This window comes from Orcinus orca, chromosome 10, assembly GCF_937001465.1.
Source record: "Orcinus orca chromosome 10, mOrcOrc1.1, whole genome shotgun sequence".
NCBI lineage: Eukaryota > Metazoa > Chordata > Mammalia > Artiodactyla > Delphinidae > Orcinus > Orcinus orca.
This window is the reverse complement of record NC_064568.1, coordinates 105,100,743-105,389,100: the sequence shown is the minus strand read 5'-3', so window position 1 is coordinate 105,389,100 and position 288,358 is coordinate 105,100,743. Positions and strand designations below refer to the sequence as shown.

General features: G+C 50.4%; 1 protein-coding gene, 5 long non-coding RNA genes and 1 pseudogene across 7 annotated transcripts; 5 read left to right on the top strand and 2 right to left on the bottom strand.

The window, feature by feature from the left end:
• Positions 1-91,630: 91,630 nt before the first annotated feature.
• LOC117197084 (uncharacterized) lies at positions 91,631-241,092 on the bottom strand. Its single transcript, XR_007479489.1, has 6 exons — positions 229,200-241,092; positions 228,515-228,663; positions 227,173-228,349; positions 218,441-218,574; positions 98,854-109,452; positions 91,631-98,122 (listed from the first exon to the last, which is right to left on the bottom strand). It is a non-coding gene; the product is annotated as an uncharacterized LOC117197084 (long non-coding RNA).
• Positions 115,528-146,740, bottom strand: LOC125965517 (uncharacterized). Its single transcript, XR_007479491.1, has 2 exons — positions 144,281-146,740; positions 115,528-117,958 (listed from the first exon to the last, which is right to left on the bottom strand). It is a non-coding gene; the product is annotated as an uncharacterized LOC125965517 (long non-coding RNA).
• On the top strand, positions 120,334-120,889 carry LOC125965518 (uncharacterized). Its single transcript, XR_007479493.1, has 3 exons — positions 120,334-120,474; positions 120,597-120,720; positions 120,783-120,889. It is a non-coding gene; the product is annotated as an uncharacterized LOC125965518 (long non-coding RNA).
• On the top strand, positions 139,280-146,972 carry LOC125965520 (uncharacterized). 2 transcript variants are annotated; one of them, XR_007479501.1, is made up of 2 exons: positions 139,280-139,418; positions 146,734-146,972. It is a non-coding gene; the product is annotated as an uncharacterized LOC125965520 (long non-coding RNA). The 2 variants fall into 2 exon arrangements; XR_007479500.1 differs by lacking the exon at positions 146,734-146,972 and adding an exon at positions 142,510-142,760 and having other exon boundaries at positions 139,296-139,418.
• Positions 151,070-152,967, top strand: LOC117197086 (uncharacterized). The gene is made up of 2 exons (XR_004477579.2): positions 151,070-151,209; positions 152,782-152,967. It is a non-coding gene; the product is annotated as an uncharacterized LOC117197086 (long non-coding RNA).
• A 1,174-nt stretch (positions 241,093-242,266) lies between the features above and the next one.
• FOXQ1 (forkhead box Q1) lies at positions 242,267-245,026 on the top strand. The gene has a single exon (XM_033408052.2). It carries the CDS (start codon positions 243,064-243,066, stop codon positions 244,189-244,191), a length of 1,128 nt encoding a protein of 375 aa, XP_033263943.2. The 5' UTR covers positions 242,267-243,063; the 3' UTR covers positions 244,192-245,026.
• An 8,367-nt stretch (positions 245,027-253,393) lies between these two features.
• Positions 253,394-256,295, top strand: LOC125965514 (40S ribosomal protein S27-like; annotated as a pseudogene).
• The last annotated feature ends 32,063 nt before the right edge of the window (positions 256,296-288,358 follow it).

The window sequence follows — 288,358 nt, the reverse complement described above, 5'->3', positions numbered from 1 at the left end:
ACCCTGCCAATCACTGCCAGCAGTCAACTCCGTCTTCTGCCCCTTCCAGCTCTTTTCATCGGCCAACACTTTTGTGACTGCCTGGTGTCAAGGGCTCTGGCAGCCACGGGGGTGTCAAGGTCACTGCCGCATGGTCCCCGTCAAGCATAGGAGACAGAAGACTCTCACTGTCTCACGACCCTTCAGATTCAGCAATAAGATTGTTCACGGGACTGCGGGGCACATGGGGGCACTGGCCATGCGTGGTCTGTGAGGGCACGATGCTTATGGTGACTCTTAAAGGTGGTGGAAACCCAAGTAAAGAGGGGGCAGAAGTGCATCTGGGCGGGAGGGGGCGTGTGTAAAGACAGCCTGAGAATCAGGAGCGTGGGGGGTGGGCCTGGGGCGGGTCCCCGATGACCAGCATTAAAGGCGTAGGCTCACAGAAGAAGCAGCTGGGGGCATGGGCAGGAAAAAATAGAAAGACAGCCAGAATTCTGGTGTTGCAGAAGCCAAGGGAAGGGAACACTTCGTGAGGAGGTTCCTAATCTCTAAGGTGTTCACGCCTCAGGGGGCTCAGGAATCAGATGTTTTCCTTTAACTTTCCACAGAGATTAGAATGTGAGGATATGGGTTTGTTGCGGATTAAGGCAGAATATTTCGGAATACGGTAGGTTATGAAATAGTTTTATAAGAATCTTAGATAGGCCTGTGGGGAAAGCGAGGAGATGGACGCTGGAACGCGCGGCAGCGGCCGGACCCTGCCTCAGACCCGCCAACGTCACGCAGTGCAGGGCTGCCCACCGCCCCTGCCGGCTGCGCAGGGAGACCACGCGTGCGCCTGAGGTTACAAGTTACCAGTTAGGGAATTAGGCAGATTTAGAAGTGTCTTAGTCGTGACGCTTCTCACTGCCTCTTAGACCCGAAGCCTAAAGAATTAACTGCTGCCCGTCTAATCAGATGCTTCACTCGTTGTTCACATCGGTCGGACTGGGTTTTCCACGGTCTCTAGATAGTGTTGCTGGGAGATGCATTGTCGTGGCTCGGGCAGGTGTACGGGGATAGTCTGTGGCTCTGTGTGCACTGATTTTTATTGTATGCGTATTATTGTAATGATATGGCTCAGGAATTATTAAATTGTGCACCTGGAAAGTGTAGAGTTTGCAAACCTTTCTTCTCTCTCCCTCCCTCCATCCCTCTCTGTCTCTCTCTGTCCCTGTCTCTCTCTCTGTACCTGTCCCGCGAGACCCACCATGATGAGTCACCCAGGACAGCGCCGCTCGCCTGAGCCGGAAGGAGCCGCACGGCTCAGCCAGGCTCATCACAAAGGGAGAATAGGTACATGGAATGTTTATTTTTCCAGAAGAGACGTTAGAAGTGAGTGTGAAATCTCCTGTCTCCATCACAGGAAAAGCTCTGTTTGGGAAAATCAGGATGTGTCCCTAAATGGACGAAGAGAGTCAGGTGGACCTGCTCCCCGGTGCTGAGGAAAGAGACGGCCCCCCAGATGCTGGGAGGGAAGCGGGGCGGGGCAGGGCAGCGGGTGGCTGGGATTCTAAGCATAATAGTAATAAAAGCAGAGAGCTTTGCGGGCTCAGGTACCCCTTTCCTAAAAGTGATTGTTTTGCTTAAGATCAGAAAACTTGAGCACTGCTTTTTACGTTTTTAGCTTTTTTTCTTCCATCTTTTACTTTTATTATGTTTCATTTACGAGATGCCAAACTAGTTCAGACTCAAGGACACACTTAGGTCGCGAGTGGCCTCAGGTCAGGGTGGGGGAGGGGTTTGAGGTGAGCCGCTGACTCCCTCTGCTTCTGCTGTGGCTTCTCTTAGGAGATCTCTCTTCTCTCTGAAGAGCGTTTTCTTACCTGGAATACAGTTTTTGCTCTATAATGGGTTTGCAAAATAAACAAACAAAAAAACCCGAAACATTCTATGTGTTGCAGGACTTCTTGCTGGGCGTTTGGGTGGCATTTATCATCCTGAAAGGGGTCCATTTACGTAACAAGACCCAGAATCCAAAACGCTGTGCAGGCAGCAGCTGTACTTCTTCGGGGCTCCTTGGGGGAGGGGCTCCCAGGGCCGTGCTCTTCTGCTATGTTTTATGCTAATGACACCGTGGAACCTGCTGAGAAGTGGCAGCGGGTCTGTGCTCTGCCAAAGCCCCGTCCCCAAACAGCCATGGCTCAGCGCCACGTCTCCTGTATTTCAGGGGTGACCACGTGGGGTTTTTTGCAAGAACAAGGACAGAACTAACCAGTGAATAGAAATAATCCTGAGGCGTTTTCTAAATAAAAGGATGCTAGAATAACTTGATAATGGAACCAAAAAGGATGAAAATACTGAAGATATAAACTCATTTGTGGATAAGAGTAATTCAGTGAACACGGAGCAACCTCTCTCAACATTTTCTGTAACACATTTTTGTAACTTAATGGACAGAGAAACATTATGTGGTTATAGAATTACTTTCAGGGCCTCTGGCTGGACTTTTTAAAATGCGTGATCATGAAGCAAGATTTCACTATGATGAAGCTATTTAAATGTGATCAGTTGCTTTAAGGGCATAAATCCCAATGGAAAATTTCCAGGTATTTAGTAATTGTTTCCAGTTCTAATTTCCCTCATAAGAAGGTCAAGGAGAAGCAGACATTTTAAGCTCTTTAGAGAGTCCATTAAGATATAATGAGTTGGAAAAAACAGCTAATAGAAGGGTATTTTCAAGATAGAATTGCAGAAATTCCAAATATTTGCAAGGCAATATTTATCCCAGCAATGTCCTATTACCCAGTGTGACGTTGTAGACATATGTGAGCCCCTGTTAATTTTTACCTCTCCTTCCTTCCCACAGAAACTGCTTGGAATCGGGATCAGGTTGGATTCGGAGCTGGACTCACTGGTCGAGCCCCTCGCGGACCCCGAGGCTGAGAAAGCACAGCGTGGCCGATGCTCTGAGGCTCTCAGGAGCCCCACTCTGGCTGCAGGTCGGTGCGGCCCACCTCCTTCCCTTACGTGGGATAGAGTTGCCCCCGCTCTCTTATTAATTAGTGCAAAGATAGTCACTGATGAGCACAGCACAGAGCTGGCCCTGAGGAGGCTGTAAAGAATTAACACATTCTCGACTTTCAAGAAATCTCCCCTTTTGTTGGTTGGAGGCAAGGCCAGGGCAAGACCGACTTAAAAAGCTAAATAGGGGCTTCCCTGGTGGCGCAGTTGTTGAGAGTCCGCCTGCCAATGCGGGGGACGGGGGTTCGTGCCCCGGTCCGGGAAGATCCCACGTGCTGCTGAGTCTGTGCGTCCGGAGCCTTTTTTTTCGCGTACCGCAAAAAAAAAAAAAAGCTAAATAAAACCAGCGAAATCGTACCTCAGCCGGGTGACCAGGGTCGACATCACCAGTGACAACTCGTGCTGAGATCACGTGCTCTTTTTTTTTTAGATGTTGGGGGTAGGAGTTTATTAATTAATTAATTGATTAATTGGATGTTGCGGGTAGGAGTTTATTAATTAATTAATTGATTTTTGCTGTGCTGGGTCTTCGTTTCTATGCGAGGGCTTTTTCTAGTTGTGGCAAGCGGGGTCCACTCTTCATCGCGGTGCGCGGGCCTCTCACTGTTGTGGCCTCTCCCGTTGCGGAGCACACGCTCCGGACGCATAGGCTCAGCGGCCATGGCTCACGGGCCCAGCCACTCCGCGGCATGTGGGATCCTCCCGGACCGGGGCATGAACCCGTGTCCCCTGCATCGGCAGGCGGACTCTCAACCACTGCGCCACCAGGGAAGCCCTATTTTTGGTTTTTGAAGGGACCTCCATACTGTTCTCCATAGTGGCTGTATCAATTTACATTCCCACCAACAGTGCGAGAGGGTTCCCTTTTCTCTACACCCTCTCCAGCATTTATTGCTTGTAGATTTTTTTGATGATGGCCATTCTGACCGGTGTGAGGTGATAACTCATTGTACTTTTGATTTGCATTTCTCTAATGATTAGTGATGTTGAGCATCCTTTCATGTGTTTGTTGGCAATCTGTATATCTTCTTTGAAGAAATGTCTGTTTAGGTCTTCTGCCCATTTTGGGATTGGGTGGTTTGTTGTTTTGATATTGAGCTGTATGAGCTGCTTGTATATTTTGGAGATTAATCCTTTCAGTTGCTTCATTTTGCAAATATTTTATCCCATTCTGAGGGTTGTCTTTTCATCTTTTTTTTTTTTCCATCTTTTTAATGGTTTCTTTTGCTGTGCAAAAGCTTTTAAGTTTCATTAGGTCCCATTTGTTTATTTTTGTTTTTATTTCCATTTCTCTAGGAGGTGGATCCAAAAGGATCTTGCTGTGATTTATGTCATAGAGTGTTCTGCCTAGGTTTTCCTCTAAGAGTTTTATAGTGTCTGGCCTAACATTTAGGTCTTCAACCTATTGGGGGTTTATTTTTGTGTATGGTGTTAGGGAATGTTCTAATTTCATAATTTTACATGTAGCTGTCCCGTTTTCTCAGCACCACTTTTTGAAGAGGCTGTCTTTTCTCCATCGTATATTCTTGCCTCCTTTATCAAAGATAAGGTGACCATACGTGCATGGGTTTATATCTGGGCTTTCTATCCTGTACCATTAATCTATATTTCTGTTTTTGTGCCAGTACCATACTGTCTTGATTACTGTAGCTTTGTAGTATAGTCCGAAGTCAGGGAACCTGATTCCTCCAGCTCTGTTTTTCTTTCTCAAGATTGCTTTTGCTGTTTGGGGTCTTTTGTGTTTCCATACAAATTGTGAAATTTTTTGTTCTATTTCTGTGAAAAATGCCATTGGTAGCTTGATAGGGATTGCATTGAATCTGTAGATTGCTCTGGGTAGTATAATCATTTTCACAATGTTGATTCTTCCAATCCAAGAACATGGTATATCTCTCCATCTGTTGGTATCATCTTTAATTTTTTTCATCAGTGTCTTATAGTTTTTTGCATACAGGTCTTTTGTCTCCTTAGGTAGGTTTATTCCTAGGTATTTTATTCTTTTTGTTGCAATGGTGAATGGGATTATTTCCTTAATTTCTCTTTCTGATATTTTGTTGTTAGTGTATAGGAATGCAAGAGATTTCTGTGCATTTATTTCGTATCCTGCTACTTTACCAAATTCATTGATTAGTTTTAGTAGTTTTCTGGTGGCATCTTTAGGATTCTCTATGTATAGTATCATGTCATCTGCAAAAAGTGACAGTTTTACTTCTTCTCTTCCAATTTGCATTCCTTTTATTTCTTTTTCTTCTCTGATTGCTGTGGCTAAAACTTCCAAAACTATGTTGAATAATAGTGGCGAGAGTGGGCAACCCTGTCTTATTCCTGATCTTAGAGGAAATGGTTTCAGTTTTTCACCATTGAGAATGATGTTGGCTGTGGGTTTGTTGTATATGGCCTTCATTATGTTGAGGTGTGTTCCCTCTATGCCTACTTTCTGGAGAGTTTTTATCATAAATGGGTGTTTAATTTTTTCAAAAGCTTTTTCTGCATCTATTGAGATTATCACATGGTTTTTATCCTTCAATTTGTTAATATGGTATACCACACTGATTGATTTGTATATATTGAAGAATCCTTGCACTCCTGGGATAAACCCCACTTTATCATGGCGTGTGATCCTTTTAATGTGCTGTTGGATTCTGTTTGCTAGTATTTTGTTGAGGATTTTTGCATCTATGTTCATCAGTGATATTGGCCTGTAGTTTTCTTTTTTGAGACATGTTTGCCTGGTTTTGGTATCAGGGTGATGGTGGCCTCGCCTCATAGAATGAGTTTGGGAGTGTTCCTCCCTCTGCTATATTTTGGAAGAGTTTGAGAAGGATGGATGTTAGCTCTTCTCTAAATGTTTGATAGAATTTGCCTGTGAAGCCATCTGGGCCTGGGCTTTTGTTTGTTGGAAGATTTTTAATCACAGTTTCAATTTCAGTCCTTGTGATTGGTCTGTTTATATTTTCTATTTCTTCCTGGTTCAGTCTCGGAAGGTTGTGCTTTTCTAAGAATGTGTCTATTTCTTCCAGGTTGTCTATTTTATTGGCATATAGTTGCTTGTATTAATCTCTCATGATCCTTTGTATTTCTGCAGTGTCAGTTGTTACTTCTCCTTTTTCACTCCTAGTTTTGTTGATTTGAGTCTTCTCCCTTTTTTTCTTGATGAGTCTGGCTAATTGTTTATCAATTTTGTTTATCTTCTCAAAGAACCAGCTTTTAGTTTTATTGATCTTTGCTATCGTTTCCTTCATTCCTTTTTCATTTATTTCTGATCTGATCTTTGTGATTTCTTTTCTTCTGTTAACTTTGGGGTTTTGTTTGTTCTTCTTTCTCTAATTGCCTTAGGTGTAAGGTTAGGTTGTTTATTTGAGATTTTTCTTGTTTATTGAGGTAGGATTTTATTGCCATAAACTTCCCTCTTAGAACTGCTTTTGCTGCATCCCATAGGTTTTGTGTCATTGTGTTTTCTCTGTCATTTGTTTCTGGGTATTTTTTTTATTTTCTCTTTGATTTCTTCGGTGATCTCTTGGTTATTTAGTAGCATATTGTTTAGCCTCCATGTGTTTGTGTTTTTTACAGTTTTTTTTTTCCTGTAATTGATACCTAGTCTCGTAGCATTGTGGTCAGAAAAGATACTTGATGTGATTTCAATTTTCTTAAATTTACCAAGGCTTGATTTGTGACCCAAGGTATGATCTATCCTGGAGAAAATTCCATGAGCACTTGAGAAGAAAGTGTATTCTGTTGTTCTGGGATGGAATGTCCTATAAATATCAATTAAGCCCCTCTTGTTTAATGTGCCAATTAAAGCTTGTGTTTCCTTATTTATTTTCACTTTGGATGATCTGTCCATTGGTGAAAGTGGGGTGTTAAAGTCCCTTACTATGATTGTATTACTGTCAATTTCCCATTTCATGGTTGTTAGCATTGGCCTTATGTATTGAGGTGCTTCTATGTTGGGTGCATAAATATTTAGAATTGTTATATCTTCTTCTTGGATTGATCCCTTGATTGTTATGTAGTGTCCTTCTTTGTCTCTTGTAATAGTCTTTGTTTTAAAGTCTATTTTGTCTGATATGTGAATTGCTACTGCAGCTTTCTTTTGATTTCCATTTGCGTGGAATATCTTTTTCCATCCCCTCACTTTCAGTCTGTATGTGTCCTTAAGTCTGAAATGGGTCTCTTGTAGACAGCATATATACTGGTCTTGTTTTTGTATCCATTCAGCCAGTTTATGTCTTTTGATTGGAACATTTAATTCATTTACATTTAAGGTAATTATTGATATGTATGTTCCTATTACCATTTTCTTAATTATTTTGGGTTTGTTATTGTAGGTCTTTTCCTTCTCTTGTGTTTCTTGCCTAGAGAAGTTCCTTTAGCATTTGTTGTAAAGCTGGTTTGGTGGTGCTGAATTCTCTTTCTTTTGCTTGTCTGTAAACGTTTTAATTTCTCCATCGAATCTGAATGAGATCCTTGCTGGGTAGAGTAATCTTTGTTGTAGGTTTTTCCCTTTCATCACTTTAAATATGTCCTGCCACTCCCTTCTGGCTTGCAGAGTTTCTGCTGAAAGATCAGCTGTTAACTTTATGGGGATTCCCTTGTATGTTATTTGTTACTTTTCCTTTGCTGCTTTTAATATTTTTTCTTTATATTTAAGTTTTGATGGTTTGATTAATATGTGTCTTGGAATGTTTCTCCTTGGATTTATCCTGTATGGGACTCTCTGTGCTTCCTGGACTTGATTGACTATTTCCTTTCCCATGTTAGGGAAGTTTTCAACTATAATCACTTCAAATATTTTCTCAGACCCTTTCTTTTTTGCTTCCTCTTCTGGGACCCCTATAATTCGAATGTTGTTGTGTTTCATGTTGTCCCAGAGGTCTCTGAGACTGTCCTCAATTCTTTTCATTCTTTATTCTGCTCTGTTGTAGTTATTTCCACTATTTTATCTTCCAGGTCACTTATCTGTTCTTCTGCCTCAGTTACTCTGCTATTGATTCCTTCTAGAGAATTTTTAATTTCATTTATTCTGTTGTTCATCATTGTTTGTTTGCTCTTTAGTTCTTCTAGGTCCATGTTAAACGTTTCTTGTATTTCCTCCATTCTGTTTCCAAGATTTTGAATCATCTTTCCTCTCATTACTCTGAATTCTTTTTCAGGTAGACTGCTTATTTCCTCTTCATTTGTCTGGTCTGGTGGGTTTTCACCTTGCTCCTTCATCTGCTGCATAGTTCTCTGTCTTCTCATTTCGTTTAACTTACTGTGTTTGGGGTCTCCTTTTTGCAGGCCGCAGGTCTGTAGTTCGCATTGTTTTTGGTGTCTGCCCCCAGTGGGTGAGGTTGGTTCAGTGGCTTGTGTGGGCTTCCTGGTGGAGGGGACTGGTGCCTGTGTTCTTGTGGGTGGGGCTGGATTTTGTCTTTCTGGTGGGCAGGGCCACGTCCCGTCATGTGTTTTGGGGTTTCTGTGAACTTAGTATGATTTTAGGCAGCCTCTCTGCTCATTGGTGGTGTTGTGTTCCTGTCTTGCTAGTCGATTGTCATGGGGCAACCAGCACTGGAGCCTGCTGGCCGTTGGGTGGAGCTGGGCCTTAGTGTTGAGACGGACAGCTCTGGGAGAGCTCTCACGGACTGATATTACCTGGGGCCGGGAGGTCTCTGGTGGTCCAATGTCCTGAACTCAGCTCTCCCACTTCAGAGGCCTAGGCCTGACACCAGGCCGGAGCACCAAGACCCTGTCAGGCACACGGCTCAATATAGCTGGAGCAAAGCCATTTCCCTTCTGGGTACATATCAAGTAGGAGACAGCTAAACATGTAAGCATCTCAGTGGCTTCTGAAGTGATGGGGAAGATGTGATGCATGAAGGACACCAGCTCAAGTCTCACAGCTTAGCTCTGTGATCGTGGACCAGGCAGTTAACTTCTCTGTGCCTCAGATGTCCTTTCGTGCAGCACCTCCTCAATCCAGAGGCCCAGTCAGGTGCGAGGGAAGGGCTGTCACTTGCAGGCTGTGCAGGGAGGGAGCCCGCAAGGCTGGCACAGGACGCTGGCGCAGGCAGCAAGGTCTTTTCTAAAAAGATAATACAATGTGATCAAATTGGGTTACTATACAAATTGAGTCTTCTTTAATATTCAAAACTCTACTGACACAATTCAAGACATTAACAGAACCAAAGAGAAAAATCATATGATCATCTCAATAAATGTAGAGAAAAGGCCTTTGATAGAATTATAACCTGCTAATCCACACACTTTCAGCAAAGCAGGGTGTAAGGGCAGGTCCAATGCCACTATCGCTTCCTCTGTCTATTGAATGCTCTCTCCCCAAGATGAGGAAAAGGCAACTACATCTACCACCATCATTTCTAAGGCAGAGAAAGGATATAAAAGAAAATTTTGTAAAGGAAGAACTAAAACGACCTTTTTGCAGAACACAAAATTGTGCCCATGAAACACCATAAAGAATTTATAAAAAGCACCTGGCCTAAGACATTTACTTAGCAAACTCACAGGACACAAAGCTGATATATAAAACTTATTTGCATTTCTGTATTCTAGCAATAAGCAATAGGAGAATTGAAGGGAAAAAGTAAAATTTGCAACAGCATCAAATATCTAGGAGTAAATCTAAGAAAAGCCGTGTACAACCACTCACTGGAAAACACAAAACGTTGCTGAGAGGAATTAAACAAGACCTACGAAGTTATGCAATAAACCGTACTCACTTGGAAAGACACAATGTTGTTAAGATGCCGGATCTCCCCAAATTTATCTGTAGATTCAGTACAATCCCCGATCAAATTTCCAGCTACTTTTTAGATATTGACAAGTAGATTCCCAAATTTATATGGAAATGCAAAAGAATAGATAAACTAATACTTTTTAATAGAAATTGGAAGAGTCATTTCATCAGGGGGCAGGGAAGCAGATATGAACTTGGAAGGTGAAGGGGGAAATCTTCTGAATCCCTGGAAACTTGTATACCTGAGCAGGGTGGTGGTGACACAGGCATTTATGGAAATAAAATCCCATCAACCTGTACAATGGAAATTAATGCTCCTTAAACAACTCACATGCAACTCAAAAACAAACAAGAGGAGAAGAAACAAAACCTGTCATAATGTCATTTAAAAATCTTTAGGATTGGTCCACAATGCATACACCACATAAAAACCTGTGATATAAAGCTACAGCAACACGTAAAGGAATGTTTATAATCTTAAATGATTATATTTGAAAAAATAATTAATGAGCTCCTATTCCTAGTCCAGAAATTAGGACAGGAACAACCCAACACATCCAGAGAAACCAGAAGGAAAGAAATCATAATAACACAGAAATCACTGAACTAGCAATGGAATCTTTTATTTTAAGGATTAATGACTGAAGAGCTGTTGTTTTGAACAGGTTCCTGGGATAAATGAACCTTGGCATGTATGGTCAGGATGGGAGAGCGAAGACCCATAAAATATGTCAGGATTGATGACGGTGAGAGGTGCAAACACGTTGGAATTGAAATCACAAACAAATATAAACGAGTCTTGAACAAGTTTATGTGATAATGAAAAACAAATGAGAAAATTCCTACAAGACAAGATCAGTGTATTTCATAAACAGTGAACTAGAAAGTGGTCTCTGTCAAAGCACAGTGGACACTGCAGTCGGTGGGGAAACTTCGGAAGCACCTCTGTCAAGGCCAAGGGTGAGGCCAGGCTGCCCACGGTGACAGCTCATGTGTCACGTGGAATCCAGGTCCAGGCCAGAGTGTGCGTCACAAGAAATGGAAAAAGGGAGAAACATAGCTGACGTTATTCCCTGAGTTCACCCCATTTGCTGATGAGCATACCAGAACTGAAAAAGCAGTAAGATCTCCATTTATCACCAATTTCAATAAGAGTACCGGAAGAGCTAACAGGAGAAAAATCCCATTCACAGTCACATCAAAAGCTGTAACATGCCCACCCTTGCAGGGACACCTCTGTGCACATACACATGTGACACCACAGGGTGGGGGGATCGCAAAGCATCAGTGGGCACATGAAGGAAGCCCCCAGATCAGTGTAAATGAATGCAAGTGTCACTGTCAAAACGTAAGTGATTTCCCTCAAGTCAATCAACAAATTAAGTGCAAATTCAGCAAAATAAGGATTCTCGTAGGAGGTAATTGGCTCAGCCTAAAATAAATATGGAAAAGCAAAAGGCCAAGTAGAGGTGACAGACAACTTTGAAAAATAGCGAGTGGGCCTTGTCTCAGGAGGTGTCCAGACTTACGAGGAAGCTGGACTATTTAAGACCAGGTGGTCCTGACACAGGGATGGGCAAAAAAACAGGGCAATAGGACCAGTACCGGATCCAGAGACGTGCAGACCTGGCTGTGATGGGAGTGGGATTGTAGAGCAATGGGTGAAAAGACGTGTAACCAAGGCTGTAGGGCTGGTGGGTGGCTCTCCCTGTGGGAAATAATAAAGTTGATTTTTATCTCACACCAGCCATAGAAGTATATTTCATACATCAAGACCTAAATTTAAGAAGTAAAAGTCTTAGAAGCTTCAGTGACTCTTTTGATGACACCGTGTTGTGAAAAGATTAGCAAGATAAGAACAGCACAAATACATAAAATAAAATGGTATTAAAATTATATTTTATATTAAAAATAAAACCTGGACTTCCACTGCTGGGGGCCCAGGTTCAACCCCTGGTCAAGGAACTGAGACCTCACAAGACACGCAGCGCACCCCCTAAAAAATTACAAATTACAAAATAAAATAAAATCTCTACACAGAGACTCTAGCAAAGCGAGAACAGAAGCCACAAGTGTTCAAAGTTATTTGTAAGAAATGAAACTGACAAATACCTAGAATATCTTTTAAATTTCCTCAAAGAGATAAGAAAAGGAAAACAAACACAATAGAAAAATGGCGAAAGATATGAAAAGGGAGCAAAAAGCCCAACCGCCAGCGAGCACTGGGGAGAGGCTTCACGGCGTGAAGTCGGCGGCACATCTGCACGGCGGAGGGGACTCGGGGTGCGAGGGCGGAATCGTGCGCTCAGGGTGAAGGCGAGGCGGCAGCTTTGAAGCTGCCGGGGCAGCATCTGGGGGCTGACGTTGCGAGTCCCTCACCACCGTGAGGGCGCACCTCCAGGTGCCGTGGAGAGACCCTTGCTCCCCTGCGCCCGAGATTAGTCCAGGAACTGCCAACCCCCATGTTTTAGTGGGGGGCTGGAAACTGTAGTTTTGAAATAACCAGCTGTTAAAGTGGATGAACTAGGTCTACATGCATCAGCAAGGATAAATTTAAAGCGTTAACTTTTTGAAGCTGGTTATAGGATGTTACATGCCATGCACTTAATTTATGTGATATTTAAATACACAGAAGGATACATATTGTTTTTAAACACAAGCACACGCAGTAAAAGTCAAAAACGCGTGGAGTAACACACACCAACTTGAGAAGAGGTGGTAGAGACAGAGGGTTGGTCTGTATTTAACCGTGTGCGTGATGCTTTATTCAAAAAAATCATGTCAGCAGCAATATAGTAAACGTTAGCTTCTGTTCGGTCTCAGTGGAAGGTAGTAGCTGTCTGTTGCTCTAATCTGCCTTTTTGTGTTTAACACGTTTCCCAATTCAAAATAAGGAAAATGTAAAGCAATAACCGAGTACTTTTATTAATAATGGAGGAAATTAATAATAGAAAGCAAAAGCAGGGGGCCAGGGGGTGGGGTCAGACCCCAGAAGCTTTGTCGCTGCACAGGGAGGGTCTCACCAAGGAGGTGTGAGCAGGGATGGGGGAAGGGGTGGGCAGGGCCCTGCTGAGACTGCTGGACTCCGAGCTCCTTGGATGGAGCCCCTCCTGGGGCTCAGGGTCTGCTCTTAGCCACCCCCTCCCAGGGGCCATTTCCCATCCACACTCCCCCCGGATCACGGGAGGAGAACCGTCCAGGGAAGCCTGGGTGGCTGGGTAGCTCAGAGCAAGCAGGCCTCCACCCCACCTGCAGCCCTCTCTAAACATAACCCCAGTGGCAGAGGCGGCCCCAGTGCTGTCCAGCCCGTCTGTGACCCCATAAGCAGGTCCTGCCTTCCCCACGCCGGGTGGAGGCGGCCCGAGGGCCAGCTGTGGCCACATGGATTGAATGGGTGCACGGTGGCGCCCAGGCCTCTGACATTGCCCGGACCGAGGCCGTGCGTCAGGGGGAAGCAGCCTGGCTTCGTAAGGGCAAGCTGGGGGTCTGGGGAGGACAGAGGGTTTGGAGTCGTCAGAGGCGACTCAGCTCCACCCTGAAGGGCGGCTTGTACGGGTCGGGTTTGTGCCCTGGGAGCCTCATTTTCTCATCTGCAAAATGGGACCGGTGTTTCTCTCACAAGGTTACTTTGAACACTTAAGTCGCTGGTCAACAAGCAGTGCTCAGCCCATGCTACTGAACACAGTCTAGAGCAACAGCAGAAGCGCCTGGGCCTCGGGGCCCCAGCTTCTCTGCTGCAGATCCAGGCGGGCAAGGCTGCTGGCGCCAGGGGAGAGGGTGCCGCCTGGGACTCCAGCCCCACTTGATTTTCTCCTCCCTGCCGCTTGCGGACCAGAGTAAATGAATAGCCTACCATTAAGGGCCTCCAAGGTACACAGAAGAGAGAGCGGAAAAACCCCGGCCAGAAGGACCAGGAGGTGGCGGCGTGGGGTGAGCCTGTGTCCCACGTCCCCGCGTGTGAAATGACCCCTCAGAGGCCTCACATCCTGAGGCCTGTGTAACCCGAACTCATGCTCTCTCCTCCGGGTGCCGTTCCGGGCCTGGTCTTGCTTAGACTCACTTGACCCTGAGGACGGCCCCGAGGGGCAGGGGTCTGATTCCGCAGGCGAGGAGACCGAGGCACGGAGGTCACGGCCCGCGAGCGGCAGAGCGGGACCCAGGCCAGCTCCCCCAGCGTGCGTGGCTCCACACCGATCGCAGGACCAAGCCCAGCACGAGGGAAGCAAAGTCGGGAGAAGCTGGCTGCCGGGACTACGGGGACTCTGCCCTCTGCCCCGGAGAGACTGCGTCCACTGGCTCCGCAGACAATCGCTCCTTCCTGGGTGCTCCTCCTCCGCCGGACGAGGATGTGGAGCAGAAAGCCCGTCCCGGGCCCCTTGGTGCCAGGACCCTGACTGTGCCCGAGACCCTGGGACGCGGATTCAGCAGGAGGAGGGCGAAGCTGGAAGGGGCCTGAGCCCAAGGCCGTACAGTCGGGCTCCCCAGGCCCCAGAGCACAAAGGGATCAGTCAGGCATTGCCAGACTCAAGGCAGCCAGCGGAGCGGAGGACAGCTGCCCGGGATCCCAGGAAGCTGTCTGCCAGGCGGCCCAGGCCCTGGGCAGCTAGCGGGGTAGAAGTCAGACCCAGGAGGCCCATGGCCTGGTCAGCCATGGGTGCAGCGCCTGCAACGTGCACGGACCAAGCACCCATCTGCTGAGTGTGTGGACAGGAGGGCTGGTGGGACCTGGCTGGGATCCCAGGTACCAGCTATGCTTTGGGGTCCAGGGCAGGACCCTGGGTCTAGAGAAGGACCAAGGATGGAGGGAGGTGCTGAGCTAGGACTCTGGACGTTTGCGGCTCCGAGGCTACTTGGGCTCTGAGGATGCAGCAGAGGTGAGGCTGGGCCTCCGAACTCCGGGTCTAAGTGGATGACTCAACGCCCAGCCCCAGTGGTGGGGCTCATGTTTCCACCCATTTTCTTCTCCAGGAGCAGCCCAAGTACAGAGCATTAGGGATCTGCACCAAGCAAGTCCCAGGGGCTGATTTAGGAAACTGCAGAGGACAGAGTGGAGGAGACCACACGGGACTGACAGCGCCGAGCCTGCCCAGTGGGGAGCAGGGGTGGTGAGCTGGTGGAACAGACACAGCACAGATCCTCACCCACTGGCGGTGGCACAACACCTCCCCAGGAATCTGTATCTGCCTTTGGTGAAAGACTGCTTGCCATTGTCCCAATTCTAAATAAGCCAATTAACCGATCACTGGCAGATGGGCTACTTGTATGATTTAGAAGTGAGTTCATTAAAAGTTCAAAATCAATGGAGTCTTGACCAATATTTATAAGGAATGAAATAGATAATAGGAATATCCACGCATTGCAGGAAGCAAGATTGAATGCTTCTTCATGAAACTTGTTCTGATTGATGTAGAGAGGTGTCTGTGTGTCTCCTGAGTGCGTTTGTGATGTGGATTTCAGTCAAAGGCTTGAGGGCCCCTCCTGGGAGCATCTGCTGAGACTGAAGCAGGCTCTGCGTGAGAGCTGGGGCTTTAAAAGGTCAGTTCTGGTCCAGGGGAGGAGCTGAGGGGCCCAGTGTCCTACTGGGAGGAGGAAGTGACACAGAAGCTCGGGGAGCAGGATGATGGGCACTTCGGGTGGCCAGCAGCGCGGGCCCAGCCCTAGCAGGAGCCCAGAGCGTGTGCACAGAGAGTTCACATGTCCGCCACCCCCGGTCCGGTCCATCTTAGCTTTGTTCAGGGTACCGGCTCTCACGCTGCTCCTTCGGGCCGACTTCCAGTACCATCTCGTGGGGCCCAAGGGCTGAGCTATCTGGATTACACTGACACCTATGACATCACAGAAACAGACTCTTCCGGCTACAATAAAATTTTCTTGTAAAAGGACATCAAATATCTGCTTACACTTGAAGAAGTTTAAACAAGAGTCTTGCACGAATGTAGCGTTCTCTTTGGCCATTTTCCGCTCTGCAGTGGTGTTGAGAACCTTTCTCTGGCTGAATATCATCATATCTTTGCTTCCAAATAAATATGTACCAGAAAGCAGCTTCTGCTCTGCAAGCACCACTGCTCAGTCCTAGGCCGGGTCAAGGCGACCCTCCCCAGACGAGCTCACCAGCTAAGTTGTCTGGAAGTGGGTGTGGATGAAAATTGGGGCTGCCAACCCAGCTAAGGAAGATACCACAATGGCGGTGGGTCAGGGCCCGTGTGATACTGAAGGCGAGGTCTCGGGGACCCTCCCCAGAAGGTGGAGGCTCACCCCCCTCCCTAGGGACAGACGGCAATTTATAACTGGGAAATCGCTGTCTTTGGTTTAGAATGTCCCTTAAAGTGTTTCTTCTTCAAAGCGGAGAGAGCAGCACAGGGATTTAAGGGCGTTTTGGTATATTTAGGGATCAGTTAGTCCACAACCTTGAGTAAAAGTATAAATTATCTTAAGATGGTCATTATAGTCTGCCTGAATCGTGATTTTCAGCCATGCTCTCTTCCCGTGGTGGTCGCTGTGGCACAATTGTGTCATTTGGTTTTAGTCAAAAGTTTTTTTGGAGCCATAAACTTTTCCCCAACTTTTTATTGTGAAAAAATTCTAGGGCTTTCCTGGTGGCGCAGTGGTTGGGGGTCCGCCTGCCGACGAAGGGGACACGGGTTCGTGCCCCGGTCCAGGAAGATCCCACATGCCGCGGAGCGGCTGGGCCCGTAGGCCGTGGCCGCTGAGCCTGCGCGTCCGGAGCCTGTGCTCCGCAACGGGAGAGGCCACAGCAGTGAGAGGCCCGCGTGCCACAAAAAACACCAAAAAAACCAAATTCTAATGTATAGAATGACTGTTGACAAAAGGGCACAATGAATGCAATTAACTTCCATCCAGATTCAGCGATTGTTACTATTCTGCTGTGTACGCAAACACACAGACATGCATACATGTAATTACATGTAAATATAAATGTATGTAAAATGTAAATATTCAATATACAATATAATGCCTATGATGTAGATAAACGTATATTAATATAGTTAAAATAGTTAAGTAAAATGTAAATATTATAAAATATTAAATTATAAAAATATACATCCCTAAGTATTTGAAAGTAAGTTTAGCCATCACGATATTTCACCCCTAAATATTTTAGGATGTTTGTTCTAAAAGTAAAAACAACCTCCTGTGTAACTATGATACCAGTATGACCACTAAGGAAATCAACAATTCCACATCTAGGATCCAGTCCACATTCAGATTTCTCTGATTGTTTCAAGGATGTTTTTATAGTCGTTTGGTGCTTTTTAAACAAGGATCCAGTCTAGGGTTACACATTGCATTTTGTTATTTCTCTTTAGTCTTTTTCTAACCTAAACCAGCACTGTCCACATATGCAAATATAAATATTCTAGCAGCCACATTAAAAAGTAAAAAAGAAACAGTTGAAATTAATCAATCATATATTTATTTATATGACTTGTATGACTCTAAATCATGATGATGTGAACATGTAATAAACATATTTTAAAAATTATACCTTTTTCCATGCTAAGTCTTCACAATCTGGTGTCTTTTACATCTGCCGTAGATCTTGGTTGGGACTGGCATGGACACGGTGGTCTTCCCACTGGGAGTCCCTGGATTTTCAGTGGTGTTTATTTTCTGCACTTTACTTTTCAAAACAAATTCAAGGTTCTCTTCAGTCAGACAACTGACAATTGCGCCGTAAGTTCAGGATCTGAGGACGCTTTGTGCTGCTCCGGGCTGTCAGCGGTGGGGCCCTTGGTGTGAGCAAGTGTCTCGTGTCGACATTACCAGCCTCCTCTCAACCCCTCACCGCCGGGTGAGATCATGGCAAACAAAGGGGTTAAAATGGCCTTGCTGCTTTCCAAACTCTCAGCCCCAAATATGCACAGTAAACAAAGAGCAAGTTTATTAAGTAACTGATCGTTTTTAAAGAAAAGCAAATTAGGAAACTCGAGGTCTCTCTTAAAACTTACTAAATAAGGGCACCCGGGGCACACCAGCGAGCACACAAAGACCGCGCTACCGCCTAGTTTACGTTTCAGTGGGTGTCAGGTGAGGGATCGAACGTAACCTGAACAATCTGAGCAAGAAGAGATACGGAGAGATTAAAGCTGGAGGGCGACCAGGGTGGCTAGCGGGTGGGGTGGGCCCTTTGGGAAGGCCTCATCCAGGGGGAGCATCTCCGCAGCAGTTGGAAGGGAGGGGAGGGGAGGGCGTATGGAGTTCTGGGGAGTGGGTCCCAGATAGAGGACCACACGTGCAAAGGCCCTGAGCTGGAAAGGTGCCTGGAGTGAGCGAGGGGTACAGAGGAAGGCGGTGGGCGGACAAGGGGAGGAGGGGCCACTCCAGGGGCGGGACCAGCTGGACGCTCGGGGGACACAAACACACAGCCTGTTCTAGCAGCCGTGAGATCAGATGCGAGCACCAGGGGGTGATGCAGATGGGGAGGTGGAGACATCCAAAGACTGGGCCTTGGGTCTCCAATATCAGGGCCCAGGGGAGATGAGAGCCCAGGGAACGAGGCTGAAAAAGGATGGCCGGGGGAGGGAGACCCCAGGAGTGCGTGGTATCCCGGGAGCCACGTGAAGAAAGAGTTTCAGAAGGAGGGGATGGTTGACTGGGGCTTAAGGCTCTTCTATCTTTCCAGCGAAATAAGAAGCAAGGTCATGGTCTCAGCCCCAGGAAAGGAGAGGCGCCGTCAGAGGCCCGATGAGAGTAGAGGTAGAGCATCTCCAGCTGTCATTCCCTGTCTTTATCGGCGTGGACACCACCCCAGGCCACGCCCTCCTCATCCCAACCTTACGTGGAGAGGTCGGGCTCCTCACTTTTCCCCCATCTGCCAGCCCTTTTGGCCCCGATTCAGCCCCCTTCTGCCGAGTGCAACCTTAGCATCTTATTCCCTTGCTAGAGAGCTTCCAAGAGCTTTCCAATCACCTACTTCTCAAGTCCAGAGTCCCGGCTTCCCGTCCAGATCACCTGTGAAGAACTGGTTTATTCGTTCATGTTACCTGTCCTGCCCCCATCGTGACTCCCTGCCGCCGGGTTAGCTCTGCACGGCTTTGTTACCTGTGTGACTTCTCGCCTTTGCAAACGCTGCCCTACACCTGTCCTCTGCGGCTCCTGTGGCCTCTAGTCTGCCTCTTTTCTCTAACTTACTACACAAAACACCTATTTTTTGTGTCACCTATGTCGGGATTTGCATTCATTTACTCCTTCAACAAAAGTCTACAGAGTATGGCTTCTGTAAAAGAAGAGAGATTCTTCTAAGCACCTGGCCGGTTTTATTTTACACAGTTCTCTAAGTGTTTACCATCCACATCTTGCCTCTTTAACTAGTCTATACATTCTTACAAGAAGAATTACAAAATTTACTATGTAAATTACATATTTAGCTACTTGGATTATAAGGTTACAAGAAAACCCAAGAGGGAAGCAATTGCACAGGAACTATCAAAGAGGAGATACAATATCAAAGGTACCCTTACGGAGCATAGGAGAGCTGTCAGCGAAAATAAATCACTTCCTTCATTGTGTTGGCTCAGTTCCTGCTAATGTAGCCTGGCGCCACTGATAATAAAAGTAATCCGATTTTTTTAAGGTGGGGAGAGGGAAACTTTACCCAAACCTTAATGTTAAATTTCCACAGACCATTTCATTTTATGATATATAGGCACTGAGATATTCTCAATTGATTTAGCAAATAGTGAGTGAGAATTTGCCAATGTTTGGCCAGCAAATGTTCCCCAGTCTGGCAATCAATGTTGGTTAGCTCCCGGGAGAAGACATCAGGTGGAGCCAGGAATCTAAGGATGGTGGCATTAGTTGTCTTCACTTTACCCCCCTTTTCTCTTTCTCCTTGATTTCAAAACGGCAACTTGTAATTATGTAACTGAAAATAACTTCTGCAGACACATGTGTTCTTTCCTGTGTAAGCATCTCCTGGGAATCGGCGTCTTTCTTCCACAACAAAATGTGCATCTTTTTACACTTGAGAAACATCAGGGAAGAAGCCAGACCCCCACCTGGTTGCCGACCGACTGCTTTCTGTGCGTCTGTCTCTCTGTCTGCTGCGCTGTCCCTCAGCCCCTCGTTTCTTCTCAGTGAATATGCACTTATTGCATTTTCCTCTGCCTCCTACTGTGTAACTACATATATACTTACATCTCACTCTGTTTATTTAAAAATTGTTTTTCTGTTCATGAAACTAGCTGTGCTTTTGGTGGAAGATGTAGACAATATATAAAATATAAAGAAGGAAAAAATGAAAATTACCCATGATTCCACTACCTTCTAACATTTTCTAGACTTTAATAACATTATTGCATAATAAGATTATATAACAGGTCCAATGTATCATGGCACACATTTTCATCATGAGGATTTTTCCACGGTAATAAGTACCCCTTACAAAACATGATTTTTAGCTATGGTGTAATATTTCACTGTATGTACAGTTTAATCGTTCCTTGTGTCAAACCATCCACCTGCTTCCTGATACTTAGTTATTAAAACGTTTCAGAAAGAAAGTACAGCCCTGATCATATTTCTGGTTGTTCTCTAGGATAAAGTCTTATATGTGAAATTCCTAGAAGGTTCTTGATACATCTTGAAAATTTGCTTTCCTAAAACCTGTACTAAATTATTCCCTAAGAGTTCTGGGATGACATTGTTTTTACTGCACTCGGTTCCTTCCTAGTATTAGACCAAGAAATACGAAAGCTGACAGAGCTATTTCTTTAATGTGTTTCTCATCTGCTCCTGTGGCTACGGCTGCTTCTGGCAGATGCGTCCAGGTCCACACCTCCTCCTGCCTTCCCTACTCTGGCCATCGGCGCTCCGCGCGCCCAGTTTTCCTAACTAGGAACCTCGGAATTGTCCTTGACAACTGCGCTCCCTCGTCCCCCCACGGTGACCCCACCGACCACGCTCTGGATACTGCCGTTTCCCTCGCCTGCTTCTCTGAACTCTGCCTAACTGGCTTTTCCATCACCGTCTAACCTGCCCTTCTTAGATTCCTCAGCGTACCCTTGAAAAGTAGGTACAGTTATGAGATCCTCCCGTTTGATGCTCAGGAGTACGACCAGGTACTTTAATATGTCACGGAGTTGTGTCAGCTTGCCATGACTTCACGCCCCCTCACCCCTGCGCTCCAGCCACACGAGCCAAGACTGCCCTCCCCTGCCCTCTCACTTTGTCCCTCCTCTGCCTTTGCTGGAATTCCCATCCCTTTCCTCGCTGGGAAACTCAGTTCACATATCCCGTCTTCCCGCAGCTGACCTGACTCCTTCAACCGCGAAAACTGGTAACCGAGCTTCCCGTTGGTTGTGTTTGCCAACGTGCAACGCGACTGTCTTCTCCTTGGAGCTCTTGGAGGTCAGGAACTGTGTCCCTTGTGCCAATAAGAGAGACTGGCACCTGCAGCGTGTGCTTCAGCGTCTGTTCGTTGTGTTGTTCTGTGCGCTCTTGAATATGCATAGCGCTGTCTTCACCTGGCCCCGTACGCGAGCCCATGTGCGTTCACTGACCATGGTTTTAAACCATGCATAAACTTTAATTTAATCCTTAGCAGGTTATTTGGATTGTCTTAAGAATCATATCAGTTCCATTTCTGATCCACTGCTTAGAAGTGAACGTTTTAAAGGCAGAAAAATCAGAAGCTTGCAGAGGCTCTGTCCAGAGGACCCCAGACTGGGAACAGCCAGGGCTGCTCGTAATTCACGGTCAGTTGATTGGATATTCTGTCTTGTCCTTAAAAATGTTCAACACTTAACGGGAATTCCCTGGCCGTCCAGCGGTTAGCACTTGGTGCTTTCGCTGCCAGGGCCCAGGTTCGATCCCGGGTTGGGGAACCAGGATCCCACAGGCCACGCGGTGTGCTGTCCCACGACCCCCCACAAAAGCAGTTAAGTCATGAGAAACTGGAAAGACCCAGAGGTTGCAAAAGACAGCGACTTCTGGCGTAAAAATAAAGATTACAAATGGGTCCAGTGAATAGTTTCCGTTACTTGTAAGATGTTATGCGGTCTTTGGAGGAGGACCATTCTGTGGTCAATTCAGCTGTTTTCCATACTTGGGTTGTGGTTTTCCTCTTGAACTTGAACTTGCTTTGCAAATGCCAACCATAGCAGCTTTTCTTTTCTTTCCTTCCCCTTTGATCACAACCCTACGTGTTCTAGGATGGATGTGCTAATATGAAAGGTTTAATGGTTCTACAACAGGAAAACCAGCCTAAAATAGTTTCCTTTGGCCAGAATTTCTCCTTCTCTTATCACCGGTTGCACCGAGGTTTCAGATGGCAGCATGTGGTTTACTGCGTGGAGCTGGGTTTCCATCAACGTTAATTCTGGTGAGCAGATCAATGTCTTCCTGGATACTAATACCCTTTTTTAGATTAATACTCTAAATGTATGAAGCCGTCTTATCAGATAACTTAAACAAGCAATCTCTGTGCATTAATTGCTATTGAGGGTTAATGTTATTTTTAAAATGAAATCAATATAATCTCTATTGCTCATTAACTGAGATGTTCTGGGCTCAATTCTGTTTTGTTTTCCAATTAAGTTCTATTATTTTTTCTTATTGGCCCTTGAAAAATAGCTGTGGAAACAAACTTAATGGTTCTGAAAATGTCAGAGTCAACCAAACACCCTAATGGAAAACCCTATATATTTGAGTCTAAAAGGGATCCAGTGTTCAATTATTAGAAATCGCAAGGTGCTTTATTATCACATATCCATCCCTTATTCTGCACTTTTTAAAAAATTGAGTGAGTTAATGTAAAAGTCAGATAGAGGCTTTCTCTTGGTTCATTTCATTCTCTGAAAAAAATCAAAATCCTCCCAGCCCTTTTTTTTTTTTTTCGCAGTACGCGGGCCTCTCACTGCTGCGGCCTCTCCCGTGGCGGAGCACAGGCTCCAGACGCGCAGGCTCAGCGGCCCAGCCACTCCGCGGCAGGTGGGTTCTTCCCGGACCAGGGCACGAACCCATGTCCCCTGCATCGGCAGGCAGACTCTCAACCACAGCGCCACCAGGGAAGCCCCTCCCAGCACTTTTGTTCTTGCTGGTACCCTTGGGGCCCTCCGCGGTGAGGAAGGGCATTTCCCAGAGGATGTCGCCGCTGGAAGCTGGCGCCCCAAGGATGTGCTCGAGGCCCAGCCTGTGTCCCTCTCCTGTAGGCTCTTGGTTGGCTGAGCAATTGTCCCCAGAGACACCCTCATCCTAATCCTTAGAACCCGAGACTTGTCACCTCATGCAGATGTGATGGAGGATTTTGAGATGGGGACATGATTCTGGATTGTCCGGGGAAGGGCCCTGAATCCTACCACAGAGAAGCAGGAGGGTCAGAGAGAGGACAGGTGACGGCAGATGTTGAGGTATCCAGGAAAGCGGGCGGCTTCCAGAAGCCAGACAGGGCACAGAGTGGACCCCAGAGCGTCCTGAAGGAGCCTGCTCCACCATGGCTAGATTTTAACCCGGTGAGACCCATTTCAGAGTTCTAACCTGTTAGATAATAAATGTGGGCTATTTTAAGCCACCAAGTCGTGGTCATTTGTCACAGTAGCAACAGCAAACTAACGCAGGTGGGAGGGCTCTTCAGTGTGTGACTCTGGACCATCGCTGGAGCTGGGCTGGGCCTTGAGTGGCCCATTCGGTGCCTTGAAAGAGATGACTGACCCGAGAAGGTGAGAAATTTCCTTCTGAGAACGTTTTTAATAACGTGGCTCACAGTTTTGGAAACACGGGTAAAGCCCTGTCCCAGGACGTCTCTAGCTGAACGTTCTAGAACCTGCCTTTTCTCAGACACCGCCTACCAGTAGCAGGCGAGGACGATGGTGTTTCAGGATCAGATTTACCTGGCCTCTTCCAGGAACAGGGTTCGGACTTTCAGAGGGTGTAGGTAAGGGGAAGCGAGGTGTGATTTTCCGGGCATTGTTCTACTCACCATCTTTACTTTTCTTCGGCTGGTAAAGTTTTGTTTTGTCTGTAAACTAATAAAATAATAAACTAATAAAATCCAATGTTTTGGGGGCAGGTCTGCCGTTCCCCCGACACGGCACCTTGGTGTGAAGCAGAGAATTGACAGCCGTGTTTCTATTCACTCCAGAGCTTCTGGACCACAAAGTCTTCAGGGAGAGAACTTTCTGGACCGTTTTATCAAAAGGATAATCCAAATATAGCACGATTTAGCCCACACAGCCTGGTAAAGTGGGGGCTGGGGCCGGTTGTCAGCTCATGTCCCTTGTAGACACGTCATTTAGTCGCTAGAGGGAAGACCAACGTCATAAAGAGGGAGCACGCTAAAACAACAAAAGCAGTGGGCCTTGGGGTGAACCCCCAGCCTCGGCCGAAAAGTCCCCCTCCTGCCACAGACGAGCCTCGGGTCCCCAGCTGCCAGGGACAACGCTCCCCCCAGGCCCTGTCCACATGCTGAATGGACGTGACGTGCTCGCGGCCCAAGTTGTCTGAGCCATGAGCCAGGAGTGTGACTTTGGACAGGTCACCTAAACCTTGGGGGAACTCCACCAAGAGGGACTCAGAGACAGCACGATTCCTACCACCTTGGGGATTCATTCAGGGATGCAGGAACAAGTCTTTACCAGAATCCTTCCATCTCCAGACAGGAGCTCACACAAGGTGCGTGTTTGCTGTACTTCAGGCCTTGTAGTAAGCCCTTTGGTTCATTCGTTACGGCCCTGTCACGGTTCTGAGAGGAGAGGTGGGTGTGGCGTCTGGTCACACCCCGCGTGGGAGCCCCTGCCTGCAGCTCGTGGAGCAATAGCTCAGACAAGAGATGAACCGGCCTGCAGAGCCCTGCCCAGCCCCACCAGCCCCTCACCAGCCTCCCCGCAGCCTCTGCACTCACGCGCTCACCGCCATCCACAAGCTGGTCTTTCCTAAAGGAAACCCCACAGTCTTTCTCCCCCCCCCCCCCCACTTCTTTACAAGACAAGACAACTGATGGCTTTTGCTTCTGTGCTTGTTTGGGTGGAGGAATTGCACAGAAGGCTGAGGTGCTGAACGGCCAGGAACAGTGACGAAATCCTGGAAGGGACATCTGACGCCCTGGCGCACCTCAGCCAGGGTCCTCAGCAGGTGTTAGCTTGCTTGTCCAGGTAACAGCCCCAAGAAACCAGGCCCTACTCCCAGACATCTAAGGGCCTGGGAAACATCCCCATCGTGCTGTCCAGGCACTAACTTTAGTTTGTCTGCAATTCCCACTGACTAGACGTGGGAATGGCATTAGGAGGTACAGGACAGAGGTGCTGGGAAACTTCTGACAATAACCTGGGTGCAGACACTGCTCTGACTGCTTGTTCAGGCTGGTTTGCTTTTGTCTTGGTAAACAGTTTTACTGTGTATTTGTTTTAGTATGAAAATAACTTTTCAAACTCATTGGGTTAATTAATTAATTATTAATTGCTGCTGCCATTTATTGGCTGCTGGTTATGCACCAGGTGGTGCATGGGACGTGCTCCACGTCTCATCTCTTTAATCCTGCCCACCCCTCCAAGGCGTAAGTGTTATTATTTCTGTTATCTGGACTGGAAAACAGAGGCTCAGGTCCCACCGAAGCCAGAAGTTACACTATAGAGAAGTAGCAGAGGTGGGATCTGAACCCAAGTCTGTTTGTGCAAAGCGGTGCTCATCCCTGGTCCCACTGTTACCGTGCGTCTTACACACGAGGTCTGTGTTCCCTGAAATACTGGGGGTGGTGTCTTTGTGGAGCCCAAGGCAACCATTTCTTTTGCTTGCTTGCTCTTCAGAATAGCAAATGTGGTCACGTGATTGATAGGATTTTTTTTCTTTTAGATTCAGTGATCTCCAGAAACATAACAATTTAAAATGCATAGGCGTATCCAGAGAGACCCAGGCTCTCTTTCCCCAAAGTACACACAGCCCAAGACACTTACCATCGTGTGCAGTGGGCTTCAGTGTTTCATCCCAGAGACTCTCTATGGGAAGCAGATGGGAGGGTTGAGTGAGAGCTGAGTCAGCCTCTGGCTCTAAACAGGCTGTCACCACGGAGCCGTTGCCACTGGTGAGGAGCCTGGGGACCAGATGGGGTGAAACTGCCCTTCTCTGCTCTGGCGTCGAGGAGTCTTCCCCTAGATACGGCTCTTCTTACTGAAGGCCAGGGAGTAATGTCTTCACAACTCACCATTTACTATGTAAAATACAAACGAGGGGCCCCTTGCACAGACACAGTTCCCAGGACTGTTCCATTCATGTATTATTTGCGCTCATCACAGCCTTTAACTTTTCCCATGTGGACCCAGTGGTACACAGCTCTGCTCGAGGCTGTGTCTGACGGCCTGGATCAGAAGCATCTCACTCATGATTACAATTTTAGAAATCATGTCCCACTAAATTGTAGCTACCTTAAAGTCAGATCAAATTGAAGCTTAAAAGAATACTGCTTACAAAGCACTCTGATCAGACGCTTCCTTGTATAATCCACCTGTTTTTGTATGAAAGGCAAGTGACAATAAACATTATCTCCAACAAATTATTTCTATTATTAGAACTTTCATAGTATGTTGTATTTCTAAATACGGCCGTATTCTAAAGTAGTAGTTAAATAAAAGATTTGACTATGTTGAATCATATCAATCTCCCTTAATCTACTCTGCTTGTTTTCCCAGAATAAATTTCTTTAAAAAATGAATCAATAATTTTAAGAGTTGATGTAATTTGTATTTTTTGTCTATTTTTGAGGGCAGATTGGTTGACCTCGAGCTAATTTGTCCAGCGTGGTAGCCACTCAGCTACGTGTAGCGGGCGAACACCTTAAAGGGGGCTGGCCCAGGTCGAGAAGTGCTCTGAATGTAAAACACGGACCAGATTCTGAATGTAAAACATATCAATGGTTTTTAAATGGACTGTTTGCTGAAATGATAGTATTTTGGATATGTTGGGTTACACACACAATATATTATTCAAGTTAATTTTACTTCTTTCCTTTAAAAAATGCAGCAACTAGAGAAAAAGCACAGGTGCCTTACATTTGTGCTCTTGTTCTAGTTCCATTAAACAGAGCTAATGCAGAGTCACCTAGAACACAGAGCCCCTTTCTGGGCTTTCAGCCATCTGAAAAAGCCAGAGTCATTCCTTTAACGCAGTTTCACTTTTAAGAATTCAGTGGAACCATCACTTACTAAGTCGTACCATTTAATTGTAAATCGTAACCTAATGGCAAGAAGCATGTAATTCACCTTCTAAACAGGCTCTGTTTACAAGCAGGGAGTGACTTTCTCTGGGAAGGTTTGGCTTCATAAATTTTAATTGACAGTAACCCTAATAAACTAAGGGGGATTAATTTACAATTACGGTTTATAAAGAATAAGCAGTAGAAAACTCTGTGAATGTGCTATAATATATGATGCATATAAATTAATACTACAGTGTTACAATGTTAACTTGCATTATTCTATATCTGTCTTCATGCTTTCCTTCTTGGCTTCTGGTAAATTGGCAGAGGTTTAAAATATGAAATTAGCTTCTTAACAACCGGGCATAATTAGTTATAACACTCTTTGATCAAATCATTAAACACGCACACATGCAATGACTTGTAAGAATAATTCACTCTGGTTTCGTTGCGGGTCGGATCTCCTTGTCTCACCGTTTCCAGTTTAGCCCAGATGAGCAGGTGCCCTTTGAGATGGAGTGAGGTTCCCGCAGCCTCTCTGGCAGCCATGGAGGAGCTTGAAGACCAGCGGGATGCAAGCGTGTGTCACCTGTGAGCCTGTCATTTATGTGTGATGCTCTTTTTGTTGTAACACTGCTGGTTCCTTTCCACACTTGTACACACACACAGGTCATCCCTTCGTGAGTTTCGCTGTCATTCACCCTGCTATCTGCACAAGGCTCCTCCTTCTTTTCCTCCTTTAAAGACAAACGTCCAAGTTCTCCATCTTCCTTGACAACAGTACGTTGAGAAAGAAGAGGCGGGGAAAGTTAGGTCAGTTTAGTAAGCATGATCAGTTAAGAAAATGAGCATCAAGTGTAAAATACCCAGGGGTGGTTTGTTAAAAAGCAGCTTCATGAAACGACATGCTTTAATGTTTAGAAAAACGATAAATGCTCCATTAAATGGTAGCTGTCTCATTATAGACTCAAACATTATGGCAACAGATGAGGTTTATTTACAAACTTAGTTTTTTTTTCTTTTTTTGGCTCATTAAAAAATTAATGTCCGAAGAGATTGGTTCAAGATTGCGGAGTAGAAGGACGTGCGCTCACTCCCTCTTGTGAGAACACAGGAATCACAACTAACTGCTGAACAATCATCGACAGGAAGACACTGGAAATCACCAAAAAAGATACCCCACATCCAAACACAAAGAAGCCGCAATGAGACGGTAGGAGGGGCGCAATCACAATAAAATCGAATCCCGTAACTGCTGGATGGGTGACTCACAAACTGGAGAACACTTATACCACAGAAGTCCACCCGCTGGAGTGAAGGTTCTGAGCCCCACATCAGGCTTCCTAACCTGGGGCAATGGGAGGAGGAATTCCTAGAGAATCAGACTTTGAAGGCTAGTGGATTTGATGTCAGGACTTTGACAGGACTGGGGGAAACAGAGACCCCACTCTTGGAGGGCACACACAAAGTAGTGTGTGCACCACGGCCCAGGGGAAGGAGCAGTGATCCCAGGGGAGACTGAACCAGACCTACCTGCTAGTGTTGGAGGGTCTCCTGCAGAGGCGGGGTGGGGGTTGCTGTGGTTCACTGTGGGGACAAGGACACTGGCAGCAGAAGTTCTGGGAAGTACTCCTTGGCTTGAGCCCTCCCAGAGTCCGCCATTAGCCCCACCAAAGAGCCCAGGTAGGCTCCAGTGCTGGGTCCAGTGTTTGGCCTCAGGCCAAACAACCAACAGGGAGGGAACCCAGCTCCACCCATCAGGAGACAAGTGGATTAATGTTTTACTGAGCTCTGCCCACCAGAGCAACACCCAGCTCTAACCACCACCAGTCCCTCCCATCAGAAAACTTGCACAAGCCTCTTAGTTAGCCTCATCCACCAGAGGGCAGACAGCAGAAGCAAGAAGAACTATAATCCTGCAGCCTGTGGAACAAAAACCACATTCACTGAAAGATAGACAAGATGAAAAGGCAGAGGGCTATGTACCAGATGAAGGAACAAGATAAAACCCCAGAAAAACAATTAAATGAAGTGGAGATAGGCAACCTTCCAGAAAAAGAATTCAGAATAATAGTAGTGAAGATGATCCAGGACCTCAGAAAAAGAATGGAGGCAAAGATCAAGAAGATGCAAGAAATGTTTAACAAAGACCTAGAAGAATTAAAGAACAAACACTTAGAAGAATTAAAGAACAAACAAACAGAGATGAACAATACAATAACTGAAATGAAAAATACACTCAAAGGAATCAACAGCAGAATAACCGAGGCAGAAGAACAGATAAGTGACCTCCAAGACAGAATGTTGGAATTCACTGCTGCAGAACAGAATAAAGAAAAAGAATGAAAAGAAATGAAGACAGACTAAGAGACCTCTGGGACAACATTAAACGCGACAACATTCACATTATAGGGGTCCCAGAAGGAGAAGAGAGAGAGAAAGGACCCAAGAAAATATTTGAAGGGATTATAGTCGAAAATTTCCCTAACATGGGAAAGAAAATAGCCACCCAAGTCCAGGAAGCACAGAGAGTCCCAGGCAGGATAAACCCAAGGAGAAACATGCCGAGACACATGGTAATCAAACTGACAAAAATTAAAGACAAAGAAAAATTATTAAAAGCAACAAGGGAAAAATAACATACAAGGGAACTCCCATAAGGTTAACAGCTGATTTCTCAGCAGAAACTCTACAAGCCAGAAGGGAGTGGCATGATATATTTAAAGTGATGAAAGGGAATAACCTACAACTAAGATTACTCTACCCGGCAAGGATCTCATTCAGATTCAATGGAGAAATCAAAAGCTTTACAGACAAGCAAAAGGTAAGAGAATTCAGCACCATCAAACCAGGTCTACAACAAATGCTAAAGGAACTTCTCTAAGTGGGAAACACAAGAGGTGAAAAGGATCTACAAAAACACACCCGTAACAATTAAGAAAATGGTCATAGGAACATACATATCGATAATTACCTTAAACATGAATGGATTAAATGCTCCAACCAAAAGACACAGGCTCGCTGAATGGCTACAAAAACAAGACCCATATATATGCTGTCTACAAGACCACTTCAGACCTAGGGATACATACAGACTGAAAGTGAAGGGATGGAAAAAGATATTCCATGCAAATGGAAATCAAAAGAAAGCTGGAGTAGCAATACTCATATGAGATAAACTAGACTTTAAAATAAAGAATGTTACAAGAGACAAGGAAGGACACTACATAATGATCAAGGGATCGATCCAAGAAGAAGATATAACAATTATAAATATATATGCACCCAACATAGAAGCACCTCAATACATAAGGCAACTGCTAACAGCTATAAAAGAAGAAATTTACAGTAACACAATAATAGTGGGGGACTTTAACACCTCACTTACACCAATGGACAGATCATCCAAACAGAAAATTAATAAGGAAACACAAGCTCTAAATGATACAATAGACCAGATAGATTTAATCGATATTTATAGGACATTCTATCCAAAAACAGAAGATTACACTTTCTTCTCAAGTGCACATGGAACACTCTCCAGGATAGATCACATCTTGGGTCACAAACCAAGCCTCAGTAAGTTTAAGAAAATTGAAATCATATCAAGCATCTTTTCTGACCCCAACACTATGAGATTAGAAATCAATTACAGGGAAAAAAACGTAAAACACACACAAATGGAGGCTAAACAATACGTTACTAAATAACCAAGAGATCACTGAAGAAATCAAAGAGGAAATTTAAAAATACCTAGAGGCAAATCACAATGAACACATTACCATCAAAAATCTATGGGATGCAGCAAAAGCAGTTCTAAGAGAGAAATTTATAGCGATACAAGGCTACCTCAAGAAACAAGAAAAATCTCAAGTAAACAATCTAACCTTACACCTAAAGGAACTAGAGAAAGAACAAACAAAACCCAAAGTTAGTAGAAGGAAAGAAATCATAAAGATCAGAGTAGAAATAAATGAAATAGAAACAAAGAAAACAATAGCAAAGATCAATAAAACTAAAAGCTGGTTCTTTGAGAAGATAAACAAAATTGATAAACCATTAGCCAGACGCATCAAGAAAAAGAGGGAGAAGACTCAAGTCAATAAAATTAGAAATGAGAAAGGAGAAGTTACAACAGACACTGCAGAAATACAAAGCATCCTAAGAGACTACTACAAGCAATCTATGCCAATAAAATGGACAACCTGGAAGAAATGGACAAATTCTTAGAAAGGTATAACCTTCCAAAACTGAACCAGGAAGAAATAGAATATATGAACAGACAAATCACCAGTAATGAAATTGAAACAGTGATTAAAAATCTTCCAACAAACAAAAGTCCAGGACCAGATGGCTTCACAGGTGAATTCTATCAAACATTTAGAGAAGAGCTAACACCCATCCTTCTCAAACTATTCCAAAAAATTTCAGAGGAAGGAACACTGCCAAACTCATTCTATGAGGCCACATCACCCTGATACCAAAACCAGACAAAGATACTACAAAAAAAGAAAATTACAGACCAATAGTACTGATGAATATAGATGCAAAAATCCTCAACAAAAGACTAGCAAACATAATCCAACAACACATTAAAAGGATCATACACCATGATCAAGTGAGACTTATCCCAGGGATGCAAGGATTCTTCAATATATGCAAATCAATCAATGTGATACACCATATTAACAAATTGAAGAATAAAAACCATATGATCAGCTCAATAGATGCAGAAAAAGCTTTTGACAAAATTCAGCACCCATTTATGATAAAAACTCTCCAGAAAGTGGGCATAGATGGAACCTACCTCAACATAATAAAGGCCATATACGACAAACTCACAGCCAACATCATCCTCAATGGTGAAAAACTGAAAGCATTTCCTCTAAGATCAGGAACAAGACAAGGATGTCCACTCTCGCCACTATTATTCAACAGTTTTGGAAGTCCTAGCCACGGCAATCAGAGAAGAAAAAGAAATAAAAGGAATACAAATTGGAAAAGAAGAAGTAAAACTGTCACTGTTTGCAGATGACATGATACTATACATAGAGAATCCTAAGGATGCCACCAGAAAACTACTAAAACTAATCAATGGATTTGGTAAAGTTGCAGGATACAAAATTAATGCACAGAAATCTCTTGCATTCCTATACACAAATGATGAAAAATCTGAAAGAGAAATTAAGGAAACACTCCCATTTACCATTGCAACAAAAAGAATAAAATACCTAGGAATAAACCTACCTAGGGAGACAAAAGACCTGTATGCAGAAAGCTATGACACCGATGAAAGAAATTAAAGATGATACAAACAGATGGAGAGATATACCATGTTCTTGGACTGGAAAAATCAATATTATGAAAATGACTGTACTACCCAAAGCAATCTACAGATTCAATGCCATCCCTATAAATTAACAATGGCAATCTTACAGAACTAGAACAAAAAATCTTAAAATGTATGTGGAGACACAAAAGACCCCGAATAGTCAAAGCAGTCTTGAGGGGAAAAAAATGGAACTGGAGGAATCAGGCTCCCTGACTTCAGACTATACTACAAAGCTACAGTAATCAAGACAATATGATACTGGCACAAAAACAGAAATATAGATCAATGGTACAGGATAGAAAGCCCAGAGATAAACCCACACACTTATGGTCAACTAATCTATGACAAAGGAGGCAAGGATATACAATGGAGAAAAGACAGTCTCTTCAATAAGTGGTGCTGGGGAAATGGGACAGCTACATATAAAAGACTGAAATTAGAACACTCCCTAACACCATACACACAAACAAACTCAAAATGGATTAGAGACCTAAATGTAAGACCAGACGCTATAAAACTCTTACAGGAAAATGTAGGAAGAACACTCTTTGACATAAATCACAGCAAGATCCTTTTGGATCCACCTCCTAGAGTAATGGAAATAAAAACAAAAATAAACAAATGGGACCTAATGAAACTTCAAAGCTTTTGCACAGCAAAGCAAACCATAAACAAGACGAAAAGACAACCCTTAGAATGGGATAAAATATTTGCAAACAAATCAATAGACAAAGGATTAATCTGCAAAATATACAAGCAGCTCATACAGCTCAATATCAAAAAAGCAAACAACCTAATCCAATAATGGGCAGAAGACCTAAATAGATATTTCTCCAAAGAAGATATACAGATTGCCAACAAACACATGAAAGGATGCTCAACATCACTAATCATTATAGAAATGCAAATCAAAATTACAATGAGGTATCACCTCACACCGGTCAGAATGGCCATCATCAAAAACTCTACAAACAATAAATGCTGTAGAGGGTGTGGAGAAAAGGGAACCCTCTCGCACTGTTGGTGGGAATGTAAATTGATACAGCCACTATGGAGAACAGTATGGAGGTTCCTTAAAAAACCAAAAATAGAATTACCGTATGACCCAGCAATCCCACTACTGGGCATATACCCTGAGAAAACCATAATTCAAAAAGAGTCATGTACCACAATATTCATTGCAGCACTGTTTACAATAGCCAGGATGTGGAAGCAACCTAAGTGTCCATCATCGGATGAATGGATAAAGAAGATGTGGCACATATATACAATGGAATATTAGCCATAAAAAGGAACGAAACTGGGTCATTTGTAGAGACATGGATGGATCTAGAGACTGTCATACAGAGTGAAGTAAATCAGAAAGAGAAAAACAAATATTGTATATTAACGCATATATGTGGAACCTAAAAAAATGGTACAGATGAACTGGTTTGCAGGACAGAAATAGAGGCACAGATGAAGGGAACAAACGTATGGACACCAAGGGGGGAAAGCGGCGGGGGTGTGGCGTGGTGGTGTGATGACCTGGGAGATTGACATATATACACTAATATGTATAAAATGGATAACTAATAAGAACCTGCTGTATACAAAAATAAATAAACTAAAATTCAAAAGAGAAAAATTAATGTCTGAAGTCGCTGGACCACTGTCTGTGGTTTACATGCCAGACTGTTTGCAGGAGAGGATGCTGTGGTTTGGGGCAGTGAGATTTAGGGGCCCCATGGCATTTTGTGTTTCCACTGGGAAGAGACAGCCACGGTCACGCAGCTTTTCCAGATGGAACCAAAGCGACAGCATGCAGCAGGCTCCTGGCCCGGGCTCAGCCCCTCTGAAGTATCTCTCTGGACAGCAGCCCCACTAGCTTCACTGAAGAACTCCAGCCTGAGAAGAGCACGTGGACCCGTGCCAGTGAGGACGGGCCGGAGCTGAGCAGGGATCTGGGCAGGGGTGTCCCTCTGGTCCCCCGGGTTCAGGGCGGGAGGCTGGGTGATTCAGGGGCCCTTCATCTGCCAGGCGACCTCCCCTTTCTCCTCCTGCCCTTCTGGCTACTCTGCCTGTAGTGCATGTTCACAGAGAAGCCCCCCGAGGCTGGCCCGGGCGGTGCAGAACGCGGACCCCGAGGGGCTAAGGCCGCCCCCGCGCGTCCCGCACACCCCGCCGCCCGCTCTGCCTACACCGACCGCGCTGGCTCAGGGGCCTCTTTGTCGGGCTGTGCTGGGTCCTTCTAGCAGGAAATCCCTGATGGTTCCTTCGGGAGGGACAGGCTGGGAAGGCACTGCCATCTTGGGCCCTGACATCATTGCCGGAGTTTCCCTTTCTCAGTTTTCAGACTCCGTGGCTGCGCACACGGATTTGCTGAGCAAGGCAGCACCTCGGTCACCAGCTTCCTGCCCCAGCTTTCTGCCCCGCCTGCACTCTCTCTCTGACCAGGGCCACGGTCTCTGTTCTCACTGCTTTTCTCCAGGAGGACCTCTGCCCCTTCCTGACTGTCTGCAGTCCCAGCTTCACGTCCAAGGGGACCTTTTCCCAATCACTCAGGTTTTCCTTCCACTTTTCCTGTTTCCTCGGCCGTCACTCCCTTGGATCCGGGCCCTGCCTTCCGCGGGGCCTCCTCGTCACCTGACCTTCCGAGGGCCCGAGGTCATCCTGACCCCCCATCCTGCGGGATGAGCCCCGGCCTGACGTCAACTTCTCCCAGCAGGATGGTGGTCCCGTCTGTCTCCCTGGGTGGGGCCCACACTCTCCTGGCCCAGGCTTCCCGGGCTCTGTGAGCCCCTCGCCTCACATTTCCTACAGAACCGTCTCCCCTGATGGTCAGCACCGCCCACTCTCAGGCTGTGGGGCCCACCTCCTCCATGAAGCCCCCCGGGTGGGCGACCCCAGCCCCCAGGCCACCTCTCACTCCTAACTCAGGGCTGTGAGTGATCCGACTTCTTTGGCAAATAGCTGGGTCCTGCGTTTTGACACTGCTTCAACTTCCGCCTTGAGAAATCAGTCTCCTACTGCTTACTTTTCACCCGTGTACATCTCTCTCCCCACAAGAATATACTCATGGAAGGAATTCCTTGAGGCTCTCAGATTCAGGGATCTTTGTTTCAGTCCGGGCTTACCATCCAAGGCCCCGGTCTGTGTCCCTTGATTCAGTTCTTTCCCCGTGGACATCCGTCAGAGTTGGTTTATTAAACAGATTATATGCATCATGTTCCAGTAAGGTAGCAAAATTTCTTCTAGTTTTTTGTTTTCTATGTAAAATTTTCTTTAAATGTTATTTTTTATTAACTATTCGTTTTTGCTCCATGATCCCAACTGTTACCTGAAGAGACTACTTTCCAATAACAGAAAGGGTCTGGGAGGGACCCCCTTGGTTGCCCTGGGGCAGGAGCTGAGGGAATGGGGTTGTTCCTGGGGACTCGGGGGCTGGAGGAGGGGAGGGTGGGGAGAGCCCGGTGAGGATGGGCAGCGAGACAGGACTTGGGACAGAAAAACTTTGAGACTGTTTGTCATGGGGGCAGGCGGCTCCCCCTGCACGGCGAGCATCTTCAATAGAGCCGACGGGTGGGTTATCCCGGGGATGTAGAGTTTGACACGTGGGTCCATGGATGTGGAGGCGGGAGGGCTGATCCTGTCTCAGGGTTGACGTCTCCCGAGATCTCCCTGGTCTTTGCAGGAGAGACACGAGAACAGTTTACCGGGACAGGCCATCTCACAACCCACAAAATCCTCTCATCATGGTCGAAACCCCACGTGGCAAGGGAATTGTATCAACTCCACGTTCAACCTTAAAAATGGAGATTCAGAAAAGGTGAGTCCTACGTTAAAGAGCAAAGTGTCCAAGGCGTGGTCTTACTCCTTTTATTTGAAGTCCTGTGTTTTATCAACGGCATCCTCTCTCTCCTGTTTCTCTCTGCTGTCACTGAGCTGGGGGGCAGCAGACTCTCCTGTCCTCACAGCATTGCCTGGGGGCGTTGGCCAGTCTGATTCTTCAGCCACTAAAATGCTTGGCTGTCTGGTCACCTTTAGGTTTCAGGATGTACGTCATCAACTGTGCGTCCAAAATTATCCACATGGGATAGTTCACATTCTGCCTTTGTTAAGGCTACTCTGGGGTCCCTTATTACTCCGTCATTTTCCATCATTTTTTAAAATATTTTGGGTCAAATATACAATTTATAAGCAATTATGACATCATCATTTTAAAAATCACTATTTTAAAAATTCTATTCCACTAAATTGCCTTATAGACTGTTTCTTTTTTCTGTGTCAGTTGCCTCCATGTACCTGTAAACTTCCTCACTCTCACCAGCTCTTCTAATTCACACGCTGGTTGTCCCCAGACCCCTGTTTCCAGGTCCGTCTTGAGATAATACTCAGAGGAAGGCGTTTAAAATTGTTTTCTTCAGATGATTTAATTTTGGCCTAATCCTCGTGGTTAATTTCCTATTGGAGAACATCATTTATCTTTAAAAATGCAAATTATTATTCCTCTTTTATTTTTCCTTAAATATACTAGAGAGAATCAGAAAATAGACACCATTTTATGCTCTATCTCTGATTAACATAAACTTGCTTTAAAATTAGTACTTGTTATTTGTAGTAGGAAAAATTTGTAAGAGCCAATATGTCCAACTTCTAGAGAAATTGTTAAATAAATTATTAACGTTCATATTATAAAGCTTTCAAACACATAATGAGCTTTATGAAGAGCAATTCGGCAACATTTACGCTCTTTATCACAGAAATCCAGTTCTAGGAATCTATTCTACGGAAATTCTCAGAAATATGGTGAAGGACTTACATACAAGGACGCCTCCTGAGCGTGATTTATATAAAGATAAAACATTGGAAACAGTTCAAAGAATAATTGTGTAATTAAATACTATCAAGCCATAAAATCATGTTTTTGCAGATTAGGTATAATAAAAGTGCTCATTATACAATGTTGAATGAAAAAAATTCACAATATAAAAATATACAGACAGAGCTTCCCTGGTGGCACAGTGGTTGAGAATCTGTCTACCAATGCAGGGGACACGGGTTCGAGCCCTGGTCTGGGAAGATCCCACATGCTGCGCAGCAACTAGGCCCGTGAGCCACAACTACTGAGCCTGTGCGTCTGGAGCCTGTGCTCCGCAACAAGAGAGGCCGCGACAGTGTGAGGCCCGCGCACCGCGATGAAGAGTGGCCCCCGCTCGCCACAACTAGAAAAAAGCCCTCGCACAGAAACGAAGACCCAACACAGCCATAAACAAATTAATTAAATAAATAAATAAAATATATATATATATATATATATATATATATATATATATATATATATATATATATATATACAGTCTGATCCCAAGCTCCTTGAATACTCACTAAAGGGAGCAAACTACTTTTCATATATGTGAGCTTATTTTGCTTAAAATGAGAATTGCATTACTGTTATATTCTTCTGGTTTTCGTTTTTAATATAATAATATAAATGGCATGTATTTTTCTAGCATTTATTCAAACACAGAAGGTATATAGAAAAGAAGAGCTGCCCAAAATAACCCCTGAGCACACAGCAGGTCGAGCTCGGGGAAGGCCGTGGGGATTGGAGTCAGTGATGCCCATCTGAGGGCCAGACCCTCTGGACTCCTCGCCGATTAACATTGCACTGTGTGAGCTGGTGTGTGGGGTGTGAAGAAATGAGGAAGCTTTCATCAAGAACGATCTGGATTCTGCAGCCCCTTTTACTCTGAAGCACCAGGGAGGAGAGTGTGGACACCGGGCCGAGACTTGAAAGCCTTCTGCGTTTAGTCACCAGCAGAGAGAGCTGTGAACAGTGAAGCCAGTGGAGCAGAAACAGATGGCTCTGATTTTCTTTGAAATGTAGACAGATTGAGGAGGAAGAAGTTTGGCACAAATACACGGGGGCTTTAGCCAAACTGAAAACATTTGAGAGATGGTATGAAACACTGGAGGAACATGAAAGTGCCCGAACACTCCCACCGAGTGTGATGTGATGGGGACCCGAGAGGACGGGGAGCTGGGAAGGGCGGGGCCGCGGTTCCCATCCTGGACTGACGGACGTGGAAGTCACCCCCGAAAGTGAAGGGACCTGTGTGACCTCGTCGTCTCCATGCTGGAAGCCGTGAGGAGGAGAGGGTCTCGTCTTCAAGGGCCCAGCTTCCCCACCCCGCACTCTGACCCTCTCTCTGTGACCGGGACATGTTTAAGTTGCCTTTTGTAGAAAGCAAGGAACAAAACACTTCTTCAGCCCTACTCTCCACAGTGAGCAGAACCAGACAGAAGACGAGTGAGGAAGTAGAGCCCTCGACACCACGATAAACCCAGAGAGACACGCAGGACCCCCCAGCCAGCAACAGACACACGTGCCCCCAAGTGCGCACGATGGTGTCCAGAGCAGACCTTAAGTCTCCATAGATTTTAAGAGGTAGACATCATACAAAGTAACTTCTACAGTCATGAAGGGGTGAAGTTAGCAATTAATAATAGAAGGAAAACTGGTGAAATCACAGACGTGTGGAAGTTAAGCAATACACTCTTAGTCAACGGATCAAAGGAAAGCATCACAGGGGAAATCAGAAAACACTTAGAGATGAAGGAAAATGAAAGCACGACATGTGACAATTTTCTGGAGACGCTCATCTTAGCATATTAGGGTTTTATCAGTTTGGGTGCTTTACTGAATAACTGATCTATTTCTGTTATGATAACAAAAATGCAACTTGAGTGCCTTAAACAATAGATAAAAAATTATTTTGAAAAATCTAGAGATAGTTCCTCTGGTGAGGTTTCATCTAGCAGCTCAGCCGACAGGATCAGGATTCGGGACGCAGTTTCTCTCTGTTCCGCCAGTCAGCTCTGTCCAAGCAGGCATGTTGGGCCTCATGGTCACAGGATGGCTGCAGATGCTTCCTGGGCTCCAGGCTTCCAGGCTCAAATCTAGCAGAACATCCAAACTCTTGTCAACTGAAAAAAAATGCACAACCTGAAAGTTGAGAATTATGTTTTGTTCACTGCCCTTACTGAGGACTATACCCTGGCAAACAGCCTCTCTGATCACCCTGAGGGACTGTCCTAAAGAGGTAAGGGAGGAGCCAGGATACAGGAGTTTTTGCTGAAAAAAATGTAGTAGGACATTGGGCTTCCCTGGTGGCGCAGTGGTTGAGAGTCCGTCTGCCGATGCAGGGGACACGGGTTCGTGCCCCGGTCCAGGAGGATCCCACATGCCGCAGAGCAGCTGGGCCCGTGAGCCATGGCTGCTGAGCCTGCGCGTCCGGAGCCTGTGCTCCGTAATGGCAGGGGCCACAACAGTGAGAGGCACGCGTACCTCAAAAAAAAAAAAAATGTAATAGGACATCGAAAGATGACTGTTAATCACAAAAACAGACATCTCAAGTTAGTGGCCTTAACTATGTAGGGCCAGCGTCCTGTTTTTCTCCATCCTGAATCCCCTATGGTGCGCCGTCAGGGGCTGCAGTGGCTGACGGCTTGAGGGTGGACAACATCCGTTGTTCACTGAAATGGCAGGAGACAGGCCCTGGGTCATGTGTCCACCCCTCAACCAAGGTCTGTGGTCAGGACACTGATTGGTTAAAATCAATGAAGGACCCGCCTCTGAGCTGGGAGGAGGGGAGGGGGAGTTTCCGGTCCCATGTGACCTGGGAAAGCAGGGCAGTGGCCAAGAATCTGAAGAGGGAGTGGGTGTGGGCAAAGAGGACCCGATTATTCCACAGGTGTTTAGCCTTTTAGACTTTTTCTACATACAGAATATTTTTTTTCAAAATGGTTTACTATAAATATTATTTCTTTTGTGATCTTCTTTCCTAGTTCAAGATTATATGACAAACTTACTAGAAAATATTTTCAACCTTTTAATAATAAGATGTGATTTTCATTAGGAAATTTGTATTACATTCCATGATAATGTCATACAGTGAAAACTTCTAAAGGTGACTGAATACTTTTTTTCCAGTTAGAAGCCACGTGGACAAAATAGCCAGGTACATTATGTGACACGTATAAAATAGCTTGCAAGTAATCATGCAGTGTCCAAGAGGTAAACGTGGCAGCAGCTAAGTCGGAACAGTTTGACACGGGGACAGTAATTTTTACAGAAAGCTTGTTTTCTCGTTTCTAAGTGACACAGATGGAAGTGAAGAATTTGAAAATGCAATAGTCCATATGGTACAGGTTCTGGAAAAGAAAAAGCAAAATGAAATATCTCCTTTCTGTTTAGGAAATCATGTTCCAGAAATCATGTCCTCCAGAGAAGTAAGAAATTGTGTGCTCGTGAGAACAAACTGCTATTTCAGTAGGTGCTGGGAAATGTTTGTTTACAGAAGAAAAGTTTTAAAGGAATGCGTATGGGTTTGCTAGGGCTGCTGGGACAAGTACCACTGATGCGGACTGGGGGGGATAAATGACAGAAGTGTGTGTCCCCGCGGTTCTGGGGGCCGCACGTCTGAGATCAGCTCTGCTTCCCCCAAGGCCTCTTCTTCCTCTGTTTTCACATGGACTTTCCTTCTGTGCATGTCAGGGTCCAAATGTCCACTTCTTATAAGGAGGCCTGTCGTCTGTGTTAGGGTCCACTCCTGTGGCCTCATTTTAACTCCGTTTCCTCCTTAACGACCTCATATCCAAGTTATGGCCACCCTCTGAGATCCTGGGATGGTGCTTCCAACATATGAATGGGGGCACAGTTCAACTCAGAGCAGAGCAAATAACATATCAAACCACAGGAGAAGAGGGGAAGAAGGGATCCCCTAGGAAGGTGCTGAGAAACCTGGCCTTCCCTGTAAAAGTGGTTTTGGAGCCCATGGTTTGATGGGAATAGGGCCAACCCGCTCGGGGGTGCAGACTGGGCTCGCCTGGGCCTTCCTGACACAAGGCTGGGCAGGGGTCTCTGTGACGCTCCTCAGCCCTCCCGTGTCTGTGTGTGGAGGGTCCACGAGGCCACAGGCACCATGAAACCCTGACTGCCACCCCTCCCGGTAAGTGAGCCCGTGCCTGGTGAGGCGAGCTCAATGACCATAGCATCCCACGTTTAGGTGGCAGCAGAACGGCTCTCCTGTCGTGTGGCCGCTGTGTCACAGAAAGCGCCCTTTATCTGGACTTCCTCAATGCCGTTACCATCAATGGGGACAAACCTCTGACCCAGTGCCACTGTCCTGGGACTCGGCTGTGCCCTGGAATCTCCTCGGTGTCTCCACTTCCTGCTGCCTGACCCCACCCAGACACCCTGCTTCAATTAGTCTGGGATCGTGGCCTGGATAATGTTTTTTTGTTTTTTTTTTTAAAGCTCCCCGGGTGATTCTAATGAGCTTGAGAACCACTGTTCTTGATCAGTCCCCATAAAGTCTCTACTTCCTACTCCAGGGCGCCTGCTTTGTATCAGCCTCTGCCTTTGCACTGGCCGTCCCCCTGCTGGGCTGTAAACTGGTCCAGGGCTGGGGTGTGCCTGGGCTCTTCATCTGGAGAGTCTGCTGCTTAATGCACACCCATCACATGGAGGCTGTGAGGCTGATGAGGGCGAGGATGTCTTTCCAGACTCATGGTCTGTAGATGCTGGAGATGGGGCTGAGGTCCAGGTGGTGTGTCTGACACCTAAGACCAAACCTTCACACTGTGTCATCACTCTCAGAAAACTCACTTAGACACATAAAGTTGGCTTTCTGGTGTTGGGGAGGGAAATGACATGAAATGGGGGAACTTTTAGATCCTTGGATAATTGGTGAAAATCTTAATCATCCCAGACTGTGGAACTCAATTCTAATGAATACTTTCTAGAAGGACATCTGCATTCTACCTCAAAACTATGACCAAAACCTCTACAGAATTAAGACCTTTCCCACTAGAATATTCATCTGGGTTTTCTTCATACAATAAACTTATTTTTAAAAGCATTTTCTCCTTAAAAATTTCTGTCCCCACAATTTTGACGATGAAGTATAATTGTTTCCCTATGAATGAATATTTTCATTCATCCTGTGCCCTGGATGTCATGATCAGCAAGAGGGAAAAATAATAGAATTTAAATAAATTCTTAAAACCAAGTTAGTTACCCAACTTCATAAAGAAACAGTAATCAATAAAGAAGCTTAAAGAAAAGTTAGTTAACCAACTTCATAAAGCTACCATAATCAATATTGTGTTGTATTGGTGAAAAAATAAAGAAATGGAATAATGGAGCAGAATAGAAGCCAGAAACAGACTCACACAAATATAGTCAAGTGATCGTTGACAAATAATCAAAGACAATAAAATGGGCAAATGATAGGTGTTTTCAAGAAATGGTGCTAGAACATCTGGACATCCACATGCAAAAAAATGAATCTAGACACAAGCTTTACTCCTTTCACAAAAATTAATTCACAATGGATTATAGACTGAAAGGTGAGTACAGAACTGTAGAAATCTCAAAAGATGACAAAGGAGAAATGTAGGTGAAGTTGGGTTTGGCAATGATGTCTGAAAGTGTAGGACATCAAAAGCTTGATCCATGAAAGAAAAAACTGATAAGTGGGACTTCATTAAAGTTAAAAACTTCTGCTCTACAAAAGAGAGTGTTAAAAGCATGAAAATCCAAAATACGTAAAGGATTCTTAAAACCCAGCAATAGGAAAACGAACAACCTGATTTAAAAATGGGCAAAAGAACTGGACAGATACCTCACCAGTAAGGTTTACAGATGGCAAGTAAGCACGTGAAAAGATGCTCCACATCGTACATCGTTAGAGACTTACAGCTGAAACAGTACACGCCCATGAGAACGACTAAAATCAAAGCACAGAGAACGCCAAAAGCTGGCAAAGATGAGGAGCAGCAGGAGCTCTCACTCACCGCCGGTGGGAATGTGAAGGGCTGCCCTGAGGTGAGTACATGGCCTTACTGTACAGCCCAGCAGTCCCTCTTGCAGTGTCAGTGCCTACATTAAGCTTTTGATGCCGAGCCATCCATTTCAAAGACATCCAACTGGATTAAACACTTTGGCAGCTGACGACACAGCCACTAGCAAAGCAACCAGCTAAGGAGCCAGGCCACCCCACCGTGAAGTTCCCCTTTTAGAAAGCCAACTAGATCTCTGACAGCTGAGTTACCCCACCTCTCCTTTCCTGTGCCCTGATTCCCACCGCGAAACCCTGGGCATCCCAACTAGACCCAGGTGAGTGCCCCAGGGCATTCCTAGCCAATAGCATCACTAGCAACACACAGTTGGTATTGACCCAAATGAGCTGAAAACTTACGTCCACACAAACACCTGCACATAGATGTTTACAGCAGCTTATTCGTAAGTGACAAAATTTGGAAGCAAACAAGATGTCCTTCGGTAGATGAATGGATAAACAAAGAGCAGTACATCCAGACAACAGACTCCAATTCAAGAATAAAAAGAAACAAGCTATCAAGCAATGAAAAGACATGGAAGAACCTGAAATGCATATCACTAGGTGAAAGAAGCCTAGGCACTGTATGATTCCAGCTACGTGACATTCAGGAAAAGGCAAAACTATGGAGACAGTGGAAAGACCAGTGGTCCTCGTGAGTTTGGGGCGAGGAGAAAGGATGAACAGGTGGGACACAGGGATTTTCAGGGCAGAGAAGTGATCCTTCTGTGTGATGCTGTGATGGGGAGATACACGGTATCACGCATTGGTCAAAACTCTTCGACTGTGCAACACAGAGCGCATCCCGGTGTATCGGTATTGGTCCATCAACTGTGACAAGCGTGCCGTCTAATGCAAGATGTCCACAAACGGGGAGCTGTGGGGTGCGGGCCCATGAGAACCGTCTGTACTTCCTTCTCAATTTTCTGTAAACCTAAAACTCTTTAAAAATAAAGTCTATCAATTAAAAAAGTGAGCCCAATAAGTCATTTGTTTTTCTTATCTGAAGTGTCGAGATAAATACTATACCTGAAAGTAATTTAATTTCCCATATTCTTATATTTAAAAAAAAAGAATGAAATTCAGTATGTTCATTTGGGCTGTGAAATTAGAATGTTTTAACTTGACTCTTCAGTGTGAGTAGTTTGCTTCACACCATTTCAGCTCCGAGACCAAGAAATAGCATATGTCTACTTTTATTTTCAACCCTCAGTTTATTTTTGGCATATAGATTAATTTCCCAGTAGAAATTTATACATACATGAAAAGATGTACTAGAAATTTATATTAGAAACCTCACAGTTCATCAATTAAGATATCCTGAAGAACGTTGACTAGAAAGTAAACAGTCCCAAGATCGCAGCTGGGGTCACGAGAGTTCCTCTCCGAGACGTCCAGTGTGGATTAAAAGAGATGATGTGTGTGACCCAGTTAGCATGGTGCCTAGTATGTGGGAAGAGTAAAAGGAAAACCACGCGACCCCGACCAGATGGTGCGTGCGGTGAAATTCCGTGGCCCAGAGCGGCTTCTGGAAAACTCTTCTGTCCTCAGCTGCACCACCCATCCCCCCCTCCTAGAGGGCTCGGCAGGCACCTCTGTGTCCTTCAGACCTTGTGTGTCTCATTTCGTGGCTCTGAGTTAGCAGGGCACGCGTCTTCTGCATCCCGTTGTGAAGGACCGCTGCTCTTTGGGAAATTAGCTCTTTTCTTTTGTGGTCTATTTAGAGTTTCTACTCTTCCGAGGTCAGTTTTAGTATTTTATATGTTCCAGGAAAACCACGCATTTCATTTCATTAAGTTTCTTGAATTTATTTGCATAGAGCTGAGCAAAATCACATTTTATAATTTTTTGGAAAATATTTATTTTTAAGAAGGTAATTACTAGGACATATCACACAGTCTGAAAGGTATAAAGTGATACGCTGTACAAAAACGAATCTCCTTTCTACTTCTGTACTTAGGAGCCCTCTCTGAGGGTCAGCATTATAAACAGCTTATTTTATCAACTTACAAAATTATTCTCTGTACTTGGCCTGCAATATCCCCGTAAGTATAGCTGTAATGTCAAATCTTATGTCAGAGGTTTGAGTTCAGAAAATATATTCACTGCATTCTTCACTCTTAACGAAGTTGCTGATCCACAAGGCGATTACCTGCCTACTTTGCCCTGCAGAACACTCCAGCGTTACGCTAATGCCTTCATATTTCCCCCATCCTGTTCCCAAAGGTAGCCAGCTCCTTAGAGGGCTTCCAATTTAAAGACCAAATCTCAGATGGCAGCTCAGGGAGATCAAGAAAGCAGAGACCCAATGTTCTACACTCAGGCAGTTGTATTTAACCTGCTGAAATTTACCTCGTATTGAGAGCTCCAATAAAAGCCAAAGCCCTTCCATGTTGTGTAACATTCGGGGGTTGCGTGGGAATCTTTTGAATGGCTTTGCTCAGTTAGGTAAGGCCAGCCTAGGGTGCCCGTGATCGGGCACCTGAAGGAACACAGCAGGGGAAGTCAGTAGGGTGAGTGGCCAAAAGGAGCTTGCTTGTTCCTTTTTTTTTTTTTAGCATTTATGAAAAATACACAAATGGTATTTAAATGCACACAACACTGATGAAAAGATTTTTTTTAAGATTTGTAACCAACAGCATGGTGGAATTATTTGTTTTTGTTCATCCTTTAGTCAAACAAGTATTTAACAAAAGATTTAATATTGAAAGAAGAAGAAGAAAGGAAACCAGAAAAAGTTGCGCTAAAAGGATGTTCCCGAGCGTTAGTGAAAGTTAGGATGGAATATTTTCCCTAAGAATGCTTAGCACACATGGCTGTGGAAGCCATTCATCTGAACCAGAGATTCCAAGCTGTGAGCATTCAGGAGGTTTGGGAGCCAAAGGCTCAGGTGATAAATGGTTAAAACTGAACACGCTGTAAGGATTCAGGCTGAAGCAGACGCAGAGGAGCCTGAGGACCAGAGCCTGGGGACCTCTCGCTCCGCTGACCAGCCACAGGAGGCCACAGAGCACTGACGGGGTGTTGGTCGCTCGAACTACTCAGAAGTGCATTTCAGATTCGCAAAGCCTTGCTCAGTCTTTAGTTAATTGTTCAATACCTTGCTCGACTTTTTGCCTGGATGTGTTCTGTGACAAATGAGGAAAAAATCACATTTTCTCTTCCCTTCTTAAAAATCTTTTAAAGGGTTTTATTTTTGGAGAATAGGGAGAACTTGGCTGTCACGTGCCAATTTCGGTGATCAGCCCCTGGAAGTGACTTCTGAGTCTTCGCGAAGGCTCTTTCCCACCCTCTTACAAGCCTTCCTGGTGCTGGGACCTGCCCTGGGGCTCCCACCACTGGGACGAGGGGTTAAAGAGCCCCCTGCACGCCCCCTGAAGCAGCAAACGGTTTGCCTTTTTACACAAAAGCTTCATAAAGAGTTTTCCATGTTTAAGTGACATATGAACCAACTCTGCAAAGGGCTCCGGAATGCCTTGAAATCTCGAATGCAGGAAAGCGCCCTGAGCTCAGCTCTGCACGCGACAGCTCTCATGATTCTGCACCAGCGCAACTTTCCAAAGCCCCGCGTGTAAAAGTAGAAAAGGTCTGTTTTTAAATTTTAATCACGTATTTTTAAAATCCATTCCTACAATTTAAACAGTTGCAGAAGGATGTCACAATGGGAATTCTCCCTCCCAGCCCTGGCCCCTCTGCCAGGTGTCCTCCCGTGTGGGACTGAGCGTTGCCCCTGAATGGTTTCTGAAGAGGCGCTGAGATCCTCACAGCCATGACTCCCTGCGTTGGAAACACCTGCACAGCTTGTAAAGCGCAGATACCCGGGCTGCACTGCGTAGGCTGAGATGGGCTGGGTGTGTGATTCAGAGCTGGAGAGGGTCAAAATCTCCTGCAAATCCAGAGCCTGCCGCGGTGTAGACCACGCGGTACACTGGACACAGGCCTGGCTCCAGAGCGGGGCTCTCAGCGTGTCCAGGGCGACCACACACAGTGCGCACCTGGAGGGCTGCTGGTCAGGATCTTGCCGATAATACAAACTGTGTCTCAGAGAACCAACTGGAAATCTTTGCTGGGCAACGACCGAGTCAGGCATCACTTAATGATGCCCCCACTTGGTAGCACACGTGCGTGGCCAGGGGCTGTACAGGCTTCATGTTTCATCCTCACAAGCACCCCGGGGGGTGGGTACCATTGGGACCATTGTCATTCTTTCAGAAGTGAGGGCACTGAGGCCGAGGGAAAGAGAGAAAGTCACTTGCTCAGTCTCACACGGCTTGGAAATGATAGAAGTCGGGTTTGAGCGCTGACCTCTCTGCTCAGTGTCCGTCCTCTGCGTTCCACAGGCTGCCCGCCTCGCATTGAAAGGTGCAGTGGAGAAAACTCAAGTCTCAAGGCTTAGGGAGCGGCAGTTCTAGCGAAGACGGCAGAGATCGGGGACCTTCAGCTACGGCCACAAAACGGAAGTCTTAAGTGAGATGTCTTAGGTCAGATGGTGACCAGCCAGCCTCAGTCCCTCCGAGGACGGAGCAGGATTAAGGGGGAGGGGATTCAGAATGGCCCCGAGAAGAAGCTCCTCCGGCGGGCAGTGGGCGCTGCTTCCTTTGCGACCACGAGGAACCGGCCAGGTGTCGCACGGGGAGTGGCGGCTCCCACAGCAAAGAGCCCATGTTTAATCTTACTGGAAATAGGACTCTGGCCTTGGTTTCTTAGGTCTCAATTTTGTCATCTGGAAAGTGCATAAAAATGTCCAAAGGAGGGGAGATTACCAACTTGAGGAGACAATGCAGTCACACATGTGAGCGACAGGCACGCGACAGGTGCTCCGTAAGTGTGAGCTCTGTTTTCCCATTTCGTTGGATAACTTACAGAGCTTCTCCAGAGGTTCAATGTTTTTGTTTGTCCTTAGAGCTCTAAGGTTGTGTGGCGAGAGAACTTCGAACAAGGGCTTATGGCTCTGAACTGCGTGTCAGCGCAGGTTCTGGGGACGCTGATGACGCGGAGACTCTCAGGGGGGCGGTTTATGGGACCCGCTGTGTTTTCTGCTCCTTTTTGCCGTGAACCCAAAACTTCTTAAGGAGCGAAGTCTAGTTTTTAAAAAAGAGAGAGAATTTAACCATAAAGAAAAGCTGAGGGAAAGGGTTTCTAAAAAGCCTGTGGCATCTCACCGCAGACCACAGACCCTCTGCTCCCTCCGGCAGGTTGGGGGCAGACTCACATGACTTACCAGTAGAAAAGCCCACAACTGAGGGTCTTGCCCCCACTCGCCCCGGGCTTTTGCCTGTGTGCGCAGGTACCTGCGTGCATTTTAACCCGAAATCTGGGCGGGACTTTTTGTGCCCCCCCACCCCCCGCTCCGTATCTCGGTCTCCCTCGTCTGTGACAGTTTACCTGGCTCTTCCCAAGTTACAGTCACCCTAGTAGCTTTGCTTAATTCAATATTTTGATGTTTTTTAAACACACAAAACATGTTCAAACACTGAAGAATCATGATTCAGTGACTTCCCCAAAGCCTTAGGCAAACTTCTGCAGGTAACACGAGCTTATGAAGACAGCTTGGGAGTGGCTGCGGCTGGCAGGGGAAATCTAATTAGATGTGCCGTGCGGCTTCACTTCATTCTAAGGAGAGCAGCACCTCGGGGCCAGGTGGGGATGACAGCAATCGCCTCACCTTATGGAGGAGGGCGTTTCATAGACCTCAGCATCGTTCACGTTTTATAGCTGGCGTCCAGCTCCCTGTGGAGACAACACCCATGGCTGAGATTTCACACTGCTCCTCTAGTCCCTCCTGGTCAAAAACACAACGACCCAGGGCTTCCCAAACACTTGGCATCAGGGTCTGGGCGTCCTGAATGTTTATACTCCAGGCAGCGTGTCGGTGTTTCTTGGGGTTTTAATTGTTTGACTCCTTGGAGAGCTGAATACACTCGAGCTGTCTCATCAAGTGCGGAGTTAAATGCAGCCGCAGCCTCGGGCCAGGGTCCCGCTTGGGCCCGGCCAGCATCGGAAGCGGTGTGAGTGATCTGTGGACAGAAGTTCTAGGTTTCCTAGTGAAGACGTAAAAAGTGCACGCCTTCCCACCTGGCAAGAGCAGATAAAACTCAACCAGCTGCCGACCTTCAGTCTCCTGCTCACCACCCGCTCCGTCTGCTTTTCGTGACATTGACTCACACAGTTTTATCAGCCCCGGCCCTCCCCGCTCCTTCTAAAGTTACCAGGTGAAGGGACAGGGCCCTGCAGCGGAGGTGACAGCGGGCCGGCTGGGACCTGCCTCTCCGTGTTGGGCCTCAGATCCTTTCCTGGGTGGATGGGGGTCTGGGCCCCATCTCTGCCTCTTCCACAAGCTCTCACCTCCTGAGCACCTGGCCCAAGGAGAGCAGTGATGCTTTCCCCCAGGACCTCATCACTTCCCATCTGTTCTGAGGTTTCAGTTGTCACCACTCTCTGTAGTGTCCTTTCCCCTGGCTCCTCCCTTCCTGCCTAGACACGTTCCACAGCCTCTTCCATCAGGACAATTTGGGTTTTGGCTTTCTCTCTTCTTAAGACACTGCCCTCATCCGTCCACTGTCAAGCTTCTAGCAGGAGTGATACACACTGTCTCAAGTCTCCATCATCCTGTTTTTGTTGGTAAACAGCTTTTCTGAGATCTAATTCACATACTATACAATTCGCCCACTTCAAGTGTGTGATTTCAATGGTTTTTAATGTATCCACAGACACACTGTCTATTTCAGAACATTTTCACCACCTCGGAAAGGAACCCTGCACCCCTCAGTTATACTCTTTTAGCCCCTCATGCCTCCCCTACAGCCCTAAACAGCATTTTTACTCTGCAGATTTCTGAGTCTACAAACTTCCCTAATCTGGACATTCCTGTGGATGAATCATATACTGTGTGGTCTCTTGTGACTCACTTCTTCACTCAGCATAGTGTCCTTGAGGTTAACCACGTTGTAGAAAGTCCCAGCACTTCATTCCTTTGTGTGGTAACGTGACATCTCATCTTGTGGATACGCCACAGGTTGTTCATCTATGCATCAGTTGTTGGACATTTTAGGTTATTTCCACCTTTTGGCTATTATAACGCTATTATGAACATTTAAATAATTTTAAAAGGATGACACTCTCCCCCTTTATTTTTCCCTTTTTCCCCTTTGGGAGCCAGACATAAAAGACTAGTCCATTAAAAAACCAGAGTGTACGTGGGGAACATTAAATAGTGACCACACATGCCTAGGAAAGGCTCAGAAGGTACCTGAGAAGAACTTTCTACACCCCAGCTTGGTCCTCAGTATAAAGAGAGCCTGCACAGACACACAGACACACAGACACACAGACACACACCATAAAACAATAAACAAAATGACAACAAAACCCAGCAATCCCCGAGGCAGGGAGTAGGGTCCAATTTACAGTTACCACATCATTCAGTTCAAATGGCCAGTCTTCAACAAAAAATCACAGGGCATACAAAGAAGCAGGAAAGTATGGCTGATATAAAGGAAACAATAAATCAACAGAAATGATCTCTGAGAAACAAAAATGGGAGATATACTAGATAAAAACTTAAAACAGCTGTCATAAAGATGCTCAAAGAACTAATGGAAGATGTGGGGAAAGTCGAGGAAGTAATGTCTGAACAAAATGAAAACATCAATAAAGAAATTGAGATCCTAAATAGATATCAAAAAAGTTCTGAAATTGTAAAGTACAATAACGGAAATGAAAAATTCACCACAGAGTTTCAAAAGCAGATCTGAGAGAGAAGAAAGACTCAGCAAACTTGAAGATAGGACAATGGAAATTACTGAGTCTGAGGAATAGAAAGAAAGAGTGAAGAAAAGTGAACAGAGCCTAACGCACCTGAGGAAACCATCAAAAGGACCAACACACTCATCGTGGGAACTCCAGGAGGAGCAGGGAGAGAGAAAGTGGCAGGTAAGAGTTACATCTGAAGGCACACAGGCAAGAAGAGAGAGAAGTGGAATATTTAAAGTGTTCAGAGAAACCAAAAGCACAGGCAACAAAAGAAAAAACATAGACAAATTAAGTAATTTTTTATATTAAAGGACATTATCAGTAAAGTGAAGAGACAACCTACAGAGTGGGAGAAAAATTTTGCAGATGATACATCTGACCAGGGTTTACTATCCAGCATATACAAAGAGCTCCACGACTCAACAACAAAAAGACAACCAACCCAACTCAGAAATGGGCAGAGGACTCGAGGAGTTATTCTCCATTGGTTCAGCATCACCCATGTCCCATCTCTCAGAGAAGCTGCTCCACACAGGCAGGGGTGAGGGAGGGAGGGAGAGTGGGCAGCTGTGCAGGCCGGGGAGGACGGGGCACTGAGGACCGGGAGGGGCCCCACCCCTGCCCAAGGAGGCCCCTCACAGGACACGTGGATGGAGTCTCGGGGAGAAAACAGACATTTGCAGGAGGAGGCTGGGGGATGAGGCAGGACATTCGGTGCAAAGGGATGGCACATGTACCTGACGAGGGGAAAGCTTGTGCTGGGTCAGAGGAGGGTCTCAGGAAGTTCGTGGTGGCCTTGGCTTCCTGGGTCCTGCCTGTGTAAATGTCTTTATTGTATTTTTATTCTCAAATGGCAGTCCCACTGGGCACAGAGTCTGGAGTCAAAGTCGTTCCTCCTCAGTGTTTTGAAGTCCATCTAATTCTCATTTCTTTGTAGTAATTTTCTTTCTGGAAACCTAAGGGATTTTCTTTACAATGAGCAGATTAGAACCTGCTGCTTAAGACACTCTACTGAGGGGACTGTTCCAGGGGTGTGGGCTGCATGCCCGTCCGAAGACAACTGATAACGCACATCACAGATACAGATAGCGCAGAGTCCAACGTGGAAATAAAGGGACTCCGCTTACGACAGCGCTAAAGACGGCAAAAGGCCAAGGAGTGACCCCAGCAAGAGATGTGCAAAACCCACTTGAGGAAAACCGTATAACGTTCTGAAAGTTCAAAAACAGTTGAGCAAATGGTAAGAGATGCCGTGATCGTGGGTGGAAAACGTGTCATCGTGGGGATGTCGATTTTCCCTGAGTAGAAGTCAAAGAAAGACCTCAGTGAAACGCGTGGAGGATGGTTTTTATCTAAGGTCTGGGAGCCTGGGCGGCGGGTCCCACGGCGGGTCTCCTGCTCCGGTGTCCCCGCAAGTCCTCACATGAGGCTGGACCCGGGGAGCCCCGTGCCGCTGGGTGCTGAGCTCTGCCGTCTGGAGCAGGCAGGGCCGTCTGTCTGGAGCTGTCACGTTGCTCGGGCTCGGGTGCGGTGGGTCCAGAACCTTCCACGTTTCGGGCTGACGTGGGCCCGTCCTCAACGTCCTCTGGAGCTTCACCCAGCCTCGTGGACGGTGTGTCCCCGCCTGGCGGGAGCCCAGCACCCACCCTGTGCAGGCTAGGGTGGCTCCCTGCCCACGTCCTGAGCAGCCTGACCTCGCGGGTGGTGTTTCCTCCCGGGGACGTGCAGGTGCCGTTAAGGCTCGCGCGTTTCTGGAGTTCACCCTCCTTCTTTCTGGCCTTTGGCTCTGCAAAGCCCAGGGGCTTGGGTGGGATTGAACCTGGCCCCGGCGCCCCCCCTCGCAGGGTTGCCCCCTACAACACAGCAGTTCCGGCAGAGAAGGGGACACTCTCCAGCTCTGCCACTAATTTTCAGGAAGCAGACTCATGAGAGCTGCGCTAAGAAGGAAAATTGGGACCGTATATTCATGGCTTCTTGTATTTACATAAAGATGTCCTGGCCATTTACAGACGAATCACCAAGAGTGGCCTCTCTAGGGTGTGGAGGTGAGGCGGCTGTTGAGGGAACGCATCATTTCAGTCCTTCCATCCACGTCAGTGATTATCAAGTCCGACCAAAGCTGAAAAGTCAGCGCTGCTGGTTATACATATGGAAAAGAATGAAGGTGAATTTCTATCTCACACCATTTGAAAAATCAGTTCCAGGTAGTACAAATAAATATGAAAGACAAGCGTATACATTGTTTAGATGATTATATAGGAAAATACCTTTGCAAACCTAGAACAGGGACAAATTTATTATAAAAGACAAAAACGCACAAATGTTAAAGAAAACACTTGATAAATTGGATCACATTAAAATTTAAGAATTTAATTTTAGCTTAATTGATTAAATTATGTATGTTGCTCAAAAGACAATAAAAAGGATGAAAAGAAAGATAAAAACTGGGAGAAAATTAAATTATTTTTATTACATAAAAATAATAAAGAATTTGTGTACAGAACACACAAAGAATTTACAATAAAAAGACAAACAACCCAATAAAAAATTGGGCAAAAGCCTGGACGAAACACTTAACAGAGGAGGAGGAAACATGTATAGCCTACCGTCATGAGAAAGATGCTTCAGCTGGTTGGCAAAGGCCGGGCAAATGGCCCCCAGGGAACCCACTGCGCTTTGGCCAGACTGGCCAGAGCTGAGTCAGGTGGGGCCGGGGGCAGAGGGAGGGTGTGTGGGCCCAGCTCCGTGCACCGCCCCATGTGCGGGGCGTGAACAGGCAGGCGCTTGGAAAAGATCTGGGATGACCTGGTGAACTTGAACGCACTTACCCCCCGTGCGGCAGCAACTCTATTCCCAGAGGAACCGTGGCCGGTGAACCAAGCACCCACACCCGCGCAGCTCTGGAACAGCTGGGGACCTGCGGTTTACAGAAGCAGCACAGTCAGCAAGAGGCTGGGACCTGCCGCAGCGACGGTCGACACTGAGCTGCTTGGTGAATGCAACACGGATGTGTTTCACAGCACTTCAGTGAAAAAGAAGGTTGCGGAAAGATGCACAACATAAAATTCCAGTTAAATAAAGAGCAGAGGAAAAGCAGACAAAAATGTAGAGCTGCGCTATGTGTGCGTACGTGTTCATATGTAATATCTATATTACATCTATCTATCTATTATCTATCTAACCATCTACCTATCCAACTATCTATCAGGAAAGCAAGGAAATGATCATCAGAATATTTCGGATGGCAGTAAATTGGGTTGGAGGGCGGGTGGAAAGAGAAAGTTCAAAGAAGCTTCATCTGCATCACTGGGGATGTTCCATTTCTTAAGCCCTTTGGAAGATACATGGGGATTTTTATTACTATTTAAATAGAACATGGATATTATATTTACTATTTTATGTGAAAGATACATCTCACAAAGACAGTTAATGGCATAAAGTCTCAAGTTTTCTTAGCAGATTTTTTTTTCTTTTCCTTTTCAGGGCTTATGTCACTGTCTTATGGGAAGAGATTGAAATTAGACATTTACATATCCACAAATTTAGATAAATTGGAATGTTAAAAAAAAGAGATTAATTTGATGCCCAACAGTATCAGTGATGGACCCCCTTCTGTTCCGCTGCATCCGTCCCGCTGCATCCTCCCTGCTTCACCTGGAGTCGGCTCTGGGCGCAGGTGAGACAGCGTCCGCAAAACCCGCACTCGCGGATGCGCAGGTCTGCAGGCCTCCAACCTCCTGCAGCTTTGTCCTGTTGGCCCGGAATCCGGCCACATGTCAGCCTCTAGTCACAGTTGGCGGGTGACGCGTGGACAGCAGTGCCTCCCGGGACACGCCCGATGTGCCGTGTGGACACCAGCACTGTCTGCGTTTTGTCACCAGGCGACAGCGCCAAGGGGATTGGGTGGAAGCCGAACGATTCAATCGATGACGTCCGCGGTGGAGAGACGAGATTGTTTCCACAGTGAGACCTCAGCTTCTCACATTGCATCTATTTCTTGAAGTGGAAACCCAGGAGATGCCCCACTGCACCCTTTGGCGAAGCCCTGGCCCTGGAACACGAGCCCGGGCCGGCGACCCAGACCTGGTGCACAGCTGAGGCGGAAACGTTTGTTCGCAGGAGTTTTTGAAGTCTGTTTGGAGTAAAGCTGAGCTGAATGTCCTTTGTGCTGTGCTTTCTGGCCTAGTTTACACGGCCTTTCTGGGAAGCCCTCCACTGACAATGGCATTGCTTTAGAGAAACGATCAAAGAAAGTGTCTCTAATCGTATGGTCTTGATTTCTGTACAGCAGTAATGAGCCTGCCAGCCGCTGCCACTGTAGGAAACTATAAATAATGCTGCGTCCCTTTGATCACCAGCTCTTAACTCTCATCTTATTTGCTTTCCAGAAACAAGCACTCGCCAATAATGGTAGGGATTCTAAGCCACTTACATTGGGAGACTGCATGGGTCTACATGTTTGCTCCTGAACTGAACAGTTACACTTTTCAAAAACATGTGAATGTTTTCAGAGCTGTGCCCACGAGGGCCCTGGAGGGACGGGGCCACGCCTGGCGGGTCTGCCGGGGCCCCCAGGACACACAGACCCCCATCCTGTGCCCTCCTGGTCGGTCCCCACATTTCTGTCACTGTGTCTCTGTTTGACAGAAATTTATTTTTGAAATCATTAAAAATAATTTTCATCAATCGCTGCTCCAGAAGGAGACTTTGTGGCGACTGGGCCACTTGGTCTACTGTGCGACGGACGTGGGGGGTGGTCAGGCGTGTCGTTTACCTGTCCTCTGAGCCCTGAGGACATCCTGCTTCCATCCTCTTGTAAAACAAACAAGCAAAACCCAAACCACCTCTCATCTAGAAAGTGTGTGGTTTTGATCGCGCGTCTTTTTGGGACTCTAGTCTCTGTGTGGTTCTGAGGGGACCCCATGGGAGAGATGGCTGGTCTCCAGTCTGGGCTGGATGTGGGCAGGTCCCGTGTGGCCGGTCTAGACCCTGCAGGGGAGGTGCGCTGCAGTCAGGCTCCGGAGAGGCCCCTTCCGGGTCTGTGGGAAAGGAGCGAGGCACAGCCTGCGTTTCCACAGCCTCCTGTCCGCCCCGGGCGTCTGCCCTCCCAGCTGCGTGTCTCTGAGTCTCTCTCGCTGAACAATCCAGGTTCTCTCTTAACCTCCTTACGGATTCCCACCCCAGCCTATCATCGGAACCGGGGAAAGAATTCCTAAACAGTTCTTAACAACAAAAACCACAAACATTCTTCTCAACAAAAGACAAATATATCCCGTAGGACTAGGGCTGGGAATAGAGAAAGTGGAATTTGGGTGGGGGACCGGTGCCCAGGTCATCGCTCTGCAGAGCTGCGGACTGCGTCTCACCTGGAGGGTGGCAGCGTCACTTAGGAACCCCTCCCAGGGCTGTGCAGATCCTTTGCTGCCCTGAAATTTGGTTGTGCGAAAACCTGATTCAAGTAACTAGACTCCTGGAGGTGGGGAGGCGCCTTTTGCTAGAAGCAGACTCGGTTTCATTCACTGCACTGGACTTGATCACAGGGCCCTGCTCCACGTTCCTGGCAGGGAAGATGCTTCGGGAGGGACCACCAGGGCTTCCTGAAAGTTCTGGTGTTCAGGGGTCACTTGAAGCTTTGAAAACACACAGACTTCTAAGGTCACCACCCTCTGAGGTGGTCTCTACTGCTGAAAATCTTGAAAAAAATTGGGAAGGAGAAATCCTGTCTTCATGTGAGGTTTCCAGTCAGTTCGGTTCCAGACCAATGACACTCGCATAAGCATCTGAGAGGCAGCTGGTTGGCGGGGCCAGTCCCACCTCCCTCAGAATCTTCTGGTGTTCACTGGGACCCCCACTATGCATGCCATGGAATGTTCTAGCATAAACTCCATGGTGAAACCCAAACAAGCATTGATCGGGTCTAGGGACCAGGACACACGGCCAGGAATTTAAAGGGCGAGCTGTGTTCTCAATAATCCAGGAGTTATTGAAGAGACTTTATCTGTAAGAGGACAGTGAAACCTGAAACCCAGCAACCGTGGTCGCGGAGCCCACATCGCTCTCAGAAAAGTGGGGGTCTCCCCCATGTCGATGGAATTTGAGTTCGACTCCTGAGCATTCCAAGACACAGTGATCCTAGAGGCCACGAATATTCGTTATTTCCAGGTTCACCCCAAAGTTTGCCTTACATAACCCACGTTAGAGAACTCGCTCTAAAATGTGGGAAAATGTGGTAAACATCTCACTTGGCCCCAGGCGGGATTTCCAGCCGTGGAAGTAAATACAAGCTCCGAGTCAGAATAAAATCGCGCACAGGGTCTGAGACAAATCTGACAGTCTTGCTTTTCTCTGTGTGCCTTGATTCTGTGAAAATGGCTGAATAGAGGAGGATGCATGGTCCAGCACCTTGAACTGCGCATCCTTTTGGGTCAGGGATATGATGAGCAGATATAAGATGACCGGGACGAAGGGGGTTTTGAGCAAAACTCAGCCACGACTGCCGGATGAGAGGCTCCACCTTGAAAAATTCACTGGAGGAGAGCAAGCCTTGAACTTTGGCACTTTGCCTGTCAAGTTAAACAAGGAGAAGGGAGACCCAAAGATGGGGAAGGACAAAGAAAGAAGACAAAATCAAGAGTAGAAGAGCCACTAGCTCCCTGGGCTCCCAACACTCGTTACCGACCTTCTGCCCACCAGCCAGCTCACCCCTTACCCCTCACCTAAGCTGCTGCCTAAAAGACAAAGTTTTCTTTAAAACAATGCCTCCGGGCCAAAGGAAGAAACTAGAAAGGTAGAACTATTGAAACGTATGTATTTATTTTTCCAATCGTACAATGTCTCTGGTACTTTTCTCTGCCACTGGCCAAGACTAACTTGCAAACCTTTGACTCTGCAAGAGAGACATAATATATATTTTTTAATTTTATTGAAGTATAGTTGATTCACTATTGTGTTAGTCTCAGGTGTATAGCAAAGTGATTCAGACATGTATATGTATGTGTATATATATATATATACATATATATATATACTTTTCCAGATTAAGCTCCATTAAAGTTATTATAAGATATTGAATATAATTCTCTGTACTATACAGAGTGAGTCCTTTTTGTTTATTTTATGTATAGTAGTGTGCATCTGTTAATCCCATGTTCCTAATTTACCCCTCCTCACCTCCCCTTTGGTAACTATAAATTTGTTTTCTATGTCTGTGAGTCTGTTCCTGTTTTGTATTATTTTTTAGACTCCATATAAAAGTGATATCATTTAATATTTGTCTTGAGAGAAATAATATTTTTAAAAATTTACTAGGCACCCATTATATCAAAAGCATTATTTCATGTGTTATTTTTTTGCCTTAGGCTTTTTTTTTTTTTTTTTTTTGCCGTACGAGGGCCTCTCCCTGTTGTGGCCTCTCCCGCTGCGGAGCCCAGGCTCCGGACGCGCAGGCTCAGCGGCCATGGCTCACGGGCCCAGCCGTTCCGCAGCACGTGGGATCCTCCCGGACCGGGGCACGAACCCGCGTGCCCTGCATCGGCAGGCGGACTCTCAACCACTGCGCCACCAGGGAAGCCCTCTGCTCAAGTTTCTGAGGACCTCCTTCCGGTTTTGCGTGGAGGCTGCACAATTTACTTTCCCACCACCTGTGCACGAAGGTCCCAGCTTCTCCACACCCTCACCAATGCCTGTGTCTTTCGTGGGTAACAGCCATCCTAACCGCTGGGGTTTTGATTTGCATTCCCCTGATGACTAGTGCCGTTGAGCCCTCTGCAGGGGCTTAGCCTGGGTGTATAATCCGTTGTCCTACGGCGCCCCCCGCCCCCCTGCACACAGCGGGGGACACGTGACGTCGTGGCTCGGCGTGTCCCCGGCTGTGAATGTTCTGACAGGTAGTCTGAAGTTGGAAAGTCAGTCCCCTGCGGCAGAGAGGTGAGAGGGCTGGGGTGGGGGGCACGGGCCAGCCGGCCTAATCCATTCCTCTCCTTGCCTGGCTGCAGACGCCGGTCAAAGCCGCCGGCTCCCTCAGCTGCACCCTGCTCTCCACGCTCGCAGCCACCTGCCTAGGCGCCCCTCCTTTCGGGCACATTCTGGGCCCCTAGAGTCCTCGGAGCTGCTTCCCAGCCTGGGGCTCCTGGAGGCGCCCCCCCCCCCCACGTTGGTTTTGTTTTGTTCTGACCGCTGCTGCAGACCCACACTCGCCCGGAGTCGCAGGAAACCCGTCTCCTGCGGCCCTGGGGTCCCAGTCGCTCTTTTGTGTGCTCAAGGGGGAGCCACCAAACGTCACCGCCACCATCACAGTCGGTTCCTGCTCGACCTGCGGGCTTTTCTCCTGCATGTGGCACCAGCTTTGCGAGCCGGCATCAGTGGATGAGCTTCTGGGCCTCCGTGCTCCCAGGCTTCGACACACACATGGTCCCACCAGCCCCAGAGCTCTCCCAGCCGAGCCGAGGCCCAACACCCAGGCATGATTTATATGCGTCTCTGTCCTACAAATAACCCCAGTTTCTGGAGCTTAGAGCAAATGAGCTGCAATTTGCGATTTAGTACACAGTAAGCACGCAGATCAAAGGAGCATATGCTTCCCAGGGAAAACCAGGGCATTTGGTCCCATCTTTATATGTGCAGGCACTGTGAAAAGATTCCTCCTTTAAATGAGTTGAATGGGTGGCATTAAAAAGAAATCCAGTGAATTAGTTTTACTGACCTGAAAATGGCCCGGTTCCATCCTATTTTGCTCCTTTATTCTAATTTCTTTTCTTGCAAAGAATATACTTTCCTCTTAAACAACTTCCCCTCAGTAATTGGCTTAATTCCTAAAGAGATGCTGGAGTTACCACTTGGGAGCTCTCTTGCTTGGGCAGACTTCCTACAGGCCCCTCTTACGGCCACTTGTCAGATGGCCTTTCTGCTTTCTGTGAGTATCGGCGGTTCTGGCCCCTGCCCCGCCCTGGCCCTCTGAATTCATTCTGCGAAGACTCCAGTCCTCAGGTCCACACAGCAAAGAAAGTTCTGGGCGTCCTGGGCCCCAAGGACCAGGCCAAGCACTGCCCTCAAGAGTCAGTTCCCCCAGCTCCCCAGCTGGTGATGCAGGTGGGGTGAAGGCTTTTATCCGTTTCCTATTGTTACCGTAACTAAACACCAAAACCTAAGTGGCTGAAGACAACACAAACCTATTACCTTAGAGTTCAGTGGGTCACAGGTCCAGGTGGTGTCACTGGGCCAAAATCACTATGTCAGCAGGGCTGGACTCCCTTGTGGAGGCTCCGGGGAGGACCCACGCTTTGCCTTTTCCAGCTCCTAGAGGCGCCCACAGTCGTCGGCTTGTGGCCCCCTTTCTCCAAAGCTGGCGACGTCATCTCTGTCTCCGAGCACAGCCAAGAAAGGGTTCTGCTGTTAAGGACCCAGGTGACCACACTGGGCCTGCCTGGATAATCCAGAATAGTCTCCCATTCCACCTGATTTCCTTTTTTCCTGCTAAAGTAGCCTCATGGGTTCCAGGGGTGAGGATGTGAACACCTTCGTGGACCGGCACCCCACCTGGAGGAGGCGTGGTGAGCCAGGCTGCCTGTCGCTGCTCCTGTTGGGAGTGGTTCTCAGCCAGATGCCTGTACTTTCTACTTGTATCCAGCTCTGCCCCGCCCCACATCTGTCCTCTGTCCCAAAGCTCCTTCCTTGCTGCTATTGCCGTCTACATTTTTCTTTAAAAAACTCGTTTGCCTTCGGGTATGATTTTCTCTCCACTAGATGCCTCAGAGCCCATCTCTCTGAGTCTGCAGTCCCCCAAGGAGAGCTCTTGGTGGTCCCTGGGGCCAGTTATCAGTGGTTGTTCCCACATCAGGCAGAGCCCAGCTGGCTCTCCGAGCACATTTCCCGTGGTGAGGAGAGGAAAGAGATTGCTCCCTCTGGGATGTCATGCTCTGGAGCACATGCTCCCAACCAGTGGGAGTTTAACACCTTTGCTTTTAAAGCCCAGAAAGTTCAGGGGCGTCTTCCTATGTGTGTATCGGTAACTTTCAGAATGCATTGATGGTTTAATGCGTGACTCTAAGTTATTGTGACTTTAATCATAATTATAAAAGAGTTTGGACTTTATGAGTCACGAGGGCATCTATATACTTTGAAAGACGGGACAGGTAAGAGATGTTACCTATTTGATCTGGGGACTCTGCTTGCTGTGAAGGTGGCTTTGTGGGCACCAAAGATGAACCTAGTTGGCAAGATTTTCCTCGAGGGTGGCAGGCAGTGTCCCTGGGCTTATTCATTCTCCTGCGTCCCTCATGAAATGACCCCAATAGTACAGTCTTCCCCAGGCCCTCTCTAAGGAAAAGCTTTCCAAGCTCTCTCCACGGGAACAGTTGAGACAGGGTAACTGTGTAATTTTGCCCCTGAGGCTGTGTGGTGTGGCACAAGGCCACCCACCCAAGAGGCGCAGCCCTCTTCCTTGGTGGTCATGTTGGGGGAAGAGAATCTGCACTTCCAGAATACTCACATGCCCAACAAGAGGCGTGTGCCCTGGCCTCCCATACAGAGCCGACCTCTCTCACCCTCTCAGGCGGTGGGACCCACATAAAAATGATGTGTTCCTGGTGAGGCGGCCCCCGCTCCATCTCACTGTGACCTCTGGTCTCACTTTCCAAGTCCTACTTATCTGGTCTGACTTTGAACTTTTTCCTTTCATTTGTGCAACTGTCAGCTCAAGGTACGTTCTGTGAACTGAGATTTTCAAGAGCCCTGCAAGAACTGTCCCTTTCCTCCCTTTTTGCATCTTGGAAATTTAGACCTTTCTTTCCTCTTGAAATTTCACCTTCACCCATTCTCTTCTGAGAACCCATTATGGGCTTGACATGAAAAATGGACTTCAGTTAAAGCTTATGAAATCATACTATATTTATGATTTTCCCCTTTGATATATTTAACCATTAGGCCATGTAAAGCCGTAACAGACTCGCAACCTGCCTTATAAAAACATTTCCTCGCAAGATCATGTTTGCCTGAGATGGTTTTCCTGCCTCTACAAGACAGATTTTTTACATGCCTTCACATTTTGTAATAAATATTCTTCACTCAGTGTTTTCGCTTCCACGTGTGGTACTGACTCCGGGGGGTGTTTTCCAGTTAAGTGTGTTTCAGAGCCTTTATTCTCATGTTTCCCATTAGACTTCCCATGCTTCTCCTGGCAGCTCATCCTGCGTGTTTTTAACGAGCGGAGTGTTGGTGGGAGCTGATCAGTGAAGTAAACCCACCCAGAGATCAATTCATCGGCCTGCTTTTACTTACTAACACCACAAACCTAAACAAAGGAGACACCAATTTCAGATTTTCTGGCCTCATTTTAAGGGTGTTCGTGATACTCTGCACTCGGACGTCAGTCCTTGGAGACAGTGCAACTCACCGGAGGTCATTCAGGTTTGTGATTATAGAGATGTTTCAGCATGGGCAAGCCAAGCTTTGGGGTCTGCTTGGAGCTTTCAGCTCCTAAAATAATCCTGTGAAGTAAGTAGAAAACAGATCTAACAAGGCTAAGTGATTTGCCAAGAGTACAATAAATTAACACGAGCCAGGGCTAGGTGGGTCTTCTGGAAACGAGTTCAGGGCCCTCAACCACCTGAGGTGTGGCCCCAGGGCCTTCCTGGACCTCCCAGCCAGGTGTCTCCGATGAGCACTTGAAGACAGCATGGACTTCTCGGCTGGGAGGCCCACAAGGCACAAAACCAGCCTTTTGCCCCTGGAGTGGATGCTGGGTCTGCGCACTCGACATGGAACCTGAGCTGCTTTGGCTGTGATCCCCTGACCCCCTTCAAGAGCACGGAGGAGGAAGGATGGAGAAGTGAGTAAGCCAGCCTGACCCCGGTGAGCTGGACTCTCCCAAGGACAGTCTGTAACTGTGACATGAAACCCAGGGGACATGTGGCAAGATGGAGTGTCGGTGACTGTTTGGTGTTTAGAACCGTGGGGACCTTGTTTATTGTTTATGTGATTAAATTCTTTCTCTTCCGCTTACCATCAGGAGAAGTGCGCACATGCACATACACACACACTCACACGCGCACGCACGCGCATGCACGTGCACACGCTTAATTAAAGACCAGCACAGCCACTGCCTCCACCGCTTCTCATGTGGAAATTAATCTAAAGACAGAAGACAGGACATAAATAAAGGGACCAAACAGACACACGGTTGTCACATTTGTTTGCCTTGTTCCTATTTACTCCCTGTTTCTGACTGTCCTGGAAAATTCCTCTGATCAAAAGGCTATCAGGACAAACCATCGTTATAGTGATTGAGTTTTCAAGTTTCCTTTGAATAAAAGTCCTGGAGGATCCCATATGCAACAACCTGGACAACCTAGAATAAATGGATAAAATCCTAGAAATATACACTATTTTAAGACTGAATCAGGAAGAAATAGAAAATCTGAATAGACTGGTTACTAAGTCAGTAATCAAAAAACTCCCAACAAACAAAAGTCCAGGGTTGGATAGCTTCACGGGGGAATTCTACCAAACATTTAGAGAAGAGTTAGTATTGCTTCTTCTCAAACTATTGCAGAAAACTGAAGAGGAAGGAACACCCCCAAACTCATTCTAGAAGGCCAGCATTACCCTGACACCAAAACCAAAGACACGATGAAAAAAGAAAATTATAGGCTAATATCTCTGATGAATACAGATGCAAAAATCCTCAACAAAATATTAGCAAACTGAATGCAACAATACATAAAAACGATCATACATCCTGATCAAGTGGGATTTATCCCAGGGATGCAAGGATGGTTCAATAGCCACAAATCAATCATCCACAGGTCAAATGTGATACAACATATTAGTAAGATAAAGAATAAAGTATCACATGATCACCTCATAGGTCATTTCGTGATTTAAAAACTCAACAAAGTGGGCATAGAGGGAACATACTTCAGTATAATAAAGGCCTTTTATGACAAGCCCACAGTGAACATCATTCTCAACGGTGAAAAGCTGAAATCTTTTCTTCTAAGATCAGAAACAAGACAAGGATGCCCACTCTCGCCATTTCTTTTTAACGTAGCATTGGAAGTCCTAGTTACAGCAATCAGATAAGAAAAATAATAATAAAATGCATCCAAATTGGAATGGAAGAAGTAAAACTGTCACTACTTGCAGATGACATGATACTGTATAGTCATATAGTTATATAGTTATACAAAAAACTAATAGAACTGGGCTTCCCTGGTGGTGCAGTGGTTAAGAATCTGCCTGCCAATGCAGGGGACACGGGTTTGAGCCCTGGTCTGGGAAGATCCCACATGCTGCGGAGCAACTAAGCCCATGTGCCACAAATACTGAGCCTGCGCTCTAGAGCCCACGAGTCACAACTACTGAAGCCCACATGCCACAACTACTGAAACCCACGTGCCTAGAGCCCATGCTCCACAACAAGAGAAGCCACCACAATGAGAAGCCCACGCACCTCAATGAAGAGTAGCCCCTGCTCACGGCAACTAGAGAAAGCCCATGTGCAGCAACGAAGACCCAACGCAGCCAAAAATAAATAAAATAAAAATAAATTTAAAAAAACTAATAGGACTAATAAATGAATTCAGTAAATTTGCAGAATATAAGATTAATATATAGATATATGTTGCATTCCTTACACTAATAAAGAACTCTCAGAAAGAGAAATCCAGAAAACAATCTCATTTAAATTCAAATCAAAAAGAATAAAATACCTAGGAATAAATTTAACCAAGGAGATGAAAAACCTAAACTTTGAAAATTCCAAGACACAGTCAAGAGAAATTAAAGATGATATGAATAAGTGGAAAAATATACTGTGCTCATGGATTGGAAGAACTAATATTGTTAAAGTTTCCATACTACCTACAGCAATTACATCAGGGAAACGCAAATCCAAACCACAATGAGATACCACCTCACACCTGTCAGAATGGCTACTGTCAAAAGATAAGAAATAACAGATGCTGGTGAGGGTGTGAGGAAAAGGGAGCCCTCCTGCACTATTGGCGGGAGTGTAAGTTGATGCAGCCACTATGGAAAACAGTTTGGAGGTCCCTCAAAAAATTAAAAATAGAACTACCATATGACCCAGCAATTCCACTCCTGGGCATATATCCAAAGAAAACGAAAACACTAATTCAAAAAGATACATGCACCCGTGTGTTCACTGCAGCATTATTTACAATAGCCAAGGTAGGGAAGCAACCTAAGTGTCCACCATCAGATGAATGGATAAAGAAGATGTGATGTATCTATACAATGGAATATTACTCAGTCATAAAAAAGAATAAAATTCTGCCATTTGCAACAACAAGGGTGGACTTGGAGGGTATTATGCTTAGTGATACAAGTCAGAGAAAGACAAATGCTGTATGATATCACTTATATGTGGAATCTAAAAATGAAACAAATGAATGAATATAACAAAACAGAAACAGACTCACAGATACAGAGAACAAACTAGCGGTTACCAGTGGGGATGAGGGGAGGGGCAAGATAGGGGTAAGTGATTAAGAGGTACAAACTACTAGGTATAAAGTGAATGATACAAAGATGTACTATACAGCCCAGGGAATAAAGCCAATATTTTATAATAACTTTATATGGGGTATATTCTATAAAAATATTAAATCACTATGTTGTACACCTGAAACTAATATAATATTGTAAATCAACTGTGCTACGATAAAAAAGAAAAAAAATAGTGGGTAGAGAAATGACTGGTGATTTTTTTCTCACCGCTCGCCTGGCTTTCTAATTTTGTGGCAGGTGTAGAAACGTGTGGTGCATTCCTTCCCCTGGGTGGGGAGTGGGGGTCTGGACACAACTACCGCCTCTGGGGCCCGCTGATCTGGGTTTGAATCCTGCTCCGCTCACCACGCTTGCTGTGTGACTTGTACCCAGTCACTGTGTGCCTCGGCCTCCCCATCTGTAAGGTGGGGGCATCAGGAGACGCGGTGGTTGTGAAGATGATGAATGAGCACCCGGGTCCATGGAGCAGGGACTGGCACACAGGGAGCTCTGCCCCCATCACTCCCTCTGCAGGAGGGTAGGACCCAACGAAACTTAGATCAAGACGCGGGTTGACTACGGAAGGATTTCATCAGCACAAGTCACTGGCTCCGGTTCTCAGGCCGGGTTGTCGCCCAGAGGGCGGGGCCCGTGGGCACCCGGGACCCTCCTCGATGGCAAGCATGTCCCGTGATGAACACTCAACACACTCACAGGCGGAAGTGAACCCTGTGGTTCTGGTTCAGACAAGGGGACATGTTAACTGGGACGTGGGTTTGAAATGCCTGAGGAGCAGACGAGCTGGGTAGTTGGTCTGAGTCACAAAGTCCGGGGAGGGCGGTGCCCGGTGAGTGGATGCCCGCATCTCGGGGGACCTGCAGGTCCAGCAGTGGGCTCTCCCAAGTGTGCATGCACCAGGGTGGTGCACAGGGCTGGGCAACCGTTTCCTTCCCCAGGAGGTTCCGTGCAGCTAGGGTGAGAATCAAAGAACATGGCCCCTGTGAACCTGAACCCCAGGGTTACTACTCACTGGCTCTGGAAGCTCAGGGAAATCCCTCAACCTCCTGGAGACCTCGGTTCTCATTTGAAAAAGAAGGAAGCAGTGGGAAAATGTTTACCCACAGGCTGTTGTGAGGATTTAATGGGATGATAGGGGAAGATGCCCAGCACACTCTCTGTGTGCACTTAGTGCTCACTGAGTGCTAAATGCTGGCCTCATTTTACTGTTAACTTGAAAGTCAGTGGGTTGTGGAGGAATGGGGCCCGAGCCTATAACTCTTTCCTCCAGTTTTCAAAAAAAAGTAGAGGGCTTCTACTGAGAATCTGCCTGCCAATGCAGGGAACATGAGTTCGAGCCCTGGTCTGGGAAGATCCCACATGCCACGGAGCAACTAGGCCTGTGAGCCATGGCCGCTGAGCCTGCACATACGGAGCCTGTGCTCCACAACGGGAGAGGCTGCGATAGTGAGAGGTCCGCGCACTGCAATGAAGAGTGGCCCCAGCTCACCGCAACTAGAGAAAGCCCTCGCACAGAAACGAAGACCCAGCACAGCCAAAAATAAATTAATTAATTAAAAAAAAATTTTTTTTTTAAAAAGTAGAAATCATCAACTAAGCAGAAAAGAGCAAGAAAAGACACCTGAGAATGAAGCAAATCTCCTAGCATATCCTGGAAGAATTACAGCCGCAGTGAAGGTGCAGACTGTTTCATTTAAAGGAAATGTATATTAATTGAACTCTGCAGAGTTTAGACTAGGAACATTGAACACTGTGGCCAAAAGCGATTCTGAGTTTCTTATTCAAAGTCAGAGTCGTTGGTACCAGCCTTGTTGGGACGGGAGCTTACAGCTTCCGTTTTCAGGACAAGTTGGGAGGGCCCGTCCCATGTGCAGCCCTTCTGCCGGGAAGCTCAGAACCCCCCTGGAGGTAGCCCTCGGGCAGACCCCTCAGTCACAGGGAGGGTCCAGGGAGTATCCCACCCCAACTAGAGATGTCTGGCTTTGCTTTGTGGGTAAAATCTAAAGGCCCTTTATCCTTTGGTGAGCGTTCTCATCTCTCCCTCAGGATGCGTGTGTGAGAGGGGATAGGGTTCCCTCTAAGTGTTTCCACCTGCACGGCCCAGAGCTCAACCCATCCTGTTTCAGTTATGGCCTCAAATAATACACATAAACACTTGATACATCAGGGCAATTTATGTGGTCTGCTTGTCTGCATTTCCCCAAGAAATTCTACTCAAAATTCTCCCACATTTAGAGTGGGAAGAACAAATCCATTCTTGGGGTTACCATGAAAGTATGCTATTCATCAAAGAAATTCATATTCTCTGAAAGTATGGTGATTCACATCTGTGTGTACATCACACTAACATCCACATTTATGAGAACAGTCGGAATGTTCCTGAGTGAGCCCCGCATTGACTTCTCACGGTCACCTGGGTTCCTGTGTGTGAGCAATGCTTCTCAGACTTTGCCAGAATGTCCGGTGCCTGTCTGTAAATTGCATATGTGAATTTCTACAAAACATCTCCATTTTCCAGTTTATTCCTGAAGTAGTTCCCATACTGACATTTATATTCAAAGCGTTAAATTTAGTAGCATTAACTGTGACCTTAAACTCTGAATCAGGAAAAGATTAATTTCTTATTCCTTATTGTGCACACGAGTACATGATTTTAAGCTTTCAAAGCATGCATGTATTGTTTAGCATTACAGGTCTTTACACTGGGAAAGGAACTCAAACATTACTTAGTTGGACCCAACAGTAGAGTGTTAACCGTCTTCCTCAGACTGGGGAATCTCACGCTCCTGCCTCAGTGCCAGGGGGTCCCTCCCTCAGAGGACAATTGCCTCTAGACAATGGGGAGGTTCAAATGTGAAAATTCGGGAGTCTGGGAACTGAGAAAAGAAGACGAACTTTCTGCCGGCGAGGCTGTCCTCAGCCCCTGCTCCTTGCTCCCTCCTTTTCAAGGCTATTGTAGATGTTGAGCTGCACCCTGTCAGTGCACATCCTTTCCCATCCTAAGAGCACTCTGCTCTAAGAGTCTCTAAAACTCCCTGCAGGCCAGGTCCCTTGAGCTATGGCTCCAAACCCACCATTCGTCACGGGAATTGTGACCTCCTGCTTTCCAGTCTCCACGGCTTTGGGTGACACGAGGTATTTCTGAGGTGCTTTGACTCAATTACGGGATCAACTTCATCCCCATTTAACTCATTATCAGTTGTGTTTTGGTTGATCTGATTTGGTCTCTCCCATTTTCAGATTTTTTTAAAAAATCTAATTTTATTTCTCTATGGATTTTATTTTTAATAATAAGTTCATAGCATTTTCCCAAAACCAACAATGCCACATAGAAAACATGCTTTAGACTAAGAAAAAAATAAACATACTTTTCAGTCCTAAAAACAGAAGTTTATAACGGCAGCGGAATGCCTGTGATCACTGATTGCCAACGTTAACTGGAGAATCTTCCGTTGCCATCGATGTGTCCTGCGTAAATGGATAATTAAACTGCACCTTCTCCATCAGAGCTCCCTTATTGCTTCAACAGCCCCCCTCTTCCGTAGCCTGCCCCCCAGGAGAGCGCTGGGAAGCCAGCCCTCCCATCAAAGGAGTCCGACCAGTGGCACCTGCTGGTTCCCGTGGATGCGCACCCCCAATGCCTGGTTCCCAATATGATGGGGGATCCTGCCGCCCCCAGGATCCTACTGCTGCCAGACCACCATCAGCCGCCCCCGCCCCGGCTGAGCGTTCAGAGTCCGCGCACCCCATCCCTCCACGTTCAGATGGGCAGCGCCCTGACCCGCCCCCTGACCCGCCCCCTGACCCAGTGGGAACGCGCCACGTCCTCTGACGCTGGACACGAACACCAGCGTTTGGACGAGGTTGTGGCTACAAGGCGTCTCGTGTCCACTTTCAGCCGTCCCCTCTGCCCTGTGGGGTCACTGTCACTCCTTCCTGTCTGCTTTGAAAGCTCAGGGGCCTCGGGGTCACCCAGGTGACCCCACAGGGCAGGCTCATCCCTAAGGGCTGGGGACCGAGGCTGAGAGGGGTACAGGGAGGAGCGGAACGGACTTGGGTCCTTCTCAGGGGTAAATCGGCTCCCTTCCTGGAATACTTGTTCGTAAACCTCCGTTTGGTGGATGGCGAAGGACTCGGTGGCTCTCTGTGGGAAAGGACGAGCCCCGCAGACACCTGGGCGGGACCTGAGTGCCCCCATCGGCGCCCCCGCGCCCGTGGCCCCCAGGAGCACCTGCCCGGGAAGGACACGGCTCCGAGGCCCTCTCTTTGTTCGGCTTTGCACAGCTGAGAAAGCTTGGGGTTTTCAAAAGAAATTTCACTAAAACATCACAGGAGGACAAACAACGAATGAACAAAGAAGAGACCAAAAGCATTAAAACAGCCTTCAAAATTCCGCCGTGGAGGCCTCAGGGCTCACCTCCTGCCAAGCTCGCCCGCCGTCCGGCAGGCAGAGCCCTTCCCGAGCGAGTCCCCCGCCTCTGCCCCAGCCGCTGTGTTGCGGGAGAGGGTCCTGCTGCCGAGGAGAGCGGGCATGAGACCAACGGTCGGGGCCACAGCCGCAAAATGCAGCCGCCCCCCGTCACCTCTGGCGGGCCCAGGACCACGCCTGGGAAGTGATGCACTTGGACCAGCCCCAGGGCCTTGGTCAGTAAGATGGAAATAAGCATAGTGCCTGCTGATGGGGGACGTGAGGACGGAGTGAAAGGACACATGGGCAGTGCTGGGCACAGCACTGACCCCTGATCAGCCCTCCCGCAGGTGGGCTCTCACTGTCACCAGCAGCCAATGTGAGCCTGACTTTCCTGCTGCCCCAGCCTGGCTCCTAATGGGCAGTGGCAGTGGCATATCAGGTGTGTGATGGGTGCTGGACCCTGGCCTGGGCTCTGTTCCAGCCGCCAGTGACCAGCCGGCCCTCCCGCAGCTCATGGGGGCCCCGCAGCCGACGTTATTTGTTCAGGAACAGGCACGGGACCCAAGTGAGATCCACCAGGACCCAGTAGACTCAACCCTAGCACTTTGGTTGGTCTGTTGGAAGGAAGTTTCTTTTTTTTTTTCTGCTGGGGTAAATGAGACTTATGTGGCCGGAAGGTTCAGCCAGCCCCTTGAGACCACCAAGGGAGGGCCCACCTGACAAGTGAGCACCTGCAGAGGTGCAAAGCTGAGAAACAGAGACAATCGTTGGTGGTCACATTGCAGCTGGGTTTGTCCTTGGGCTCGGTAGCTCTGGGAGACAGTTGGCTGTTAGATTTTGGGCCCCCTCAGCTGCAAGCCAATCTGGAGTGAGCTCCCCCAGAGTGAGGTATGCTGTCTGGGCCTGCAGCCTCCCTGGAAGCGGGTGGCCCCCGGGGCTTGATGATCCTGTATTAAAGGCAAAGGCTGAGCCCGTAGATGCATGAGATAAGCAGTGGGGCCACCTCTGTGGCCTGGGCTTCTCGATCTGGAGAAACAGCCAGAAATAAGAAATTTCTAACCATTGTCCTGTGAACAGAGAAAAGTCACAAACACGACACTGAGCCATGAGGCATCTCTGGGCCCCGCTGCCCAGCTACTGCCTGGGGACAATTTTACCTCAATAAAGTGAAGCCCCCAAATGTCAGAAAGGACCTGTGTCCCCAAGTGGTCGGTTCTGTAGAAAAGTATTTGGTGGCAATAGAGCTGACTGGTAGCTGGTGCCTGCTCCAGCTAACACTCTGGCCTCTCCAGCCCGTGTTCAAGCAAATAGCGGATCCAGATAAAATCATCCCAATACAGTATGAGGAATAAGCCAAAAGGATACGAAAGGATGTGCATAAACATGACACATTTTTAAGTAGAAGGAAAGGAAAATTAGAAGCAAAGAGCAAAGAAGAATACACTTAAAAAGAAGAAACATTGCAGGCAAGAAAAGAAAATTTTAGGAAAATACTTCTCCATTCTCTCAAATAAATGGAAGAATAAACAGATTTTGGGGGCAGTTGGTTGAGAAATACCCTAAAAAAGAGATACAGAGAATATCAAAGGAGACTGCAGAACCCAGAAAGGCAATTGAGGATAACAATATAACTGCTAACGGGAAAAAAATGGATAGTTTAGAAAACACTGGAATATGCACCCCTGAACACAGTCAGTAGTATGAGAAAATCACCCAGACTAAGGGAAATAAAAAGAGCTAGTGAAAAAAGATAAAATGAAAACTATATAAAGCCGGACAGAAAAGAACTAAACTGAGTATAATTGGTGCCTGAAGACTGAAGAGAATAAACAGGAAAGTAGAAGCACTCCAATATGATAGAATGAAGCGTTTCTAAAATGAACATAAGACCTGCAGCTGAAGGTGCAAAGGGCACACGTTGTACCAGGAAAAAGTAATGACACCGAATTATAAACACTGAGCCATATCTTCGTAAAGTTATGGAGACTTAAGGATAAAGAGTAAACATCCAGCAAAAAGCAAGGCACCTGTGAAGATGAACCTCAAACTCCTCTTACAGGAACACTTGGTGCTTCAAGACGAAGTGAAAATGCTCAAGGGCTCCAAAGGGGAAGCGCGTGGCCTAAGTGTGACTGGTAATTTCTACACAGTTAAATTTTACTTCATCGTATAAAAACTTAGGCATATAATAGCCCAAAACATTTTTGGAAAATTACTTGGTGATTGTATTTACTGAGAGAGGAATTAAACTAAAAAACGCAGGGATTCAGAAGGAGCAAAATGAAAGAACACGTGTGGACGTTATATATACAATTACAAGGAGGATCAAATGTACCTATTTAATAGGATCAGACCAGCTGTCAATTTTCCAAAGACTGTACTTTTTAGAACAGTTTTAGGCTCAGAAGAAATCCAGAAGGTGCGGAAACTTCCTACAGGCGCCTGCCTCCAGCCCGTGCAGTCTCCCTGCTGGCAACATTTTCACCAGGGATGAGCTATATCGACACACCATAATCGCGCAAACCCATACCTCACCTAAGGTCCACTCTTGGGGGTCTACGTTGCATGGCTTTGGATGCATGTACAATGACAGGTATGCATTACTATAATATCGCACACAGCAGTCTCACTGACCTAAAAGCCCCCTGTGCTCCCCCTTCATCCCTCCCTCTTCTCCACCCCCACCCCTGGCGGCCCCTGGTCTTTCTACTGTCTCCATAGTGTGGCGTTTTGGGGGTGTCATATAGTTGAGATCATACAGTCTGGAGCCTTTCCAGATTGGCTTCTTTCACTTAGTCACATGCATTTAAGGTTCCTCCATGGCCTTTCATGAATCGACAGCTTATTGCTTTTTACTGCTGAGTAACGTTCCATTGTCTGGATGGACCACAGTTCATTGATCCATTCACCTGCTGAAGGACATCTCGGTCGCTACTAAGTTTGGGCCATTGCGAATAACACTGCTATCAATATGCATGTGCAGGATTTCGTGTGGATGTGAGATTTCAACTCCTTTGGATAAATATCAAGAAGCGTGACTGGTGCGTCACCTGGTAAGAGCACATTTAGTTTCGTGAGAACCCACCAACTTGTCTTCCAGAGTTGCTGCACCGTTTCACACTCCCGTCAGCAAGAATGCGTCCCTGCCGCTCCATTGTCCTCCCCAGCTTTTGGTGCTGTCAGGTGTCCGGATTTTGGCGGTTCTCCTAGGAGTGTAGCAGTGTTGCATTGTTTTAATTAACTCTGTCAGTGTTTAAAACTTAATAGCAAGTCTGGTGACAAACAAATTATCAAGGAATGAGGAAAGATAAGGTGAAAAACTGAGAGAATTAAAGTGACATAGGAGAACATAAGTATTATAATTCTTCATACAGTAAAAGTAATTCTAATGTAGCTTAAATATCTGGAAATGCAGCTGGAAAGAGCCGGGAGGAAACTTCAGTGCTCTTATGTCCTCATATGTAATATCGGGGAATCTATAAAATTACATTTGTTTTTTAAATCCAAAGTTTAAAAAAAAACTACTGCAAGAGTAAATGAACGACAGGGAGGATGATTTTGGTGGCCAGAAAATTTGAAATCGGGGCGGATGGAGTTTTTACAGTTTTATGTCAACTTTAGCCTCCAGCTTATAGCTTATTTCTGTATTTATTTTGGTTTCACAGAACCGAGAAACTCCTGTTACATACAGATAATTCCCTACAATCGAATCCTTTTTTAAAAATTTAACAGCTAGGCTTAGACTCTCAGGGAGCTCGGATCAGCCTGGCCTGGAAGCTTGAAGTCCAAGTACTGAACGTCTGTGTTGGGCTGAACAACTACATTCCCAAGTGGACAAACTCTCAGCTGAGAAGGAAGCCCTGAGCAGATTGCCCTGCCGGTTACCCAGCGTCATTTGATGGAAAAATGCCTTTCAAATATGCCCAGTCAGCTTGGCTGTCGTAACAAAACCCCACTGATGGCACAGCGTAAACGACAGGCATACTTGTTTTTCGCAGTCCTGGAGACGAAGCCCAAGGTCAAGGTGGGCAGCTGGCATCCGGTGTGGCCCCTCTCCTTGCCGCCTCCTCACCAGGTGCTCACGCGGCCCAAAGCATCCTTGCCGTCACTCCTTCACCCTCTACGTAATTCACGCTGAGCTGCTTGTTTTCACCTGTCAGACTGGCAAACGTCGGGAAGCCTGAAAACGTTCCCTGTATTGTGCGTGTGGATACAGGAAAGGTCTGCTGCAGGTGGGCATGCGGTCCGGGACACCCTCGACAGTGGGCGCCTGAAACCCCATCACAGCTGTAACTCACCCGCCCTCTGACCCAGCAACTCCACGTCTGGGGATTCACCCCACAGGAATCCTCGTCCCTATGTTCCATGAGGTCTGGACAAGCTTATTATTCAGTGCGTCATTGTCTGGCAGCAAACGTTTGGAGAAAATATGCATGTCCCATGTGAGAGCGGTTAAATAAATGGGTGCTCGCAGAGAACATGGACCATGAGATGAACAGGGAGAAACCTCACGCAGACACACACGGAGCCATGCCCCAAACCCGCTGCAGAGCTTCCTAACAGAGCATGACTTAACAGTACGTGCCATTTATTTTTCTAAAGAGAGGGGAACATGCATAAAATATCTCTGAAAGGATAGACACTTCAAAGGCAGATCAAGGAGAGGCTTGTCTTTTGATACATTTCTGGGTCAATTTTATTGTCATAATGTTTACTTTTTAAAATAATTTTTATTCCTTATTTCAAAGTTAGTTTTTAAATGTATGAAATGAAGCAAATAAAAAATATTCCTGGGCTTCCCTAGTGGCACAGTGGCTGGGAGTCCTCCTGCCGATGCAGGGGACACGGGTTCGTGCCCCGGTCCGGGAGGATCCCACATGCCGCGGAGCGGCTGGGACCGTGAGCCATGGCCGCTGAGCCTGCGCGTCCGGAGCCTGTGCTCCTCAACGGGAGAGGCCACAACAGTGAGAGGCCCTCGTACCGCAAAAAAAAAAAAAAAAAAAAATTCCTTTGTAAGACTGGCAGACCCTGTGGGCTCTGGGAGGTTTGGATCCGTCATCAGTGTGGTGACTTCTGTGCTTCTTTGAGCCACCGATTTAGCCGTCAGGCCATGGGATTTTAAATCTACTGGGTTTATTTGATGCTCTATTAAAAATGATCTAATACATGAAAAGTTCTCCCTCTCTTGTCTTTGTTTACATAATAATAAAAGTCCCTCTCATGTACTGCACGAGAATCCCACAAACATGCAAATTACATTTTCGCTGCCTGAGTCTCACTATTTCAAAGAGTAACTGAAAGTTTTGCCAAACCCGTCATCTTAACCAGCTGAGCTGTACAGACTTTATAATCCCATCGTCCAGACGAATCAAGAACAGTGAACATCTTTTCTCGAGTTTGCGTTGCATCATTTCCAAGTGCCGTGTTGGGACCCACTGGTGAGTTTCAACGCTTGCTGGGTCACAAATAGCTTTTTGAGAAAATGAAGTACAACAGAACACAACAGAGTAGAAAATAGCCACGAATCACACATAATACAAGCGTATGTTCTGGGCTGTGGTGAAAATTGCGTTTCTTACATTCCAGGTGCTGAGGGTTCTGAGAACACAGTGATAACGGGACTCTAACCCTTTTCCAGCCCTAATAGGGTTTACAGTCCATGGGGGAGAGGCAGGCAGTACAGAAGCAAGAAAGAAATAAGCCAGAGCAGATTATAAACAGTGCCTGGAAGGAACGAAGGAAATGCTGGGCAGAGGTACTGGGGTGGTAACATCTTACTTACATGCAGGACCCACAGACGGCCGCTCTGGGAGGCGATGTTTAGTTCCACGTGGAGGATGCAGGGAAGCTACGCGTGAAGGTCCCGGAGAAGCAGCTCTAGGCACAGGGCACGCAGGTGTGGACCCCAGGCCGAGGAACAGTAAGGGGTGTTCTAGGGATGGAGGCCTTGGGAATGTAGCAGGTCAGGGAAGGAGAGAGATGAGCTGGACCAGGCCAGGAGTCCCGGGCCAGGGGAAAGGATCCGGTTCTAAGTTCAGCGTGAGGCTATGGAAGGACTTTCAGTTTAAAAATATCATCCTGGCTTCTCAGCCTCGGATGAACTGGAAATAGGTCAAGGTGGCTTCTCCAGGGGGCTTCAGGGGGGCGGAGAAGAGGGGTGGAGGAATCTGCTCTTGATTTGGAGGTGGGCTGGCCGGGCGCCAGTGCAGGGTAAGCAGCAGGGAGACGTAAGATGACCAGCCTCACGGCTTTGACAGCTGGTGACACCAGTACAATTGGCTGCGTTTTTGTAGCCATCTGCTTGTCAACAGACTTGATCAAACGTCAGTGGCGTGACGGCGTGACGTGCGATTAGCTTTGGCCTCGAGGACTGTGCTTCATACGTGATGTGCTAACTTCACTTCAGATGACATTCTACGCGTATGTTCACTGTCACATTTAAATGTCGTGTATACGGTTGACCTTTGAACTGTCCACTTACGCGTAGATTTTCTTCAGTAAGTACATGTACGTACTGTAAATGTATTTTCTCTTCCTTATAATTTTCTTTGTTGTAAGAACACAGTAGATAACACACATAGCACAAAATATGTGCTCACCGCCTGTTGATGTGATCAGTAAGGCTTCAGGCCAGCAGTGGGTCATCAGCAGTTAAGTTTGTGTGGGGTCAAAGTTACAGGCTGCACAGAGGTAAGTGCCTCTGACCCCAACATGGTTCAAGGGTCAATTGTTCATAGATTTCGTATGACTTTGAGCTATTCGATTTATGCTGAAAAAACTTAGAGCCTTATATATGCAGAGTTTTCTTTTGACCTGATAGCTTCAAATGATGTTTCATGTTGGCAGAACCCATAGAGCTATTTTCTAAAACTCCATAAAATAGTAAGAACTTGAGCGATTTGATCATCTTGGAAGGTGACTCCTCATGAAGAATACGTTGTGGCTTATTCCTCGTTTCTCGTCACGTTGGCTTTACGTCCTGCGCTGGCCCCGTGGACACAGCTGGAACATCAGTGCTATGTGGTGTGATGCGTTACTGATCTGGAGTCTGGTTAATCTTCCACATTCATTTTCAATTTTAAAAAATATTTTTAGCTTTTAATAATAATCTGTTTCTAATTTTAAGCAAAAATTTTTAAATATTTTAAAAATAAAAAATGATGAAAAAGTACCACTTATAAATATTAGAATGGAGATATCCCAGTCTCTCCACGTTTATAATAATTCTGTCCTATATATCATAGTGAAACAAAAAAACATTCCAAACTGCACTTAAATGGTACCTTATACCAGGACTTCAGGAGAACACGTGGTGCTGGGTTCAGCTATTATCAGGGAACAATTATGAACTGAAGAATTCCTGCCCGAGCAGGTGCCCTGGGCATCCTGGCCTTTAGTAGAGAGGATGCCCGTGGGCCGCTCAGGCTGAGGCATCCACGGACCTCCACTTAAAACAAGATCAGTGCAGGGTTGCACTTGTTAATCACCAATTTGTAGATACCAAGTTCAATTTTAAATATAGGTATTGGGAGAAAGCAAATTTTAAAAGGCTTTTTTTTACAAAAAGGACTTAAACTAGAAGCCCAGCCATTACATCTGAGGACGCTCGCTCTTTCCTTTGGCTTTCAAACAGTTAAAAATCTATTTTTCAAAATTAAATTGGAAGAGGATGTTTGCAGAACCACTGAAGCACATCTCACAGCCCAAATGTTCCAGGGACATGGTTCAAAAACCACAGAAACACACAGTGCCTAGAAATCAAGACATTGATAAGGTAGGAGGGTAGAGGGCACGTTAGAAGCTGCTCTGACGACCCCCTCCCAGGCCCCCACCCATCACAGGGGTGCTCGGGCTAGGAGCCAAATCATGTCTGCAATTTCTGTGCAGTTTCAGAAGGGCAAGCAAAAGAGGGGGCAGCCCAGATGTTGCCTCGCTCTGACTGCTGGCCCTTGGGCAGATAGAGTCCCCCCGAGCTCAGTTTCCTCGTCTGCTAACATCAGTCCCGCAGGGCAGTTCTGAGCAGAAAATGAGGAAAATAGTGTAACTGGCCCCGACACCGCCTGGCTTGTAGGAAGTAGTCACTGACTAGCAGACGTGTTAATCGATCAATCGGCAGGGAGTATTCTGTGTCCCCGGATGCAATGTCGAGTATGAGAGCTGGAGCAACACACCAGGTGGCCCGCAGAGGCCTGGCCACCAGGAAGTCACGTCCACGACGGGGGAGGGTGGGGAACGCAAAGGAGAGGACCGCGGTCCTCGGGCCAGGCGGTCCTAGCCCCAGGCGGTCCTGGGGCTCAGAGTCGAGGGTTTTGTCTAAAGAATAAAGCACTGAAACTCGTATTCAAATGTCACGTGCTTGGTCCACTACTTCATCTCTGAGCCGTTAGTTTCTTGGGGCAGAGCTGGGCTGTGGTTCTCAGTTAAGGAGGGTTGGAGTTGGCAGTTGGGAGCTGGATTCAGATGTACCTGGGAGACACGCCTGGTCTCTCTGTATGTGAACTGAGCCCAGTGTCAGTGCAGTTCTGAAGGAAGAGACCATGGCCAGTGACCAAGATGGGAGAAGGGACTGGAGAACCTCCCGCACAATGTACACAGACAGCCCTGAGCTGAGGCCCAGCTGCCCCTGACTGGACCCTGGAGGTCTCTGGTTTTAACCGTTTCCTGTTCAGTTAGTTCGTTCACAAGAGTGTTTTCTTAAGTGCTTTTCACCCATGAGTTTCAACACAGTTTTTTCCAATGATATTTAACCAACTGACTAAACAATTGTTTTCCTGAGTTCAAACTTAGGTTTTAAGAGCTATAAACAACACCTGATACCTACTAGTCCTTGAAGCATATATGTAGGTATGTGCAAATATGCATGTGTGCGCTATGTGCAGTGTAGGTATGTGTGTATATATGTACTTATGTGTGTATGTACATGTGCACATATGTAGGTGTGCATATGTGTATACACGTGATCGCATTATGTGCACGTGTGTGCACGTGTGTATGCATGCAGACATGTATGCGTGTTGCATTGTAAGTGTGCATGTGTATGTACGTGTGCATGTATGTATGTGTGCAAATGTGTATACAAGTATTTGTATTATGCACACATATGCACTCTGTGTATGGGTGCGCATGTGTATGCATGCACACACGTACGCATGTGTGTGGGTTGCATTGTAGGTATGCACGTGTATACACACATGTGTATGTATGTGTGCATATATGTATGCGCGTGAGTGTGCGTATATGCGCATGCATGTATTTGTATATGTGTGTGAGTGTGCGTGTGTGGCCGCGTCTGTGTGTATGCATGTACACGTGTGTGTGTGTATGTGTGTGCATGTGTATACGTGTATGCATGTGCATATAAAGCACTCTATCCCCCCGCCCCCCGAGACATACGTGGTTCCCTTTTACCTGCGTGAGAAACCCCTAGGCCCCAGACTCTGAACCCGTCCTTCAGCACAGCGGTCAGCATCCCCGCTCCCTTCCCGGGAGGCTTAACGTCTGTGGAAGAAGCTAAACTGCTTTCACACCTACGGAAACAGGTTAAGCAGACCTCCTTGTCTGAATTCCTCCTGGAGAGAATAGAAGTTAAGTGCCCAACGCCCAGGCCTGCCTAGGACTCGGGGTGACGGGCCTTGTGCCGTCCCCATGGGGGACAGGTGGGTAGCCTGCAGTTGGCCTCTGACCCACTGGATGCCTGTGTGCGTAACCCGAGTTCCAGGAAGAAAAACAATCCCCGGGGAACCAAGCCAAGGGGTGGGGCTGAGGAGCAAAGGACGAGCCTGGACCCGGGCAGCAGAGCTCGCGGCCCCGTGAGCCGCCACCCATGCAGCCTGTGCTGCTGCGTTTGCTCAGCGCTCTGGCCACAGGAGACACTGGATTCCCGAGGGCGGCTCCACCCGGCCCGCTGCAAGTCATCCCATCCCCTGGGAGGCACGACCCCTGGGAGCCGGGCGGGCAGTGTGGGCATCCCGCCCCACACACCCTCGTGCCGCAGGCCCTAGCCCCTCACTTTCAGGACAGCTGCTGCTCCTGGCTTCACTCGGCATTTCTCAAGCCGTAGGGGGACTCTAAGTGGTCTGTCTGCAGGGAAGGTGCTGTGATCAAAAGGACAGGATGATTAAAAGAAGAGAGAGAGAGAGAGAGATGGCTGGAGTCCAGCTCTGAACAGTCTCCTCTCAACCATTTTTAAGTGTGCAGGTTAGTGGCATTAAGTACATTCGGGGTATTGTGCAACCGTCACCACCGTCATCCTCAGAACTCTTTTCACCTTGTAAAACTGAAACTCTGTCCCCATTAAACACTAACCCCCATTCCTCTCCCCCAGCCCCTGGAAACCACCCTCTGTCTCTGAATTTGATGATTCTAGGGACCTCACATAAGTGGAATCATACGATACAGGCCTGTTTGCAATTGGTTATGTCACTGAGCATGATGCCTTCAAGGGTCATCCATGCTGTAGCCTGTGTCCGAATTTCCTTCCTTTCTAAGAACAAATCGTATTATATTCCATTGTGTGGATAGACCACATTTGTTTATCCATTCACCCACCGATGGACACATCCCAGCATTGGATATGGTTAATAATGCTGCTGTGAACATGGATGTGCAAATAACTTCTTGCTTTTTAAATCCCATCACTACTGAACAAATCTCACCACGTGACATTCAGCTTCCTTGTCAGGGTCCTCAGAGCCACGGTCAGGTCTTGTCTGTTGTTTCTTTTTACGATGACTGTGGTAGGTGATCCTCATTAAAGATGGTTTTGATTACTCCTTCCGACTGTCCGGAAGTTAGGATGGGTCATTAACTGGGGCTTTCTTGAGAATTGTCTTTCCGGTTCCTTTAAGGTTTACACTAAAGTTCTGACTCGTATCAGGGATGAAAATCTTGATTGAAAATGAGTTAAAGTGATGTGTCTAAATGAAGAAACAAAAATAAGAGTTTGAATGTGTGTAAGACAATGATGCGTTCTTGGCTAGCTGAAATGGGTCTGAAAGCCTAAATAATCAAAGATCTGGGCAAACAAATGTAGGAAGGAAGGTTTATATGGGAAATTAGCAGCAGGGGAACACAAGACCAGACAGGAACTTTCAACCTAGCAAGAAACGTAACAGGATATTTATGTAATTTCTTAAAAGCACACTTTGTTATTTTTTAAAAAAACATGAACTATGTATCAAAGTATAAATAACCCACGAGGATTTCAGAGTTGGTATAGCTTTTCCTCATGGTGATGAACAGACGCTTTATGTGCCCAGCATTTACCTGATACTAGAAAGCGCGTAATTCTTGCGTCCTGGGCAAAGCGGGGCTGGTTTGGATGCTGCGGGCAGGGTTCAAATCCCTATCTGCTACCGGGGTCAACCACTTCCCCTTCCTGAATCTATCTCCATTACTGTAAAATGGAGAAAATGAGTTTTTAAAGAGCTCACAAGGATATTTCGAGCATTAAATAGCACGTGTTTTAAAGTGTCTGGCCCACGGCCTCTCCTTCCCATCCCTGAGAGGTGGGTTTCACTGGTCAGCCAATGATGCCTGTGTCATCAGCGTTGAAAAAAGTCATTTCGTCTGAGCCAAACCAGTTCAGTTGCTAAGTAAGAAAAAAAAGCTACTTTCACAAATGAATGATTCAAGAAAGAGGCCCCAGCAGATGTGCCTTTGCTTTTCCACCAAAGGTCTCCTTCTGCTGGGCAGGTCAGCACGCTGAGGCCAGCTATGTGAAGGGAGCTGTGTGAGGATCTGTTTTTTCCTCTGGGTTCTTTGGCATTCGGTCTTTTACCAAAACACGTGTGTCTCTGGGGCATCCTTTGGTCCCAGCTGCATTTAAGCGAAGCCCTCCCGCGCTGTGTGGTTCTCTTGGGGGCGTAGCTGTCCCGCGATACGTACAGCTGTGTCGGCATTTTGCCTTCCCACGCCGCTTGCAGCTCTTCGCATCGTGTGCACAGCGAGGACATGCAGGATGCTGTTTAGTGGAAACGCTCTGGTCCATCCACTTCTTCGTATGATAACCTGGAGACGTGTCTGGTTGCCAGTGCTGAGCCGTGAAGCAGGTACCTTCCTCAGGAGAGAACTGCTAGGTGTGGAACATGGGGAGGACTAGCCCAGAAAACCGGGACAGGAATCCCGAAACCTGCGTCCTAAACTCCTCTCTTACCCCTGGCCGCTTGCTGAATGACAGACAGCCACCGTGAGCGAGCCGTCCTGAGCGTGTAACACCGTTTCTAACGTCATTTATTCGGTGCAAATTGAGTACGACTGAGCGGCTGGTACAGGGATGCCAAGGACGGACCAGGGCGAGAGCCTCCCTTCCCCGACACCTGGGAAGATGGATAGTAAACAGTGGGTCACAGGTGCGTCAGTGTCCCGACAGGATGAAGCCAAGGTGCTTCAGGACCACGGCTTCAGCCTTATCGACTAGGAGGTGGACCGAGTGGGCCGGCCTCACGGAGGATCACTGCTCTGAACCCACCTTGTCCAAAGAGCTACAGCCTACTGGAGACAATTCCTTGGGAACCCAGTCAGCACACCTCCCGTGCAGGGTGGTCTTGGGTCCCGGGCTGGGACAGGGTGGTGGGGTCTCGGGGGATGCTCCTCGGGCCGGCCGTGTCCTCCACTCCGAGGTTCCCAGACTGGGAGACCAGTGGTCCCTGTGATCCAGGCAGGGAGGTGCAGCCCAGACCTGCCCGCTCCCTCCGGAGGTGGGTCTACAGGGGAAAGAAGGTACCAGGTGCCCCATTAGCATATTTTTAGAACAACTGCCGGCAACCCAGGCTTTGATCTGCGGGCTTTCTTGTCTGAGAATGCCTGCCGTCCTGGCAGGAAGTCAGCGGGCTGTTGACTTTACTGGCAGATAAACAAGCCTCCTTTGACCCACAGAATATGGCAGAAACTGATTTCCTTCCCACCGCCCGCGGCGTGAGGCCGCCCGAGATGGAGGAAGCAGAGGGCCGAGCGTCGCGTGGATTCAGAGCAAAAGTCAGGGCTAAGCATCTAGAGAAACGCTCCCCGTAGAGGCAGGAAGGAGTGGAGGGTGGCAGAGGCTCTGCACGACTCCTCAAGTGAGGCCGGGGGCAGTCCAGGAAGGAGAGAGGGATGGACCTGCTCCTCTGGACGCGTGCTTTGCAAGCGCTGACGGCCATTTCCGCGGCGGGTTTCCACTCTGCGTCTGCTCCATCTTATTTGGTGAAATGATTGTAAATGAACTTGAAAGACAAAGAAGCATTTCGGTGACGGTGTAACGGGTACATTGAAAACTAAGACTTGGGGAGATAATCATAAAAGCAACTTCTATTTTTGTCCCTCTTCTACCCACTTTAGGCTGCTCATCGAAGTTTAATGGTAGCGGCCCCCCTTCCCCTGGTGAAACGGCAGGCATCTCCATGACGTTCTGTTCACTGTTTAATAGAAAATCCCACCAATACTGTAAGATATAAAAGCAAACAATTAGGCAACTACAATGCTCGGTCCTAATGGTAAACAGGACTTGATGTTCCATTAAATCTCCAGCCCTTCCCCCAGCCGGGTGGGTGGGGGCTGCCTCAGGGGTTGGGGGCAGGGGAGAGGGGGCCGGGAAGGGGCTGGTTCCTCTCTTTCCTCCACTTTGCTTATCAGGCTTCTGACCTGGCTGTGGGCAAGGGCCTCCAGGGCACAGCGGTGAGGAAGGGTAAGGAAGTCTGTGTCCATTGATGCTGTCACACAAGGCGTCAGGGTCCCCGAACCTGGAAGGTTGTATCTTTGTATCCCCTGTGGGCATTTCCACGGGTTCACGGGGGAGGGGCACAGAAACATTTGCTTGTACTTCTCCAAATGAAGATGGTATCTTTTCTCTGAAGAATTCCAGGAAAATACTCAAATGATTAGGATAATTTTATTCGGTGGCAAAATTGAGGCCATGTCAACAGAGAGCAGGGAATGGGTTACCCATGTGGACTTAGAACAGGGACAAACCAGGTTGGTTCACTTTCTACGTCCTGGAGAATGGCTGGCCCAGCTTTTGTGTGCGTGGCTGCCGTGTCCCTGTCCCTCTCCTGCCTGACCCTGGCATCCCCTGGGGAGAGTGTGGCCCAGCCTGTGGCCAGGATGCTGAGAAGGGGAGGGCCCTCAGTCCTGCCAAGGAGGGTGTTTGTGGCATGAACCGCAGAGCTTCGGTCCTAGTCTCCTGTAGGAGTAGTGAGTCTCCACTTTGGAAATGGGAGGATGTGACAACAGCATAGGATATGGGGGAATTTATGAGGCTAAGGATTGAAAGTACCCTTCACGTAGCCAAGGTGAATGAACATGAATTCCTTCCCTGTTTCTCTAAAAGAGCTCATCATGAATGGGTGGCATTAGCACCAGTCACTGGTTAGGATGAATAGTACTGTCAGTGTTCAAAGTCAATTGAATAGTACTGTCAGTGTTCAAAGTCAATTGCTTTGTAGGTTAACCAGGGGGTTATGGGTTCATCTGAACCTTTATCACCATCTGACTTTGCTTTTTGAGAAAAATGTTACAAGTTTTAACCAACTGTTTCTACATGAAATCTTGGACTAAAAACTGGCACATGTAATGTGTGTGTGTATATATATATATGGGGAGAGAGAGAGAGATTACATATATGTGTGCTCTCTATTTATCTATCTACCTAGATCCATCGGTCGATCAACAGATAGAATTTTGTTACCAAAATTCCCAAGCCCTTCTGCTCAAAGCCCCAAGGAAATAAATGACATTAATTAGAAAACAGATTGCACCCGTATCAGCTATCTGACGGGTCTTCAGATGAACAAATACCCGAAGAACACTTAAGAGGGTTGGGTTTCTGCAGGGCAGCCTGGAGCACGGAGGGGTCTTGTCCGGACTTAGTCTGGGCTGGAACCGGCGAGCCGGAAGCTCCGGGTCCATGCTTCCCCTCCTGGCGGATCACCTCAGGCTGCTGGGGAGGCCCATCTGTGCAACCTGGTGACACCACGCGGGGCCCGCGGTCTGTCCTGCCGGGTGGGGTGGGCAGAGCTCGTGCAGGGCAGCCCCCAATGCCAGGAGCGCTCCCGGGAAGAGCAGACCAACCTGGGCTTCCCGCGGGCCGCGCGTTCCGGAGCGTTCTCTGTGGTAACCCTGATCGCAGAGGCCTGGGACCGAAGGGCCAGGATTTGTGGCGTGTGTTTGTCTGGGGTGCAGCCCCCTCCCCCGTCTCCTTGTCAGTTATGTCACCCGCTTGTCTCCCCAGCAGCTGTCCGTGTGCCAGGCAGCCCCACCCCAGTCTGGGGCCCCAGCCTCTCTCCCTTCTGTTTTCCCATCGGAAGCCAGTGACCGTGGAATGCGGTCTGTTCGGCCTCAGTTGTGTCAAGTGGAGTCACTGCCTTCGAGCCCGTGTCACCGGGAGCGTCCTTCTCTACCACTGCAAACCCCTGTGGACTTGCAAGTGTGTCCACTGTTTCCTGACAGCCCTTCTCATAGAGAAGCGGGACGGGTGTCTGCCTGGGGTTGAGGGAAGGGACAGAAGCCAGGGAGCCGAGCTCTGGGACGTCCCGTCTCCAGTTTCCCAGCCACTCGATAGACGGAGCCTGGGGAGTGGGCCTGGCGGGTGTGACACCTACCGGGCGCCCTGCACTTTCACAGCTGCCTCCTGGCAGAGTTGCCGCCCAGCTTGTTCAGCAACCACTTTAATCATTTTGCTAAAATCTTGACACTTGCTCTCACGAGCAAGTTGTTACAACAGGTTTCCGTTTCTGCCTTCCTTTGTTTCATGCACACACACATACACACACAAGGCACACACATGCACACATGCACACACATACACAGGCACACAATGCACATATGCACACACATACACAGGCACACACACATACACAGGCACACACAGAGACACACATGCACACACACAGGCACACACACGTACACAGGCACACACACACGGCCCCTCCCTGAAGCCAGCCAGGCTGCACACTGACTATTCCAGCCTCTCCTGCAGGACAGCCCTGTCCTGGCTCAGCCCGCCCCGTCCCCCTCCACCTGGAAGAGGGCACGAGGAGGCCATGGCCTTCCCCCAGCCCCCCTTTCCCCCACCCAGCCGGCAGCTCGAGGGGCTGTGGCGTCGCCTCCAGGCACCACAATAGCAAGTCCCCTCCTGCCCTCCCACAAAAGAAAGAAAACATCCTTGCGCCCTGGCCCTCGGCCAGCTTTCCAAAATAATTAAACTTCCCTCACGTTCAAAGAGACTGTTCTCCAAGCCCGCGGGGCCTCCGCGGCCGTGACCGGCCTGCCCTCTAGACCCTCCGATGACACGGCCAGAGACCCGCAGGCTGACGAGCAAGCCTCCCGTGACCCATTTCCTGTTGTCCGGGTGGCTGAGGCCTGTGGGCTCAGGGACAGGGACGGGGCCGCTGCTGAGGCCAGAGGTGCGTCCAGGGTCATCGGCCCCTCGGGATGGGCTCAGCGCGTCTCCAGGGCAGCGTCTCTGGGCTGCTCTGCTGGTGCCCCCTCAAGTCTGATGCTCAGCATCTTCTCCCCGTTTCCTCCTCCTGGGCCTCTGGCCTGTTGACAAACACCACCAAGCAGAAGCCCCATTAGGCGTGGGAGCCCGGCTCGCTCACCCACTGCTGGGGTCGGAAGGTGTCAGTGCGGGAAGAAGCGCAAGGTCTTTGCGGCCCACTTGCCAGCTCAGGGGGCAGCTGGCGCTGACCACGCTGGCTCTGGGCAAATACTGGCCTCCTGGAAATAGGAAGGAAGCTATTTCCAAATACTTGAAGCTCAGTTTCTCCACCTTTAAAACTGCGGTGACGTACATGATCGTTTTGTTTCGCTTTTTCAAATTACAGATCATCTGTGCAAAAGTCCTTGTGCTGTGCTTGCTACAAAATGTCATCAATACAGTATTAGCGTTATTATCGTGCAAAGCATGTTTTCCGTGCTTTTTGTAAATTTGCGTGAACTGGATCATGAAAGGAACTCAGGACAGTGACAACATGGTAGACGAGGGTTGATCTTTCATTTTTCAAAACATTGGAAAATATACTTCAATTAAAAAAAAAATTAAAACCTTGGGGGACTGTGAAAGAAAATGAATGTTGACTTCTGTTGGTGCTTGGGAACACCAGGTGTTTGTGCTGGGTACCCAGCAGCTGAGTAGACGTAAAGCTTTTAGGCGTTAGAGTCAAGGAATTCAAAACTAAGGACAGGAAAATACGTAGAGGATTTGAATAAAATTCCAGCATTTTGAGCCCCAAATGCTCAGCTCCAGGGTTTAGCAAAATAAGCATTACCTTTGCTCTCCATCCCAAGGATGTGTACATTTCATTTGACATGTTCATCTGATAAGCTTTTATTGAGCGCCTGCTGTATGCTCTGGAGACTCAGCAGTGAACAGAGCTGACAGTTTCCATGTGCTCTCGATGGTTAGAGTCTATGACTGTGGGGCTTTTGTAAAAGATGCTGATTCCCGGGCCTGGCTGCTGGAAATGGTGACTCAGCTGTGGTCGGAGCCAGGCTTTATTGTTCCTGAAAGCCCTTCAGGTGCTCTTACCTGCAGCCAAGACTGAGTGAGCATCTCCAAGGAAGGCCCTTGTCGGTCCTGTAAGGATGCTGGAGTTTGTGCTGGTGAGAAGGCAGGACGTGGAAGGTTTTGAGCAGAGGGGCACTGCGGTCTGATCCGCGTTCTTACCGACGTGGGCAGGCTGGAGCAAAGACAGTACTCTGCAGACAGTAACTCCTAAGAGTTCTCAGCACAAAGAAAGATGCGCATTGTTTTCTATATCTTTGATTTTGCATCTACATGAGATGACGGATGTTCCCTAAACTTACCGTGATGACCGCTCCACGATGTGGTAAGTCAGACCGTCACACTCTACGACACCTTATACAGAGCTGTCTGTCAATTATATCTCAATAAAACTGGACGAAAAAATAAAGTGTCTCTTTTGTGAATAGAAAAAAAGAAATGGCTAAAATGCCTGACTTCGTGTCCCTGGGGGATAATGTAACGCCAGGGTGACGCCCGAGCCCCACACCCATCCCCCTCGCCTCCGGGCCGGGTGCTGTGAACCCCGCGGCGCTCTGTGTTGAAGCTCGGACTCTATTCACGCCTCTGCACTTGGCTGCGAAACCTATCTTTTCATAGATTATTTTTTTTAGTCTTTTTTGAATTTGTGACAATGTCGCTTCTGTTTCATGTTTTGGTTTCTGGCCACAAGGCCTGTGGGATCTCAGCTCCCCGACCAGGGATCGAACCCGCACCCCTGCATTGGAAGGCGAAGTCCCTAACCACTGGACCGCCAGGAGGTCCCTTTTCATAGATTTTTAAGATGAGGGATTTTAAGTCTGTGACATGCAACTCATATATTTTGGGGGGTGGGGTTCCAGAAGATTCTTTCTTTTTTTTTTTAACTTTTAATTTATATTGGAGTATAGCCGATTAACAGTGTTGTGGTAGTTTCAGGTGCACAGCAAAGGGACTCAGCCGTACATGTACATGTATCCGTTATCCCGCAGACTCCCCTCCCATGTTTTTAATGGTGTCCTTTTGCAATATCCTTGCCGTTCATGCTCCCCAGCCTTCTGTGACAATGGAGGATGGAATTTCATGGGCATTTTGAAAGAAGACAGAGACAAAGAAAGCGAGAAACCAAGTGACTGCTCAGCCTGCGAGGAGAGCAGCCGTTGGTTCCAGTCGCCCGAGTGCTGATCTGGGCGACCCACCCGGAGCGTCTGTGCCGTTGGGTGCCCAGGTGGTCACCGTGAGTGCCCGGAGGGGACGACCGCCTTGTAGGTCAAGCCAGGCTTTCTGTGTCATTTTTTAGGCCGGGCATCGGGAAGTCTTGGCCTGCCTTTGCTCCTAAGTGAGGCCTCCGTCTGAAGACACAGACACAGACTCAGTCACTGCCATGGCCACGCGCTCCCGTCAGTGTCCTTGGTCGTCCACGGCCACATGCAAGCAAAAGAGATGGAGCTTTGCCCTCCCTCAGCCCCCTGGTCGCTTCCGGCGTCTCCCCGCCACCGTCACGCCCAGATGCTGGCGGGAGTCGGTGGCGCTTCTGCCAGCACACGGACAGCCCAGTCCACACCCACCTGGACACTGTGCGCCGTGCTTGTGCTGTTGCCACGTGACCCCTTTGTGTTGGGAGAAGAATGAAGGCCTTTGTGGACTTGAGGTGAAGTCGAGCTCAGACAGTCCCCAACGCAGGGAGTTGTGTTGGGTTCCAGAACATTTCCTCATGGGTGTGTCGCTTTTGTATCTGAATGTCGTCACTGATGGACAAATCTACCCCTTCACACGCATGTGTCTCGAACCTATACTGCCTCTGTCTCCACAAACTGGCGCGTCCTGGGCCGTGAGCTGGATTATAACCCAGATGTCCATTCTTTTGAAACCCGCCCCTGACCTGAGCACTGCTGTCTTCATGGAGTCCTTCGTGGTGACTTTATTGATGGAATTGAGAGAACCTCACGCAAATCCTTACACACTTTCTGAGTTTTTAAAACTTTACGTTTTTGCCCCCAATTTAAACAGTTATTCACAACTCTCCAGTGACGTGTGATCCTGAGAGAAACCCCTCCCCTCCCCACTCAAGGAATCAAGTCTCAATTGTGGCAAAAAGTCCCTTTGCCCTTGGTGGCCTTACATGGAAAGTGATTGATTGCTGACGTAGCAGCAACAAGAAAAGTAAAATGTCTCCTATTGCAGTCAGTCACCCACCAAAGCTGTGATCATGTGATGCTTAATTTTAGATATGAGTCTTACATTCCCTACTCCAGTCGGGACATTCCTCTCAACTCTGTTTCAGGAGCCTGAGGTGTTTTACTGTGAGTTTGGGTTTGATTTCTAATCATAAGGAGCAGAAGAAAAATGAGAAAATAAATGACAGAATTTATAGAGGGAAAATGAGATCAGACAGAAGAGAAGAACATAGATCATGAAGTAATAAAGGAAGAACAATGGCATCGGAGATGTAAAGCCCCGTAAGAAGGCTCGTAAGAGACTCAGGAGATGCTTCTGAGGCCTGGGAGGCTCAGTGTAGAGTGTGGGGTGGTGGACGTGATGGTGAAACTCCCCGGAGGCGTCAGCAAACATCAAAACTTCTCAGAAGACGCATCAGGGACACGAATGCTGCTCTTCTGCTTCCTTCCGTGGAGGGACGCCTGGCTGGCACTTGGGACATTTTGAGCCCCGTGATTCTCCACCGTGGGGACCGCCCGTGCCCTGCAGGATGCTGAGCTGAACCCACCGGTGGCAGTAACCCCTCCTCCCACTGTGATGATCGAGCCTGTCCCCAGATGTGGCCGGTGTCAACTGCCAACCTTGCCCCCGGTTGACGAGGGCTGGCCTGTGAGATGGGGGGGGCAGCAGGGAACAGACATGCCGGGGAGGTTCAGGTAATTCTCTTCCGTGTCCCTGCCGTGTCAGGGTGTCTGGCGGTGGGTAAGGGGTTATCCTGATAGGACTTAATTTTGACTTGGCTTTGAACCCCCCGCCCCACCCACCGGGATGTGCATCCCTCCCTGTTCCGCAGCTGGAGGAGGCCTTCAGATCAAGCTCGTTTGCCTTTGACAGTCAGCCTTTGATCCCACGGATCGGGCTGCTGCCCTGCCCTTTTGTGAAGGGCTCCAGCTCTGTGGTCTCCTCAGTGCCCAGGTTGCAAAACCCAGGTGTAGACAAGGACTCAGACAATAGGAAGACTCATTAGCAGCCCTTTGAAGTGTGCAGACAAGGCCCAGATGCGGCCTCCTTCCTCTCTCGCCCCAGCCCCATCCAGTGGGAGCTGGAACAGTTGGGGAAGAGCCCGTTTCCGTGCCAACCTTCATCTCAACACTGGGTCCAATATTCCGTTTAACGTCTCCAGCCCCCCTTCCTCTCCGCCCTTAGGAGCTGCCTCTCCTGGCCTGGTGCGCCCAGCCCACCCGGGGCCCTGCTCACAGGCACCCAGGATTCCTGATATATTGCCCTCGCTCTGGGAAAGCGAAATGTGTAGACGTGCATCCTGGAGTGTGGCGGCCCAGAGAGGCTGCTTCCATGACCTCACGTACTCAACACGGGCAGGCAAGCAGTTATGGGGTAAGAGGAGAGACCAGGAATCCCGTGTTGGCTGCAGAGGGTCGTTGTGGAGGACGAGGCTGACGTGGAGTCCACCTCGATAGGCTTGAAAGTCAAGGGCAAAGCAGCAGGGTCTCCTGGGGCCTCAGGACACGGATCTGTGATGTCTCAGCAGGTGTCAAGTGTCTTCAGTCTCATAACCGACCCTTCCTTAGGAAACGCTTTTGAATGTCATCCCAGCAAACGCTCCCTGGGGAGGGACTGGCAAGGAGCTTGGGGCCACGACCTCCCGTGGGTCACCCGGGAGGTCACGGCCAAATTTGGAAGCAGGGACCCCGCCGCGCTGGGGGTCCTCACTGGTGTTTAGGGTGGTGGTGAGCCCACCGTTCTCCCACACGGGTCCATACGGGGGTTAGGGGGCATCCACACCCGACCGCAGGGGACCCATGTCACACTGGTCCCTCCAGATCCTAGGACGACGCTCCTGGCTTCAAATGACATGGTCTCTCCTTCATGAGCAAATCTGAAATTAGTTATTCATAAGTATTATTTTTATTCCCAATGACTAGAGGTTCACTGCTGAGGGGCTTTTGAATATATAAAGAAGCAAACCAAAACAGAAGAAAATCAACCACCAGCCCACACTGCTACGTAAAGATCACTCTTGCTAACATCTTGTCTGTATTCATCCAGTTCTGTCATTGCAAAGATGTACATTTTTTAAGGAAAAGTCATTTACTACTTCTCCTTAAGTGAAAATCACAGCACACCTTGGAAGGCATCACCAGGTGGTACGTGATTGCAGTCTCAGAGCGACGACCCTTGGACCGCCACGTGCATTCACTCACCCGGGAGTTTTCAAAAATATGGATGCCTGGGTTCTGAGCTCAGAGATCTTTGTTTTTTTTTTTAAATTGGTCTTGAGTGTGGCCTGGAAATCTGAATACTTGAAAGCCCCAGACAATCACACTGTGTGACCAACCTCTGCTGAAAGCCTGCTCCTGGGCCTTCCGGCTAACGGCCGCTTTCGTAGGCCGGCACTGGCCTTGTTGGACCTGACGGCCACCGACACTCCTGCCATGTGAGGAGATACTCAAAATATCCGGCCAGCAGGGACTCGACTGCTTTGGGCAACGTTGGCACGTAAGCCCACGAGTGGAGCAGCGACTTGAAGAATTAAAACATAGGCTGTGCCCATCCCGGCCCAGCCTCCATCCCCACATCCCCCGGGAGGAGGTGGGCTTCAGGGACAGGCCAGCAGGTGGGAAGGCAGAGTGGGAGGGGGCTCTGTGCCTGAGGCCGTGGGCTCGAGCCTGCAGGGTACGCGGCTGCCAACTCCTCCCGAGGTGCCACGAGGGGGTGTCCGGCGCGCCTCGGACGTCCCCAAGTGCTGGGTTCAGGGTGGGACTCTCATTTGCCATCAGAAAACGCTAATTCCCATTGCTAGAGTATTAAGTCTCCTGGAAGGTTGTGCTTTTGTTTTTTAATAAACAAGATGGAGATTTTCTGGGTGTGCTTTCTTTCCTTTCCTGCTTGTCTGAGGCACGTGCGGTCCCGAAGGGGCCCACGGTCGTTGGTGCCCCAGCAGCTTGTGAGTCACCGTGAGCTCCCCTCGCCTGCAGGTCCCTCACAGGCAGCGCCGAGGTCTGAGGCCGGGGCCTCTGTACTGTCCTCCTTCCTCATGGTCTCCGTCCAGCTCACACTCTGAGGCTCCTGTCTGCAGAGGAAGATGCTGTGTGGTGAGCACGTCCGAGCAGGACGCCTAACCGTGGGGCCGCCCAGGGTGCTGGGCGTGGACAGAGCGCAGCCTGACGGCAGTACACACAGCCTCTTGGTTTGAATAACGTGAGGGCAGAGTGTTTGCCCCCCTGAGCTGCTGACCCAGGGGACAAGAAGCAGATAAAGCTAAAACCCTTTGGAACCTGGTGCACGGACGGTGGGAAGTGAGACGGTGCAGCTGCTGTGGAAACTGTCTGGCGGTTTCTCAAAAACGTAGACGCACTGCATGATACGGTGACCCCACTCCTGGGCAAAGACCCCGAAGAACTGAAAGCAGGGTCTTGAGGAGATATTTGTGGACGTGGGTTCACAGCAGCTAAAAGTGGAGACTACCCCAGTGTCCAACAACAGATGACGGATGAACAAAAGGTGGTCCACCCACACAATAGAATATCACTCAGCCTGAAAAAGGAAGGAAATCCTGGCAGAGGCTACAACAAGGGTGAACCCTGAGGACATGATGCTCATGAACGAATCCAGTCAGAGAGGACAAATCGTCCAGAAAAGCAGGACTCCACTAATATGAGGTCCATGAAGGAGTCAGAGTCACAGAGGCAGAAAGTAGGACTGTGGTTTCCAGGGGCTGGTGAGGGTGGGGACTTTGTGTTTAATGGGGTTAGAGTTTCAGCTTTGCAAGATGAAAACGCTTTGGAGACGGATGGTGGGATGGCTGCACCACGTTACGAATGCACTTAACACCACTGAACTGTCACTTAAAAATGGTTAAAATGTGTATCTGACCATAATTAAAAAAAAAACCAAAACCTTGCTTTTATGAACCATACACAGAAAACAAAACAAAATCTCCCCGATGCAGCAGAGAATTGCCTTTGTTGCTATACGTGTTCAAAGAAGGAAAGGCCAGGCCAGGCCCGACCCGTCGTAATAGAAGGAAAGGTGTTTTCCTCCCGATGCTTTGGTGGGAGGAGTTGACACTGGTTTCTCTCTCTTCGTTTCCTGTTCAGTTTTCCCATTTCACTACTCAGTGGAGACACGCTTTTTTCTTTTCTTTTTCTCCAGAGACCCAGACTCAGAAAGGGCTAAAGAGAAAGAGGTTCCATGTCGGCCCCAGGAAGGCGGTGGGTCTGGGGGTGGCTGAGAAGGACCCCTGCTAACTCTTCCCCTGTGACTCCACCAGCCCCACTTCATCAGTTCTTTTATCAGTTCTTTTATATTTCTATACCTATATCTTTATCTGTAATTAGATGCTTTTACCTTTAAAATACATATTTTTCCACTGAGAAAGCTAATATTAAATCTGAAACACTTTACAATCATTATAAAAGCTAATATTATAATATGAAACATTTTATAATCATTGTCATAGAATTCCTGAGATATAAATTCTGTTTATTTTAGTTTCAGTGGTAGATGGGAAACTCTTGAAAGCAGTGATTGTTCTAGAGAAGAGTTGTCAGTAGGGGGTGGGGATGGCTTACAGACAAACGCCCCACCCAGATCCCCACCCTACCCCTCTCACTCTCCAGATCTGGATGTAAAACCAATGACCCCGTGGGCTGAGGAACAAGTGTCCTGACCCCACCACACTGGCTGCCTCCTCGGTCCCCTCCAGTGCATATTTTCACATAAAATAGAAAATGGAAGCAAAAGGAAGGGCAGAAGTTTTAATTTGAACACTATTCTGATGTTAACAGAATACTTTCCTCTCCAATCTGTGGTCCTCAAAAGCATGTAGAAAAATTCTCTTTACCTTAAATGTGTGTATTAGATAGGACTGACTCAGCTATGCTGCAGTAGCAAATAAGCCCCCAAGTCTTACCAACATGATAGCAGTTTATTCCTTTTCCACATCACAGTTCCTTCCTCTGACGGTGATGCTACCTGGAGGGCACGACCCCCGAGGTCATGGGAGAGGACATGAAGGGCTGGCCCAGGAGCCTGAGCTGCCTCAGCCTGGAAAGGACCCAGGGCACATTTGCTCCCATTTTCCGGGCCCAGGACACCTGCACGGTGGCTGGGAAATGCCACCTCTCAGACGTGTTAACTGGGCGGGTGAAACACGACTTGCAATTGAGGAAGTGAGTTATCACCAAAACCTTAACTCAAAGAGAAGTTACAAACATTAGTTTCAATTAGAAATTTAGCAAATTGTGCTGCATTTTTAAACTTAGGAACTTTAAAAACTTTTTTGCACATACGTCACATGGTTTTATTTTCTTCAGCCGACATTTGACTCCTACACTGATACACGCATGCTCAGAGACCCTTCACGCTGGACTTTTTCTCAAGGACCTTGTGTGCTCCTGGTGACGTAGCTGCCTTTTCACCAACAAATGTTCCCGTTTGCAGGAGTTCCAGCTCTGCAGGGACTGTCTCCAGACCACGTGTGTTTTTGTCAAGCGTGCTGTCATGACTCCCGTGTGAAGGGCTTGTCTTATAAAGGAGACATAGAATCACCTAATTCTAATGGAATTTATCTGACTTAGGAAACAAAGGCAGGGATTTAGCTAGAAATTGCCATGAGTGGCTCCCACAGAAATCCACAAGAGGGCTGGACCCACACGTGGTCCGGCAGGAGCCCCTAAGTCACTGGCCCTCACCCGCGTCTGACCTTCCCCTGCACCGCTCTCCCATCCTGAGTCACCGCCCGGGCAGCTCTCTGGGAACTCCGTGCAGACACGGAGAGCAGATAACACACTTTATAAGTCAGCGAATCAATGTCAGTTGTAGCTTCGGGCATGTCAGGGCTGTAGGAACAGTATAAAATTATACAGGGTGTGAACGAGGCACAGAACAACAGAGACAGAGGCCGTGTGTTTTCGTATCGGTGATTAACAAGGCAAACGCACCCTCTGTTGATGCTGGGGCCATGCCAACTGCGGCGGCATGTGGGTGTGGGAGCCCCTTTGCAGTGGGAGCTGGCGGCAAGGGCCGACGTGCAGGAGCCACCCGCGAGCCCTGCGGCAGGAGAGCCGGTCCCTCGCGGGCCTCACCCTCCTCCCAGCGGGTCACCCGCACAGCAAGAGCGCTCGGCCTCCAAGGCCCGTGAACAGAGTTGTGACACGCAGGGGTCAGAGAAGGGGGCGTAAGGACAGACGCTGGTGCGACCACGCAGGGACCCACGAGGGCGGCCCACGTCACCAAGCACTTTTGTCCGCGCTCCGGCCACTTGCTCTCAGTCACCCTGTAAAGGAAGCGGGTCCAGGCTGGGGGCCAGTGCACAGCCGGGCAGCGCTCGCGCTCCGAACCCAGCCTGAGCTTCTCCACCTTCATGCTCAGCTCTCCTCGCTCTGCCACAGAGCTGATGCTTCCAGGTCCTGGGCAGGGAGGCCCATGCGGGGTGGTGGCGACTGGAGAGCCGGTCACACCTGCCAGTGCCACCTCCACTACCTCCCTCCGTCCCGCCCTCAGTACAGACCCCGAGTGGCCTGGCCTCTGGCTTCCGGGAGAGCCAGCTGCCCGAGTCCCGGACGTTCTCTGGCCTCATCTGACTTGTCTTTTCAGCCGCACACTGTGAGCTGGTGTTGGCTTACAGGTGGCAGCCGCTGCCCTGGAGTGTCCCTGGGCAGAGAGTCAGACGGAGGATGGGTGGGAGGCCAAAGGGGGGGCAAAGGAAGTGATGAAGCACACACGTCTGCTGGGAGACTCAATCTAAAAACAGGTTCAAACCAAGGAGAGGATCAAAGGGGAGCCACGCCCATTTGTGGTGTCCCTGCAGAAGAGGGACCAGGGAGGCTGCGGGCAGAGCCCTGTGAGAGGAGGCTGCTCCTTGGCTCGACGGATGGGAACAAGTTGCTAGAGATAAAGGCAGGTAAACGGAGAGGAAATTGCTGGGTGGGGTTGTGTAAGCAGGCTTCAGAATGAAAAAGAAAGAGAAGATGGGGTGGCAGGATGACAGCCCTACAACTCCCAGCATGCAGTGCTCCAGCTCCCGGCATGCAGTGCACCCACTTTGGGCCGGGCCCTGGGGAGGCACTTCCCATGGTTACGCCCTAGTTAGGATGGGAGCAGGGTCGCCAGTTGGTGACACGCTCGCCCGAGGCCCCCACGAGGTCGGGCACCCCCTAGAGTCTGACTCTGAGTCCGTCCTTAACTGAGGAGTGACCAGAGCGTGCAGGAATTCCAGCCCCCTGGTGGCTTCCCATCCAGGGGTGATTCCACATCTGCACTGAGTGGACAAAATCTTGACCAGAAACACAAAGATACGGGTTTTATCGATGTCTGGTCACCCATCGATTCACCACGGATCACCTTCAGAGGACTTGCTAAATAATCCACAAGAGTTCCTCATGACTCTTATCCTCAAGGAAACTGGGGAGATAAGATTGACACCAAAGAGACAGGAGCAAACAATGACACCACTGGGTCAGGACCACCCGACGTGGTGGCCAGGGGGCCACCAGCCCCATTCACACAGCGAGGGTGCAGGGAGCTACCCCGTCAACTTTCTCAAGGAAATAGCAAATTCCAGGTTCAGAGGAGCTGCTCTCGCCACCACCATCACCTGGATGGACAGGGAGCCAGGGGACGGCAGCATATTCTCAGCCTGCAGACGTGGCCTCTGCTTCCCGGCCCTGGGCGTCCCCCAGCGTTTCACGTGGAGTGGAACAAACTACAGGGCAAAGGGGAGTCTGAAGAGAATACATGTTCCAAAGCACCTCTTCACGCCTCCTGATCTGATGCTTCCCAGGCAGGCAGTTAGTTCCAAGGGGACAGGCCTGGGCCTGCCATCCCAGCAGAGGCCAGGCTCCTTCCAGAGCCGTTAAATGATAACTTGCAATGATTTATCCCTCTTAATTTACACAGCCACCCTCAGAAAGCTCTCTAAATGCAGGCTAGCCTGTTATCTTAAAAATGCATTCAGCGGTAAAAAGCACAACGAAAGCCCTTAAAGCCATAAGCTAACAGGGTAAGTTCCTCCCAGGTGACCAGGGAGAGCCCGCCCTGAGTCCTGAGTCTGGTCCTGGCCAAGGCCAAGCGCCGGTCACGGACACGGACACAGCAGGGCATCTCCCGGCCACTGTTCCCGGAGGTGGATTCGGTCAGGACGGTGATGTGCGCAGTGCTGTACTGCGGGGACAGGGCAGGAGCCCTGTGGCTCAGGCAGAGTGTGAGAGCCCTGCGAGGTTCCCAAGTGCCAGGGAAGTAAAGACGCTACACAGACAGCAGCTGGACCCTCACACCGGCACCTCACTTCGTAGCTTAAATAAATGATTTCCCCATCGCTTAGCGGCAGGCTGTAAGATGCTGGGGCAGGAGTCCGATTCCAGGGTCCCATCCACGTGGGAGACACTCACTCGGCCACAGAGGGCGGGCAGGCTGGCCTCCTCTGGCAGGAGGCTCAAGGCTGGTCCAGAGCAATGTTGGCCTAAAGCCCCTGCTCGTCCAGCTGGAGGGCAGAGGAGACAGACGTGTCGTCTACAGCCGGAAGGACAGACAAGCGTGGGGCTGTGGAAGATGCAGCAACTTTGGGGAGAATCCCTCACTACCCACGGGGTGTGCATCCAGTTTTGGGGGGTGTGTGTGCGTGTGTGGCTGACCCTCCCTCTATCCTCTGTCCGTCAGGGTCAGTAGCTGGTGAAGCTGGACGAGCAGAAGGAAAACGTCCTGAAGGTGAAACAAAGACAGACAGAGAGACTCACAGAGGAAGATGTCTCCGTCATAACTTCCTTGGAAACACAACTAACTTGAGCTGACAGCGAAACCCAGGAACCCCGAAGTCGGCCCTTTGGGACAGGACATGCCTTCCTGCATTCTCCTGTCCACTTAGCCGTAGTGGTCTGAGTGTGGAACGCTCTGGAAAGGGCTCCACCTGGTCCTGAGGAGGCGCCCCCCCAGCCTCCCCAGCCCAGAGCACCCCTCCTCCTGGGAGGGTCTCCTTCTCCAGTGCAGAAGTCTACTCACAAGCGAGGCCGTTCCATGTTCTTGCACGGATGGGCTTCGTGGCGTGTCTGTGGCCACAGCCACATCACCACGTGGCACAGGATTTACATGGAGGCACACGCGCTGGACGCATCAGACGTGAGGATGGGAGGGAGCACGCAGACCGCCCACCCCGCCCGAGGGCCTGGCAGCCACGGTCCCTCCCTCTGGGGGCACGCGTGTGTCCACGTGCTCAGTCAGACCGCAGCCCACCTCCCACCTGGGCACAGAGTGTCTCAAAGGTGAACGAAGGTGCTTGCACTGCATTTCCCAACATCCAGCGCTGAACTGAAAGCTAGTTTCTGGGTGTTTATGCGGCACTTTGCAGGGAATTTTAAATGCCGCGTCCCCATAGGAGCCTCTAGACGCGGCCTCCTTCCCTTCGGTGGCCGACGTTCTTGGGCGGTGACACTGACCTGTCCCGGAAAGGTGAGAGCAGGACTCTCCCCAGTCACGCAGGACCTGGATGCTGACCTGGAGGATCCTCGGCGGCCCGGCCTGTGATGATAAACCAGAGACAAACGTAACGAGCGCCAGTGTCCCTGTGCCCAGTGGCGGTGACTTGCGTTTTCCCTCTTTTCCATTTTTCAAAAGATAAATCGCTCGGATCTGTTGGCTCAAGCCCCTCTGTCACATGTCACATGGAGGAGCCAGTGTGGACAGTGACAGGGACGGGCACCTCAGCCCCGGGACACCCCCCTCACAGCTGGGCCTCCCAGGGACCCGCTCAGAAGTTTGGGAGCCAGGGTGGGGCATGGTCTGCAGGGTCCTGGAGCGTCTGCTCTGCCGTCCAAAGGGCGCGTCGAGGCCAGGCCTCCCGCCTGCAGGCTCTCCTTTCTGGGGTTCTCGCCTCACCTCCCGGGGCCCACACAGCCCAATGAAACTGGTCCCCAGGCCCCCGCCCTCGCTCTGGGCTTATCCTTCAGATGCAGCCGTGCAGTGTGCTCAGGATGGCCCCCCAGGACTGTGCCATCTTTGCACTGGGAGTCCACACCCCGGCACCCCTGGCCCCAAAGCTGCCTCCTTGTGCAGCTGGTGACACCCCAAGAAATCAAGCCCCCCAGACAGTCCAGGGGCAGCGGGCAGCAGCCGGACTCCAGAGAGCACCAGGATTAGGGGCAAGAGCCAGACCCGGAGCCGGAACGCAGCTGCCGCCTGGTCCGCCTGATGGGCACCAGGCTTCAGGCTCCGCGGGAACAGCGGCCCAGCCCCCAGGACTTTCCCCCTTCCTGGGCGCCCGCCCCCACACCGCCCCGGGCTCAGGAAGCCTGTTCACCATAACATTTCTGTTTCTTCCTCTAAAAAGGGCAAGGGAAGCCCAGGCAAACAGACGCACTCTGGGGCCATGTGCTCCGTCGTGTGCTCCGTCAGAGCCACCAGAGGTCTGGGGCCGTGTGCTCCGTCGTGGGCTCTGTCAGAGCCGCCAGAGGTCTGGGGCCGTGTACTCCGTCGTGTGCCCCGTCAGAGCCACCAGAGGCCGCCCGCCGGGTCCGGCACGTGGGCTCTTGGGCACATCCGCGAGCAGCGTGGACAGGCACCTCGGGGTTTGGAGGGGCCGGGCTCTTTCCCAGCCGGGAAGCGACGTGAGCTGGGCCTTGACCAGAAGGCTGTCGATAGGCTCGCGGGGTCCAGGCGACATCTCAGGGCTCAGACGGCCTGCACACAGCAGGTGCTCAGTAACCTGTGTGCTGAGAAGGGGGAGTAGCTGTGTCGGGCAGCAGGTGTCACCATCGGAGCCCCCAGCTTCAGGCAGCGGAGGGCACGGAGCGGAAGAGCGGGGTGTCCCCCGGAAGCCGCGTCTAACCGCCCAGTCGGAGCGGAGCCGCAGAGCGGTGCTTTCAGGCACCCCTCCCCTAGGCTGTCCAAGAGGAGGGCACTGCCGCCCCCTGGCAGGACATGCTGGAGTCACCCTGCGCCAGAGGCGGAGAGTCACGACCCCAAGAGCCCTGCAGACGCGGGCTTGCCCTCCAGTCACCAGGGGGCTGGGACGGGCCTGGACGGACTAGGGCCCTCTGACCCATCTGCGCTCGCTCGTTAGGAGCCTCCTAAGTGCTGCGCACTGCGCTTGGCCCTGAGAACACACCCATTTATTCAAAGAAAGACAAGTCCTGTGTCTCGGGATACACGCTTTCCCTGGAGGGGGAAGTGAGTACATTTTCTTATAAAACCAGGTCCCGGGGTGTCCCCCATATGGTGACGTCAGTGGTGGAGGCTGTGACCCCAGCATCCCCTCCAGACCCGCAGGCGCCTCTGGGGGTCGGCTGGCTGTTTGGGGCAGCACCCCAGCTCTAACCCCGGGAGGGGGGTCCTGCGAGCACCAGTGCCCGGCCATGGGGGCAGAACTCAGGCCTGGTGCCCAGAATCTAAGTCCTTGCAGGGCCGGCCTCTGGGAAGCAGAGAAGGAGCTGCCCCTGCTGGGGAAAGAGGCATGGGGACAGCCAGCCCCCCTCGGGAACCTGCGGCCCTGAGGCTGCTTCCAGGACCACACTTGGCGCTGGTTCCCACACCTGGAGGAGAAGCGGAACGGCCACTCCCAGCTACACCGTGTGTGGCTGGCTGTAGGCAGGGTGACCAGCCGTCCGGCTTGCCGCTGATGTGGGGCTCTTAGTGCTAAGACTGGGATGGTCCCCGGCACACAGGACAGAGGGTCACCCAGGGAAGGGTGGAGACTTGAGGGCTGAAGTGTTTCTTCCTGCCGAGCTTTCTGGTGGAGAAGGTGATTATGGCAATGTTTAAACTTACGTGATAGGAGCAGGCCAGTTATCTTCAGCCAGTCAAAGCCCCACCCTGCACCTTTGTGACTCAGTGACAGAGCGCGGGCGCCGGGTTGAGCTGGACCTGGAGGGGCCCAGAGCGCCCCACCCTCTGCTGGGACAGCACCCAGCACACGGGGTCCGAGGATCCCTCCCCTTGAACGGAACCAGGGACCCAGTACGTTGTACGGGCTCTGACGTGACCGAGGTCACTGGTTACCTGGATACCTTGTTGTTTCAGGAGCCAGGTGTATAGGCGAGAGGATGCTCCGGAGAGGCACGGTTTGGGGTGCCCAGACCTCCTCTGGAAACGGCCGCACTGATCTCAGGATGGTCCCCACCGTTCCCACACCGGCTGGATGGTGGTGGATGCCGGCTCAGGACCGGCCAATTCCCTTCTCCCCCCCGAACGTGACGTGTGGCCACAGACACCGTAGCTCCATCCAGGGGCCGGTTAGTGGCAACCTCGCAGGGCCTTCCTGAGATGCGGGGATGCTGGGATGAGCCTCTTCCAGGGGTGGCCACTGGGAACCTCCACACTGACAGGTAAGCGGAGGAGGCTGGTTTGCAAGGAACGTGGACACTGTGGGCACGTCCAGGTCAGACGGGAGGGAACAGGCCGGCGCAGGAGGGAGGGGAGAGGAGCCCGATGGCTTCCTGCTGGTCCCGGAGGACGCCCACCCCCGCCCAGCGTCTGCAGTTCACACACGCCCGGAGGGATTGTACCCCTCACACCGGACACACCCGCAGAGGAGGAACTTGGACGTTGCTTGTTCCAAGCGTCTCTCTTCAGTAGTTCTCCCAAGGCTGCTACGTGACGGACAGGGCTTCCTTCTGCTCCCCTGTCGGGAGGACACGTGCAGAGTCAGAGTTCATGTCCCTTTGCCTCCTGGTGTCCTGAACATGCGATAGAGCAAAGGTGGTGTGAAAACGATGTCAACTTCCAAACACATCGCTTACCAACTAAAAACACGCATGCAGGTAACCAACGTGAGCTGAGGCTTAGAATCAGTGAGTAACTATTTCTCTTTCCCGGGTATCCCTAATTCAGATCACTGCATTACCACATTTGTGTAAGGTTAGAATATGCTCGTCGGTACCCGGGAGACCTGGGATCTGGTTTGTGGAGGGCATGCCTCACGTTTCGGAAGTGCATCCCGTGAAATCTAGGCTTGGAGGACAATAGGGACATTTCAGTGACTAGTTCAGCCGCTCGGGTCACCCGAAAGACAGGGCCCTTCTGTGGGCGTGGAGCCCGGCCCGGCCTGGCCAGCCCACCCGTGCTCCGAGGACCCCGGGGAAAGAGGAGCAGTGGATTCAGTGCGGAGGAGCGTGGGCAGGGGCTGGGAAAAGGGCAGAGAGCGGGCCTCCCCGGCCTGTCCCATCCAGGAGGCTGGCTGGGGGGCAAAGTCCCCGGGAAGAGGCAGAGCCCCGAGTACTCTGGCTCTCCTGGGCCGGGAGCCGGCCAGCCACGGCCCCGGGCCAGATGCGGCCCCACAGTCACTGCTTCCGTAACGTCTTCACAGAACACCCACGCGGCGTGTCTTGTCTTCTCTGTGGCCCCTTGGCTACAGCAAAGGGATGAGCCAACAGAGGAAAGACATTTGCTCTCAGATCCTTCTCAGAGGAAAGGTCGCGGGCCCTGTTCTCGACCCACGCCGAGTCAAAGCATCGGGACGCCTGCAAGTGTTCTGGAACTTTCTTCTTTGTGACCAAGCCTGCTTCAGGCTGGACGTTTACGGGAGTGGCGGGTTTGGAGTTAAGAAACTATTATCAGAGCCCTTCCCTTGGTCAACACTGACGGCTTTCTCAGATAAGCCGTGAGTTTATTCCCAGGCCCGCCTCGGGATCTCGTGCTTTTCTGGGGCGGGTGCAGCGTCCGCTCAACTATGCCACAGTGGCCGAGGCCAGGGGAGGGGGGACGCCGGGACCACCTCGCCACGACCTCCCCACGGCCCCCTTCTCTGCTCTGCGCGGGACGTGAAGCCAAAACGTCACAAAGGTCACCCCTTCCCCCCTCCCAGGAGCTCGCAGTCGTACTAATGCTCCTGGTAGCTCTGCAAAGGCAGTTACAGGCCCCCTTCCACAGGGCGGGAGCCGAGCAGAACATCGCGCTGTAAGCAGATCTGAAGCAGAGATGAGTAATGGAGCAACTAAAAAACAGGGAGAAGAAAGCCTTTCACTTTCCGCTCTTAGGAGGATGTTTCTTCAAGGGATCAGGAGATATTTTAGCCAAATTTAAAAATGTTCCAACAAGACATCAGTGCAATTGAGAGGACCCCTTAATTAACACATTCGGGGATGGAACGAAACCTGCTGACAGCGGAGGGCGGGGTGTGTGGCAGATACACACGGGGACTTGCCCAAGGTCTGTCACTCCTGTGTCACTGGGGAGTGGCACCTGCAGCCTCCACTGAGGAGGCAGCTGGGGACAGAGGTTGTAGGAAGCTACAGTTCCCTGGAAAGAGAAACACTTGAGAAAAGTTTTGAAGGCAGCGAGGTGGCCCTCGAGGGAGGTCTGGGTAAAACACTGTTCCTGCTAAGGCACACGACGCGGGGGGCGGGGGGGGCATCGTCACTGAGTCTGAACCAGCCTTGGAGGCAGGAAGATGCAGGGTCTCGGCAGTAGGTCAGAGTGCGTCTGTGGCAACAAGCGGCCCCCGGCCAGCCGCCCAGGCCTCTGCTTCCCACCCCAGGACCCTCAGCTGCAGCATCTCCCAGGAAGCCGCCCAGCGTGGCCCCTGAGCTGTGAAAGGTCATTGCCTTGCGTTTCTGCTTCAGACTTTCCAGACTGTGAAACTCTAGGGGACCAGGGCAGAGGCAACGGAGCAAAAGGGGAAAAGGAACAATATTTGCCTCTACTATCGTGAGAGATTACCAGCCAAACCCTCAGACACGATTGCTCAAGTGTTTAACTATTTTTTTAAATAGCAGATACCAGTGTGAACCGGTTTGGAGAAAGAGTTTGCCCGATAACAGCTCTGCCATTTGCAAACTGTGAGGGAGAGATTCCCAGGTCCTCGGCCGGCGCTGAGAAGCCTGAACTCAGGGGATTGGGAGGGTGAGTCTCTGTGAGCCGCCAGCACTCAGCACCGCCAAGCACACCCACGCGGACCGCCTCGCCCCCCGGGGGTGCAGGCAGCCCTGAGCCTCTGTCTACAGTTGGGGTGCACGAGACAGACTTGGCGGCTTCGGCTGCCCGGGGCCCCGGGGAAGATGCTCTGCTCGCAGAACCGAGGTCTCTGAACACCTTCTCTGCTGCCCTGACTCCTGCCAGATGTTACTTCCCAATGGACCTTGGTTAAAACATTTCACGTTTGGACTTGGAGAGATTTCAAATCTTTTCCTAAATGTGACTGTTTCTGACACAGATACTTTAAAACCAAGGGGGTCCAAACTGATTAAAGTTACAACCAATTGGGACTCCGGACAGTCCGTGTCATCGGCCAAGGAAAGAGATTAATCGGACTGAATAATGAGTTTCATCTGGATTTGCCTTGCCGTCTGCTACAGATGTTTTCCAAATCGTGTAGTGTGAGGGCAGGGCTTCGTGGAGGGGAGTATTCGCTATTGTAACGAAAGTAACATGTTCTTATCCTTCCAAAAAAGGTAAATCTTTCCCCCAACGTCCACATCATGTAAAACAAACACATGGAGACAAGACAGAGCAAAAGCCTTAGAAAGTTGTAGGTGCCTCTGAGCAGTAAATCCCCCACGTCAGCCTGTAGACTTTTTGAGCATTGACGCTTGTTCAGTTAACACCTGACTGTCTCTGAAACTGTGAACACGCACAGGTTCTGATAAAGAGAACATCAGACCAGGAGGCGAACCTGGAGATCGCTGGCTTCGATCCACCAAGGTGGCAGGTCAGAGGAAGGAAGCCACGGGAGCTGGGTCTCCAGGTCCTACCCCAGGGCCTGTCGTCGTGCAGGTGGCGACAGAGGCTAGGAGCAGAACCAGGGGCCGCCACCCACAGCTCATCGTTCTTCCTGCTGTCACGTGTGGCTTTGCAATTCCTTCCACTCTGTTTTATTTTGGTTTATTTTATTCTATCTAGTGCATTTTTCATTTCATTTCCATTCGTGTTTTGCTTTCGTCTGTGTCCCAAAACACCACCACAGTAAATCATTGCAAGGTGGATAATATTTTCTCATGGGAACAATGATAAAATCGAGGGCCGTGTTTCTAATCAGGAATGTAACGTCAAGCAGATGGCATACACGAGAGACAGCTTTAATAAGGCAAAGATTAAACAACCACAACCTTTAAAACAATTTTCATGTCTCCAAGCCTCAATTACCTCATCTGTAAACTAGTTATAATAGTGGGGTCATCTCGTAACACTGAAGGCTTAGTGGAGATCATGTAAACAAAGAACTTGACGGCGCCCTTGAAGTCCAGGGATACCCTTTGTTCACTGTCAGGTGCCTGCAGGCACTCGGCACATTCGTTGGCCGTGATCCCCGCAACAGTGTTAGGAGGTGGGCGCCATTGTTAGTCCCGTTTTAAGCCTGAAAAAATAGATGCCCGGAGACACGAAGCAAGTGTCCGAGGCACGAGGCCAGTAAGCACGGGGCTGGTGAGCACGGGGCCGGTGAGCATGGGGCTGGTGAGCACGAGGCCGGTGAGCATGGGGCCGGTAAGCACGGGGCCAGTGAGCACGAGGCCAGTGAGCACGGGGCCGGTAAGCACGGGGCCGGTGAGCACGGGGCCGGTGAGCACGGGGCCGGTGAGCATGGGGCCGGTAAGCACGGGGCCGGTGAGCACGGGGCCAGTAAGCTGGCATTTCAACCCAGATGATGTGACTTCACAGTCTAAAGGCTCTACCCCTGTTCTGTGAGCAGAGCTGACGTGTTAGAAATAATGTTAATATTTTGATTTCATTTAAATACAATAGTTATTATCCGTATCATATAGGGCAGCATACGTGTGCTGTGAACATCATTTCACAGAAGGCCTCATCAGCTCTCAAGGTAGTGAAACAGCAAAGTAGAAACCTACTGATCATGGCATTGGCCCCAAACTAATAGATAGGGGACACGTGTCCAGTCATGTAGGAGCACTTTTTACGTTATATGAATACATGACCCATATTATCATCAAATATGGTCCAATGAAATATGGGCTCATGTTTCCTTTTTTCTGAATAAATTTCAGACTCGACATAAATCGTCTGAAAGCATTGTGTGGGGCTGGTGTCCCACACCCACTGCTGTTGCTAAGGGCGTCTGAGCTGCTGCTTTCTGTGAAAAGCATGTTTTTTTAATTATGAAAAATGTGATTGTCCTGAAAAGGATAGAGAATGAAGTAACATCTCCTCACACCTCCACCCAGCATCTCAGACCCCAACGTTGGATAAATTTCAACACTGTTTCATTAAAACTCTTAGGAAAATAGGAATCAAGGGGAAACTCTTTAACCTGAAAAGCGTAGCCCTAAATATCGCACGATTAGCCACACGCCTCAAGCACTGTTCCCTTTAAAGGTGGACGTGTCGAGACGAGAGTGTCCACTTTGCCGCCTGTGTCCTGCGACGCTGGGACCTGCGGGACCAGCCACGACGGGAAGAGCCGGAAGAAAGCACAGACTGGGCTGTCCCCACGTGGGGGTGGGCGTGGGCTTTGCCGTGGTCAGTTCCTAGTTGGTGGGGCGTTTGCTGGAGAACGTGGCTCGTGTGACAGCAGTTCTGCGCTTTGGTTGCCGTCTGCACTCGGGGCTGCAGCCACGTGGTCAGTGTCAGGCCGTGTCCCATGGGTGTTGGGCCAGAACGGGCTTCTCCAACTCGGGGATGCAGAGTCCCCAGATACAGTGGAGGGGCTGACCCCGCTCAGCGCGTGGGCAGGCCCCATGTGGACACCGTGTCACTGCACACTCTGCCACGACACGTGGGGCCCGCCAGGCCCAAAGTGTCCCTGACTGTCCCTGAGTTGCGTGTGGGGCAACGCCAAGGACTATCCCAACGCGGCTAAGCCGCAGAACCATAGGATTACTGGCACCTTCGGGTGCTTGAATTTCCCGGACAAACTTCCCACTTGCAGCAGGAGCCCTGGGACGGGGTGCTCGGCCTCTGGGGATGGGCCCGCCCAGCAAGGGGGCTGTGATCTGCCGGCTCCCACGCACGGGGAGGTGTCTGCAGGGAAGCTAGAGCCCTGACTTCTTTCAGCATCACTTACCAATTCCTGCAACAACGACCAGTCCGGTGCTGCCGTTCGAGCCCCTTGGGGTGAGCCGGGAACTGCTGTGAAGCGGCTGCCCCAGAGCCTGTAACCAGGCGTGGTGCGCGCGGGGCCCACTTTCTCCTTGGAAGCCCGTCAGCTTCTGCTTTATACACATTACATGGCGTTACTGGCCTGATCCCAGCTCAGAACTGAGTATTTCCCTGTTACTTAGCGACTTAAAAACATCTCTGCTAGCACTCCTTTACCCGGATGTTTGTCTCTCCTAACGCCTCGATTCCAGCTTCTGTGTCTTTGGAATCTACCTGGGCCTCCTCCCCGGGGTGCGGGGCCCCTTCCGGGAATTCCCAGGGGAGACCCAGGCCCGGGCGCTGCCTCTCTCTACGGGGAGGACAGACTCCTTCGTTGCTCCTGTTCTTTGGGGTCCATCCTTCCTGGTCTCACGAAGGTGGTTTGCAGTCAGAGCCCCTTGATTACCCTGGGGCCCCAAGCCCTCGCCCGGGATCCCGGTGCCCCTGCCAGCCCCCGACCCAGCCCCCTCTGATCCCTGGAAGCACCCCAGCCTTTCTCACAAGCTCAGCTCCACGTTTAAGAGAACATTTGCTAATGCGTTCTTAGCACTTCAAGATAGTCGCAGCTGGACAGATTTCAGATTACTTATCCACCACATTTCTGGAACCAGAGAGCTTTCCTGAGACTCGTGCTCGAAAGCCAGGAATGACTCAGCTCTCCTCACCTTCGGCCGCTCTTCTCTCTAAAATGTATCCAAGGACTGACTCAACCCCCCTCCAAAACGCGCAGCCATCTGAGCGCTTCCCGCGCGGTGGGAAAGTCGTGGAAACGGGGAGGAGCCCGCGGTCCCTGCACAGCTGCTGACGGGGCAGCAGCTTCCCAACAGGAAGACGCAGAAGATGCAGGTGTCTCGCGGGGTCACCTCTGCCCCACAGCGCCCCGGGTCTCACAGGAAGAGGCAGAGCATAAATCCATACAGTGATTAAATCCCAGGCCGCACTAGTTCCACAGCCTGAAGATTTATGGCCCTTTTAGACCAGAACCAACCCCAGTGCCTCCTGTCAGGCCTTCTCTTCTCTCTTCTTCCAAAAGTAAATATTTTGGCGTTACAACAAGTGATTTTACGGACAGTTTCTCCCCAGATCCCAGAGCAGGCTGATGGCAGGACCAGCTTTTCACACGTCTTTCAACAAAGCCCTTCGTCAATGGTCCCACCCTTGCTTCTCTCCCCACGCTTGTGCGGTGTGAGCACGGACACGCAAGTGTAACACACGCACACACCAGACACACAAATACACACCCGCTGCACACACGTGCACACACGTGGACATGCACGTGTGCCTGACCCCGTGACCCAGGACCTCTTGCACCTGCTACTTTCTCTGCTGTTGTGTCTTCCCTCGTGAGGTCATTATAAACGTATCTACCGAGGGCCCCTGTTCCGGCACATCCGGGGATGGGAACGTGAGTGAAGTCAGCTGTCGAGCGCCTGCCGTGTGCTAGGCTGTGTCCTGGCTGCCCCTCCCCCCCGGGAGGCGGATCATGATCCCATTTGACAGGCAAAGGACTTGAGTCTCGCAGAGAACAGTGAACCTGTGAGCGACTCACAGCCCCTGACACAAGGTCTGCTCTTCCCGTGCCAGGGGCAAATCCTCCACACGAACCAGACGGAGACTGGCTTACCTGTGGAGCCGTCACTGACCCTCCGCCCCGAGCCCATGGCTCGGTTCCGGATGGCTCAGGCTCCTGAGACGGGCACCTGCCGACACGCCTCTGCATCCAGGTATGGACCACATCCCGTTCATCGCGGCGTGGTCGGTGCTCCGCACAGCTCCAGATGCCTCTGGCCATGCTGGGTCCTCAAGCCTTTCACCGAAGCCGCGTGTTCCGGGCAGGGCTGATGTCTCAAGATCGTATAAACAGAGGCTGGGGCGTCTCCCTCTGAGCTGTTCTCCTCTCACTTCGCGCTTCGCAGGAAGCACCTAACACGCTGTGCCACGCCTTGGGCAGGGACATCCCAGCCACGGCCTCATCAGGGAGGTTGTCCTCCTTATCTAAGGCACAGCCGTTGTACCTGGAATGCAACAGTTATCCATATACTTCCTCTGTAAAGTCACAGCTAAAATTTAGTTCTCAAAATCAAGATGAATTCTGCTCAATAAAATCCATTTCTAAAACCTTTTCAAAACCTAATAACCGGTGTTCTAAACCCTAATCTTCTTAGAATGCACGTTTCCTTCAAACCACTGCCCTCTCGCAGTGAACCACTGGGTAAGAGACAATCACGGCAAACGCATACTACATGCGACGCATGCCAGACACCCGCACCAGTGCTCTCCAAGCACTTTCTGCTTTCATCATAACCTATGGATTAGGTGCTACTATCATCATCCCCATTTTACACGTGAGGAAATGCATCACAGGAAGCCTACGTTGCCAAGGCCACACGTCTGCTAACTCTGGAGCTCATGCTTTATTTCTTTAATTTCTCATTTAAGTAGGCAATATATTCACCCGGCTCGAAAATCAAAACCATCTAAAAAGACCGAGTCTACCCCCAGCCCCAGCCTCCTGCTTTGTCTCTGACCACCTGGACCCCAAGTCCCACCTGCAGGCGCAACTTCCACTAGTTTCTGCAGCGTCCTTTCTGAGCTGTAGATGTCAATGCAAGAGGTGCGAATACGTTCCTAGGTTCCTCCCCTTGTTACACAAACGCAGGTGCTGCGCTCGCCTGTGTCCCCGGTTAGCGATCTCCCTGCCGGACCTTCTTCCTCGGTTCATAAATGTCTCTCGTCTTTTACGCGTGCGCATGCGCCCGCTGGACCTGCCCCAGCCCAGGTAACCAGTCCCTCCACGGAACCTCGGTTGTTGCAGTTTTTGCTACATGCACAACGTTGCCGAGAATAAGCCTGATGCCCATCTTTTCCCATCAAAAGATAAGCATTTTTATGATGTTCTTAGTATTGATGAATCCCCTCTATATTAACTGACCAATTTGCACACTTTCCTGCAATTTGAGTAAATGCAGGAAAATAAGTAATTTTCTTACAGCCTTGAATCTTTGCCCATTTTGCAGGTGAGTCTGTGTTCCTTGTGTTACCATGAGGATGAGTGGTTTCTCATGATTTCTTCCCATGAGCCATAATATTCACATCGCCTGCCCATTTTTCAGTTGGTTTGTTGGTCTTTTTCTTGATGAAATCCGGGATTTCTTTAACCATTTTGTTATAGCAACTCCCAGGAAAAATGGAGACAATATTAATGAAGGGAATTACCACAAATATGACATTTTATCGTAACTGTTTTAGGTAAAAGTTAAAAAAATCTCCCTGATTACTTTTAACATTAAACTCTATTCATCAAATAAAGTAATTCATATTAAATGCTCTACAAATTCCAGCCCATTGGTTATTCATTAATATAATAGGAAAAAAACATTTAGAGAAGATAATGTAAAAATGTAAATAATGAGATTAAGATTCAGACCCTGAGAATTTCACAAACAACAGGTGATTAATTTGTTCCAAGAAGCTTTCATCTGTACTCAGCTCATCCATGACCTTTTCAATAATGAGGAAATAAAGGAAAATTAAAAGCTTTTCTTCTGTCACCTTTCTGAAGCACAGTGCCAATTATATGTAGTGTCTGAATTTCTCGGGATTTCTAAAATACTGTGTAGTTTTTTATTTTTGAAGCATTCGCAAACTCGTCATCCATTGCAGACCATCTCCTTAGAGACGAGACTGAGGGGTTGCCCGCAGCAACCGTCCTAACCCTCCGGACTGTTTATATCTGCAGCCCTCAGATCTCAGGCAACGGGTTGTCTTGGACTGTAGGTGCACAGAGCTGTAGGAAACACGTTTGAGTTCCTACCCCGTGGAGTACTGTGAATGCCGGAGCTAACTTACAGCGCCTCTGCTTTCCCTGGCCTGGGAAGGAGGGGCGGAGGGCAGGGTCTGGGGCACTGGCCTGGAGGCAGAGCAATGCCAACGGCCCTGAGCCTCACAGACCGACGTGCCAGCTCAGGCCCTCAACCAGGCCAGTGTGTGCGAGCCTCTGGGATCACTTGGTCATAAAAAGCTGGCAGAGCCAGGACACTGCTCCGAAAAGGATACACTCGCAGTGACGTGTGTCACCAGGCAGGACGTACTGAGTGCTTAGAGCGCACGGGCTTTGGGGAGAAATTCTGGAGCCCGCAGGGGCCACCGTGGAACAAAACCCCACGCCACCAGGTGATCGGGGCCCTGGTCAACCCAGTCCCAGCAGGACTCAGCGGCCGCTTCCCTCTGGAGGATTTGCAAGTGTGGGTCAGGCGACACTTCCTTATCTGCAGCTGAGTTTACTGACCAATGTGGCTCAGCCATAGGGCCTCAGAAAGAAGGCCAGTTTGCGCTCCTGTGATTCTGCTGTATCAAAGCAGATCCCCATAACTCCTCTCTGTTGGGAGCTGAGTCGTCTGCACACGCTCTGAAATCCCCGACGGGCCCCATCTCCGCACAGGGGTCCAGGACCGGGTCATCTGTCCTGTAGCCACAAACACACTCCTGCGTGGGTCAATACGAACTCGTAGTCGGGATGGTTCTGGTTCCGGTTCAGACGGGAATCGGTCTGTAACGAGTGGAGGGTGACGGGGACCCTGCCCCCTCGGAACTGAGCAGAAGTGCAGGGCCTTTACAAAAGCACGGGTAGCACACGGCGGCGAACTACAAACACTCGCTCCTCTTCACACTTTGCTTTCATGGCTAATGCGTCCCTTTAAACCCAAAATGCAAAGCTAGCCTTTCAGGAAGACTGCCCTGTGCTCGCTGTGAGGGGCCTGGAAGGCCAGGCGAGGACAGGGGTTCCCGGGCATCCAGACAGCCATCCTGGTGTGTCCCTCGAGGACACTCATCCCGGAGGCCCGGGGACAGAGGCACACCTTCTGGAGGAAAGCTTTGATCTCAGCTCGGAGGGAACAAGGCCCGACCTTCCAGACTCCCCTGTGCAGCCCAGCCTCCCTTCCAGGCCCTTCTGCCAGCTCTGTCCTCACCTTGTCAGCCGTCGAGGCTACTTCGTTCTCAGGGTCCCCGGCCCCGACTCGGGGCTGCGGGGCCCGGGGTCCCCCTCCTTCCCACAGCCTCTGCTCCGCTGCGACACCCCAGATGCCAGGTCACTTTCTCTGAAACTCCCCCGTCCACCCCAGATTTCTCCTGGTGGCACGTGGGGTCTGAGCTCCCTGCTGGGACATGGGCTCTGTGGGCGCAGAGACCGATGGCCCCTGACCCCGTGCTGTCCCCGTCCTGTCCCCGTGGGCACCGACGAGGGGACTGAGCCACCTGTGCTGCGTGGAGACCCTGAACAAATCGCTGGGTGAACGGATGAGTGAACCCGGGACTGTCCACACGCACACAACTCAGCATCAGATCAGTGACCATCAGCATCGACTACACTGCTCCTTACTGCCTGTTACCTTTGGGGTGTTTTCCTCCCACCCAGGTTCTTGGAAATTCTATTGTGGAGGCAGTGGTCCTGAAAATTCCTCTTGTCCCCGGACCAGGGCCTTTGCGGGGTGACTCATACCCCCAGGATCAGAGGCGCGTCTCACGCGGTCCGCCTTCTGACCCAGTTCTGAACATCTGTGTTGATTTTCCTTTCTTTCTTTTCTAAAACTCTGTTTGGCCCACGGCGTAGTGAAATGAGAGGCTTTGCATTGCGTCCCGAGGCTGAGGGACTCGCTGTACCCACTGCAGCTGCAAAGGGCCCTGGCGCCGTGGCTGCGCCTAAGAAAACGTGCTTCGTCCTGTGGCCCGAGGACCATAGGAAGCAGGGAGCGAACCCCTGTGTCAGCACAGTGTAAGGGGGGAGCACCTCACACCCTCCCAGAAACAGGCCTACACCCCACAAGCACACACACCTGACAGCGGTGTACGTCCCACACGCGCACACACCCCTGATGGGGACCTGAGGCTCCCTGACCCTGAGCAAGGGTCTCCTGGAGGCCCCTCTCCTCCTTGCCTTCCCCCTCCATTCCCCCATTCGCCCCCCTCATTCGACACGGTCTCCCCTCTGACACCCAGGCTCTCCGTCACTGAAAATTCTTCAGTCAGAATTTTCTGGGTTCCAGACACGGGGCCGGGGGCCACGACGTGTCTGCCACCCACCTCGCACTGAGAGCCCGGGGACTGGGACCCCCAGAAGCGGCTCTGAACTGCCGCTGGTCCTGGAACTTGTGTCCCCCTGGCTTCCGACAGCTGTCCTGATGATTTCAGTGTCTTATCACCCAGGGCCGTCAGGGACCCATTCTGTAACCAGCCCTCAGCCACTCTCAGCCCTGGGTGACAGGGAACAGTCCCTCCGAGTTCCAGTAGGTGAAGGCTCTCTGGGGTCTCCTGCAGAACGGAGCTGGTCGGGGCCTTTTCCAGCCTTACCTGTGAAGACCCAATTCCGTGGTTTCTCAGACCCTGTCTGCGCTACCCGCCATGCTGGTCTGGCCCCTCTACTGGACCTTAATGATCGGCCTGGTCCCCAGGAAGTGTGGTGTCCCAAGGGCGATAAAGGGTGTCTTGTAAGCAACGGGCCTGGGGACTGTCTTCAAGCAAATGAGAGGGTGCTGGCCACCCACAGGGAAATCAGGTCCGCCCTGCAGACCCAGCAGGTCAGGGAGTCCGGGGGCGTCCACCCAGAGGCCTCCAGTCCACGTCAGGGCCGCGCCTTCTTCCTGAGTACCGGGCACGATTTCCTGTTCCTTTGTATGCCTTGCCACTTCTTGTGGCCTCTCGGACATTTTACGTAACCTGGTGGAGGAATTCGGGGTTGTGACTTTTCCCTCGGGAACTGTTGTTGTTATTGTTCCGTGTTTATTTGTTTAGTCACTCTCATTGTGTGGCACTGACGTCTCTGCTGAGGTTTTTTCCTTTCTTTTGACTTTTTTGAAGCCCAGCTGCCTAGGAGCTGAGTGATCAGAGGAGGACTGGCCAGCACAGGTGATGACTCGCCTCACACCGGCACTCCCAGTGCTAATGCCTGGGGCGGGGGCCGGGGGCACCTTCACCATCTGGGCGGCTTCACGGCTGCCCAGCGGCTGCCTCTGCGGGCCTCCCCTTTCTCCCGTGTCCCCCGCTCCGTCGACCAGGCGTGCGTGGTGGCTCAAGGCCCCTCTGGTCTCCACACGTGCGCATGGCCTCTGGGCGACAGGAGTTGTGGGGTCTTATTAAGCCCCCGTGGCTGGTCCACCTCCTGGAGTCCCCGGTAAACACCAGCTAGTGCCCCGCCCACTGCCCGCCCTGCCTCCCTGGAGGCCGCTGCCTGGGGGAACAGTGCTCCGGGCCCAGCCAGCCCTCCAGCGCCCACTCCCAGCTTGAAGCCCCTCGGGCAGAGCTCAGTTTTTGGAGCGCTCAGATGACCAGGACAGTTGGTCCAGCATAATCGTTGCTTTGGGGGAAGAGGATTTGTCGCCCTCCCATGCTGGAAGTGACTCTTGCCAAGTGTTTTAATCATCCTCTCACGGTGACGCCCACTCCGAGTAGAACAGACAAGCAGAGACCAATTCTGGCTCCTCCACTGCACGGTTCGCAGCTCCCCGACCCCCAAACACACTTGGCAGCGGAAGCAAAGACCTGTCGCATTTGGTGGTTTGAAGGCCATCGGGGTCTCCGCTCCACGTCGGTACCTGGCCTGGTGGCTGCTTCCCCTGCGGGTAGATGTGGCTGATGGCAGGGGCCCGACGGGGGCTCTGGGCTCAGCTGGGACCTTTCCTTCTTTCCTGAAGCCACACTGGCAAGGAGGACTGTCCCCGGCCTTGCTCTGGGGGGTGGACAGCACCCAGCCTCTTTTCCATACAAAGATTTTCAAATAGAGACTGAGGGCTACCTTTTTAATCCCAAACCCCAAAGTAAGCTAATCATAACTAAAAATCTTTTAACTTTTATAGACACAGAGAATATATTGGTAGCTCTCAGTGTAGTTCAGTTCATTAAAGGCCTCCTGATTTTTTATGTTCAAAAATATTTATTAATTTACATTATCCCTTACTATCTTATTTAAAACGTCTTTAAAATCGCTCAATAGTTTTACACTTTTACCCAGCAGAACTCTGTAGCTTATAATTGTCCGCCAATTCTTTTTTGCTAGAACTGTCAAACAGATACCAGGGAAGGTCATAAAGCAAACATCGTTCTAGATGTTTATTTAAAGTTATCTTTTGTTTATTAACGATACCTGTGAAGTTCCCAATTAATACAAACAGGCTCAAACTAACAAAGGATCAAGAGTTTAACTATTACACTAGGCGCTTTTTCACTGTGTAAAAATAGCACTTTATCATTTAAATGGAACAATTAAGACAATTTCCTTTTGATGTTGATTGCGATTGTCAAGAATTCTAATTTACTAATGTAACCCATTTAAATAGATTTGATGTACCTCTTTTCAAACGCTACACTCTGTGCAGCAGTGCACAGGGCACGTACCTCTCCTGCGAGCCCAGCTGTTCCCCTCGGGCCCCTAAGCTCCTCAGTTGTCCCTGGCCTGTGAGCAGAGACTCAGAGCAAGGCCCTGACTGGGTCAGGGGACGGGGTGGGGCATGAGCTGCTGGGAGACCATGTGCGGTGGGTGTAGGGGCTGCCCAATCCGCTAGATCCAGACGCAGTGCCCGCAGATCTGCTTAAACCCCAGTTTCAAGTCTGCTTTCCACACGGCAAATCCCATGTCTCAAGCTAAAGGATCATAATACACTTGTGCTGGGGGACAAGTTTAGAAATCGTTCAGTAAGTGCTATTCTTTTCGCAGATGAGGAAACTGAAGGCCCAGAGAGGTGGCCGCGCTGGCCTGAAGACACACAGTGTCGGTGGCAGAATTAGACTTGTTCCCAGGGCTGCTCGTGTTTAACCAGAACCCCTTTCCACTCCGCCAAGGCCTCCGAGTCAGGCCCTCTGCTCTCTGCACCTCTGATTTTCTGGAAAACTCACAGCTGGAAGGTGATTGCCTGGTGCGGTATCCCCAGCTCCCTGGACAGAGCAGGGCCCCTGCCTTTCAGCCACAGACCGGAGAGGCAGCTGGAATAAAGGACGCATTTCACAGCCCCCAGCTGCCGCGGGAGCCAGAAGGAGGAAGCAGGGCAGGAGACCCTATGTGAGTAGGTGGGGAACACGTTCCAAAGGCGGAAAGCTCTGCAGGGAGTGGCTGGTCCCCTCCGCTCAGCTGCTTGACAAACACGGAAGGTTTATACAGAGAAGCCGCGAACAGCTGGTGCGGTGACGACCCCTCACAGCCCTCACACACGCTCTGGAAATGCACGGAGGTCTCGAGAGGTTGCGCACAAACGGGCAGCTGGCGGAAGGGAGTCTGGGTCTCAGACATTCCACGGAATTGCACAGACACCTGAAGTCACGGCCACACGAGGCCAAGAGCAACCTGGGGTCTCTGCTCCCTGCACAGGAAGACCTGGCCGAGAAGGGTCCCCATGAAGAGGGGCCGGCGCCTCGGGCCCTGGTAGGTCCACACGGCTGGCTCCTTCGGGGCGACTCCAGCAGGTCCGGTCTCTACTTCTGGTTCCTGGAACCCAAAGAGGTGCTTCCCCGGGGCCACGTGCTCATCCAGCTGCTTGTAGACTGAGCGTCAGCTCTGTGTTACAGGATCAACAAACACAGTGATTTGCAGATATTCCTGCCTGACGACACCCCCGACACAAAGAGGGCCTGACAACCGCCCCCTGGGGTCAAGGCCCCTGGTTGATTGTTTCTTCCCCAGTGGACCTATTGGAAGATAAATTACAGGCGACAAAACAAGACCTGGTCCTAAGCGGGTGGTTCTTTGCTGAAGGACCCCATGTCTTTCATCACCCCTGTTAGGACACGGCTTTCTGCCCGGGGCCCCTCCTGCTGTCCCAAGGTAGTTCCACACCTTGGAAAGCAAAGCCCACGTTATCACAGGCCCAGAAGTGTTATTTTCTTTTAGCCAATAGTACACGCTCGGCCTTATGCCGACTCTATACTAGAGTCACACGGGTCATGATGGCAGGAAGCTCAGGACCACAGACTGTGGACCAGGATGCCGGCCCCCTCGCCAGCCTGGTTCTTTGACAAAGGAGGGTCCTGGCCCAGCGAGGTTAGGGGTCACTGCAAGACGTCCTGGCCGGGTGAAGCCCGAGGAAGCCTTTGAAGCTACGTCTTCTAAGCCCCAGCCTTCCAGTCTGTGGCCTTGATGTCACATGACGTCGAGGCCAGAAGTAGGGACTTACGAACAGACGTAGAAGCAGGAAAGAAAGCACAATACTGCCCTCTGACAAATGCTCACGTTTTCTTTGGGCCAATCTTCTTTGCAATTATCCTTAAGTAAATATCCAGAAATAAATTTTAAATACAGCCCCGTGGTTCTTCCAAGGAACTGATTAAAGGAATATTCTGTAAGCGAGGAGGAACATCTTATTGAACGTTTCTTGGAAAACACAAATATGATATGAAACCGTAAAACTGCACTTCATCGTGTATCTTTCCTGCTTGAAAAACCTTAGTGACGGAAAAAAGGGGCCTCTTGAGGGATGAGGGCAGAAACCCATCTCATCTTCGGGGAGCAGCTGCCGTCGGTGGCGGGGGAGACGTGAGCTGCAGAACAAAGAGAAAGGCGCGGGGCTGGAGCCGAAGCGGGGCGTCTCTTCCCCGGGGGGTTGCCCCCGACCCCACTGGGGCATCACCTCTCGGGGGCCGCGTGTGGCTGTTCAGGGCTCGCCTGGGAGGCCTGGACAAAAAGGGGAATTTAAATGTGGTCGTTTGGGGGCCAAGATGCGTGACAATGCGGTCGGTTCCCGAGCTCAGCCTGGTGTTTGGGGGGCTATGTGGGGCTCCGGTGAGGCCTGTTTCCTGCGAAGTGACACAGGGACCACCGGCAGACGGTGTTTATAAATCCTGCGGCGGGGCCGACTGATCTCACAATGGGCCGGGTCACACAAACAGTTCATTATTCTACAAACAGACACGCACAGGCGTCCTCCGCCAACAGGCTGGGCGGTGACCGTGGGAAACGCCCCGCGGGGGGGGGGGTGTGGGAGGGTGGAGCCGCCCTGCAAGCGGCTCGAATGTGGCTCTAGCCACAGAAACACGGCATTTAACTCGAGGCTGGTTTGTGACTGCTCCAGATAGCCGAGATAAAATTAGGACTGAACGCAGAGCTCTGAAATTTTCTAATTTGGGGGTTAATCTATTTCAACAGGCTCTTGGCACGCATGTGAACATGTGTGTCCCTGAGTGTGTGTGTGCACCCCTTTGAGGTTTACTTACTTGGTAGCATTAATTCTAAAAGGACACGCCCAGGGGGATGTTATGAGGTAACGTGTTAGAATGTCGACATTATAAACGGAATTTCTGTTTTCCCAGTAATTGCAAGCAGGTGAAATTAACTATGAGGAAAGAGAGAGAGAGAGAGAGAGAGAGAGGAACAGAAATAAGGAAAACCAGCTCTGGTTATCCGAGATGAGCACCAATAAATACCATTGTTTCACACCCCGGGCAGGGTTTTTGGGGGCAGAGGGGTCAGTAGCTTTCAACCCAGTACAATCCGTTCAGCACTCATTTGGCACAGATGCAGTTTGGAAACAGTGACGACTTCGAAGCTAAGTAGATGTAAGGAAATGAGTTTTAGATCAGTTGAGAGTTGAGTGACTTCCCGAAGGGGCAGCTGGCAAGCCCTTCGCTTGTGTCCAGACACCTTGTGGGGAGGCGTCATGAGCAGTGCAGAGGGGGTGGGTCCAGGGCGTCGGAATCGCCCCGTGTTTGGGGTAAACCAGGTGCACAGCGAACAGACTCTATGAGGCCACGCTCGGGTGACAGAAGCACAGCCAGCTGAGGCCATAGCACAACGCTTCAGGTGACAGCACAGCTGCACGCTGGAAGGCAAACGGCTCACAGGACCTCACGTCTGGCAGCATCGAAGCCCCCAGAGGGGCGCTCAGAGTAGGGGCCGGGGTGGGTACGCTGGGGGCTGGCTCCCCGCAAAAAAAGAAAATCAGTTTAAGAGGAGAGAGGGAGCTCTTACTTGGCCCCAAAGTATAGATTTTGGAGTCAATTTCAGTCTGAGATCAGATTTTTCAAAATGCATTTGGTTTTAAGCAGGTGGGTGACTTACAGGACGTGTCTTGGGGACTCGGAGACCTGGACTCGGCGGCCGCGTGGGGAGAGCTGGGCCCAGCAGGCCTTGTGCGTCACCCAGGCCCAGTGTGCCCAGCACCCACGTTGATGCCTGTGGGACCGGAGCAGGGAGAACGGGGGACCCTCAGGAGATGCGGACAAAGCCCGGCGAGAGCCCGTGGCCTTGACATCCTGTACTGGCGTCCCTGAGACCCAGGCTCATCCCAGGATCACTGCGCAGAGGGAAGGGGGGCTGCGAGGGAGGGATGTGGCCCTTCTCTCTGGCCCCAGGGCCTGCGTGAGGACCAATGTGTACAGAGAGTCACTGAGTATTTGTCGCACCAATGATCGAATGTCCGAACAAGGGGACCCGGGAGCCCAGGGCCGGTGCCCTCCGGGAGCAGGCACAGTGCAGAGTCTGCTGCCCCCCGCCCCTGAGGTCTCCTCGCCCAGCCCCCTGCTGCAGGCTCCCCCGTGGGTTTGGGCAACGGGAGGCCTTGGTGGGTCTGGAAGCAGGAGGAAGGGAAAAGCTAGGGTATTTCTTCCTCTGTCTCTGCTATAATTCTTCAGAAAGCAGGCGGTTGGAATCAAAGCTTGTTAAACACCCCGAGCTGGTGAGAGTGTGGGACAGGCCCTCATGCCTGCTCTGGCGCGGATGCAGGTGGCACCAGCGTTCTGAGGGGCAGGAAGTGGCACCCATCACTGTTTAGGAGATGCAGACCTTTGACCCCAGCAATTAGAAATCTGGAGGTTGAGAGTCTAGGAACCTAAGAATCTGTGAATTTATCTAGAGTCTAAGCATCTATCTCACCAGTAGCTGTTTTATACCCACAGGCATTCAGGGCTGTCAGAGTGAGATTAGAAACAATCCAGCCATCCATCAGTAGGGGCAATCTGAAATGAATTAGTCTGTCCAGACTGCGTTACATTTGAATCCTCCCGAAAGCACGAAGTAGATCACCTGTACTGACCCGGCAGGGAGCCGCCGGCCTGAGAAGGTGATGCTCCCGGGGGAGTGAGTGCAGGCCCCCGCCCCGTCCACTCAGGAGGCCTGAGAAGGTGATGCTCCCGGGGGAGTGAGTGCAGGCCCCCGCCCCGTCCACTCAGGAGGCCTGAGAAGGTGATGCTCCCGGGGGAGTGAGTTCAGGCCCCCCGCCCCGTCCACTCAGGAGGCCTGAGAAGGTGATGCTCCCGGGGGAGTGAGTGCAGGCCCCCCGCCCCGTCCACTCAGGAGGCCTGAGAAGGTGATGCTCCCGGGGGAGTGAGTGCAGGCCCCCCACCCTGTCCACTCAGGAGGCCTGAGAAGGTGATGCCCCCGGGGGAGTGAGTACAGGCCCCCCGCCCCGTCCACTCAGGAGGCAATGCTTGTCAGCTCACCTCTGTCTCAGCAGCAGTGGCGTTTTCTGCTTTGAAAATCATCTAGGATGTGAATCAGGGGCGTCCTTCTACCTACATCTTAGTCATGGAAACTCCGGTTTCAGTCAATGCTCTTAGGTAGAGGAAGAGGAGAGCCCTCAGTCTTTGTGCATCTTCTTAGTCAGAGTTTAAACAGCTGCTGACTCTCACCAAGGATCTTACCTGAAGGAAAAAGTCATCCTTTCAAAAAGCTCAGATCTACATTCAGTTGCTACAAAATGGAATGAAATAAACCAGCTGGATTCAAACAACGGTCCCTGAGCTGCTGCCTCCGACGGGTGGTTCGCACAACACAGAGATGGGCAGGGCCAGACCCTGGATTGGGGTCTCGGTAAAACTCAAGGTCTTAGTTTGCGTAAAGTCATAAACTCATAGAGATGACAGATACTCTAAGATTTTTTTAAGCAGTTTGTTTGTGGATCTCTTTTACGGCCGTCTTGTATTGGTGGGCCTCCGTGATGGGGTTGAAGAAAACTTACACTTTTCCCAGGAACCTGTTTCACTTCCAAAAGCACCTGGAACAGGGAATTCTCCCAAGCTGCCCCAGCTTCTCATCTCAGACCTAAAAGGACGTTTAAAGCTCACCATTCGTACAGTTAGACGTTAACTGAGCAACGACTCACCAAATCTCTTCACGTGTCAATTTATCATTAGAGTTGATGGGATTGCTCGTCTGCACCAGGGACTGTGCCCAGGTGAGAAGGAAGTCCCCGAGGGGCGCTGGGAGCAGGCGCGAGTGGAGAGTGGAGGAGAGGGGGAACCCCTCAGCCCCGGGGGCGGGGCCTTTGGCTGCAGTCTGGCTGGGAAGTCTTCTGTCTTGACTGAGCCATGAAGAATATCTACCTCACTGGGCCGTCATCCAGCACCCTTTTCCAGGCAGGCCTGTTTGCCACCTCTGACCAGAGCTGTTCTCCAGGGCGGCTAAGCCTCCCTGAGCTGTTGTTACCGATCTGCGGGCACGAGTGTTGCTCCCCAATAGGTTGTCAGCGTCCCAAGGGCGGGAACGTGTGGCATCCGCTGCTTTGCAATCTTCACGGCTCTCGGCCGAGTGTAAAGCCCACGGCCGGTGCTGGGGAGGTGCTGACTGGGGTGAGATGGTCCTCACGGGCCACCCCCAGCTGTCCCTGCCCCGGTGCGTCTGTGCAACCCTGTATCACACATCACGGCTGCTGTTAAATGTACCCGCCGAGCGCAGCTCAAACACATCCACCAGGGCGGGGGTCTCAGACTTGCTTTACCGCACCCCACGGTGAGAAAGATGTTTCCAGCAGCCGTCACGCATGCATGGAAGGGAAACTCCCTCTGTGTGATGCGCACGTCCTCACTTAATCTGCCTTTCTGTTCTGACCTATAACTCCTATTCTGTCCTATTTCATTTTCAAAATGCCAGAAGTCGGTCCACCGAAAGGATGTCACAACCCACTAGTGATTTCAAAACCCTGCTCTCAGGGACCCTGACGTCTTGGAGCCCCGTGAGAACCTTGGGTTGCAAACCTGAGCAGGACACAGACCCATCAGCCCCCAGGAAGCCGCCTTTCCAGGGGGTGAGGCAACACATTAAAGGTAACTCACATACATTCCCATTAGCGTTTCCAGAATTAGCATGTTTATGCAATTGATGTTTCTTTTTTTCCAGAAAGCTATTATTAAATGAGCGGTGCACATCACACCGTGCTTTGGGGATGATACTGTCCCATAACTGCTGTGCAGCACGTCCGAGACTCTGAATACGCCACATGGCACCTCGGCTAATTGCAGAAGCAGCTTGTTACGCTCTGCCGGCAGCTGCAGTGACCCCCCCTCCCCTGCCCGAGTGGCCCATTCACTGGAATCTAAAAGGAGAACTTCAACCCCAAGCCTCCTGTGCTGTTACTACCAAAGACTGGAGCCGGGGTCAGCCGCTAAGCTAGGGGTCGCCAAGAGTTTTCGGGAAAGAGCCAGAGAGTAAATCCTTAGGCGTTGAGGGTCCTGCGTCTCTATCACAACTACTGAGTTCTGCTCCTGTGGCCACATACGCAAAGGAGGGGGTGATTTTGTTCCCACGAAGCTGTATGTACGGACACCGAAGCTCGAATTTCATATCATTTTCACATGTCATGAAACCTTCTTCTGACTTTTCTTCAGCATTTGAAAATATGGGAACCATCCTTAGCTTGAGGGCTGTAACCAAACAGGCTGGAAGCTGGATGTGTCTCCAGGGCCCGTGGTCTCCAGCCTCTGACGATGGAAAATATTCCATCTCCACTGTGAGCCTCTCCACCTTAGGCCCCCGGGAACCCTGGGTCAGAGGCACCAGGCAATTTGTTCTCGATGTCTGTGCCCAGGACGGTCACACGGAGAGAATAAAGAATTGTTTATAGAGGCGGTCGCTGGGGGCAAGAAGCCTTAAGACAACTATACTGTTCACAGAGGAGGGGAGGTTATAAACGGAAGGCTGGCAGGGGTGTCCCCCCACGGGTGCTGTGGGCACAGCTCCTTTCAGGATGAAAGGCTAATCCACCTTTGAAAACAACCAGGCTCGGCCCATCGTGTGGTTTACCAGTGCCAACTTCCCGGGACAGACCGTCACCTGCTTCACAGGGCTGATCCCGTCTTCGTGCAGATGGGAGGCTCAGGACCCAACAGGCGGTGAGCGGGATGAAGGCTTCCGTCACCAGATTGCTCTGATCAGTGCTGCCGGGTGGTCAGGGCCCACGGGACGCAGCTGGGCCTTCTCCCAGGCAGGTGCCGATGACTCAGCCACACACACTCCCACTTGCTTCATCTTTGCTCTTTAATTTACCAAATTAATACATGCAGATTTTAGAAACAAATCCAGCCAGTTCCGAGCTAAGTGGACAGAAGACCAGCCACATCCCCTCCTCAGCCATTCCCCTCCCGGCCCAAAACCCGCTGCGGCCGCGAGCGGCGTCCTATGTAACCCAGAGCCCATGTACGTACGTTGTGTCCGTGTTTGTGCCATTTTTGATGTGCTCTGTCCGTTTTTCATTCTTTGTTCTTTCGCCTTCACGGGGTTCCGAGGCCAAGCACCCGTGCGTGTAGATTCACCTGTGTCGTCTGCAGGGCGTGTTGTCCTGACCGGCCACCAGGTGAGCCTGGAGTTTTTACCTTGGAAAATCCCCAGCTCTTCTCTCCAGAGGCAGCCAACAGGGTAGCTGACCTTAACTGCGTGTTTGGTTGTGGTCCACGCGCTCTGAGTCAGCCACACCTTCAGACCAGAGGGAGTGTCACCCAAAGGCAAATTCCCACCGGCTGGCAGAGAAGGCCTTGCTCCCGGGGTCCTCCCACGGGGCGCTTTTGGTTTTAATGCTTCTGAGACGTGTGTTAACGTAAGCCCCCTGGTCCTGTGATATCTGTGGTATTTGGGGCAAATTTGAGTTGAGGGGATTCCTTCAGAGTCAAAAACCTTTGACTGTGTCTGCAGAGACAGCCGCAGAGATGCTTTCAAAAAGCTTTACTGCGGTATAACGTGTGCGCCTGTATACAGTTAACTCTCGAGTACATTGCGGTATAACGTGTGCGCCTGTATACAGAGTTAACTCTCTTGAGTACATTGTGGTATAACGTGTGCGCCTGTATACAGAGTTAACTCTCTTGAGTACATTGAGGTATAACGTGTGCGCCTGTATACAGAGTTAACTCTCGAGTACACATGGAATGGTTTCCAGTAAGTTGATAGAGTTGTGCAGCCTTCACTCCAACCTCATTCTGGAACGTTCCCATCCCCCAGAGAGGAGCCTTGCACCCACTTGCGACCACTCCCCTTCCCAGCCCAGGCCCAGGAACCACCAATCCGCTTCTGTGTCTGCAGATTTGCCTTTTCTGGAAATTTCATAGAGTGGCACCGTACACCACATGGTCTTTAGGGAGTGGCTTCTCCCACTTAGCATAATACGTTCGCGGTTCATCCAGCCTGTAGCAGGCGTCAGTACTTCATTCCTTTTTATGGCTGAATGATATTCCACGGAGCGATATGGAGCAGTGTGTATCAGTTCACCAGTGATGGACGTTTTGATCGTCTCCACTTTTCTGGCCATTGTGCATAAGTCTACTGTGCACATTTACATACAAGTCTTTGTGTGGAGAGGTGATTTGGACGTTTTCATTTATCTTGGGTAGATACCTAACAGTGGAATTGCTGGGTCATATAGCACGTCTGTCTATAGTACATCTAACAGTGGAATTGCTGGGTCATGTAGCGCGTCTGTCTATAGTACATCTAACGGTGGAATTGCTGGGTCATATAGCACGTCTGTCTATAGTACATCTAACGGTGGAATTGCTGGGTCATATAGCGCGTCTGTCTATAGTACATCTAACATTTTGGGCAACTGACTGCAGCAAATGTCAAGTCTGAATCTTTGCTACTTGCTTTTAAGAAAGACCTTGGGTCACAGGACCTAACGGGAAAGGAGTCGGTCAAGCCCACAGCGGGCCAGCTGGGGACAAAGTCCTGATACCTTCCGTCCTTTCTGTCCCCCTGTCGCCCCTCATTCCTGCCCCTGGGGCTTCTCCTGGACTGAGTCAGAAGAGCAGCGTTCCTGCTGGCCAGGCCTCTGTGCACCATCTCGACCCCGGCCAACATAAGGCGTTTCTAAGGGTAAAGGGATCTACAGACGCACACCGGGGCCCCCCCCTTCTCCCCAGGAGCAGTGACCACCACTGGGAGATCAGAGGACGGAGTATTCAATGCGCCTGCGTCTGTCTCCCCGGGGAGACCCCAACAGCGTCACTTACCTGCTGCCCCTTCACTATGATGACTCCAGTGCCCCCCATCATGGCTTAGATCTTGGGGTGCAGCCCTCCAAAGAGTAGGTGCCCCTTCTCTGGGGAGGGGATGAGTCAGGACGAACCCTCCTTGAGGGTCTCCCCAGACTGGCACGGCAAGTGCGAATTTCTCTACCCTGAGAATCAGACAAGGTCAAGAGAGAATTTGACTGTAGGCGGGAAAGTTCCCATTTGTGGTGAACATGGGCTTACAGCAAGGAGTCCTCTGCCGCTTCCCTGGACTCCTAACCCAGGGCTCCTACTGTCCCGTGAGCCCGTCTCCCCAGGAAAGCCCTTCACACCCCGTCTGAAACATCACCCCTGCGCCCAGGCACAGGTGGCTGCCTCCCCGGACCCCTGCAAGGCCCCGGCGTGTGGGCTCCACGGGTTCCCGGCTTCAGCCGGGCAGGAAGTCGAGTCCAGGCTGAACCCCTCACACAGCGGGGAGCGGGGGGTCTCCAGTTCAAGGCACTTTCCCACAGCGCGACTGTGTGTTTTGGCTCTGTTGAAACTCTCAATTGAGTTCACACTGAAACACTAACATTAAAAGATGCTATGTGCAGCCATGTAGGAAGTTCAACTTTAAAAATAAGCTTGTCTTTCAAGTCCAAACATAATGTTTTGGGGTCATTGTGGTTCAAACCCGTGAGAAAGGAGTCCCTCTGTGTAGAGGCAGCTCTGCCTGGGTGGGAGGGGGGCCTCGGGGTCCCCGCGATGGCTCAGAAGCCCGGGAGATCCGCTCCCGCCTGGATCCCTCTCGGGGACCCCTCAGGATGCCAGTCCGGGGGCCAGGCTTCCGTGCGGCGTCTGTAGCAACAGAAGGAGGGAGGAGAAGCCAGGGCAGCCCCAGGACGGGGCAGTGTGTGGAGAGGGGCTTCCCGCAAGCAGAAGGGACGTCTGGAGGTCACAGGCTCACCACACTTGATAAAAGAGGCTGTGACGACTCGGGCTCCTTTTCCGCACGGTTCTCACCCAGGGCGAGGGAGCAGCTGGCGGCTCAGACATGTCCACACAGCAGCTGCGGAGCCGGATCCCTGCTAGACGGTTCCGCTGGAACTTGAATGGGCGACGCGTGACCTTCCGAAGGTCGGAAACCCTCTGAGAATCTCAGGCTGGGAACGCTCTCTCCAGAAAAATCTACACCAGCTCCACATTTTCACAAACAAGTCTGGGGGCTTCACACATGCCGAAGCCACGCGAGAGCTCTTTCTCAGAGTCGTGTTTTACACTCTTTTTACAATAGAGTCCACTTTCGGGAAATGAAAAATCTCCTCCACTCCTTTTAATGTTGATTGCAAAGCAGTCCACATAGTGTAGCTAAAAGAGCAGAGCAGGGAGACGAAGCCCTTCCGGATCACGGGAGCCCCTCCCCACTCTCCGCAAGCCGCTGCCCTGCAGGAGCGCAGAGACCGCGCCCGACGCAGTAGGAGTGGCTCAGGTCACAGGGCGACTGGGTTTCATCCTCCGTATGTGATCGGGGCTGACCTCCGACAACCTGTAAGGACGGAACTGCACGCGTGCATTTTGTATTTGAACTTGCCGTGGTCACACTTAGAAGGACCTGACCTGTCTTCTGACCTCTTTTTTCCTCCTGGTTTCCCTGATCTTGCTGTAATTTACAGAGTCTGCAATACACACAAAGTAAAGAATTCCCATGTAGCAGTAGTTCATTCCACCTCTGGAAAGAGACGGGGCAGGATGAGGAAGTTAATGGGTCAACTGTCAATAAAACTTTTTCCAAAAAAGACCTTTACATAATTTTACCATTTTCTCAAGCAAAATAAACCTTTCCCTTTCCTAAGAAATACTGATTGCGGAGAACTGTAGCAGTTCATTTGATGAGTATGGTCATCAGTTATTAGGTAATCACTAGTCAGAGAACTATAAACAAGAGAAGGACACGATCATCCTCTCCCACCTTGGAACTGGGGGCATCCGTGCTGGGAGCGGTGGTCCATGGTGCATGCAGAACGGGAGGGAGGGAAGGCAGCGGGGACAGGAGTGGACTCGGGGCAGGTGCGCTCAGGTATACCTGCCAGAACTGCCGTCACACACACAGCTGAGGAGGGACTCGGAGATCCAAGATCTTGGGGCTTATGTTCAATTGACCTGCATTACTTTATCGATCCTATGAATTAAGAATTTAATTTTTCTATCTTTCACTGATAAAAGCACTAGGAAATCAAGACGCAAAATTATTTTTCTAGGATTTCACTGTTGTTGGAGCCTGAACCAGGGTTACTATTCATAATATTGGCTCTTAACCTTAGAATCCTACTTCCAGGAATCCATCCTAGAGAAATAATCACACACACAAGGAGCCACGTCAGAGCTGTTCATGCAGCAAAACACTGGAAACTGTTGACTGTTCAGCAGGAGCCTCACGTCCCAGACTTCAGACCCTCAGTTTCCTACACCATCATCAACTACCTGTATTTTTACTCACTTTAACACTTTCCTTTACGTCTACTTTAAACCAACTACCCTTCTTTTTACTTAGCTTCATTCTAAGTAATAATATCCAAGACATAATAGGAATATGCAGTATTCCTACATATTTTTCTCTGATATACATTAACATTTAAAATTTTTTCCTGTAGAATTCATTGCAGTTACCATGTTGTGATAACAAAAGCAGGTCATTCTTAATGTGTCAAATTCATTTGTTAATTTGAATAAAAACATATGATCCCCATCAAACAAACAGAAATTCTAAATCTACTTTGAAGTTGAATCGATCAAGAAGTATCTATTTGGAAACTATGTACCTACTATCATATTGTACCAAAGATAAGGTTGCTGTCTTCACAGAATAGTTGGATCGCTGGTAATCAATCATTAACCTAGTGAATGTTCCAATATTTGGGGACATACTGGAAAACTAACAAATTTCTCTGGATGTGGTTTATCTTATAGATCTAGATGAGATTAGTTTGGAAAAGGGGCCTCATTTAGTTCAGAAAATCTTCAGAGTCCAGTGTAGTTCTGGGCTAATCAGAGACTAAAGGAAGTTGTTTTTTTTTTTTTTTTTTTTGCGGTACGCGGGCCTCTCACTGCTGTGGCCTCTCCCGTTGCGGAGCACAGGCTCTGGACGCGCAGGCTCAGCGGCCATGGCTCACGGGCCCAGCCGCTCTGCGGCATGTGGGATCTTCCCGGACCGGGGCACGAACCCGTGTCCCCTGCATCGGCAGGCGGACTCTCAACCACTGCACCACCAGGGAAGCCCCTAAAGGAAGTTTTTAAGGAGGAGTAAGCTTGGAAGTCAAGCAGTCTTATTTTGAATTAGCATATTTAAAAAAAAAAGATATGGAATTAATGATCAGGTATCAGTTCGGAATTTCTGGACTTCACTCCAAGCCCAAGTGACCACTGACATTTTACCTCCTACCGTGATGACCCCTTGATGAGAGGCGAAAGGCATGAGGAACACTGCCAGCTATAAAATAAATTGTACTTCAATGTCTATGCTCTCTAAAGATAAATCTTTTCTTAATATAAGAAACTCACTGAAACAAATGAACGCTAATTAACATTGCTATTAGAATAAAAATATTTATTTGTATGCTAGCTGAAATGATCTTACATACCACTAATGATACATGTAGCCTAGGTTTGATAGCTTAAGGAAACATCCACATAGCAAAATATTATTCAGCCATTAAGATTAGCTTTTTTGGTACGGGAAAATGTTTGTTAGGATGTTAAATGGGGTTCAAAATACAGCATAAACTAAATTGTATAAAAATACATATATGAAAAATTGAATGTAAATACACACAAATGATACGGTTGATAATCTCTAGGTGGTGAGATTAATTACTTTCTTTTTTTTTTAATTTTACAACAGTGAGTCTGCATTACTTTTCAGTGGGGGTTTATTTTCAAGCCTTTTATGAAGCGTCCATTTGATGGGTCTGTGAGCTGGACGTTGCCCAGGGCCCCTGTGATACAGAGAAATGGACCAGGAGTGAGTGAAGTGCGGACACTCCCCAAACGCTGTATCTTCCCCTCGGTTTGGAGCACTTCCTGTCCCCCATTAGGGTCCTCTGGTTTCCCAGTGACTGAAGCTGGGAGAAACAGAATAAGCCCTCCTGAGGACTAACAGATGTCCAGTGAGACTGCATGATTTGATTGGATCGTCAATAGCTGAGCCGCCTTGAAAGCGAGCCCCGGGGCGTTTCACAGGGTTCTCCACTTTTACAGATGGGCCCCGCCTGGCCTCCTAAGACCCACGAGAATCAGAAACAGATGAGGAGTCAGGCCTGTCCTCACACATGAGAACCGCGGACTCACCAAAATCTCACAGTCCTCGCTGGGAAAAAGGCCGTCAACCTGTGCTCATAACAATCACCTCGATGGTGACGCGGGTGACGATGGATATGACGGCGCAGGAAAATACGGTCACGTTCGTGAACTGGCAGTCTGCTGACACAGATGACAAGAATCTACCTCTGGGGAGCCAGAGTCTGTGCTGGACGTAAACGCTGGCCACCAGGGCTGCAGCAGCCTGGCCCAGCCCCGGGGATGAAGGATAAAGGACAGAGCGTCCCGGCCTCGGGGGCTCTGGCGGAAGCTGGCGGCCCTCAGATCCAAGCACTGGGGCTAAAAAGGGCAACTGTTTTTTCATAATCACATTTTTCCACGTAACAGATTCTTCTCATTCTTCTGTGGGTTTAGCTCTTCCTTTTCCCAAAGTCGTAATTACCAGTTTCACATCCTAACACTGAATAGCTGGAAAGCCCAGTCTGAGTAAACCATCTCTACACGGGAAAACGCAAGACGCTAATAAGGGATGATTTTGATTTAATTCATTGTTTCGCGTCAGTAACAATCACAGAGACCAATCATCTTTCCTGAGGTTTTAATGGGAAACAATGGTATTTTAAAATTTCAGTTATTATTTTAGAACCAGACTCAGAAAGTTGAAATGTCCAAAGAAACCATCTAGATCTAAGCCAGAGTCTCTGTCGAAAGCTCACTTTGACTGAGGAAGGTGCAGGATCCCTGAGGAGGACTCTAAAGAAAGGTAAAGGGAGGTGCCCAGGCTCACGTCCCCACCTCCTGAGATACAGACACAGACACCAGCGAGCACGCATGCACACACATCACACCCCTGCACACACGAAAACGCACCACCACCAGGTCATGTGAATCAGCGCCAACACGACTGCAAAGGCCCCGAGGTGCCGAGAGCTCCGAGGGCCCAAGGGGGTGGCCCAGGCCTGGCCTCTAGGCCAAGGGGTGTCAGCTCGCAGAAGGTAAGAAGCGGGTACTTTCTCGGCATGAAGGGTGCCTGGGAGGAGGTGAAGATGCTGTCCTGTTCTTGGACTCGTCCGAACACTGGCCTCCGGCTTAACCGGCCTCAACAGCTACAGCTGGACTTACCCCTGTTGCTGCCCGTGGGGCCTCCGGCTGGTCAAGGGGGCACCATTCTCTCCCAGGCGACAGCACGAGCGGGGCAGGGAGGGGAGACCCCAACCCGGGTCGCTGAGGGCCCTCCACTCAAGCTTAGCTCAGGGTGCCGCATCTAGCTCCCCGTGGCCTAGCAATGTGGATTCCCCGTGCCCCACAGATGACGGCCCCCGTGTGCTAAGTGTTGGGCACACGGCGACCACAAGACTTTTTTGTTTTCTGAGGGTGTGAAACGCGTCTCAGTCACTTTTACAACCTAGAAGTCCTTTCTGTACAGAGTATCTGAAGCCTGTACCACGAACCTGGAGAACTGTGGCCGGAGTGGGAGAAAGGTCTTCGCAGCGAGGCTGGGCCAGGCTCCCCGGGGTGTGGTCGGCCCAACTGCCTCATCAGAGCCGACGGCCCCCCGCGTCCAGAAGGCCCTCCGGGCTGTGCAGGTTGTGTTGGGAACTTCACCTCCCGGCAGTGGGCTGGGTTCCCAGCAGAGAAAGGAGGCCCTGCTGACTCAGGGACCCTCCGCCATCATCTCCAACACAGACAGCCCCCGGCAGGAGCCCCTGGGCAGGGTGGGGGCTGCACCCTCCTTCAGCCTGGGTTTCCCTTTTAGCCACTTGCATAAAGAAAGCCCTGGGAACTCTTTGCTAAAACAGCAAATCAGAGGACAAGCTTTATAGGAAGCTGGTGACACAAAGGTTCTAAAGAGCGTGTCAGACACTGTGGCAGGTGAGGAGGGCCCACGGCCTCTGGCCCAGGGAGTGGGCCCCCCTGCACCTGCGATGTCCCCGAGGTGGGCTCACTGAGGCCGGGGGAGGCACCGACCCGGGGGGCCTGCAGCTCCTGGCTGTCATCCTGGGAGCAGCCCTTGTGGAACAGAGAGACTCTGAAGGGACCTGGATGTGGATATCTGGGGACAGACAGGTGCACCCAGATCTAGACGTGAGCCCTCCCGGCGGGACGGCCTCCAGAAAGCAGGCTCAAGTTCTGGGGACCTGCTCACGCAGTGTCTCTAAGGCACCTCCCAGACCCGTTCAGCGAGGCTGCCACCTGCCTGCGGGTCAGCCCCGTCTGCTCCCTCATCGTTCTGGTCGCTTCCCCAGTGTTCCAGGTCAGCTGGGCGGCTGGTCTCAGATGGACATGATTCAACAACTTTCCCTGGCTCACTGACAGGTCCTGGCACCAGGGGTGCCCCAGAGGAGCACAGACCACGAGTGGGGCGTTCCCAGCTCCGACACGGAAGGCATAGCACCCAGCAGCCTGCAAGGCTGGGAGGGCTCACGGAGCAGCCCTACGTGTAGGACGCTGCAGCCTCTGGGCCAGAATCATCGCAGGCCGAATTTTTAGTGCAGTTTACACTTAGAATTTAGAGGGGACTTAATGCTCCACCTAAGAATGTCTGTGTTCAGCGTGGACCTTGGGCTTAGACTCAGGGATGTGTGTGTGTGTGTCTGCATCTGTGTGCACCCGACACCCTAGGGGCCTATGAGACCTGCCTGGCCTCTAAAATAGTCTCACCTGAACCCCAAATAAATATATATCTGCTTTTGCAATTCGAGATTCATCCCTTGGGCTTAAACATTAAAGATGGGGTTTAGGGTGAGGAGAAGAAGAGCTGACTCCTGTCAAATGTAAACAGTCCTGTCTGCTTAATCAGTTTCTTTCTTTCTCAGGATACAAGCGCCCTGTTGGTCTTTCACGGAGAAATAGCGACCGTCCGGCTGGCACACTTTGTGGGAGAGAAAACTGATCCCTAAAGGGAGTGAGCATCTACGATCGGCAGGTCTGGGAGGAAAACCAGCCCTCCTGGCACACAGGGGGGCCTTTGTCATCCCACCCGTAGCATCTGCCCTTTAGCCCAAAATACAGCGTCAAATCAAGTCAGTTCTCTCCTGATTCCCCAGTCCTGGGAAGCTTCTTCCTTAACTCGGAGTCAGGAAAATGACGCTGCCCTGGGTATCCACCACATTCAAGGGGCAGGAAAGGAAGCGTCCTGCACGGGGTGGGTGTGGGAGCGTGAGGCACAGACCTCACAGATGACCTCAGGGCTTGAAGGCGGCGAAGTCCAGTTCTGTGCTGAGTAAAACCACTCAGCACCCGGAGCTTGGCATCTCCACGCTGGTTCCCAAACGAGGTTCATCCCCACTTCTACTTCCCGTGTTTATCTTCTCAAAGTACCAACTTTTAGTTTTATTGATCTCTGCTATTGTTTTCTTCATTTCTATTTCATTTTTTTCTGCTCTCATCTTTATGACTTCTTTCCTTGTACTGACTGAGTTTTCTTTGTTCTTCTTTCTCTAGTTGCTTTAGCTGTAAGGTTAGATTGTTTATTTGAGATTTTTCTTGTTTCTTGAGGTGAGATTCAATTGCTACAAACTTCCCTCTTAGAACTGCTTTTTCTGCATCCCACAGGTTTTGGGTCGTCGTGTTTTCATTGTCATTTGTTTCTATGTACTTTTTAATTTCTTCTTTGAGTTCTTCAGTGATCTCTTGGTTATTTAGTAGCAACTGTTTAGCCTCCATGTACTTGTGTTTTTTACAGTTTTTTTCCTGTGATTGATTTCCAACCTCATAGCGTTACAGTCAGAAAAGATGCTGGATATGATTTCAATTTTCTTAAATTTTCCAAGGCTTGATTTGTGACCCAAGATGTGACCTCTCCTGAAGAATGTTCCATGTGCACTTGAGAAGAAAGTGTGTTTGGCCACTTTCGGATGGAATGTCTTATAAATATCAATTAAATCTCTCTGGTCTATTGTGTCACTTAAAGCTTGTGTTTCCTTATTTATTTTCTGTTTCGATGATCTGTCCACTGGTGTAAGTGGAGTGTTACAGTCCCCTTCTATTATTGTGTTACTGTCAATTTCCCCTTTCATGATTGTTAGCATTTGCCTTATGTATTGAGGTGCTCCTATGTTGAGTGCATAAACATTTATAATTGCTGTATCTTCTTGGATTGATCCCTTGATCATTATGTAGTGCCCTTCTTTATCTCTTGTAACAGTCTTTATTTTAAAGTCTATTTTATCTGATACAAGTATTGTTACTCCAGCTTTCTTTTGATTTCCATTTGCATGGAATATCTTTTTCCATCCTTTCACTTTCAGTGTGTATGTGTCCCTAGGTCTGAAGTGGGTCTTTTGTAGACAGCATATATATGGGTCTTGTGTTTTGTTTTGTTTTTTAACATCCTTATTGGAGTATAATTGCTTTACAATGGTGTGTTAGTTTCTGCTTTATAACAAAGTGAATCATTAGGTCCCATTTGTTTATTTTTGTTTTTATTTCCATTTCTCTAGGAGGTGGGTCAAAAAGGATCTTGCTGTGATTTATGTCATAGAGTGTTCTGCCTATGTTTTCCTCTAAGAGTTTGATAGTGTCTGGCCTTACATTTAGGTCTTTAATCCATTTTGAGTTTATTTTTGTGTATGGTGTTAGGGAGTGATCTAATCTCATACTTTTAAATGTACCTGTCCAGTTCTCCCAGCACCACTTATTGAAGAGGCTGTCTTTTCTCCATTGTATATTCTTGTCTCCTTTGTCATAAATTAGGTGACCATATGTGTGTGGGTTTATCTCTGGGCTTCCTATCCTGTTCCATTTATCTATATTTCTGTTTTTGTACCAGTGCCATATTGTCTTGATTATTGTAGCTTTGTAGTATAGTCTGAAGTCAGGGAGCCTGATTCTTCCAGCTCCATTTTTCGTTCTCAAGATTGCTTTGGCTATTCAGGGTCTTTTGTGTTTCCATACAAATTGTGAAAGTTTTTGTTCTAGTTCTGTGAAAAATGTCAGTGGTAGTTTGATAAGGATTGCATTGAATCTGTAGATTGTCTTGGGTAGTAGAGTCATTTTCACAATGTTGATTCTTCCAATCCAAGAACATGGTATATCTCTCCATCTAGTTGTATCATCTTTAATTTCTTTCATCAGTGTCTTATAATTTTCTGCATACAGGTCTTTTGTCTCCTTAGGTAGTTGTATTCCTAGATATTTTATTCTTTTTGTTACAATGGTAAGTGGGAGTGTTTTCTTAATTTCACTTTCAGATTTTTCATCATTAGTGTATAGGAATGCCAGAGATTTCTGTTCATTAATATTGTATCCTGCTACTTTACCAAATTCATTGATTAGCTCTAGTAGTTTTCTGGTAGAATCTTTAGGATTCTCTATGTATTGTATCATCTCATCTGCAAACAGTGACAGCTTTACTTCTTCTTTTCTGATTTGGATTTCTTTTATTTCCTTTTCTTCTCTGAATGCTGTAGCTAAAACTTCCAAAACTATGTTGAATAATAGTGGTGAGAGTGGGCAACCTTGCCTTGTTCCTGATCTTAGTGGAAATGCTTTCAGTTTTTCACCATTGAGGACGATGTTGGCTGTGGGTTCGTCATATATGGCCTTTATCATGTTGAGGAAAGTTCCCTCTATGCCTACTTTCTGCAGGGTTTTTATCATAAATGGGTGTTGAATTTTTTCGAAAGCTTTCTCTGCATCTATTGAGATGATCATATGGTTTTTCTCCTTCAATTTGTTAATATGGTGTATCACGTTGATTGATTTGAGTATATTGAAGAATCCTTGCATTCCTGGGATAAACCCCACTTGATCATGGTGTATGATCCTTTTAATGTGCTGTTGGATTCTGTTTGCTAGTATTTTGTTGAGGATTTTTGCATCTATGTTCATCAGTGATATTGGTCTGTAGTTTTCTTTCTTTGTGACATCTTTGTCTGGTTTTGGTATCAGGGTGATGGTGGCCTCGTAGAATGAGTTTGGGAGTGTTCCTCCCTCTGCTATATTTTGGAAGAGTTTGAGAAGGATAGGTGTTAGCTCTTCTCTAAATGTTTGATAGAATTCACCTGTGAAGCCATCTGGTCCTGGGCTTTTGTTTGTTGGAAGATTTTTAATCACAGTTTCAATTTCAGTGCTTGTGATTGGTCTGTTCATATTTTCTATTTCTTCCTGGTTCAGTCTTGGCAGGTTGTGCATTTCTAAGAATTTGTCCATTTCTTCCAGGTTGTCCGTTTTATTGGCCTAGAGTTGCTTGTAGTAATCTCTCATGATCTTTTGTATTTCTGCAGTGTCAGTTGTTACTTCTCCTTTTTCATTTCTAATTCTATTGATTTGAGTCTTCTCCCTTTTTTTCTTGATGAGTCTGGCTAATGGTTTATCAATTTTGTTTACCTTCTCAAAGAATCAGATTTTAGTTTTATTGATCTTTGCTATCGTTTCCTTCATTTCTTTTTCATTTATTTCTGATCTTATCTTTATGATTTCTTTCCTTCTGCTAACTTTGGGGTTTTTTTGTGATTCTTTCTCTAATTGCTTGAGGTACAAGTTTAGGTTGTTTATTCAAGATGTTTCCTGCTTCTTAAGATGGGCTTGTATTGCTATAAACTTCCCCCTTAGAACTGCTTTTGCTGCATCCCATAGGTTTTGCGTCATCGTGTCTCCATTGTCATTTGTTTCTAGGTATTTTTTGATTTCCCCTTTGATTTCTTCAGTGATCACTTGGTTATTAAGTAGTGTATTGTTTAACCTCCATGTGTTTGTATTTTTTACAGATCTTTTCCTGTAATTGATATCTAGTCTCATAGTGTTGTGGTCGGAAAAGATACTTGATATGATTTCAATTTTCTTAAATTTACTAAGGCTAGATTTGTGACCCAAGATACGATCTATCCTGGAGAATGTTCCATGAGCACTTGAGAAAAATGTGTATTCTGTTGTTTTGGGGTGGAATGTCCTATAAATATCAATTAAGTCCATCTTGTTTAATGTATCATTTAAAGCTTGTGTTTCCTTATTTACTTTCATTTTGGATGATCTGTTCATTGGTGAAAGTGGGGTGTTAAAGTCCCCTACTATGATTGTGTTACTCCCTCTGCTATATTGTGTCAATTTCCCCTTTTATAGACAGCCCTCAGAATGGAGAAAATATTTGCAAATGAAGCAACTGACAAAGGATTGATCTCCAAACTTTACAAGCAGCTCATGTAGCTCAATAACAAAAAAACAAACAAACAAATCCAAAGATGGGCAGAAGACCTAAATAGACATTTCTCCAAAGAAGATATACAGATTGCCAACAGACACATGAAAGAATGCTCAACATCATTAATCATTAGAGAAATGCAAATCAAAACTACAATGAGATATCATCTCACACCAGTCAGAATGGCCATCATCAAAAAATCTAGAAACAATAAATGCTGGAGAGGGTGTGGAGAAAAGGGAACACTCTTGCACTGCTGGTGGGAAAGTAAATTGATACAGCCACTATGGAGAACAGTATGGAGGTTCCTTAAAATACTACAAATAGAACTACCATATGACCCAGCAATCCCACCTGTGGACATATACCCTGAGAAAACCATAATTCAAAAAGAGTCATGTACCAAAATGTTCATTGCAGCTCTATTTACAATAGCCAGACATGGAAGCAGCCTAAGTGTCCCTCATCGGATGAATGGATAAAGAAGATGTGGCACATATATACAGTGGAATATTACTCAGCCATAAAGAGAAACGAAATTGAGTTATTTGTAGTGAGGTGGATGGACCTAGAGTCTGTCATACAGAGTGAAGTAAGTCAGAAAGGGAAAAACAAATACCGTATGCTAACACATATATATGGAATTTAAGGGGAAAAAAAGGTCATGAAGAACCTAGGGGTAAGATGGGAATAAAGACACAGACCTACTAGAGCATGGACTTGAGTATATGGGGAGGGGGAAGGGTAAGCTGGGACAAAGTGAGAGAGTGGCATGGACATATATACGCTACCAAACGTAAAATAGATAGCTAGTGGGAAGCAGCCGCATAGCACAGGGAAATCAGCTTGGTGCTTTGTGACCACCTAGAGGGGTGGGAAAGGGAGGGTGGGAGGGAGGGAGATGCAAGAGGAAAGAGATATGGGGATATATGTATATGTATAACTGATTCACTTTGTTATAAAGCAGAAACTAACACACCACTGTAAAGCAATTATACTCCAATAAAGATGTAAAAAAAAAAAAAAGAAAAGCGAAAAAGGATCAGAACAATAACAAAGAGTAAAAAATATAATTAGTCTAGGAAATTAACAGATATGTTAGAAAGAATATAAAAATAAAATTTAGATGAAACCACAGCTAGAAGGTAAAACAGAACCACAATAGTAAAAAAGAGGAGAAGAAGAGGGGGAAAAAAAAGGCAGAAAAGACCTTGCCTGTGGGGGAGCCGCGGCTTAGGCAGGGGTGGGGTTTAGGTGGTGGGCAGGGCCTATGCTTGGGATCCACAGGGCTGGAAAAGGCGGGGGGGGGGGGGGGGAGGCGGGGGGGGCAGGGTGTGGCTTAGGCTCAAGGCAACAGAAGGGGCCCAGGGGTGCCTCTGGTCTCGGAGAGCGGGGGACTCGGCCTGGGAGCCCAGCAGGCTTCCCGGGCTGGAATGGGAGGGGCAAAGGCCCTCAGCTCCTCTCCTGCTCCTCCGGTCTTGGACGGTCCCTCCCGCCTGCTTCTCCTGTTCTCCCCTGGCCTCCCTTCTATGCTCCTAGGACCCATGCGGCCCCAGGGGGGTGGGGTTTGGAGGTAAAGGAAGCAGGAATTTGAGATGGCATCTAAGAAAGAGCCTATATCTTGCTTTCTTAACTTTCAGTTTATCCCACAAGATAATAGAATGAGCCCTGGAACTTCGGTGGCTTCTTCCTTACCAAGGGAGATCGTCATTTTGCACCAGAGGTTGTAGAGTTGCACAATCACATGAGTGCCTCGGACGGTGTTCCTTGGAAAAGGCATGTCTATCTACTAAACAAACAGAAACCAGAACCAGCTCCCCAGACGTTTCTCCAGAACAAAGAGGCTCCATTCTCACTGCTTGATCCTTCCCAACAGACCAGAAGTCAGCCTTTCAACACAGACCAGCAACGCGGAAGGTGGAGTGTGGCCCAGGCTCTTGGGAATCACCTACACTGACGGGCAGCCCTAAGTCATCGCCACCAACGTGGATCCCCCAGAGCTCCGTACTGAGACTATGGACCCCGGTCTCCCCACCTCTCACAAAGTGTCTATTATTATCACCATTATTCACAGGAATTTGAAAAACGTGCTGTGTTTTGCAGACAGGGGCGACCGCCCAGGCCATGCGTGGCCTGGAGAGCGAGTCAGAGGCGCTACCTTCTCCCCTCCCGGGCTTTGGCAGCAGGTCCCTTTCTGCAGGGAGGGGTCAGCGTGGCGTCGGGGACGTGTGATCTTGCCCAGCGGCACTGCCAGCGCCAACTCATAGTAGGTCAGGCCTCTGACTTATTGATAGTGACGAGTCCATTCGAGCTGGCGGGCGCCAGGATTAACTGCAAGCAGCCTGGGTCCTGTCGGTAAGCAAGCGCAAGCGGGGGGGCGACGGGGGTGCCGCCTCTGCCCGGGCTGTCCCGGAAGGGAGCCCAGGAACCAGAGAAAACACATAGAGTGATGCAGGGGGGAAGGGTCTGAGCTAAAATTATCAATATTTATGGCTTAGCACAAACCGTAAATTGCTGTAAAGACAGGACATTAACACACACACATGCCTCTCCACGGCATAATTGGACTCTCCCTCCTTGTTTCAAACGCTTTTCCTTAATGGCACGTAGCATTGAACAAGAAATGCCAGAATCCCACCCCTGGGCTCGTCCGCCTGCTGGCAGCGTGCCCACCTGCTTTGAAATCTAGTTTATTGAAATTACCGCACAAATACTTGAAGGATTTTGAAAAGTGATTAATGTGTTTCAACCCACACGCATACACTTAAAGAAAGGCAATGCCTGCCATTTGGACAGGCCCAAATGCGCCTTGAGGTGGGCGTGAGCGGGTCTGTGCAGACACTTACAAGTAGGTATCTGAGCAGAGGCTCCGAGGCACTTCTGCTGGGTAAACACAGCAGCTGGAACCTGGCTGAGCTGGACGCAGGCTCTGTAACGCGCTGTGGCATTTGGTGATTATCTTACATCATATGACCTGCTTTACATACAGTGGATGGAATTTTTTAAAATAGCTACTTCCTTGTAAGATCGAGTGAATTGCAAAAATCCTTCAGTGAGACGTTACCCAGTGCAGCTTCAAGAATTCCAGTGACTCCTGGCGGGTCTATTTTAAATCCTGGTATCACTCACCCTTGGTATACTCAGATCTGAGATTACAGAATTTGTAACACAGGAGAGTAATTCATTGTAAATGACCCAAAACTGGAAACTTAAGAAGTTGTACGTTGTAGGGCTGTGTGCAAACTTTTAGTTAGCTTTAGTGAGTTAAGCATAGCATTTCAGTCCTGTCCTGTCAAGTGCTGGAAGTACCCAACAGAGGAGGCCGTGTTAGGGAGGAAAGGTGAAGTGATCATGGACTCAATACATTCCCAGACTTGAAAACATTTGTTAGAAAAGGGCTACTTGGAATCAGGAGAGATATCTTCTGAAGCACCATACAGCTAAGTGGTCATCGCTTTGAACTGTAAAACCCAACACACTACAATGCCGACCTTGTTACACCAAAGAGAGGGTCATGGCCTGAAAACCAGATTTGATCAGTCACTTCCACTGCTTGAATACACACCTTACCGTGTCGCTAACCTGTTAACTTCTTCTGCCGGGGGTCTCACCAAGCCGTGAGTCCCCCCATCCACTATCAGCACCTTCCATCACTGTGTTCTGGGTGGGGGTCTTCCTTCCCCAGAGGTTCTTGAGGTGGGGGGACCGCATCTGTTCTGTCCACCTGGCATCACACATATTTGTGGGAAGAATAAATGGCATCTCCTAAAGATGGAGGCCCACAGAGTTTTAATAAACACTTTTAGCTGATGCTTCTGTTTGGGCTGGTGAATCCTGAGAATTGTGAGTGGGCCTTATTTCCATTTTCTGAGTTTCTGAGTTTCCTGCCCCAACTCCAGCCTGCTCTAAATTATATGGCTTCTAACAGGAACAAAATCTTCATAGGACTGATAAGGGTCAAGTTGATTTTTGATGTATAAATGCAATCAACCTAGGAACTAAAATTTGAAGGTAAAACAAACTATGTGATGTATGGGTATGACTTGTGCTATCCGTAGAGTTTCTGATAATTTTAAACCTATTACTTTTCGTACTTGAGAAATTCATTTAACTCTCCGACTATTGACAGATGATACAAATGTGCCTAACACGGCCTCTGCAGGTCAGCTCCTGCCTTATTTCTTCACTGCACAAGACCCATTAGCTCAAGAGCCTGCCGACACCAAACTCAAATTTTTACACATCCAATTATTTTAAAAATAGCCCAAGGAAGCAGCTTTTTGGCCATTTACAGTCTGTTTGCTTTGCAACCCCACAAAGCATCACCTGATAGTTGGTTAGAAGTAAAAGGAAGGAAACAGAGGTGCTAACACTAGTCAGAGAAGCTGCGGTGACGACTTTAATGTCAGACAAGAGTAGACTTCAAAGCAAAGGACATCCCCAGAGCAATCAGGTCATTTTGCAGTGATAAAGGGGTCCAGCAATCCTAAAGGTGTAGTCCCTTAATAACAGGGTTTCAAATATAGGGAGTGAAAAATGATAGAACTGCAATGAAAAATAAATGAGTTCACAATTACAACTGGAGATTCCTAAAACTTCTTTTCGAAAATTGGTAAAACAAGTAGACAGGAAATCAGCAAAAATAAATAAGACTTGAGCCAAAAAATATCAACCAAACTGACCTAAGTGACATCGACAGAACCTTCCACCCGGGATAGCAGAATATATGTCCTGTTCAAGCACCCTTTCCAAGATCAGGCATATTCTGGGTCACAAAACAAACCTTAATAAATTTAAAAGCCTTCTGGTTGTACAAATTATGTTCTCTGATCCCGATGGGATTAAGTTAGGAATCACCAGCAGAAAGATATCTGGAAGATCCTCAAATACTTAGAAACTAAATAACGCACTTCTAAGTAATATATGGGCCAAAGAAGAACCGTAAAGGGAAATTGGAAAATATGTTGACCTCCTAACAAGGGAGTTCATTATCCTTTGATGGTGTGAAATGATGACATTTGCATCTTCAAGTCACTCTGTGGGGGTCACTGGCGTCATCAAGAAGAGCAATTTGAAGGTTGATGGTAAACGGAAGGCATGTAAGGTCATAGCTGGAGGGGAAGTTGGGGTCCTGAAAAAGGCTTTGTGTATATGAAAAACATGTATATAAAGTTTGCAGCACTTTCATTGAAACTTAGCTCCCATTTCTGAAACTTCAGCCACGCCACACTCTCCCCACCACCGTCTCCTCTTAAACTCACTCGCTCAGGTTTGCCCTTGGTCTTGATTCTTTGTCGGGATCCACACTTCGGTCCAACGATGGTACCCGTTTCCTCTCCATCAGCCCCTCCAGCTGTGCTTCCATACTGGTCTAACCACATGCACGACCATCGTTGTAACCGACCTCCCGCAAATGCCGCACTGACATCCTTTGTCTCCCTCTCAGAAACCCACCCTATGCCTGACCTGGAGCTGGCACACAGGGGACATCACACAGAGCTGCCTGGTCCACTCCAAATGCCTGACCTGCAACCCCACGGAGCCCCACGGAGCAGCGGTCCCACTGCGTGTCTCAGGAGGGCTCGTCCCCTAACTGTTCTTTCTGCCCCACACCCCCAATCTCCAGCCAGGTGACCTTAAAATGTTGACAGGATCATGTTACCTACTATTAAAACCTGCCCATAGCTTCCAAACACACCTGGGATAAAATCCGTCTTCTTTACTGGGGCCTTGGGGGCCGACCTCTGTGGCCTCAGCCCTCCAGCTCACCCTCTGCCCTCCCTCACTCCCACGCTCAGGCCACACTTTGGGGGAACCTATGGGGATGTTCACATCTTACCCGTCGTTCAGAGTCCGTGGGGTCCCCTTCTTCTGGGAAGTCTTCTCTCTTTAACTGCCCCTGTTTTGTCGCTCTCTGCTTTCCCTAAATTTCCATTCCCTTTAGAGTCTATCCCACATCATTCTGAGCTCTGACTGCTACTCATGTTGCTTTTTTGTTGTTTTTTTTCACACTTGGACTCTAACCTTGTAGGTAAAAGACCTGTGTCTGTTAATTCCCAGCTACAGTTCTGACCACAAAATGGGCCTCAAACACTGAGTTTAGTGACTGCTAGGAAGCAGGTGAGGTGGGAGCCTCTCCTGGGATGGACGTGGGGAGGGGCTATGCCATGGACACACACAGGCTCCGGTTCTCCCCTTTCTGGCTCTGGGACCTAAGGCAACTTATGTAACCTGTCGGCATCAGCTTCCTCATCCACAAAATGGGAACAATAGTAGTACCTGCCTAATAAAACTGTAGTAAGGATAAGACGAGATAATTTGAAAAGAACGTACCTTAGTACCTAGCATGTGGTAAGTATTCTATAAATGTTATCTGTTATTATATACTCATTTAATGAGGATTTCTTAAGTGTCTACTGGGGAACATTCAAATGATATATGAGATGCAAGGGAATTAACATTTGTTGAGCACAAAACCTGTGTTATAAATTAGGCTGGGCACTTTCCAGATTTAGGTAGGTGAGAAAAAAAGGAAGTTGAATGAAATTAAAATAACAACACAACATATCAGAATTTGTGGAATGCTGCTGTAGCAGAACTTATGGGGAAAATTCTAGTATTAAACACCTATATCAGACAAGAAGAAACGCCTCAAATCAGTGACCTCAGTGTTCACCTCAAGAAACTAGAAAATGAAGAACAAATTGAAGACAAATCAAGCAGAAGGAAGGAAATAATAAAGATCAAAGGGAACGTTCAGTGCAGTAAAAACAGAAAACCAAGAGACAAGATCAGTGAAACTAAACTTCTTGTTTGAGAAGATCGACAAAATTGATAAGCTTCTAGCCAGATGAATAAGAAAGAAAAGAAAGAAGAAACAAACACCAGTATCAGGAGTGAAGCTAGTGACATCACAGCAGATTCTACAGATAATAAAAAATTATAGGGGAATATTATGAACACTTTATGCATATAAAATTGACAACTTGGATGAAGTGGACTAATTCCTTGAAAGAGATAATCCACCTCTCATTTAAGAAATTCATAACCCGAACAGCTCTATATCTATTAAATAAATTTAATTTGTAGTTAAAAAAAGGAAACTTCAGGCCTAGATGGCTTCAGAGGGGAAGTCTAGCAAACATTTAAGAAAGAAATATTACCAACTCTGTGCAAACTCTTCCAGAAAAATTTAAAAGGACTACATAGTTACTCACCTTTGAGGCTAGTGTTATCCTGATATCAAAACTATGTAAAAACATTACAAGAGGGCTTCCCTGGTGGCGCAGTGGTTGGGAGTCCGCCTGCCGACGCAGGGGACACGGGTTCGTGCCCCGGTCCAGGAAGATCCCACATGCCGGGGAGCGGCTGGGCCCGTGAGCCATGGCCGCTGAGCCTGCACGTCCGGAGCCTGTGCTCCACAACGGGAGAGGCCACAACAGTGAGAGGCCCGCGTACCGCAAAAAAAACAAAAGAAAAAGAAATATACCAATATCTCTCATGAATATAGATGTAAATGTTCTAAATAAAATCTGAGCAAATCAAATCCAATATATAATAATATGTGTGCTCTCCAATATTATGTGTATATTGTATTTGATTGGCTGACATTTTGTCTAGAATATTTACATCTATGTTTTTATATATGCATATACATACACATACATTATGACTAAGTGAGGCTTAACCCAGGAATGCAAGGTTGGTTTAATATTCAAAAATCAATCGATGTATTTTACCATATTACAATAAACTAAAAAGAAAAACCACACGATGATCTCAATGGACACAGAAGTATTTTACAAAATACAGCTTCACAGTAAACTGGGAATAGGAGAGAAATTTCTTCACTCTGATAAAGTGCACATAACGGTGAAATGCTGACAGTTGTATTCCTGAGATCAAGAATAAGACAAGGACATGACTTTCACCACTTGTACTCACTATTGTAATGGGGGGGGTCCCAGCAACCCATCAGGGAAAGAAAAAGAAATCAAATGGCCCCAGATGAGAAAGGAAGAACTAAACCTGTCTTATTTGCAGACAACATAATCACCTACGCAGAAAATCTAGTGAACTCTAAGTAAAAAGATTCAAGAATTAACAAGTAAAAGTAGGGGTGCAGGGTACAAGGTCAGTATGAAATATCAAATGCATTTCTATACACAGTCAACCTTTCATATCTGCATGTCCAGCACCCTCAGATCCAACCAACCACAGATCAAATACATATATTTAATTTCAGAAAGTTCCCAAAAGCAAAACTTGAATTTTCCACATCCTGGGACCTATATACGTAGCATTGTATTTACAAGTATTTATATAACATTTACATTGTAGCAGGCATTACAAGCAATCTAGAGATGATTTAAAGTCTATGGGAGGATGTGTGTAGGTTATACGCAAACATTTGATAGAGAAATTTGAGCGTCCTTGGATTTGGGTGCCCTCAGGGGCCCTGGAACGCATCACCCGCGGACACAGGGAGGTGACTGCACTGCAACGAATGAGGAACAGTTGGAGATTTTAACTAAAAACACATCACCATTTGCAATGGCATCAAACTCACAACTAAGTCTGACACAGGTACGTAAGACCCACACTACTTTGCTGAGGAAATTCAAGTCCTGTATTAGTGCAGAGACACACCTTGCTCGTGAGCTGGAAGACTCAATATTGTCAAGACGTCAGTTCCCCTCAGTTGATCCACATCTGAAGCATCTGGTCAAAACCCCAACAGGTGTCCTGTGGTCCCCCCCTTCCCGTAAGCCTTTCTTCACAAGGGGGTTCCATCCAGCTCTCACCAGCGTCTAAGACGAGGCTCAAACCCCAGACCAGGGAAGCCTGGTCACAGACAGAAGACACACCCAAATTCTACTTTTGGTCATTCTTTCTTCTTCCTTATGTGAAGGCAAACTAGCTCTTTTTTTTTGAAGTTTGATCTCGATGGATCTATTTGTAGGGAGAAAAAAAGAAAAGACGTTTGTGCAGGAGGTTGATTACCTTCTCTGGAGGAAGAAGCAAAGCCAGATGAGGATGGACTGGGCTGTGAAGCCTCACTCTGGGGGCTTGTACCCACCGAAGCTCTCCTGAGGGGCCCTGACACTTTAGTTGTCAGCTGTGCAAGCTCGGGGCCTAGAGGCAGCCTGCTGTGATGCGCAGGCCCTGGTGTGCGAGGTGGCATCCTGGGCGCCCACCCGTCTGAACAGCAGCCACCTGTCTGCAAGGCCCCGCATCTCCCGCCTCCTTGGGGCAAAAGCAGGGTGTTAGTGTAGTGGGCCGTGCTGTCCGCACGTGTCCACGGACACGGTGGCCTCCAAACATTTGAACTGTCTATCCCTCCTCCAGGAAAATCTTTGAATATACCTATACCCTGAAGATGTATATTTACCGATTTATAAATTACTTATATGCATATATTTGACCATATCAATCTATTACATGAATTGTAAAAAGGTGCAGAAATGACTTCTTTAAACATGAGACGAACCATCGTAAAGCAATTATACTCCAATAAAGATGCTAAAAAAAACCAACAAATACAAGAGTTTATATAGAATGACTATGACCTTGATAAAACCAAAAATAAATAAATGTGTTTATACTTGCACAAAAAAATAAATAAATAAAAACGAGACGAAATCAAATAGATGTGCTCACTTTGGAGCAGGTTTCAAGGCTGGGCCTCGTCGTCGATCATCATGGCCAGAGAGGACAGAGTGACCACGTGAGCAGGGGCTCCCAAGGCCTCACCTGCCCTGAGCATCCGCCCTCATGTTGGAGGACCAAGGGCTACAGGAAAGCTGAAAACCACTCGACTGGACATTCCCTCAGGCTCTTCTTGTAGCTCAAAGAACCTATCTTCCTCCTTACTTTTCCCACCGCATAAAATACGATCACTCTCCCCAACGCGAGAAGCCTGTTTTGTTTTTCCACGTGACCAGCCTCAGCTGTCACACCCTGCAGAGTGGGTAACAGAGAAGCTGGGGCAGAGGACCGTTCCCAAAAAAGAGATCAGAGAGAACTCTTTTTAACAGCTAAATATAGCAGACTAAGCTAGGCCCACCGTGTAAACCGCTCCTTTCCATATCAAAACCGTCCACAGGAAAATACCCAGAGGGGCAGTCACCGCTCAGATTAGACGCCGCTGATGCACATGGCGCCCGGCGGCACATGTTCCTGGGACGCGGTTCATCCTCACCCAGGGCCCTGGAGCTCCTCCCACCAATGCCTTGTTAAACTGCCAGGGTACAAAAGGAAGGAAACACAGCTTGTGTCTCCCGCTTCATGACCGGGTGGCCGTGCGCTGCATTTCTGGCCAGCCCCACCCCCCACCCCCACCGAGAAGGCAGGGGCACCAAGAGAGATTTGGGGGCTTTTGTTCCAAGTTCACAAAGGAGATTCGAGAGGGCACCGAGACAAAACCCCTGCTTGCTGCCACTGCAAGTTAGCCCCGGAAGTGAATTCTCTCTGAGCCAGTTTTCCCTCGAGGGCAACCTGGGAAGAAAAGGAGTGCTTTTCTCCTAAAATCAGGTTGCTGACCTCTTCGGATCTAGCAGCAGTGCTCTCAGGACTCTGCCAGACGTGTGCTTCACCAGGAAGCTGGGGTCTCCAGCCCTGGAGCCATCCTGACACTTCTCCGGCCCCCAAGCGCTGGGAGGGCGGCTGTGAGTGATAACGTGGGGCCGGGGTGCATGAATTCCAGGCGTAATTATCCTCACCTATTGGGCTGCAGCCCCAACATGCTCACCCCATCATTAAAGCGCAGTGAAGACGACAGCGCTCCGCGCCCCGCTGCCCCTCGGCCCCGCCCACCAGCACAGCGCGTCCCAGGAGCTGCGGCGCAGACCCGGGCCCTGCCCGCGCTGGAATGCAGCCCCTGACTGCAGATCAGTCCCTGTAAGTCAGCAAACCTGGCCTCCCTGGAGCAGGTGGCCAACTAACGTGAGCAGAAGAAAAAGCCTCATCCTTCCTGCCAAGAACCTTCTGTCCGCAGAGGAGAAGGCTGGGATTCCTGTGTCCGCAGAGGAGAAGGCTGGGATTCCTCCAGACGTGCACGTGCAGAACAGCCCCCGCCGCTCGCCAGGCCCAGCAGTGAACTCACCGGAACCCTGGGGGTGGCGGCAGTCTCCAAGCGCAGCGACACCTGCGGACTGAGACGGGCTGACCTTGCCTGCAGGCGGAAGGAGCGGCGTGCGGCTGCAGACACGAGCCCCTCCACTGCCGGCAAACCGGGGGCACAGGGCATGTGCGTGGGCTCCTCCTCGAGACGCCCCGGCACGCGTGCACACGGACACACACACGCACGCTCGGAACAGAGACAGACACGGGGAGAGCGTGGGCCCCGGCCCTTTTCTCTCCAGAGGGACTCTCGTCTCTCCAGTCCCGCAGGCGGGTCAAGGTCCCCTTTGCTGGTTAACCGGCTTCTCCTGCTGGGTCACCGCCTGCAGGAGCAGCAGGCAGAGGGGGCCCAGGTGGGGGACAGGGTCACTGCCCAGGTGGGGCGGGGTCGCTGACTTGCCCTGAGAAGGGGCCGCCCAAGGCCAGTCCCAGAAGGCCCCCTCCTGCCTGGTCACCTAGGGAGCATGTCTGGCCGGCACGACAGGAGCAGTGTGGTCACAAACGGGCATAAACGGTCACGTTACTATCTCGTCCCTCGTCTAGGGCAGATCGGCCGCGTCTGAGCTCCCACCTCCTGGGCCTCCGACCCCCAGCACGGCCCTGGGGGCTCAGGCCGCGGCAGCCTCGGCGCTGACTCACAGGACAGGCATGAAGGGGCCTGGGCCACCCCTTTCATGACCCACGCTGTCCTGCAGATGAATAACGGGGGTTGGGAGGGCATGGGGCTGGCAGCAAAGGTCGGTGAGACCCTTGCATGGAGTCTCTCGTGGAGAAACTCCCCCAAAGGCGCCACAGACGGAGCCCCTGTCGTAAGATGCTGCGGGGCCGGCCCAGGCCCTGCCCATCACACCGACGTCTGGCAACCGAAAGGGTGCTGTGAGTCCTTTCGGAGGCCTGAGCAGGCAGCCTCGACAGGAGGTATGGGCCCAGCCGGGCTTTGGGACAGGCCCTGCCAAGGGTCTGGGTGCCCGACGCCCTTCCAGGTGACTCCACCCCCTCCGTCTGGGCCCGGGAGCGGCAGATGCATCCTCCTGGGCTCATATGTTGGCACGTTTTATTTAAGAGGGCTCTATTTGGAAGACCACTGATGGCGCAGAAAACGGCCCCAAGGGCAGTGCGCGTGGAAATTCAGCGCCCAGCCTGTCTCCTCACCTGCGGGGACCGGTGACCGAGGCCTCTCTCAGCGTTCCCCCGCAGTGCTGTGTCTCTCAACTCTACAAAGCCCACTTTGGGGGATGTTTGGACAATGAATTAGCATCCAGCAAAGCCTGGAAAACCAGGAGAGAAAATGACAGCGGGTGTAAACCGTGGGTGACCCACCAGGCCCTGGAGGGGGCGCTGACGGGGCTCTGAGCCCTCTCCAAAGCTTCCCTAAGTCTCGCAGGCAGGGAGACAGCCGTCCACGGTGCAAACACCCGCACTTTAAAACTCTGAGTGAGAAGCTCATTTAAGTCCTTATTGTAAGGTGTGCGTGTGGAATCTGTCCCCAGGTGGCCTCCTCCGGCCATTCCTCCTGCACCTTCTGGGGCCTTTTTGTTCTGACGACAGGCGGCTTGACCCCCAGCAGCGCGGCCGCCAGTGGGGAAGCAGGAGCCTCCTGTGGGGATTGTGTGCAGCGAGGCGGCTGCCCAGAATCCAGGCGCGCAACGCGGATCCTCTCTGGTGGCATCATAACCCGTAACCTGTGTTCACACATTTATCAGGCTTATCTGTGAACAGTGGACTTGTGACACAGGTACTTGTTGCGTGTGTGATGATACACAGCTGACCACACACATCGTATTTCCCTTCGAGAGACGACTGCAGTTGCCTGTGTACAGCAGGGTCCCACAGACGCTTCCTGTAAAGGGCCAGAGAGCAAATATGTGGTCTTTGTGTGCCGTCCACCAAGCCACTGCAGCAACTACTCCCCCACCTTTGTAGCCCAAGAGCAGCCATGAAAGTGCAGACAGGAGCCGGCAGGGGCACGGCCCGGCCTGCGGCCGAGGCTACTGACCTGGACCTTTAGAAACGTCCCTCCTTCAGCAACCTTAGCTCTTGAACTAAGAATCGAGGAATAAGAGAAAAGCAAAGGCCTCTAAGCGTCAGAAGGGAACGTCAGCAGTTTGTGGCCCAAAGCTCCCGCCTTGTGCATCAGGCAGCCGCCCGGTCCGCGGTCCCCACCGGCTGACTTCCATTTGCTCAAATGTTCTTATAATCTCTTGGACAGTTGGCCGGTTTTCGTCACGTTTTATTGGTGCACAGCCCCGCCCCCGTCAGGCAGCCTCCGTGACCAGCCTCCCCTGAGCCTGGTTTACAAAGCCCGAAGCAGCTGCTGTTCGGCCTTTTAGAGAAAAGGTGAGCCAAGCCCTGCTCAGCTCATCACTTTAGGACCAGCCTTTGGGGTCCAGGGCCTGGCACCGGGCTGTCGGGTGTACCTCTCCCTCAACATGCTTAATAAAGAGCCCTTGTCTACGTGCTTATAAATACAAAGCCCCAGAAGGGAACGAACATGAGTCTAATAATTAAAGTGAAGTTAATTACAGCAGCTCAAGTAGGTGCCGGCAACAGTAACAGCTTATGCAACAGCTATTCGCCCAACATATTGACTCTGAGTCTCCTAAAATGCCGATTCCAGCTTTATCGCTAATGAGGCCAATTATTATATTTGCTTGGGTAATAGCCGCTCTTTTCCCCAAGTAAATTAAATGCGTATGCAAATATGCATCGAATGCCAAGATGGTTTTCGTCCTCTGACCTTCTGAAACTCCTCAGAGCCTTCTAAGGGTGGGGTTCTCCGGGAGAGGCAGCAAAGGCCAGGTTATTGCGACACTAGCCTCAGGCCGCTACTTGAAAGCAGTAGCCGAGCGATGAAATAAACCCCAGCAGATATGAATTGGCCTTAGGAGCAACAATAGAATGTAAGGGCGAATGGAAACCAAGAAGCAAAGCTACCTGGTTCCGAGGCTGGGACCTAACAGGTGAGTGGCCACAGCAGGTGACACTCAGCCTGCACGGGGGGTGTCTCATGACCGCCATGGACAAGGTAGGAACGGATAATTGCTCAAAGTCAGGAGCCTGAATTCGGAGACCACGCACCAGTGTGGTCCCTTGGCCGGCCCCTGGCCCCTGCCCTCCTCTCCTCTGTCCCCTGCTTCCCCTGCTCTCCTTCCTCTTTTTCTGTCCCCTCTCATACCTGCCGAGCCCCTCCTTGCCTTTGGGTCGGCCCCTCCAGGCATGAGGGGGATGGGTGGGAATCTCCCTTCCCTAAAATCACAGAGAATATGCCACCACGCTCATCGAGCTTCCTCCAGGATCACATGTGCCCTGGTACCGAAAGTGTGTCATTTTAGGCAACAAAACACGCCCTGCTTCCCATTTAAATGTCGACGGGCCAACGGGTGTTCAACTACATTTACTGTACCTTGTTTAGTCAAAGTGGTTGTCTTGCCATCTAAGTCCTCTGTCCCTTCCTTCAAGGAGCTTACACTCTAATCACGGAGACAAAACTGAGCCAAACATTTTAGAAAACAGTGAGTATTTCGAAAGCCCTACGGGCAGGGCAGCAGGAAGAACACAGCAGCGTCCCGCGTCCCACCAGGCGTGAGCCTCTCCCAAGTGAAAATTCCCGACAGGGGCTGCTGACCTGGGGTCCGTGGACCCTCAACTGGCCCAGGAGCCCTCTGGCTGTCCCCACACGTGTGTGTGCGCGGTGACCTCAGAGGAGAGCCCCAGCTTCCCACCAGGTCCCGCAAGGGACACGCCCACCCCACGGACACACACGTGCCCGTGAAGGGTCTGCTCCAGGGTTGTAGCAAGTCAGACGAGAGGGCAGGTTAGAGCGAGGCAGGCAGCGGTCCCTGAGGAGAAGGGAGGTCCCCGCGTGAGAAGCGCTGGGACCGCGGGGGACCGAGGAGAGGAGAGTGGGGGGCTCGGGAGTCAGGACGCACACGGCCTGGGGGGGACCATCCCCAGGCTGCCGAGCTCCCCGCCACCCGAAGATGCTGGAGCAAAGCAGGAGGGCTGAGCCCTACCATGTGGCAAAGGGCACACAGAAAACTAACTTTTAATACGAACACCAAGACCTTTGCTCGATCAATGTTCAAAGACAGCTCTGCTTGGGCCACGTCAAAGCTGAAATTGGTCATCGTGGTGGGAATGCTTCTTCTTAGTAGAACATGACACGATCGTGTGGGCCTTCAAGCAGGTTCCCCAATAGTGCAAGCCTGTCGTGCCTCATTTCCAGATCCTTTTCTTGAACCTCCTTCAACTACTCGGTTCTGACATCAATGTCCTTAGCTGCTGTGAAGGAAAAGCAGCTATACCGGAAAGAGGATGTCAGGGGCTCACCGGGGTCCAAATGTAAGACGTTTAGCACCAAGGAATAATGGTGTCAAATGTAGTTGGGTGTTTGGGTTATTTTAAAAGTCCCCGGTGAGCGACTGCAAGACGATTAAGGTCCTACAGTCACAGCAGCCACCGAAGTGAGGACGATTTTAACATCAGAAGCTTCTACACCTGTAGAAACATTTTCCTCTCTTGAGTTAACTTAGATAAAATTGAAGAAAATCATTTAATGCTTGGTAAATTAGGTACACGTCTCTCTTTTCTGGTTCAGAGATAAAGACGAGGACGGCGAAGTGGAGTTAACGACAATTCATCACTCTCTGTTTCCACCTTGACTGGGAAGAAAGCCCATTTGAGATTTATTTTAAATGATCCAATGTAACGTTTAGAAACATGAAGCAGATTAAAAATCCATGTGTTGTTTTTACAAAAATAAACATGGGGAAAACATACAGAATATGTAAGCCTGCTACTTTGAGTTGAGCAAAGCAATTGAAGTGTGTATGATTTGACTATGATAGCGCCCATCCTTCTAATAAGCACAGGGCGTGAAAATACCCTCTCCAATCCATGATTAATATGTTTAGTTAGAGACACTTCACCTTGTAATAACTTGACAAGTATCCACTTCAGTTAGTAACGGTCACACACAAAACAAATCGATATCGTGCTTCCTCACTTAATGGAAAAATTAATCTGAAACACATAATTAAATCAGCACTATTTTAAACTAGACAGCGGGTTTCATTCTTCTTTTTCTCTCCCTCCCCCCTCCCTCCCCCACCTCTTTCTCCTTCTTCCTAAATGAAATTGGATTTAACAGAATCAAAGGCTTTAAATCAAATCTGCCTAAGATCACTCATGAGTAAAAGTAAACCAGTGTCTAAACCTTGGCAATAAACGACTTAGAGAAATGTTTGCACTGGTTCCTAGGAAAACCTGATGGATGAGATAGGAGCTTTCGTGCTCGGAGGCAAAGCTCTGACCTAGATAAACCCGGGGTGTCTGGAGCACCGTGCCTCTGGGACTCTATCAGCCAAAAGGACGTCCTCAGACCTTTTGAGCAGCTATGTTGAAGTGTGGACCCCAGAAATGCTCACTTTGCACTGAAAACAAAACGAAGCTCTGTTAATGGTTTAGTGTAACACAAAATTGTTAATATACACGAAGTTCAGCTACTGAAACATTTTTCTAGAGACCGATTCTTTGATTCAAGAAGCAAAATGGAAAGAAAATACCTGGGTTGATTTCAAGGCAAGCCTTTTAAAGCTGCAGCTCTGAGGGTATTGGAGTTGCCTCCAGAACAGGTAGTGGGAAGGTCCTCTGAGATATTTCTGGATGGAGCCTGGGCGGCCCCTACATCGTCCTACAGCTGAGATGGACCTGGGGAGGGCTCTGTCCTCTTGGGGTCTCGCATGAGGGTATCAGCAGGGGTAGAGGAGACAAGGCTGGTCCACAGGGGGCATCTGTGACCCTTTCCCTTGAGTTCCTCCTCCCTCTACAAGGCCCTCCCCGTATCTGCCACCCACCCACCCATAAGGAAGCCCTTCTTTAGGCAAACCCACCCCTCAGCTGAAAAGAGGCACTTTTCAGTCTGCACGTCAGGCCGTAAGTCTTTCCCGCGTGGAGCTGGCAACCTCCCACTCCCAAATAAGGAAAGCGAGTAGGGTGCAGACGCCCCAGCACCATCTGTGCGTGATTGCCCCAATCCTGCAGGTCCAGGCTGTGAAGGAAGCTGTCCTGTGAAGGACGCCCCAGGCAGGGAGGAATCCTGTGTTTTTTACAAAGACTAACCACCCTTTTCTGCCAAAATGGTGGTTCTCAAACTTTGGTGTGGGTCAGAATTACCTGTGCATCGGAAACATGGTAACAGTGATAGCAGCACCTAGTTTCCACTGGGCGCTTACTGCCAGGCACTGTTAGAATTGCTTTATCTTGATTTCTCTGCAAGGTGATGAGGAATAAAGCAGAGATGTGCAGCTAAGTGTGTGATCACTGGTTCTGTGGAAACCCCAAGCCCTGATTCATAGCATCTGCCTGTCTCTCTGATGGAAATACTCCAGTTACGGCCAACGTGACATCACCGGACAGCGTGGGGAGGAGCTGGCCGCAGGCTCTCACCCCATCTTACTGTTGGAGAACCAAAGGCACTAAAGGTGCCAGACGTTCCAAACCAGCATCCCCTACCACTAAAACCTGCGGGCGGGTGTGTGGACTCCACCAGCTCCACTGGTGTGGTGGGTGTGAAGTTCCCCAGGAGAAGTAACTCTGCCCCGGGCCATGCTGGGGTGCGGCCAGCACATCAGCTCAGAGATAGAAGGACCCAGGCCCAGGGGTGTGTGTGTGTGTGTGTTCTTGACTGAGCCGGTTTCAGCCGAATGTTATGGAGAGAATTTGGAGGAAACGACAGCTGTAATACTAGGGCCCATAGGAATATCAAACTCCACCTGGATGACAAGGTGGAAACCGTATTTTAGCGTCCAGCCACCCCTCTTCCCAGCCACCAGAGGAAGAAAGAGAACTAGGAAACCCCCAAGAGTCCTTTACCAGTTCCCTCGACCATCATTCTCAAACTTCTTGGACTCAGGACTCCTTTACATGCTTACAAATTATTAAGGGTCCCCTAAATAGCTTTTATAAATATATATGTATATAAATATATGTGTGTATATACATGTGTCTAGATAGATAGATAAGGTTTTTAAATATTTATTAACTCATTCATTTAAAATAAACTAGTAAATTTATTACATGCTAATGTACATATCCTTATCAGGAAAAACTATGTTTTCCAAAAAAAAAAATAAATTAAATTCAAAAAAATTTTTTAACAAGAAAATTTTCTCAGAAAAGAAAAGGGGGCCTATTTTCATTGTTGCAAATCTCTTTCACGTCCAGCTTAATAGGAAGTTGTTGGACTCATATCAGCTTTGCATTCAACCTTTTGCAATAGTGTGCTTTTTGGTTCAAATTCATATTATCTCTGATCTTATTAGAAAAATCTTGCAGTTTGGGGAAGGTGTAAAAGCTTAGAGTGGTGAATAAAAGTTTCCCAAATTCTAGTTTTCACTTCAAAACTCAAAGTTTATCATTGGCAAATAAATACCTTTAGTTTTCTTCCTTAAAGAAACAGGCTCATTTCCTGCATTTTGGAGAAAGTATCTGTCACCGGGTCAAGTCTAGATAAGCACGATTTTCTGCCCCTCTTTCTGGCAGGCAATGACGCTGTCCTGCAAACCGCGACCAGTCCAGTGGGGCCCCCGCCCAAGTCCTCTCCTGGGGCTGACGGGCACCCGGGAGAGCCTGGGGGGGCCCCACTCCCTCTCCCAAACGTGCCCAGGACCTGTCCTCCAGGGTCAAGACGAGACACCATCACACTGCTGCTCACTTGCTTTTCACAGGGCGTGTGGAGAAACACGGCCAGAGCCAGCGCTTTGCCCACCACTGCTTTGATGCCATCAGAGCAACAGTGAAAGGGGCCCAGCTACCAGGACACCGTGAGAACCTCAGCCACCGGGACCAGGAGTGGTGCTGGGGGGAAAACAGACACCACAGCAAACAGACACTCAGCCCCTGGTACCACCTGTGCTGACGGGAGCCGGGAGAGCTGGACCGCGGTGGCTGCTTGCCCTGGCTAGATCGCACTCTTCTCTCTCCAGTGGAGAAAACTGGAAAAAGTGAATCCTGAAGGTCACGACCCTTTGCCTCCCAACCACCATGTTGAAAAGTCAGTGGTCCCACCATCCTAAAGCCAAGTTCCCCCATCAGTGGCCACTCCTGCCCTGAGCCAGAACCTCTCAAAAACCCGGACGCATGGGGTCTGGACTATGGCCCACCTCTCTCTGGAGATGCTGCCACACAGACACTGTTTAGGGCACAGACCCCGAACGCCAACACTTTGCAGCCCTTTTTTCCTCATCTATCAGGGGGAAAAATAATAGGACCCACCCCCAGGGAACCTTACAACAATTAAATGGGATAATTCGAGGGGGATGCTGGCCCCGTGACAGCCCTTTCAAAGCAAGGTTTACCACTGGCTCACTGCTGAAAATGTCCTGCAGAAGAAACAGTCACAGCTTCTGCCTTCACACACTAACAAACAGAAGGAAAATTCCACCTGGAGGGATGTGGGCCACGTAATCGGGTTGAGTGGCGCCCAGCGTAAACTGCCGACTGTGGGTTATGTAAACTCTGCTAATTTATTAGCGAGGGAGTGGCAGTGGAGGATCAAGGTTGATTTGTTCACGTCTGGAACAAGGAAAAAGTCATGATTTTCAAGTCTGACCATGTCAGACTCTGACGGTTAAATGGGCAGCCCTCACGCTAATCCGCACAAGAGCAGGCAGGGCGCGGGGAGGGCGAGGCTGGGCAGGAAGCTCGGGGCAGGCCCCGAGCTGAGCCTTTTCCTGCACACCAGCCCCTCCGTGACCGGCCTTCCTTGCCAGCCCTGGCCACTCTCAGCTGCAGCTCCTCTGCAGGCTCTGAGGGCGGTGACCCCGCCAACCCTCCAACCAAGCACGTTCTAACCCATGTGAACCTGGGTGGGCTTCAACAGACACACAGATTTCCAGAAATACTGTTTGAAACAAATGGATAGAAGTATGTGTTTGGGTCTGCAAGAGGAGGAAGAGCAGAGAGTGGGCCTTGATTCAATTCACTTGCAACAAAAATATTTGAGAGATTCTCAGTTAGGAAAGCACTTAGCTGCACAGAAACATGAACCATAGCTTTAAAAGAAGGGCTCAATTTTCAACATTATAAGCGTCAGTGTAAGTAGCTGCTAGTGTCGGTACAGTCGCTGAGCACTGCCAGGACTCACATCTCTGCACCTCTTTTACCCTCTCCCTCATGGTTGCAAGACAGTTGCTGCAGCTCCAACCATCACATTCACATTCAAGGCAGGACCAAAAGACCACATCTGCCCCCTTTTACCAGGAAAGAAGCAGCGTTCCTGGAGATCCACAGTAGCTTTGGGCTTATGATCTGTCACTGTGACCAGTATGTCATCCCTGGTTACAAGGGAGGCCAGAAAAGTAAGGACCTGGGTTTCTTCCTCCCCTTCACTTTTTGTAGTTCCTCTAGCGAGGATGTGGGGAGGAATACCGCATAGGTGACAGGTTCCAGGTAAATGTCAGTATCACTGCCTTCTCTGAACACACTTGCTCTCTCTGTGCTCAGCAAGTGAAGTTAGTTTGGAGGGGTGGCTGTGAAGCTGCTGGCTTTTCCAGCGTTGACTGTGATAAATCCTTGTTATTCTGCAGACACCAGAATCATCATTTTCCTCCCCTGGAGGACGTCTGTTGCCAGAGGCCCTTGAATATTAGCAAAGAATGGCCAAGAGCAAAGGAAAAGCGAAGCAGCATCCGTCACGTGCTCCACACACTGGAAATGCTGAGCCTCAGGTGGAAAAATGGAAATAAATGGTTAAAATGAGGAGGCGCAATCAGCACCCCCTGCTGATGTCCCCTGTTTAGCTGAAAAGAACAACTTGAAGAAAAGTGAGTGCCAGGCATTCACTGGAAGATAGAAAGCCTGTTATGAAGTCAAACCGGGGAGGCGACACTTTTATTTTGCTGGGTCGCCTCCTCTTTTAGGGTCTCTGTGTTCAGGGCCAAACTTTGGAAAAATTAAACTTTGGGCGAAACAGGTGGAGAAGTGTTTGCCTTTGAGAGACTTCACCAGTCCTAGGGTTTCCACGGTGCCCAGGCAAAGAGAAACACCCGCTCCCCAGCCCCTCAGGGGCCTCGTTAAGGTTTTACACTCACACAAGCTCATTGTATGCTCTTAAGAGTTAAGAATTTAATAAAGTTTAAGATGATTTTCCAAAAGGAAGGCTGAGGGATGAAGAACCACGTGTTCAGAAAGTATTCGGGCGAAGGGGCTTCAGACGTGCATGTCACCTGGGGATTAAGGGAAGAGGCTCAGGCTTCGTTCCTCCTGCTTGGGGACTGGTTCCTGGAGAGCACAGCAGAAAGCCCGCAACAGATCAGCGGCCCGGGAACGAGGAGGGGGTGAACCGGACGGATGGAGCAAAGACACGAGGAAGGGTTGGGGAGCATCCCTCGTGGAGTCGGCAAGTAGACCCGAGGGAAGGCAGGCGACTTGTCTAGTAAGAGCCCCTCACCCCCGGGGGCTGAAACCGAGGTCGGAAAGCTCAGAGGCTGTCCCAGAGTCAGAACAAGGCAGAAACCAGAGCAACGCCGAGCCCTCGGGGACGGCGTTGACCAGCCAAGGGAGCCAGGGTGGGGACCAGAAACAGCGAGGAGCTGAGTGGGGAGCCTTCGCGGCTGGTGCCCAGCGCTCGGGGCTCCGGGTCCCTCTGCGTCCAGAGCCCCAGCCGGCAGCTTCACGTTCTCATACCTCAGGCTACCCCGCAGCCATAATCCATCCCAACGTCCTATGACTCGGCCCACATTTCTTCGTATCGCGAAACGCCATCAGATTCCGCGCCCGAAATAACTCAGTTACTGTCACTGGCAACACGTCGCTTGTTATGCGGGGTTGGAAGCCTCTCAGTGGGTTCCTACGGGTCCTGCCCCTTTGGGTTTACGGTCACCTCCCGGAGGAGAAAGCCGGTGTAAGTTCAGGATGAAAGAGCTCTGATTTCCCTTAGCATCTTGCCGCCTGCCTCAGGCTCGGGGGCCCACGAGCCACAGCCCCGTCAGCTGGGATGTGAGTCTGTCTGTCTGTCCATGAGGAGAAATCCCTCCCACCTCACAATCCGACTTTCGGGTCGTCATCCACGCTAGCACAGTTTCTCCTTACTGCGTCTGTGCCTTTATTACGGGACCCTGATCCGTTCTGCAGTAGGCGGGGTAGGGTATGAACAAATGAAGCCAGAGAGCACCCCGAGCTCCTCAGACCCCGGTGTGCACTGCCGAGGTGGGGACGAGCCGCCAGAGGGACGGGCCTCACGCGGGGACAGTGCCAGCCTGGCACCCCTGTGCCCACGCGCAAGCTAGAATATCAGACATCTCATGGGTCAGAAATTCTTTAAACCAGTCTGCTGAGCTGTCTGTGCATTTGCATTTTTCTGAGAAGTCTCTATCTTTCATCCGATTCTCAAAGGGGTTCATGTCTTTGGAATGTTTACATCAACCAACTCAAGACCTTTGTCTGAGCCATTCTGTTGATATTAATAATGCAATAAAAGGTTAAAATGGGGCTTCCCTGGTGGCGCAGTGGCTGAGAATCTGCCTGCCAATGCAGGGGACACGGGTTCGAGCCCTGGTCCGGGAAGATCCCACATGCCACGGAGCAACTAAGCCCGTGAGCCACAACTACTGAGCCTGCGCGTCTGGAGCCTGTGCTCCGCAACAAGAGAGGCCACGACAGTGAGAGGCCCGCGCACGGCGGTGAAGAGTGGCCCCTGCTCGCCGCAACTAGTGAAAGCCCTCGCACAGAAACGAAGACCCAACACAGCAAAAATAAATAAATTAATTAATTTTTTTAAAAAAAGGTTTAAATGACCCTAACTTACACTATTTGATGTGATTTGGTAAAAATCTTATTTATAGACTTTTAACAATAATTTCCATTTGAACTTTAAATAATAGAACTAGACTTTGATACTTATGTCTAGCTATTTAAGAAAACGTGTGAAATAATATTTTTATTATTTTGAAAGTAAATGGATACTTAACGGGGCCTTAAGGCAATTAGTTCTCTTTAAAAGTCATAAGCAAATGCCTGTATTTTTTGTTAACTTAATTTAATTACCAAATCCTTTCTTTTGCTGGTAGTTCAAGGTGAACCCATTCAACTTCTGTCTAAATCCCTACACGTGTCAACTGTAAGACCTCAAGCCAATCGGTTTATTGCACAAATGCAGACAGTTACCCAGATGCCAGGGACCAAGCCAGGTAGCAGCTGACGCTGAAGACAGTTGATATCAACGCTGGATAATCTTATCATCAAGAATAGGGCGAGGGGAATGATGTGTCCTGTAGACCTGACGGAGGACACCGTCTGCTGTGCTGGCGGTCGGAGGAGCGTAGCTGCCTGAGTGCAGGTGAACAGGCCCAGGTGACCGCGAGCCCAGGACCCTGACATGGCCATATGCACGTGCCTACTCCCGTCCTTCTGTTCCTTGAAGTCTCTGCACGAAGCCCTCCTCACGCCCCACCCCACCCTCCCCGCTAAGGGCCAGGGTGTAATTTACAGCATCACCTGTCACCGCACCTTTGATGCTGCTCTGTAATTATCTCCCCCTTGTTTCCAATCCTGGCTGCAAGCCCCTGCTCGGAGGATTCTGACACACGTTTGGAGCTCAAGAGATGCTGTTGTCTAAAGGAAAGGAGGGTCTATTCATAAATCATGAGCACATATAAAAATATATAAAAAGGGAGCACATATAAAAAGGGAACCAAACATGCATTTGAAACCTGCCTTATCTTTCTTGAAGTCCCAATTCAAGGATTTTTAAGTGTTTTCCATGAACACAGCAGAGATGCCCGAGCCCCGTCTCCACACCCACGAGCGACCAGATGCCCATGACTCATCCCCGTCGGGCCCCAGCCCTGGGCGACAGATGTGCCCCTGCAGCCTGCGGGTTCCTCTGTGCTTGTCGACAGGGAGCCTTGCCCAGCAAGTGATTTGTACACTTTTCAACTTCCTTGACAATTCAAGCCCCCGTGTGGCATGTTTGCATCTCAGAGGACAGGTTTCAGGCACCAGGAGACAGTCACCCTTTAGCATCATCAGCTAATTAGCCGGCAGTGTTTTCAAATGGCCTTTGATTGAAGCCTCTGAGGCAGAGGCAGTAAGAACAACAAGGTCCAAGTCTCTGTTAATCAAACAAAAGCAACGCTGCCCGGAGCAGCCAGCTCCTGGGGTTCCCCGCCAGGACAGTGGACCCACCGAGAGGGGCCATCACTCAAGATCACCTGCGGGCGACCTGGAAGAGCGTCCCGACCTGGAGACGGCGAGATGCCCCAAAGTGCCGAATACAGAGGTTCAGAGTTTTCAACGAGCCCACGAGAAGCTCTGCTGTCCAGGGGCGAGGCCAGCTCCCCGAGTCGCCCCGGCCCACGAGCGGGCCGTGATCAGGCCGTGTCTTCGACCTCGGCCTCCGGTCCCCCCGCCCCAGCCGGTCCCTGGCGTCCCCCTGCTGCCCGGCCCCAGGCACCCTCCTCTCTCTCCTCTCCCGTCGCCATCAGATCAAAGGCTGCGCTGGGATCAATAAATCACGTCTAATGGGAAAAGCGGTCCGTCATGTCGCTGCTTTGACTGGACTGCAGGGCGGGGAAGGCTGTGTACTCTTGTGGGGAGGGCACGGGGCTCCTGCTGGGACCCAAGGCCTCTTGGTTCAGCCCGGCACCTCTGCCGCCCCCTCGGGGTCAGGCTCCGCCCCCGGCACTGAGGACGAGGCGGGGGCCACGCCGGGCTGCTCTCAGGCTGCGCGCAAGCCTCTGGGTCTCACTTTGCGAATTCAGGGCAGCGGTCGGTGGAGGAAAGGAGACTCCGGTCTCCCCCCCACCCCACCCCCCGCTCTCCGGGCGGGGGAGGGGGAGGGCCTGGCCTGTAGCAACCTCTGTTCCAGGCTCCCTCACCCATACCCAGCCGCTTGGAGGCCTCCCCCCCGTCCCCAGGGCTCAGGGTCCCTCCTAACCCAGCCCCCTCCTGCCTCAGCCTCTGCCCCCATCAGGAGTCCAGAATCCATTTTCCCGGGTTTGCTTCCAACTCAGATCTTCCGGGGTCCACGTGGTGACGGGGTTTCTTCATGCTCAGTCGGGTCAAGGCTGCTTCCTCGAGCTACAGAGATTCCTCCTAGCAGATTTTCTTCCCTAATTTTGTTTCATTTTGGTCAGTAAAACAGTAGGAATCTGTTTAACGTTTTCCTGAAATCCCATTGACCAGAGGTTCCCAGACTTGTTAGACAATATTGTCAGGGCCTTAAGTGTGCCAGCACTAACTCACCAGGTGCACACGGGTTACTGGCAAATACACAAGATTCGCCTGAAAGAGATCAGACAAATTTAAAAGCGTGAGTGGGAATCAAAGGTGGGGAACTGTCCCCCAAAGAGCAAGGCATTCGTTGTCCATCCCGTCTAAGCTGACAACATTTACTCAGGACCGACGTGGAGAATCGTGGTGAACTTGGCGCGGGAGGAGGGATGGGGGCTTTCTAACCGTCCCTCTGTTTGTCCGTTGAATGTTTACAAGAGTCTGGGTTGAATCTGATTGATGCAGAGTGTCAAAGCACAGAATTCTCGCTTCTCACGCACAGACTGCTCCCCTCCATGCAGGGGTTCTCAACTGAGAGTGCCCATGGCCTCAGGGGACAGTTTTGTTCTCACAACTTGCGGCTCGGGGCAGGGTTGCTACTGCGTCTAGTGAGCAGGGCCGGGGGCAACCTAGACGTCCCGCAGCACCCAGGACCGCCCACCAGGAAGGGTTCCCTGGCCCCTAATGCCGGCAGAGCACAGCCCGCTCCAAGGAACCGCCAACCTGCACGGTGCCCCGTGTTTCGCTTGGCCTGTCCCACAACCTCATCGCCTCCGTGTCACCCGGATGCATTCACTTGTCCCCACGGGAAGACCATCTTGACTCCTGTCCACGCTGGGGCCCGACGGCTCTCTGCCTCCTCTTCTGGGCCAGCAGAGTCCCCTGACCACTCTAGCCCATGCTGCTGGCACAAGAGGGCCGTCCAGACTTGGACAAGATTTTTCATTTCATTGTGAGGCTCAGAGAAGTGAGTCGAATGGTTCCATCTAGAAACACGAGTACGGCTCCACAGCGCCTGGGCGGGCAGACTCATCACCCTGGACCAGCCACAGAAGGTGTAGACAGCCCCTTTCTGAGGGACACCTGCACCTGCCACACTCAGGGCCTCCTGGCGAGAGTCATCTCCTGCGCAGACGACGATACACAGACCACCTTGCTGCCCTGGCCATGCTGACTGGCCCAAAGGTGACCCAGAAGAGAGCCCGGAACAAGAGGCCTGCTCACAGGAGTTCTCAGTACAGTGACGGACTGCACTGTTTGCGCTGCGTGTAGACAGGGACCCGCGCAGCAGAGAAGCATGGGGCAGGTGGTGGGCAGGGTCCACGGATGCACGGATATCGGGGGCAGAAACACGATGCAGAAGGAAGACAGCTCTGCTGTGTATGCATCCCTGGGATGGAGAACCCTCCCTGGCTCCCAGGCAGGTGAGTAAAGACTGACTTAGGAACAGGGTGCTGCGCGTCAGCAGAGAGGGAGGCCCAGGGCAGCTTCCGGCACGTGTGTGAGTCCTGGTCCGGGAACTGCCGGCCCTGCTGCTGAGCGGATGACGGGGGCACCGGTCCCTGGAGGCCTCACATCCTTCACAGCACCCTCGCTTCCCTGAGGCCAAGCTGGGCCTCTGTAGGGGCCGCTTCCTCCTCTTTCCCTCTTACCTATGCAATTTCAAAACAGAATGACAGTAGCTCGGGTCCTCTGAGAGTCTCTTGAAATGCAAAAGAAATGAAAGGCCCGTGAGACCTCATCAAGAGAGAAGGGTCTGACCCTCAAGCTGCAGAGATTTCACGATGAGAGCAGGCCCACGCGCCATGGCCGCCCTGGGTTAATCTCCAGGACGTCCTGGCTTTCCTTCTAGTTGATGACTTGGATTAACAATGGGACAAAATCTCCTAGTGGGACTAGAAGAAAGAAAAAATATTTTAAAATGGTTTTTCCCTCCCCTGCTCCAACCACAGGGTGCTTCTTGCCAGATGGAATACAAGAATTTCTGTAGCTCCTCCTGTGTGATATGAACAGGACCAATGATTCGATGAGCCCTGCCCCAGCCAAGACCCAGGACAGACCACAGCTCTGTGCCAGCCCCATCCCGAATGAGTCAGATAACTTGAAGCTCCCTATCATCAAAGCATGATCTATTCTGAGGCCCTGAACCCACAGCAAAACACTGGATAATATCTAGCTTATTAATAAGAGATGAAAGTGTTATTTTTAGATTAGGTTAACGTAGAAAAATGTTGACTCAGTTTCGGCTTACTAAGATGACCAGGATTGTACACACTGACCACTCACCTGTGTGTGTGCTCAGCTGTGCTCAAGCCAACAGGCACAGACCTACTCTCCTAACTCCTGCTGGTGGCTGAATGGACACACACGATGTAGGTCAGAGTCTCCTCTGGGAACAAAATGCACTTCTCTTTCCTCTTAGAAAACATCGAAATCCACTCCAAACACTGTGCAAACCATGGCCCGTAAGGATGTTACAGGATATTAACAGGTTGGGCTCGGACTGCAGCTTCACGTGGAGTTAACATCTGCTCACGCCCCTCCTCGGTTTCCTTTGATGGGAGGATGGATGGTGAACAAAGGCACGACACAGAGGATTGCTGTTAGTTGTTGAAGCAGGATTTTACTTAGGAATTCATTTCTCTGTTCCCACACAGGACTACTTAGAGTGAGGAAGATTACCAAGAAAATCTTTTTTCAGAAAAAATTCCCTCTGCTTCCTTTAAGTAATTTCAGTAGCCTTGACAGTTAGATAGACAGGAGAGTATTGTGTGTCCATATCGCAGATGGGGAGTTGGGGTGAGAAGAACCATCATCACAGAACACTTCCCCGTGGATTCTGGGAACCCAATCTTCTCATTCTAATTTCAGTGCGATGACCCAGGTAACATGTATTTCATTATCTGAGTGGGTTAAATGAGACCAGAGAAAAGAAATAAAACTTCTACTTCAAAATTTTTGCTATAGGACTTTCACTTCTGGCTCTAGTGGAGGAGCCTGTGTCAATCCAACCACCTTGCTGAGAACAAGTAGAAAATCTGGACAAAGTGCAAAACAAGTTGTTGAAAGACAATGGACAGCAACTGAGTCAGCCAGGACTTGAGAGACCAAGAGCTCAGAGAAGAGGAAAACACAGCAGAGCGCCACATTCTTCCTTGCTTTTCCTATCGAAGCATCTGCTGTATCCTAAGTGGAGAAAGCAGAGACTCAGCACATTCACAGGGTGTTAGATCAGAGTCCTGGGTTCCCAAGGCAGCAGCACTGGAGAAGCCAAGAATTTGGAGAAATGGAAACCACGGGGAAGTGAGCACAGCGTCCTGCAGTGCGCTTCACCTCGAGGCCTTTGCCAGTTCCTAACCTGTGTCCAATCAGAGTCCAAGGAACCAACGGGAGAATGTCAGCTAAGAGGCCACAAAACTGAGCAGAGCTTCCATAAAACTCATGGTACTAGAGAGAAAAGAGAGACCCCTGAGGGCTGGGACCTGGAGGCAAGGGGGGACTAGGAATGGTGCTGTCCACAGGAACCTGGACTGTCTCAGTCCCTGATGGGACCAGGGTGATCTGAGCCCATAGAACTCCCTGTTAGAAGGAAAGTAAATCCCATGAAAGATAAAGATAATATCATTCAGAGACTATACAATTTTTATCCACAATATCTAGCATCCAATCATAAATTATCAGGAGTGCTAGTAAATAGGGCCAAATAAATGAAAACTAGGAGAAAAGTGCAGACAATAGGAACAGCCCCTTGGGTGATCTAGGTGTTGCTGTTATCAGACAGAATGTTTAAATAGCTCTGGTTAATAGCTAAGAGAATAGGTGGCAAAGGCACAGAACTGATATTTTTTAAAATGCTAGAAATGAAATATATAATTACCACAGTGAAGAATGCAGAGATGTGCTCAACAGGGAACTCAGCAGAGCAGTGGAGAGAATGAGTGGAAACAGGTTCATAGAAAGACTGACCAAAGAGAAAAAAATGATGGAAAATATATATGAGAGCGTAAGGAACACATGACACTGTGGGAAGGTGTAACATACATGTAATTGGAGTTCCAGGGGAAGGGACAGAGAAAAGGAGCAGAAGCAATATTTGAAGACGAATTGGCCAAGAAGTTTCCCAAAATGGTCCAAACATGAACCCACAGATTTAAGAAGCTCTACAAAATTGAAGCAGGATAAATACAACAGGAGAGAAACACACTTAGATCCATCTGAGTTACATTGGGCTAAAAACATCACAGGTCAACAGGTCGAAAACCCAAACCAAAAAGAATCTTCAAAACAGCCAGGGGTGAGAGCAACGTGCAAGGCAGCAAAACCTGTACTTACAACTGACTTAAAAAAAAAAAGGAATCCATAAGATGGTGAAATAAAATCTTTAAAACGCGGAAAGAAAATGGTTGCCAAGTTCCAGACGCAGAAAAATATCTTTTAAGTGATAAGGTATTTAGTTAAATCTATCCATGTTTAACATAGCAGACAAAGCTGTAAATATGCATTAAAAGCACTATTTGTGCCACACAGTCCTCTGCTAACATCCACGCTCCTTCCCACCAGCCTACAGACCTACAAGGAAACAGATGAGATGGGAAACCACGAGTTATTTTTAAGGGCAACCAACCAATTCCTCTCCTGTTCTTGGTCCAGTTTACAACCGCCAGCCAACTTCTACCTCTGTATTTAAATATATAAAATGCTGTGCCTAATAAAATATGTCCCTATATAAGTAAACCTCTGTGGTGATTCAAAAACATGAGAAAAATGAATTTAACTACTTCACCTGGTACCACCTAGCCACTGAGGGGGGCAGCAGTGCCTTGCCCCCTGTCTCTACATGACCTTCCTAATTGCCTGCTCTGGACACAGAAAGCTCAGGAGTGAGGTGTGGCCCTGAATAAAGGCGTAAATCATCTTCTGGAGATGCATTGCCTGTTGAGGGGTATGTGGAGACCGTCTGATAACCTTTCCTTAATAAAGTCCACAAGGCGTGAGGGAACGATCACGGTCTTTGGCGGCAACCAGATCTTCTGGACGACTCTCCACGTTAACCACTTCCCAGCTGAATGACCAAAGCACTGAGCCTCTCTGAGCCCTGTTGTCTCCGTCTTCTAAATGGGAATATGAATACCCACCTCAAAGAGTCGGGAAGATTAAATTAGCTCAAGAATCTGAAGTTCTGAGGACAGTGCATGAGTTGTACCTGGCCCCCAAATAGTAGGTATCATTTTTACTACGCAGGTGTGTCGGTGTGTCAGGTGGGAGGAAAGTGCTGAATGACAAAGCACTGAGTGGGAAAAACGAGAGCTAAGTCCGTCCTCACTGGAGAATGGTGACGAGTGGGGCTGGGTGCTAACAGAGGAACGTGGTATTTACATGGCGAGCTCCCTCTTCGGTGGGCTGTGAAGTTTGGTTGCCTTAGAGATGGTACAGTCATTAGCCACCAGCAAAAATAAGCATGCTGTGGAGAATTTAGAGGAAAATGCATTTAATTAAGTACCATCTGAACCACCCACGCTGTGAACAAGGAATCTGGCAACAAGGGTGTTATGGTTGCCAAGTTCCTGCCAAATGTTATTTTCCTAAGTTCGTGTGTTGGTTTTTTCCTGACCAAGACCTGAACAAAGAACTCCAGATGGCAACGTGGAGAGAGGAAGCCCGTCCCCACAGACCAGAAGTCTCCCAGAGCCCCGAGAAGATTGGAAAAAACTTTAACAACATTTCCCCTGGATGGAGGAAGGGCGTGGGTACCGCAGCAAACGCGAAGTATGGAATGATGATTAAACTTTAGGGCGAATTCTCTGAGGATGCCAATCATGTTTTTTCATCTTTGAATGTGCCCTTCCCCCTTCCTCCCCCCCACCCCAGGGGCCTGTGCAAAGCACAAGTTCTCACCAAGTGCTGGTGAGGCCTGGACAGGTCACTCAGAAAGCTCGGAGCACACGTGGCAGTGTAAAGCATAAGGACTAAGCACTTCACGTGTGTGTAAACTTTAGTCCTTGCAGAAAGCCATGGCAACCGATTAGCACCCTCAGGCTTCAGCAGAAGCGCCGTCTCAGAGAATTTCAAGAGTTTGCCTGTGAACATGGAGCTGGCCTCCAAACAAGGCCTGTCTGAAGTCAAAGGTCATATGCTAGCACTGCACTGAGAAACTGGGCAAAGTTCTAAAAAGTCCACCTTGACGTGAATTGATAACTAAGAAAACAATGCATAAGATTAAGCCCGGCCAATCGGGAAAGACAGGCCAGTATGAGAATATAGGTCAAGAAACTCAAATGCCTACTGTGTTGGGAAATCACAGGACACTCTGTGTAACGAAGAAATTTGGTGTCATGGGGTCGGAAGTAAAAACATTCCAACACGTGACGGAGGGCCCAGTGTGTGACGCAGCCCTGTCCACCAGGGGAGCAGCTTCCCTACATGCGGTTTAAAGCCTCGTGCAGCCTCATGCAGGGCTGTGGTTTGTACACGCTTCTTTCTCCTCAGCTGAGAGAAAATGTGGGTGTGAAAGTTGCAAGTATAAATGTGAAATCTGTTTAGTCCCTTGTTAAGTTTTCTCCTAGATGTCAGGTGGAATGCCAAAGAGAGACAATGACAGAAATCTTGTTTTTGTAAGTCTTTGGAGATAGAAGATACTGGAGTGTAGAGGTGGAAAGTACTTCTGTGGGAGCTGCCCGTGTGATTCTGTCCCATCAGGGTGACTCACCTCCACTCCAGGGTCCCCACCATCATCTAGACCCATCATTCATGAACTGAAGGCACCCACTTCTCTCCCAAATGTCTCTACTGAGCTGCAAAGCCTGTGCTAATTTAGCTTCCAAACAACTCGCATTATATGTGGCAAACAGTTCAAGTTCAGTAGATCCAAAGTCAAGCTCATCATCATGTAAACGTCCAAATGTCCAAATACGTCCTCACTTGGGTGACCCCCCCACCCCGCCAACGTTAAGGTCCTGTCACAGCCCTGGGAGCTGGAGACACAAGGGCCATCTTTCATACATCTCTCTGTCTCCCTCCAAATCCAATCAGCCCCTAGTTCCGCCGGGTCCATCTTTGGATACTTCCTGATTTCTCTCCGTTTCCAGGCCCACTCTTAGTTCATCTTTATTCCTCACCTGAAATAAACCAAGTCTCCCCGTCATCCTCCCTGCAATGTTGTTCCAACAGAATCCACTCTCCACACTGCGTCCGGAGGGGCCTTCGTGAGACTGAATCCGGTCCTATTACTTCAACATTAAAAAGCTTTAACGTTTTCTCCAGACACTTCTGTATAAAATCCGAGTCTTCACAGGCCATGCAAGAGCCTTCATGATCTGCCATCTTCTTATCTCTCCATTTTGGACCCTTGTCATTCCTACATTGTTATTTCAAATGGTCTACAATAGATAGAAAGACAGGTAGATGGAGGAAAGATAGATAGATAGATAGATAGATAGATAGATAACAAATAGATGATAGACGATAAGTAGAAAAGTAGGTGATAGATGAATAGGTAACTACACAGATGATTGCTGATAGATAGGAAGGGAGGGAGGAAGACCGCGTGTCTGCGGGGGAAGTTGCAGCAGTGGAGCTCTGTGCACCCGCAGATGCAGGCAAACAGTGTAGGCAACGGGAAGGTCAGAGCCAACACACGGCCAGCAGAGTCGGTCCATCTTGAGAAGAAAGTTCTGGTCTGATCCCATAGATGGTGAGGTCTGAAGAAGACCAGCCTCCTGGTGCAAATGCTGAGAAGAGTGAAAGGAAAGCAAGAGAAGAACTAAATAAGGGAGAGAAGAACACAAGACGGGAAACATGAGAGCAGCAGCTGCAGAGCAGAGAGAAAAGACGCATTCACACTGAACCTGGAGAAGAGGATGCATCAGTACTACAGACACAGGAGCGAACACAGCCCAGGGTTCAGGATATACGCTCCTGGTCGGGATGGACTAACAGGGATCAGAGTCACCCTCCTGCCTTAAACAACAGCAACAAAAAGGAAGATATGCTTTCCAGACACTGACAGCAGGTAGCACAAGAGAGTGATTCCTGAGAGAAGAGAAACAAATGAGTGAGCCCTGGGGGGCCCCAGTGTGCTCCAGAGAAGTAACGGTGCAGGAAGCAGGCGCCTGAACAAAGCCTGCCAGTCTCCCCAAGTCGAGCTCACGTGGCTGAAAACTCAGGGATGTTGAGGTGGCCAAGCTCGCCACCTCAAAAAGAGAAGAGAGAGCTTCACAGGAGAGAGAGACCCTCCCAGAGGGCACGCTCCAGTGATCGGAGGGCAGTGCCCCTCTCCTCTCCTGGAGGACTGACCCTGAGCGAGGGAGGGAGGTGGGAGGGAGAGCATCCGGATGAGCGGCCAAAGGATCCCCGAGCTTGCACAGGGCAAGGGAGCGTCGACCTTCCTACAACCAGACTGAAAAAGCCTTGCAACACGCAGTGCGTTGGGTGTGCTCGGAAGGCAAGAATATCCCGGAAACCAAGGTGGCTCTGGTGCCTCCCAACAGAGCTTGAAAGCAAGCTGCAAAAGGACAGACTGTTTCCAAGTAACTTACTGTGTCCCAGAACAAGGCCCAAGCGTATTTAAAGGAATATACAAAACTACCCAACACCCCACAAGATAAAAAAATGCAACGTCTGCCATCCACTCAAAACTCATCAGACATGCAAGTGGCAAGAAAATACATTCCATAATGAGGGGGAAGGGTGAAATCTATCAACATAATCAGACCCAGAGATAATCCAGACGAAATAAATAGTAGACAAAGACACTAAGACAGTTGTAGCTACGTTCCATACATTCAAGAAGGTAGAGAAAAGGATAAGAATACAAGAGCCACATGGAAGATATAAAAAGCAGCCCTAAACTTGGGAGCGGAATGCCTCAAAGCTTGAGGTAGCTCTTTGATACATGAGAGGGACATAGCAATATCTGCTTGCATTATCTAGAATGATCGTACCATTTGTTGTCCAAACAAGTATGCTTTTGAGAATGGAAGGGCACAATTGGTCATTACTTGGAACCACAAGCAGAAACTACCCAGGATAACTGTGACATGTGATGAGGGGAATATTCCCCCCGGAAACTCAGCAAGATTAAACCAGGGGGCACAAAGCTGTGTAGTACATGACCATCGAAAGCAGTCGGTGTTATAAAATTCCTGTATTTAAAGAAATGCTTTCAGCCTTTTGGAAATCTCAGCCACCCATACTAATGCATGTCATAAATCTGCCTGAGATGAGTTTTTCCTCTGCTCCCCTCCCCGGTCTGCTCCAGGACCACCCTGGACCTCGCTTTACTGTTGGGTCTGACTCTTCCACTGAGCGTCTCAGGCTTAGATTCTATGGCCCCTCCCCCATCAAACTTTCTCTGCCCCACAGGACCCCACTGTCAACAGAGCTAAGATAAAGAGTGTGAAGAGTGAATGAGCTCTTTGGTGAGACAGTTACATCATGTTACACCCTGGAGGCAATGCCTCAGACCAGGGACTCCTGGAGGGAAGGTGTCAGGTGCCCTCTGAGGGCAGGTGAAGCTGGCTTTTCAGGCTGGCCCTCAGTCACACAGGTAGCTCCCTTTTGACTAAGTGTTGGCAAATCCCCTGCCGGCCAGCATCCCTCAATACTCTAAATTATTTGCCCAAGTGAGCCAAAATACTGAGGGCTGCCAGACAGGAAGAGAATCTCTTGCAAGGTGAGAAACAAGTTCTCGTGAAGCTGTCAAGTTTCAACCTGCTGGTGAGAAACTCCAGTCCAGGGGTCCAGCACGGAAAGACCCTGGTGTGTTTGTGACCAGAGCGAATCCCTCTGTTCTCATGAATAAGGAGATGATCACAGATCCCAGGGTCATGCTACGACCTGATTGAAATCTGGACCTAAACCCTTCCTGGAGCACGTGATGAACCAGAGGAGCTCAGAGAACGGTTGTCACCACCTCTTCGAATAAATAAGGCATTTAATTTAAAAATTATAAGCTAGACTTTCTGCCAGGGACTCAGATAAAACATCAAAAGTGGGGGAAACGGTGTCTCTGTTTGAGTTAAAGGGCAGGTTCCAGGTTGGAGGAGGGCAAGAGTCAGCAGAGGAGGCTCCCAAGACCTGGGACCAGGACGGACCTGGGGGAGCCGTCCCGCCGGGGGAGCCCCCGCTGCGGGAGAGACTGCCATGCACTGGTGACCGCATGTCAAACAAGACGCTTCCCTCCCTCCCGAAGCTCGTCTTGGAAAACAGGCCTGTCTCAGCATGTGGGGAAAACACACAAAGCACGTTGAGCTCAGATACGAATCTGAACGCCATGGAGGACAGCCAAAAAAGCAGCATCTTCTCAGCCACTGACAATCGTTAGCTGCCTCTGTTCCTTGCAGGTCAGTGAGAGCTGGGACCCAGCCTGGCTCCCAGCAGAGAACAGCTGAACGCGGGGAGCCCCTGCTAATACACCAGGGAAGTATGATTTGCTTGTGCCAGACGTAGTCTCGGCAGGACAAAACTGGTCAAGAGAAAAACATGCCTTCTCCAGTCTTACACGTACAGTGATGTGGCAGTCTGCAAGCGTTTGGGCGCTTAAATAAGCAGGTTTTTGTAAATGCCTAATTAATAGCTAAAGGTTGTCAGCGAGGCTGCCACACCGCGAAGACAAATGCTGGGTTTAGTTTCTCTTCAGCGTCTTCTGTTTTTCCGTCCTCTGGCTTCGGCTGTAGAGGTCCACATCCTGGGAACTTACGCAAACCAGAGCAGAAGTGCACTCTCACCCAGGCTTCCTGTCACGTTGGTCCCAGAATCAGGTCTTTTCAGAGATTCAAACAGGTGACTCTGGGCGCCCACAGGTCCTCACACTTGATCGCTGACAGGGTGCAGAGCAGGACGGTGAGAAAAGTCAGGCTGAGGCTTCTTCCCCAGGTTTCCTGGGCCAGCAGGCAGCAGGGCCCGCAGGCACCGCAGAGCCCAGAGGGTGACCCGGCCTCTGGGGACCGGCCGCTGGCCACGCAGGACCCAGGTCTGCCCCAGGGATCCCGCCGCTCCTCCAGCACCCACCCGCCCCCCAGGCCCCCACCAGTCCACCTGGGACCACACCGTGACCCAGGACCACGGTAGAAAGGACGCCTCTTGCTTACACCCCGTCTCCCTTCTTATCTACCTCCTCTTGTGACTTCCTTTCTTGGCTTCTGTCCAAAATTTGTTTCTTTGGGTATAAATCCAGAAAGAACAAATGGTATCGTGTAACGATGAGAAATCAACATGCAAATCCTCTCGTTCGGTTCGGGGAGGAGCCTGAAGCGCCGGGGGCCCCCATGTCCCCTCATCTCGCACACAAGGGTCCACGCGTCTGTAACGTCTCCATCCCCTGCTGTAAACGGCATACACAGCAGTCTCCCCTCTGCTGACCGACGCCCAGGGGGGCCCAGGGGCCACGCTGCCAGGGAGGGTCGGTCAGACCTTCAACTAGATGCGTCCTCAATTCTACCTGCAGGGAATGGGGAGGCTCACGACCTGTCTCAGAAAGCACCCAAAGGACTCTGAGTGGCCAACGAAATACAAGGCAATTTGTTGACAGGCAGGGAAGGTACAGTGGGACTCGCCAGAGCCTGGGGGTAAATCCGCTCAGAATGAGCCCTGATAAAAGAAGGAGAGCAGGGGCCCTCGGGCCAGAGAAGAGAGAGAGAGCTCTGCCTCATCAGACAGCAGCACGCGGTGTGAGGCGCGGCGACCGAGACGGCATGACATTGGGGTGAGGATATGACAAACCAACCGAACAGAATAGAGCATAAATCAGACTCATACATAATATATATAACAGCTTCACATCTGATACAAGTTGGATTTTAAAACCAGAAGGGAAAATGGATTATTTAGCAAAGAAATTTATTCCTAACTCACACCATACACCAAAATAAATTTCAAATGGATTACAGAATTACATACAGAAAATTACCAATAAAAAAGCTAGAAAGCAATAAAGCTAAGTTCTGATCTAATCCCTAGTAGGGACAGTGCTCCTAAGCATATTCACAAAAAAGATGGATATGTAGGACTATGTGAAAATTTGAAATTCTCTACATAAGAAGAGAATTGATTAAATTAAAAGATGGACGATGAACCAGAAGGCAAGAATTTAAAACAATTTGATAGCAAGTGGTTAAAATTCTGAGTAAAGCTCTTAGTAAATGAGACTGGATTACTAGCTGTGTGAGTTTGGATGGATCATTTAACCTTCATAAACTTGTATGATTTTAATGGGGATAATAATTGATTAGATCTCATAGGATTGTGAGGATTAAAAGAGATAAAACAGTATTAGCGGGACTTCCCTGGTGGCGCAGTGGTTAAGAATCCGCCTGCCAACGCAGGGGACACGGTATCAAGCCCTGGTCCGGGAAGATCCCACATGCCGCGGAGCAACTAAGCCCGTGCACCACAACTACTGAGCCTGCGCTCTGGAGTCCGCGAGCCACAACTACTGAAGCCTGCATGCCTAGAGCCCGTGCTCTGCAACAAGAGAAGCCACTGCAATGAGAAGCCCATGCACCGCAATGAAGGGTAGCCCCCACTCGCCGCGACTAGAGAAAGCCGGCGTGCAGCAACGAAGACCCAATGCAGCCAAAGGAGAAAAAAAAAAACAGCATTAGCATAGCAAAAGGCACTTAGTGAAGGCTTCCTGAATGTTTGCTGTAATTATTACAACTATTGTTAAATTATTTATTATAATAAATAAATAATATTAAATATTTACATTCATAAGTACTGAATTTTATTATTAAATACTTCAATAGAATTATGACTAAAGACTTGAGGACGTAATTCAAACCAGAAGAAAACAAATGGGACACCGTGAAAGCCGCTCACCAGTATCAAAGCAGCAATCAGAGCAGCGGCGCATCTAAGCCGTAAAGCCGTAACTCGGGGAGTGCTGTGAATTCTTAAGCCTCGCTGGTATAATCTTCCCGGAGGGCAATTCATCAGAACGTATCAAAATGATATAAAATTATGCTTATATCAATTCATCTAATAATTCTACTTCCAGAATTTTATCTAAGGAAACAGTCAGATATGTGCAAAAGAAAAAAGTGTATCAAGATTATTAATCATAATAGCAAAATATCAGAAACAGCATAAGGTCCAACAAAGGAATGTTCTCCCATCAGGCAATGGAATTCCATACAGCCATTGAAAGTCAAATTTTGTAGAAAAATATTTAGAAGCATGTGAGAATGTTCACAAGTACTTCTTCAATGAATAAAAGTAAGGTACAATTCTGTTCTATATTTTATTTCAACTTTTTAAAAATTATATATTCTAAATACATAGATGACTATAAATAAATGTATGTATATATGCGCTCATGTATATCATCTGAAACAGAAATAAATACACTGTTTAGGTCTGGGTGGTAGAAATGCTAGTGATTTTTCTATTTTTTATATTTTCTTTGTGCCTTTGTCTATTTTCTATAGTTTCTACTTTATTTATGTGGATCACTTTTTTCTTATTAGCAAAAAGTGCAGCAGATATTATTTTAACAGCCCCTGTGATTATTTTCATCCTTATCTCGTATTACTTTCCAAGCTGCTATTTTTATCGCAAATTGGAAACGGAGAAGACCAGCCAATCACTCATTTAAGGGTCTTGTTTCTACCCAACCTGTGGTGTGAGCATCTCTCCAAAGAGCCTCCCGGCGCAGGTTATTGCTCCACCAACACAACCGCGCTCCCTGCCCCTTGTGGGGAAACAGAGGCAAATGCAAAGATCTCTGGATTTGGAGCTCATGGTCCTCGTAGATTTCCTCCTACTCTTCTTCTCCCTCTAGTTCCCTATTCTTTGCTATTATCATATATTTTAATTTGTAATTTTATAGTTATTGCTTTAATATTTCTCTCTCTCATACTCTAGACTCCAAGAGGGCAGGAAACCGTATCTGGTTTTCTCAGCACTAACAGCTTTTAAGACATAGTAGGGGGCTTCCCTGGTGGCACGGTGGTTGAGAGTCCGCCTGCCGATGCAGGGGACGCGGGTTCGTGCCCCGGTCCGGGAAGATCCCACATGCCGTGGAGCGGCTGGGCCCGTGAGCCATGGCCGCTGAGCCTGTGCGTCCGGGGCCTGTGCTCCGCAACGGGAGAGGCCACAGCAGTGAGAGGCCCGCGTACTGCAAAAAATAAAAAAAAAAAAAAACACAGTAAGTGTTCAATAAATATTTGGGAAATCAATGACAGGAGAGTGACTGTCAGTGGTGAGAGCTGTGACAATGGTGGTGAACAGTGACAATGACGAAGTTGAGGAATGAACAGGCACAGAGCAAAATAAGGCCAGAAAGAGGGTCAGCTTTTCCCACCCTTTCCAAGTGGGTGATCGAGAAGAAAGATTTTCTGCAAGAGGTGAGGGTTGATTGCCCTTAAAATATGAATTGATGAATGCAAGTAGATGGGATGAGAAATGGGGGGAGAGAATCTCATTAGACAGAACAATATAAGGAAAGTGAAAGAGGCGTAAAAGAGAAAGACCCGCAGGGAACCTGCCCGGAGCTGGGTGTGGCCAGAGCACAGGACGCAGGGACGGAAGAGTAAGTGAAAAACCAATGACCAGACCAGGAAGAGCCTTCTGTTCCATGATAAGGAGTTTAGATTTCACCCAGGAGACCTTTGGAGCCCTGAGAAATTCTGAGGAGGAGAGACTTGAGCAAATTTGTATTCTAGAAAGCTGACTCTGATTGGGGCAAAGGGGGAAATGTGGAAAGGAAGCGATGGTTCAACTGAGGTGAGTCAACGAAGCAAACAGAGCTTGGCCACAGTCTGGACTGGGGAGGTGGGAGCCTTGAGGAGGAAAGTCGAGGTTGACTTCCAACTTTCCAGCTTAGGCAACAGAGGACAGTGTGCAAATCAATGAAATAAGGAAAGTTGGAGAAGAAGACAGTGAGACCAAACCTCACCTCCTTCTAGATGCCACTTTCTTGGGGCCCAGAAATCTGCAAAGTGGAAATAAAATAACTGGGTAATGAATGGAGGCCACACATCCCGGTGTCATAATTCCCAGGGTAATCCATGAGCATTTCAAGAGGGGCCTTTTGAAACTGAGTGTGTTAAGTGAGGTAGTCTGGCTTGGTGGGGCTGCCCAACTATCACTGTTTTCTTTAAGTTTATTTGCATTAATATTTTTTATGTAATAAGTAAAAATCTAAGAGAAAAAGCAGGATAGAGGAAAAGGTAATAGTTAAAAAGTGTGTTTATAATAATGACAATTTTTTAAAAAGAAGGACTTCTAATGGTGGAACCATCCACGTGGGTCATATTTAGGGCCGTCAGAGATATGGCTTGTTTCTTCTCTTGCCTCATGTGCTTAAAATTCCCAAACAGGAGCTCAGCCCCTAGTCACTATCATGACTGAGTCAACAGGATGTGTCTGGGCCAAAGTGCACCTGGGTTTATACACCAGCACTGCCACATCCTAACTCTGGGACCGCAGTCTCTTTTGTTTCGTGGTGCCTCAGTTTCTTCATCTGCAAAAGCATGGTAATAATTTCTACGTCCCTGGATTGTTGAGAAGGTTAAATGAGACTATGTAAAGTCCTTAAAACTCACAGTAAGTCTCAAGAAATGCTAGCTGCTTTGGTAGTGACAAGGTTTCCAGGGCGTCTTTGTGCATTTTCATGACCTGCTGCACCTACATGGTTACTTTCCTTATGCTGTCACAGGCTGAAACCATCACACTTCTGTGTGCCAGCCCCAGAGCTGCAGACGGGCAGGGTCCTGAGCGAACTATGCCATCAAGCCCTAAGGGGCAGGAAGCAAACAACGTGAGACGCAAACAGAATCAAACACCATGTGAACAGCCACACAAAACTCGCAGGGCCTTTGGAGACCCTTATAAAGACAACAGCCACAACTATGAGAGCAAAGCTGTGATTACGGCAATTCACCTTAATGGAGGCGATTAAGCCGACTGGGGTCGGGAGCCTTCCCCGATGGCCCGCTCGCTTCTCCCACTTAAGGTCCCTGCGGCTCAGAAGCGCAAAGCAAGCGTACAGCCCCAAGTCTCCCTGCACAAGGTCGAGGGAGAAACCCCCAGAGCTGCGCTTGGACTCCTGTCTGAGGGGCACGTGCTCAGGATGGGGGGTGGGTTAGGAACCGGGCCCTGGCTGGGTCACAGCCACAGCAGTGGCCAGGTATCTACTGAGGCTTCACTGTGTTTTCCCGCCTGGACGGCAGTGTGAGAGCTACGGTCCTGCCAGTTGCCTGCAGGGCGGGATTGGGGTGGAGCCACAGCCGAGATCAGACTGAAGTTGGGGGGACCCTGGCCAGGGCGGCCTCCGAGGCGGATTTTGATATGGAGAAGTGTTCAGAGTTTTGCTGCGGACGGTGCTAGTGCAAAACGTGTCCTAAACATCCAGCCACAGCATCGCCCTGTAAACGCACTTCCACGCTTAGTTTGCTGTAAGGACAGGGCTGCAGCCATTTCAACAGGCAACAGCCCTAAACCTCCCTCCCGCCCAGTTCTACGCAAAGGAGTCTGTGCCCGGCCTTCTTCTCCCATCTTCCCTCTGACAGCCTCTGGGGTCTGGGGCTGAGGGCACGAGTGTCGCGCTCTCAACGACCCGGAGAAGTTGTGGTAACGGTCAGGGTCGCGGCCAGCCCCGAGGAGGGAGCAGAGCATGCACACCCACGGTTCTCTCTCGATTTGGGAATGACCTCTGCCCTCCGGGGGCGGGGGGCCGTCAGGCCCAGCTCATGCCCTCCTCGCCCTCAGCCTGCCAGGGCCACCAGCATCCCCGCATCCTCCCTAGAGGAGGCGCGGGGATGGGCACACGTGAGCCCGGAGCAGGCTCAGCCCCTGCCCAGTTTTGGTGGTCTGGGGACCCACACCACTGCCTCGGGCTCCAGAGGAAAAGTACCACAAACAAGTCCTGTGTTTTATAAACCGAGCAGCTTCCCTCCGGCTTTGATCTGTTCTCAGTTGGCACAGTGACGGGCACGGTGATGGCCAGGGTTCAGGACGGCATTGAGGACGGCCGCTCCCCCGGGGCCATGCAGCGGCCTCCGTCCAGCGGGCCCGGCTTTGCTGCCCCACATCTGCCCGGAGCCCTCCCATCCTCTGGTCTGGAACCTCACTCGTGTGCTTCTGTCTGCCCGTCCTTCCGTCTGTCTGGAGTCCCCGGTGCAGCTCTGCTTTGGTGTGCCAACTGTGGTCTGAGAGGTTAGGGAAGGAGGCTGCGGGGCCGGGGGTGGACAGCACCACCCTGAGGCCTCAGAGATTTTGTGTCGTGTTTTCTCCGCTTTCAACCTGAGGTTCCAGAAAAGTGCTATCAGTGCTAATGACAAAAGTTACAAAATCCGTGGAAGGTCCACGAAACGACAAGCAGCACACAGTCGCCCCGCAGTGTTTGCAGGGGAATAAATGGCGAAGCGTTTGCATATGCACATCCTCCTGGATACTTCAAATGACCCCTAGATGACCTATAACACTTGTAAATACAATGTAAATGCCGTGTAAACACTTGCCAGTCTGTGGGAAATTCACGTTTTGCTTTTCGGAAGTTTCTGGAATTTTTTTCAAGTCTTTTCCATCCATAATTGGTAGAGTCTGCGGCTACAGAGCTCATGGATATGGAGGGTTTAATGTGTATTTACCACTCGTTTAATCCTCACAAAGGGAGGTGAAGAAACTCCGGCTCAAAGAAGCCACGTGACTTCCTCGGGGGTCGCATCCGCTGGCGAGGGGCGGAGCTGAGGCGGACACCCGTGTGCGCTGATGGTGGTGGCCAGCGTGAGACAGGCCTCCGCATCTGTGCTGGGGCAGGGTGGTGGCCAGAGCACTGGCCCAGGCCCACCCCTTCCAGCGTGTGTAGCAGGCTCCTGGGGTCTCAGGGGACAGAGCAGCTAAGCCCGGGGTCAGGGTGGGGGGACCATGTTCCCACATCCAGGGCAGGTACTGCAGACCTGCTGGCAGCAGGGCCGTCCTGGCATCTCCCCGCAACACTCCTCCTGGGAATCAATTCAATCAAGACCCCAACTGGTGATGGACCTGCTCCTGGCACATCAGACAGACCCTCCCCTCCTCAACCTGCATCCAGGATCCCTTATGAAAACCCGACAGCCTGCGGGCCTTTCCCATCGATCTGGACTTGGGAGCAGAAACTACGGCAAAAGGGATCTTCCCCCAGTAGATTTTTAAGAATAAAGAGAGAGGAAAATTAAGTCACATGTTTAGGGGAAAGAGATCCTTTCTTTTATAGCAGCAACGCTAAGAGTCTGAACAGCCACCTGCCTGCGGTCAGTGTCCTGCCCCTTTGAAGCCCTTCAGCCTCCTCCCAGGCCCTTTGATCTCACACCCCCTTTCCTCTCCCGCGCCGGCTGCTCGTTCTAGATGTTTCTCCCGAGGAATCTCTTTTTTTTTTTTTTTTTTAAAGAATATGTTGGGGGTAGGAGTTTATTAATTTATTTATTTTTGCTATGTTGCGTCTTCGTTTCTGTGCGAGGGCTTTCTCTAGTTGTGGCAAGCAGGGGCCACTCTTCATCGCGGTGCGCCGGCCTCTCACTATCGCGACCTCTCTTGTTGCGGAGCACAGCCTCCAGACGCGCAGGCTCAGTAGTCGTGGCTCACGGGCCTAGTTGCTCCGCGGCATGTGGGATCCTCCCAGACCAGGGCTCGAACCCGTGTTCCCTGCATTAGCAGGCAGATTGTCAACCACTGCACCACCAGGGAAGCCCTCAAGCCCTCCCGCGGCATCTCTTAGTCGTCGGCTTGTTCAGCAGCCGCCTCCAGCCGTAAAGGCTGTTGATGTCAGTAGCGCCCCCGCGTCTCTGAAACCTCCCAGCTCTCCACTCGCAGCCTCTCCCAGGTGAGAGTTCCTGGCCTCTCTCACCTGGACTCCGGGGCTGCCGGCACCTGGCCGACTCCGCCTCGTCCCGGTCGTGGCGCACGGCCCAGGGCGGGGTCCTCGGCTGAAGTTCTGGTCACCTGACACTAAGGACACTGCACACACACGAGGGTCGGGGCCGCTTCCGGAGCCCCTTGCTCAGGGCTCAGCCGAACCTGCCCCTCCTGCCCCCGCCCCCAACAGGTGCCAGGCCTGGCGCAGAAGCTGCTCTGGGCGAGCGGTCAGCATCGGCCTGTGGGACGCCCGGGGGCGGAGCCTAGAGCTGGGGCCACATTCGGGGCTGGGCTTCAGCTGTGGGAGCCGCGAGCCCCCGGCTGCTCCCTGACACCACAGGAGGGGCGAGGCCGTGGGGTTGGGGGCAGGCGAGAGAGAAGGAAGGGGAGGAGGGGCCGGAGGACGGAGCATCTGGGGACACGACCCACAGGGGAGCAAGGGAAGGGTGGGGCAGCAGCCGGAGGTGATGGATGGGACAGCCACGGCGCCCAGAGGTGCCGGGGGCGGGGGTCTGCCAGGGAGGGCCTGCAGGGGCCGAGTGGGTGTGGGCGGGAGGGGCTGGTGGCCTGACGGCAGGGGGGAGGGGCCACCAGGTCCCTGCTAGTCGCGTGGAGCTCACGGTTCAAGCACACGGTTCCGGGAAGAGGGCGGGGGTGGGAGGACAGGGGACAGAAGATGCCCAGCGAGCCGCTGGAACGGGGACAGGGCCGGGCTGCCTCTGAGCGGCCCCCTCACGCCGAGGGCGCTGAGCGAGTCTGTGCGGACTCCCTTGGCCCCCAGCCCCCTAGCAGGCACCCGGGTGGCAGCCGCGAGGCCTGGGCCAGTCCCCCGTCCACGCGTGCCCATGCTCATCCATCCACAGAGAGTCAGCGCATGTGCTGGCCCAACCTCAGCCCCCAGGGCTAACGTTCCAGCCAGGGTGCTCCGTCCAAGGACCTGCCAGAGGCAGCACAGTCACCCCACGTGGCTGCAACACTGGAAAGCCAATGGCCAGCACTGAAATTAATCCGATTAGGAAAGGTCTACGCCGAGTCCCCAGGTGACCATGACAATCTCCCGACGCCAGGAAGGGCTCCAGGCCGGCTGAGCCTATCCCACTCGTAGTGACATACGAGTGCTGAGTCTCCCCGGCCGCTGCTGAAATGCTCCATCCACCTACACAGAATTCACAAGGTCATTAGGAGCGAGCTGCATGTGAACCGAAGTGACATTTGGTGGTCTTGGGAATGGACTTGGAAAACAGAGGAATCTCTGTGTTGTCCTTTGCACGCAATACTGCCCAGCGTTTACTGCATAGATATCAGCCAGGAGAGGCCTGTTTGCCCCCAACCATGCCGTGGGGCGGCTCCTTTAGTCTCCATTTAGGGGAGTGGAGTTGAGATGCAAACCCAGGTGGACCTGATTCTAGATCCAGATCCTCTGGGGGAGACGGTGTGAACGACCAACCCTGCAAAGCTCTGCCTGTGACAGGAATGTGGGAAAAGGGAGCCTCCCCCCACATACTCAGCCCCTGGCATCCTCCATCCCGATACAGTGCTCCTGGAGCTGCAGCCACGGCCAGTGACGCCCCCCGTGAAGCTTTTGGACGTCGCTGCTAACGTAGGGATTACGGGGAACAAGGGGTCGGATGCTGGCCAAGCCACCTGCTGGCTGCACCACTGACACTGTTGGGCAGATTATTTTGCTGCTGTCCCTCATCCGATGAAACGGGGCACCAAGGTGGTTGGGAGGGTTCGATGGGGACGAAGTGATGGGCAGGTGCCCACTTGAGGAGGCATGCCATAAATGTCCATCAGGTTTTTTTAGAATAATCTCTTTCAAATCCTGTTCTCTTCACTACGTAATTCAGACTTCACAGAAAGACATTTCAAGCTAATATTCCTATTTGGATGACGGTAGTTTCTCCCAGTACAAGAGCCTCATTGGCCCTGCAGCCACGTAAATTAACTCCTATTAAAATCTGGTAAATACAGTGAGAGAACTGGACAGATTCAGAAAGTTCTAACTCATCACAACTAGCTATCGCCCTTGGGCCTCTCGCTTCCCCTCTGCAGCTGAACCATACGAACGAGGACGGGGGTGAAATCACTGAGCCTCACAGCACTGAAATCCGAATTCTCCGCAGTGTCAGGACGTGCAGACTGTTCGGCACTGTGTTTGTGAAGAAGAGACAGTTGAGAAAGCAGAGAATGCACACGGGAGAGATTGCCTACATCAAGATTACACTGTTTTTAAAAATAAACAAAATCCTGTAATTAGACATTGAAAGCAGTGACTACATCACTAAAAACAACGGCAGACCACAGGAATGCGTCTGTGGAACTCATCGTCGAGTATCATGCCCACATCCAGCGATGCCCCGGGGCCAGCGAGGTTGGCTGCGGGTGTGAACAGGCGTCCAGCTTCTTCCCGAAACTCATGCTGGGGAACAAAATGCACTGAACCTTCGGATGCAGCAGTGTTCCCAACTCCGTGGTCGGGTCACCATGTTAGCAGCTGGAGTCGAACAGCAAAAAGGCAAATCAGAGCCTGTTAGCTCGACGCAAGCTGCTGGTTAAGCATTTACCAGCGCTCCTTATAGATGTTTAATTTGGTTCAACTAAACCACAAAATTTCAAGCCAAAAACTAGAACCTGTCTTGAATTGGTCTTCTTATTAACGGGACTCTTTACAGAGACAGACCATTAAAGTGAAATAGTATTTATTCTGCTTTTTTTAAAAATATATGTATATATGTGTCTGTGTGTGTTTGAAATTAATAAATATTTTTATGGGAGAAGAGTGGCCTGGTCCAAAGTGAGAGGAACCAGGATAAACAAATAAGTGATGCTTACTTCAGAACATCTTCCTTATTGTCTTCATTGCCTGGCCTTATGGTTAAATCTCCAGATTTCTCTTTATTTAGTGATCGATTCATTTTCTTTCTTTCCTTCTTTCTTTCTCACTCATTCCCCTCCTTGCTCTGGTAAGGATTTATGATGATATCTGCATGTTAAATTGTTACAAATTGATGTACAAGGCTAGCCTTTAAAGGTGGACAGAATCCATGAGTGAAGGGACAGCGGGAGCAGACAGAGATGTTAGGGGAAGGCAAGCAAGATGAAAACAGGGGTCACAATATTCACACAAAAAGATGTCATTTAAAGGTATATAAAGATTTCTCTAACTCATTAAGATAAAAATATATATAATAGTCACAAACATGTATTCACCAAAAAAAATTACAGCAGAATTTGTTAATACACTCCTTGCAGAATTAGATCTAACAGAAAAACGGAAGTTAGGATATTCTGATCATAATCCAATAAAATTAGAAAAATATAATAAAAAAGCTTTCTTAGAAACTAAAGTATATCTTTCTAAATAATCCATTTCATAATATTGAAAATCAAATTTTAAGTTAAATCTATCTCAAAAGCAATAAAAAAAATACTTTATACCAAAACAGATGCAGCTGAAGCAGTACTAACTGCTCTATCTGAAGATATTAGGGGGAAAAAAGTGTAAGAAAAAATTAGTAGGAAGAATCAATAAAGATATAAGCTGGAATTAAGAAGAATAAGAAAAAAAAGTAGAAAAGATAAATAAATCTTAAAGATGATTACTTGGAAAGACCATTAAAATAGATAATGTCTTCATGGGCCTGATTAAGAAAAAGAAAAGTAAAAGAAATATATAAAACTAGGGAAGAAAGAATACAGATACAAAAGGAATTATAAAAATAAAAAGTAAATAGTATGTGTAACTCTGGGGCAATGAAGTTAAAATCTAGGGAAAATTTAGTGATTTTTCTAACAAATAGAAAAAGGCAAAATTTCCCCATGAAGAAGAAAAAAATGTGAGTATACTATAGGAGAGACTCAAAGAGTGATTAAAGATGTACCATCAAAAAGATCCCAGGGCAGCTGGTCTCAGAGCTGAGTCTTGTCTAGTACTTCTGTAAGGTGAATATTAATGTCGTATATATTTGCCTATGGCATATAAAAAGATGAGAATTTTCCTAATTCACTCTCTAAGGCTAGTCTATCCTTAATGACAAAGCTTGATAAGATTATCACAGTACTCCCAAAACCCTATAGAAAAATATTATTTATGAATTTAAAGTTCTTAATAAAAGATTAATGAATGAGATCTGAAGTGTCTCAAAAGAATGTAACAGAATATGATCAAATCAGCTTTAACCCAAGAATGAACATGTATTTACTATCTGGAAACAGCAACATCACACAAGCACACCGCTGATGCTGAAGAAAAAGACCTTTTGTAAAAATTCAACGGCTGCTCTACCAACACTTCAGTTAAGTGGTAATAGAAATTGAATATACGCCATATAACAGAGGACCAAAGTACAACAAACCTCCTTGTAAATGAAGACACTCTAAGTCACCTGCACTAAAAGCAGGAAGAAGCAGGGATACCCACTCCCACCGGGACTATTCAGCGCGGGTTTAGCCATCTGGCAAATGAAATGAGAAAATAAAAGAGCCCATGTAAGCCTTGGGAGAGTGAAGGCAAACCTTCTTTCCTTGCTGGTGATGTGATTCTATACCTATCAAATTCAAGACACTTGGAGGAAAAAAAAAAGCATTAGAATTAATCAAAGAATTTAATAAAGTGTCTGTGTACAAGATAAACACAGAAAAATTCATAACTGTTTTTCTATACTGGTATTAAATAGCTAAAAATGGATATTGGGGAAATGTTTAATTCTTAACAGAGATATCTATAAAATAGGAAAACATTCCATAAGAAATATTGTTCAGGTCATTTGAAGAATACCATAGAATCTTATCAAAAGACATAAAACAAGGTCTGAACAAAGCAGAAAATCTATCATGTTCTTGAATGAAAAGATTCAGTATGATACATTTTTAGTCATCCAAAAATTAATAAATAATATAAAAACTGCAATTTTAATCCTATTAGGTTTGAGAGAAATGTGGATTTAACTTATCTTAAAGTTCCTATGGAAAAATCAATGACCAAAGATAGCAAAGAAAAAGGTGTTTTTGTGTGTTGGAGGGCTGCAGTGGGCTGGGAGGGACTTGCCTTACCAGCTGCTAAGACACACCATAAAATCCCTCTAACATGATAAACAAAATGAAATGACATTGGCATAAAGACAGACAAATAGGTTAATGAAACAAAACGAATTCTAGAAACAGATCCTAATTTATTGGAGAATGTAATAAATGACGCGGCTGGTATTTCAGTTTGGTGGGTGGAGGTGGGTTTATTAAATAGATGAGGTTGGCCACACGGCGTTCCATCTGTGGAGGGAAGGAAAATTGGGACGGTGCCTCACACCTCACGTGAAACTAACGCTGAACGAGGGAAGGACCTCAATGCAAAAATAAACTTGCAGGAATTTACAGTAAATTTCAGGACAATATGTAAGTGACCTAGAGCATAGGAAGATCTTTCAACAAACAGAAAAAAAGGAGGGGGGCTCAGAATGTATCCACACATATATACACACCACGCAAACATACATACACAGCACATACACATACCTATGACGACAGAAAAAAATGTAAACATGTAAGGCAAATACAGTATACTTAAAATCAACAGGTAAATGACACGCTGGGGGCAAATACCTGCAATGCATACAATGAAAGGAACGATTTGTAGGTAAAGCCAATTTTCCGTCACAGGCACAGCGCTTTCCCAAATTGTTAAGATAAGGAAAAGACCTACAACCCAAAGTAAAGTGGCCCAAGGAAATGAGGCAATTCACAGAAATATACAAGCGGCACCATGTGTATGAAAAGAAGTTCAGCCCCACGGGTGGCCAAGAAAAGGAAGGACGGTGACACCAACGTGGTCTCGGTAGGGACAATCCTTCTGACATGGTGACACCCACCAGTAGGGAGGTCGGCAAAGAAACTCACAGGTTGGCGGTGGAAATGTGAGGGCCTGCAGCTGACACTCTATTAAAAAAGCGTAAAGAAGCACACATCCCTCAGCCCAGCCACCCCGCTCCCAGGGATTTAGCCGACGGAAGTGAAAGCTTCAGTAGATGGAAGGCCTTTTCAGGTCAACCACTGCCGTGTTCATGGTGGTCGCAAGTCAGAGAGAGAACTAAACAGCTATTCACTGAGAACCGTGTGAGGACATGCATGTGAACGGGCACAGTGAAACTTCACAGCCATTCAGAAGAACGGGCTGCATGGCAGTTTCTAGAGAACAGCCCTGGTGTCGCCCAGCAAGAGGATGAACCTGCTGAGAGGGGCGCCCACAAAGTGGGGCTCCTGGCGGGACACACAAGGCAGGGTCGGGGACACGGTCCGGCTGCTGCCGTGATCCCGGTGGACTCCGCGCGAAGGAAGCCGCAGGGGAGCAGGGCCAGGTGAGAGGTTCTAGAGAAGGTGGGACAAACCCATGGGGAATCAGACGGCATTGGACGGAAGGGATCTGGTTACACAGGTGTGCCTTTGCCAAAGCCCATCACACGACACCCCCAAGGTTAGGGCTCTAGATTCTAAGTAGGGTTATCTCAGAAGGAAGAGTAAAGGAATGAACACTAGCTAAGTATGTAGCTAGACACAGGCATAGCATTTAGGGGCAGGTACACTGATGCCTGAAACTTGCTTTGAAATACATTTTTAAACATAAAATAAGATGGGATGATGGGTGGTTAGAGCGATGGATAGATGGAAAATCAAGGTTAACCATGAAAAGATTAATGGTAGACGCTAGGTAGCAGGTATAAGGGTGTTTTTCTAAATAAGATTCTTCCTACTTTAGTGTGTGTTTAAAAGGATTCCTAATACAATGTTGGGAAGGAAAGATCGACACCAATGGCTACAGGGGTCTAAGAAAGATGCAGCAGAAGTGTACATAGGAAGATTCTATTTAAGCAAAATAAACAATGACAAAAATACATCCACGTATGTGTGATTCAGCCCAAGTAATCAGATACAGTGATGTGAACATGAAGACAGTTCTGTAAAATCACTCGGTCCCCAGGGGACGGAGGTGGGGAGTTGAGCGGGGTGGAGGTGAGGGAACAAAACAGAGAGGAGAGAGGCCCTCAGTATGTGAAGGATGCAGGGTGGGCGGACACAGCACACGGGGTAAAATTCCAGGTGTTGACTTTCTTACATTTTCTATACTGTTTTTCTACGTGATCATTTGTTATATATGCAATTTAAAAGCTATTTTATTTTGGATAATCATAAAACCAAACAAACACACAAAAAAGAGAATTTTGTCATCTGAATCTTAAAGAGGCCCCCAAATCGTAGCCTCAGGTCCCCAGAAACCCGGGACCTGCAGGATTCGAACAAGTTTATGGTCCCTCCTCAGCCCCGAGCTGCAACCAGCACAAATCCCCCTCGGGACGCGGACATCCCCCAGTGAAGTGTCCTGCCCCATCTCAGCCCCCGTGGCACCTGAGAGCCCAGTGTTCTCGAACTCGGCCTGAGTGGCTCGAGCTGCAGACTTGGCCTGTGCGCCTCCGACTCGGAGCACACGAAGCCCCCTCCCCGCCGAGAGCAGCTGCCCCCACACTTGTGACTGTCCCCAGCTGCGTCCCAGGGCCCTGCAGACAGAGCAGGAGCTACAGAGGATGCCGGGAGGACAGAGCTGCAAAGGACAGCTGGGGGCTCAGCGCACGGGGAGCGCTGCTGCACGGGGCCCAGGGCAGGGCTTGGGGGTCCCCAGCTGGTGACAGACGGAAGCAGCCCCTCCGACCCCTCCGGGAGAGAGGCTGTCCCCTCCCTCGGGATCACCCCTTGCCCTGGGCACCAAGCGTGGCGGGAAGGGCTGCCGGAGGGGCCCAGGGAGGCCCCCGGGGTCCTGATTCTCTAGAATCGACACCAACGGCCGAGCCCTCCCTCCGTCAGTGACTAATCCGCTGAGCACCTCGATTGATTTTTGCTGCCAGGAGGACCGTGCTGTTCACAGCTTGGACCGTTGGATGGGATGTTTTCAGGTGTGAGAGGAAAAAATAATAAATGCGACAAACAACATATCCACCTACAGAAAATAGAATTTCTTAACAAGAAAATGGTATTTACAGCAACTTAGTTTCTTTTTAAACTCTACCAGCTAAGAGCAAGACTGCGAGAACCAGAAAGCTCCTTTCTGGCAAGAGCCGCAGCACCTCGTCACTGATTAACTGTCCCCTCTTCCAAACACGGGCCTCTGGACCTGGACCACCGACTGCACTCGGGGTCAAAGACCTGAGCCGGCTGGCCCAGCAGCTGCCCCGGAGACCACGTCCCATTCCATCCCTCACTCCAAAGCCAGTAGGGTTCCTGACACAGTGAACGTCAGCCAATTTTAAACCAAATGCCCGGTGCGCTCCTGGTGTGACCTTCACTGCACAGCCGCCTGGCACCTGAGCCTCTGAGGCCTCCTCCCTGGGCACTTACAGGCCGACTTCACCGCCTCCCTTCACAGGAGCCAGCTGAGGGGCCAGGGCTTGCTTCGTACAGGTTGGCAGGCATGCAGGCCACATGCTGTTCTGTCACAGCCTAGAGGGCAGGGCGGGGACACCCGCAGGGGCCAGGACTTGGAAGCAGCCCATCGCAGGGCTGGGGAGGGGTGGCCGGGGGAGGCACCCACCTGTTCCGTAGGCAGGTTCCGGGGCTGAGCTTTGGGGCCACAGTTCTCACACCGACAAGGGTAAGCCTCAAACCTAAAGCTGTCTGGGCCCTCGGAAGATTCTCAAGATGGACCGGGACCCAGTGACCGAGAGCCAATCCCGTCCTTGGAACTGGGGTCAGTGGGGCTAAGGAGCGAGGCTGCTCTCAGTGTTGGCCTGTGAGGTCACGTCCACCGCCCCAGAGGCGGCCGCCCCTTGACTAACAGGGTCTTGACGCCTCTGCCAGACACCCCAGCGCAAGCTTCACACTTGAGGAAAATCTTCCCAACATTTTTGCATGACGTAGTAACAGAAAAATCGTTTTTATTGAAAAGACTTATGCATGCACACGCGGTGCTGGGCAGATCGTAAAGTGGTTTATTTAATCTCTGCAGACACTCAGAGAGATACTGTTGCCGGATAAAGAGCTGGAAGGAGGTAAAGCTGAAATTGGCATGCAGGTTTTCTCGGACCCCAGGGCTCACGTGGGGTGAGCCTTGAGGGCGGGACCTCAAGCCGACTCTTCCCCTGCACTGGCACGTCTCTCTCGGCTGGTATTTTCATCTCCAAGAGGGCTGATCGTGCGTTAAACTGAACAGCACTCCTGCACACCCAGCCTCATTTTGATGATAAAGTAGGTTTATAAACGTGTTGTAACGAATGTGTGAATCCGTGGCCGTCAGCCTTCAAGACCCACAGAGCCCAAATCCCACTCCGGTCCGCGTGGGGTCTCGGGGAGGGCTTTGCTCCGACTGAGAAAAACGGTGTTGCACACCCACGGAAACTGCCACCCAAACAATCCACATCTTGGGATGCTGTGTGTGCCAGCGGCTTCGTCCTCACAGCCACGAGACGGAGCTGACCTCAGCCGGGGACGCAGCCAGGAGTAGCCCCCAGGGCACCGGGCGGCCAGGTGGGCAGGGCTGGGCCTCCGCGGGAAGGGTGAGCTTCGGTCCAGACCCCCCACCCAACTCCAACCACAGCAATCCCGCCGCCTCTGTTTCGGCCAAGAGCTCACCTTGCTCTGTTGTTCCACGTGCCAGGCACTGTGTCCAGGCTTTACAAACATTTCATTTACCACTTACAACAGGGCTATGAAATAGGTAAAATTACTCTCATTTTTAGAAATAAGAAAAGCATGCTTCTCGGAACAAGCAAAGTGCTGGCCCTGGGCTTTGAGCCCAACAGGGCATTCTGTACTCTGCACTGCATTTGTAAATAAAATGTCTTCCAATTTCCACTGGGCAAAGCTCTTTCTTTGGTGCCTCTTAATTCCTTACCATGCTAAATCCTCTAACCAGAAGCCACAGATAAGGGCTTGTCCAAACAATTTCTTCAACCAGCCTTTTTTTAGAAAAATAAATACAGGTAGACAATGCAGGCTGAATATTACAATATTACTTACAGAACACTGAATTATTTGTAAAGACATTCTCAGCAGTGCCAAGGCTGAGAAACCCTGAGAGAGAAATAGTCAGTTCATAGGTAAGTAAGTAGGTAAGTAGGTAGGTGGATGGATGTGGATGGATGGATGGATGGATGGATGGATGGATGGATGGGTGGATAAGACTATGCCCTAGAAGTTACTCTGAGTCAAAAGGCTGACTCAAAGCACCGTGATTATCCTTCTAGTTTTAGTATGATCTCGTCCCGTGGCTACTGGTCAGATCATTCAAATTTAAGACGTCTTTCTAAGCAGGTAATCATGCTATCAGTTGCACTTAGGAATAACTTATCAGTAATACTGAGGAGTAATGTGGAAACTGACAGAAACGGCCCGTACCTATCATCATCTACAAGGTAGTTATATGACAAGAGAGAAAAAAGAAAATATGAAAGATTATGTCAAGATTCTGAAACTATTTAATTAGAAAAGTAGTGACACCGTTCATGGAAACAAAGGACTTGGAAAAGGAAACCAGTCGTGTTGCCGTGGCTTCAGACACGCTGAGTGTGAGATGATCATGACACGTCAGAGCAAAGATGCTTTGGAAAACAGTCCAAGACACGGGGATGGAGACAGAGTAGATCCAGGGATGCGTGTCTCAGCTGGGAAGTAATAGCTGAAGTCGTGACACAAAGATGTTTACCCGGGACAAGAGAGCAGGAGCACTGATGGGAACCCGAGCCTTGGAGAGCGACCCCCGGGGAACAGCCCAGAGGAGACGAGTAGGTCAGAAGACAGAGGACCGGGGGCTTCGACGTCGCAAAGCCTCAGGAGGAGAGGGCTGGAAAGACAGAGCGTGGCCCTCGTGCAAAGTGCTGCAAAGCAGATGAAGAGAAAGAAGGTGGAGGAAAGATCAGGTATTTGAAAAGTGCCTGGTAGCCTCTAGAAGGACGACAGATGCAGGTAATTAAGGGACAGGCGGTCGTTACAATGGAGACTTTCTGGGGAGGCTAGTTGTTTGAGGCACAGACCGTAGGATAAAACCTAGGCAGCGGCTGGTTGAGCAAAATGCTCTTCTCTAAAATGAGAGCTACTTAAATATGTCCTTTAAAAGTGCGGGGGAGGGAGCCGTTGATAAAAAGTGATCTCAATTGAATCGACTTCTCTTCTCTGAATATAAGGGAAAAGGAAAGAATAATTATAACTCTTTGAAATGTGAAAGTAAGAGGGAAAATTTTACTTTACCAATCAACACATATTAGCCAGGAGGGATCAAACACTTAAATTCATTTCCTGATTTGCCTGAAACCATCAGAAGCTTTGGGGTCTATTTCCAATTACAAAAAAAAGCTACAGAGATAACTGGACAGCAACAAAGAAAACTCCCAGTGTGTGTTATAATAACGTCTGTAAAAGTTGTTCCTTCTTTCCTTTTCAGATTAGATTTCACAGTTTCCAGGAAAAACTTACGTAAGACGTTTGGCATAAACTTGCTAATCAATGCTTATATTTCAAAAGCAAGGGTAATGAATTAGCTCAGTAAACTTGTTTTAAGGGCAAGGGGGAGAATGGTAAGAGAGACCTGAAGAGGTTCCAGTGACTGATGATCTATATAAAGAAAAGTGATGCAATGCGGGGTTGTAATAACTGCTGGCGCTGAGAACAGCAGAGTGACTTGTTTGCTGCTTTGGTGAGGCTGGGCCCTGAGTTCAATTACATAAACATCCTTTTTCAAGCTCGTTACAGAGTCAAGAAGCCCAAATCCAACCCCTGTAATTGCAAAAGTATTTTCCACACTCTTAGCAAAATACAGAAACTGGGTCAAGGATAATCATCACTCAAAGCTATCCTGTCTCCTTGAAATAAAACTTCGTAGCTATTCATTTTTTAAACCTACCTTGCTCCAGAAGGTACTTAACCTTAAATTTATTTTCTGTATAGATATATAGCCTGCCTTAACATTCACGGTAGAATACACCACCAACACATGAGTACACGTGGCACAAATAAAGAACATGAAAGGTTCCCAGACACGGCTTCTCGGGGAAGATCACGTGAGGAAGATCCATGTTTGAGGGCGGGGCGGACTCGAGCTCCCCTAGCCCGATGCCCCCAGGAACTCACGTGAGATTTGCAAACCTGCCAACGTCGGCGAAGTGAACTGCCTGAAACAGTCCTTTCACTCTGGTCATAGAAGAACTAGGACTAGAGCCTTGGTTATTTTATCTTCGGTACAATTTTAGAGCTATTGCGACGGTTGTCACAGATTTTGTTAATGATAACAATAAATAAATAATAGCAACAATAAGAATAACAAATCTTGGGTTTGTCGCTGTTTGCCTCAAATCACTTTTGGAAAGAATAGCAATAATTTTCAAAACTCTTCAATTCTAGCGTGAGCTCAGCAGAGTGAGAATAAGGTCACTTCCCCTGTCCAGCACCCCCTGGAGGAGCTAGAGAAAAGAGCCTCCCGATTCCTTTCCAGTAGAACTTTAATGTTGCGTCTCCCAGAGGTGTCTGCATTTTAACAGAGCAAACAAGTCAACCCTTAGGGAAGGATATGGAAATTTAAGACGAAGTCCATGGCTCAAGACCACACAACAAACAGAGACAGCATCGGACAAGCAATCAGAGTGCCCAAAACCCGAGGCCAGCTTTCCACACTCCTGGTTACCCTTCCCCCAAGAATTTTAGAGAAAAAGAGGAATTCCTGACTAACCCGCTCCACCTACTTTTAAGACCGATGGAAAAAGATGCCGCGATATACCGCTGCTCTCAGGACTGCGGGAACTGAAGCTTTGGGCTCAGTCTCTCTCTTGGTCCGTCTCAGGGGAGAGGACCTCACAGGCATCCAGCCAGCGTCCACTCTGTTCCCGTCACTGTTCCAGGCACCAGAGATGTACTGTGAATAAAAGAGATGAAATCCCTGCCCGGGGGGCCCGATAGTCTAACAGGGAAGAGAGAGTAACAGGCACGTAGAATGTGCACTGTCGGGTGATCAAGGCCAGGCAGGAAATAAAACAAGAGAAAGGCGGGTGGAGGTCACCTCCTGAGCACAGCAGTGGGCAAGGCCTGCCCGGGGAGGTGAAATTTAATAAGCCCCGGTTATACAAGCAGCACGTGGAAAGGCCCTGGGGAAGAAGGTCCCAGGCAGAGGGAACAGGGAGGGTAAAGGGGCTGAGGCCTGACCCCAAAGCTTGAGCGTGGGAGTGGCCGGTCCTCAGAGGAGCCAGGCCCGGGGCCTGAGGGCAGGGGACCAAGATGAGGGGCCTGGCCAGATCCTAAGGACGAGCGAGCCCTTGGAGGGCCCTGGTCAGGAGAGGGGCCTGCTTTTAAGGCACATGTTAAAGGTCACTCTGGCGGCCACTGAAGAGATCAGACTGGGAGAGAGGCCGGGGCCGGGGCCAGGGCCGGGGGTGCAGGGGACAGGGGAGCAGCAATGTCCCCGCAGAAGACCAGCCGGGGGCCTCGGCCACACCAGCCACGGGCCTTCCAGGGAGGGTGGATGGGACGTGGTCGAGTTTAGACCAGGAGGGTGAGGAAAATGAAGGAATCAAGGCTCCAACGATCATGTGTCAGGGCAACAAACGAGATGGGGAAGACCCAGTTCCAACGTCGGCAACTTAAAATCCACGGAGCCTCAGACCCATCTAAGGAGAGCGGCCACGCAGACAGCGCGTTGCTGAGGTCCAGGGCTCAGGGAGAGACCGTGTGGGAATCGGCGGAGGACACTTAATCGACGGCATTTAGAGCCCCAGGCCTGCGTCAGGGAGCACAGGACGGCGGACGGAAGACGGGCGCCAGCCAAGGACGCTGGCAGGGAGCTGCCTGTGAGGCCCAAAATAAACAAAAACAGACAAACAACCAAACAAGCCTGTATATTCCAGAAGCCCTGGGGACAGAGGGCACGTCGCTGTGGATCTGTCAGCTGCTACTGACAGAAGTAGCACGAGATGGGCTGGCCCTTGACCACGTGACTGGCCACACGGAATTTGCTGGAGAAGATGCTAAGATCGGAAGCGGAAATAGGCCAGAGTGCGGTTGGTAAAGAGTTTTGCTGTGCAAGGGGAGGGAGAAGTAAGGCAGTAGCCGGGCGGCCGGTGGGTCAGGAAGGACTTTTTAGGTGGAAGAGTCTGGAATGTCTGTACACTGTTTGGGATGAAGCCAAGGGCAGGAGAGTCAGTGACGCCGGTGTAGGCTCTGTACGGAGGGGCCAGTGGAGGGGGCCCCCGCGCAGCAGGGGGGCGTCTTGGGAGAGGCGCAGAGACGGCCATCACCGTGACGAGAGGACAGAGACGCCAGCACCGGGTGCAGGTAGGGCTACTTCTAGTTTCTCACATAAGAACCCCGACGGTCCTGGGCGTGGACAGAGAGAATGGAAGGGCGGTAGCAGACGGCGCTGTGGGAGGCGAGCGCTCGCCGAGAGCCTGGGTGCCCGCAGGGTGCGGGGAGAGCGTGCGGGGCGGGCCGTGAGAGTGACAGAGGAACAGACACGGCGGCGCCGGGGCCAGAGCGGGGGCAGAGCCTGTGGGCCGAGTCCAGACGCCGGAGGCGAGGGGCGCACGTCCCCTCCACGTAGATGTCAGGACGACGGGAGAGAGGGGCCAGCAGCCCGGGGTCTACGGGGACCGGGTTCGGGGGAAACGGCCCAAGGAACACAGAGAAGGGCGCTGCCTGCAGGTGTGTGATTCGAAGGAGGCGGTAGCGCCGCTCCCATGCGCTGCAGCCTCCAGGTAAGTGAAGAGCGAGTGCGGAACGGGGCTGGGGCTCTGGAGGCACCGTCTCACTGCCACGTCCCCCCGCGTCTGTCCCCTGGGCACCGTGCACCTCGGGCTGGGCATCCTGTGCGCTGAGGGGCCACCTGTGCTCGGGGGACGTTGAGCAGCAGCCCAAGGCTCTGCCCACTCGATGCCAGGAGCACACCCACCACCCTCCCAAACCGACAAGCGAAAACGTCTCCAGCCGTTGGCGAATGTCCTCTGGGGGCACAGTCACCCCAGCTGGGAACCTCTGACCCTCTGCTGACCACCCTGGGACCGTTCCCCTTTCCCTATTCAGCACCTGAGCGCCAGAGAGAAACAGACCCCATGAAGGACCAGCTTCTTCCAAGAACATACACCGTGTTCCCCTGGGGCCAGTGCGATCCCTGTCTCAGAAACAACCTAAAGAAACCACGATTGCCCACATTTTCCGCTGGCCCTCGGGCAGAATTATTTTACAGTGTATCTCGCGAGCGCGTTTGGTACTTACAGCTAAAAGTTCCAGGAGGCAAAACAAGCCACAGAAATTGATACCCAGGTCTCCACAAGGTCATGTGAACACCTGCCACGGGGGCTCCCAGGAAGGACCAGCCTCACCGACCCCCCAGTTGCTCCTTGGAGTCTGTGTGGAGCAGTGTGCTCGCCGCCACCCAACAGTGACAGGAGGACCGGCACGCGGGTCTCTGCAAGCAGCCCACGTCGGGCCACGGGCTGGCGGAGCGCCCGGTGGTACCGTCACTGAGTGCCCGGCCCTCCTCCTGTGGGTGCGCTCGCCCCATCTAGACTCACCGATTTCTAAATAACAGTGCAATCACCCTGTAATCTATGTGTTTAAAAAGGAGAAGCCACACACATACAAACATAATCACACACCACTTCCTCGGAGTAAGCAGAAGGGCAACATCTAAAGCCAACGGGCTCTTCTGGGAAGCTCACTTGGCCACGGTTAACCATTGAGGGGCCAGGTGACCTCTTCCTGCCCAGGGTCAACTCAAAGCCAAGAATGGAAACCCATCGAGGAGTCGTCCGGGAGGTGTAGCACCCCGGGCCCCGCTCGAGGAGACGGGAACTCCTTCATGGGGAAACCGACTCCCGCCCTTCTCAGCGCCGCGGTCCACCCGGCCGTCAGGTTTCATTTGTGATCGCAGTTCGGACGCGATTGGCAATTTGTCCACACAGACCATAATCATGCGGACCTGGGCACGCAGCCCGAGCGTCCCGCCTGCACCCCGCAACCCCGTCTCGCACCTTTGTCTGCTGTCCTGGTGGACGGCCAACGGAACCGGCTCTTTCAAAGGGCAGGTGAGAGAAGGTCTGGTCTCAGTGAGACCAGAGGTTAATGAACCTCCCTTCAAAGGGGCGCGTGGGCGGCGACATCCGGCTGAAGCCGGCCTGCGATGACCTGTGGCCTTCGCGGAGCTAGGCCTCGACACTGCCCGCAACCCCCAGCGGCCGCCTAATGGGTTTCTGAACTTTTCCAGCCTGGAGTCGCCCAGTTTTCTCAGGGGGCGCCGAGCCTCCAGGCGACAGTTTTGGGGATCAAGCAGGATTTTTTGCCTCATCTCCCTTTCGAGACGCATACTTTCCAGATGAGCCCAGAGCGATGCTTATCCAAACACTTCACTCCCCGCGGCCGGAGGGAGGAGGCCCCGCTGCTTCTCTTCACTCAGCAGCCCAGCACCCCGTCCTTTCTTACTTTCTTTCCCCACGTGGGAACCACGGGGCTGGAAAGGAGATGTTTTCTGGGCAAAACAATTCTGGGCCAGAAAAAAGGAACTTTTCATCTAAAACTGGGCCTGCCCCGAAGGAAGTGAACTGGGCAGGAGACTGGAGAAGGTGACGGGGCTCCTGGGGACGCTTGTCGCCAGGCGAAGTGCAAGGGCATTTCTTTCACTCACCTCTTCAGTTAAACAGTTTCTCAACACCGGTTCCTGGCGCCACAATGAACCCAGCTCCGGCTGTGGGTTTGGGAGAAGAGATAAAAAAAATGCACGACATTCATTCGTCTGAAAAGATTTGGGTGCCTCCTGCGTGTCGGGCCCTGCGGACGAGAACTCCGGCTAAGAGGAAAGGACTCTGTGTGACCTGAGGCTTCTTAGCCTCAGCACTGCTGGCCTTCGGGGCCAGACGGTCCTTTGTTGTGGGTCTGTCCTGTGTCGTATGATGTTTTGCAGCACCCTGACCTCTACCCCTGGACCCCAAGTCGTGACAACCAGGAACGTCTCCAGACATTGACACATGTTTTCTGGAGAACAAAATCACTGCCACCAGCCCACCACATCACCACTATTGAGGACACAGACAAATATTTGCAATAGAATATAAAAAGTTTAGCAGTAGAGTTACATAAAAGTAAGGGTGTTGCACAAAAGCAAGTCTAAGCATCTTTCCCTGAGACTGATCACCCCCAAGGGGGTGATGCTGGAACAGGGCCCTGCTAAGGAAGTAGGCGTCCGACGGGTGACAAGAAAGACCAGGGGTGGGACGTGCAGTCCAGGCAAGAAACAGCGCACAAAAGGCAGAAGGCGAGAAACAGGTAGCACACGTGGGGCACAGACGAGAGATGGCCAGGGAGCCCGAGAGAGAAGCACGGCCGGATTCCTGAAAGATCAAGACCCTGGCCTCTCTCCTCTGAAAACAATGGATATAGGTGCGTGGGCGTTATTAAACTCAACAAAGTTTTAAAACATTTTTAAATCATTGTCAAGAGTCCCCTTATTTTCAAAGTGAATGTCTCATGTAAAGGGAACAGCAAATGCCAAGCTCTGCGCTGGAATCTTCATGGAAAATCTGAATTCACGTACAAAGAAGGCTGCGACCCTACTGTGAGTAACTCACTCCTTAAGATGCTGGAAGCTTGTCCTTCAGAGAACATCTATTCATTGCCCACCGACTTCATCAAATGCACGGCATTATCCCTTGTCGTTCTACAATTAACCTTTAGTCATGCCATTCTCTTCCGTAAGAATTACTCAGACTGAATGTGAAACTCGTATGTGGACGCAGGGCCTTTGATCTGGAGCACGGTCCACACGGGACGGATGATGTGCTGTTGTGAAATTCTAAGAAGGGCTGAAAGTCTCTGTGATGTTTGAGACAAAAAAAATCATTGTTTTGCTGTGTTAGTCTGAGTGGTAGTGCTTTCAGTTTAAGTAGCGGTGGTAAATCTCTTAGCTGAGCGATTCTTTTAAGGATGACTTATGTGAGGACAAATGGATTTATTCCTGGGCCCGGTAAGTACCGTACAGTATGTAAAAGGTCTGAACATTTGATCAAATGTATGGCTAATCCCCTAATTGCCCATTGAGAAGGGGTTTCAGGAAGAATTACAGAACCTGGTCCTATTCACATGCACGGCTAATCCTTTCTAAAACCTTACGAGGCTCTTCTGCTCAACAACGTCCCGAGGCTGAAGTTGCCGCAGGTCTGATAGACGCTGCCCTGGACACACACACAAAACAAACACATTTGTTTTCAAAGTGCCCATTGCATTTGAAGTAAGCGGCGTTGACTCAGGAATTCTTGACTGAGCTCCTCATGTGTGTAACAAAGCCCTTTTCTCTTGGGGGTGAGGGGTGAACACTTATGAAGGTCAGACAGACTGACGAACCTTAGATGTCAGCTCCTCCGAGAAGTCGTTGCTGAAGACCAAGTGGAGGTCAGACAGCCTCCCTCCTGCTCCCCTTGCGTCCCGGGCCTCCCTCCTCCATGCACGTGCTGGATGCCTGTGCATTAGAGCAGAGAATAAGGCACCCGCTGGTAAGTAACTAGAAAACAGTGAGGTCTCTGCTGATCTTGACACAAGGGAGGCCAGAGGAGTCTGGGAGGCTTCAGGAAAAGGGTGAGCACACGCAGGGATAACTCAGGCCACTTTCCAAAGAATCTCCGTGGGCCGCCTACCGGGACAGGCAAAACCTAGAGTGGCCCACAGTGGCGACTGCATTAAATCGGGTGGACCTACAGCCCTGGAATGAACACGTACAGAGTGAAAATGACAGGAGCCTTTAACACAAAAGGCAGACAGGTCAACTCCAGGAAAAACCTGTGGCATTTTCTTTGGACCCCCTCCACGCCCGACTTCTCTTTTTTGCTTCTTTCCACCCAAAGTTCCTTCTCCTCCAAACGCCGTCCAATCAGATGGGTGACTACAGACTCACTCATTTTGAGGGGAAACTAACTGGAAGGGGCTAAAATAGTAACCGGGTGGCATGAGGCTTCCCGGATGCTCTCACTAGAAAGAGTGCAGAAAAGAACTGCAGGCAGAGCCGTGAGGGACAGCTGTCATTCTTTTTTTTTTTTTTTTTTTTTCGGTATACGGGCCTCTCACTGTTGTGGCCTCCCCCGTTGCGGAGCACAGGCTCCGGACGCGCAGGCTCGGCGGCCATGGCTCACGGGCCCAGCCGCTCCGCGGCATGTGGGATCCTCCCGGGCTGGGGCACGAACCCGTGTCCCCTGCATCGGCAGGCGGACTCCCAACCACTGCGCCACCAGGGAAGCCCAACATCTGTCATTCTTGTTGGGCCACCTTCCATCTTCACTTCTTTTCTCAGCTTAGGGATGCTCTGCAGGTCGTGATGGGGGACAGGCTGCCCCCTCCGTGGGAGCCGACCTTGCAGCTGGTACACAGGCAGGGGACGTAGGCTCAGGAGCCAGGGATGCAAAGCAGGGGTGATGCATGGACCCCCTTCTAGCTGTAGCTCCCTCTGGTCTGCAGAGGTGGCAACCAGTGCCCCTCAGAGGGTGGCCTCAATGATGTCAGCGTCACAGGCACCAGTGGTCTGGTTGCGGGAACTGGCTCCCAGTCTGTGATGTCACCATAGGAATTTCCTGGCTCTGCAAGATGGGAAGATGGATTAGACAGATTGTCCAGGCCTCCCGGAGGGTCAGCACACTTTATTTTTAATACATTCTTTTTCTCCCAAAATTGGCCCAAGTTGGTTTCCGCTGCAGCTGAGAACCTCGGCCTCGGGAAGTGGCCCCAGTACGGCTCCTCCCAGGTGACCTCAGGTGTGGGAGCCCAGGAGGAGTCTGTGACGGATGCTAATGCGAGGAAGGTCACAGCTTCCTACCTCACAGCTCAAACACCTGTTTGACCGTCACGCATCCTTTAGCCCAGGGCGCCAGGCGGGATGCGGGCTTAGGGTGAGTCGGGAAGGACGGGGGTCCAGGGTCTTCCAGGCATTCTCCAGTTCTCAGCTCACACACCGCTCCTTTCCTTTCAAAACCCCAATGTCCTAAGGTCCAAGTGCCAGCAGAGTGCAGGAGCCCCAAAGGGTCAGGGAGTCCAGTGGGGACGAGGGCCCTGGTTGTCCTGAGACACAGGTCAGACGTGAAGCACTAACCTGTGCTGTGCACGCCTGACCTCGTCACATCATGAAGACCTAACGTTGGTGCCAGACTGGGCCCCCCTGAGGCCTGCGGCGTCCGGGACTCTGTCCGGAGAGCAGGGGTATCGGGAAGGCGACGGGCTCAAGCCTGAAGTGCTGGGCTGAGTCTCAGCTCCACGTGTGACCTCCCAGCGCTATGACCCGGTTCCTTACCCAGCCTCCACCTGCTGTCCTGTAACATGTCCCTCCCTCCCATGCACGGGACATTCAGGCCAGCCACTCTTGTCGCATCTCTTGTTCTTCAGGTGAGTACCAGTAACTGCTGCTGCCATGTTCTGCCTGGTGCTTTGAAGATCTGGTTTACGGTCGTTTCTCTTATCTTCTCAGAGTGAGGAGTTACACAGAAAAGATTGTTTTCCAAAAAATAATAAGGCCTTGTTATACTACCTATAATGATTCAGTTATGATAATGTAACATTATCATGGCTGTGTTGCTGGATAGAAAAGTGCTATTTAAAGCTAATGAAATAGAGAAACATCTGTATATTAGGTACGTCACCAACGTGCCCAGTTCTACAGTAGGAGCTCAACTGTGATACCACCTCCCAGGCTGCACCAGAGTTAGTCTGTATAACCGACTGGAACACAGCACCAGTGACGGTGATGCTGTGTCTCTTCTCTATCCTGAATCACCAGCTCTGGGGGAAGCAGCCACCATCCTGGGGACACTCAGGCAAACTTGGGGCAGATAACTGAGACCCCAGCCAACAGGCACCAAGAACAGAGGTCCGCTCACAGACACGTGAGGTGGACGCCCCCTCCCAGAGCCGCTGGATGACCACAGCGCTGGCCGACGGTGGGACCTGAGCCGGATCCACCCGGATGCCCCGCCCACAGAAACTGTGATATACTAGTTTGTCGTCTTAGGGTGCTAAGCTTGGGGTAATTCATTACGCAGTATTAGGTAGTTAATACATCACCTAATTGATACAATCACCCACGCACGTGCACACACACATTCGTTACAAATCCTTGGCACACGATTTCAGCCGGATAATTCTACTGCATCCTGGAATCCTGCCCTCAAGCTGTCCACACAGGGCGATCATCCCATCCTGATGTCCTTTAGTTCTTCAGCCAAGACACTTGAGTCCCTGGAGCCCAAGACGTACTCAGCTCACATCAGATTTCATCATACACCAAAGGGTATATGCTAGGTCGAAGAAAAGAGACCCTCTTGGTCTCCATGTTTGTATCAAGGAAAGGAAAATATAAATAAAAGTATCTGCCCTGCTAAAGAGAAAAGCCCTCATTAGACTCTCCTAAAAGAATGAAAGGAGATTCCCAATTTTATAAGCTGTGGAAAGTCTGCTAAGCAGCGTAAGGGTAACGGATGTGTGGGGCATCGTCTGTTGGTTGAAGAGATTCTTCCGAGGAATTTATACTACGGGCTATTATCAAAAACAAATCAAAGAACCGAAATGAATGAACAGTTTATGCATATTACGAATTCTTAAGCTTTGACATAGATGGGAGATTTTATGAGTCCAAAGATACTGACTATTTAGTATTTAAGTAAAACGCAATATATAAACATATTCATAAGGATTTAAAAGATTATGCCTCAGATCTGTCAGGACCTATTCAATTCAACATCCATCATTTAGCTAATCCCCAAATTCTTTGCCATCATCGTGAGATGAAACACCCTTGCTCAACAAAGTGATTTGTTGACTTACATAAAATGAGTTATGAAATAAAACTTTATTTCCAGTCGACTATAAAATCCAATAACTGAGTAATGCTGTCATGAAACAAAGTGCTCTAAATACTAATAGTAAAGATACTAGCTAAAAATATGGGAGATGAGTTAAGAAAAATAAGTAGGCAGCAACTAGAATATGCAGGTGCGCCATAACTGATTTAATGGTGGGCTGGTGGGCTGTGATCTGAGGTACTGAAATGGTTTTCAAACAAGTTTGGCATGCTGTATTCTAGACCTTGATCTATTACGTAAGGAAAATCTTCATCATAATGCTGTTCAGAAACGAGAAAGGGAGCCTGTGGGCCTTTGAGAGGGACAAGTGGACTTGAAAAAAGATGGCCTTGCTCGTCAGACCCTCTAAGAAAACAGATCAAACAAACGGTACATCGGTGTGGGAAAAACACACTTTGATCCTTATTTTACACCATCCACCAGAATTAATTTGAGATGGTTCATAGACTAAAATGTAAAAGCTAAAACCATGAAGCTTTTAAAGGAGAGCATAGGAATATCTTTGTGACTTTGGGTAAGCAAAGGTTTTTTTCAGGCAAGATATGGAGAACAGTAATCATAAAGTAAAAACAATTAGCCTTTATCAAAATTTTAAACTGCTGGTCATTAACAAACACCATTAAGAAAATGATTAGGCAAGACACAGACTGGAAGAAATTATTTGCAAAAGAAATATTCACATTATAGAAAGGACTCCTAAAACTCAATAAAAATAAAAGCAAGATGGGCTTGCCTGGTGGCGCAGTGGTTGAGAGTCCGCCTGCCAATGCAGGGAACACAGGTTCGTGCCCCGGTCCGGGAAGATCCCACATGCCGCAGAGCAGCTGAGCCTGTGAGCCATGGCCGCTGAGCCTGTGTGTCCGGAGCCTGTGCTCCGCAACGGGAGAGGCCACAACAGTGAGAGGCCTGAGTACAGCAAATAAATAAATAAGTAAAAGCAAGAGATTTCAACACTTTACAAAAGAAGGGATGCAAGTGAAAACTGTTCAACATCACCAGTGATTAGGGAATTGCAAATTAAAACTACAATGAGGTACCACTAGGCTCCAAACAGAGGATCTAAAATGAAGAAGGCTTTTTTTTTGGCGCGCTGTGCAGCTTGTGGGATTTCAGTTCCCCAACCAGCGATTGAACCAGGGCCCTCAGCAGTGAAAGTGTGGAGTCCTAAGCCCTGGACTGCCAGGGAATTCCCTAAAATGAAGAAAGATTGACAAGGCTTAATATTGGTGAGGATTTAGAGCAATCAGGTGGAGGTATAAAATGGTACAATTACTTTGGGAAAAGATCTTGTAGTTTCTTAAAAACTAAACATATATCTACCCTATGATCTAGCAATTACTAGTAGGTATTTGCCCAAGAGACACGAAAGTGTATTGCTACAAAAGGTCTGCATAAGAATGCTTGTAATGGCTTTATTTACAATAGCCAAAAGGTGGAAGCAGACCTGGGGTCCGTCTGTTGGAGAATGGGTAAGTTACCTGCAGTGTACTCCTCCAATGAGCTACAGTTTAGCCACGAAACGCAGTGAGATACTCATATGCACAACGACACACGTGAATCCTAAGAGCATTCTGCTAAGTGACAGACTACACAAAGAGGACACGTCACGTGAGTCCATCTGCATCAAATTCTACAAGAAAAGTTCATCCGAGGATGGCGGGGATGGAGTTGATAGGCATCGTGGAACTGGGTTGATGGTCACGTTCAACACCTTGATATGGGTTTGGGTTACATAAACACCTCTCTCAAAACCCGAAGGATAGGACACTTAATATCTGCATCTCACTTTGAGTCAAGTTTACCTCAAAAAAGAAAAACTGAGTAAATATCAAACTCACTCAAGGCTAAGTATTTATGGAGAGGAGGACGTTCTAGAAATGTACTTAGAAATAAGATGCGTTGGCAGCCGGATGCAGGAACAGGCAGCTGGTGGGCAAACGTAAGTGAGGCAGGTGTGGTGAGGCTGCTGGGCCATGGAGGTGGACTCTGGTGGAGACCCCAGTCCTCACTGGGAAACGCGCTGGGACAAAATTTCTCCAAGGCAATGAGTTCCTAACAACTACATTTCTTTAGTGTCAAACTCTCATACAGGGTTTGGTTTCTTCTTTCTCCCGCCTACAGAGTTCTAACCAGAACGACAGCCGGGAAGGCCTGACACTGTGTGCCTGGCCAGCTGCACAGCCCACGTAGCCGGCGAGCTCAGGCCCCGTGAAACTTGTAGAGGCCTTTCGAGCGCTCTGTACATCAGGAGACAAGCTGCCTGTCTGACCTGTAATTTACAGCTAGGACATACACGAGAGCCCACGGAATTTATAACTTAACGTTCAGATAAAATTAGGAAGCGATTGAGATAAAATCATGAATATCTGAGGCAACCAGCAAAACTTTAAGCTATCACAAATCTGAGTAAGTTAACAAATTTTAAAATTTTATAAGAAATATGTTGAAGAGACTTCTAAGTGTGCTAGTTAGGAAAGGATGCAGAGGCAAAACGTCTGATTTCTTTGCAAAGAATGTACGATTTGGTAATAGAAACAAACTCATAGAAAACAAGCAGGTGACGCTGAAATGTTGACCTGTGAGACAGATTCAGAGTGTGTAAGACAGGAAAGCTCGGTGTGAACAGGAGCTAACGGCCGCAGCTCACATATACGGCACAGCACTGTACAGTTTTCTAAGTGCCTTCGGACATCTCCTCTTGCCATAGCATTGCTGTGAGATGAACAGGGCTGAATACGGTCTCTATTTCATGGAGGAGCCTGAGATTACGTAGCTGGAAAGTGGCTCTCCAGGCGGGAGGGGAAGGGCTGCGTAAGCAGATCTGTGGGGCCGATGGTTCCGGGGAGCAGAGGGGACATTATAAGGTTAGACCAGTAAACCAAACTGGGCGAGTCAGGCAGAGACTGCTGGTAGCAATCTCGGGGAAGGCAGCTCAGCGGGGTAGAGCGCAGATCTGGGTGCCAGGCTCGGGGGTCTGACCTCACACCCAGCGCTAACGTGTGACCTTGCGCAGGCGACAGCCCCTCATCCCAAAAGCCGGAGGCCGTTCAGCACACCAGCTTCTCATGCTTTCCTTGAAGAGCCTCCCCGACTTGTCTGAGCCTCAAGCCCCGGAATCCGGGTCTTTCTCTCTCCTCCGACATATTAGCTACTCTTGTAATTTCACAAGACATATCGTGGACAGGGTCACAGGGGGACAGGCTGGGAAGGAAGCTTCCTCCACATGGCCAGCAGGGCTGGCTTCAAAGGCAGAAGCCCAGGTCGCACACCCACCACGAAACACCCCGCCCTGTGGCCTTTCCCAACAGCAAGAACGTCAACAGGTGATGACAGCTGTAATAAGTACCCACAGATACCTGCAGACCCCAGCAAGGTTCTCAGGGCTCAGTGGGCAGCGCTCAGATGCACTTCAAGGGAGGAACCTTCTGCAACTTTAGGTGTCAGGTTTCCCCCGAATTGAAACAAATCTCACCGTGAGGCCCAGAGAGGTTAAGAACCTCAGACAGGTCACACAGCGTCTGGGTGTCGGTTCTGGGATGTGAATGCCAGCGTCCAGCCTGCAGTCAGCGCTCCGAGCGCCACCCGCTCTGCCTTCTAAGTGGGACAGAACTGCAGCCCCCAAGATGATGGCAAGCACTCAGCCAACCGAGACCGAGGTCTGAGACTTTATATAAACCAGCAGACAGTGTCAGTCAGAACCAGAGTCACAGGAGAAGGAGAGACCCGACTCTCAGACGCAAGCGTCTTGGAATTCATCCCTCCCCTCTCTTCGCTGGTCCAGGAGATGCCTTCCTCCCAGCCCACCCGTGCTGACCGGGTCGGGCACCACCTGGTCATGTCACGGGGCAGGCCCGCGCCATCCTTTGACCCAAAGTGACCGCAGGCACGTCTGCGGAGCCCCCAGAAGGGTTGTTTATGTAGGTGTCGGTCTGGAACAACACAGGGGGCACAGGCGAGGAAGGTCGAAACCATAACAGACACCCTGCGTTTGAGCCCGTGGCAACTGCTTAACGGCACAGCGCAGGGTGCACGGGTGCTAGGGCTGCAGCCTCCTGCCTCCTGGAACCTCCAGCTCCAGGCTCTGGGGTGGGGGTGGGGGCCCACGGACCCGGCCTCTGGCTGACGCTCTCCGTGGTGTGGATGCCAAGCCTCCGGCCTGGACGACGGGTGACCTGACAGTGGAGGCACCAGAATGAATGCGGGACCCAGAGAAGCCTCAGCGCGGGGTGACGTCACGCCTTGTCCATCAAACAGCACTTTCTTTAATTATCTTTCCAAACAAAAAAATGATTTCTTCTGCGTTGCCTGGTTGCTCAATGAGGAAAGAGGAACTGTTTCTACGTTTTATCATCTGCTATTTATTCAGCGCAAGAGGCAGAGCCCGGCGCCCTGGGAAGTCCCGCGAGCAAACTGGAAATTCCGGCTCCACAGATGATCTGTTCACAGAATCGTATTTTCACTAGTTGTCAAGAGCATGTTTAATATTGCCTAGACTTCGCAGTTTTTGGTTTTTGTGTTTTGTAGGTTTTTTGGTCTTTAAGAGAACTGCAAAGTTGTGTTACAGCAGTTAGATTAAGGTAATTTTTTCCTTTTTTCTGTTTCCTTTCTTAGTTTAGAAAGCAAAATGTGCTAAGGGAAACTGAGTACAAGAATAAAAAAGAAAATAAATTTTATTTTAAAAATACACATTTTTAAAATAAAAAAAAGTGTCAGTGGGGTCAGGTGTTTTGGGGCAAACTTGTTAGGTATGTCACTAAAAGGAAAATGAAGAGAAAAGAAACAGCCCTTCAAAAAACTTGAAATTGTACTGTTAGTTGGTCCTAGACTTTTTAATGTACGTTCTCTAGGATGCTCACCACGGCACGGAGGAAGAGGCCTCTTTGTTTGTTTGTATTCATGGATGAAGAATAAAATAAGAATTAAAAAACACTCAGTAGAAAAAATGAGAGCACCCTCAAATTATATCCCAGGAAGAAATACCTGAAGCTTCACTTTACTGAGAATTAACCTCGTGGCAGAATGCGTAACTGAGATTCTGAAGCTCCCAATTTCTGAGTGAGAAGCACCTGGTTTAGACCCAAGGAGAATTAGGAAACCCAGCTTTGTCAAGACAGGCTGCTATGAAGGATGAAATTCCCCCAGATGATGAAGTTCTGGTCCACAGGGTTTCAGAAGAGTGGGGCCCGCAGTGGAGGCTCTGGTTCGTTTCCACTTCTCCACCAACTCAAGGGGCCGCTCTGGCCTCGAGGCGTCTGCACTTGAGTTTTCTCATCTGTAAAAAGGGCAGCTGGACAGGGCAGTCTCCAAGGTCACGTGTAAAAACATGGATCTGTGGTCATTCACACTGTCATCAACCTCAGTTTACTTTTTGCTCGCCTTTTATTTAACCCTTTAATGTTCAAGAGTATGTCCAGTTGAGGTTCAAATATATATATCTATCTGTTCACACACATCTCCAGAACACTCTTCATTATCTCAGCACACGTCCCATTTCCTGGTGTTGGCTGGGACCATTCTGTGCTGCAGGCTGGAAACTTCCCTCCAGGTCTGGGAGCTATACAGCTCTTCCCCCAGGGGCCCTTCCTGCTAAAAGCACCTTGTTCACCTCAGTGTCCCAACAGCCTTAAAAGACATGTTTTAGGCCAGAAGAAAACACCCGCACAGAAGGACCGGACTCTGAGGCCAGGGTGACAGGTGCCGCAACTCAGCACAAAGCCCTGCTGGTTATGGGGCCACATCCTCCTCGGGGGGATTCCTGCAGCCCGCAGAATGGCTCTGCTCTCCTCCCATCGAGACCCAGGCTGTTTGACGTTTCTCTACCCCCCAGCCCACCCTAGACTCACGGGTCGGGTCACCCCTGCACTCCCTCCCCCCCGGCTGTCTCTCTCTGCATGGCCCCTGCCCAGTGCCATAGCCAGAGCCGACGTGGCGTGGGGATGCCGAGGGACAGAGGAGATGGGGTCGGGGGCCTTGAAGGCAGGTCAGGTGAGCACTCTGCATTAACAAATACCAGCTTCCCAGCTGGGATCTTCGCTTATTGTGACGGGCTGCACTGGGCCTGACCCCAATTCATATGGTACAGTCTCGCCCCCAGCACCTCGGAATGTGACCCTTATTTGGGGGTAGAGGTCTTTAAGGAGGTGGTTAAGGTAAAATGAGGTCACTAGGATGGGCGCTGATCCCACAGGACCAGTGTCCTTATACGAAGAGGAGATGAGGACACAGACACACACAGAGGGACAACCACGTGAGGACACAGGGAGAAGCCAAGTAGGGAGGCCTCGGGAGAAACCAGCCCTGCCAACACCTTGATCTTGGACTTCTAGCCCCCAGATCATGAGAAAACACATGTCTGTTGTTTCAGCCTATGGTACTTTGTTACGGCGGCCCCAGGACATTAATATACTTGTCAAATAATCGTCTCCATGGGCACTGAGGTGAGGCTGCAGGAGCACATGGGGAGGATCCAGGAGCTCTCACTGCTCACCCGCCGACTGACTCACTGGGTACCACCCTCCCTGCCTCTGGACCTGGCCGGGTCAAGTCAGAGCCAAGGCCGTGGACTTCCTTCTAAGACGGCTTTTCTTTAGGAGATGGGAGGGGTGGCAGCACATAACACGTGCCCAGTACATGCTGTTCACTCCCGTTTCCCACACGGCTGGTGCTCTAAAGACAGGGCTGTGCACGGCTGACATGTGCGTCTCCAATCTCATTCACACAGCGTCTCACCAGATGAACCCTCGCCCGCAGGGTCAGACCTGGCCCACGTGGACACCGCCCACCCAAGGAGCACGTGGCCTCACACAAAACCACGCAGGAGCACCACTCTCAACATACACACATGTGCACACACACACGTACACACATGCACACATGGGCACGTGCACACATGTGCACACACACACAGGCACACGTGTATGCCCTGCAAACACATGGGCGCATACACCCAGGCACGCTGTGCGCACATGCACACATATGTGCACATACAGAGGCACACGTGTTCACACACCAGCATGCACGTGCACAGGGCACGTGTGCTCACACAGGCACACGTGCACACACATATGCACAGGCACACATGTGCACAGGCACACACGCACATACACAGCCAGATGTCTCCTGTCTGCCCATCCTAATGGGCTCTTCGTCTCGTGCAAGGACACCATCAGGAGAGACTCTGCCACCTGCCGACCGCACGGCAGTAGCCACACTTCTTTGACCCCCAGTCGATGGCCCCGCGACCCCGGGCTTGAGCATCTGCCCTGGCCCCGAGAGTCAGCTCTGCCCCGGGAAAGTGTGCAGGGCACTTGGCCAGGGTAAAGGGGCCTTGTCTGCGGAGGCGCTGGGAACTGCGGAGGTCTCGGGGCTATGCCCACCCCAGAGCCCGGCTGGGCATGGGTCCAGGGAGCCGACTGCCACCTCCCCTCAAGGGCTCTTGGGGGGACAGAGGGAGGGCAGGGAGGTCCAGGGCTGCTGCCCACTCCCGGTCCGGGAGGCCGAACAGGCCCCTGCTCCAGGCAAGGGCCCTCAGACTGTCCCCTCCTCGGGACGCCTTCCTGGCTCCCCTGCAACGGGCCAGGCACTGCCGCGGGTGCAGCCCCCGCCGCCTACAGGCCCGTCCCACCTCCCCTGACGCTCTCGGGCCTGTCTGGATGGGTTTATGGATTCACGTTGCAAGAGGACCCCATCCCGGTAACAGAGCAAAGCACCCCAGTCAAGCTAAAGATAAGCATTCCTGGGGCCTGTGGTCCTGCTTCACACCGAGAAATATGCCGCTTGTCGGGTTGGATCCCAGAGGAAGATGCTTCTCCCGACGATGGGGAGGGCAGAACCCCCTGTGCTTGTGAAGCCAAGAACGCCTGGCCCGAACGCCCTTGCGGACCGTCACAGCGGCTCAGGACTGCAGGCCTCCGCCCCAGAGGTGCTCCTTTCTCGTTTCTTCAGTGGTTTGCTGCATGAACGGTATTTTTGCCCTCATCCTTCATGTGTAGTGGATCTCCGGTGAGCAGGGATGGGGATGAACAGGCCTCCAGGTGTCACGGCTCTTGGGAACTCCTTCAATGAGCGTTGTGAGGAGGAACCTGTCTACGGTCCTCTGCAGAGGACCCCCCACTTGGAGTCCAGGACGTGGTCTCGAGGAGCCAAAGCATCACGTCCGTGTGTTGAGTGGAGCTGAACCCAGTACCCCCAATTTCCTGCCCCTCCCGCCAACTCACACGTGATGGTCGGGACACAGATGGCGCTGCCCACACGGGCTGTCCCTCCTCGCAGGGCAGACCGTGCACCACTCAGCACGCGGCGAGCGCGGACGTTAACTCTTCCTAACCGTTTACACACGTGGCCTCCAGGAACCTGCAGGCCTTGGTCAAGACAGCCAGGCTGGCGAGCAGAAAGTTCAGGACAAGGACCCACAGCAACACGAGGTGGAAGAACCGTGGATTTGGACCCGAACAGACTGGACTCCTCTCCCAGCTCCTTCTTGCCAGCTGGGCTTGGGGCTCGTCATGAAGGGCTCTGGGCCCCCATTCTCCCACCTGGAGAATGGGCGCATTTCTGGCTCTGGACGCTGGTGAGGATGGAGACGGCACGTGTGACCTGCGGGGCAGGTACAGCTGCTACCGTGACCCCCGGGTTCCTGCTCACCTCAGTCTTCCTCGGTGGCGGCTGTGTTTTCCAAGGGGCACCCACAAACCCGCGGGCCAGCAAAGGTCCCGGAAGAGGGTCTCCTCGGTAAGTGTGTCTGGGGACCTGACCCATCCCGTCTCCCCCTGACACGAGGCCTGGCACACAGGGACCGTCCAGTGAAAGTGCAAAATGCACGAGTGGGTGAAAGATGGAGAGAAGCCCCTTTAACTCTGCAGAGCTCGGCATTTCCAAACTTAGTGTCAGAGGCCATTTCCCTCCAAATACCTGGGAGCTGCCGTCCCAGAGGGGCGAGTGCATCCCCAGCCCCTCCCGCTGGGGGGCCCTGCTGCTGGGAGGTGGTGACGGAGGACCCAGCGCGGCCTCCGCTCCAGCCGCGGCCAGTTTTATAAACAGCCCAGATGTCTGAGGATGTGGCTCACGGCCTTTCTCCACCCACCAATTCACTCAGAAAACGCTAATCTCACTGCTGGTCTATGCGGAAAAATAATAAGGAAGGTCAGAACAACGCGAATCTGCAGTGTATTCCAGGAGGAAATAAGAAATTTCTCCCATAGGCGTTAATGAATTAACTGAGTCCCGACTGCCGCCAGTCAGCCTATAACACTATTTAAATTTCTCCCTAAGAGCGAGGACAGGATTGTGCATTTCGACAATCACAAAGACATTCCAAATGAAGTCGCTGTATTTGCACAGAAGTCTTGGTCAACAGGACCCAGCTCTTGGCAGTGACGGAGGGGGTGACAGGCCCAGGGGTGCAGGTCCTCAGGACTCACAGCTTCAAGTCTCCTCGTCGAGGCCGCATACGTGACTGAAGGACACACAGCGGCTTCCCACCTCCAACCTCTCTCTCAGGTCACTAACTGTCCCAGTCTGCTAGGGCCACCAGAGCTAAATATTCCAGACAGGGCAGCTTAAACAACAGAAATTTAATTCTCCCAGTCCTGGAGGCTGGAAGTCCAGGAGGAAGGTGCCGGCTGATTCCATCCCTGGTGACAACCATCCCGCCACCGTGTCCACACGTGGTGGAGAGAAAGCCAGGGCGTCTCTTCCTCTTCCTGTAGGAGCTGTAGCCCCGCCAGACGAGGGCTCTGTCCTCAGGACCGTGTTTACTTTCACCGTCTCCTCACGGACCCTGCTTCTGAATCAGCCACACTGGAGTGAGGGCTTCACCGTGTAGATCTGGGGGACATAAATGTTCAGTCCACAGCACTGACCTCGTGCGGGGACCAGCGTCACCAGCAAAGACCACAGCTCAGTTGTCCTGCAGCCATGACGCAGCCCAGGTGGAACAGACTTGACGTAACGCACAGGCAGGATTCCTACAGGCAGCGCCGTCCACAGAGGGCTGAGCTCCACAGTGAGGTGTCGGGAGCACGTCTCACTCTGCCGGCCCCCGCCTGACACGCATGACGTGCATGACACACATGGCATGCTGATACATCTTGCCCGCCTGACATGCCTGACACACGACATGTCTGGTTCCAGAAGCGGCATTAAAGTTAAGAAAAAGAGGAATACAGACAACCCCAGTGTGTATCCACAGATGACGGATAAACGCAACATGGTCCATCCATACGGTGGAGCACAACTCGCCCTTAAAAAGGAGGGAAATCCTGACACAGGCCACACCACGGATGGAACCTTGAGGACACGATGCTCAGTGAAATAAAGTAGTCAGGAAAAGACAAACACTCTGTGATTCCACGTATGTGAGGTCCCTGGAGGAGTCAGAGACAGAGAGCAGGAGGGTGGGTGCCAGGGGCTGGGGGAGGGGGTGGGGAGTCCGAGTTTAACGGGGACGGAGGTTAGGTTTGGGAGGATGGAGAGGTTCTGGGGATGACGGTGGGGGTGGTCGCACAACACTGGGAATGCACATAACATGACTGAACTGTGAACCTAAAGATGGTGGAGGTGATAAATTTTATGTTATGTGCATTTTACCATAATTTTTTTAAATAGCATCAGCTATTATTAAAGACAAGAAACTTCCTGCAAAGGGGTCATGGGCACCATCATCCTGGCCTCCTGACACCACCTGCCGGTGCTGGTGAAAGGCGGGGGCCCTGGTGAGCGGTCCTGGGGGCTGCGCAGAGGCCACAGGGGTGGAAGCCTCGTCTCGAGCCGAGAAGTCATCACCTCTTGACAGAGGTCTGTGGCCGGCATCTTGCACGATCCTTGCTCTCCCAGGTGTTTCCTTAGAGCGTCTCTGCCTATGGATGTAGCACAAACACACTGGCTGCGAGTCGCGGGCCTTTATGTAATTTGCTCCTTAGTCATTGTCTGGCCAGGAGGTCGGCCTGCAGCGCAGTGCCTCCCTCCCCTGGGCCTCTGCAGGGGCTGCACCGTGGGCGCGGGGGGCAGTAAGCCTCCGCGGCGAGCTCCACCACAGGGAACTTGGAGGGGTAAGAGCCGAGCTGTCTGGACGTCATTCGGCTGAGATAGCAGAGAGGGTTTCCCCGAGCCTGCCAGGCACCGATGGCTTCTAAACTTGGGGGGACATCACGATGCCCCGTGTGAGCGCAGGGCCAGGGTAGCCCCGGCCGGGAAAGGGTGGCATCCGCGGGGATCCAGCCTGAGCCCCCACCTCCTGCCCAGGCCGCCGGCCTTCCCGCCCCAGCGGCAGGGGATCCCCACTGAGCCCACCGCAAGGGTCAGCGACGGGGTCTGCACTCGCACAGCGTGCGGGCAGAGGTCCACGCCAGCCCGACACCCTTTGTTCACGGCTCTTTTCCTCATAAATACAACGGAGAGAGTCCAGCTTCCCAAAGCAGAGTGGGATTCGGTGAGAAAGGTCCCGGGGCGGGCTCGGGAGAAACAGGCGTGGACACCAACACTCAACACACTCATACACTCATATACACACATTCACTCGCACATATACACTCAGACACACGTACACACATGTACACTCAGGCGCCCACATCCACACTCACACACGTACATACCCACACATTCACTCAGAAATATACACTCACATTCACACTTATACACACGTACACACACACACACACACACACTCACACACACACACCCTTACTCTCAGGCAGGCCCAGCGGCGGTGAGTACAGGGCCCAGCCCATGCCCGCCTGCCCCCCAGCTGGACAGGCTGCGAGGGACGCGATAGCGCCCTGGGCCTTCAGGTCCAGACACGGCTCTCGGCCCCGCTCAGCCCCATGGCACCATCTACACGTCCAACCAGCTTGCACTTTCCCAGGAACCTGTCTGCTCTCCCAGAGCTGAGCTTCTTCATTCTTAAACCCAGAAATCTTAGAAGATCCAGTCAAACACACATGGAATTCCTGTGAGTGGAATGAAATTCATTTCTTGCACATGTGTCTGGAGGGAAAGATGTATGGCTGTAAAGAAGCAGCTACCAGACAGCTTAGACGTCACCCTGGTTTTTCTCGATGGCTTACTCTTTAATGATGGCATCACCCTGAAATACCCCCAGAAGTGGACGTGACAGAGGAACGCACCACCAGGGGCTCTGACTTGGCGTCCCAGCACCAGGACACATCCGCCCCAGCATCGGCCCCGGCGCAGATGCTGGGCCAGGACCTCTAGCTCCTCGGCCGGGTCCTTCCGGGGACAGAAGCGCTGCGGGAGCACGTGGTAAAGGGGAACACTGAGCCCCGCACACCTGCACAGGACTCAGGACCCCGGAGACAAGGCTGGGCCTGGCTCCGCAGGGGGCTCCCAGCCCCGCCGCCCCTTCAGGGAGGAGCCAGGGTCACCCCAGCCCCGGGGGCCGCCCCCGTGCCTCCCCCACGTCACCACTAGCCCTGCACTCGGGTCCTAGGACCCCACACTTCAGCACATGTGAGGTAAAGGAAGTCGTCGTTCGGGCTGCGACGCGGTTCGCGGTGAGCCCACTGGGCAGGCCAGGCGCCAGGTCCCCACGCGCACGGGTGCGGTGCCCCTCCCGGGGGCGAACCCCTGCACGACATCTGGTCCGGTCGGGGCGAGCTTCTCAGTGGGTCCCGCCCAGAGCCCCTCCCCTCGGCCCTGAGGCCCCTCCCCCGTGGTGCTGGTCCCTTCGCCCAGTGGGTGCTGGTCGGTTGCTCGCTCCATCGGGCGGGAGTTCCGTGAGGGAGGGGCCGCTGGGCGCCCATGTCTGGAGATGCTGGGCGCAGAACCCACCCATCCAGAGCTTGCGGAGGTCCCGTCATCCGGCTCCACCCGAGCTGGGGAGGCGCCGGGAGCAGGGGCCGCGCTTGCCTCCCCGGGGGGGCCTCGACGGTGGCCGGAAAGGAGGCCCTTGGATGACGAGGTGCTCTCTACGGACACATTTCTAAAGCGACCGAGGGGCGGATGACGGCGCAGGCAGCCACACCGAGGCAGACCGGGGTCCTGGGCCGGCTCGAGCCGAGAGGAGGTGACGGGACGGAGGGCGAGCTGAGAGGAGCGGGGCGCAGGGCAGCTGGGCAGCAGCCTGAGCCGGTCCTGGGCACCACGTGGCTGCTGACCCCTGGACGGCCCCTGCCTCAGTGTTCTGTGCAAAACAGGAAGATAACAGCAACCTCTAATCTCGGGTACCACCTCCTGCGGCCCTTCGCTCACAGTTTGAGAATTCCCGAGTTTGTGGAATAAGCAGGGGAACATCTCAAGCAAGTCGTACGTAAGCGATGGGAGGGAAAGAACGCCCCCCAGGCGGGGCTGCTCAGGTATGTGGGACCAACTCTAAAGAAACTCAACTCGACACCTGGATGCAAGGCGCTCCTGCCAGCTCCTTGGCTAACGGGGGGCCAGGAGCCAGCCTGCCTGCAATAAGGTAATTGCCGCTGTAACTCCTTAACTGACAGCAGTGATGGTCTTTAGACAGCACTTATTTTCCAGGGACCTTACAAGGCTTCGTTCTCCCCGGGAAACTCGCACACCACACCCGTTTCAGGATGGAGAGTGGCAGAGGGCCGGCCAGGGCCAAGTCTCTCCGGCTGTGATGGGGGAGAAGCTGCACCACCTCAAGCAGGCAAGCAGCACGTGTCACTCCTGAGCTTAAAACCAGGCCCGCCCCCAGCGCCCACCAGACACAGGCCTTCCCTCAGGGGCCCCGTCCGTCTCCCCCGCCGCACCCCCCCTCCCCGGGCGCACCCCAGCCTCTGCCCCCCGCCCTGCGCTGTGCCCCACGTGCGGCATCCTCAATGCCGGCTCCCTGTCCCTCCCTCAGAACATGGCCCCCGATTGAGCTCACTGGCAGCCCCCCAAGGAGCCTCCCTCAACACCCCCCGGGCACGGGGGGTCACTGCGACGCAGGCCCTGGAGGGCAAACTGCCCCACGCAGGATCCCCACCCTGGGCCAGGCCCCGCGCCTGTCTCGCATCAGAAGATGAACTTGCCCAGGGCGGGAATGGGTCCTCCCCCGCCTTGGCTTCTGGACCTGCCCCAGAACCCAGGTGTGCTCAGTGGTGCCTGGGGTGGGGGAGAGCATCAAGGGTCCTGCCCGGGGAGGCTCTGTTGTGGGCGCTCAGCTCTGGGGATGAGGTCTCGGGCCTCGGACCGGGAGGGGAGGGGTCTGATGAGGGTGCGGGACCACCCGCAGGCCGCCCATCGGAGGGGAAGCCCACCCCCATGTGGGCGGGCAGAGCGAGGATGGACCTCACGTCCCGGGAGGCCCCTGACGCTGCACTATCTCTGCCTTGAGAGTAAACTATTCTCCGCAAACAGCGAGGCTGCCGTCCAAAAGCAGCTTGACGTCTTTTCCCACGAAATCACTTTGCATCCTGAGGTTTTCTCTCCTGACTCAACACGCCCGCCATTGGCCCAGCTGCCCAACCAGTGTGGACCTCCCGGCGCTAAGCCTGATCGCGTCACCCCTGAATGCCCCCCCCCTTGTCACTCACCTGGTCACTGCCACCACCTCCAGCCTTCCTCCAGGTCACCACCCCCAGCTCCCTGCACTCAGTCCAGAAGCTTCAGCTTCCTCCCCTTTCCGTGAAAAACAAAGTCCAGATCCCGGCGGCCTGGCACTGAAAGACCCCACGACCGACCTTTGTCCTAACCTGCTCTGCCCCGTGCAGTCAGGACCAGCCCCATGGGCTGTTTAGATGCACGTTTGAAGTGACGTGAAATGAAAATAGATGCTCTCAGCCACACCGGCTGCACCTCGCGTGCCCAGGAACCACCTCAGGCTTGCAGCTGCTTACAGGGCAGCACAATTCTGGAACATTCCGTGCCTAGACGGGCCTGGAGGGAGAGGACGGGAAGCTGCTCTGGGCCGTTCTCTACCCAGCGAGGGGCACCCAGACTTCCTTGGGTCCCAGCAGGCTTACAAATTCATCACAACGAGTTCCCAGGTGTCCCTTTTCTGGGGACAAATAAGACTCTGCTTGAGAGACGCTGGGAGCAGCGCCCTTGCACAGGGGACCCAGGAAACCTGAGCACCCAGAGCTTCCCTGGCATGAAATGGGGGCACCGGGGCGGGTGTGCTCAACAGTGACCCTCAGCAGCGCCAGCGGAGGGGTGTGATGACTCCATGGTTTCACCTCGTGGTCCCCAAGCCTCGGGACGCATGGAAACCCTTCGGTGAGAACCAGGCCGCCTCCCAGACCCACCGGCTCAGAAGCCCAGAGGTGGGTCCCCCATGTCGACAACTGGCAGGGCCCCTGGGACTCCAGTGAGCGCGCTGGACTGAGAACAAGATTCTCCTCTTCCCTCCCGCGTTCCCCAAAAGCACAGGCTCCTAACAGAATGAGCGGAGTGCTGGAACTCCTTTCTCCCAGCCGGACACAAGCCCTCAGTCAGGGCTATTTATACAAAACTGCTGCTGGGGACGATGATTAAATCGCTCTCAGAAACACGCTGTTGACGTTTCCACCTGAGAGTCCTGGCGTCCAAGGGAAGCGGGCACAGCCTCTCCCTGTCGTGACCCGCCCCACCTCTCACCTCCGGGTGCCCGTGTCGCTCTCTGTGTCACGTCCAGCCCGAGTCCTTTGTGTGCCCGCGATGTGCAGTCTGAACAGGTGATAGATTCCATCACGGAAACTTACCTGCCAGCACTCGTCAGTATTTACTGAAGCCTGAAACGCAAGTAAAAAACAATTTGTTTTCTCTCTGTTTATGGAAACTGTTTCTAAAATAACTGAATTGTGTCAGCATCAAAACCACTGCCTGGTGCAGCTGCATTAGGCTGACCGGCACTGAATGAGGAGTCCAAGGAGTTTGGGGCTTGCAGGGACCCTGAAAACCACGAGCCAACGGCCTCCTGCGGCAGGGCACCCACACAGGAGCTGAGACCGGACGGCGGGACCCCGCCCCCGGCCCTTCCCTCCCCACTGCCCGCAGCTCAGCTGGCCCAGGCTGATGGGCGACCCTTCCAGGTGTCGGGCCCACCTTTGCTCCCGGGTGGCCAGCTGTAAAAACGGACGCCGTTTCCTGAACACCTACATCCACCCCACCCCACGTTACACCCCTCAGCCCCACTCACAGCCCTGGGGTGGATATCAGGCATCCCACGGGGCTGACGAGAACATGGACGCTTCCAGAGATCAGCGACTTCCCAAGATCACACAGAAGCTCTGGGACGTGAGTCCACGTTTAGAGTGACTCCAGAAGCTTCGCTTGGCTTCCCCAGACGCCGTCGCCCTGGAGTCCTGTCCCTGCCTCTCCCCGTCTTCCGGATCGATTCCGGTGCAGCGGCCCAGCCCACCAGTCAGTCACCCGGGTTTTCAGCTCCGCAACACGGAGCCCAGGTTACTGAAATCTACCCTCCAGGCTTCACGCGGGACCCTCCAAGCCCCCCTCTGCCTAAGCCATCAAGTCCCTGAGCAGCGTGGCAGAAGCTGAGGCCGGGCCCCGTAGAGGTTCTCCCCATTCCTCAAATGCTAGGCTCCCTGTTCTTCGCCCCTGCTGCCCCGAGTAAGGACTACGTTTCCCAGCATCCTTGTCTATGTGTGGCCACGTGAGTGCATTCTGGTCAATGGGGTTCAAGCAGAGTGGGAGATCCTGAATACAAGGAAGAGAGGCCCCCTTCCTTGCCCCTTTCTCCTTCCTGCTGGCTGGAATGTGAGTGTGATGGCAGGAGCACGAGCAGCCACTGTGGATGGTGAAGCCTAGGGAGTGACAGGACAGACAGCAGGAAGGAGCCTGGGCCTCTGAGGACCTAGTGGAGTAGCGGTGCTAGCCCCGGACTGCCCATCTTCCAGTATTTTAGGGGCACATCAAGCTTGACCAGCCGTACATCTCACGCCTCAGACACTTCACCCCAATGACAGGCACCTGTCGTGATCTAGAACCTTCCTCCACCAAAGCACTGACTGCAGCGGGTTAGCTTTCTCCTTCCTGCTGACTATTCCCAAAGCACACCTTTAAGACAAGAAGGGAGGCCATATTCTGGGGAGGCCCTCGGTGGACAGGGGCCAGCCGCCCTGCAAGTCCTGCGGCTCTGGCCCCCTCGACCTGGCTGCTCTGCCTTTTAACTTCAGGTGTTCATCCCTTGGCCACCACTTCATACAAACTGGGAGTTGGTCCTTTTCTAAGCGCCTTAGGCATTTATTGTCTACTCTGCGTCTAAACTGCCCTGGGATCTACGAAGACACAGAAGGCATACACAGCGACTTCTGCTCTCAAGCTCCCAGACGACAGCCATGCACGTTTTCTTACGAGGCTATGAAAAGCACATAATTTTTCAATGAAAACATGGATTTTTGCCGTGTCTTAAACCAGAATCTGAAGTGATAAATCTGTTTAAGTGTGAATTATTATGTAACAATAATAAGAGTCTACAACTGTCCTCGTCCATCAAAGGAGCTTTTTCACTCATCGCAACAAGAAATAAGGCTACAAGGGACCCATTTAACAATGAGGTTGAAGCAGCCCAGATTTACTGCGAGTGCTCAGACTCATGGAAAACCATAAATTTGAGATCAAATGGCCCTTCTTCTGAAAGCAGAACTGAAGGCAGCCCAGCAATAGCAGGAAGGGCGCCAGCGCGGACACGAGACGCCAGCAGCTCGGCAGTCTCGAGCATCCTCATCGCGGTCCCAGGGCAGCAGCCCTACCTCTGGAGCCTGACGTGGGACCACCCGAGAGAGATGCCGGCCGGTTCTCAGCACGGGGGCACCCAGTGCTTGAGTCCAAGTCTAATGCTGCGGTTAGAAACGCAAACGCACGCCCTCAACGCTTAACCACACACACCAGAAATCTGAAGGAAGGGGAGAGCCTGGCACTGATGTGCACGAAGTAACCCAGCTCACGCAGAGTCCCAAAGTGAAGGCAGTGGCCAGTGATACTGATAAGAGTCTGCATTTACTGAGCACTTCCTGTGTGCTACACTTTGTGCTGAGTACTGTATATGAACAGTCTCATTTCATCCCTGCAGCAACTTTCTGGGAGGGTATTCTTACCCCGTTGGACAGATCCAGATCCAGATCGAGAGCCAGTGGGGGTGACATGTAGCAAAAGAGGAAGAAGCAGCTGGAGCCCTTGGACCAAGACAGGGCCTGGCCAGCTCCAGGCAGCCTTCCTGGAGGCAGCTCTTCCTGCAGCGTGGCTGGGGGATAATCGGGTGTCAGCATAAATGATACACAGCCTAACGTACGAGGAAAACTGGCTAGAAATTTAGGGGAGAGTATGGAAAAGAAGAGGGCTGATTCTGTGACGCCCAAAGCAACAGACAGTGAGAGTCACCGGATAATCAAGATAAAATTGAGCTGGCAAGGAAGAATTTTCCTTGCGAATCACTTCCTAGCACCACCTTCGTTGAATTTCAGCCTTTAGGGTCCTCTGGGTCCACAGCCCTTTCCCGGCTTTGGACAGGTACCGACTTCTGCATCCGTGAAACACGAGACATTTTACCCCCAGTTTTCTGATGCGTGTGCGTTTGAGTGTTTTGTAAGGTTCGTGAGGTTCTTCAGAGTTCAGAACGATCTCCGACCAGGAAAGATGAAGAGCCCGGCTGCAGGCTTCCCATCCCGGGCTGGGTGGGGTCTCTGTCGGGGTGCAGCTCAAGGGCACCCTGGCCCAAAGCCTGCTGAAGGCCCACGGCGACTCCAGGGAGACCCTGGTCTAGTCACCCGGGGACGCGGCCGCAGTGAGGGCCCTCAGCAGCTGGTGGCGTGGCCATGATGCCCTGACCAGCCAGTGGGGCGGGAAAGCTGCATTTCCTGCCCAGTCCTCCCCAGAGAGGCTGCCCGTCCCCAAACTGGAAAGGAGACAGGGCCGAGAGGCCTCCAGGCAACCAGGAAGATCCTCGTGCAAAGAAAGACAGGGGGCAGGAAAATGAAGCAGACCTTTCAGCCCGAGAGGTGCACCGTCCACACCTGCCCGCCTCCGTCTGCACCCACCCTGCCCAGCCCCCCTTTCCGTCCTGCAGAGACGGCGAGCTCAGCCCTTCCCCTCTGGCTCCACCGACCCTGGCCCGGGAGCCCACCCTCCGGAGCTGCTCACAGGAATCCCAAATCTGCCTCGCTGGGCAGCCAGAGGACCGTCCCCAGGGGTCACGAAATCAAGTTACTGAGTCTTTTTCCTATTTGGAAAAAGAATAGGATGGAATGGAATGAAAAGACTAGAAAACAGCTGAGTCATGGAGTACACGGGGTAGAAAGGTTAAGCTTTGCTTCTTGAAACTTCGGTTTCTGTGTGTGTGTGTGTGTGTGTGTGTGTGTGTGTGTGCGTGCGTGCGCGCGCGCACGCACGTGCAGGATCACACTTTAAAACTGTGTGTCTCAGTCAGGAAACTGAAGGGCAGATCTCGGGCGGTCCACAGAGCATGATGGCAATGGCTTTCTGAAGAGCTGTGAAGTCACAGGGAAGAAAACAAAACCAGTGGGGACAGAGGACCCAGAGTCAGTTCCGGCCGTGCTGTGTCCCCAGACCAGCCCCAGGTCTGTTTGAGCTCCTCCCTCATTTGCAAAATGATGATGGCGACTCCTGCCCCGCCTGCCCCCAGGGCTCTGGGCAGCTCAGATGGAGCAAGCGTTGCTCAACATTGAACACGGCACAGAACAAGGCTGACTGGGGCACCGTGAACGTCCGGCTTACGGTGGGAAGTTCAAGCCAGGAGGGGAAGAGATGGGTAGAGGACTGTTTGGGAGCCATCGTGGTGCATCCTTCAGTCCCCTAAGTGTCCAGCTGGGTAACAGTCCAGCGGACGCCTCAGGGATCCTTCTGCTGCAGTGATTCTCAGCAGCACAAGCAAAGGAGGTTTTAAGTTTGTCTTGTTACGCCGTTGGCCCCAGGGCTATTGTGTGTGACAGCAGCCGAATGTCTGATTGTCTGACGCTGGCCGGCTCATTCCAGCTCACCCCACCCCTGCAGAACCACATCACTATCGGGGCGGAGAGGCAAGGCCACGTGCCTGCCTTTCACTGGCGCCAAGGCTGAGGTTCTCTCCATTGCATGGAAAGATCTTGCCAAACACTGGTTCTCTGTCTTCCTGCGTGAGTCATAGACTAAAGAATGAAGAAACGCTTCTGAATGACAAACAAGGAAAAAAGAAAAGGAAGAAAGCTAGGATGATGTGTTCTCGGACCACAACTCCTAGTCAGTTTACATGAGCAAAATCAACATGCAGATCTCTGTTTATAGAGTAAGCTGTTAAAGGACAAAAAAAAAAATCCATTCCTTTCTTCTTTTCTAATTGAAAGATAATAGACACACAAAAATCAAATCATAAAATGAGTTCCCAAGAAGAAAGGAATGTCGGCATCTTAAAGTGGGTGCATCCTCCCAAACTTGTTTCTGAACTAACAGGTGGATGGACACAAATGGAGACACAGGAAGATGTTACTTTATAACCCACTTTGTTTATCCATCAGTGCCAGAGAGCTTCACCCATGATGGCCAGTGGAGGGCTAGGACACTTCATTATGCTGTTAGAGGTCGTGTAGGATTCCCTCATACGGAGGAAGTGCAATTTATTAATCAACCTCACTAAGGGACGTCTAAGTTGCTTCTGATTTTTTTTTTTTTTTGAGGTAGAGTTGACACATAACATTGTGTAAATCTAAGGTGTCAAACGTGTTAACCTGACCCATCTATAGTTGCTTCTGAATTGCTGCTCATACAAATGACGGCAGGATAGATATGCTTACACATTCGTCACTGTGCACTGGTCCCATTACCTCCGTGGGGTTCATTTCTAGCAGAAGAGCCAAAACCCATCTGCGGTTCCAGCGTCAGTGCAAACCACCAAACCGCTCCATGGAGGGTGGGTGCCGGGTCCCACTGTCTCAGCACCTCACCAACAGGGGCTGTCACCAATCCTTCCACCTTGTTCCCAACCTGAGAGGTAACAAACAATATTCCACTGCTGTTCTCATCGCCTGTCTCTGATTTCAGTGAGGTGTGAACTTACGAACATGGCTCGTTATCAGTGCACCTGTACTGCTAGCAGTGATGACGAAACCGTGCTTAGCACTGGGCTAAGCTCCTCACGGAATTCGCTCTTTCACTCTCACGATAACCCTGCAGGCAAGTACCGCTGCCCCTGTTTCACAGAGAACAAAGGCTTAGCGAGCTTCATTTGCCGAAGGTCAAGGAGCCGATCAATAGTGACCCCCGAACTCAGTCCAGGTAGACCTGCCTCTACAGCCGTGTCCTCGAGCGGGGCTGTGCTTCCACTTACCTCCAGATGCCAGTGGGCTGACTCTGTGTTTCTTCTAGGGATGTTTCTAGCTGGGGGTGTTATGTGTTTATGCCCTTTGTCCATTTTACAATCGGAGTGTTCATCTTTTTCTTACTAATTAGCAATAACTCTTTGTATATTAAGAATAATAAACTTTGTCATTTTTGGCTACTGACTTTTTCTCTGTGGAATGTATTTACACCCAATTTACAACTTTCACTTCTGTTTATACTCCGTGTAGGGGTTTGAGTGAGGGCTGGAAAGAGCCTGATGTAGGACCCCTGATGCACAGAGAATCACAGGCAGGCGGGCTGAGCTGATGTTACATCTCACTGGTGACTCAGTCACCGAGCCAGGGGCTTGGCAGTGAGCAGCGGGGGGGAGGAAGGAAGAGACGGACTGAGTCAGCCGAAGCAGCGGTTCCTGCTCTGTTGGGTCTCTTGCTGAGCTGCCCCTCCAGGACTTTTTCTGTCCCTCTGCCACTCCCCATCCCACCCCCCGAAGAAGTGGCCTTTGTCACTTGGGATGGTTCCAACGGAGCCGACCCTGCTCTTCTCATTCCCAAACTTAAACCTCCCTTTATTGAAGCAGAGACTAGGCTCTGTTGACAGACCATTCTCCAGAAAGCGGGGCGCACGCCAAGGGGGTGGGGGGGCGGTCAGAGGCCAGGCCTCGGGGAGCCACCCGGGCGTCTGGCCGCATGGCAAGTCGCTCCAGGCTCTTGGCCCCAGGGTCCTCTCCAGCAAGATGGGGAAATGATGACGACGTCACACGGTGGCCTGGAAACGCTCGTCGAGCGTTGTGCCTCATGGGACCCGAGTCTCAGCAGATGGCCCGCTGCCCACCACCACCCCCCGGGGCCCTTAGAGACGGAGCTCGTGGAGCAGAGAGGAGGCCTCGTGGGCACCCGGAGGAGGGTGAAGCTGCTGTGACCTGGCTGCCCTGCTAGGAACCTAGAACTTCAGCTGTGTGTCTCCAAAATCGCCCCGCAGGACAGCGCCCGAGCTCAGCGACCCAGCTGGAGGGCTGCAGGCTGCCTCTGTCTGCCGCGCACAGCTGCAGGTCCCAGGGGCTGGTCCAGAGCCTTCCCGTGGCACAGAAGCCTCTGCCTTTGCCTTTTATTATACAGGGTGGCAGAGTCAAAATTTACAAAGATCCCAAATACGTCAGAACTCCCTGGAAGCCAGAAGAGAAAGTGATCCGCTGAATTCACTGTCGCGACCAAAACAACGCCCTCGCCAGCGGCTACCCGGTCCATCAGTACCGCTCAATTCGCGGCCGCCCCTCCCAGCTCGCCCTCAGCCCGCCTCTGGCCCCGGCTCGGCTGACCCTAGTCCTGCCCTTGCTCCCAAAGCTCTGCAGACTGGAAGGGCTGTTCCCACCATGCCTGGAGCCCAACTCCTTGCAAAGGAGGAAACGCGCAGCTGACCGAAGTGCGTCCGGCCAGAGCCTGGCCACCGTGCCCTTGGCCGCGCACTTGCCTAGCCCTTCTGCACTTGTCACGTCCTTGGTCTCCCCCAAACCCTCCAAGCAGCACAGCTCCTGGTCCCCGTTTTCTGATGGGAGCCAGGCATCAGCTCACACCCCCCAGGCAGCCTCCCGCCCCCGCCCCCGCCCAGAAGCCCTCGATCAGGAAGACACAAGCGTCCCATCTCAGCAGCCCTAAGTCAGGGTTGAGCGCTCGCTGGGCAGCCTGGAGGCCCAGGCTCTGGGTGCCCACGGTCCTCCCCAGGGCGGTCACGTTGGCGTCAGCAAGCGGGTGCTGCCCCGCCCTCCAGCCTGTCCTCGGGGCTGTCCCACCGCTCAGCTCACCTGTGAACTGGGTGGTACCACAGCCCTCGGGGCCACACCACAGGAGGTAAAACCCATCACAGCTCTTAGGAGGAAGCTGGGAAATGCAGCCAAAACCAGCATTGCCCAGATGGAGGATTAGAACAAACCTACAAGAAGGGCCGGCACGCGAACCACACCCCCCCCCAAGTTCAAGGGCACAGACGCCAAGGAAGGCTCGTCCCCGAGAGGAGCCACAGGCAAGGCCGGCTGGAGGCTGCTCTGAGCGGCTCTCGACCGGGAGTCGCCAAGGCTTCTTTGGGATACTCCAGTCCAATCCCTGTGTCTAACCGTTGACGGAACTAACCTCCCAATAGGTTAGTTAAGGGACTGGATCAGCTGGTCAATGGCAGGAAAGTGGCCAGAAGCCAGGCGGCTCCAGCAACGCCTCACGCACGCTTCCAAGCGCTTGGACTTCCCTCCGGTCCTCCTTCACGTACATACACTCACCCGCATGCACACCTACACACATGCACGCACATGGGCACACATGCACACACTCACACACCTACGTGCATACACACATGTACACACATGCATACATTCATGTACACACACATCTAAGGCACATGTGCTCATATACATGCACTTGTACGCACACGTGTGCTTGCACACACACGTGCACACGTGCGCACACGTGCACACACACATCCGTGCCTCTCCTCCTCAGGCAGGAACGTCGCCCCGGTGACACGCTGACCAGGAAGCTCTCCGAGGGGACCCTGTGCGCTGGGGGGGCCTGATTTACTTTCAGCTTTGCGTTTGCACCTGACGATCGGCCGACATGCAGGCCAGCAGCAGCACGGAGCTGTGAAGTGACCATGGGTAAAAATGCTCAGGAGGGGCCCATGCTGGCGCCTGGTGCACAGACCCGGCCGCGTCCCGGTGGGTGTCGGGCAGGAGACGTCGGTGTAAAGCTCGGGGGCTCTGTGGTCAGCCCGGGGCCAAGACCCCCCCCACCCCCTTGACTTTGGGCAGCTGGCCATCCTCACGCGCTGAGTCCAGGCCCACAGGGGGTGTCTCCAGAGTGAACGAGACGCTGCACGTTGGCTGCCGCCTCCCGGCCCCAAACAGCCAAACAGACAGAAAGGCACCGGGTTGGTCACCGCCCGCGGTGGAGAAAAGCACCGTCCTGCCCGTTCTTTTCCCAAACTCCAGGTCTGCAGTTGCCCCCGCGGGTGAGGGCGGTAGCAAAGTTTCCCAAAACCCTCTCAAAACTCACCCGATCGAGAGGTCCTTTCCCGGTGGATACCGGGCACCCGGCCTCTATGATCCTGTCCTCCACGTGCTGCCATCCGAGCATCCTCAAGCCACGCCCTCTGGGTCTGCACGTCCCCACAAGATCACAGCGCCCAGAGGGCAACGGTGACCCCACGTCAGCTGAGAACTTGACCCAGGAGGCGCCCAGACCTGGAGCAGGAGAGCCTTCCTTCCACCCTGGCTAAGCGTGTGGTGAGCTCGTGAGAGAGTCTGTGAAGTCGCTGTTCCCAAGGACTCGGTCCAGCCGGTGGGGAAAGGTCAGAAGCCTGCCCCTCTTCACGCCTCTGGCCCCCAGCCTCGCGGGGGCCTCGTGCACGCAGGACCACAGTGCACCGGAGCAGAGAGGCGGACACGTCCCTGGCGGCCTGGTCTCGACCCACTCGGACACTCTGGGGCCAGGAGGGGGGCCACCACGCGCCGGCCAGCGTTAGCATCCCAAGGCCCCTCGGCTCACACACAGGCAGTCTGGGCAGCCCCTTGGCCCAGAAAGCGTCTCCAAGCTCCCGTAACCGTCCTGGCAGCGGCCTAAACTTGCTCAAGGCCTCAGGGGTGCGCAGGTCAACCTCCTCAGGGAAAAATACAGGAACCGGCCAGGGCCTGGGCGGCACTGCCTGCTGACCCTCTGCACTCTCGTCGCTCACCAGGCAATCGTGCTAAGCTGACTGCCTCCAAGCAGGCTCGTGTTTAATCCTCCCCGTGACGCTCACTCCCCTAGTGAGGGAAGAGCTGTGGAGACGGGAGGCAACCGGACAGGATTACGGGGCCAGAAAGGGCGGGGCCTCGGCCAGACCACACCCCAGGGTCCCCGCCCGCCCCGTCCTCACAGACTGTGAAGCATCCACTGTATTCAAGTGGACAGACAGCGTCCAAGCAGAGAGAGGAAGGCGCGGCCCCGGCCTCCAGCCCCGCACGGGACTCCAAGCAGACAGGGCAGCCTCCCCTGACCCAGCCCCGCGCCCGCGCCCGCTCCTGTCTGCATGACAACCGCCCGGTCTCCGTGGCAAAGTGAAATTGTCCTTCTCTGTGAGTCAGGATGCCCTGAGGCCTCACTGCTACAAGCTCATGCGTACGACCAGCTGAATACATTCCCATTCACAGGAGTCCCTCCGCACAATTCTGGTGACCAATACTTCAATGCCCTTTAAGATAATAAAAGATGAAGAGAATACTGAAAAGGACGCGTGATTTGCTTGAACTGACGTGGGTCTGGTAAACCGACAGGCCCTCAGAACTGTGCTGGTTTAAATGCACCTTCTAAAAAAAAATAAAAATAAATAATAATAATAATAAAGAAAGAAATGTACCTTCTTCACAGTGAGCCACCATGCCCCCTCCAGGGCAGGGGGACACTGGAAACGGGACGCAGACAGACTCCTCGGGAGGGGCTGTGGGCAGCTGCATAAGGGCAGGCGCTCTCTCTCACCGTGACTCACGTCTCAACGGGAATGGAGATCTGGTAAAAAATGAAGAAGTACTTTCATGTAAAGGTACCTATGGGGCGTCTGTTTCCCTCTGCCCCAGTAAAACATCCAACCCCACTGGCGGGCACCGCTGGAGCCCCCCGGCCCACCTCCCCTTCCAGCCACTGTTGCCACCAGCTCTGAGCAGGCAGCTTGGCCAGGTCTCTCGGGTGCCTGCTGGGACGTATGGGCACTGACACAGGAAGTGACCCCACTGGGCCACCGCCGACCAGCGGGAGACAGGGCCACGGAGAGAGGCTCCACCCTTCGTGGGTAAAGCAGACATTTCCAAGACGCGTTTCTCCAGGCACCCGGGCAGGCCTCTGGGGGCCAGTCCCCCACCGTAAGGCAGCTTGTAGGGTCCCCCCTTTCTTTCCCCCCTTTCCCTGCTCGCCAGCATCATTTCCCAAACCAACCGCCTGCCTACAGGCCTCTCTGCCAGCCTCTCTCAGGGTAACCCAGACTAGGAAACTAATTTCCTGCGGTAAGATCCAATGACAATAGTTTTCAAATCAACAGGAGGTGAGACCTTACAAAAGATGTTTCTGTCCATCTCTGCTTTCAAGGAGGCAGCCCGGGAGACAGATTCAACATTGAAATATACAGAATTCCGGACAGCATCTCAACAATTTGTGTGGACCATTAGTCAGAAGAGTCGAAATAGGGCTTTTGCCCAAATCTGGGATGTCTGGTGGCTGCAGCTCTACAAGAACAGTGAAGATAAAGTTTAACTTTACTTCCCTGAGGAGCAGGAGACAAAGAGGCCGAGAATATGAGGTCCAGTGTGGCAGGAAGAAAATGTCGGTCACATCAACGCTAAGCAGCTGTCACCACACCTGAGCTGACACAGCTGAAGCATCCTTTAAAACGGACTTCCCAGAAAGTCGAAACCAAACATCCCACACTAAACAAATATTTTAGAGAGGAGGAGGTTACCCTCTAAGGGGTATCTGGAGTGTGATGGGTGAAGGTCACTAACACGGCAATGCTCCCCAAATAAGCACATGGAGCCTGGGAAACCAATATCGCGCTTCACCAAGGATACAGGTCATCCCGGGAGCGCTCCAGAAGGGCAGGGGCGGCTGCAGACGGACCGCCTGTGTGGCGTGGACCACTCTGGGAGCACAGCTACACGCTCTGCTCGTCGACCTTACCAATGACGATCAACCAACACCTGAAAAGATGCTCCGGAGAGTCCGAGACACCACGGAGGAAGGAAGCTCAAAGCAAGACACCGCACGCACACCTGACCTGCGATCACTGTCCCAAAAGCTACGAGGAAATGCCGGCCTTGGTTCCTCTGCACAGGAGTGCCAAGTGGGGAGACTGGAGAACCTTCCGGCTGTGTTCCAGGGCATGGGGTGGGGCAGGGGGGAGGGTGTCAACCACAGCGGAGGCCAGGAGCTGAACGAGCTTCTCCCAGTCCCGGGTCTTCTGTGCTCCGGTTTCCATGTCTTACAAAATTAGGTTGCTAATATCGAGAAAAATCTTGAGGAAGAAGAAATGAAAGAACATAGTGAAAGTGCTTTGTAAAAATAAACAGTATTATGTCAACTAGTATTTGAGCTAGGACAGATATTCAACTTCACCTAGAAAGTCCTACGTTCATAGCTAACATGTCATCCCCACAAACTACCAGGAAAGGACGTATTTAAACAAATTTACACTTGAAAAAGCTTTAACGTTCCTTAAGCACCGAAGAAGCATCCTTGTCTTATGACTGATCCGAAAAGTCATTCTTGCCTCTCATTGCAGAGAAAGGGTGTCTTCCCCCTGACAGCACTGCTTGAGCCCAGCTTTAATTAGAGCACAACTTTGAAAGTCACATGTATAGACTGATATAATTCAGGCTGGCCTCCTTCCACTTTGTAAAAATGGGTCAACTTTTCTTTGAGCAAGTTTAAAAACATTCCACTTTTTATTGGAGCTCCAATTTGTCACTGTAATTCATATTTTGAAGTACACGGCTAGAAATAATAGTCCCATTTGCCCAGTCTAGAAATTCATCCTTGCTGAGGCCCAGTCTCTATGATAAATCAGCAAATTAAATGAAATGTTCTAGTCTAGTTACTGAGCATCAGTGGCTGCTAACACAACAGAAAGGCATGTGCCGCTTGATGGAAAAGCAACCGACACCTTTAAAGTCATCTTGAAAAAAAACTAATCTGAATCTGATCGAGTCTCTCAGTTCAATCACCAGTTACCAGGGAATGTGTATGGAGGAATAAGTTAAACGACACATGGGAACAGTCAGTGAAATCCAGAATGACGTGTGAAACTCAACATACAAACTTCCCCAGTTTTCAACAAAAGAGAAGGGAAGAAAAAAGAGAGAGCGAGGAAGGTGAAGGATGGACTTAATTATTTAAAAAGGTAAAAAGACACCAGCCCATCACATTGTGTGAATTTTATTTGAATCCCAATTCAAGTATACAAACTGCTTTTTAAAATTACAACTTAAATTACTGGCCATGAAGGAGAAACCAGTACAGATTATTTTCCTCCCCCAAACAAACAGAAAATTGTGCAAAACATAAATGAAAACGTTTTTAGACATAAGATATCCAACAATATGACTCTGATGCTGGAGAAAAAGAAACAAAGAAGCTGAGCTTTACAATCTCCTGGATTTCTGCCTGAAAGCAAATTTAAAACAACAGCAAAGGGACAGGAGCATCTAAGAGGAGCTCCACATCTGAGTTGAGGGAAACAGATCAGACTTCAGGGAGGCCGTACCAGAGAGAACTGAACTGTGCAAAGAAGGGTTCCAGAAATCTGCATGGGGGCCCCTTGAGCCTCTGGCTGAATCCAAATCTGTGCATTCATAGGGGATATTTCTACAAGGCTGGACAAAGAACAGTTCCCAGAGCTTTCACAGGGCTGGGAGGGATGCACATTCTAACCAGCCATGTGGACACTCCTGCTTGAGCGCCCAGAGCAATATGTAGAGATGCCAGAGGGGCACACCTTAGTAATAGGGTTAACTTAGCCCTAAAGTACAGACTAGTCTAGAACTGCCCTAAAAAGGGCTTAAATACAAACCTGGTAAGGATTCATCAGAAATATGTAACTTAATTTTCTAGCAAAACAAAATCCAAAACACTTTAAGAAAACAAAACCCAAACACTCAACGACCTAAACCTCATAACGTCCCACATCCAATCAAAAATTACTAGACATGCAAAAAACAGCTAATTATGACCCATAACAAGAAGGAAAATCAGTCAGAAGAAACAGACCCATAAATGACAGAGATGTTAGAAACAGCAGACAAGGACTTCTAAAGCACTCTTATACGTATACTTAAATCTCAAAGGAAAACATGCACATGATGAAGAGACATAAGAAAAGTGTTTTTAAAAAGCATCAAATGGAACTTTTAGAGAAGAAAAATACACTATTTGTTGGGAAAATTTAATTGGACAATTGTAACATCAGATCAGATGCTACAAAAGAAAGGTCAGTGAACAGGAAGACGTTGAAATGGAAAATATTCAAATAATACATAGAAAGGAAAAAAGACAAAACACACACACACAAACTCAGCAACCTGTGGGACAACATCAAGTAGTCAAATACACATGTAACTGGAGTCCAGGAAGAAGAAGACAGAGAGCCGGTGGCAAAAACAAATTATTTGCAGAATAATGACTGGAAATTTTCCATCTCTGATGCAAATAACAAATCCATAGGTCTAAGAAGCTCAGGGATACACACGATGGATAAACACCAACCATTGAGGGGAACATCACAATCAAATTGCTGAGAACCAATTGTTAGCAGTAAATGTTTTAAGTGGCCAGAAGAAGATAGATATCTATCTATATTCCTCTATTTCTATGCCCATATAAATGTGAAAGAAAGCAGATGAGCTGTTGCCTGGGGCTGAGATTGGGAAGAGGAGGTGAAATTGCATGCAGGGGGCATGAAAGAACTTCCTGTGGTGGTGAAAATGTTCTCTAACTTGACTATGATGGTGGTTACAGGAGTATGTACATTTGTCAAGACTCATTTAACTGCACCCTTAATATAGGTACATTTTATTACATGAAAAATGCACTTCAATAAAAATGACTTTAAAGTAATATGACATCTTCAAGATAATTGAAAATTTAACACCTATTGAGTATTTAATGATATTAAAAATTACTGTTAATTTTGTAGGTATGATAATGGTATTATGTTATTTTTTGTATTTTTTTTTGTTTTTTTGTGGGGTTTTTTTGCAGTACGCGAGCCTCTCACTGCTGTGGCCTCTCCCGTTGCGGAGCACAGGCTCCGGACGCGCAGGCTCCGCGGCCATGGCTCACGGGCCCAGCTGCTCCGTGGCATGTGGGATTTTCCCGGACCGGGGCACGAAGCCATGTCCCCCGCATCGGCAGGCGGACTCTCAACCACTGCGCCACCAGGGAAGCCCTATGTTATATTTTTAAATGAGTTCTTATCTTCAGAAGTACATAGTGAAATACAGATGAAATTATATGATATCTGAGATTTGTCCTTTAAAAAATGTAGGCAGGGCTTCCCTGGTGGCACAGTGGTTGACAATCTGCCTGCTAATGCAGGGAACACGGGTTCGAGCCCTGGTCTGGGAGGATCCCACATGCCGCGGAGCAACTAGGCCCGTGAGCCACAACTACTGAGCCTGCGCGTCTGGAGCCTGTGCTCCGCAACAAGAGAGGCCGCGATAGTGAGAGGCCCGCGCACCGCGATGAAGGGTGGCCCCGGCTTGCCACAACTAGAGAAAGCCCTGGCACAGAAATGAAGACCCAACACAGCAAAAATAAATTAATAAATTAATAAACTCCTACCCCCAACATCTAAAAAAAAAAAAATGTAGGTGGCAGGGGAATGGAAGAAGGATAAAACAATATTGACCGCCAGTTGGTAGTTGTTGAAGTGGGATATTGGGTACATGGGCGTGCAATACACTATTTTCTCTACCTTTTAAAATAATTGTTTGGAACTTTCCATAACAAAAAGCTTTTTGAAGTGCTTTAAACACATGAATGATGTCATGTGTTTATTCATTTAAAAATGTAAACTGATCAACTATTTTGAGTGGCAGATACTCTGGGGCATAAAACTAGTAGAATAATATTGTCTTAATATTTCTTATTGCTCCATAGTCAATACTCAGTTTCATTTAGCTAAGATTAAGGAGTTAGATGGGGGTCTGGTGGAATTTTGAAGGGAACTTCTGAGCGTCCTAAAGACGCCCGTAGTCTCCACTCGGTGCAACTGCCCATCGTAACTTGTACACTATTCCCTTTAGTATGGTAGCACCAGCGCTAGGCTGCTGGCTGTTGAGCACGATCAGGATGATTTCTAATTCACAGATAAAGAGCTTAAATGAGAAGGAAGGAGGAAGAGAAATAACCTAAACTCCCTGATGGGGAATTTTAAATGGAGAAATTATATATCGGTTACAATGTAGGGCACTATAAATTCAACAGAGAATAGCTTGGGCACTATTCCTGGGGCACTAGGCACTATAAATTCAACAGAGAATAGCTCGATTCCAGTCTGGCCTGAGAACAAAGTCGGCCCCATAGACTGTAAGTGAACTTGAAGGCAGTGTGCAAACCAGCTGACACGGAAGACTCTGAAAGTGAAGCACATAACTCGAGGTGTGTGAAAACAGCAGTAACATGGAGAGATGGCGCTCTTGCTATAACTCGGGAAGAACTTGGTAGAGAAGTTGTAGGAATCCTCCAAACTCAAAAGGGAGAATTAGGGCAGATTACCGTCAGCACTACACAGGACACATTATTTTCATTGCTGCAAAAGCAAACACGCTGATTAAGTCTGATTCGGTCGGCATCGCCAGCACACTTTCTGGACATTATACCCAGTGTTTAAATTCTGCACATGCTGTGATGCAGCCTTATACAATCCTGCCCACCCTTTCCAGGGGGCCAGCGTACGCCAACAGACGGGTATGCAGCCTACCTCAGGTAACAGCACAGACTCCATCCTGGGAGGAGGAATTAATTAGAAAGCAGCTGACCACTTCTTGAATGTACCCGCCTAGGCTGGGAAAGACCAGGACAAGGCTCTTCCCAGCTAAAGCTGAACCTCAAAGTCGAAGGCTCATGGGATCATTTACGAAAAGGATGGAGGAGACCTTAGAACAGGCTGAGTCTGGCTTAGCACCAGAATCTGCGAAGAAACTAACTGGGAATAATGCAGAGCTCAGACTTCAAGCCAGGACTAGAAAACGACAGCCCTAACATTTTTAACACAGAGGCCAACCGTTTTATCGTTATTTATTGGACCTTCAAAACTAGGGTGCCCGTAGAATTTACTGTCCAAAACTGGAACACTTTTAAGAGGAAGGGGGACCCTGTAATAATTACATGGGGGCAACAAGCAGAAAATGGGACTGTTCTGGGCACTGAGCACATGGTCAGACCACCTAAAACCACAGCATGTTCGGATAAACAATTGAGCCCCTCACCTTACACGGACCCTCTACACATCACGCAACACATGCCACCGATTATGTACCTTCCATTCTCACTGGCCAAGTTCATGGTGCCGTGATGTTGTCTGCAAACCAAGGAGATGCCGCAGAAGAAACCAGCCCTGCTGACACCTTGATCTTGAATGTCCAGCCTCCAGAACCATGAGAAATATATTTTTGTTGTTTAAGCCACCCAGTCTGTGTTATCCTGTTACGGCAGCCCTAGCAAACTAATGCAAAGGGTAATTTTTAAACTTTTATCAAATGGTTACCTACAGAGTAGAGAAGAAGGCAAGGTGGAAAAAGCAGGGATGAAAATTAAATTTTCCTGAATACAACTCAGGTTACAGCTTTGATTTTGAAGCCAGATAAGTACTACATAATTATGAAAAAACTAAAACAATGAAGGAAACAAAAAGCTAAATGCACCAAATGATGTTAACCTGATATCAAGGGTCCAGTTATCTCAAGTAACTTTAAAACTCAGTAATGTGACTGTGTGGCTAGTGAGCTGTATTCCCGTGGAGAAGAAAAACAGCAAGTAAAACTCAAATTGTTTTCAGTGATCACAAAAGAAATGAAATTGAGTTATTTGTAGTGAGATGGATGGACCTAGAGTCTGTCATACAGAGTGAAGTAAGTCAGAAAGAGAAAAATAAATACTGTATGCTAACACATATATATCAAATCTAAAAAAAAAAACATCGTCTGAAGAACCTAGGGGAAGGACAAAATAGATAGCTAGTGGGAAGCAGCCGCATAGCACAGGGAGATCAGCTTGGTGCTTTGTGACCACCTAGAGGCGTGGGATAGGGAGGGTGGGATGGAGACGCAAGAGGGCGGAGATATAGGGATATATGTATATGTTTAGCTGATTCACTTTGTTATAAAGCAGAAACTAACACACCACTGTAAAGCAATTATACTCCAATAAAGATGTTAAAAAAATTTAAAAAAACTCATTGTTTTCAGCGATCACAATGTTAATAATAAAAATTGAAAGTGACATTCTGAAACAGGAATAGGTAGAGAGACACACACAGGAATGATAAAGCCAATGAGTAGCTATGTCGTTGTGATATTCAGCATAAGAGAAAATAGATATAGACACAAAAATTTAAAAACCCTAAGTGAAAACCTTGCAATTCCATAGTGGAATTGGAAATAGCATATAGTTTAAGAAAATTTTTTCCCTAGTACTGTCCATTGTAAAGTCCTGGAAACAATGACCAACCCAGGAGCAATGAACAGGTCTAGATCTCAGACTTTGGTCCCTCAGTACTATTTCTATGTATAAAGAACCAGGGATACTTTGGATAAACAGGTAACTCCAGGTATGAGGCAGGAAGTAGAAAATGAGTCTGGAATATCTTGTCATAGTAGAAGTCTAGGAAGCTATGAATGGATTTAAACAAGTCATATATGTGAAAGACCTATTTGTTAACTATGATATTTATATAGATGTGTGTGTGTCTTTTGACGGATTCTAGAAGAACTATCAAATTATTTGAAAAGAAGTAAATAAAAGGAATCAGGCATTTAACCTTCTTTTCTGCACAGACGGTATTTCCAAGTGACAAAGAGCTGATGAGGAATGGTTTTTCTTCAAATACGTTTAGAGCTTGTAAATAAAGGAGAGAATGTCGCCATCTTGCCACCCCTGATGGTGACGGGCACTTGTCAGGGCACTTGTCAGCAACGGCTGCAAAGACCAGGAGGTGAGAAGCTAATGGGGAGCTTTGAAGTGGATGAGTCAAGCTCACGTTTGAATTCACTGATTAGTCTTAAGTCACAAGAAGAGCAACACCCTGTCATAATGAGCCTCCTGACAGAAACCCACAACATCATCAGTATTCTTGAAAACAACATCAAAAGTGAGCATGGTCAAGCCTCTAGATCTGTCAATTCACCGGAAACACAGCAGGCAGAAGACGGTGCTAACCGACAGGACGTCATCAGCAAAATCCAAATTATAGGAAATTTCTACGGGACAGACAACCTGCTTATTTAACAATTAAATTAAAACCAGGGAAAAAAGATCTATAGATTCAAGAAACTTAGAAGACTTATCAATCTAACGCAAGAGGACCTTATTTGAACCCTGGATTAATTAAACTATTTATTAAAAATGAAAGCACTGGGAAAATTTAATTATGATGATATTTGGTAACATTATGGAAATATTGGCAATTTTTCAATGTTTGACAATGGTGATGGGGTTACATTGTTATTTTTTTTAAAAGAAGCCCATATTTTTTAAAGATATTGACGGAATTACGGAAGAAAAAATATGATGTCTTGGATTTGCTCCATAAAAAGCTAGTGGAGGGTGGGAAGTCGGGGTGGGGGAGATACAGATGAAACAAGAGGGGCCGTAAGTTGATAAACACTGATCAGGATGTTTGTTTCAACTCTGACAGCAGTTCTTGTTCTAGGTTAAAAAGACAAAAGTGAGGTCTGGGGACTTGCCTGATAAGAGCAGAGACATAAACCCAAGGTCATCTATCTCCAAGGTCCCCATCGGGGTCCAAAGTGACCACACCTTCTCCGGGGTGATGGGGAGTTCGCCCCTCCTGCCCGCACTCGCCGTGCACAAGCCTGGCCTGTGGTCTAAGAGCTGGGGCTGCCAGCCAAGGCAGGGGTGGCACAGACCCTTCCCTGCCCGTGGGGAGGGCTGAGTGGGCCCTGCAGGCACCGTCGTCTTCTTCCAAGGACACAGCAGGTCCCGTCTGCCACCTGCCCCTCTCTCGCCAGATCCCTGTGACAGCAGGGCGAAGGAGCAGAACCAGGGGCCTGGGAGTCAGGGCCCGCCCACCGCAATTCTCCTCATGGAAGGACAGTCTCCTTCCTTCGAGAAACACCGGGGAGAGTCTGATCTTTAATTTACTATAGGACGCGACCGTCTCAACGTTTAAAAGACAGGACTGGATAATTCACTGCAAAGGGAGGCTCAGTTTTTCTTGCCCTGCTTTTAAAACTTCCAAATTAAAGCACTTCAGGTAAAAGGGAAACTGAACTAAAGCTGGACCAGGAGGGTTCCTTGGACGTGGTCAGCTCTGAGGACGGCTCTGACCCCAGCATCAAAGCTCTCACCTTACTGTGATAAATTACCCCGGGCTTTCTTTCCTTCTTTGATAATATGCCCTACCTGGCGCAGGGTTTATTGTGAACTTCAGAGCAGGCAGCTTTCTCCCTGACCTCTAACCCCCCAGCACGTGCTGGGGCTGGTCCCCCCATATCCTCACGCCCCCTCCCCTCCGCCCTTCCCATCCCTGTCTCCGGACCCTTCCTCTCCTCTCCACCATCACTGTGCCGACCCCCGGCCCCTCCCCACGCCCAGGACCCACGGCCTAGAGGGAGCTCCCACAGCTCGGTGGAGCTCACAGGGGGTTTCTTCTGGTTGTGACCCCTGGATTCTCCAAAGAATCTTCAAGCGCGGCCCTTGGGTTTGCCCCTTGTGGACCACGCCTGGACAGATGCTGGGTTCCTTGCTTAAACCGTGTTCCCAGCTGAGGACCAAGAGGAACTTCAGGGACAGAAGTGGCAGAGTGCAAACCAGCAAGGCCAGGTCTGTGACACGATGCGCACACAGCGGGGCTGGATCTGCGCCCCCCTCATCCCGCAGGTTCTTCCCAGGGGCCCGTGTGCACAGGAGCGGACAGGCCGAGGGCGCCTCGGCTACAGCCAAGTGCAAAGCGCTCCCTCCCCTCCCATTTTTTCACTGTGAGAACGGGGTGTACAGGAAGCTGGGCTTGAGCCCTGGAGAGGACCTCAGGCCCCCCGACCTTCAGCCCCCTCTGCTTCCCAAGCGACAGAGCTTAGATCAAAGCCATGTCCGTGGCCTGGGGCTCACAACAAGAGCTGCTCTAACACCATTATAGGGTAGACCTCTCCAGAGGCCCAGGTCCCCAGGGAAGGCAATTTTAAGTCCACCTTCTCTTCAGACCCAGGGGCCAACGGTGGCTCCTGGCAGAGGGTAACCTGGCCGGAAGCTCACGGCTGGTTCCACGTGTCGGGGGGTTGGGGTGGGAGAGTGTGAGGGACGTGATTCCCTGGTTCCCTTGGCGCCAGGAGGCTCTGTGCACTCCTAATCCCCCGGAGCCAGCCACCCATGTTTCCACTGGGAGTCAGGTCCCAGTGGACCAAGCACGCTCAGGCATTCTAGGAGTTACACATCAAGGCTTAGGCACTGGGGCCGTGAGGCACCGTCAGATTACAGCAAGCTCTGAATCTGCAGTTTCCAGTCAAGCTATCGCTCCTGGTGTCTGGAGATGTAAGCATTATCTTCCATTGCCTTAAACCACTTCAGGGCGCCCAGCCCATCACTGAAACGTGAACTCATCCCGTGCCAGTTTATTCCCTTATCGCCACAGAAATTAAAGGGCAAAGGAATAAATGAACGAAAGTCTTCCACCCTGGTCAGGCTCCACCTACAGGCATTTACCATTAACCCATCAAGGATAGATCCCCGAAGGACAGAGAATTAGGGAGCAGAAATCTCCAAGCATTTCTAGGGAATTTGTGAACTAACAAAATACCGCACGTGAAATGTCTGCAGTGTCTGAGCCCGTAACCTGCACTGGTGTCGAGGGCATCGTGGACAGAGATGCAGAGGAGGGATGCCCTTCTCCATCCGTTTCTGTTTTCTTATATCTGCAGCAGGGGAAGGACTTCCTGGGTGTGAAAGAACAGTTAAAGGTAACAGAGCAAAGTCAATCACAAGGGAAACTGAACACAAATGCATTTTTCCTCAGTGAATGGCACAGAGTTCATGACGTGTCCTTCTCAAGGCAAGGACTGGGGACACAGCAGTGACAAAAAAAGACAACTCCTGGCCTACTGCGGGCCTGCATTTTAGCGCCTGGGGGTCTTTTTAACCTTCCAGGTGGCCCACTGGCCCCCATTCTCAGTGGGGTCTTCCTTTCCAAAGCCCACTCCCCACCTCCCAAAGTTCTAAGTCACTCTGAAAATAGAAAAGGTTTTCTTGGTGATAATTTTCTCACCTCCACGCCACCCCCTTCCCCCGAAACCTGCAGCCTGCGGCCCACCAGTGACCCAGCCCCAGGCAAGGGAAGGCCCGCCCCCCAGGAGTGCCTGGCTGGTCCTTCCCCACCAGGATGCTGGGATGGGGGAAGGACAGCTTGCTGCCGCGGGCAGAGGGGGTCTACTTCCCTGGCGGGGACTCCGCAGTAGGGGAAAGGCAAGGAGAGCAACCACACATCAGTGCACCCCTCTCAGCAGGCCAGGCTCGAGCAGCCTGGAGCAGAGCCGAGGGGAGGGGCAGGACTCTCTCGGGGCGCTGAAAATTCACCCAAGGACCCCTCCAAGTCCCCAGCGGCGGAAATGCAGCTGCTGTAATTCACCCCGAGAAAGGAGCCGTGCCAAAAACCTATCTGGCGCAGGAGTCCCGCCTCACGGGCGTCATTTTACAGGCGGAGGAGGGAGGAATGCAGCCCCGGGGTCACATAGTCACATGTGAGTGGCAACGGGCCGGGGAGCGCGATCCTCTTCTCTCTTCTCTGAACAAAATCCCCGTCAACACGCCCAGCTCACTAGCACTTCCCAGACTAACCCGAGGGCCCTGAGCACGGCTTCGGGGCCTGGAAGGCGATCCCAAGATAGGCGGGGCTGCGGATGGGGAAGGAGGCGGGGAGGGAACTGCCCGCCAGGTGAGTGCTGGTGCAAAGCAGAGGCGCTGGGCTGCTTGGGGGCAGCGGTGTGGCGGCCGGGTGGCCGGGCCTGCAGGGCTGCTCACGTAGGTGTCTCTAAGATGGAGCTGTCCCCGTGCCACCCAGGCCGTGGAGTGTGTCAGCGGCCAACCTGGCCCACACCTCAACCTGCCGGCCTATCTCCCGCAAAAAGCAAGCCTTCGTCCGCCTGCCCCCAGAGGTCATACGAGGACAGCACTCACTCTGAATGGCTTTTACCCTGGCTCTTTACCTGGCGGCTTTCTTGTCCCGGCCCACTGCCCGCTCTAGGTCCTGGGGACCACAAACTCCCCGGCCCCGAGCTGAGCCCTCTGGGTCGGCTGGCTCCGGAAGAAAGCTATTCCCCGCCCGCTCCCCACTCGCGCAGGCACGCAAGAAAGTCAGTCTGAACTCTGCAAACGAGAGCTTTTCCTCCAACACCAAAAACAACAGAGCCCTCGATGGGCCCGTCATTTTTCGGGCCCCATGCTGAATGCCTTTAAAACTGCCTGAATGAAGATAAGACAGGGCTGTGTACGTTTTCTGCACAAATGGTGGAAAGTAATAAAATAAACATCGGGGGCGGGGGTCCCGCCTACTCGCATCTCCGTAGCTATTTGCAACAAAGGCCGGAAAAGGACGAAACCTCGGCGTGGAAGGGCAGCGGGTTAGAAATGCGCCCTCGCGGGGGCGGGCACCCCTCCCGGGAGCACCACGCCACTTGGGCGTAAGGCCCCGACGTCCCGCCGCGGAGAGATGGCCCTGTCCCCCCACGGTCAGTCGCCGGTGCCACAGAAACCACAGCGAACGTCCCGGAGGAGGACTCCGCCCGCCCTCGCCCTCCGGAACCGCCCTCCCGGGGGTGGGAGCCGCGCAGGCAGAACCGCACAGCGCGGGCGACGGGGACCCGCCGCTCCTCGCAGGGGCCACCAGCCACGTAAAAGAAGAGGCAAAGGAAGACAAAAGAAAATCTGAGGCCAACATGGGAGCGAGTCAAGGTCATCTCAGAAAGCGTAACCAATTTCAAGTCCACTAGTTTATTCACTAAAGAAGGAAACAAGACAGAGACGGTCCTCAAAGTGAAGTCCCAAGAAGGACACACCATGCGGCTCCGGTGATCGGTCACTGCAGAGTGTGTCCTGAGCGTTCTCCGCTGTGCGTCCCCCGCCCCCGGCCGCGACGAGAGGGGTTGGCACTAGGAAGCAGCATCGTTTTAACCCCCAGAGAAGCCAACACACCGCGTGTAGCTGAGGGAGGCCGCGGGCCCCAACCCCGCCAGGTGCCCCTACAGGAGCCCCCCGGCCGTGCCCACTTGCCCAAATCGCTTCCGTGAGCTCCAGGGCGCAGGGGCCCCTCCCGGGCGGGCGGACTCGCGGACACGCACAGTCGCGCGCGCACGCGCGCACCGCTGCCGCGCGCGCGCTTCCCATTGGCGGGAGGCGGAGGGCGGGGCCGAGCGGACCCAAAACAAACAACCTGCTGCCGCGCCGCCGCGTGGCCCCCGCCTGGTGCGCGCCTGCTCCGGAGCTGCGGCCACCTGGGCCACCTCGCTCCCCACCCCTCTCGGTTTGCGCCCAGGCCCCGCCCCCGCGGGGCGCCGCGGGGTTATATTGGGCCGGGCCGAAGGTGGAGGCGAGACGGAGCTGCGGCTGGCCGGCGTGGAGATGCTGCTCCGGAGACCGGGGGCGGAAAGGCGGTTGCAGGCGCCACGGCCTCGGGAACTCTGCTCCGTGGGCGCTAGAGCCTGAAGACCGGACCCTCCCTCCCGGCGTGGGTGGCACGCACAGCAGCCGGCACCGTCTCGACCCGCGAGGACGCCTGCCCGGGACCGGGGACTTGCAGAGAAGAAACCCCCGTCTCGGGAACGGAAAGCAGATGCGCACGCTTCCTCCTCCAACAGGAACTCCAAGCCCCGCGCGCTCGGGCACCCGAGGCTGGAACCGCGGCCCTACACGCCTCCCCCGAAGTCTCCACTCCTCGAACTGAAGGCAACAGGCTCCCCCCCCCAACTGCTTCCTCTCCGCCCCTCTCGGTTCACCCAATAAGCAAAACCCCTCCAAAGAAAAATTCCAGTGGAAGGGGACTGCTGTCCGGAAAGCGACTGTCTCTCCAAGAGGAAGGTGAGCTCCGGGAAAGAGAGGCCAGGACCCCGGCCCAGGATCGCCACCCCGCCCCCGGCACCCGCTGCCCAGGACCAAGCGGAGGAAAAGGGTACGCGCCGGGCGGGGACGGGCGCGGGCATGAAGCTGGAGGTGTTCGGGCCCCGCGAGGGCCTCGGGGACAAGCCGGGGAGTGACCTGGAGGGGGCGGGCGGCCGCGACGCGCAGTCTCCGCTGTCGGCCGCGGGCGATGACTCCCTGGGTTCGGACGGGGACTGCGCGGCCAACAGCCCGGCGGCGGGCGGCAGCGCCGTGGCGCTGGCGGGCCACGGCGAGCGGAGCGCGGGCGGAGGGCCGGGCGCGGCGGCGGCGGGGGGCGCGGGCGGCGGCGCGGGCGCGCGCGGCAAGCCGTACACGCGGCGGCCCAAGCCCCCGTACTCGTACATCGCGCTCATCGCCATGGCCATCCGCGACTCGGCTGGCGGGCGCCTGACGCTGGCTGAGATCAACGAGTACCTCATGGGCAAGTTCCCGTTCTTCCGCGGCAGCTACACCGGCTGGCGCAACTCCGTGCGTCACAACCTCTCGCTCAACGACTGCTTCGTCAAGGTGCTGCGCGACCCTTCGCGGCCCTGGGGCAAGGACAACTACTGGATGCTTAACCCCAGCAGCGAGTACACCTTCGCCGACGGGGTCTTCCGCCGCCGCCGCAAGCGCCTCAGCCACCGGGCGACGGCCCCAGGCCCCGGGCCGCGGCCGCCGGACGCCGCGCCTCCGCCGCCCGCGCCCGCCGCCCCGGCGCCGGCCACGCCCCGCGCGCGCTCGCCCGCTCGGCCCGAGGGGCGCGCCAGTCCGGCGGGCAGGTTCTCCGGCCCCTTCGCCATCGACAGCATCCTCAGCAAGCCCTTCCGCAGCCGCCGCTCCGGGGACGCAGGCCCCGGGACGCGCCCGCCGTGGGGCGCGGCGCCCTGCCCGCTGCCGCCCGCCTATCCCGCGCTGCTTCCGGGCGCGCCCGCCGCGGCCCTGCTGCCACTCGGCGCGTTCGGCGCGGCCGAGCCGCCGCGGCTGGGCGCGCGCGGGGCCGAGGCGCCGCCCCTCCTGCTCGCGCCCCTGGCGGCCCCGGGCCCGGCCCCCGCCAAGCCGCTCCGGGGCCCGGCCGCCTGCGCGCACCTGTACTGCCCCGTGCGGCTGCCCGACGCCCTGCACGTGGCCTCGGCCCGCGCGCCGGGCCCGCACCTGCCCGGCCCGCCCGAGACGCTCCTCGCCTGAGCGCGACGGAGCCGGCCGGGAACGCGGGCTCGGGAAGGGTGGGGGTGAGCTTTCCACCCAGAGAACGGAGACCGTCAAAGAAAACATCTACACCAAATGTGCCTTAGAGCTAACGCCTTCCGACGCCAGTGTCCCAACGCCGTCCCGGACATTTCCCTTCGTCCTTTATAACTAACGTCACAGCGGAGCAAAGCAGCGCTTCACAACGGTCTCGTTTCTTGACCAAGCCTGTCCCTGCCCCCTCCACGGAGACTTCTCCCTTCCTAGTGTCCAGGCTCCGCCTTGTTCCTCCTGTTTTCGTTGCACCGTCCAGTGATTTGTCCCTTAAAAAGCAAAACAAAAACAAAAAAGCACGTCAGGGAACCATTCCATGGGATACATGATACGACTACTGCGGGGGTAGCGGCCCCGCTCCTTGCAAGCGTGTGGCTTCTACAGGTGTGGCTGAGGGCGGAAGGGGCCAGAGGAGTTACAGCCATGCCTCTGCTCTTGACCCACGTCTCACTGTGCCAAAAATGAAAAATATATATATATTGTTGGGATTTGTAGTTAAATTATTTATATATTTTTGAAACCCAAATTGAAAATGTTGCAGGCAACGGTTACGGCTTTATTCGCGGTTGGGTTCTCTCATAACTGTGGTCTCCTTGGGCCAAACGGTTTCTTCCAAGGACAAGTTAACATTGTGCATGTGGGGTGCCAGGACCACTGCCACGTGAAAGCAAGTGTGATTTTTATTTTTAATATTATTTTATTTGTGTCTGTGTACGTGTTCATGTATGAATGTTATGAAAGCCAGGCATAGTGCTTATTTTTTAATAAAACTCACAATCGACTTCAGCATTTTGTGGTGATGGGCTGGAGGTGGAGAGCTTTTTACACCCTACCCGCCGCCCCCCACCTCCAAATGGGTTCGGGTTTGACTCTTAAGAAACTCCCTGTGGAGTACCAAATATTTTCCTGAATAATTCAGTGAAGGTAGAGGCTGCAGGTTTCCTTACCTGACAAATTGCTGTACAATTCTCCAGGGTGGAACGTCCATCAGTGGGATTTCTTAAACATCAAACCAGTGACCTCTCTAAGAATTCACTTAATAGTTACTAGAGCAAGATAAGGTGTGGGCCCCTCTTCCCCAAGAATCCTTTAGTAGACAAGTTCAGCTATTAACAGCCTTAGCATCGAGCAGACATTGTCAGGTACAGTGGTTCTTCTGATCATCTGCTCAAAAAGCTGGAAACCATCTTGGCGAGGGACTTGCTTAACACACTGAAGATTTCTTCAGGGCAGTTTTAAGAGCAATTCGAAAGTCTTTTTTTGTCAAAACAAAACCACCTTTTTAGGCATGCCTAGTCCACCCGGGTGTGAACCCATCAGTAGTAATTTGTCACTCTCTCCTTTTGTAGGAGGTAAGGTTTGTAGAGGTGGGGCTGCCAGGCCTATTTCAGTTGTGATCTGAGGAGAGAGGCCACCTCCTATGGGGCAGAGATGATTACCCATATTAAAAACGAAAGGTTTCCATCAGCAGAAGTACCAGAAAGCAGTGTGCACATCGGTTCCTCAAATTCAAAGGCAATAGAGCGCTAACAATTCATGGATTGCAGTCTTCGAAAAGTAATACAAAGACGGAAAAAGTCAGAGGCTGTTAAGTGCTGGCCCCATTGTTGTTCCTGCCTCCGGGCAGATGGCGTCTTATCCAAGACAAGAGGATGATTTGGGGTCTACGTATGGTGAAGTGGGGAAAGAAAGTGGAGTTCATTTCAGGATGCTGTGTTTTGGCAGGAATGGGAGGGAAAAAAAGCCCATCCCTAAGTCTAGTTAACAAGAAACAAGTCTTGACCGATCTGGTTATATCTACTTAGTAGTCATGAAGAGGGATAATAACAGGGTTGAATTATGACAAAAAGCACCCATTTAAGCAGAGATTTGCACCCACACGACCAATAATTAGAAAATAAAACTGAAGCGGGGGGCGGGGGGAGGGGAGCGGTGGTCCAGGCTCAGCGGGTTGAAATGGTGGGGATCCCTTCGCTCAGTTCTTTGCGCTCCTGACGCCACACCCAACGCCTGGGGAGCCCCCGCCCCCATCACTGACTCCCGCGGACTGACCCTCCCCTCCGACTCTGCCCCCTCCAGAGGCCAGTTGCCGCCTACCTCCACGTCGGGTTTGTAACCCCACTGTTTTCATTTCTAAATCGACACACCGGGACAGTTCTGCAAATGGACAGAAACAGCAACGTAAAAAAGGATGTTTTCTCAATCACAGTTCTTCTCCCCTCCCCTCAGAGGGCCTTCCTTCCTAATGAACACTCCGGACTTCAGGTGAGTGAGGGGTCCCCTTCGCCGTGTCACCAGGGACCACCAGGTTTTTTAGAGAAAGGCCAGGTTCACGGGACCTTTGCGCCCCGGTCCGGCGCCACGACCACTGCCGAGCTCCAGCTCCCACGACCGAGCGGCCATCATTCCCGGTGGACCCAGGCAGGAGGCGACGGAGGGTCGGGGTCCCGCCGCTGCTCCGCAGCCCCAGCCCTGGGAGCTTCGGCCTCCTTGCGGCAGGTCCCCTGAGAGACCCGGCCGAGGTCCACCCTTCCTGCATCCGCCCAGAAAATCCGGTTCCTCCTCCGAGCTCTGGTGGGCAAAGGGCAGGGCCTGCCCCTCTCCCAGCGCCTGCCCATTCCCCTCCCCCTTCCCCGCCCAGGACCCTCCCCCGGCCCCAGCCCATCCCCTCCCCCTTCCCCCGCCCAGGACCCTCCCCCGGCCCCAGCCCACCCCCTCCCCTCTCCTCCAGCCCATCCCCTTCCCCCAGCCCACCCCATCCCCTAACCTGCCTCACCCCTCTCCCCAGCCTCCAGGCCCAGGGGCCAAGGCCCACCTGTGCAAACACCAGGCTGCCGCGGGCAGCTGACCCTAGGCCGAGTAGGGGGCTCGGGACCGCGGGGTGAGGGCGGGTGTGTTTGGTTTGGGCAACGCCCTTTGATACCTGGGAGTCTGGGCCGTGAGCCAGGGTGCCCTGGGTCAGTTTTCAAAGAGCCCCCCAGCCCCCGGGTGCTTTGCAGTCCCCTTTCCTGACCCCCGATCCCCGGAAGGCGGTGGCCTGAGAGAGAAACGCACACACACGCCCCTTCCTGGAGCCTCGGCCTGCAGGGCCCAGACATGCCCCAGTGCCCGGCCAGGCCCCAAGCGACCAGGAGCCGGTCTGCGGCCTTTGGGGGCTGAGAACCTGAGCAGCAAACCGCGTCCTGAGAGGGAGGAGGAGTCTCCCAAATACGGGAAGCAGGGCCCTGGCCCTGGCGGTGGCCCCGGCCCTGCCACCCCTGCAGGGACTTGGCCACCCCTGGAGACGGCCACTCCAGGCCCTGGGCTCCCGGCTCACAGCCTCACGCGGGCTCCCTCCAGCTTCTCGGTTCCACGTGGAGTGTGCAGAAAAGAAGAGAAACAGAGAGAGTCTCCCCCTGGCAGGGGAGACCGGTCTCATGGTGCTGGGGGGTGCTCCGCAGGCCGGCGGCGGGCAGCAGCCTAAGGAGAGTCCTCAGGCCACCCTGTTCCACTGCCACACAGTCACAGACGTGGCTTTCCTTTCTCGGGGAATGGTGTTCACACACAAGTACACAGATGACTCATTGACTCTCGGATAGACCCTAATGTTACAGACGAGGAAACGGGGTCCAGCGAGTAGCTTAAACACTCCTTCCTGACAGACCCAACTGGAAACCAAGATCCAACTCCAGTTCAGAATTCTCTCCACCATAACACAATTATCCGCGTAATTCAGACCACAACATACTGTGGCCCAAACTTAGCTGAACTCCTCAGGTGATCGTCTCGGTTCACTTTTACTAAACGGTAGGCAAGCTTCCCAAACTGGAAAATGGTTTCCTTCGTGACTGAGAGCTGTACCCTCACCTCACACAACTGTCCCCTCCTCGGCCTGGGAGGCCAGACGCGGGGGTCACGGACCCTCAAGCGTCAGTTAAGCGGTGCTCCTGGCGCCCTTTGTCACTCTGCAGAGTGCCAGCCCCACCCCTACGAGGGGGGCAGCCAGGATTCTGTGCTGAGAGGGTCTCAGGGCCCCTCCACGGGCCCTGGTCTCTGGTGCCACAAGCGGTGGGCACTCTCCCCACACACCTTTCCTACTTTCCCCAAACAACAAAAACGGCCCCTTCCCCACTCTGGAAAGAAGGAACTTCTTACAATAACCTGCCTTGCAATTTTACCTTCTAAAGAAAATGCCAACGCAGTGGACTCACATGGCTCACAACTTTCCTAGGTGGTAAGGGGCTTCGTTGGCATCACACATACAAAGGTATCTCTCCTCTGTTTTACTGTCTTTTAATTCTTTACATCATAATAGCTAAGCTTTGCCTGGGTTATAGAAATTAGACCCCAGAGAGTCCAGTAAATATTTCCCGCTTTCTAAAACCACCATAGTTCTCTCTTAAGTAACAGACTTTATAGTTCTCTAATGAAAGCATTAAATTTTGTCATGCTTTAACAACATAATTTGTTAATTCTTAATGCTGTCAACAAATGGCCCTAATAAGCATCTTCTAATTTCGTGATCAGAACCATAGAACCGTAACTGCCCCCGATTCCAGGTCCTCTTTCAAATTCGCAGAGGCTCCGACGTCACACGGTGCTGGTGCGTGGACCTCTCTGCTCGGCGTTCAGACGGATGGGCGACTAGGAGCAAATGCTGTTCCTGTCATTCGCCAGCTCACACACAGGCCTTACACCCTCCTTCCTGGTGAACTACAGCCCAACATAAATATTAACATAATACCACACTTCCCTTACCACTCCTGGACCCTCTTTGCCGCTCTTTTCAGGAAAAGTTTAACTTAGAAGATTTGCCATAACTGATCCTTTCTGTCACATCTGTTTGGAGCCCAAAATAACATATGTATTCAACAGGCTTGACATGGATTTGTTGTTTCTGATCACCAAGTTCTAACTGTCAAGGGAAAAGGTGGAAAAGTTTGGCAACCTGTGGCTGGCTAGGCTCACTGCAGTTAGATATCTGGTAACGCTCAAAACCACAGAAGTGGTCTAGTCAATGGAGAGCTCAGAGTGGGAACTCGAAGACAAGCCAGATCTCTGGCCAGGTCTCTGGAAGCTGGGCGACCTTAGGGGAGGGGCCACCCGCCAGCCTCAGCGGGACAAGAGGATTGAGCCAGCACCTCTCTCAGCTCATGGAATGTCACAGATGTCATGCTGACAGGTGCTTCTCCTTTCCCTTAAACTCGATCAACTTGGGAGTAAATGTGCGTTTCAGGGACAAGCTTCCTTAGAGCATTATTCAACATAATTAAAGTTCTCATAGACACAGCAAAACATATTGGAGACCACCAGGGCTCAGCAGACATATATAGCTTGTCATTCTAGTGCATGATAACATGTAGCTCCAATAAACATTTGCCCCCAGTTGTTCTCAACAACTTAAATTTTGCCCAGAATCCCAGCTTTCAGAATTAGGTGTAAAACACCAACATGCTTATTTCACAGACAGGAAACGAAGGCTTCGAGAGGCTGGGCTATTTTCCTGAGGTTTCGCGATAAGCAAGGCATCCAGGGCGGGTTCCCGCTCCAGCGACAGCTCCAGGCCTGTGCTCAGACCCCGGGATGAGGGGATCAGACCAGCCCTTCGTTTGTTTATTGAGGAACAAAGTCCAAATATGCCAATGGCGCTTCTCTGGGTAGCAGAGTCGATACAACCGGAACACGCACTAGCACCCAGGACTCGGGGCTGGAAATGGACGTGTGTCTGTGTGTGCACACGTGGAGCACGGAGATACTAATACTAAATACTGAAATCAGGTCAATGTGGGCCGTCAGAAGGAGGGCAAACTTGGAAACCAGAGAAAAGCCCTGGAAATACCAACTCCTACAGTAACAGGTATTATTTAATAAAGTGAACTGCAGACACATCCTCAGGCCCGGGGTAAGAGGAGTGACAAGGGCCACACGACGCCTGCAGGGACCAACCCTCTTTCATGGGGAGCAAACATCTGTTCTGCCCCCTGAGTTCCTGAGGCCCTGCTCACACGGTGGGCTGCTCTGCGGGTCCTGGCCTGGGGCCGGACAGCGGCCTCTCTCCCCAGGGCTCTGGACCTGGGGCAGCGGGACTCAAGCTCAAACGGAGGGGGGCTGACTTGTCCCTGGGACCCCAGGGAAGAGGTCCATCAGGCTCAGCTGTGGGAGCCCCGGCTCTTCTCCTTCTGGGGAAGATCCTCCCAAACGGCCCTGCTTCAGTCACACTTGTTCGTCCACGTTTCTGTCATCAGCGCCCTCAGCGCCACCCTGCGGGGTCAGCCCAGGCGCGATGCCAGCCAGGCCTTTGCTGTGTGAACTTCCTCCCCCTGCTGGCCTTCGGAGGACACCCACAGTGCCCACGGGAGGACGTGGGGACGAGGAAGCTGGGCTGCGGGCAGCGGGGGTCAGGCCGGCAGTGCAGGCAGCGGCTCTGTCCCCCGCCCTCCAGGGGATGACAGCAAGTACAGGGGGCCTCACACAAAGGAAGAAGCTTCCCTCCGGACGAGGCCACATGCATGGAACTGAAACAGGCAAAAGGGACAGAAATCAGATCCTTGCCAGGGGCTGAGATGGGGGCTCTCAGGGGGACAGGGGGACTTTTGGGTGATGGAAACAGTCTTCATCTTGATGGCGAGAGTAGTTTCAGGACCGTATATGTTGACCCAAACTCAGGCCTATGCACCGAAATGCATGTGCTGCCGTTTGTAGATTAACTCCAATCACCCGCATCTGACAGACACCCTCCTACGGAGAATGAGCGCTAAGACACACTGTACTGCCCAAACCAGGATGTTTCCCACTCCCAGCTGAGCTGAAGGAAATAGAGCTTTACTCACGGAAGTCTGGCTATAACTGGAGGTCGGCAGGGGAGTATTTTCGAAGGAAAGGTAAGTGTCCCGATGCCTCTGAAATCATGCGCAGGGGTCAGCTGCCCCCTCCTCACTCTTGCCTGGCAGGCAGCCCCTGGCCCTGGCGCCCATGGCACTCCACACAGGAAGTGTCTCCGGACCACCCAACAAACCGGACCCCCCAGCATGCTCCACGTGTTCCTCCTACGTTCAGAAGCACTGTTCCCTCTGGCTGACCAGTTGGCCGAGGACAGACCAAGGGACCGAGCACCCAAGAGGAAGAGAAGCAGCCTTGCTGTGGTCCCACCTGACGCCCGGATTAGTTCCCAGAGCAGCTCTGCGGGCTGCTGCCGGTCTAGGGCCTGCATCAGGGTCCAGCACCCCTGCAAGGAAAGGTCACCAAAAGAGGGGCCCCAGATGGAGTCACCAGGACCAGGTGACACAGCCCCAGCCTGTCCACCACGCTCAGACCCAGCGGCAAAGAGATCCCTGATCCCTGACCCCGGCCTGCACCCTGGTTCTGTACCCACAAGTGTCGGGGTTCCGGGAAGTTGAGCAAACAGGACACTGTTGACCCCGACAGCAGTTACACAAGTCAGCGCTCTGAACCAAGATAACACGTTTATTAGCTGAACCCTTTTGACTAACAGCCTCTGGGGACATTTATAAACGCAACGAAAGGCCGCATCATCATGTCGCGCAGAATGACGAGGCTCCTTCCGGATTCTGGCTGAAGCAAGTCCCCGGACCGTGCAGTGCATCTGCCCGGATTCGGGAAAGGTGAGCGCTGGGTCCCCGTCCCCTCGTGCACCCTCCACCTCTACTTCCTACAGCGTCGGCAGGAGCTGTCTGCCAACTTGGATCCAATAAAGACAAATCTGAGCCCAGATTTCTAGTTCATAACCGAGAATGACTTGTGACAGAAAAAAGATGTCTGGTGGCCCCAGGCACCCCTTCAAGCCACGCCCTTCCGCCGTCAGAGGGCCTTGGGAACAGCTCGCCCAGTGGCGCTTTCTTGTCGAATCGCAGGAGATTAAAACCAGCCCATTTTTTAGTCACAGTTGATTCCACAGCATCAGCCCACATCTGGGCCAGCAGTGGCTGCTTGCAGAGTGATTCGCAAAGGGACCCACAGGGCCCTGCTGGGGACGTGTCCCCCACTCCCCTCTGCCCACCCTGTCCCCCTGCTGTCTCAAGTGTCTCGAGTCACTCTGTCAAGTTATATAGTGGACACGGGGCATAAATTCTCCAAAAGGAGAAAAGAGAAAACAGGCACAGGGAGACCAAGGCAATCATGTTCCATCGCAAACACGACTCCCGTCCTCGTGCTGTAACTACAGGGCCTGTGTACAGGCTTGCTGACCTCTGAGGACTGACCGTCCACATACAAACACACCCATCCACAGACCAACACCAATGGCAGAGTCTTCAGGAAACATTCCTGCTGCCAAGCTTAAGCTTTTGCCTGCCGTACGTCACTAGTGGAGACATTAGGTATGAAGGAAACACCTCTGGTGACCAGCAGTGAGTCCAGGGGACCGGCAGAGAGTACAGTCCATACAGTGAAGACGTTCTGCTGCCCACAGGCCACGGGCAGCTTTCCCTCCTAGGGGTCCCTTTTCCTTTGTCCAAGGATGTGAGTCATACATTCAAATGCATTGTTCAAGTGCGCTGGAATAGATCTGCTTTTGAATTCCTTCGACTCTGAGTATCCAAGTTAGAAAGCAAATGCAGGACTTAGCAAAGCCCACAGCCCACATTTAGCATCAGGTTCCGGGGAGACGGGAGTGACGGGGCACGGCGGGGCGTGAGGACGCTGCCCGCCCCTCCAGCCTGGCTCTCGGTCCGGACGCTGCTCCCAGGCCCGGCTCCCTGACGCCTGCCTGCACGTCCCCTCCTGGCCCTTGTGGAGAATGAAGCCGTGTTGCTGGCGCTGAGTGCGCCCGTAGCAGGGGCAGGCTCTGGCCCTGAAGCAGAAGCTGCCTGAAGGATGCATACACGGGGTCACGTAACCACACACAGCTGCCCGCCAGACCCGGGGACAGAGCCGTTCAGAGAGACCCCCTCCGCACACGTCCCACATGTGCTGTCTGCTGCTGCCGCCCCAGCGCACTGGAGAATTGTGGACTCCTCCAGCAAAGCTCGCGTTGTCCTCCCGGATGGAGGCCCAGGCGGTACCCACCTCCCTGCTTGCGCCAGAAGGATGACAAGCCCGTGTCACTCCTTCCACTAAGAGAAATTCACTAAGACTCTGCACGTCCTCCCTGGGGAGGTGGACACTCCCGGGCAGCGGGGGTGGCCGGCCCACGGCGAACCCTGAACCCCGACAGCAATGGAGTCTCTGAGATGCAGGACAAGAGGCCGGTGCGAGTGTGTAGTTGTTCCTCCTTTAATACAAATAAAGGGGTGCTATTCACGTCACAGTCATAATAATTCCATGTGTCAAGTACGACTTTTGCCCAATGGCACTAAAGTGTTTTGAGGAAAGTACTCTTTTCTAATGTGCTCAAAGGCGCCATCTGAGCATGGCCCTGAGTGCATGGGACAGACTCTGTAGGTGACTGAGTTTGGCTCCCTGTAGGGCATCCCAGTGTCTGAGTGCGGGAGGGACAGGGGCTGGAGGTGTGACGGGGCACCGTGCAAACGTGGACAGTGTCTACCACCGAGGACATGACGACGTCATCCAGGGCAGTGTGTAACGGGCTTCGGCGGAAATCAGTTGACAGAAATACACAAAAACAGAAAATTAAGGTTATGTCCAAAATGGGGGTGAGTGGTGTGAGCAGAGGGGAGGGTGGGGATCCAGGATGCGAGACACACGGGGGGCTCGAGGGAAGGAGCCGCAAGAGGCGGGGGGAGGACAGAGCGAATCACGAAGCCTGGAAGAGCCACGTTTGCGGGGCGCAGGGGCGCAGGGGCGCAGGGGCCACCGGCAGCAGGGCTGTCACGGATGGTGGGACTGATGGCTGCAGAGTGGCGCTGGGGACCGTCACCTCGGGCGCCAGGCCCAGACGCGGGCCGTCGTGGTGGGTCCTGGTCCAGCCCTTCCTCAGCCGGAAGGCCTGCCCCCAGGGCTCCCTGTGGACCCTCTTGGTAGAGTTGGAACACTGGCCAGGGTCGGGGTGGGCGCTCTTTGGGCCCTTTGAGGAAAGACTTCCTCGGTAAATGGCAGAAGGGACGGAGGGGGAGAGTGTGATTGACCCTGATCCTTAAGGTGACGTGGGATTACCCTACCCCTGGAAAGGGTCCTGCCTCTCCCGGGGCCCTGTCTCGTCTGCAGGGGGAGGGACAGTAAGAAATCACGGGAAGAACACAGAGCTTGGGGTCACGTGGTCCTGCAGGTCCCAACTCTGCATCGGGGGCTGTGTGATCTCAGTCAGCCGAGCCTCTGAACCTGCGTCCGTAGAGCGGGCATCACAGAACAGGTCCTGTAGGGCTCACGGGGCAGCGGGATGAAGTGAGAGCGCACACTCGCATCTACGCGTGGAGCACGGAAACACGAGTGGTGATCGGTACTAACAGTAGTGATACACCTTAGTCCTTAATGATGGCATCATATCCTCATCGATCACCTTACAATTATTATACAAATTACACAGTTTACCACAAGGCAGACGCTTGGTGGGGGTGGGGGAAGGGTTCTTCTGTACCTTTCAGCTAGATTGCCTGGAACTTGATCTACAGGATTATATGATTTATGTTGCAAGTCAGAGTTTGTAGGTCTTTGCCAACAGGCATATCATGTCACTCGTGCCAAGAAATAGAAATCGCTGATGCTACTGACTGTGCAATTAACTTATCTGGTCTTTAAAGAAAAATTATCCCACCTACTTATGAGCTATGGGAGGAGCACTGAAAACCTTGGCCAGAATGTGACCTCTAGAACTTTCCATAAGGAGTTTCATCTGTTCAACCAGGAAAACTCACTGTGGAGATACTGTTAAAACGAGAGTAACGAATGAATTGGATACTCCTTCTCTCTTTCTTGAGCAGAGCTGAACCAACAAACGGTAAACAGAATTCATCTGCTCAGCTCTTCTTTCAGCCCAGTGGTCGTGTTTGTTGTTCCTGCTGTTTCAGTGAAAAGGGGGCCTCTTAGCTCTGTGGCTTATGCACGTAAGTGATTCTGTCATTTTAAATTGGTGTTTTTCTCTTCGCACCAGAAGCCTGTTTTCCATTTTTCTCTCAATCTTCCTGTTGCATTTACTCCTTGAGGCCTCCTTCAAAATACAGCCCAGGGTCCCCCCCGACTGGGAAAAGGGCCGAATCTTTGATCCAAGAAGGGAAGGAGGCAAGTTCCTGCCTGGATCCTCCAAAAGCCTGTCTGAATCCTTTTATTTCCAAAGGAGTGGAAAGCCCTGCCCCAGCAGCGCGTCAGTAGAGCCAATAGGCTGAGGAACAAGAGCCCAACAGAGCCTCCTCCAGCCGCATCCCCGTCTCACCGCACACGCCAGCACACGGATCTGAAGTAGCAAAGACGCACGTGCGGAAGCAAACCCTTGGCAGTGCAAGAGGAGAGCAAGGAGAGGTTAAGTCTTCTCTACATAGGCAGGGCTCATGTGAGCCTGGTGGAAACCCTAAATGCTCTCCAGGAAAAGCAGATAAATTGTATTCTATAAATATTGCAAACTGCTGTGTGCTTAAATAATAGGCAAGCAGGGCATGTATTTGTGACTTAGTTGACAAATAAAGGCTAATGATAAATAAAAGCTTTTATAGATCAATTTTTAAAACTACTAAAAACCTAATGGAAATGAACAGTAGTAAAGACCAGCATGTTTCCATCCAATAAAGGCAAATACTCCATAAGCACTCTTCATAATACAAATGCAAATTTAAGAAAATAATGACTTGCCCTTTTTTGCCTATTGGCAAAGACTTATAAGTTTGCCCTTTCTGACGGTGACGACCTCCCCCGAGAACATGCCTCTCACAAAGGATCTCCTTCGTCCGTCTCCAGAAGAGAAGAGGAAACACAAGGAGAAGCGCCTGGTGCAGAGCCCCAGGTCCTACTTCAGGGATGTGAAATGCCCAGGATGCTACAATCACCACTGTCTCTAGCCATGCACAGACAGCAGTTTTGTGTGTTGGCTGCTCTACCGTCCTCTGCCAGCCTACAGGAGGAAAAGCAAGGCTTACAGAACGGTGCTCTTTCAGACGGAAGCAGCACTAAAAGCCCCTGGAATCCAGATGAATCGGAAACCATCCCAATAAACACATTTTGGATTAAAAAAAAAAAAGCCATAAGTTTGATAGACTGTGAATTTGGTGAAGTTCTGAGGAAATTGGCTGTTCATACAACGTTACCGGGGCTGTAAATTGGCGCAAACTCTTTGCAGGGCAATTGGGCGACGCCCACTAAAATGTAAAATGCACATAACCTTTGACCCAGCAATTCCACTGCTAGGAATTTATCACAAGGGCACACTCTCTCGACTGTGCACAAGTGCACGTGTAAGGGTGTGTAGGGCGGCACTGTTTGTCATCCCCCAAAACCGGGGAAAACTTTTATATACCATTTATGGATCAAGTTTCAATTAGCTGGGTTACAGCCTCACAGTGGACCGCTCAGCAATTAGGACGTCAGTGTCATGGAAGGATGTGTGTTTTGCATTCTGACAGAGGCCCCATTCTCAGCACAGAGCTCTGCACGTGTCTCCACCCGCAAAAGTGCTGGTCCGGGAAATGTTCAGAAAGATTGTACCAAATGCTTACATTGCACAGTCACCTCTGGGTGGCTGCTGGGGCCGCAGGGATGGGGTGTGCTGAAAGCATTTTGTCTTTCATCGTGCGTGCTTTTATTCTGGTTGAAAGAACTAGTTTTTACCATATTGTTCATTGCTCTACAATTTAAAGAAGCCTATTTCACGAAAAGGGAATGAAAACCAAGGGGTGGGGGAAGGAAGAAGAGGGAGGGTGACAGGTAAGCTGGGGCAGAAACTTTCTCATTCTCTGGAGTAGATGAGCCCTTTGCCTCTTTGGATGCAGACCGACACCAGCACAACTGAAGCTTTAGCAATTTTACCAAACTTCACAAGCACGATACCCTCTCACTTCTTCTATGCGTGAAACAAGGAAGTGCCAGGCTGTTTCCCTGGTCCCTGCAAACCGCACTGGGAGAAAGTCCTTACGGCTCCCGGAAGGCAGACGCGCCCTCCGCCCGTGACACACAGACTTGCGTTTTGCCCGATGTTCTGGGCCGCCCAGCGACTGGCGCCATGGAGCACAAGGCAGGGAGCTCGCCCGGCTCTGCAGAGATGAGACAGACGAGGTCAAGAGGCTGGCTGGCTTTCTCAGGCCTGGGCCGTCCTGGAGGCAGGGGGAGGGCTTCCCGGTGGCGGCCTCTGCCGCTAGTGCACTTGAGGGTTTTCCAAATACAGTAGCTTTGTCTCTTCCCCTTTTAGATTCTGGTAGCTGACGGGAAGCTAGATTGATTCTTGTCACTTATTTCTCAAAGTTAAAATCATATTTGAGGTCTATTTTAGAAGATAATGGGTTGGTGCAGAGGATTACTTTTTAAGAACTCTGTAAAAATTGAGAGATTTTCAGAGGGCTTTAAAAATGACTTTTATGGAAAAGGAGGAGAGGTCAGCCCTGCCACGGGGCCAACCCTGCAGAAGGACAAACCCTGCAGGAAGAGCCACGGGCCCACCTCCTGCAGCCCAGCCCCACAGCGAACTCCACAGCTGTGCCCGCAGCTGGCAAAACACTCTCCTGCACTCGGAGGGTTCAACACTAACGAGCCTGTCAAGGAGCTGGGGCTGGGAGCCGGCCTGCTGGGGAGCCAGCAAGCCTCGGCTGGACCCCTAATTGCTTCTTGTGCAACTGCAGGCCCGGCTCCCAGATCACAGGCTCCCGGGTCGGGCGCGAGGGCCCGGCTCTGCCAGGTTGCATAAGCCTTTGCATAGCAGCATCATTAGTCATGAAGACGCAGAACAAAGGGCCATTCTGACCAGGGAGGCACTGACGCTGCACGGATCCGCTCTCCGGAAAAGAGACAGTGCCGGCACCTTCTACCTGGAAGGGGTCCCCAGGGTTCGGAGGAGGGTCGGAGTGTCTGCGCCTGCGGACTCCGTGGGCATCTTCTGGTCCTGCCGACGGCTTCTTGCTGCTGTTGCCGCTGTTTCAGCTCCCACCAGGTCAAGACGCTCGGTCCCAGCCCCTTGGCCTCGCTCACCGACTGGGATCACGCCTCCTGTTGGGCCTCCGAGCCTCCCGCTTCCTGGCCTGGCCTGTCCTGGCTCCTCCAGGCCTGCACGAGGCTGTCGCCCGGCCACATGGGTCTTCCTCCGTCAGAATTATTATGTGTGAAATCAGGTTCTAAAGTGTTGCTGCCCGGGTTGCTTCTATTAAAACCAATACAAGAAGCTTAGAGAACTGTCTTTAGAAATCATCTGGGCTACTCCCCTGACGTTACAGATGGAGAAACCGAGGCCAGAGGAGCCGAGGAGAGCTGACTGCACCACGGCTGGGCCCTGACGCAGGCCCTGCGTTGCCCCGATGTCGGGGTGCACGGCGATCTCACGTGCTCTCTGTCTCCCACGTGACTTCGGTGTCTGCCCGAAACCTCCCCACCACCACCCCACCACCCCCACCCCCCCCACCCCCCCCCACCCCCCCGCTGCCTGTCTGTTCACCTGGAGAGCCCAGCCCTGCGTGTGGCTGAGGAGATAGTCATGGCAACACTGCAGCCTGCAGGTTAGACTGAAGATAACACCTGGTCACCTGCACGGAGCCTCCTGACAGCACAAGGGCAGGGCCAAAATTTCCCAAGAAAAAACCTTGAATTTCCCCTGATTTTGCCCAGAAAACTTGGTCTTTCCACCTGCGGTTTATAAGCGAGGCCCATGAGGATGGAGAACGGCTGGAGTCGCCCTCTCCGCCCTCTGCCCACAGCGGCTGCCGCTCCGTCAGGCGACGGGGGCGGGGGGGGGGGGGCACACCGTCCTTCACATTAAACTCACTTCCCTGAGGTGAGAGGTTGACCAGCTGGGCTCAGGGAAGAGCCATGGATGCCAAGGGTCCAGGTTTTCACACTCCTCAAATATCTTTAAGACCAACGTAGAGAAACGCAGGCTGGATACTTAATCACAGAGCATGTAAGTGGATTCATCGGCTGTACCCCAAAGGTGCCAGTTCATGGATTAACGTCCACCTATAGGGAGGCCTCTAGTGACAGATCAAAGAATTCTTTTTCACCATATTGGCCAATGAACTGGATAGAAACATCTTCAGACCTCTGCTCAGATGTCACATTGGTGTGAGGTTTCCTCTGGCCACCCTGCCCGTCTCTCGTCCTTGTTTTATTTTCCTCCTGGGCACCTGCCATCAGCATACCATCCATGGAACTTATTTATCTTTGTTTAGTGTCTGTCCTCCCTACTGGAATGAAAGTCCAGGAGAACGCAGATTCCTTTCTGTTTCGTTCACCACGGTGCACACCCCAGAGCTTAGCACAAGGCTTGCATAGCGCGGGGCACTCTGGAGACAGTCACTGGGTAGGTGGATGGGTGGACAGACGGACGGACAGATGGATGGAGATATCAAATGTGAGGATGAAATAACCCAGGAGAGCGAGGGTAAATGTTAGATGACAAAGTCAACAAGCACAATCATCTCGGCAGGTGAGAACGGCAGTCTAAAGCTAGCAAATGGAATTAACAGGCTGTGGAAAGTAGTCCCACACTTAGACTTCAGGGAACAGTTGCACAAGTGCACGATGGGAAAGATAATGGGGCTGAATGGCAGCACATGCAAAACTGACAGCATCTCGGAAGACGGCCGGCTCGACCTGAGTCAAAATGACACCAGACTGTCAGAAAGCCTAAGCCCTAGTGTCCCCACTCATTAGAATAATCATAGTTTTCAGTGGACAAGCGCCTCCTATACGCTTTCCTTCATTTGAACTCACATCTTTTCATACAAACGTGAAACATTCATGTGACAAGGCTGTTCCTTGCAGTCTGGCTTTTGTAAGAACAAAGATGAGAAAGAATCTATAAGGAATGAATATGTGTGTACGCGTAGCTGAGTCACTTCGCTGTGCACCTGAAACTGACACAGCGTTGTAAATCAACTCTACGCCACGAAGATTAAGATTTTTTTTATTTAAAGGAACAAAGATGAGAAACCACCTAAATGTCCACCAATAGGAACTGACATGCCACGGATACAAAACAGTCTTTTAATGAAGACTCTTTTTTTAAAAAAATAAATTTATTTATTTATTTTTGGCTCCGTTGGGTCTTCGTTGCTGCGCGCGGGCTTTCTCTAGTTGCGGCGAGCGGGGGCTGCTCTTCATTGCGGTGCGCAGGCTTCTCATTGCGGTGGCTTCTCTTGTTGCGGAGCACGGGCTCTAGGTACACAGACTTCAGTAGTTGTAGCACGTGGGCTCAGTAGTTGTGGCTCCCGGTTCTAGAGCGCAGGCTCAGTAGTTGTGGTGCACGGGCTTAGTTGCTTCGCGGCATGTGGGATCTTCCCGGACCAGGGCTCGAACCCGTGTCCCCTGCATTGGCAGGTGCATTCTTAACCACTGCGCCACCAGGGAAGCCCTTAATGAAAACTCTTAATGTACTTATCTGGAGCAGTATCACAGGCAGGTAGGTAAGTGGAGGAGATCTAAGAAAAAAGAAAATAAAAGCCAGTTTTTGTTTAGCTTCCAGTAAAGCCTTGGGACTCGGGCGATCTTTGACCGTTTGCTCAGGCATCATCTGGGTGCTCATTAGAAATGAAGAGTAGCCGGCCCGATCCCAGACCCACTGCAACACAGTCTGCATTTTCATAAGATTCCCAAATGATTTCCACACACCTTCACTTTTGAGAAGTGCTGTTTTAGAGAAGGAATTTCACCCAGCTTCCTCACCTCATCCACACCCCGAGAAGGGCTGCCGCCCTCTCCCGCCAGCCTCCCTTCTCCAGCCCTTGTCCCGGGGGCCAGGGAGCCCGTGCATCCCAGTGGCCTTGGGTCCCCCCTGAAAGGCTCACCGGGACACACTCACGAGCTCTGGACTCTGCAGGATCCTCCCTGATGAGCTCCGAGGTGCCCAGGGCTGAGCTGACACCAGTGGCTGGTGACTTTGCCCGGCGACTCTGCTTCCCGCGTCCCACTTCCCGCAGGTGCGTCCGTAGGTGGACGTGATTGGCTTTTGTTGGTTGCACTGCTCAGGTCAGGACCCCGGCTGGTGGCACGGTCATTTCTAGTTGTCACCATCTAAGTGTTCAGGACTGACGTCAGAGGGAACCCATCCTGGCGCTGTCAGCTCCTGCTCCCAGAACCGACGGCATCTCCAGCCAGGCAGCCAGGCTCACCCCATCTTCCTTCTCTGCAGCGATGGGCAGCCTGCGGCCCTCACCCTGTCAGGATCTCAGAGCCAGAAGCAAAGCGTCCACACCAGCATCGTGCAGCTTGGGGCGGGGTGGGCTTGGTTCCCGTGTTGCAGTCACGGTGAGATGCACACCGGCCTCGGGTTGCCTTGGCTCCCAGAGGTCCAACTAACTAGGATGCTAACTAGTTAGTTAGGGCAGCATCCTACAGGATCTGTACCCCGGTGACCAAAAAGCCCCCACTCTGGAAGTCAGATCAGTCCAGGAAAAAAATGTAAAAGTCTTTCTGATTCATTTCAGAAAGAATCAGTGTCTGTGAGACTGAGCTATGGAAAGTGCTGACCTCTGGGAGAGGTCAAATCACCAGCTTACAGAACTTGGGGAGCTGCAGGCAGATGTCCCATCAGGATGACGTACAGCCTCGCTGTTGAGCCCAACGGAGGCTGTTCAGGCTCATCTTCTCCACCTACCGCACTGCTTCCTGCACGAGAATCACTCTTTCTTCCCATACAAATTTTAATGTTCTAAAATTGGGATGTCTTACAGCGGAAGTCCATATTTATCGTGTAGTATTTCCTTTCTTTCCAAAAGGCTATAATTAAATTGAAGATGCATCCTCCCCCCCAAAAAAGGGAAGCCCCACCCCTGCACTTCACACCCACAGCAGCTGCACACACCACATGTTTGCAGCTGTCAAGCCACCAAAGGCCATGGAGGAACCTTAAACATGTATCACTAAGTGAAAGAAGCCAACGTGAAAAGCCTCCACACTGCGTGATTCCAGCTCCAGGACGTCCTGGAAAAGGCAACACCATGGAGACAGTGAAAAGATCAGTGGGTCCCAGGGGTTTGTGAGGAGGAGAGCAGGGGATTTTAAGGCAGTGAAATCATACTGTGGTAAACTGTGGACTTTGTAAATAATAATGTACCAGTATTGCTCCATCAGCTGTAACAAATGCACCAACTAATGCAAACAGTTAATAACAGGAGAAGCCGTGGGAGGGAGGGGGGGTAACTGGGAACACTCCGTACTTTCCACTTAATTTTCTGTAAACCTAAAACTGCTCAAAAAATGAAGTCCATTAAAAAATAATGAGTCCTGGTGCTTCCCTGGTGGCGCAGTGGTTGAGAGTCCGCCTGCCGATGCAGGGGACGCGGGTTCGTGCCCCGGTCCGGGAAGATCCCACATGCCGCGGAGCAGCTGGGCCCGTGAGCCATGGCCACTGAGCCTGCGCGTCCGGAGCCTGTGCTCCACAACGGGAGAGGCCACAACGGTGAGAGGCCTGCGTACCGCAAATAATAATAATAATAATGAGTCCTTTAAAAATTAAAAATAGAATTAACATATGATCAGGCAATTCTATTTCTAGGAATATATGGGTGAAGAACTAAAAGCAAGGGCTCACAGAGATATTTGCACACCCGTGTTCACACAGCCCTGTTCACAACAGCCAAAAGGTGATGGCACCCAAGTGTCCATCGATGGAGGATGGATGGACACAAGGTGGTCCATCCAAATAATGGAACGTTATTCAGCCTTAAAAAGGAAGGACATTCTCACACCTGCCACAACGTGGAGGAGCCTTGAGGACATGATGCTCAGTGACATAAGCCAGCCACAAGACAGATGCTGTGTGACTCCACTTACATGAGGTCTCTGGAGTCATCAAACTCACAGAAACAGAAATTAGGAGGGTGGGTGCCAGGGGCTGGGGGAGGGGGAACGGGACATTGTTGTTTAATGGGGACAGAGTTCCCGTTTTGCAAGACAGAAAAATTCTGGAGATTGGGTGCTCAACAGTGAAAATACACTTTAGCATTACTAGTCTGTGTACATAAAAATGATTAAGATGGTAAATTTTATCCTATGTGTACCTTACCACAATTAAAAATTAAAAATGATGAAGAGATAAGTGAATATCTGGCCTAACCTTGCTCACACACAGATTATTCCTAGAGGAAAACGCAAAACCTGACAATGTAGTTACTTCAAGGCAGGAGGATGAGTCGACTGAACCAGGAAGGCTCTCCACACATTTTGAACTTTTAGCATTTTCTTACCGTGGACATTTCTTAACTTTTCAGTTTAAGAGAAGTCTGGTCGACAACCCTACATCCCTTTCTATGGAAGCAGGTGGTTTGGAGCTAGAGAGTTGGTTTGGGGTTTCTTCCCCACATACAGTTGTCACTTTTTAAACGGAGACTTTAATTTGCGGCTCCATTATCTCAGTACTTGCAGCTTCGTGAGTGAACCTTTCTGCAAAATCGGGGAAGCCGTTTATTCGCAGGAGCCCAAATTTGCCGTCTTTGGTACCTAAGAGAACAAAACATGTCCATCGACGGTATTGCCTCTGTTGTTCTAATAGCAGTGGTGGGTTTCTGAGAATTCATCTCCACCCTGTCCTGCGCTTGTGTCCACTAACAGCCCTGCCCGGTATGATCCAGGGGGCATTGTGTGTCAGCACAGGCCTGAGCTCTCACATGTATTATGTCATTTAATGGCCTGATAACCTTAGACTCACCACTACCCTTCCCTCCCTTTTACATATAAGGGGACTGTGCATAGGATGGCTAGATAACTTTTCCAAGGCCTTGCGTGCTGCCTTAGAGAACGATTTTGCACCAACTTTGCCCTATGGTTCCAAAGCCTGTGTGTTACCATGACCCCATGCTGCCTGGGACGGCCCTTCAGTGCAGGCCTGGAGTGCAGCCTGTGGCTGTGAAGCCACGGGACACCACACTGTGGGCAAGCTTCCCCCCCAGGACCCAGAGCTAGTCCCCCGAGAGTGCAAGTAAGTGGGCAAGCTCCCAAGTCTCTGAGTCTGCAAATCCCTGTGACGGCTGATGAGCAGACAGGACCCTGGGGAACAGGGGGTGGTGGAGGGGCAGCCGTCCTGCTGTCCAGTCCCAGCTCCCCGTCCCACCAGCAGCACGTCCTGGCTCTGCTGAGACCTGCACCACCCAGACACGACCTTTAAAGGATTCTCTTATCACCAGCGACACCAAGGAGCAATCGCTAACCACCAGCCCTCACGTGAAGCCAAGAGGCTCCATAAAGGAGGTGCACAAGATTTCAGCAAACGCTGTGAGCTCAGCGTGTTTCCAAAAGTAACGCGAGTGTCTGCGAGGGCTCGTCCTGGCCCCACAGGGAGCTCCAAAGTGGGACCTTCAGGGAACGTGGAGGTCGCACCAACACCCTAGACCATCCACTGCGTCCTGAGACAGGGGAGCTGACTCCCTGCCCTGAGCTCGCTCTGACCACCCTCCACCCACCCACCCCCTACACGGCCCTTCAACGCCTTTAGAACAAAATCCCCAACAGGAAATCAAACGTGAGAGACGCATCAGGGGCACCTGAGGGGACCACCCGTTTGTGAAAGCCCCAAGCTTAGAATCAATTTTTACACTATTGTTATTAACCCCACGGGCAGCCGTGCTCAGAAGGAGTGTGTACCTGGGTGCCCCTCGACACTACGGGGCGGGATCACTGCCGTGGGGGGCACACTTCACAAGGAAAACCCACTCAGCTGGGGCTCAGAAGCTGCCCTGTCTGGCCGAGACGCCAGCACCCTGCCAGATCTGGAGATGGCCAGTGGGCAGGTGTGTCGTGCTCTGGGCCCTCCAGGTGAGTGGGCGTCCTGGACCACCGGCATCTCCATTGCAGACCCCACGTCTGCGACGCCGTCCTGAGCTTCTCCAGAGCAGCGCTGGTGGGAGTGGGGTCTTTGCTCCATCCTGTGCTCAGCAGGGTGGCAGCCACCCAGCCCCAGCCCACGGCTCCCCCTGACCTCCACAGGGTCACAGCGGTGTTGCGACGAGGTGCGAGTTCTGGGCAACACGAGACCGCGTCACGGTCCAAATGTAGCACCGTTCACACAGTAAATCTGCTGTGACCAAAAGAAAGGAGATGTGTGACGTGGAAGGAAAAGAGACAGGAGAAAGTGGCAAGAGAAGCAGCGTTAGAGAGTCACGCGTGGACGGGGCCACGGAGGCTGCGGTGGCGCCTGGAGGGCGAGCGCTGCGCGGGCTCGTGCCCAGACCCCTGCGGGGTAACAAGCGGGTGGAGGGGATGCCGCGGAGCCCAGCCAAGCCGGGGAGGCCCTGCTCTGCTGACCATCGCAGGTGTCGGGAGAGTGGAGGGTCCCCAGCCTCCAGCGCCCTCCCTCCCAGGGCTCCTTGAACCTGGTGTCGGCCGGTGGGAGGGGCCCCGTGGGGGGGGCGCGGCAGTGGAGGACGTTGGGCATCCCCTGCGACCTCCTCTCAAGAGTCAAGAGCAGCTCTCAGAGGTCTTGGTGACTAAAGATTCTGGAGTGGTCACTTGAGGACCGAGAACACAGGACGACAAGATGTACTGTGAGACTCCGAGGAGACCTCCTCTGCAAGATGGGCCACGCCTGCCCACACAGCTCCCTCCTTTCATCCTGAACGTGCTAAGTGGGGGGCAGGCGGCAGGGGGCTGCAGGGGCCCTGCCAGCTGTCTTCGGAGGGTCACTGCTTCACCGGAGGCACAGCTGGGAATTCTGTCACGAGCTGAACTGCTCATCGCTCAAGGCTAGAAACCGAACGTGGGGAGTCAGTGCAGTACTTAATTTTTTGAACTGTGCGGTCTTCTGATGTGCATGAACAAGAATGACACAACTTATCTGTGCTACGACTCTGGAAATGTATTGACATGGACATAGAAAGCGGAGAAAAAAGAGAAAACGGTACACGTAAAACCCTTCAGGCTCCTACAATAACTATAGCTTTGTCCTCATAAATATTGCTTGAGCTCACGTTATCTCCAGAAATGACAAACGTAACACGTGCTTCTCACAATCTCTGAAAGAATGCAAAGATAATAAACAGCTGATAAGCTATCACACACGCCCTTCCGTTTACTCTCCAAATCTCACCGCAGTCAATCTTGACATCCCACTATTATCCTTACATACGTGCACACACACATGAACTCTTTCTCTCTCTCTCCAACTTTTCTAATTTAAAACATCATGACACCCCTCCAGCTCAAGAGACATAACTCATTCTTTTGAGCCTTTTTACAATATCCCATGATACAGACGTTCCAGGGCATAGTAAACTCTCTTGCTGTTGGACCGTCAGGTTGTTTTCAGGTTTTTGCTGTTAAAACAGTGTAGACATCATTGTGAATGGCAGAGGAATGACCTCCAGAAATCCCCTCCTCCATAAAAGCAACAAAAGCCCTGGGGAAAATGGTCGTCATCAACTTTCTCTGACCTCTGGAAATTAACCAAGCCTTGCAATAACCCGAGGATCTTTTATTCAGGTAAAACAGCTGAACCTCGGAACAGAGAGGGCTTTGTGGCCTTGTAACTCCCCTATTGCCATCTCTCCTCCTCCCTCTCTCCTTGGAGCCTGGAAAACCCACAGCCTGAAATCCCACTGAAAACCAGGAGCCTGGTAGCCACCAAAGGGGAAGGATGAGTTGGAACTTCTTCAAGGCCCCTTCCCCAGTGAATTCTCATTATATGGCTTCTAGGTAGTTCTATGAAAGACCCCACTTTATCAAATGACCCGACTCAAATAAAGTGCAAACAATGTTTCCCCCAGGGGTGTTTGTGAAAAACAAATCAGTAGCAGCTGTGTAACATCATGACTGCCTGAAACAGTGGCAAAAATTAGGCTAACCAAAAAACTTAAAAGGAAAAGCTGAGGGATGAGATGTCCAGAGAGGGCCTAGAAAAGCTCTGACATATCCCTGGGATTCTACGAGGCCACAGGCATGTGCATGGCTCTCACATCCCAGGAAAGACCTGAGAGGGTTCTAAGCTCTCACCTCTGGCTGACCTTGAGGCTCTGAGCACAGCAAGCGATGGCTAAGGCAGAGACGCCATCTGCCCTGCCGCGTGCTGAGGCATGGCCCAACACACACAGAAAGACCTTGGCAAAAACTGGAGGATTTACTGGTTCCAGACATTGGAGGAAATTGTCCAGTCATGAGCTGACCACTGAGCTAACCGAGCAGAGACTTTGGTGACCACACGTGACAAAGAATACAGACTTTACAGAATTAGTTCTGTTTTTTAAAAAAAGCCACTAAACAAACAACAAAAGCAACAACAAACAGTAACAACAACAAACCCTGGGTGGGAGGGAGAATTTGATTTATAGAGTTGCCACATTATATTATTTAAAACATGCAGTTTTCCAAATAAATTACAAGACATGCAAAAAACAAGAAATCATGGCCCACACGCAGGTTAGACAAAGGCTTTGCATCAGTAATTTTAAATATGTCCAAAGAACTAAAGGAAACCATATCTAAACAGCTAAAGGAAAGTATGAGGATGATGTTTCACCAAATAGAGAATAGCAATACAAAGAAATCGTTTTCTTAAAGACCAAATGGCAAATCTAGAAAAAAAATTACAAAAACTGAAGTGAAAATTCACTAGATGAGCTCAACGTAAGATCTGAGCAGGTAGAAGAAAACAAAGCGGAACTTGGTAAGACAGATGAATAGATGTTCTCCAGTATGAGAAACAGAAAGAAAAAGTAATGGAGAAAGATGAACAGTGCCTCAGAGACCCCCGGAATCTTAACAAGCAATTTTACTTCTTCTAGACATTCTTAAGGAAAGGTGGCGTTTCCCCCCGTGAGTGTGGCAGTGGAGACCTGGTGACTCTGGCGTGGGACAGCTCCTCGTCCCTGTGTCTTCATTTGTGGTGAGACGCCAGCAGTGCGAACGTCAGCACAGTTGTTCCAGAGCAAACCACAAGGTTCAGAAAAGGTGTTCATCCCTCGGAATATTTCACCCCATGTGTGCCTGTTACCCAGCACTCATTTGAAGGAGGCCGCCTTCCATGATCATTGATAGAATCCCAGATGAAGACAAGCAAAACGGTAAGTCAGGCATCCTTTTTAAGCTGAAAGTACACGTTTGCAGACAAGATCTTCCTGTTTGCAGATACAGCTTCAACACGACAGGTGACAGTGGTGTCAGAAAGCAGCCGTGCCACGACTCCTGACCTGACTCGTCAGCCAGCAGACATCCAGCAATGTCAGCGCCTGGCTTGCCTCTTCTCTGTGCCGTTGTGAGCCAGTCTCCAGCAAGACCGTCGCCTACTCCGGAAGATGTTTCTGTGGCTTTTTCATTTCTCGTTCGACAAGCTTTATCAGGCAATTTTTGGTTTTTAAAAGAACTCATCAAATCTATGCTTAAAATGTTCTATGTCTTTTCCTTTAAACTCTGAATGACAGGCCCAAAAGTGATGGCTCGGTTTAACTGGCACCTTAATATAATTTGAATTTTTTCTGTTGCATTAAACACAAGGTACATTCTTAATCTATAGAGCTGAGGGGGAAATAGCTTTCGTCATATTTCCATTTCTTACTTGCAGTTTCAACCAGTTTCTTTGAATTAGACTTCTTTCTTAAGAGAAGGCCCTGATGCATGCATTTATCCTTTGCAGCATCTTTCTACACAGACAGTGCAGCTGTGCACTGAGAAAGCAAGCCTTCTAATTTCCCATTTTAAAGCCATTGAGTCATCCTTAAATATAACAAAAATATATACATATATTTTTAATTTATTTATTTTTTATTTATTTTTGGCCGCGTTGGGTCTTCTCTTGCTGAGCGCGGGCTTTCTCTAGTTGCGGTGAGCGGGGGCTACTCTTCATTGCGGTGCGCGGGCTTCTCATTGAGGTAGCTTCTCTTGCTGCAGAGCACGGGCTGTAGGTGCACAGGCTTCAGTAGTTGTGGCACGTGGGCTCTAGAGCACAGGCTCAGTAGTTGCGGCGCACGGACTTAGTTGCTCCACGGCATGTGGGATCTTCCCGGACCAGGGCTGGAACCCATGTCCCCTGCATTGGCAGGTGGATTCTTAACCACTGCACCACAACAAAATATATTATAAATAAATTTCATTTTATTTTAGAATAAGATATTACATTCTAAAATAGTAATAGTTTCAGACACAACTATAAAATTTAGGAATGTTTTTCCATAAGTTGAAATATTAACAAAAACAAGATGAAAAGGTATAGTTACTTTTTTGTATTTCTGCATAAGAAACTTGAAATTACTTTTCTTTCTTATTTTCCCAAATGTTATGTTATTGTTCCCTGACTATTAGTGACATTGAACATTTTTTTATGTATAGCTTTTCATATTTTCTCTTCAGTGATCTCCTTATTTATATAGTTTGTTCATTTAAAAAACTAGGTTACCTTTTTCTTAATAACATAGAATTTTCCCCATTATAATTAATATTATTATCTTTGGCTTTGGGGTTTTTCCCCTTTAAAAATAAAGCTTTTTAATATTTATATAATCGAATCTGTGCATTTTATCCTTTATAGCTATGCATTTCCTACACAGTCTGGATGGTCATCTTTACCACAATATTACAAAACTCTTCTCTAATATTTCTTCCAGTATTTTATTTCACTTTTAGATTTATATATTTAAACTGCCTGAAGTGGATGATTATTTATGGTGTTATGTATGATTTTTTTTCTTCCACATGAATAGACAATTTTTCCAGCACTATTTATTGAATAATTCTTTCTCCACCAATGAAATAACATGCCAACTTTATCATAGATGAAGTTCTTTCATACACGTGGATTGTTTCTCAATGTTTGCATTTGTTCTACTAATGTATTTGTCCATCCTGTGCTCATACCTCTCTGTAGCTTCATGGGTAAATTCTAATAATATATAAGTATATACCCTTGGTCACTAATCTTCATCATCAAAAATGTCTTGTCAGACCTCATGCCTTTACTTTTCCATACAAATGTTAGACACATTTTGTCTAGCTAAAAAAAGCTAATGGGATTTTGTTTAAAATTGCATTAAATTTATGTATTAATTTGGGAAGAATTATTGTTTTCTTTATTCATGTATTTATTATTGCCTTATTAATCAGGTTTTACATTCTGTTCTTTGATCAAATATTATGATATTTTAAATATATAGGTTATTTTGATTTTGCTTATCCTTTGGTGTATTATGATGTTTGTTGCTGTGAATAAAATTTTCACCTATTTTTTTTTTTCACCTTATTTTTATACTAAAAGTCCTGTTAACCAGCTTGGTATTGAGTCTCTTGTATTTTCTATGTACAGAAGCATTTCATTTGTAAAAAAATAATTCTACTTTCTTTTTCATTAGTATATCTTGTAAAATGCTGAATACTAGAAATTACAAAAGATATCTCTAATTCCTGCTTCTAGGGGAGATGTTCTTAGTGTTTCTCAACATAAGTAATTTTAATGATAGCTAAGGGAATTTGAGATTTTCCAAAATAAATTTATGGAAATTATAGTAGGTATAACGGAAGATAACTAGTAAGAACAGAGAAGTACTGAAAGCTGTTAATCTCTGAAAATGCACATACGTACAACTTAACCCTACTTATTTAGAACATTCTAGAGAACATGAGAATAGTGAGCTTACATTCCACAGCCTCTGGAAAACCCTACTGCACGCTTGTGGGAGAGGGAGGGGAGAAGAGTATTTAGTATTATTAGGAAAGTGGTTTTGACCTCGAAACCTCTGAAAGGGTCCCAGAGACCCCAGGGGCCCACAGACCACGTTTTGAGAACCCTGTTGTAGGTGACTCCCGTCAAAAACTTCAGAGATGCTGGACTGAACCGGTCCTGAAGGTGGAGTCCAGGGCAAAGAAGAAAGAAGATCATGACGCAGGTCACCTGGGCTTCCCTGCGGCCTTTGGGGCTTCCAACCAGGCTTAGGAGGCTTGGTCCTTTGAGGGACGGCATCGTAAACACTCACGTGCAGCTGGCCTTCTCCCGCAGCCGCAAGCTCCGAAACAGAAAAGACACCCGCGGGCAGCCCGCGCGCCGTTCTTGCTTTTCTGCGGCGTTTCCTCGGTTCCCAGGGATGTGATCAACCGCAGCGCCAGCTTCGCACATATGCAGACCATTCTCGAGACGGTCGTAAACATTCGGACTAGACTGACTCAGTCATGGGGACGTTTTGGCTCCAGCCTGTGCTGAACTTTGCCCATTCCAGAAATATCCCGTAAGACATTCCCAAGGCTCTGAGTGATGCAAACCACATTTCTCCACTTACCAGAGACAAAAATGAGATTGAGAGAACAGGCTTCTTCCCGATAACGGGGCCGTGCGAACAGAGGCCAGCATACGGGGCTCGTCTCCTCCCCGCGCTCGGAACAGACCCCTCGGCGTTGAGGGTGATCTTCCTCAGAGCTGACACCACGCAGCACCCTCTCTCCTGCCCGCGGGCGGGGCTCCAGGGCCTCAGACGTTCTGCAGAGAGAGTGCTGGTGAGGCCACGCGCTCACCATGTGTCCCCGCGGCAGGCCGGCCCCGCGGGCAGGATGAGGCCTTCTTCGCTCATGCCTGGGGCACAGCACTGAGTTAGCCCACACAAGATGAGCTGACATGCGGCCCACCGTCCTGACGCGCAATCTGCCTTTCTGTTTCACGAGCGCGTTTTCTGTCTACGTTGGTCTGCTCGGGCTGCGCTTAAAGCACAGACATTTAGTCCCTCACGGTTCGGAGGCTGGACGTCCAGGATCGAGGTGTGGGCAGGGCTGGTTTCTCCCGAGGCCTCCCTACTTGGCTTGGGGATGCCACCTTCTCCCCGTGTCCTCACGTGGTTGTCCCTCTGTGTGTGTCTGTGTCCTCATCTCCTCTTCGTATAAGAACTTCGGTCCTGTGGGATCAGGGCCCATCCTAGTGACCTCATTTTAACTTAACCACCACGGTAAAGGTCCCCACCTCCAAATACAGTCATCCAGTCCTGGGGGTTAGGGCCCAGACACGATTCAGGCCAGAACACTGTTTCTCCTGTTACCCCCTTGCGCTCCCTTAATTTCCACGTGTGCCAGAGGCAGCCAGGTCCACCTCGTGCACCTCTGACTCCGCGGCGTGTAGAAAGGTTCCTGGCCCGCGACAAGGGTTAAATATGTATTTGTTGAAAATATGAAAGTTTTACAAATAGCCACAGGTAGACACACCAGCAACACAAAGACGAAAAGTAATAAACAAAAATCCTATTTTGAAGGGGCTCGATTCTATAATTTCATATTAACGAACGATCATTTATTCCCATGCAAAGTACCCCAAAGGATTCTCAGTGATGCCACAATAATTCTATGGATTTATTGAGTGTCTTTACACTATTTTAAAGATAAGGGAACTAAATAAACTTCCATGGTATCCTCTTCAGAAAGAGGCTTAGGACCCGTTTACAAAGCTGCTCACTGAGTAGCGTGTAGTTTACACTGTGCCTTCCGGGAAAGCCTGCCACCCTGACAAGTGCCAGCATTTCACGATCCACAGCATCTGCGGATTAAAGGAAAATGGGTTTCAGGCAAAATTTCCCCACATGTACTATCACATAATTCAATTTCATATGTAAATGAACTCTAAAGCATAAGTGTTTAAAGCAGGAAGTGAAGCAAATCTGGTGGATTTTTCCCTCTCTCCCTCTCTCTAAAGAGAAAAAAAAGGATGCTTCCCAGGGCACATGGCAAAGCCAGGACATTTATATCTTCCCTTCCGTGAACTTGCAGACATCTGGACCTGCATCTGGAGTTAGGAGGCTGCGTCTCTGGCTGCAAGTCATCGCACACTGGATCTGGAAAATGATTCATCCAAAGGAAAAGTGCCGCAAGATGCAGCCAGCTTCTCGAAAGTCATGGAAAAAAGGTCTTGAAAAACAAAGCTGTTCTGAACTCCACAAAATTGGCCGGATGCTTCAGAAGTCCAGGATTTTTCTCTGCTGATTTTAGGCCCCTCAAGCACCAGAGATCCCTAAAATGCCCCCACGGGGAGCAGCAGAAACAGAAACAACACCTTCGTGACTGCTTCCATGGGCCGTCCTGTTCCACAGAGCCGGCCGCAAACAATCTCTTGTGCCACATTCAGCGAAAAGCACAATTTTAGGAAATGCAATCAACCTGGGGTCCCACTGACCTGCAGATAACCTAGTCCACAACAATGAAACCTGAAAAAAGATTTCACTTGAAACAAGGACAAGGGAAAAGAAACTTGTAAAAATAAAATACTTCCCCATTTCAGGAACCAAGTCAATGAATTCTCGGAGATTTCGGGTCCCTGCCTTCGTGGGTCTGCCCTGGGTCCGGAGCCGTGTTGAGGTAGTTTTCCCAGGACTCAGGGAGCGCCCCCCGGGCCCCAGCACGCGGAGAGCAGGAGTTAAATTTCACCTCGGAGGCCCCATCGTAATCGTCTGCTAAGTGGCCCTCGTAAGAAATGACACCAGGAAACCTGAGACACATTCCTTTTTTTTTTTTTTTTAACATTTTTATTGGAGTATAATTGCTTTACAATGGTGTGCTAGTTTCTGCTTTATAACAAAGTGAATCTGTTATACATATACATATGTTCCCATATCTCTTCCCTCTTGCGTCTCCCTCCCTCCCACCCTCCCTATCCCACCCTCTGTATCCCAGCCCTCTAGGTGGCCACAAAGCACCGAGCTGATCTCCCTGTGCATTGCAGCTCTATTTACAATAGCCAGGACATGGAAGCAACCTAAGTGTCCATCAACGGATGAATGGATAAAGAAGATGTGGCACATATATACAATGGAATATTACTCAGCCATAAAAAGAAACGAAATTGAGTTATTTGTAGTGAGGTGGATGGACCTAGAGTCTGTCATACAAAGTGAAGTAAGTCAGAAAGAGAAAAACAAATACCGTATGCTAACACATATATATGGAATCTAAGAAAAAAAAAAAGGTCATGAAGAACCTAGGGGTAAGATGGGAATAAAGACACAGCCCTACTAGAGAATGGACTTGAGGATATGGGGAGGGGGAAGGGTAAGCTGGGACAAAGCGGGAGAGAGGCATGGACATATATACGCTACCAAACATAAAATAGATAGCTAGTGGGAAGCAGCTGCATGGCACAGGGAGACACATTCTTAGAGAGGACAGCGCAACCTCATAGGAGCCACCAAGCCACCCGGAGACTCAGAGGCAGGCAAAGGAGGGGAAGGCAATTCACAGGCTCTGGAGTTCTCCTCCAGCCCTCCCCCTGCTTCAGGGACAGGCCAGCGGCCAGGGGACCTTACATCTGAATTTCATTCAAAGCAAAAAGGATTTGAAAATCTTATTTTCACGTTCAAATGGTGATAAACCTAGAAAAGCAGGAAACCTTTGATTTTTTTGTTTGTTTGGATTTTTTTTCCTCTTTGTCCCCAGGACAAAGGAAATTCTTTTAAAAATAAGGAATTTAGCAAACTTTCATCAAGGTATTACAAACAAAGTGAGGCGAGCCGCTCTGGGCCTTGGAATGACAGCCTTGAAGAATCAGCGTTCTCTCCAAATCTAAACGGGAAAGCACAAGAATGTGGAAGGGAAGTTTTCTGCACAAGAAGAATTTGCAGTAAAAATGAGGTCGAGAGAACAGAGCGGGTGCTGCACGAACCAGCCCTGGTTGAGCCTTCAGCCGGCAAACCAGGCAGGACAGAGCTGGAGGGCTCCGGCCCCGCTGCCCCTTGTGTGTGACCCTCCACCCCTCACCAGGCCCCGGCCTCTGGAGGAACGACATGGCGGCCACGACCTCGCTCGGCAGCCCAGCGCGGGGGGGACCCGGGTCTCAGGGGCCATTGCCCCCCCCAGACTCTGGGGAAGGGGTCTTGAACCAGCCTCCCTGCATCCGCACATCACAAAGGCATTGTCTGACAGCCTCCTTAAGGATGGATCCTTGAGCATACATTTTCTATCTTAAAAGAAAGACAACAGACCACTTTATAATCTAGGAATTGCAAAGCAGAGACTTTACAGGTAACATTTGAAATGAGAAGAGCTACCCGTCAGGAAGGAGAAGCAAGGAGAATTTATGCTGACTCTGCAGTAAACCAACTATACTGATATCCTAAGTGGTTTCTACGCACTCGTTGGACATTGTGTGATCAATTCTTCATAGATACGAATAAGACTTACTGTTACAAACTCCAACCCATCATTCCAACTCTTCGTCAGGCACCGAGCGACCAGGGACGGGAAAGCAACGCTGATGGCAGAAAACCTGATCACTTCAATGCCCTCTGCGCTCTCACTACCGTCAGTTCTGAAACGAGCGTTCCTCCACTCACAGGAAAATTCTTAGTTTTCAGTCCCAGTCTCTTCGAAAACTCACCAAAAACAAAAAGACCCATGAAGACTGAGCATTAATACTTCTTCCTTAACTCCCAGCCCTTCCTCCTTCACCTAGCTTTCAACTTACATTCTCTTCCCTCACTCAGAATCTCCAGAATTTCACAGGTCCCACGTTGGGGACAAATAGCAGAAGGGAAGATGGAAGTCACCTCGCTTTGTCACAGACCTGATGAACTGTCACCCTCTTAGGTCAGGATTACACGGCATTTCTTGATAACCGCTTTGTACCCACAGCCAAGATGGAAGACGTGTGTCTGCATCCGGTACTGTGTAACCGGACTGCATCTCATCCCAACAGTCCTGGCGGCGGGAGGATGCAGGAAATGACTTGGACCCTGAAAAAGTGGCCTCATTGAGACAGTGCGGTTCATAACAGAATAAGGGGGCTGGGAAGGGCTGGCTGTGCAGCCTCAGGGCACGTTGCTAATAAAAGTGCTGGTGAAACGCTGTTTTAAGTGCCCAGACCTATGATGTCAGCATTCATTTTGCACACAGGGGCTATTTACTACCCCATAAGCTGGAAGATGGGGAGAAAAAAATGGTTCCCAAACCGAAATGCAATCACTCACTCGCCAGCACCCCAAGGACTCTGAGTCCGTCTCCAAGTCCTCTCCAGCCAAAAGCAAAGTCCTGTGTCCTAAGTGGTGGAAAGCTTCCTGCCCTGATTCCATCCTCAATATTTATGCCACATCTGAGCCAGGACTGGGTCAGCCTGTGTATCTCTGGGGAAAACATGCTTGTCGTGTCCCACTGCCTGCAGCCAAGGTGAGAAGGCGGGGGGCGAGGAGGGGAAGAGGGGGAGGGGGCCTGAGAAGAAACCCCCCACATCTTAGGTCCCGTTGGCGTGGGGTGCAGACAGCCGACATCAAAGCCAACTCTTCACACCTCACCTGACGTGGACTGTATTTATGCGCCCCCTCCCCGCACAGGCTAAATGCTGTGCTTAGAGACACAGAGCCAACTGAGCCTGACCCACAGGAGGTACTCAGAAAACATCTGCTGACTAAGCAAGTTAGGTGCGCTCCCCCTTCTCCGGCCCACGGTAAAGGTGAGAAAGCCACGTGCTGCCTCTGGGAGAAAATGTATGTGCCTTCCCCCAGCCCAGGGCAGGGGCTGCGTCACCCAGGAACACGGGGAAGGGTGCCCTGTCCATCGAACACACTGTCAAGTTGATGAATACACACTGAATTTCCCCCCTTTGTGTGAGAAGCTGATTCATTCATATTCAACATCCATTTCTGGTTCTATACGCCGGAAGAGAAGGTAATAAAGACTATATCTCTCTTAAACTCATGGCCAACACAATACTTAGTGATGAAATTCTAGAAACATTCTCATTAAATCAGTGTGTGGGGGGCAGATAGGGAATAAAATAGCCACTCCCTCCAATATCATTTACCATTGTCTAGATGTTGTAGCCAACGTAATAAAACATGACACAGAAATACGAGGCACCATGTTTGGCAGCATCTCCCAAACATGTTCCTTGGAACGCTACTTCCCTGAAATGTTAAACAGTTTCTTTGGTGCAAGACTTCTCAATGCCTTAAAAATCCTGACATTTGCTATGAGTCTCCAAGAAGGGACACATTATCCAGCATTTCCCAAAGTTTTAAATATCGAATTGTTTTTTCCCTCTGAGAATTTGAGAAGTCATGTGTTCCTTGGAACACCCTTTGGGAAACTCTGACTACATTTCTTTCTAGTCTTCATATACTTTAATTTGCATATTTAGTCAAATACATCCATTTCTCTGAAATAAAACAGTAGTTAAGAATAAGGGCTTTAGAGTAAAATACCTTAGGTTTGAATCCCACATCCTGGACTGACTGAGGGACTGAGGGGATGTTCCTTCATCTTCTTTGACCTTCAGTTTTCTCATCTGTAAAACAAAGATCATGACATCTCTCTTACAAAATATTGTACATGTTAGACCTGTAATGCATGTAAAGTTGCCTACCCTCAGGCATAATTAAAAATTCCAATTAAAACATCCATGAGATATCACCTCCATTATGAAATAATCAAAACTAGGAAAGATGAAGTGAGGTGCATCCTCTTTTATCACAGCTGGTGAGGCTGTAAAGTGTTGCAACTCTTAGAGACAGTAATTTGACAGTTTAATCAAAAGCCATAAAATTATTCATATATTTTGATTTAGTAATTTCACTTCTAGGGTAAAAATTTTGACAAAGATGTTTGTTGAGGCTTCTTTATGGTAATGAAATTTCGTAAAGAATATCAACGTCCATCAATAGGGAACTAATGAAATAACTCACAGTACAGGGGCTGCACATTTGTCATTTGTTGGCTGCCCCCTGGGGTGTTTCCTATTGTGCATAATCCTGTTGGGAGGAAGCACCTGCCAACCCAGAAATCGGGGGCCTGAACCTCTCTTCTCCCCACATGCCCAGGGCAGGCATCTGAGTCCGATCTGTCCAATGATCACCTCTCTCGGGACTTTGAATCTGGAGCTGATGAAGAATTATTAGTTTACAAATTGTAAATACTCTACCTTACGTATTTCCTGACGTGTGCGTATGTGTGCGTGTGTGTGCATGTGTGTGACTGTGTGCATGTGTAAGACTGTGCATGTGTAACATCAATGTTTTTCTAAGTCTCATCAGAGGTGTGTCTATCTTATTATTCTTTTCCAAGAAACGTCTTTGGTCTGTAAATTATCTCAATGTTGCTGAGGTAGGTCGCCTATTTTATTGATTTCTGCCATGATTCTCAGGATTCCCTTCCTTCCTGAATGCAGAAGGTATTTGCCATGTACCCACCGACCCCATGTCTTTTGAATTTCCTCCATAATGAGTTCTGTCTCCCAAGGTGGCAGCCAGAAACTTGCCTTCCCAGCCTCCCTGTACTGGGTTCACACCTGAGATTTACACTCTGCCAATCAGGCCCTCCCACGTGAGACCCTCTCTGAGACAGAGCACACTGCAAGGAAGCAGGCAGCAGGCCTGGAGTGGAGAAACTCCCTTCTGGCCAGGTGACTTCAGAGGCGTGAATTAGTCGAGGAGACCCTGATGTCCAGCGGTCAGTGTTAGTGGCGCCGGCGGTGGCAGCAACTACAGGGGGTCCTTCCACACCTGTTTTGGGGTGGAGTTAGTTCAACGTCATTCTGGTGATGCAGCCTCCAAAACGGAGTCTTCAGCCCTCCCAAGCCAGAGAGCCTTTAAGTGTCCTTTAATAAATGCATTTTCTGCTGAAAGCAGCCAGAGTGGGTGCTGTTGCTTCTCAGTAAGAATTCAGACTGATGTGCTGTTCCTTTGGTGGTTTGTATTCACTATAGGTTAAACACTCGACAAACCACTTTTGATTTTCAAAGTATGAATCTTTCATCTACTTAACGACCACAAGTAAACTCCCCCTTCAGCTTCCTCGAAACCCTGCACTCGACTCTCATCTTGGCATCATGACTGTCACCTTCATCCTTTCAGTCAGAGCGACACTCCCCCACTCCTCCCCGAGCATCCTGAGCTCCAGACCTGCACGCGTTGCCTACCACAGTCGGAAGAGGGCTGAACCTGCTAAGAATCTCCTCCAGTCGGCCACTTACCCACACCAATCCCACAGCCAGACTTGAGTGCCTACAGCATTTAGGAATAACGTGCCTCTGTGACCAAAATGAGAAAAAACTCAGCATATCTGCAAACATACACCACTAGGATGTGAGCGCCTCGTGGAAAAATGGGGACGATGACAGCCCAAAGCTTTGGAACCTGCTGGGCTATATTGTAAAAACCCGGCGATGTCACGTGACCGCGACAGGACGGTGGCTCTTCATGGGGACGGCACCTAAAAGGAGAGGAGCCCAGAGGCAGGCTTGATGACCCTCTGTCTGTTACTGCTGCATCTCTCGTCCCCAGCAGCTCCCCTGGAGCGGAGCAACCTGGTCCTCGGTACTCTCGACATCCCGAGATCACTCCTTATGGCCTTTGTCTCTGCTGCTCTGTCTGCCGACCTTCCCATAGCCGCCTCCTCTGGGTCATCAGATCCCAGATCAACGATACCCCCAGGTCCCCCGTGGCCGACCACCTACCCGACGTCCATGTCTCAGCTGCATCACCCTGTTATATTATCACCTCCGATACCACAGGGGGCGGAAGGCCCTTGTGGCAAAAGGATTATTTTGATCTGAGTATCTTTAAGGAAAGGCAGACACAGGAGAAGCTCTGAAAACCTGGCAGAGGTCGCCCTCAGGAAGGGCTTTGCATTTATGAGGGAATCTCCATTTGCCAGTGTCTCCCTCTCTGTACCAGAGAGCCGCCGAGGACTCAGCATCACGGGAGACTCTAGTCACCTGAGAGAGCAGGGACTTCAACCTCCGAAACAAGCTCATCCGCATTCGCCCGCTTCTCCTGATGACCCCCCGTAACTGACTCCTCCAAACCTCAACATCTTTCTGCTGTTTTTAGCTGAAGATGGTGTTGAAGTGGAGGCTTGGCCGTTTCAGGGAGCGACTCCGTTTTCCTGGGTCTCTCCCATGTACACAGCACAGGATGTAGACGCTTGTGAAACTTGTGCTTGTTTTTCCCGTGTTGTCTTTTATCGCAGGGGGGTTTCAGCCACAGAACCTAGAAAGGTAGAGGGAAAATCATTTCTCCTCTCCTTCATTACCACCAGAAATGTTCCCTTATATTAATTTGCTTGCGGTCTGTCTTCAAACACTTTTCTCTATCTGAAAGGTTGTTTGGTACATTTGTTGGTTGTCTGTCTCCCCGAACTTAAGCTTTGAAAGCAGAGACCTTGACTGTCCTCCCCTGAATGTTTCCCCAGCACCTACGAAAGTGCCTTGCACAGAGCATCACTCAAAAATGATTTTGGAACCGAGGAATGAAATGAGAGCTCTAGGGCCTGGCCGGCCCCACCCCCTCCTCTGCTCTCCTCTGGGGTCATCCTCTTCTATCGTGAGTGCGCTTCTGACAAGGAGCCAGGGAAGTCACGAGATGGTCACAGGGGTTCCAAGCAGGCACCCTTATTTATCATCTTCACTAAGCATCCCAGGGAAGGGCTCCAGGTGCCTGAGGCTGACCCCATGCCTGCATGGGCCCAAGCACAGGGGACAAGTGATACAGACAGGCCTGGGCCTGGGGGTCCCAGCTGTGGGGCTGCCCCGGGCCAGCACCAAGTGGAAGAAGCAGGATGCCTCAGGGATATGGAGATGCTGTCACTAGTAGGTAGAAGGGGGAACAAGATGCCTGGCGCACAGAGAGACAAATCTAGACGATTCTCTAGATAACACAAAGGTTTTAAAGCACATTTTCCTCCCATTCTCCGATGTACTGCTGTCTTTTGAAACTCCCAATTATTAATGAAAGTGTCAACCTGTTTGACCTCAGGGTTTACTTTTCATCTTCCAATGACTCCATTTTCCTAGTTTCAAAGGGCGAAGACGTGTTTACCTCTCTCCCGCTCTAAAGGATTAATGGGAGGTTAATAGACATTAACCTAAGTTGTTCACCTTCTCTAGAAAAGACAAAGTGAATAGCAAGGAAATACAATGCAAAAGGGAAATTTAGAATCTTTTAAAATCATGTAAATTTTCAAAATTTAAACCTTTCCTTTAAGTAGTATTTAAAGCTTTAGGAAGCAGTTTACAGGAAGATGACGCAAATGAGCTTCTCATAATCAGAAGTAACAGAAATTACATATCGACTGAAATTCCACTTTTAACTCAAGATATGAAAGTAAGGTGCCCTATGTCCCTTCATCAGAAACGTGAACGAAAACTAGAAAACTGCACATATCATAGGCCAGGAAAAATATTTCTAAGCGGTGTTACCTACATTACCCAGCTCTGATCTTTCCACCGTAGTGACACCCAAACTCCAGACATCAATCAAATTGTGGCCTCGAAACGATTTCCTAGTTAGAACGGGGTCGGGAATATATTATAATGAATTCAAGGTACCCCACATTACCTATAATTTTCACATTACTACAGACTTATATTTGCTGCTGTTGGAAAATAAAAGCCCCCCACCAAAAAAAAAAAACCACTTACTTCCCAGTCATACTTACCTGCTAGATGCACCTACATTCCTTCCTTTTCCTTTCTATTAAATCCCTACGTCCATAAAACGCACAGCAAAGTTTTTTTTTGTAACTGACTTACAGATGGAAATGTCTTCAGGCTCAGACCTTTTCTAAGAGCCCTCCAGCCACAGCCATTTTCCACAGGTAGAAACCACAAAAGGAAAAGACGTTGACTACATTCGGTCCTCACTGGGCTCAGCAGGGCCCACTCCCTCTGCCGGATGCCAACACACACCCTCCACCTGACCAGCAGCTGACCGGGACCAGTGAGGCTTGACCCTGCCTCCCTGGAAAGTGCTCTCCACAGAGATCCGCCAGCCCTGCCCCTCCACTACATCCCTCCCCGACACTAGCCCAGACCCCCCAGCGCATTCTGTCCTCCGACTCAGATGGGCTCACAGAGGCCCCGTCACGCCCAGCCTCCACCCCAAATCCTGTCTTCCCAGCGGGCCTGCTTAACTGCCCACAACCATTTCGTCCTAAGACCTGGGTTCTGGAGTTTGGTTTGTATTTCCACGTCCCAGACAGCGTTTCCTTTCCGTGGAGGGACGGTGGGCGTTCAGAGCTTCTTTTGCTGAATGAAAAGTTGACAAATGGAAACAACTCACTGTTTTCCAGATTCTTAGCATATTTTAACTCCAGAGACTTGAGGATGGAATAAGTGACTGGGACCCATCAGTGGGTCGTCTCTTTCAAAGCCCAGAACTGCGCGCAGCTGGGTCTCTTTCTGCCGCGCTGCCGACACCCCACCCCATTCTCACTCACTAGATAAAACCAAAGGGGCATTTGCTTTTTCCAAAAATGTACCATCCCTCCAATGGAAAATAAAGTTCTGAATCTATCCTGGGCCTGCGCTGATGAGGCAAGCCATGTGAGCCTTACAATAGAACAGACAGCAGAGTGATGTGTGAAAAGACCGCAAAGCCACCAACCTGGAGACGAAACTTTAGCTGTGAAAGCCAGTAATGAAAAGAAGGAAGAAAACGACCCCCGGGAAAAGAAAAGCTATTTTGTGCCAGATCGTTTTAAGAGTAAGTTACCTGCATGATTTATTTAAATGGCTATTAAGCTGCGAAGGTGTTTATCTATGTAAAATACGCATATTGGAAGAAGTCAGCTGGGAGCTTCACCCTCTAGAGGGAAAATCCAAAGTTCGTTACCAGCCGTCGGTCTACCGCAGAGAAGCCTGAACACCCCGGGGGCCAGGGATTCTAAAAAGGCCATTCAAGCCACAGGTGGACCCCGCGTTTCTCCATTTCCCTGTCCTTCCGCTTTTCTTCCCTTAAAAAAAATTCTTACAGAATTTGCATTTGATGAGGTTCAAGAGGTCACTTCCCCTCCCCTCTCCCGCTCGGTCAGTGGAGCAGCCACGTCCGGGCCACCCTCAGCGCCGACAGGCGGAGGTTTTGCGCTCGGACCGGCCGCCCTGCGGGCCGCTGCGCCCCCGGAGAGGCCACGCTGGTCCCGAGCACAGGCCGACAGCCAAAGAGCGGCCCTGTCCTGTCCGCCTTTTCCAGGCAGTATCTGGAGGCGGTCCGACACGGAGAAGGCGCGGCCGAGCATCCGACGGGGACACTTGGAAGACGCGAAAACGAAAACGCTGTCTCCGCTCACCATCCCCGGCTGGGCTGCTACACTTGTCGCCCTCCGTGCCCCGCGATGCTGTGCGGCTCCCACCCGAGGAGGCTCCCTCCCCTCTGGGGTCGCAGCGGCGCACCGCCCAGAGCTCTGGCCGCCCTGAGCGGCCGAGGCGGGGACAGGGGATGCCCCTCGAGCCCGACGCGACCGCGGCCCCGGATCGATTGTGGGGCTGGGCGCGCCGCACCTGCTCCGCGCGCCGGGCTCTGGGCTCCGGCCTCGCGCCCGCGGGTCGCGCGCGGGCCTCTGCGTCCCTCTTCTCCTGGCTCCGTTTCCAACTCTTCATTCTGTCTGTACCTCGAAAGCTAAAACGAAGCGCCGGAGTTGGGGCGGTGCTGGGACAGGCGCAGGGGCCCAATCGTCCCTAGGCTCCGCGGGCCGCGACGGGAGGTCGCTGGGAAAGCAGCGGGGCCCGCGGCCACGCGGGGCCAAGGTCAGCGGGTCTGCGCCGTGCATCCCAGGCCCGAGGTCGGCTGCGCGCCCTCTGCGTGCGGCGCGCTGTTCTTCTAGGCACTCGACTGTCTGAACTCGTTTAACCCTCCCCGAAGCCCTGTGGGGCAGCTGTTATTCCATCCCAGTTCTAGAACTGACGAAACTGAAGTGCACAAGGCCGCATAACTAGTAAGTGCAAGCTGTATGCGGAGGGGGGAGATACTCACGTAAAATTAAATGGGCAAAATAGCATTTGCGACCTTAGTATATTTAAAATTAGTTTTTCAAACTGCAGGTTACATGTTCCGAGTCAGAGCTGCGAGAGCCTAACGGGGTAGCGCGGCGTAACCGGGGCGAGAGACCCCTCACACCCGCTGCCGGGGCGCTTGGTTAGGCTGGACGGAGAGGGTTCTTCGCCCGCCTCGCCGCCTCCCACAGGACTGGCCAGAGCCTGCGCCTCTTGCAAACGGGAAATGGGGCGGAATGGAGAAAATTTCCGTGTAAAACAGCAAACGTGGGCGGCGGTTTGCCGTAGACCCTGGCCGGAGAGGAACCCTTGCCGCCCGTGCAGCAGCGTGCTGGTTAGTTTTCTTTCCGCGCTTCTCCGTTTCTCCGTGGGCTCTCGAACCCGAGGGAGTGCACATCAGCTGTCTGAGGTTCCGCCGACCCCCGGTGAGCGAGTCCAGGTCCCACACACCCGGGCTGCCGCGCGCCTGGCGTTATTACTCGGGCGCTTTGCGTTTCTGCGAGGCACACTTTCCTGGGGACAAATGACGCTCTACCCTCCTCGATCGAGTGAGCTCCTCTGCCGGAGCTCAGACACACACACACACACACACACACAAACCGCGCCCTGGTCTCCTCAGTGCCCCGCGCCAGCCCCCAGGCACCCACCCACCGTGCTGCGAGGGCGCTCTCCGGCCCGGGTGCTGCGAAAGTGTAGGATCCCTCCAGGAGCCGCGTGATCTGGTGCCCGGGAAACATCCCCCCACCCGGGGAGAATTCGCCCTCGGCGGTAAAGATACAGAACCCCAGCCACAGCCGGAACACGCCGGAGAGCAGAGACCCCAGCCCGCAGAGGCGGGCTTAAACTGGTAGACAAAGACCCACCTTTTCCTTATTAAGGACCCAACCAAACGTGCATGTAAGAGATCGCTCAGGGAAGGAAAGATCCCGAGGACGCGCGAGGCTTACACAGTACCTTCGCACAGCGCTTCTGTCGGATGGGGCCAAAAACAACCGTAGAAATGTGTATATTTCAAAATTTCATCTTTATAGTCACTGTGGGAGGAGGCCCTTTTAAAATTATTTTTATTATTCCCATTTTAGGAAAGAGAAAGAAAGAAAGAAAGAAAGAAAGAAAGAAAGAAAGAAAGAAAGAAAGAAAGAAAGAAAGAAAGAAAAAGAAAGAAAGAAAGAAAGAAAGAAAGAAAGAAAGAAAAGGGAAGGAGGAAAGAAAGGAAGAAATTGAAACTCAGAGACTTACCCAAGGTCACCTGGAGCAGGTACAATTGTCAAACAAAATCTAGGGCCACCTATGACATCACATCGCTGCTCCGGCTACATTGGGGGTTGCTAAGAACAAAGGTAACGTGTATGGTTTGGGGGAGCAGGAAAAATCAGACCAATCAACTAACAAATATTTATGAAATATTTGTACAGAGTCCTGGTAACGACTGGGCGTTGGGGATAGGGGCCAACCAGGGCTTCCTGGTTCACTCTCCCCCTCCCCCGGATCCCTTCACACCCCAGCCTAGTTCAAAATCCTCCACAGGCACTTTCAAACCAAATGAAAAAGTCTTTGCAGGCTGGCCACTGTCTGGGTAAATGACTGTAAAGTACTGTATGGTCCACAAGGATAAACGTACACACACATACATCACAAGGACACGTGTGACCTTGCAATAAAATGAATTCTGTACGTAGGAGCTGGTGAACGTGTGGATGCGGCGTGGGAGTGACGCTGGTGACTGCACAGACGAGCGCCCCTGCCACAGCTTGCTCCAAAGCACACACCCAGCCCCAGTGATGGAGGGAACGTCCGTCACCTCCTGGCAGCTCCAGCAGGCAGGGAAAAGCCAAGAAACTTGGGGCTGGAAGTCACCTGGGGGGAGTGGGCAGCAGGATAAAGAGTTGTGCTTATAAAACACACATCCAGAAACAATGTCCCGGCCCTAGTTCCAGCTTCCCTAAGGAACTGTGCTTGTCGGCACTAAAATATAATTTTAGGTATGAGAGAGCCAGAGCCGGAGGGCGTGGGGAGGAGTAATAAGGTGCCTTTTAAAAACACGACATCTGTATTTGCCCTGAAATATTTCAGCAAGAAATGAAAATAGAGAGACAGAGAAGAGATAAATGAAGCAAGTGTGGCAAAATCTTGATAACTGTTAAATCCAGGTGGTGGGTATACAGCCCTCCACTTCTGTGCGTTATGAAACTTTTAGTACAAAGAAAAAATACAGAAAGAACAATAAAAACTCAACCTCTTCATTTTATTGTATGTAAGGTATACCTGAATACCGTTAATTTTTAGGAGTTTTAAAATAAAAGTCAGACTACATGGAGAATGCCTTCTTATCTCCTATAAAGTGCAGCTCTTGAGTCGGTGTCGCAGAGGAAAGGCCAGTAGGGGACATCTTGGTCTCTGGTTCCAAATCCAGCAGCCCTGGCCTTTCCACTCCCAAGCCCACCACTACCCTGCCTGTTACCCCACCTGGGTATGCAGCCTGCCCCTAAGGACCCCCAAAGTTCCCTTCTATGTTGCAGACTTCCTCCGCCAGGACAAGTGTAGGGTGCTTTCCTTAGTTAAAAGGAATGAGAAATAATAAAGGCAAAAAGTTGTCTTTCTGTCACTGTAGACCCAGAAGACAAGAGATGGTCTTGCAGCCTCTTCGCAGCGGTCCAGAGTGGAAAACACTTCCCCGAACCAAGAGGCTGGCTTGTCCGGGTGCCCGGCCGTCTGTCTGTCGTCTGTTTTCTGCTAGACTTCGGCTCCCAGAGCTCCAGGCAGGCTGCAGACAAAGACGCCACCCCGGCCCCTTGCTGGCTGTGGGAAACCAGAAGGGCCAAACCGAAGCCAGACTTTCTTCAGCAAGACCCATGTTTGCAAAGGAGGGCGCATTTCCGTGGAGGGGTCCCAGGCATGCGACTGGCCTCCTTCTATTTTAAGGGCTGGAGGGGTCGGGAAAGCAGGGTGTGTCCTAAGGTGGCCAACCGAGTCCGAGGTGAGCGAGTATATCTGCAGGACTCAGTCCGCCTGGGGCCGGGCTGCGGGGACGGGCGCGCGAGGCGGGTTAGGGACCCGCGGGGACCGCGATTCCCGAGGGCCTGGCGCCACCCAGCGGAAGCGAGAGGAACTCCCGCTCTTTCCACGCGGGCGCCCAGGAGGAGGGGAGGCCAGCCCGGGACCGAGACACCAGGGACTTTCTTGGACGGCTGGAGGGTGACACTCATTGACGGCTCCAGAAAACCATGCCTGGCCTTCCCGGCTCAGCCCTCTCACCAGCAAGGACACCGTGGCCCGCCAGGCCGAGACTCCGTTTGCCCTGAACCCCGAGATGAAAAGCGCTTTCCCCTCAAATGCGAACCACCCACAGAGATGCGCTCGGGTGGACGCGCCTTGGAGCCGGGTGTGCGCTGGCCTTGCGCTGCCGGCACAGGGCAGAGTCCACGTGGAGGGAGGGACGATCAGGCCGCGTAAATCATCTAGAGGGGTTTTTGGCCTGAGTCCCTGTTTCCGAAAGGTTGCGGGATGGCTGGGACGTTGATTATACAGCGTTCCCTTTTCAAGTGCGCGCCCCTCCCCATCGCAGCCCGTCTGGTGTGCGAGGATTGTTTGAAAGGAAGGAAGCATTCTTGAAGTGGCGGGTGATGGATCGTCTAAACCCTTCTGGGGCGTTTGGGGCGGGGGTTTGAAGGCAGCTCATCAATAAAGACCCCCCTGGAGAGAGGGGGGCTGGAGAACAGCCCCCCACCACGCAGCCTGGAGCCCTAGGCCTGGACCAGAACCTCCTGGCCAAGGGGGAGGCGGGGAGGGGGTCCCGGGCAGGTGGAGACGCCTCGCCTGGACCGGCCGCCACCGAAGCCCTTCAGGTTGCACGGCGGGGGCGCTGCAGGGTGATTGGGGGCGGGGGGTGACGGCAAAAAGGCTGGTGGGCTCCCAACACCAGGACGTCAGGGCACAGGGTGAAAAGCGGCCCCTGGGATGCTCTACTTTGACTCCTCTGGCTCCTACGCCAGCTCCTCAGGTGCCCTGCTACATGTGCCTTCCCTCCGTAGAGATTTCTTTTCGAACCCCAACCCAAAACTGTCCGTCCACCTTTCCCAAATTGGAGGAGGGAGATGGGGGGGACGCGTAAAGATGACTCGGGTCAGACCATTGGAGGCTGGGTGGGCTGGGAACCCCTGGGACCAAGCCTCAGCCAGGCCGCAGCCTCTTCCCTCCCGTGGAGCTGCAGCCCTCAGAGACGTCCGTCTCAGCGCCCTCTGTGCCCGCCTGGAAGAGAAGACTGCCCTGGGGTTGCTACGGGAAACCTGCAGCCGCTCCCTCCTTGGGAAGACGCGAACCTCGACAGCAAGGTGGGCCTGGGGAGGCGGCCTTGGGGCCTGTCTAGGCGCGGCCCCGGGTGCTTTCCCGGCCCCTCAGTCCCAGCCCCAGCGAGCACTCCCTCCCCCTCCCGCGGGCTTCCCGGGCGACAGAGGGTCA

Bases quoted from the DNA above. Each gene is read 5' to 3' on its own strand.
- FOXQ1 (XM_033408052.2), top strand. From the start codon at position 243,064: ATGAAGCTGGAGGTGTTCGGGCCCCGCGAGGGCCTCGGGGACAAGCCG.